A 288,358-nucleotide genomic window follows, 5' to 3' on the forward strand; every position below is an offset into this window, starting at 1 on the left:
GCTATCACTGCCTGTTTTTCAAGGTCTCTCTCTGTTAGAGCAAGCATGGTCCTGGCCCCCATGCTTCCTGTGACCATAGAGGTGGTGATGCACTGTGCTGAGCAGTACGTACCTGCCCTGATGTCAGGTCTGTATACAGCTCCACCCCCCCCCACCCGGCCTCACCCTCTCCCACCGCTATCACCTAATACTTGTCATTTCAAATGGCTTTGCCTTGCTGAGCCCACCTCCTGAACCATGAGAAGCTCAGGGACACTGAATTGCAGCCTCTGGGGAACTACACCATGCCAGAGCCAACAACTACCACAGGCATTTCTAACAAGCCATTAGCCGTCTTTCCTAAAGGCTGCAGCAGGTGCAGAGACTTCCCAAGTGATCCTGCCATAGCTGTTCTTAGCTGTAACAACAGCAGCAGCAGCAACAGCAACAACAACAAAAATGAGAAGTTAAAAATGGAAATCACTCTGAAGAAACGCCTAGAACCCTGAGTGCAAGCCCTCACTAAAATGTTTTCATGAACACTTGGAATCCTCCAAGCACACAGTCCTGGCAGATGCCTCTCACTGCCTCCACACAGCAGGAAGAGCTTGGTTCGCCCTCCCTGCCCTTCATGGAGTTTGCAGAACGAACACAAACATTGGCCAAGCAGGAAGTGCCTGAAAACAGCCGGCCAGTGTGTCTGAGCCCCAGAAGAGCTCTGCTTGCTGATTGCCCAGGTTGGGGATTCCTATTAGAGCTCCTAAGGATGACTGGTGTTTCGGTGAGTCTACCTATGTGGCTGGTAGGTAGCTGGAGTCCTAAGTCAAAAGATCGTGTTCCTCCATTAAGGACAGAATAAGAGTTGGGATGGAATCCACCAAGAGAATCTGCCTTGTTTCTAAATACTGAACATCGCAGGCAGGGTTTTGTAAAGTCTTATTTAACGAGACATCAAAAATAATCTTTTCTGCCTCATGTTGTAAGATTAAAAAGAACAATACAAACATTGTCATACAATTCAAAAGCATGGAGGGATGCCAAATGTCTCTGAGATCCTGTTTACAGTTATAGCGTGGGTTCAGGTCTGGGGTTCTGGCTGTCGAGGACACTCTAGCAGTATCTCAGCAACATGTCCACCTCTGCCACCACTAAGATACAAGATACAACGTCCCCATTAGCCTTTCTCCTGACCCATGATCGGAAGCAGACATTCATTATGGTGGATCACCAGCAAAGTTCCTGGGCCCTGCCCCTGGCTTTGGAGCCTCATCCAAACATGGCAATCAGAGAGACTGACTTTGACAAATCCACTTAAAGGTGGATTCAAGAATCAACATGTGGCTCACCAGAAGGGGTGAGAGTCTCAAGATGCTTAATATAGAGAGAAGATACTGAGTCATCATTGTGATGTCTACGAAGAAATGTCACCACTGTTGTGAGAGTGTGTGTGTCTGCACAGTAACAGTCTAAACTAGTTCACACATGGTGCTCTTGAGCTGGGCCTGTGTGACTGTGTGCCATGAGATGGAACTTAGGGTCAGAGGTCATCTGGTAGCTCTAGGTGGTACTAAGGGGGCAGTGGGTCCCATCTTTATGTAGAAGAGAGGCTGAGGAGGAGCAGGGTCTGTGCCAGTTCATCTGTTGATTGTTCAGCTCTAAAGAAAAATGAGTCCTAAAACATAGGAGAATGGATATACCTGGGAAGTATATTAAGCCAGGTGACCTTCACTCAGAAAGAAAGGAAGGAAGAAAGGAAGGAAGGAAGGAACCTAGAGTTGGTAAACCTAGAAAGGAGACCCTGAGAGGGTAATGGTGTTGAAGGGCAGAGCACAGCCACTCTTCTGCTCGCCCCTTCTGCTCGCCTGTGCTTGCTTCGCCTCCGCATCTGAAAGGTCCTAGGCTAGTGCTTCTGTCTTATAGTTGCTTAGTCTTATTTGATGGTGTAACTGCATCACTTGCCCCCTGGAGAACATTAGCTGGAAAGTTTAGACGTTCCTCTCTAACATACATAGTCTATTTAATCTGAGAGAGATGTTTTATCTCTTTTTCTGCTTAACGATGTTCATGTTTGCACATGTGCTCGTACATTCTCCATTCTGTGTGCGTGTGCCGGGGGCAACATCAAGTGTCTTCCTCAATCTTTCTCTACCTTATTTTCCTTAAAACTTTTGCAGGTATTGTTACTTTTAAAAAGACTTGTTTTTCTAGGCAGTGGTGGTGTACACTTTTGATCCCAACACTTGGGAGGCAGAGTGAGGCACATCGCTTTGTGTTCCAAGGACAGCCTGGTCTAAAGAATGAGTTCCAGAACAGCCAAGACTACACAGAGAAAACAAAATCAAACAAACAAACACAAGATTTGATTTTACTTTAATGTTGTGTTTTGGGATGGGGTATGTGCAGGCCAGTAGAGGGTATTAGGTCTCCTAGAGTTGGAGTTGCAGGTGGTTGAGAGCCACCCAGTATGGGTGATGGGAACCAAACCCAGGTTCTCTGCAACAGTGGTATGTATTTTTTAACTGCTAAGCCTCTAATTTTCATATATGTATATATGTGTGTGTGTTATCTATATGTATGTACTACTTGTGTGCCTAGTGCCTAAGGAAGCCAGAAAGAAGTCATTGGATTCCCTGGAACCGGAATTACAGATAGTCGTGAGTGGCCATGTGAATGCTGAGAGTCAAACCCCTGACCTCTGTAAGAACAGAGAGTGTGCTCTTAACTGCTGAGTCATCTTTTCAGTCCCGACTAACTTACTTTTGAGACAGGGCCTCTCATTGAGCCTTGAGTTCACTGACTTGCTTACACAGGCTGACCAGTGAGTCCCAAGGGTCCTCTTGTCCCTGAGTCCCTAGCACCGGGATTACAAGCCCATGCTGTCCAGCTGTTTAGGTAGGTTCTGGAGATCAAATTTGGGTCCACATGCTTGCCACACCAGCACATTTACCAACTGACTTGCCTCCCTAGCTGATTTTAAAATGGCTTCCTTCCAAGTATCTGGGGATCCTGCACATCCATTTATACCTCCGAATGAATGAGCTGATTAATGAGTATCACATGGGAAGCTGCTGCTGTGGGTTTGGTCTTGGGCTGAGGCGGGCCTCGGAGCCACTGGCTGGGTGGTTCTGTAGGCAGCTCTTTAATTACCTTCCTACTCACCAGAGGGCCCCTCCCCTGCTTCTGTAATGGCAGGCTGTGCGGTTTCTCTGCAGCTGATCTTATCATGCCGGGCATCTTCTGAACGCATGTTGGGCTGATGTTTCCTTAATCCCTGTCACCTTAATCCCATCTGCTTTCTATCTTCTAAAACTGCTCCATCATTTCAGGGCATCTCGATGTCACCTGCACTCTTCCCACACTGCCGTGGATTTGGTCTTTGAAAAGATCCACTTTTCCATTGCTAAGGATCCCTGGCACCATGAGGGGCTGGGAAGTGGAGCGTGGTTCACTTCCGTTGTCATGTCAGGGGGGCTGCAGCCTATACCCCCTTGCATTTCTGCTTCAAGGAGTAAATTACTTCCCATCACCAAATTTTGTGATTAATTAAGTCCTGCCTGTTCCAAGTGAAAAGCTTCAATAGTTCAGCTGCTTTGGTGTAAACATGGGTAGAGATGTGTTTATTCATTTCTCTGGTTTCCTAAATCGACAGTGTTTAAGACATTTGACCTTGCGTTGGCACTGGATGGCAGGCACGCTGTGTCCCCTTCTGCATGGGAATGGTGAACTTGACCCTCTCTGTTCCTCTGGCCACATCAAGTGGCTTGTCCGCTCTGAATCCAATGCCTTCTGATGTCATTCTTTGTTACTTTGAAGCTGTCCACCACTGGTTTTCGGTGGAATCAGAAACCACGTGGCAAAGCATGTCACAAAAAATACACCCTCTGATCATTGCCCCCCTGGAAACTGGGGCTGAAGAGAAAAAACAATCAGTGTGGTGAAGTTTTTCTCCAGACAGGCAGAGGTTTTGCTGGTGCTAGGCCCTAGCTTCTCTCAGAGTGCGTGAGTTTTTATCAGGAATTGAGGTGGGTTTTTTGTTTGTTTGTTTGTTTGTTTTTCCCTTAGCAGCTTCATCACTGGGTGAAAGGCTTGCACGGTATATCTGTACAAACATTATATGATAATTCTATACTCATACACAGTATCATGCTTAATCTTGCCCACCTGGTTAGATTGAGAGACACGTAGGAAATGTGTAAAGCAGGCCTCTGGCTGCACCCGTGAGGACATTTCCAGAGATGATGCAGTCACGACAGCTCGCTGATGGAATCAACACTCCACTGGTAGAGGCAGATCATGAGGTGCATCTGAGAGCTGGTGTCTTGCCCTGGCTTCTCTCTGTTCTGGCTGCACTTTGTTCCTGTCTGCCATCCTGGGAGAAGAATATATGTATTAACACATACGTATCCTCTTCCAAACCAAAACCAAATTATCTTTCGGTGATGTAACCATGAAGAGAAAAAAGTAATCCCGCACGCACACATCAGTGCAGATCTCTGCTCGAGTCTCCATGTGTAAACCGTGAGTGAGTGACTGGCCTAAAGCGCGCAGGTAACGGCAATCACCTACAGCACACCATCTGTGGTTCCCTCATGGGACGGCACCAAGGAAGGCTGGAAAGGTCAGGCCCAGCAAGTGCCTGGCTCAGGGATAAGCATCCTGCTCCCTGGTTCCAGTCTCTCTCCCCAAAGTCTTCTGCTTCCTAGACTCAAAACCAACAACACTGATGGGTTTGTTGCTCAGCAGCTTCATAGGGAGGTACATTTCTGCTCTGGAAGCTCTCATGGCTGTGTTCTGCGTCTACCAGATCAACCCTCCGTCACCGTATCCCCAAGGCCTTCCCAGGGTTTCCCCACGGTACGATGCCAATCATGTGAGATTCCCGTCCCTATAGGAAGCCAGGCCCTAAGCAGAGAGACAAGAACATGCCCAGCTCCCCCTCCCCTGCCAGTGAGGATCAGAGGCAGCCTGACTAGTGCCAGACTGCAGGAGGACCTGCTTGCCTACCCAGAGAAAGGGTGCCCCCACAACCTCATGTCACAGAGCCCTGCTCTCCCATCTCAGTCACACAGCACAGACAGATCACACATTAACGAACCCTGCTTCCTCACAGTAGCGGGAATTCTCTTCCCTTGTAAGCCTGTAAAAGAAGAAGGCGCCCGCTCTGACTGCGTGACTGCCAATCCTCACCTCAGGCCTCCAGGATACTGCTTTAGATCCCTAGGGTACTGCTTGCTGCGAGCTGACAAACCCTTTGCCTAAAGTATTCAGCTCAGTGTCTCTCTCTCTCAAAGTCCCTCCCCTCTCCTCCCCTAAAACCTAATAAATGCTAGTTCTTTCTCTTAGTTCATAAATGTGCTTGGTTCTTTCCCAGCCTCCCCGACAAGCATCTCTTTTGCTAGAGAGCATCAACCGCTTTCATTAACTTATTCTAGTCCTCAACTCTGTCCTGCCCCGGCCCTCACCCTCTCTGACCAGGTCTCAGCCTGGCTTCGAACTACTAACCCTCCTTCCTCACCCCCACATGCTGGTGTTACAGGTGTGCGCCGCAGCTCCTGGCTTCAAGCTTTAATCACTTATTTTTTGGCCTACCCACCCTGGGCCAGGCGACTTCTCACTGGTGGAAACAGTAGGAGTAAGGCAAAAATATTCAAAATAAGTAAAGCGAGGCCTCCCTTGGAGGTCGGATCCTAGTGAGAGGATTGGAGTCGTCTTACAATTAAAAAGTAAATAAGATAGTTATAGGGAGTGCCTGGTGTTTGAAGGAGATCAGAAAATGTCTTCGACACGGTGCCACCCTGAGTTGAAGGAAGAGAAGGAAAAGGAGTGGATTGTTCCAAGGCCGACGAGGAGCTCCCGTGACAGAGAAACAGAGATACCATCTTAGATAGTGCCTCTTCATGCGACCATGAAGGCAGGGTAGCTCTTATGTAGCCGATAAACAGCAGATACCCAGTTCAAACCTAATCCATCCCCATTTCTCTTCCCATGTGAGCCCTCAGACCATACTTAGCATTAGCTGCAGAACCCAGGGTGGAAGGCCAGGGATGCACGTATCGAAGGCTGGTCCAGGATGTAAATGTTCAAGCCCAGGCCCAATCAGGGATTAACCATGAGGAGAGACTACAGGAGGGAGGGCCCCGTCTGTATAAGGGGCTATGGAGGGGTGGTATGACGTAAGATGATGTAAGTCCCAGTGAAGCAGGGAGGAGCACAGAAGAGGAGCACCATCCCACACTGGCACAGCACCACTGAGGGGTGGTCAGTCTGCTGATGACCCCATGATCTTAAGCACCTGAGAGGCCGGAACAATGCTCACAGGCTGCCACTTAGCAGTTTCCACTGGGCTCAGTGCCCAGCTACACAACCACCTAACAGAATCTCCATGCTTGTCTTCTATGACTCTCTCTTCCCCACCTCATGAAAGGGCTGCATCTCCATTCCAGTTGCTCAGACCTCGACAACACTCTGGCCCCTCCTCTCTGCACATCCCAGGTGGTGCTTACTGACTGCGGCATGAGGAAGTTACAGGAGCCGCCCGACCTGAGAGGCCCCAAGGGCCAGGCACATACATACCACGTCCTCCTCAGCTAAACCGTCGCTTACCAGGCTGCAGACAAGGCCCGGCCTGGCTGAGGTCCCAGCTGAGCCTCAGGCTACCGTTCCCCATGGTTCTTGGCAAGGTTCAGATCCTTGTGGGCTATTGGACTGAAGCACCAGCTCCTGGCTGGCCCCCGGCCAAACCCCATTCCTTGCCACAAGGGCTTCTCCATATGGCAGCTGCCTTGGTGAAACTGAACAAGGTGAGTGCAAAGAGAGGCAGCTGGTGAGGCAGAAGTATGATCATACATAACGTAAACATGGAGGCACCGTTCCACCATGGGCCTCTAGAAGCAAGTCACAAACCCTGCCACGGTCAGAGAAAACCTTACAAGGGCATGAACATGAGAGGTGGATACATGGATACATGGGGGCCCCCAAACCCTGCTCTACTACACCCCATCACTGGTCCTGTCTCCCTGGGCTGCCACTGGTCTCCTTGGGTTCTTCTTTCACAGCATCTATTGCATATACCCGTGGTTCTTTTCCATGCCTTGAGATCCCAATGAGATCCAACTCATGTCATCTCACTCTGGTCACCTGCTGACAGACTCAGACTTCCAGGCCCTTTGCTGTCTTCAAAGTCCCCGAGTTTCTTCTTCTGGTCTGAGATCTGTACTTCTTGTCTTTGTCCCAGGTCTGCACAGAGCCAGCTGCTCTCTAGACTATGGCTCTATAACCTGTCCTTGCAGAGCTGGCCTTGCCAGAGAGAATGGGTATGAGGTGTGATCCAAACCCTCCAGTTAATCCCCAGGCCATTTTTGCAAGGCCATCCTTCTCTACCTTCCTCCTGTTTGTTAATTAACCACCTTGTTTCACTAGAGCTAAGTTTCACTAAGTTCTGTCAGAGGGAGACAGAGAGACAGAGCTAGAGACAGATAGACAAGATCTATTTGAGGTGAGATTTACAACGCTGGTACCTGTGGTAAGAATGGCTTGGGTGTGGGCTGTGTGACTTTCCCTGAGAGAAGCTAAAGCCTGTTTTCCCCAGATAGGGCATCAACCACAGAGTGGGGTGGGGAAGCAATTCCACCCATTTCTAGCTTGGGGAACCGGTTAGTTTATTGGGGTTACTGAAGTGAGTTCAGATGACTCGGCAGCTCTATCAGTGAGAGGCTTGCCCCAGCGCGAGAGACCACTGAAGCCTGCATCCTAGTGTTCCCTGCACGGCTGGCAGATGGGTCCACCAGACCCTCCCCTCTGTAGCCATTATTTATGCTTTTATAACTCTGGGGAGGGCCTGGTGAGTCTTGTGATTCTCAGGAGCTTCCCAGGTCTTGTAAGTCATAAGCCTCCCTCTTCCCTCCAGGAGGGAATGTTTCAGTTTTAACAAAATGGCTATACAACAGTGTGACATGTCCCCTGAGGCTTGAATGTCTGAACGCTTGACCCCATCAGTGGTACTGCTTTGGAGCCATGGAGGCAGGGAGGGGCTTTGAGCTTTATAACCCTGCCCTCGTTCTAGCCTGGGCTCCCAGCTTCCTGTTCCACTAAGAGGTGCAGAGATCCTGCCACACACTGCCACCATCACAGCGAGGATGGGATCCCCTTTAGGTGAGGGCACGCCCATGTCTCTTCCATAAGAGTTAGTTCCGTAGATAAGTCAGGAAGCGTGACAGGAGGTTTGTCTTAGTCGGGGTTTCTATTCCTGCACAAAACATCACGACCAAGAAGCAAGTTGGGGAGGAAAGGGTTTATTCAGCTTACACTTCCACATTGCTGTTCATCACCAAAGGAAGTCAGGACCGGAACTCAAGCAGGTCAGGGAGCAGGAGCTGATGCAGAGGCCATGGAGGGATGTTACTTATTGGCTTGCTTCCCCTAGCTTGCTCATCCTGCTTTCTTATAGAACCCAATACTACCAGCTCAGGAATGGCATCACCCATAATGGGCCCTCCCCTCTTGATCACTAATTGAGAAAATGCCCCACAGCTGGATCTCATGGAGGCATTTCCTCACCTGAAGCTCCTTTCTCTGTGATAACTCCAGCCTGTGTCAAGTTGACACACAGAACCAGCCAGGACAAGGCTCACTCTTAGAAAGGCAAGTTCACCTTAAGACAAATGCTCTTCCTTTTCGGAACTCTCCCCCTGAGTGTAGCCCCTAGGAGGGGCAAGGTTTGGCTAGGTCTGCAGATGCCAAGACATGACTCAGAAAGTTGTAACTTTCCATTTTTTTCCTCTTCTGTCTCTTTCTTTGGATGCTGGGCAGAGAGCCTAAGTATACTGTCTCTGGTGCTGTGAGCTTCCTTACTCATAGCCTAAAGCCTCCCTCACCACTGTGTGTCTAACCTTCATGCCAATGTAAACAAGGCTTTATTATCCTTCTCTTATCCAGTCTCCTCCTCCAGGTAGCCTCGGGGATTTATAGTCTGCCTTCCCTGAGGATTTTTCTCTTAAACGCTAAGAAACTGCCCTCAAACTTCTGTTTGAGTCTATTCTTATTTCTCATTAATGAGTCTCAGAACCTCAAGAAGGGAACCCCAAAACCCCAGAATCGTATAGTGACTCCACCAGACTCGAGATTTTCAGTGTCACTTCCTTCCCAAATTTTAATGCTTTAATCTGTGGAGAAAACAAAATGTTTCTTTAGCCCTAGACAGCACCACCACCATATTGAACTCTGCCATACCTTCACTGACATGATGGCTGGACCACACCAAGCTGCAAGCCCATAGGGCCTCAAGTTGCCTCTGCCTGGTTCTCTTGTCACAGCAGTGAAGGCATCTATGGACAATGTGGGAGAGTGGAAAGGATGACCCAGCAGTAGGTGGGGCCACATGCACCTGGATAAGAATACAGAAGAGAGGCTGATTTGTAGTAGGAGACGGGGAATTTGGTAGCATGCGTATTGGATTAGAGGTGTTGGTTAGAAATCTAAGTGGTACCCAAGAAATGACATCAAGTTGAAGTTAGATTTGGGTCTGGTGTGAGGTAGCATCAGTCTGAGCATCCACACGGTGAGCATACAGTATCCTATAATGTTGGTAGTGTGTTAGCATCCAGACAGAGGCAGGGAGAGGGGCACTGGTGCCAGAGGCCACCTGCCATGTGAGTCGTCTTCCGTTGTCACTACCTCCAGTCATCTACATGGCCCACCTATAGAGTCCTGCTACTCTTACTCTAGGCAGCCCTCCTAGATTTCACAGGATGCAGCATCCCTCTGCCAGCTGGAAGCACTCCTCCTGGCCTTTCAAGACAGGGCTTGGGGAAGCCTGGGATCGGGGGAGGGGTTTAGGATGCATTTGAGAAATCTCCAGAGACCAGATGGAATTCTCTTATCAAGGCAGTTATTGTCAAAAGCAGAAAATTATTTGAGCCACCGCCCAGCAAACCCAGAAGTTTCTGGAAGTAATTAATCATACCAAGTGGGGGTAGGTTACACTTGCTGTAGGACTGTGAGTGCCTCATGCAGCAGACCTGGGTACTGCCAGAAATTCCACCCAATACTCCCCGGATGGATGTATAGATGGTGGGTGGACAGTGCTTAGGCTTGGCTTTGGTGGTGAAGCTGCAGAGATTAGCAGGGTCTCATGGGATGTCACAAGGGAAAAGGAGCCAAGAAAACATCTGTTTTCCATCATTTAGCACCACAGGCCTCTTTGAGTGAAACAGAGACACTGGAGTCTCACCTCTGGAAAGCAAAAATTCCCACGCAGAGAGGTCTGCACACAGTTTGAAGGAGTTTGAAGAATCCCAGCTACCAAGGGATCTTCAGGAGCCAATGAGTTCTTGACCTGACACCTTAGACCAGGAGAAGGCATTTGCAGCTAAGTAAAGGCTGCATGATGAATGGGCAGTGAGGTCACAGTGACCTTCAGATGTTGCAGAGACGAGGGGCTCACAGGTGCGCATCTATGGAGCTGGTCGCAGACTCAAGGGCACTCAGAGAAGGTGATCACATGGATATGGCACGTTAAAGCGTGGGAGAAATATTTTATCCTCTTAAACTAAAAACCTCGGAGAAGCCATGAGCAGGAGGAAGACAGAGAAGAGGGGCGGTCTGTGGTATCAGTGGACCTAAGCTTTCAGGGAGTCTCTCTGATGAGACATGTGATCTAGACTCTTTCCTTGTTGATGTGACAAAATGCCTGGCAGAAGCAACCTAAGGGAGAAAGAGGTTTGCTCTGAAGGTTTGTTTGTTCAAGAGTCCAGTCCCTCATGGGGAAGGTGCTAGGCTGATAGCTCAGTGGTTAGAGCACTGGCTGCTCTTCCAGAGGAACAAGATCCAGTTCCCAGCATCCGCACGGTGGCAGACCACTGCCTTTAACTCCCGTTCCAGTTTATCCAATGCCCTCTTATGACCCTCAAGAGCACTGTATGCCCATGGTGTACAGATGCACACATGCAGACAGACCATCCATCTGCATGAAAACAAGGCAGACAGACAAAAGTGACTCCAGCTTGGTGGCAGGAGTAGGAGGTACCTAGTCACACTGAATCCTTGGGATGCAGAAAGAGGTGAACACAGCTCCCAACTTGCTCTCTCCCTCCGTTCAGTCCCAGGAATCCAGCCTAGGAGACGTTGTTGACCACCCTCAGTGTGGAACTTCTCACCCCAATTAAACCTCTCTGAGGATGACCTGACAGACACACTTATAAAGTCAGTGGCACAGGCAGTGAAGCACCCGTAGCCTTTCCTCTGCTGCCCTGATAACCCTGCTAGATGTACTTTCGATGTTTACACAGGAAGCAGCCATGCTTGGATTCCTCACAGGTGTGCTATGTATTCTTGCTTTTCCAGTTTCTGAAGGAAAGCACTGATTCACCTGATGGTCACTCATGAAGACCCACGTGGCTCACCCAGGCCCCAAAGGCAACACTGTGACTCACCCAGGCCCTAAAGGCAACATTGTAAATGTCTAATGGATCATCAGAGAGCAGTCTCTAGTTCCTGCTGCCTTTAGCAAAAGAAATGATGGAAGCCACTCTGGGGGATTGGATTCTCAGTTTCCCATTCTTGGGACATCCTGTGGGGTTCAGGGTATAGGTGAGCAGGTGACGTATGGTTTTCAGTGTCACCAGACTGGTGCAGGAAGGTCTCTGCTGAGTGTTGAGCTTCTTGGTCATGCCAAGCCCTGGAGGATAAACGCATCCGAATTCAGCCTTTTCTCCTCAGGCCAGGAAGAAAGGAAGTCAGCTTGCCCGTCAGGCTCTGGAAACCGGAAATGGAACAGAGTACAGTAAAAGGCAGAGCTTCCGCTACCCAGGGCCCCTGGAAAACCAGTCAGCCTTCTGGCCTCAGTGGATGGAAGCAGGGCAGGTGCTCTGAGACCTATGAGGGCTTTATTCAAAAGAAACATGGAGCAGGTGGGGGTGGGTAGGGTGGGGTGGAGGCAGAGGTGGGGGGGTTGGCCAGCACGAGGGCTTAGTCCTCCAGGGTCATCAGGGAACAATCAGCAAACATACCTCCACAAGTACAGAAACTCTGGGGGGCGGGTGGAAATGGGACATGCAGGGACACAGTGCCAAGTGTCCCCACTTCACAGGAAAGGAGTCTTGCCGAGGTGCTGCTATAGTAGTGTGTGCCCGCCCCCAACCCAAAAAACTCCCCACTAATCACTTAACACTCAGTGCCCACATCTGGGTCAAGATCAAGTGAGCCTTTGAGTGTAAGAGACAGGCAACCTGCTAATCTGGGGTGACACTTCTCCCCTGGGAGCCTGAGACTAGGGTGACAGCTTGAATGGCATTGAAGGAGCCAAGGCTCACAGAGTTCATAAAACCCTCAGTGAGCGGGATGTGCTGCTTGCGTGTTTGTCAAATTGATACAACTAGAGACACCTGGGGAGAGGGAGCTTCCATCAGACTGGCCTGCAGACAAGGCTGTTGGATACTCACTTGATTGATGATTGATGTGGGAGGGAGGCCCCGCCTGTTGTAGGTGGTGCCACTCCAGGGTCTTGTAAGAAATGGAAAGTAAGCCAGCGAGGCTCGTTCCTGCACAGTGTTTGCTTCAATTCCTGCCTCCAGGTTCTGCCTGGGGGTCCCACCCTGACCTCTGCCAATGAGGGACTAGAAAGTGTAAGATGAAGTTATAAGTATACACACACACACAAACACACACACACACAGAGTTGGATTTTCTCAGTCTTTTATCATACCAACAGAAAACAAACTAGGAATGGAGAGAAGGCTTTTTCCCAAAAGACCTCTGAAATAAGCAGGCTGCCATTATCCCTTCCTCACAGCAAAACCCAAGGCTGCCATAAAGCTCACTGCTGCGTGCACACATTCAACAGAGAAAAGGAAGGCAGGGAAAAGAAGGAAGAGAGGAAAAAAAGGGAAGGGGAGAGAGGGAGGAGGGAAGAGGAAGAGGAAGAGAGCCAGAGGATTATGTTCTTGGGTGCTTAATTCTACTGAAACCACAGTAGCTATGAGATAGAAAGCTGGGAAGATGTCTGGTTTATGAGATTAAACTTTTCTATTTTAAAAGTTCACATTCCTGGGCATGATGGCGCACACCTTTAATCCCAGCACTAGGGAGGCAGAGGCAGGTGGATTTCTGAGATCGAGGCCAGCTTGGTCTACAGAGTGAGTTCCAGGACAGCCAGGGCTACACAGAGAAACCCTGTCTCAAAACAACAACAACAACAACAACAAAAGTTCACATCATCTCGTGTTCAGGGTTAGGGGATGAGTATGTCCTTTTAAACTTCTTATACCGAAGTTCATGGCCTCCAGCAATGGTACTAGGAGGAGGGAGAGCTGTGTGTGTGTATGCATATGTGTGTGCATGCATGTGTACCTGTGTGTACGTGTGTGTATGCATGTGTGTGTGCCTGTGTGTGCACATGTGTGTGCCTGTCTGTGCCTGTCTGTGTGTGTGCCTGTCTGTGTGTGTGTGTGTGTATGCATGTGTGTGTGCCTGTGTGGGCACATGTGTGTGCCTGTCTGTGCCTGTCTGTGTGTGTATGCATGTGCGCGTGCACATGTGTGTGCCTGTGTGTGTGTGTGTGTATGCATGTGTGTATATGTGTGTGACACAAGTGAGATGAAGTCTGAGAGTAAAGGACTAACATGTTAGAACTTTCACAAAATTAGCTCTTAGACTTATTTTTCCATTTCTTTATTTCCTAACATTTAAAAAAGTTATCAGTAACTTCACTATTAAGTTTGTTGGGTGCCTCTCCATGCTCCATGTCTTGTTTCCTTTTCTTTTCTTTCTTATGTTTTGTATGTATGAGTGTTTTGCCTGATTGTATGTCTGTGTATCACATGTGTGCAGTGCCAACAGAAGCCAGAAGATTCCCTGGAACCTGAGTTACAAATTCTGAGCCACCATGTGGGTGCTGGGAACTGAACCTGGGTCCTCTGCAGGAGCTGCCGGTACTCTCAGTGGCTTGGCCTCCCCCCACCACACACACACCTCCCCCACGGTCTCTTTTCCTTTGTTTTTAACAGCTTTTCTCATTTTTCTCTTCATTATCTGTCAACTTTCTCTTTTAATGGAAACATTTAAGTTTCTAATTTATGCCACGTTTCAGTTTTGATTGGCTTTTTATTCCAAAGTTTAAAGGCACAGTTCTTAATTCTTCAAGTATCAATTTCATCACTAAAAAGGGGTCGTTTTCTTATGTATGTGTATATACTCGAGTTTATGAATGTACACTGTGTGTTTGCAGGAGCCCACAGAGGACAGAGGTGGCGCTGGATCCCCTGCAACTGACCTTATGAGTAGTTGTGAGCCACCTGTTGTGAATGACAGGAAGTGTACATGGGTTCTCTGCAGGCTTGTCCTCGATGCTCACAAATACCATCATGAAATCAAACACTTTGAATAGAAAGAAAAGAAATATCCCCACTCCCACCGCCCAAAAAAGTATATCTTCCCTTTTGGTGATACTAAAATTTTGTTTTGAGATTTACCACAACATTCCCTTCTAATTAAACCTCTCTTGACAAGACCAGAGGTATGTCTCCTAGGTGACTCTTAAATCCCATCGGGGTAACATTCAAGATTAACCATCACAAATAGTGGGACATGTGGTCTAAATGGGTGTGCCATCTGTAGGGTGCCCATGAGACCTAAAACTACTCACACAGTACAGTCTTACCTTGCTTAAATCTATGAGAGTTTATTGGTCAAATAAATTTACCCAGAGACATGTTTGTTTTAAGGTGTGTAACTGACAAGATCATGCAGGTAAGATGCCGCTTGGCTTCCTAGCACTTCTTGGACACAGATCGCATTATAAAACAGAAAAACATATGGCAACTATGACTTCCAATAACAAACCAGCTCACCCTCAAGGCCTCTCTCGCCAGCCTCTGACCTGCCAGGACTGGCTTTCTGGCAGTCCGGGCTTTATTTTTAACTAGATACAGATGGCTTCAGTTGGAAGATACTGACCCTATAGTGATATTGGCCTTGAGGCAAACAGTTCCAGCCTCCATCCTCGATGGAAGCACAAACCTTCGTGGAATGGGCAGCTTCCTTCTTGCAGTATCAGGCCCCCGTTTACTCGACTCATTCATCGACATGAACTCAGTTCATCATAGTCTGCCTTTGCTTGGACTTCGTTGGCTGCTACCCTCAAGCTCTTAGTAGGACTTGTCTGGTTTACTGTGGTACTTGAATGTTGGTTCGGAACAGAACTTTCCACTCATCTCATCCTCAATGACCCAGTTGTAAAAGGCCAAGGGCTTGAGTAAATCTCAGCCACGGTGTCTCATCCTTTACTACTGCTGGGATCATTTGGTACTGATCTGCTAGCCACAGCTACCTCAGTCCCTTGATCATGTCTCTTGGGATTATATTCACAAGATAGGATATGTTAACAGCCATGTGGGTTGCTCTAAAGCAAGCATGGCATCTCCCCCTGCCTTTATTACCCCATAATATTTCTCTTTGGCTTCTACAGGAGCACCATGATATGTGTGTGTGTGTGTGTGTGTGCTTACAGGAACATCATGGTGTGTGTCTGTGTGTGTGTGCGCACACACACACACACACACACACACAAATAAACAAATGGAAAAATAAATGAAATGTTTTAAAAAGGTGGATGGTGCCAGAAGAATGGGAGTCAAGGTTGTCTTCTAGTTACACACACAGAGGCACACGCACACGCACATATGCATGCACACACGCATGTAAACCTCTGTGCACATGACATGTATGCACACACAACCTAAATTTATGCTTAGCTGTGTCTCTTAGGCATAAGTTGTGGGAAGCCACATATGCCATTACAAGATGGCGCTGGCTACTGCTGGCCACCGCCCCTAAGTTCGGGTAAACAACCCATGTGCGCATGTGCATAAGGGTTTCGCGCCAAGTCACAGCCCATCCCAGGGAATGTAAATGAGGTACTGAAAGCACAACCAATCAGGTATAGACACGCCACTCCTAGGCCTATATAAGCAGCGCCAGTTCTGGCGCTGCTTATATAGAAGAATTCTGTTGTGGCGTCTTCCTTGCTGGTAAGTTGGGCGTCTACAAATGGAGCCGAAACCCGGGAACGAAACTTCTTCAGGCACGAGCGAAGACCCCCTGTTATAGGGAGGATTCAGAACTGCATCACGGGGAAGGAGTAATACTGTTGAGAAGAATCCGTGTTGTGTTGTTCTTGCTGGTTGAGAGCAGACGCAGCATCTGGTGGCTCGTACAAGGATGATCTCGTAGATTCAGAACTCTTCAGCTGAGGAACGGTGGTACCTGTAAGTCTCCCAAATTGATCCCCGGGTTTAAGGGGGATATGTTTTTCTCGCCCAGAGACCCAGTGTGGGTAGAAAAAGGGTGAAAGGTGTGAGAAAGTAAAAGGAAAGGAAAGGAAAGGAAAGGAAAGGAAAGGAAAGGAAAGGAAAGGAAAGAAAGGATTGAGACGATAAGGTTCCCGGCTTTGGGACAAGTTAAGGTTCCCGGTTTTGGGACAAGTTAAGGTTCATGAGTTATGCTTTTTTCTCCCATTGACCTTTTGTGGGTAGGTCTGATAGTTTTGGTCTTGTTTGTTCTGATATATGGACTCTGTTACTGTTTGAATTGTCAGGCAGTCAAGACAGGTCAGAAAATCCTTACAGAGCAACAAGAGAGTGTGTTGGAAGAGGAGAAGGGCTTAAAAAAAAAAAAAAAAAAGAAAGGAGACACAGTGTTATCAGGTAGACAGAAAGGACAAAACAAACAACAGACAGGATATCCAGTGCAGGTGTTTGAGCAGGTGAATCAGATTGCCATAAGGGCGTGGAAATCATTTCCCACCTGTGTTGATGGTGTTGACGTGGGAGAGAGAGTCTGTTTGTGTGTTTCCCCAGGATCACTGACAACAGCTGTGGGTCCCAGAACGGCTGACCAGAGCAATTCAAAACAAGCAGAACAATGAATGAGGATGTGGATGTTCCTGTGGCTGGGAATGCTCCCGCTAGTGAGAGCTGAAGAGCTCTGTGTTCCTGAGGCCCATGCCATTGACGCATTCAAGTGTTTCCTCAATTCTTTCCCTTGCTTCAGGGCTGATGGGAGCCCTGGGATGTATGCTTGTAATAGTGTGTGTGTGTTGTGTGTTTGGTGTATGTGTCAGGTACAGTTTACCTCTTGGCTTACCTCTGCGTTTTCCTACTTTAAGGAGTGGGTGGGAGTTGTTCTTTTTGGTGCTGCCATATGCTGTGGATTGGTATTCATGCTTTGGTTAGTTTGCAAGTTCAGATCTCAACAGAAACATGATAAGGTGGCCATCACCCAAGCACTCATGGCCATTGAACAAGGGGCCTCCTCTGAAGTATGGTTATCCATGCTACATAAATAATAGGCATTCGAGTCCTTAGCTCTAGCACCCCACAGGTCTGTGTACCCATTGCACTGGGATGAGTAAGACTCGATTTCCTTGATCAGCCCTTGCACATCGCTGAGGCTATGCCCACTGCACACAATAGGGTGATCATGGACTGCCAAAAACGAGATCCTTCTTGATCGTTGCGAGCTGAAGAGGCTAGCGACTAGATCGTTGGATTAGGCCATAATAATAAAAAAGGGGGAGATGTGGGAAGCCACATACGCCATTATAAGATGGCGCTTGCTACCGCTGGCTACCGCCCCTAAGTTCGGGTAAACAACCAATGTGCGCATGTGCATAAGGGTTTCGCACCAAGTCACAGCCCATCCCGGGGAATGTAAATGAGGTACTGAAAGCACAACCAATCAGGTATAGACACGCCACTCCTAGGCCTATATAAGCAGCGCCAGTTCTGGGGCTCGGGATCTTTTGCCTTCACTATCAAGCTCTCCCAATAAACGTGTGCAGAAGAATCCTGTTGTGGCGTCTTCCTTGCTGGCAAGTCGGGCGTCTACAATAAGTGAGGCTGGAGTGCTGTCTGAAGTGGATGTGTCTCACTGTGTCATGTAATGCAGCACCATGGGAGGACACATTTGGAGAGAATATAAATAGGACTCAACAGACAGTGACAGGGCACCTGCAGAGCTAGCTGTACAACTCTTCATTGGTCTCTCGTCTTCACTTCGTGGAGAGAGGCACGGCAGAGAACTCCTGGCATTCCAGTTGGTCCTGGTCGATCCCGTTGACTCTTGCTGTTTAGGTGGAGGCCTGGCAGTTTCTGCTGGATCCTGCCACTGCTGCTGCTGATTCGTGTTTGGTGACACTTTTGAACTGGACTGCTGGTATCCTAACAACAGAGATTGGAGTCACCCCAAAGAGCTACTTCTAAACAGGTCCATATCCCCTTGTCCTATTATCATCTTTTCTCCCCTACCTTTGGACGGCTAGAAGCAGGCCTAAAGCATTTGAGAACCCTTATTAAAGTAGGCTTTGAAAAATCTAAGTCTACACCTGTTAACCACAATGTCTGTTGTTTCCTCCCCAGAAGATAATTTAAAGTGGATTAAAGAAAACAAAGAGGGATCAGTAAGGACCAATGAGGGATCAGTAAGGACCAATGAGACACATGGAACCAAACCAGAAACGCAGTGATGGAGTGTTTGCTGTGTTTTCCTACCACAGGAGATGGCTTCACTCCGCAGTACACAATGAGATCTGGGGACAGAGTCTGCGGTTACTCTGCACATGAAATGTTCATGTTGTACTAATCAGGGCTTCGCTGGAATTGGAGTTATGACTTGGGTTGGAACCACTGGACACAGCATTTCCACGGTGATGGTGAACACTCTGCCCAGCTCTGTGCATCTATCTGTTGCTCTTCCACTACTGAGCTGTGGGAGGAATAGCCTGCTGGCCTATTGCAGCTCCAGAGGCCCAGAAGTGGGCAACAGAATGTTCAATGGAGAGTTTTAGGTTGTCAACTGGAATGGTATGCATAGCAGCATCATACCCAGGCTTCCCAACACCCTTCCTCTACATCTGGGGCGACTGAGCGTGCCTCCTCCCCATTCACCTGCCTTCTTGCCTGCTTAGGACCCCCTCCTTTCTACAGAACCCAGCTGTTGGGTACAGCAGCTGTCACCATGAGATACGCTTGGCTGTAATGACTAACAGTCTTCCTGGAAATCTCTCCCATTCCCCCACAGAGTCCTTGCCAGGAAGCAGGAGAATGCGGGAGGGCAGTTAAGGAAACGGCCAGGAAAAGACCATCCCACAGTCAGGCACTGACTCACGCTCACGGGAAAACCCAGATTCAGTCCTGGAGGCTCCTGGAATGCAAAGGTTGAGAGAGCCCAGGAATAACAGCTGTCACAGGAACCAGTTTCCACACAGCCTTCACCTTCCTGTCCCAGATGGAATGCGTTCCTCATCTCTTAGGAAGCCCTTAATCTGTAAGAATCAGGCACAGAACAGTCAAGCAATGCTCCTGTGGCCATACACTTCCTCAAGACAGGACTAGAGCTGTGCCATAGATCAGGCTATCCCTGCTTCAACACTTCATAAACATTTCCAGAGACTTCAATCAGTCTTTTCTCCATGTTTTCTGAATTTCTCGTGTGCCATTAGACCTGTGCCACCAAATTCATCTTCAAACACTCCAATCTTCCAAATTAATTTCTATAATGACATTAACTTTTTATGTGAGTGCGGTTCATGTGTGCATGTACATATATGGGTAGCTAACTACATCAGGTGCCCTGTTCCACCATCCTCCACCTCACCCCTTTAAGACAGGCTCGCTCGGCGAATGCAGAACGAGGCTGGTAGCTGTCCTCCCATCTCCAGCCATGGCCCCTCACACACGCTCACACACACTCACACTGCCCTGGAGTTATGATCTCTCACGATGGCTGACGCCACACTGTCCCAGCCTTTTACAGGATGCTGCATCTAAACGCAGGCTCTCATGCTTGTGCAGCAAACACTCTTACTAACCGACTCACCTCTGCAGCCCGAGAGTCACATTTTAATGCATTAACTATTTCAAAACTATTTCATCCTGCTCTTCCCTGACCATGTGCAGCCTGTAAGGGGCAGTGCTGCAGAGTGCTCCCCGAGGTGCCACGGCGAGAAGTGGGCATGTCTCTCAGTGAGTGGGAACGGCATCAGAGTTCAGGCAGGTCTGGAGTTGGGTGCACGATGCAGGGACATCACAGCTTCCTGGGTGCAGGAGGTTAAGGTGCTCCCTGGGGGAGCTCAGTGTCTATGGGCACAGCTAGCTGAAGGGAGAGCATGCCCTGAGAAAGGTGGTACTCCCAGTCAGATCACGAAACACTTCACTCTATACAGACAGACAGCTATTCCTTTCGGTGCCAGTGGGAACTTCTCTCTTTCATGTTTTTTTTTTTTCCAGTAATTGCCTTAACGGTGCTGACAGATCATCCATTCAGCTCACACCCTACTCTTCCCAATTTCATTGGGAGCAGACAGGAAGAACCGGGCTCCCCACTGGTTTCCTATTGTTTCTACCATACGTTTTGCTTTTTAGATTATTTTATGTGTGTGAAAGTCTTGCCTGGATATGTGTCTGTGAACTACATGCATGCAGTGCCCACAGAGGCTAGAAAAGAGTATCTGATCCATCTATTGCTTTCCATGGCCTGAGAGAGTTGAGTCACTGAGCACCCAAATCTAAACATCAATAATGACAACTGGCCAAAGACTTCTGAGAGTCGGCAATGACTCTAAGTAGCAAATCTTCCCAGAATTCCCCCTTCCTCTCTACCCAACACTAACTAGCATGTCCATTTTCCCTCTGCTTCTGTCCCTTATGTTGTGTCTGCTGCAGACTCACCAGGCTCCAGTGGGTGACTTGACCTTGGAAAGCCATGGTGCCTGCATGGGTTTCTCATCCAGTGACAGAGTGCTCACTTTTACTAATGGCGGCTGTCACTCTGCACCCTTCCCCCCACAGCTCCAATCACATCATCATCCACACAGCCTCTGGCATAGAATACTTGATCTTCTCTCCAGCAGGAGCAAACCTTTCCATCTGAAAACTGCCTTTAGTGCTGTTTACCACAAGACTCTCGTCTCTACGTCTTGATTTTCTGATCTGTAAAAGGGGGAGGGAGAATGTCCCAGGGCTGGAGATGTGGCTCAGCAATAGAGTGCTTGCCTAGCATCTACACACACACACACACACACACACACACACACACACAGAGACACACACATAGATACACATACACAGAGACACACACAGAGACACACAAACACACAGAGACATATACACACAGATACACACACACATAAGCACATATAAACACATACACATATGCACAGAGACACACATACATACACACAGACACAGACACAGACACACACACACACACACACACACACACACACACACACACGGCAAAAGAGTGCAGCAGCTGGCCATAACTCAAGAAGTCAAGAAGCAGAGAGCTGAGGGCTGGCTCTCTGGTGCTCAACTCCTGTTTCTTTTTAACCATTCCAAACCTGCAGCCCGTGAGGCAGTGCTATCTACACTGAGGGTAGCTTCTCTCCTCAGTTAATCCTCTCTAGAAACAAAGGCGTGCTCAGATGTGTGTGTCTCCTAGGTGATTCTGAATCTCTTCCAGTTGACAATCAAGATGAGCTATCCTAGGGGCTGGCAAGATGGCTCGGGGCTTCCAATCACTTATTGCCCTTGCATGGTATCTCTCAGCACCCACATTTGGCAGCTCACAATAGCCTATACTCCACCTCCAAGGGGATCTACTGCCTCTGACCCCTGAAGGCATACACATGTACACACACACACACACACACACACACACACACACTCTAAAGACCCACCAATCCCTATGGTAGACTATAGAAGGGCCTGCACTTTCACAGTCAAAGATGAAAAGATGATGCACACACACGTGCAATGTATCCATATTTCTGTGAAGTTTTACTTTCTATGCATCCCTGCAGCAAAGCTCTGATGTGGGTCTGATCAACTGCACTCTTTTGCCGTGTGTGTGTGTGGCTGTGTGTGTGTCTGTGTCTGCATTTGTGTGTGTGGCTGTGTGTTTGTGTGTGCATGTGTGGCTGTTTGTATATGTGTCTGTGTGTGTGTCTGTGTTTATGTGTGTGTCTGTGCATGTATGTGTGTGTGTGTGTGTGTGTGTGTGTGTTTATGTGTGTCTGGTCAGAATTTACAACCAACTCTTCTTTTTTTTTTTGTTTCCCTTCCACTTGAGTGACCCCAACCACTAACACTATTCTCTAGGATTATATTCATTTTGAAAGCTACTTCGAATCTACTGGAGATCAAGAATTAAGTGTGCTAGTAACAGATAATGAATACAATGAAAGTGAATCGGAAGGTGGCCTGTGGTACTATCCTGCCTGTCGGGCATGCTTCCAAACTGGAGGAGAACTTGGTAGCACTTCTAAAGACTACTGAGGTCCAGAGGGCCTTTTAAAGCTCTGGACGGCTGATGGGGATGCTGGGAGAGCAGGAACTACTGCCACATGCAGGAGGCCGGAAGCCTAAGAATGAGGAGCTGTCAGGCCAGGGAAGGAGACGGATGATGGTGAAGGTTGACAGGAGGAGGAGACAGCAAAAGGTCAAGAAGTGGTTTCTCAGAAGGGCCAGTGTTGTGGGAAGTGCTGAGCATTCGAAGCATCCTTGCTTCATTATTTCTAGAGCAGGAGAGAAAATGGTGGGGTCAGAGTGAGCGGCAGAATGTGTAGGTTCACAGAGGTCACTCGCGAGGTAGCAGTCATCACCCACAAAGTAGCAGTCTATGGCATTATCTCCTGTGGGAAGAGAAAATGGGGCTTCTGCCTGGAAAGCCAGAGTCATAGTACTGTAATTCAAAGCACCTCCAACAAGCCTGTCTGGTCTGGACTGAACCTGTGGCCAGATGGACAGTCACAGACATGCTAACCCTGGAGGGCATGTGTCAGTTGTCTGACACAAGACAGATCCCCCCCATAAGGGAGAAGCAGGAAGTCAGTGCTGGTCTCCTAGGCAGTCTCTGTCACAGATCACTGGCTGCCTGCTGGATTGTGATGTGCGCTCCATTGGCTCAGTGCTGTGTGTGCTCTGACGCTGCAAGCATGAGGGACACAGGGCTTTCAGTGTCCCCTTCTCCTGCTACCTGCCTCTTCTAGACATAGACCTGGATCCTGGCTTCAGCCTTCTGACCCTACATCTTCCATTTCTGTCTCCTGTTTTAGATAGACTGTGTGGTAGATCACATGACAAGTGACAGTTGCCAGGGCTGAAGGGACCATCTCTAGGGACATGCTTTTATTCAAAGTCCCTTACCTGTGATGGATACAGTCCTGGTAACTCAGCTGTGGCCAGGTTAGACTTGTGTATACCCTGGGGAGCTGTTTGTTTCTGTTTTGTTTGTGTTTTGTTTTGTGAGAAACACCTTTGGATTGCCAGGTACTCATGACCCAGAGACCATGACCTGGGCTCCTTCCTGACTTTCCGTTCCTACTGGCCCTCAGCAGCCAGCACCCCAACCTCCAAGGCTGGGCCTTCAGCCTCACAGAGGCCACAGCGAGCAAGCAGCAGCAATGCCGGGAAAGGTGAGACTTTCCAGGTTCTCTGGCTGAAATCTAAGTGGGAACATTATGAAGGGAAAGACAGGAAGCTCCTGCCACTCACTCCGGTGAGTCTCTGGGTGGCTCTGTGAGTCCAGGAAGTGAAGAGGGCTCCCTGTCCACAGCTGCTTATGCAATGCGTTGGATTATGAGCTCAGCAGGGGCCAGAAGGGGCGAGTTTGCAAAAGGAGACATCAGCTCCTCCTGCAGACCCAGGAGGAGGTAATGCTGAATCATGCGCTGTGACTCAGGAGCAGCCATTAGCTGGCCCGGGAGTGGACAGAAAATGAGTACAATTGTGTACTCCTTCCAGAGAGCTTACAAATGAGGGCTGGCAGCCCGGCTGACAGATCTAGGTCTGTTACTGAACACCGGAGACGACCTGCTTAATCACGATTTGGGAGGTTTCAACAGAGCAAGAGAAATGTTTCCACCCAACAAACCCCCGGACGCCACAGCAGGACAGAGCAAAAGTCCATTAAGGGGAGGCAGCTCAATCAGTAAAATGCTTGTCGGCAGCCATGGGAACCCGAGTTTGGATCCCCAGCATTGCAGAAAAGGTCAGGTACAGTGTTGTTGGGAACCTGTGATCCTGCCTACCAGGGAGACAGTAAAGAGAGGCTCCTTAGGCTTGCAGACCAAGCAGCCTAGCTGAATCAGGAGACTCCAGGTTCACTGAGAGATGCTGCCTCAAAATAAGTAAACAAACAAACAAACAAACACGGTGAAGTATGAATAGGGGAGACGGGCCCTGGACCTCTTGCTTCGCCATGCGCATGCGCAAGTCCTGCCTCTGACTCAGCCTCTCTTTCTGCTCCCACACTAAAGCAAGGGCAAGGACGACAAAGTCATTATTGGCTCTGGTTTCATTTGTTCTGTAAACAGAGCAGTTTCCTAAGGTGACTGACTGGTTTAATAGATGTTAACTCTTTCGTTGACCATCCCTGATCTTAGAGGCACAGGGGATCTTGGCTGAGCACGGAGAGAACGCTGTGTGTGTGTGTGTGTGTGTGTGTGTGTGTGTGTGTGTGTGTGTGTGTGTTTTGGGAGGAGGGGTGGGAAGGAGTTAGGAAAGGGAGAGACCACCACCAATAAACCAGCTGAGTAAGTAAGAGGACCACCTGCGCTTTCAAAGGTGTGGAATGCCACTGTGACCTACACACATCCTTCCTCTTACTGTGGTGGTGGATTGATGTGAGAGGGACCATCTCACTGTGGGCGGTGCCATGCCTGGGCTGGGTTCTAAGAAAGCAGGCTGAGCATGCCTCAGGGAGCAAGCTAGTAAGCAGCACCCCTCTGTGACTTCTGCCTCAGCTCCTGTCCCCAGGCTCCTGCCTTGAGTTCCTGCCCTGACTTCCCTCAACTACAAGCTATCAGATCAAATAAGCCCTTTCCTCCCTAAGTTGCTTTTGATTGTGGGGTTTACAATAGCCATAGAAACTAAGACAGGAAGCACTGAGAAACTATGTAAAGAGAGGAACCAGGACCTCTAAATGTCAACGCACATTATCCATGACTTCTGAACGGGATTTGCAGGAAAGCAATGGGTGAGAATCTGTGACAGGTTCAGATGTAAAATAAACCTCACAGACTTGTACATTTGAATACTTGCTCCCCTGTTAATGGTCTTGCTTGGAAAGGCTGAGCAGTCTTTAGGACACAGGCCTAGCTGAGGGGAAAGTAGTGAGGGAATGGCTGGATGCATACAGCTCACTCAGGTTCAAGGGTTTATGTCTGAGGTCTCCGCTTTCTGATGTCATAGGACCAATTACAAGATCCATAGCCACAAGGGATCCGTAAAAGCCATTCTTACCCTTGGCGACACTGGAAGCTCAGGAAGTCCTTCCTTCCTGGGCCCTGAGGGATAGATGGCTGACTTGGTAAAGTGTTTACTGAGCTTGAAGAGCTGAATTCAGCCTCGAGAACCCGAGCAAAAAGGTAGCACTGTGGCATGTCCTTGCCATCCCAGAGCTGGGGAGTCCGATAGGTGGATCCTGGGGCTCACTGGCCAGCTAGTCTAGTCTCATTGGTGATCCCCAGGTCCTGATGAGATACCCTGTCTATAAAATAAGGTGGGAGGTTCCCAAGAAATGGCGTCTGAGGACAACCTCTAACCTACATGTGCACACATGTGCATGTGCACCAGAATGTGTGCGTACGAGCACACACACACACACACACACACACACACACACATACACTCTTACAACTTTCTCTAAGTCATTGTTCTTGTTAGGTTATTCTATTGCAGCCAGAACACAGCACAGAACCCCAACAAGGCTTGCATTTCCTTCACCCATCTCCTCTCAGATACAGCCCTGTGCAGCCTCTCAGCCTCAAGCAGCACCTCCCTAAAACCAATAAGCCCGGCAGGGAACCCCAAGCTAAAAGTCTGTTCCTGTGGAAAAGAGAGCCAGCAGCAGAGAGCAGGCCCCCAACCTCCTCTCAAGGAAGAAGTAACCAGCCAGGTGTGGGCAGTGTGACATGGTAAAGCCTGTGGCCCCTGCTGGTGGCTGATGACTGAGCCCCCAGGAGTGATCTGGAAACCAGCTTCTTCTCCTCTGGAACCAAGAAGGCTCTACCGTAGCCATAGTTTCTGTTTTGAGCATGTGAGCCAAAGTGAGGAAGATAAATAGCAAGGTGGACACATACCCGAGCAGGTAGACAGCAAAGCACCATTGCAATTCAGCTCCCACCCCTGGCCTCACAACAGTTTATCAGCACTCTCTGACCTGTGTGGATGTGGTAGACAAACTGTCCCTCTTGTAGACGTGATGGAACGGATGGAATCCACACAGGAGCAGGAACTGGCACCACCTGCTCTGGAGGCGCAGTGGGGGCGGCAGGGTGCTCATTGTGGGTGACTACAGAGGCCTGGCTAAGCCCTCAGCCCTGTCAGGAGGGCAGCAAGAGAAGGGTGCGTGTGAGCTCTGCAGATTGTACAGATGAAAGCAGGCATCCTTGTCATGTTCCAGCAATGGCATCTGCCCCTGGCTTATGTCAGGACCAGTGACTGGTTTGAGTGTGCGACCCCTTCCTTCCCAGGTCCCCATAGCCTCTGCCCTCCCAGATGGCTATCCTCCAGGCAAAGGCAGCAGGCATCTCCCTTCCAATGACATAAGCCTTCCTGGTCCTTTGAAGTTGTGTGTCTCTCTCTTCTCTTTAGGAAAATAAATATCTGGGCCTGAAATGCTTCCAAATTAAAGAAATGAATTGGAGAAGAACACCTTTCTCTGTGAAGGACAAAACCCCAGGCAGAACCCCATGTCAGCAAGTCAGCCATGCTGGCTCCCACTGGTGGGCCCAAAAGAAGGGGGTGGACCAGAGAGCTTGACTTTACAGAAATAATATACTAAAATGACCTATAAGATCCAGGAGTCCTGAGCAGCCTGGCGGTAGTTCTCTTCTCTTTTCTCCCCTTCCCATCTACATGGCTGACCAGAGTCCACAGACATCGCAATGATGACCATGCTTGCATCTTACAGACTCTTGCCACTCCGTTCATAGCAGTGAGGGCATGAACTCAGTCTCCCTCTTTCTGCTCATTTTCAGAACGGCCCCTGTTGATCCTGTAGGCTCTGGATTCTCAGATGTGGGGCTCACTATATACATCCTTCACATTCTACTCTATAGTCTTCCTGTGACCTCACAAGCCAGCCTGGAGATCCAACTAGGATGTTGTACATCTGGGTGTGCTTCCCAGGCACTTGAAGGGAGAACCTAGAGCCTCCTGAGATGAGTTTCCTGCATGATCTGCTGAGAATCTCACTCTGGGCAGCCAAACCTGAGACTTGGTACCCAATGCAGTAGCCTCAGACCAAGCTCAAGGCTTAGGATGGGAATCAGGTTGATGTCTTCATCCTGTTCTGCAAAGCAGGACTGGGGTCCCTGTCTTGTGGAAATGAGGCAAGAAGTCTAGAACAGCTGAGATAAGAAGTCTTGAGTTCAAAGCCAGCCACCCCTGTGCCCAGGGCTGTGTAGCAAGGCATCATCTCTAAAATCACACAACACAAAACGAGACGACGCTGTGTAGCAGTTTGTGAGGTGGTTGCCCAGGGTTCATCAGAAACCATTTCCATACTGTTCATCTGTGGTGTCAGGAACTTGAACACCACAGCATTCAAGTGTTCCATTAGAGCCTCAGGCCTGCCTATGTGTGTGTGAGCCACCCCAGGAGTGAGACACCAAGCCTGAGAACTCTGCCTCTCAGGGGATGCAGATGGAGAGGCAGGGCTGTGGGGAGGGAACACAATGAAATGGGACATTGAGAAGCAGACATTGGTCATGACCAGGAGATGCTAGTGCTGAGCCCTACAAAATTACACATTCTTTGATATTTAAGGAATGCCATCAAAAGAGTCCATTAGAATGTCCTAGAATTGGACACGTTATGGGTATGCCACATCACCCATCTGAAGTTTAGCTGCTCATTTCCAGGGATTTCTTTCCTTGTATTATAAACTGAGTTGTGGCACCTGTCAACCTTGTGTGTTCGTGTTTGTGTGAGTGTGGTGGACAGAGGGTGGCCTCTGAAGCTGTTCATCTTCTGTTTTGTTTTGGTTTGGTTTGGTTTTGGTTTTTTTTCCCAGCCAGAGTCTCTCAATGGCTCAAAACTAACCAAGTAAATTAGTCTGACCTGCCAGTGAGCACCAGGACCACCCAGCTCTGTTCCCCAACCCGAGCCTTGCCTGGCTTCTTATTCTGGGAACCAAGCTCTGGTCCACGTGTGGGCACGGAAAGCACGTTCATTGACTGAATCATCTCCCCAACACTGGAGAAACAAGCCTTAAAACTCCACCGAGGACAAGTCAGCGTGAGAGGCTGGAGGATGCTCAGGGGTTAAGAGTGTTGCCGAACTTGCAAAGGGTTCTGGGTTGGATACCAGCATTTGCATGGCTTCTGTGGGAATGGGGCACACACACAGTGCAGGTACATACAGAGAGATGACTGATGCCCAGAAGTTAAAGACAAAGCACGCAGAGAGAACAGTCAGTGTAAAGGTGAAAACAGGTTTTGAAGTTCTAAGCTGCAACCCGCTGTCCACCATAAGCTGTCTTCCCTGATCCTCGCTAGCCTCATGCTTTTGGTGGGGGTGGCAGTTCACATGCTGGAGGCTTGAGTGTAGCAGCATCTCTCTGTTCTGTTCTCAGGCCTTGCTTGTATCCTGGCTGTTAGCAGGCTGGCAAGGCCAGTGCCTCCTACGACTTGCCATATTCCCTCAGACTGAAGACTCAGCTGTGTGACCTCTGCCACTGGAGAAGGCTCTCTGGGTCCGGAGCCTTCCATTGCTACCTTGTGGGAGGTGTTTTGCAGCCCTGAAGCTCTTTATGGACAGAGAGCACTGTGGCCTCATTTCTATAGCTTGTCCTCAGAGTACCTCTGAGCTCTTCTGATGCAGCAGCCTGCCTTAAGACTGAAAGTGTAGCTGCAGGCAGACACCAAGAACTAATGTGGACCCCAAAGAACAAAAGGCCATGTGTGCTCTTCTGGGCTGCAAAGCTAATTAAGGACACCAAATGTTTACAAATTGCAAACAACAACAAAAATAACCCTGCTTTGATTCACAGGAATTAAAAAAAAAAGAAAGTCGGCTTCCAGTGCTCTGGGTCCTCTGCCCCTGTGTACCCCGTACAAGATATTCCAATCTGGCTGGAATCTCATTTTCCTTCTTTGTAACCCCAGTGTCCAACACAACCAGGTTCAATGTAAATAGGAAAAATCCTGCTTGGAGCAAAAGAGTTGAACCTCCCATGAGGAACGGTACAAAAGGTTGCCCTTCACCACCCTCCTCTCTCTGTCTCTCTGTCTCTCTCTGTCTCTCTCTCTCTCTCTCTCACACACACACACAAACATACACACTGTGTGTGTTGTACATGCAAACACATGAACACAAGCATTGGGTGCATATTGGGATTTTAATGGTGTATGTGCATGCATAGATGTGCTGGTGCTTTTGGAGCCATGGTTAACCTCTGATATAGCTCTCTAGGCACCAGCCACTTGGGTTTGTTTATTGTAGAGTACACATGTATACAGCACCCGCATACATGCATGAATGGTGCACACATCCATATATATACATGTAAAGGCCAGAAGAAGGCACTGGTGTCCTGCTGTATTACTCTCTTCCTTATTTCCTTGAGACAAGGTCTCTCACTGAGCCATCATGGAGATGAGAACCCAGTGGCAGGTGTGAGGCAGCTGGTCACATGGCCTCCACAGACAGGAAGCAGCTGGTCACATGGCTTCCACAGACAGAAAGCAGCTGGTCACGTGGCCTCCACAGACAGGAAGCAGCTGGTCACATGGCTTCCACAGACAGAAAGCAGCTGGTCACATGGCTTCCACAGACAGAAAGCAGCTGGTCACGTGGCCTCCACAGACAGGAAGCAGCTGGTCACATGGCTTCCACAGACAGAAAGCAGCTGGTCACGTGGCCTCCACAGACAGGAAGCAGCTGGTCACGTGGCCTCCACAGACAGGAAGCAGCTGGTCACATGGCTTCCACAGACAGGAAGCAGCTGGTCACGTGGCTTCCACAGACAGGAAGCAGCTGGTCACGTGGCCTCCACAGACAGGAAGCAGCTGGTCACATGGCTTCCACAGACAGGAAGCAGCTGGTCACGTGGCCTCCACAGACAGAAAGCAGCTGGTCACGTGGCCTCCACAGACAGGAAGCAGAGAGACAAGAGTGCTGGTGCTCAGCTCCTCCTTTTTACTCAGTCTGCACTGCCACCTTGTGAAATGCCACCCACATTTAGAGGGAGTCCTCTTAACTCAGTCTAGACACTTACTCATAGACATGTCCAGAGATTTGTTTCCACGATGATTCTAAGTTCCATCAAAATGACAAGCAAAATTAACCACCACAGGTGATATGTGTGCATATATATTCACAGAGTTGCTGTGTAGAAATTTTCTTCCATCCTGGAATTAAGTCTCAAGAAACAAACAACTCACAAGTCTCAGGAAGTTCCAGAAACTTACCAGGTTCACAAAACCCTTCCATCCACAAGGATATATAAGCAGTAATGATGGCTTAGGAGAGAAGACTCTGAATCCTGTCTAGCTACCTGTACTGGCTGGTTTTGTGTGTCAACTTGACACAAGCTGGAGTTCTCACAGAAAAAGGAGTCTCAGTTGAGGAAATGCCTCCATAAGATTCAGCTGTAAGGCATTCGCATTCTCTCAATTATTGATCAAGGGGAGAGGGCCCATTGTGAGTGCTGCCCCCCAGCCCCGGGTTAATTGTCCTGGATTCTAGAAAAAGGCAAGCTGAGCAAGACAGGGGAAGCAAGCCAGGAAGCAGCACCCCTCCATGACCTCTGCATCAGCTCCTGCCTCATTCAGTGATAAACAGTAATGTGGAAGTGTAAGCTGAATAAACCCATCCCTCCCCAACTTGCTTCTTGGTCATGATGTTGTGTGCAACAATAGAAACCCTGACTAAGATACTGCCTATAGAGTGTGCAGAGAACCCTAGAGTTCCAACTTTTGTGAGTTGTCACCCAGACTGGCAAAGGTTTTTGATGTTACAGATGCCTTTGAGTCGTCTTGCTATTTGTTGTAAGTGACCCTTCACCCATATTCCTGTAAGTGACGCCAATCGGCTCCTTCGTTCATTAAGTTGGACTTGTGTTGCCATGGGTCACCTGTCAGTCAGTTCATCTGATTGTTTTTCCCCAGTCACAGCATCACAAACCTAAATGCACAGTGCTCATCAACCATGCAGGCCTCACTGAAAGCGCTTTCCCCTGAGAGCTGCTTTTAATCAAGGAAGTGAGAAGTGAGAGAAAGCACAGAGATGACCCTTGGAGGGACATCAAGACACAAGTCAGCACAGCCACCCGGGGCTCCCGCTGGCTCCCCACTTGGCTCCTGAGTACAGGAGTCACTGCCCCAAGTGGCCTTGTACTCCTTCCAGGCCCTGTATTGTTTCTGTCACCCCTGTGGGTCTCACACTCCCACCCTGTCCCACCTCAGCAGCTGTGGCTGGAGTCCCGAGTCCCCACAGCAGCAACACGGGGTTATTTCCTTGACAGCACTGCCCTGTCTGCCCCGCATTCCCTTCTCCCAGGTGTTCAGGCAACACGACCTTCCTTCTGCGTTCTCTTTTTCCACACCGAGTTAGGACCGGAGAGATGAAATGTAACCAACCTGACACACTGTCCATTTAGGAGTGAGATCTCCTGTTTTCTTAGAAACAGCGGTGGAAAAAGCCAAGCGACTCCAAAGAGAGCGATTTCCTAGATGATTCTGATTTATCTGGAGCCAGAAAATCGAAGACAAGTATAAAAGGCAGATTTTTTTTTTTTTTATCATGCCCTTACCTAAAAGCTGGATTGTGTTTAGAATGTGCAAATTGGAAGCAGATTGAACAGAGGCTGCTGCTTGGGGCTCTGGCTTTTTGAAGTAGCGAAGAGGCTCAAACATGAGCCAGTTTGCCTGCACTGAGCAGGCTTATCAGTCCTGAGCTAGTGAGCCCCGAAGAGGTCCTGTCCTCTGAGGTCTTCTTTCAAAAAGATTAATTTTATTTTAATTTATGGGTATGTGTGTGGGAGTAGGGTGGGGGATGGGGCGGTACCTGTAGATGCCAGAAGAAGGTGTCAGAGCTCCTGGTGCTAGAGTTACAAATGGTGGCTCAGTGTGGAAGGAGACTCTGCTCCTCTGTGAGAGCAGTCAGTTCTCTTCGCTGCTGAGCCATCTCTCCAGCCCCTGCCTTTCTCCTACCTTTTTTTATTTACATGGAGTCCAGCCTAGGGATTGGAGTTGGCCATACCCAGGGTCTTCCTGACTTGAGCCTCCTTGGAAACACCCTCACAGATATGTGCAAGGGGGTGTCTTGCCGGGTGATTTTTAAATCTAGTCAGATGGGCAATGGAGATGATCATTTCCCTCAGAAATGTCTCTCCTCTCAGAGGAACACAGAGAAGAAACATCGCTGATATGGGCTATGCTTTTTCAGGACTGACGAATCCGTGATGGAGTCTCTCTGGTACAGCCTGCCCACCTCTCTGAGTTCGGGTGTAGGGAGAGATGACTTTCTGTTCCCCCTCTTGTCTGTCTCTTTCTCTGGGATGTGGGCCAGAGCTTGAGTGTGCTTTGCAGTACTCTGGGCAGTTTTCCCCTCCCTTTTTTCTGTGTGGCCATTTGCCAAACCTCTATGCCTAACTTTAAATGGGCATGCCTCCTTTTCCTGTCCCTTCAGCTGCTGCTGCTGAGGCGCACAGCTCACCTGCCCTCATGTTTTTTCTCTTAATCTTTATGTTTTTTAAAAAGAAAAAGAGCAGGAGAGATGGCTCCGAGGTTAAAAGCACTGACTGCTCTTCCAGAGGTCATGAGTTCAATTTCCAGCAACCACATGGTGACTCACAACCACCTGTAATGGGATCTGATGCCCTCTTCTGGTGTGTCTGAAGACAGCGACGGTGTACTCATACGCATAACATAAATAAATAGATCTTTAAGAAAAGAAAAGAAAAAGAGCAAAAACTCAACACTTAACCTTTCCTAAACTTCTTTGGCAGTAGTCTTATTCTCTGAAAATGGCTTTTAGAGAGCCGGTCAATGAACTGTGTAGGATAACTGAGCAAGCCGAGCAGCTCGGTCTACTGACAGCGGGTGTGCAGCAGCTACTTGAATTAGGATGAAACGCTTCACTCCTGAGGACTATAACGTCATCACAAGACCATAATTAATCCTCACTTACAGGAGATAACTGAATAACAAAACCTTCTCAGGAGAGATACAATACACATGATAATGGCCAATGCTGATTGACCGTGTTGACCATGGAGTAGAACATGGCCATTATCAACTGAACAGTGATTTTTCTCTGCAGGAGAATGTCGCCTGCAGAGACACGTGAACAACTGGAATCACTGACATCATTCTTTTTGCTGTGACTAGCAAACATTTTTATCAAATTAAACTACAGAGGCATAGGCGTGCCTGATGGAAGGGACCAGCGAAGAGTTTTAGAGTCTAAGATAATACTCGGTAAGGAGATCTGAAGGGGTTTTAGGGTCTCAGATCACAACTGTACATCAGGAAGCAATGAGTGTACGTGGGTACACTGGCAAGCACACGCATGCCTGCACACAACGCACACATACACACATGCAGGCACACACATGCATGCTAGAAGAGACCATACTGGACCCCAAGCAGTCTGTCTTCACAGGTCCTGCCACCATGCAAACAACACCCTTATTAGAAGCTGAGGGCTCAGGTTGGAGAGATGGATCAGTCAGTCAAGGGTTTGCTTTGTGTATACAAGGACCTGAATTTGAGGCCCAGAACCAGCTTCAAAAAGTGAAGAGTGGGGTTGCAAGCTTGTAATCCCAGAGCTGGGAAGCAAGAGATGTGCTGACCCCTGGGCCTTGCTGGTGAGCGAGCCCAGCTGGACTGGCAAGCTTCAGGGCAGTGGGAGAGCTTCATTCAAAAACAAAGGAGGCAGAGCCTGGGGAAGGACACTTAATGTTGATCTTTGGTCTTCACAAGCATGTACTCGCACGTGCACTCACACACACATACACACACACACACACACGCACACGCACACGCGCACACGCACACACACACACACACACACACACACACACGACTGATAGCTCTGCTCCCACACGCGCTAACGATATAGCCCATAATGTTCATGCTTCTTCGAGTCTCCAAACTTAAATCCCAGCAACTGGACTGACCACTGAGGCCTGAGGCCCAAGGCAAAAATGGAAACAAGTTGTCTGTGTTTGCAGAGGTAGAGTCCTTGAATGCTAGGTATCCCTCCCCCCCCAGAGTAGCTGACCTCTGAGGCCTCTATGGGCATTGGTGGACAGGGTAGGTGGTACTGATTCTTGCTTGCATGAGAACAACAGGGCAAGAGGGACCCTTTAGCTCTGTCTGGGCTGAGTAGACTCTGTCCAAAATGCCAGCAGAAAACAGAAAGTTTTCCTTCCCTGTCTCTGGGCTCCAAACTTAGGTCTGGGAAAGAGACAGAGAGAGAGAGAGACAGAGACAGAGGCAGAGACAGAAAGAGAGACAGAGAAAGGAAGGGAGGAAGAAGGAGGGCCAGAGCCTTGACTCAGAGCTGACTTCACTGTGAGAACTACCTGTGACCCACAACCTCATCATTGGTGTCTGTGTGCTCACAGGACAATGGAATTAGTCTCACCACATGACAGTCACCCACAGTTTATTGTAGCTTTGAAAGAAAAGGGGGAAAGGATTTAGTCTTCATCTCTCCCCTACCTCGTGCTGCCCAGCCCATGTGCTCAGAACCTTGTCTTTGCTTTACAAAACTCATTCCCTGTGAGGGAATGAGGAGTGGTGGGAAGATTTCCAGCATCCGAAGCCTTTTCTGAGGGAAACTTTCCCAACTCTTCCCTGACAACCCCAGCCATCACTGAGTACCCACCTCCTCGCCGCCATCTTGGATCTGTTCTGTGTTCTACCCTGGGTGTGGCACATCCTGACAGTGGCCACAGTGCCTTGTCACCTCTTGGTACAGCTCAGGTGTCCCTGGCTGGATGAGCATTGACTATGTTGCCACCTAACTGACCCTGTTGCAATTTCCCCCGGGACTCACTAGACTCAGAGTCTGACCCCACTCAGGATGGCCACAGGCAGGCAACAGGAGTCATTCCAGGTATGGTCTGACAAGGTCAGCCTGTGGGACTTAACCTGTGAGCTAACTCCCTGAGATGATTCATGAGCAACACATCTGTCTGGAGAGAGAGAGAAGTTGGGGCTGTTTGTCTTCAGAGACTTCCTAGACACTTAGCCAAGCTGTTCCTTGTCTTGAGCTCAGGGCTTTCCAGTTAGCTCACAAGCAGTGTACATTCCTCTGTCCTGCCTCCAGTCACTTCCTGCAGGTCTTCAGATCACGTAGGCTGCCCCTGACTCTAGCCTGGGCCCCAGGTACCATAAGAACTGTATTGGCCACACAAGTAGAGGTTACAGTAACTCCCAACACAGGGTGAAGATAGCCCAGCACTTCTCTCTGTTCTCTCTGGGAAATATTTTTTAACCAGGGCAAGATTTAGATAGACATCTGGGAAGTTCATCATGGCCAGAAGTAAGCAGGACACAGCATCAGTGTGAGAGACATTAAAAGACAGTGCTGTTAAGTGAAGTCAACAGGCAAAGCTCAGCAGAGTTGAGGCTCCATCAGATCTGGTGACTCACAAGCTGGACAGTTATCATTGAAATTGATGTGGCCCAGGAAAAGACATATACACAAGATGTCCTGACCTCTAAGAATGCTGAGAACACAAGGCAAATGCAGAGAACCAAAGATGGGCGCTTTGCTGATCCCCAAAGCAAGAAGGGCTCCAGCTGTCCTTCTGGAAGCAAGCAGTGGGTTCCCTCTACCCAATCAGTCATTCCATGTGGCTCCCAAGGCTGGCTGAGAAACAAATGAAAATCTGAAATTGTGGCCCAAAGCCCACAGTTGCAATCCCAGCACCCAGGAGGCTTTGAAAGGAATGTTTTTTGTGAGAATTTGAAGTCAGAGGTCACCTTGGGCTATAGAGAGAGACCTTGGTTCAAGGAAAACAAAAGGAAGGATGGGTAAAAGAAGAAAGGAAGACACAGGGGGACAGGGTGAGGAAGGGGTGTGTGTGCATGAGAGAGAAGAAGGGGTGTTTGTGCAAGAGTGTGTGTGTGCACACGCATGTGAGTATGTGTGTGGGAGGGGGAGAGAGAGAGAGAGATGGGTAGGAAGGGAGAGAGAGAGAGATGGGTGGGGAGGGAGAGAAGGAAGGAGGGAGACAGTAAAAAGTCAGAGATGGAGGGAGAGATCATAAGCCCGGCAGCCAAACTGTAACCCACTTGCTAGAGTACCACTTGCTTTGCATAGAAGAAACCCTAAATTTATCCCCCACTGTGGCCTCCCTTCCCCCAGCCTGGAACCTGCTTGCTCAAGGGTGGAGCTACGTGCTCATTCGTCCTGCCACGCCCACTGCTGGAACCTGCCTTTGCTGCCTGGAGGCACACACGTGTTCGTCCTGCTACTGGACCCTGAGTTACTTGGCGGGATATTGGGTTCCCTCCCCCTTCCTTTATAACTGAGTGTCTGGAATTAGTAAAATTGAGCTTTGATCAGGATTTGTCTTAGCTCCATTCTTTTCTTCCGCCCCGTCTAGATTCCTCTCTTTTCAGCCTGAACTGCCATTCTCAGTTGAACCGTTCGTGTTGTGGACTGCGGGCAGGCCGCAACACCCCACACCCCATAAACTAGGCATAGTGGTTCATGTCTGCAACCCCAGCTCTTGAGAGACGAAGGCAAGGGTACCAGGATTTCAAGGTCATCTTCAGCTATATTGTGAGGCTAGCCTGGGCTACACGAGACCTAGTCTCAAAAAGAAAGAGGAGGGGAAGGAGAAGGGTAAGAGGAGGAGGAGTGATCTGAATGAGGAACGTCCCGCATAGGTTCATTGTGTCCTTGAAGATTTTGTCCCTGATTGGCCGTACTGTTTGAAGAGGTTATGGAAGAGGTTATGTTGCCCTATGGGAGGAAGTTTCTCACTGGGTGTAGTCTTTTCTGGTTTGGGGCTTCTCCCCATTTCTTGCCCTGCCCCCTGCTTCCTGTGACTGAATGAAATGTGATTGGCCAGCTTCCTGCTTCTTTCCCCTCCATGAAGAATCTGTCCCTCTGGAACCATAAGCTAAAATAAAGTCTGTCCTTTTAAGTCTCTTTTGGTTGTGCTATTTTACTATAGCAAGAGAAAGGTAACTAAATATAAACTGTAGTATAAAAAAGTAGTAATGTCCAAAAAATGGAAAGAACCAAGAATCATGTATATATATATATATATATATATATATATATATATAAATGTGTGTGTGTGTACATGAATCATGTATACATGTATACACACACACACACATACATATATTACTAAGCTTACAGAAAATATGTGATATGGGCTGGAGAGATAGCTCAGTGGTTAAGAGCACTGGCTACTCTTCCAGAGGTCCTGAGTTCAATTCCCAGCAACCACATGGTGGCTCACAACCATCCATAATGAGATCTGATGCCCTCTTCTGGTGTGTCTGAAGACAGCTACAGTGTACTCACATACATTAAATAAATAAATAAATATTTTTTTTTAAAAGAAGAAAATATGTGATAGCTGCCTTTATTACTTTTGGCTTATATTGCCAAACATAATGATTCCTGGTTCTATCCATTGTTTTTGAAAATTACATAGTATTATTTATATATACATAGACATAGACACCACCTATACATATACATCATATACATAATATGCATATACAGCATATACATAAACATCACATATATAATACACATATGCATATATATACATTATATACACATGCACATATACATTATATACATATGCATCTTATACATATATGTATATATCATATACAAATACATCATATACACATGCATCTTATACATATATATATGCATCTTATACATATACATATCTGTATACATCATATACATATATGTATACATATTCTTTGTGTCTTACTACACGATGCCCTGAGCTGCTCCAGAGTGTGACTCCTCCATCGGGTTCTTTCTGAACCAGGTTTATTTCATTTGTTTTGGTTTTGGTTTTGAGGACTTGAACCCTGGCCCTCCCTTTCAGGTGGCAAGTGCTTTGCCTGCCGGGTCATCTCCCAGCCTGTTTCTCTTTATACTCTATAAAATCCCAAGACCACCACCAGAGCCCAGAGCCCATCTCACTGCATAGCTGTTGAGCGCATGTGCCTGGCAGAGCCGATCAGACCTGCGCCCTTGCCTGCACTGGCAGGCTTCTCAGAACGCTCCTCTTTCTAGCTTCATCTGTGTTGGAAAGAAGGGAGGGATGTAAAAAATCAGGAGAACATTCCAGAACAGTGGTTCTCAACCTTCCCAATACTGCGGTCCTTTAACACAGTTCCTCATGTTGTGGTGACCACAACCATAAAATTATTTCATTGCTACTTCATAACCATAATTTTGCTACTGTTATGAATCGTAATATAAATATCTAGGGTATGACCCCAAGGGAGCTGAGACCCACAGGCTGAGAACCACTGCTGTACAGTTTGCTGGTAGGTTTTGTCGTTATACACCATTTGTCTTCACCTCCCAGGAGCTGGGGTTAAAGGTTTATACTGTGCTGAGGACTGAACCCAAAGTTTCTTGCATGCTAGGCAAGGACTATACTAGCTAAGCTACAACCCTGGCTCTGATGCATAACCATTCCATTGGTTTGTTTGTTTGTTTTTTTCATATTGTTGAATTAGATTTACAGATAAAACAACTCCCTTTAACAGGCATAAACAAGTGGCCTGCAGAGGAGCTAGTTCAGGGCCTTGCCTGCTTTCCCAGCTCCCTCCACGGAGGGAGCCCAGCATTCGCAGGCAGGCTGTCCTCTGATGGGCGGTGCCTTTCCTCATAGGCTCTTCAGAGAGTTCCATAAACAATAATTAATTCAGTGTGGAGGTTGGACTGTACTGTTTACCCTGGCTTTCAATTAATTAGTTAATTGCTCAGCTAGGAAGTGAAGGTTTGTATATCTAGTTATCAGGACACACACACGCACACGCACGCACACACGCACACGTGCATGCGCGCGCACTTGCACACACACAATGAGTCATTTGCAAAGCTGCTCCCCAACAAAACACAAGACTGAGGCAAGACAAACAGGGCAACAGCAGCAGGAGAAGCTTCCAGGCCCTCACAGGCAGGTGGGGGCTGTTGTCTCAGCTTTTCCTCTTTCCAATGGGAGGGGTGAATCATCAAAGGCCAGACCCTGCTTTTCCAGGGTGTGGCTGCCTTCTCTCTGTGCAGACAGCTGTTTGTCCTGAGCCTCCCAAAGGGCACAGAGGAAAGGGCATGGTTTTAGCACAACCTGAACTGTAAAGTGCTCCTGGGGCTTAGGGTTTAGGAAGTGCTGTGGGGTAGAGGACTTTGAGAGGCTTCCCACTGTCCCCAGACCCCAGCTGAGCAGTCCCTCTGAGTAAGGTTCTATTCTGCCTTTTTAAAAATCCAATCCTTCAGTAGGCAACTGGAACTGGTGTGTTTACGGTGTACCCTGTGATGTTCTCATATGCGCATGTCATGGAACGATCTCTACAAGTGAGCCAAGCCGACAGAGAGAGCCCTCCTCACACTGGTTCTCCTTGCCTTTCGTTTGGGATGAGAACTCTTACGATGTACGCTCAACAGACCTCAAGTACAAGGCTACAAGGTGTAGTAGCTGCCGGGTAAGCACCCGGCCACCTGAGCTACACGCTCATCCAGTTTCATCATTCTCAGTCACTCATCAGCAGACACTTAGATGGCATAACGCCACTGTGCATGTCTCTGTGAGAGGGGTTTCATTTCCTTCAGATTTACAACCAGGTCTGGGATTGCTTAATTGACTAGCAGGCAAAAGACCTGAACAGACATATCTCTCAAGAAGACCTCTCTTGGCTTAAAAAAAAGTTTGGTTTTTTTAATTGTGTGTGTTTGTGTGTGTGTGTGTGTGTGTGTGTGTGTGTGTGTGTGTGTGTGTGTGTGGTGTGTGCCAGCTTAAGAAGGCCTGAGGCACGGCTACCCTAGAGCTGGCATTATGGTGACATAGGTGCTGGGAACTGATCTCAGGTCCTCTGCAAGAGTGGTAAGTGTTCTCACCACTGCGTTAATATCTTAGTGAGACCAACACACAGTAGGTGTGAGGGTCTAACCCAGGAACTGCCATGCTCATTGTTCCATGTCTCCCCTTCCATTGCCAGCTCGCCATCTGTGAGGCTGAAGATCCTCTGGGTTGAGCTGTTACCAAGTTCTGGTTAACCACGAGCACTTTCTCCAAGGGCTCCTTCCATGTTGACCCTGAACCACCCATAAACCTTTGCTTTCCGGAAATGACTGATGTTCGGGCAGCTTTGACTCCCCTTGGGAGAGCTTGTGTGAGCCATTCGTCACTGCTTTATCCCTGGAATCATCGAGAGACTGAAACTGCTGGGATAGAATCTCAGTAAACCCAAGTTGCCATCGTTAACGAATACATACATTATTCTATGAGCTTTGATAAGCCCTCTGCCTAGTAACCACCACGCTACTTTCCAATGTACTTCCACAGCATGAGCAAAACTTCATGGAACTTCAGAGCAGAACTTCAGAGCACTGAGCGAATGAGACACTGGGAGAGTTTGACCAAGAGAGAAGAGTCTGAGGAACCTGACTGCTAAATCAGCAGATAGGTGCTCCATTGGCATGTCTGGGAAGCACTGGGGTCGGGGTGTACATGCTGTGAACTGGCCTCAAAGATAAGGCAGTGGTAATGGGTGGTTCCGAACAACACAAGCTGGAGAGGGAGATCTCTGTTCCTCCATCCAGTGTGGGCTCTCAGCCTACGACCATGGGCTGAGGGAACTGGAGCTGCTTGAAGAGGGAAGATAGGCAAAAGACAGGTAACCCATCAAAGAGGTCTGTCTTAGTCAGGATTTCTATTCCTGCACAAAACATCCTGAACAAGAAGCAAGTTAGGGAGGAAAGGATTTATTCAGCTTACACTTCCACATTGCTGTTCAGTTCAAGTCAGGACTGGAACTCAGGAACTTGGAGGCAGGAGCTGATGCAGAGGCCATGGAGGGATGCTGCTTACTGGATTGCTTCCCCTAGCTTGCTTTCTTATAGAACCCAGGATCACCAGCCCAGGGATGGCACCACCCACAAAGGGTTGGGCCCTCCCTCCTTGATCACTAATTGAGAAAATGACTTCCAGCTGGATCTCATGGAGGCATTTCCTCAAGGGAGGCTCTTTTCTCTGTGATAACTCCAGCTTGTGTCAAGTTGACGCACAAAACCAGACAGTACACAGCCAACATAGTTTCCAGGGTAAGTGAGACACTAACTGTCACAGAAAACTGGAATGATTCACCTAGAGACCTGGGGCAGAAAGCAAGGACACGGGAGAAAGAACATGCCCTTGGGAAGATTGCCATATGGGGACCTGGGGAGAGGTTTCAGTGGATTACAGTGCATGCAGTGTGAGCAGGAAGGCCTGGACTCACACATTAAACAGCCAGGCATGGGCTGAGCGTGCTTGCAGTGTAAACTTGGTAGCTGAGCTAGGATCCCCAGAATCCCTATAAAACCAGACACGGTAGCATGTTGTAATCCCCAAACTCCTAGGACAAAATGGGAGGTAGAAGCAAGAGAGCCCTCAGAAGCTTCCAGACCAGCGAGCCTGGCGTGCATGGCAGTAAATAAGAGAGTCTCTGGGCTAAGGTGGAAGGCTAATGACAACATCTGAGGCTTTCCCGTGACCATCACACACGTGCTCTAGCACATGCGTGTTCTGCTCATGTTGTGCCAGGAAGCGTTGGCGAACCCCAAAAGGTCACCAAGGAGCCGTCTCTGATGATATAATAGCATTAGGGTCTCTTTATTACAAGCTCAGGCTGGCCTCTCCTCCAACCCAAGTCTGACAGGACAGGAAGGGAAGGTAGAACAGCTTTGAACCCTTTGCAGGACACATATTTATAGAAATAGGAGCAAGTGAGGAGATGAGGGAGGGAGTGTCCAGTCTGGCAGGCATCTCATAGGATGACTATAAGCCGACAGGTGGGTGCTCTGAAGCAAGACGGCACACAATCACAAACAGTCTGAAAGTACGTCTGAAACAATAGACTCATCTTTGATTAACTCTTGCTAAGAAGTAGCTAGGGAGTAACTCTGGCCAAGGACAAGCTGTGGGGTCCTTCCTGGTATGTGGGTACAGCTTGGGTTCTGCTTCAGGACAAGTTCTTAGGCTTTTTTTTCTTTTCTTTAAGATGGAGGCCGGTCCCCAGATGGAGTAGGTTTGGACTCTCACTCACATATGTGGAGATACACAGAGATATTTTGTTTTGTTTTATTTTTGAGTGTCAGTAGAACTATGTGCCTGCAATCCCAGGCCTGGGGAGGCAGAGGAGAATAGGATTCCATGACTTATTGATCTGCCAGACTAGCCAATTGGTAACTCCTGGTTCAGTGAGAGACCCTGTCTCAAAAAACCGGGTGTCGAGCAGAGAGTTCAGCGGAAGACACCCTACATCAATCCCTGATCTCCACGTGCCCACACACGCAAACACTCACAATACAACATTTAAAATAAAAATGAATCGAGCTATGAGCCAGGCTCCTCTTCTGTGTCTTGAGTTGTATGTCTCACTTTCAGGGGCTTAATTTAGTTACTTCCAACATCAGAGTCGGATGAGCCGTCGTTGTCCTGGAGTGCTCGGTCAGTTCTGTGACTGAGGCTGTGACGCCTGGGGCAGCAGAAACTAGCTGCGATTTCCATCAGGGTAGAGTTGCCTTGCCCTTTCTACAGCTTGAAAATCAGAACAATACTTACCTCCCCGGGATGTTATCCAAAGTCTCTAAGGGCTGTTCAACAAGATAACAATTAGCGCTTGTTTTAAAACCCTGTAATGGTCTCAGTGAAGGATCATTCTCTAAGGGAAAAGTTATTGGAATTGAATTGGAACTTGCCTAGCTCTGGAACTGTGACCGAACTGATAGTCTCCACCTGTGCGTCCACCAACAGTCCCCGCTGACTGGCTACTCACCGGAGAAGTTTTCCTTAGTTCTAGGGGACCCAGTGTGACAACATGACATTCAGTAGGAAAGCAAACCTGTTCAGAAGCAGCAGGTCTGAGCAGTCAGTCTGCCTGCCTTCTTTTCTCCCTCCCTGCCTTCACAACTTCCTTTTTCTCCTCAACTCTATTCCTATATTTCCTCTGTCAGCCCCCCACCCCACCCACCATGGGCACCTAGATGAAGTACAGACAAACGCCAGACATTTCCTTCAAGATCTGGGTCAAAGTGACCATGCTGTAGATGCCTTATAAACCCCCTCTCCTTAGCCTGACTTAGGAAATGAATTGATCTTATCATGTGGCAAAGGGAGCAGGTGTTGGAGTCCCCTCTGTGCCTCTCCCTTTCAAGGTCCCACCAGCAATGATAACTAGAAACAGCAAGCGAGCAATGTCACCTGGATCTTGTCTGGGCCTCACCCTGGGTATCGATTGGCTGCTGCTAAAGCCGTAAGTTATGGCCACAGTTGTCTTCAGCAACCTTTCTGTAACTTCCCTGCTCAGACCACCAGGTATGTATTAGAAACTCTAGCGGATCCCTTCATGGTCACCAGATGATACCAAGGAAATTGGGGGCCCCTCATGGGGTTCGGTCGTAAGGCTGAATGGCTGTGATCTTGTCGGCTACTGTCCAAACCATACTTTGTAGTAATTATGTCTCAGGAGAGGACTGGCAGGCTCTGTGATTTTAATCAGTTGGGCGTGTGGTTAATATTGATCGTCTTGACAGGATTTAGGGTCACCATGGAAACAAATCTCCATGCATGTCTGTGAGGGATTATCTAGATTAGGTAGCTGAGGTGGGATGAACTAAAATACAGTTGTACCATCCATGGGTCAGCATCCAAAACGGAACAAAACAAGAAAGTAACCTGAGCTCTCGGCTCTCTCTGCTTTCCGACTGTGGACATCATGTGACACTATTTGGGGGAAGTTGTGGACCTTTAGGAAGCGGAGCCTGGCTGGAGGAAGTGTATCACTGGAGCCAGGCTGTGAGAGTTTGTAACTTCTGCTCACACTCTCTGCTCTGTGTGTGTAGCTTCTTGACATAGCTTCCTGTAGCCATCCAATCCCTCAACCCAATATCATGGGCTCTCCCGCCGGAACCCTAAGCCAACACGAGCTCTTCCTTACCTGGGTCATAATATTTTGTCACAGGGATAAGATGCAAGTGATATGGCTCACAGGCATTAGGGAGCAGCCAGTAGTAGAAAGTAAAGACGTGGATGAAAATAATAGAAAAAGAGAGAGATGGGCATGAGAGTGGAAAGGGAAAGTTTCCGAGTGACGGCAAATAGAACCCAGATGATAAGCCCAGCAGGCAGCGCAACTCCTGATTGGATGAGTGCTGGTAAGCCCCTTGAGCAGCACAGCTCCCAACTGGGTGTGTGCTGATAAGCCCATTGGGCAGCACAGCTCTCAATTGGATGTGTGCTGGCGTACACCAGTGTGCTAGTCATTTATAAATGGTGCCAGGTTTCCTGGAAGTCAGTCCGTCACTCAGGTGAGAGTCATTTAAAAAGACAGAGGCTAAACAGCGATGCCATGTGACTCCTGGGGGGATGGCTGTCTAGAGTGGGGTGTCCAAGTGCTTCTTGGATGGATCCATGGAGGACCAGTTGTGGACACTTGTTTTTACAGCAATGCTGGCGCTGTGTCAGCACTCAGTCAAGAGAGAAAAGGAGAACATATATTCAAATGGAGAGAAGAGAACTGGTGTGACTGAAGAGCCATCCTGGGGAATGTGCTGTACTTTTGCGGAGAGAGACTTTCAGATGGGAACTAAAGCACTTCTTGCGTTGGATGTTCTTTCCATGGGTCTGAGGGGGAGGATGAACATGGGTGGGAATGTGTGCCTTGTAAGGAAAGGCACCCTTGTTCTACACAGCCCTTTGGGAGCCCTTCAGCTGCCCACTGGGACACCGGCTCTGGCATTTTGATAAATCTTTACATGTGCAAATTAACTTCTTTCCAACTAATTACTTCTTTACTTCAAAGAACAACTCAGAAACTTGAGACCATCTCTTCAAAGACTGAACATCGAAATAGATTTTTCTTTCAGTAGCGTTGTCTCCTGCAACTCAGAGCTGAACACACAAACTCTGGGCTTCTCCAGGAGCCGGCTTTGTTTGAACTATAACTCCGGTGGGAATCATTCTGTTGATTTTTCCTCTGTGGTGCAGCTGATTGTTTCCTTTCCAAGGAAAAGACACACAATCTGAACTACCTTGTTCACTGTTTACCGTTTATGTGTTTATTATAGCTTAGTTATCTAATATGATGGTTTGGTTGTCAATTTGACAAAATCTACAGCAGCGGTTCTCACCCTTCCTAATGCTGCAGCCCTTTATACAGTTCCTCAAGATGTGACGTACCGCCCCCCCCCATAAGATTATTTTCATTGCTACTCTGTAACTGTAGCTTTGCTACTGTTAGGAACCACAATGTAAACTTCTGTATTTTACATAGGAGTCGGCGGGCCTCCTAATGGGGTTGAGAACCACTGCTCTAGCATCTCCTGGAGAGGAAGGTTTGATGGGGGTTGGTCTGTGGGAGAGTCCGTGGGATGACTGTCCTGGTTACATTAACCAAGGTGGGAAGATCGACCCACTTCCTGGGAATGGATCTTGGATTGTACAAGAGTGAGAAAAATGAGCAGAGCGTTAGAGTACTGCATTAAGTCATTGCCTTAAGCTCTTGACTGTGGATTCAAAGTGACCAACTGCTTCAAGGTGACATCCCCCCCCACACACACACTGTTTTTTACTGCCTCACGATGACAGACTGTAACTCGGAACTGCGAATTAAATGTACCCTTTCTCCCTCACATTGCTTTCCTCAGGAAAACGAAACCAAGACCCTCAGCTGCCAGAAGGTGAGCTGGAGGAGGGCAGGCGTTAGGTCGCTGTCCCCAGCACCTAGAGTCATGTCTAGTGTGTAGGGAACTTGGTGGAAGTTTGTTCAAAGACTGAGGGAGATTTGATGTTGAGTGGTTTCCATTTTGACAGGCTGAGTTCATGCTTAAACAGCTCTGCTACATAATTGCACTGGCTGGTTTTGTGCGCCCACTTGACACAAGCTGGAGTTATCACAGAGAAAGGAACCTCCCTTGAGGAAATGCCTCCATGAGATCCAGCTGTAGGGCATTTTCTCAATTAGTGATCAAGGAGGGAGGGCCCAGCCCATTGTGGGTGGTGCCATCCCTGGGCTGGTGATCCTGGGTTCTATAAGAAAGCAAGCTGAGCAAGCCAGGGGAAGCAATCCAGTAAGCAGCATCCCTCCATGGCCTCTGCATCAGCTCCTACCTCCAAGTTCCTGACCTGCTTGAGTTCCAGTCCTGACTTCCTTTGGTGATGAACAGCAATGTGGAAGTGTAAGCTGAATAAACCCTTTCCTCCCCAACTTGCTTCTTAGTCATGATGTTTTGTGCAGGAATACAAACTGACTGAGACAACAGTCATCCATTCTGGTCCTGTTTCTTAATCTTATTTAATCTTTATTTAATCTTAATCCAATGACGATCAGAATTCGAAACCAACCTTGTGTAGTTCTTGTCTAAGATGTAGGCACACCCAACTGAAGCACTGGTGGGAGATGGGAGAAAATGTGCTTGGAGAGAGATCCTGGAGGATCTACCAAGTGATTTCAGGAGAGTCAGCTCAGAGTCCTGCTAGGTTTCCAGGGGATCCAGCAAGGTTTTACAAAAGAGATTTTTGCTGTCATTGTTCTGGCTCTCAGAGATAGAAACTCAAGCTTGAGCTTTGAAGGGGCCCTAAATTAGAAACACAGGGGCTGGAGGGATGACTCAGCAGTTAAGAGCACTGACTGCTCTTCTTAAGGTCCTGAGTTCAAATCCCAGCAACCACATGGTGGCACACAACCATATGTAATGAGATCTGATGCCCTCTTCTGGTTTGTCTGAAGACAGCTACAGTGTACTTACATATAATAAATAAACAAATCTTTGGGCGGGAGCAAGTGGGGCCAGAGGGAGTGGGACCAAGAGCGAAAAGAAAAGATAAAAAGAAAGAGAAATTCAGAAATAAAAGAAAAAAAATCAGCATTCCTGTAAACATTTTCAAACTGGCTCGTGTGTAAACACTCGGTTCCCCCAGCCTATTTTAGGAGGTTGTCGGCCTTAGGGAGATGAAGTCTCATGGGAGGGAGTGGCCCACTGGGCGTGTGGATAGTTGGTTTTGGTGGCCTCATTCTAAATCTCAAGGACAAGTGACCAAGGACCTCCCACTCCTGCTGCCATAACTCCACCATCATGACCAGGCCCTTGGCCTATGAAGGAAAGATGCTTTCTCCCTTGAGCTAGTCTGGTACATTTTCTGGTCTTGGCTACAAAAGAAGTAACTCATGTAAGCCACAGGGGGATCATGCTGAGAAATAAGAGGAGGAGCAAAACAAGATGGGTTTCACCTTTAAAAAGAAAAACAACCCAACAAGAAGGCCATGCCTGCAATTGTCGTCAGTAACTCCAGCCTGGGAAACAGAGCCGGCTACGGCTTGGCAAAGATTCTGGATCTCTGAGAGAATCAATCAATACCTTGGCTGGACTCCTGAGAAACTATACAGAGGTAATTCAAAAATGATGAGCAATTGAAAAAATAACTTCTAGATACAAAATATAAAAATAGTTTGAGGCAACTTTCATTTCCTCTCCTTCCACTGAAGGTCACTCCTCCTTGCTCAGGGATGAGTCCCAAATTGTATTATCCTGTTAATTCCGTGTTCTCAGTGGTGACACACAAAGTCTCCCACGAAGGCCGAGGAGGCGGAGGGCATGAGTGGGCAGCTCCTTTATGAGTTCTTTTCCTGTTCGCTTTCTTCTTTCATGTCTCCCCTGCCCACTTTTTCCCAGCTTCAGCCTTTATTTATAAATCACCAGAACATCTGGCCAATTTACTTAATATCCAGATGTTTGGGCCTGCTTCACATTGCCTTTTTTAAGCTTTGTAGGTAAATATAGCCTAAGCGAAAGTGAGTGGAGGTTGCCAGCTGCTGGAAATGGAACTAACTAGCAATCAGCAGCCAACATCTGCTCCTCGTTTCTCCATGGCTTCCTGGCTCAATCAAAAAGAATACGTGTAATCTTTGAAGAAATTCCTGGAGAAGTATTTTTTCTTTTTTCTTTTTTTAAAATCACTGGAGAATCTTCACCTTACTGGTAGGAGAAATGGTCGGAGTAGATTCACACGTTTGCTATGAGAATCCCATTAGGGTGAGAGCCGTGATCCAAAAAACCGCTCAAAACCGTTTGTCTCTCAGCCTCGTCATCTGTGTTCCTTCTCCAGCTGCACCCCAGCATGCCCCTGATAAGCATGGTTAATTACCTTGGTCCGGTGCCATCCTGCGGGAGCCATAGACTAATGACTCACAGTCCTACTGGGCTGTAAATCAAAGCTTTAGTCCAGCCTGTGGGGCCACATTACAATGAAGCCTATGTTGATTTGAGTCCTTGGCCACATAGCCCTGTGCCAGGCAGGTGACATGGGAAAGGTCCAAACCTTCCTTATGGTTTGGATGTGATAGCCAGACGGAAATACGTTTTACTCCACCAGTCACTCACTCGTCAGAGCATCCTTCCGATAGGTGATGGGTTACTTTTGCTATTCTCTTCTTGATTTTATTTTGAGTGGTTTACTTATCAGTTGTTCGCTCATTCATTCTGTTACGGGTGTGAAGATGATCACACACTACAGAAACCACCTACTCTGTTGTTATTATGTAAACAAACAAACAAAGCCAGGATCTTATGTAGTCCAGGCTGGTCTTAAACACAGTGTGCAGCTGAGGCTCGCTTTGAACTCCACATCTTCCTGCCTCTGCCTCCCAAGTTCTAGGAATACAGGTGTGTGCCACAAGGCTCAGCATAGTGTGAGGGACCAGATCTTTTGGGTTCAGACTCCTGCTTAGAGAACCCAACCTAAGGTTGAACTTGAGTTAACTAACAGGGCAGCAGTACCTAGCACCAGTTTCCAGGTTACCCGCCAACACACCTGCATCTCCAGGTTTCGAGCCTGCCCCTGACACTTTACTTCCTGACAATCACCAACCAGGAGGAAAACAGAAGTTAAGTTTATGGTTTGGCTCCCAGCACCAGCCAGTTATGTTAAAGGCCACAATGGCGCCCCCATCAGGCTAGAAACCCTCTGCTTGACTCTATAAATGCTTGCCTGAAACTGGGCTCCGGGAGCAACTCCTGCTGCACCAGAGTCTGCGTCTTGGTGGTCTTTCCGGGCTTGTGAACAGGCACAAGTGTCAGTCTTAGAAACGCATAGAAGCCCAAACAACATGGGAAAAGACCACAAGATTAACCCTCTTACAACTGCTTACGAATAACATAAAATGAAGAGCTCCATTGCATCTTTTTGACCATCACCTACGTTGGACCATTTCTGAACCATACAAACAACAACCCAGTATCTCTTGGTTTGCTACAACTACGCAGGACATTTTACTTGCTTCCTGTAGGCACACAGGTAGAGGTCAGAGGACAACCTGCCAGGGTCGTTTCTCTCTCCTTCCCAAGTGGGTCCAGGGGACTGAACACAGGTCATCAGGCTTGCCGGCAGGCGCCATTACACAGTGGGCATCTTGCTGGACCCTCATCACCACTGGAAGTGATAATTAACTTCAGTATAATTAACTTCACAGAGCGCAAGTGTTTTCATACATCCATGTAGTGCATTTGGTTCCTGTTCTTCCCCATTCACCCCTCTTACAGGTCCCATGGGGAATTTTCCTCCTGCCAAATAATTCCATCTCTACTTTCACGTCTTAAAAATCCCTAGCCTAGATTTTCCACATGTTTTTTTTTTTTCTTTCTTTTTCTGGATCCTTATGGGTCATCGTATGTTTCATCAGTTTCTGTGAGAGACGCGTGGAAATCTTTTAAAAATCACTGTGACTTCATAACTTTCTATTTTTGCTCTGTAATGTTTGTCTTCTGTATTTGGGAGCTATTATTAGATGACTATAAAACTTTAAAAATACCTTATTTTATATGTGTGGGTGCTCGTCTGCGTAGATGTCTGTGTACCACGTGCCTGCCTGGTGCCCTCAGAGGCCAGAAAAGGGCATCAGAGCCCCTGGAGGTTGTGAGCACTCTGTAGAGACCCCAGGTCCTTTGGAAAAGCAGCCAGTGCTCTTAACCACTGAGCCATCATTCTACGCCAGTATAAACGTCTTATGACCTCCCCCAAGGTGTTGGGTAGTATCAATTATCAGCTTGACAGATCCTTAGAATCACCTAGGAGATGAGCTTTGGGGTGTGCTTGTGGGAGATTATTTTGATTGTGTTAATCTAGGTGGGAAGTCCTGCCCACTGTGGACGGTGCCATTCCCTGGCTGGAATCCTGGATAATATGAGATAGTGAAAGGATGCTGAGCAGCAGATACATTCCACATTGTCTGCTTCCTGTCTCTGTTTGTCAGGGGACCAGCTTCATGTACCTGACTCCTTGACTTATGTACCATGATGGACTACCTGTGCTGCTTGGTGTTTTGCCAACTTGACACAAACCAGAGTCATCTGGGAACCCCAGTTGTGAAATTCCCTCCATCAGGCTGTAACTCTGATTATATAAACCTGTGTAAGCAACGTAATGGAGTGAGGGGTATTCCTATCACAACTCAAAGGTAGTGTTCTGACCAAAAGCAGGTAGAGGAGGAAGGGGCTTACATTTCCTCCAAGTCACACTCCTTCAGTGGGAGAAGCCATGGCAGGAACCTGGAGACAGGATCCTGGAGGCAAGCGGGAGCTGGTGCAGAGGCCATGGAGGGGTGCAGTTTATTGACTTGCTCCTCAGTGCTTGCCCAGCCTGCTTTCTTATAGAACCCAGGACTAACTACCCTGGGAAGGCACTACCCACAATGGGCTGGGCACCCCGCATCAATCATTAATCAAGAAAATGCCCAAGTAGCCGGGCGTGGTGGCGCACGCCTTTAATCCCAGCACTCGGGAGGCAGAGGCAGGCGGATTTCTGAGTTCGAGGCCAGCCTGGTCTACAAAGTGAGCTCCAGGACAGCCAGGGCTATACAGAGAAACCCTGTCTCGTAAAACCAAAAAAAAAAAAAAAAAAAGAAAATGCCCAAGAAAGTTGGGAGAGGGGAGGGGGCCTATGGGTCTCTGTTGTCATAAACCTGCAGAGCACATCAAAGCCCAGGCTGGTCTTCAGCATCCCTCAGCATAGTGTACCTGTTATACATTTAAAAGTCCATGCCAACTACTGACTGCCTGCTCCCCTAGTAACTCATTCCCCTTATAATCCACATGGTTTGTCTATACCACACTCTACCTCTTGTTATCCTCTTACCCTCTCTGTATACTCTTGCTATTTTCTCTCTCTCCACCCCCTTCTCCCTCTCTCTCCTCTCCCTCTTCTCTTTTCCCTCCCCCATACTCCCTCCCCTTTACCCTCCCTCCCTTCTCCACCCTCTCCACCCCCTCCTCCCTCCCTCTTTTCCCCACTCTGCCTCCCCCCTCCTTTGTGTTCTTGCTATCTCAGTAGCTCTACTACCTCTCCCACATCAGTTGCCCTCACCACCTCCAGTCTGTTTCTCTTCCCCTCTGTTCCGGATTTGTCCAGACACCTCTGGATATGTTCTCTCTCTTATTCACAATAAAAATCTTCCCCTAATAACTGAGCAGTGACATTGACAGTTCCTTTGCTGTGCTTCCTTGCACACAAGTTGAAGCAAAGCCACATCTTCTCACATGGGCCAAATAAAAGAGCTTTACATTAAATCAGAATGGTTGTTACGTTAAGGACGGAAGGAAGGAAGGAAGGAAGGAAGGAAGGAAGGAAGGAAGGAAGGAAGGGAGGGAAGCTTTTGGATTGTGTAATGGAGTCTTGTATTTGTATGGGGGGGGGAACTGATGAATGTCATAAGATCGAGGGAAATAAGGCAAGGAAGCAAATACTTGTGAAACAAAAAATAAACCAACAAAGATATGTACACTCCTACTTTTGCCAGTGGTCTGATTTAGAACAGTAGTTTTTACAGATGTCTGTCTTTGGATTAAGATGGGACACTACGGGGGGAACGGGGAGATGCTGTCTCTTCAGTGACAGCAGGTTCCAGTCGGATCAGCTCAGACGCATTTCTGAGTTAAGGGACAAAGGCTACGTCCATGGTGGGGGAACTGTAATGGATGCTCATTGAACACACTCACGGTGGGGAGACAAAGGACAAACACTCAGGAGGAATAAGGGAAAGGCTGCAATCAGATCCCTTCTAAGGAGGATGCACCGAGGCAGGCTTCCAGGACAGCCATCTTGGCAGCCCAGAGGGAGGGGGTTCCAGGCGAATGCTCGCCTAACCTGCTGTCCTGTTTCCTGACATGAGTCCATCACACGCATGGCCTCATACCGTGGGAACCAACCGATATCCCCTGATGCTTCCATTCCTGTTGATGCTTTACATTCACGGGTGGGTTTTCCATGAGTCCGGATCTTCCCTGCATCTCCAGCCCTTTGACCCCCTCCCGTCCTCTGTTTTGCACTCCTGGACTCCCCTCCAGAATTCACTGAGCGATTCTCCCTGCGCAATCCCTGTCCTGGCATCCTGGCTGGAGATACAACCCCAGCTTCCCTGCTTACACCAGGGGGTGGTTTGGACACCCTGGCTTATTCAAAAGACTTTTCTTAATCCTCCAGCTCAGGGATGGGGAGCAGGGCCTACTTCATCCCCTGCTTTTCTGAAATGAACACTCTTCTCAGACCCTAATTCTAAAGAGCACTTTTGAGTTGCTTAGACTTTTATAACATAATTATCAGACCGTAAAACATTAACTGCAGAAGGCCCAAAGGGCTCAAGGCATGGAGCCGTGTTTTCTTTGTAAGTAAAAAGTCACAGGAGGAAGACAGATGATCTTTCCAAGTACTCAAGGTAGTTAGGGCGTTTAGGTTTAGAGAAAGCCTTTGGATATGGAGGATAAAGATCCCTCAAATCCACCTTGTTTTCTCTAATAGCCCGGATTCATCTGCTGCTGCTCCGTGGTTTTACGGCTCTCTCCAGACCCATAAATGACACGGCAGGAATAGACGCTTCCAGAAAAGAAGAGACAACCAAACATTATAATTGGCACCTCCCCAGTCTCAAAGCTCAGACTCAGGTATGCTTGTCCTTAATGGGCCTGACCCCACATCTCCATGCCCCCAACATAAATCAAATACTGCTTACATTTCCAGGGTACCTCTGGGTCTCAGCTGGGAGAGCTCACTCCCCATAGGCTGCCCCTGCTGGAATTCAGTGTGCTCTGGGTAGCTGGCCCTGCATTCCCTGTCCTCCCCATCCCCCACCCCCATCCTCCAACTGCCTGTGTCAGCTGCCTTTGCCCAGTATGTGCATTGAGAGCCTGGTCATCTCAGCTCACAGCATGCTGTCTTTGATGTAACCCTTGCTTCCCTGCCCATGTACCGGTACAGTGGCCTACAGACAGACAAAGGACTGTTCATTCTGAGGGACCTTAGCCAGTTAGTTGTATTGTATGGAGTATCTGTGATAATGGTCCTGCACACGGCCTCTTGGTAAAACACACACACACACACACACACACACACACACACACACACACACACATATTTTCTGTCACTTCCTAAGAGGTGAGATGTTACAACTGGCCTTTGCTTCTTTAGGAAAGGCTGAGAGATGGCTCAGTTCGTAAAGTGCTTGCCAGGCAAGTGTGAATACCCGATTTGGGATCTTTAGAAGCTACAGGGAAAGCCAGGTACTGTGTGAACATCTGTAGCCCCCGTGCTGGTAGAGATGGAGAGTCAGTGACCAGCCAGTCTAACTGAATTGGTGAGCTCCAGGTTCCGTGAGAGGCCCTGTCTCAAAGTATAAGCTGGAGATCGACTGAGGAAGGAATAAAAGTTGACCACGAATATTGGCATTTCCTCTACATTCCTTCCCATGCCCCTACATAAACTCTATATTATATTGTACCCATTATATGGTTGGTACCTCAGAGGGAGGGATGCCACGGCTCGGGCCCAGTGAGGTACCCCCTCCCACCGCACCACCAAACTGTATAAAACATATCCTTGGCTTTATAAAACACATCAATGAGCCTATACACATGTGTACACACACACACACACACAAATATACACAGCACACATATACACACAAAATAGAAGTATTTCATTCATTCATTCATTATTGTTGGTTGTAGAAAGTGCACAAGCTTGGGCCTCCACCTGCCTCTGCCTCCTGAGAGCTAAGATTAAACACCTGTACCATCATGCCTGGACATCTTTTAAGTTCAGCATCACCATTCATAATTAAATCCATCTCTCTCTTTCTTTTTTTTCTCTCTTCCTTCCCCCAACCCTGTGTACCACCTCCCTGGCCCATTTCTTGTTGCTTTCGAATGCTGATCTTGCCACCTTCTGGCATAATTCTCATGATATTTAATACATAGTGACTACCCACTATTTATTGAACAGATCAACTTAAGACGAGTTTTTGGTAATCTGGACGCATGCCCAGGTGCATAGATATCATGTATCCTGTTGAATATATGAGGGGCACGGTGAGGGGTCATGTTATAAAGCTGTTTCTTGCCTGGCATTCAGTGTGTGCCTTGTACACAGTGAGTTGTAGCGACACTACCATCCTGGTCATTTCATGGCAGGCTCTGGCTGAAGTGCTGGAGAAAATGCCGATGCTTAGACTGAATCTTAAAGATGGAAAACTGTGACCTTTCTACTCATTCTCAGTGGGAGCCAATCAGCCTCAAGGAAACAAAGTGGAATGGTGTGCGGGTTCAGGAGGTGTGGGGTGCATTTCTAGACATGGTGATGGTTGAAAAAAAATAACTTTAAAAAAAGAGTGTGTGTATGTGTGCGTGTGCGTGTGCATGCCTGCATGTGTATGTGGGTACATGTGTGCATGGATGTGTGCAGGTGTGCATCTCTGTGTGTGTGTGGGTATGTGTGTGTGTGTGTGTGTGTGCACTCGTGTATGCATGCAAGCACTCATCTGGGTGTGACTGTGAGTGTGGGCACATGCATTTCATGATACAGGTTTGGAGGTGAGGGGACAAGCTGGGTGTCAGCTTGCCTTTTATTTTGTTTCAGATGGGGACTCTCCTGTCCTGTGCTGTTCTGTACTCTGGTTCCTTGGCCCTCAAGTTTATGGAACTTCTCCTGTCTCTGCCTCCCACCTCTCTGTAGCAGCCCTGGGATTACAGAGGTGTATGCTTTGTCTCTAGCTGTGGTATGGCTTCTGGGAATCCAAACTCAAGTCAGGCTTATGGCGCAAGTTCTTTACCCATTGAGTCATCCTCACAGTCATGAGAAGCATCCGGGGAAAACAGCTCAGCATCAAGAACATGCAGCGCTGCTCTTGCTGAAGACCTGAGTTGTTCCCAGCACACATATCAGGCAGCTCACAACTGCCCCTGACTCCAACTCCAATGGGATTAGAGGCCTCTAACATCCAAGGGCCCAAGCACTCACCCACAAAGACACAGACTTGCACACATAACTTAAAAGAAAATAAAAAGGAATTTCTATAGGTAACACCTGAATGCCAAAGAAAAGCTTCCAGAATTAGTAGGGCTAGGGTTTTATATGCCTCCCTGTCTAAATCCTGGTTGTTAGAATCTAACTTAGAAGGTGGCCATGAGCTGCAGTGTGGAGAGGCAGCCTCTGGCCCTGTGGGCAGACCCACGACTGTGATTCTTAGGCAGTTTCAACCACACAAGGCTATCTGGAACTACAAGAAGATAAGCATGTCCCTTCTCACAAGTCCTAGCAAAGATATTGTTTCCCCTGGCTCCTCCCTCCAGGCAGGGATTGAGATGTGTCAGGAAGGCACTAGGGTTTAGCGGATGTGCAGGAGAACATAGTCTTGGATGTTCTACTTCTTCCTTCCCATTCTTTTTTTCTCAGTGTAGCCTTTTCCTAGATCAATTGCTCCGTTTCCCTGTGGGAGACATTTGGGGGTGAGAGACTGCGTATGCTGCCTTCCCCTCTCAGCTGGGAGTCTGAATCACAGAAAGCCAGGTTCTATCTCTGCAGCATAGAGATGCTGAGTCTGGGTCTGGTACTCCTTCTGCATGTCACATGGCTGTGCAGGTATCACATGAGCCACTCCTTCATTTGCTTGGGATGTGACATTAGTACAGCAAGTTTTTCGGAGTTGTCTCTCCGCAACTATTCTATAGAGAGTCAAGTTACTTTGTTACCTACTTTGAGAGAAACTCAGTGCGGTGGTTACTGCTGATTGCCGTTTGGACAGTGTCTAGACGTGCCTGGGAGACAAGCCTCTTGGTATGCTGGCCAGGGGTTACCTACACTCACTTTACCGAAGAGGGAAGATGCACCCTAAATGCATGACTGAATTAGGAAGGAGAAAGCCACCTCAGCGGCAATGTCCCCTCTCTCTACTTCTAGACTATGGATATAATGCAACCAGCCACCTCACGCTCCTGCCCGCCCTCCTGACACCCCCCCTCCCCGTGCTTTCCCACTGTGGTGGACTTCCTCTTAAATAGGGAGCCAAAAGAAGCCCTCCCCACTTAAGTCGCTTTGGCCAGGCATTTTGTCGGAGCAACGAGACAAGTGACTAAGACTTAAGAGGGAGACCTTTGGTTTTTTTGTCTGGAAAGCAGAAGTCATGAGGATCCTCATAGTTCACCATGGTTTACATCCCAGGCAGGCCATATGCGGGAAAACACCCTGTTCTGCAGACTCTAGAGGAATACCAGGCTCTGCTCTGAAACCACGCCATTCCTGTCGATACAGAACCTTCCAAATGTTTCCATGTCTCTGCCTGCTTCCCTGCCTGCTGTCACTGTCTGTGCCCAGGGAAGCAGCCTCCTGAATAGGGACCTTCCGGATACTGATCCCTTCCCCTACCTCTCCAAGGGTCAGGGATCATTCTTTGCCCTGCATTTGGGCACGACCTTCGGTAGGTGTGCAGTGCCCTAGGATTTAAACTCAAGCCTGGCGAATCCTAATGGGATGTAGGGATGATGATTCATTCCCTTCTAGGATTGCTTCCAACTCCAGGAATCTAGGATGCTTTGGGGGACCTTATTTTTAGGAACAGGAATTAGAAATGGATTGACTATCCCTCCAAGAAAAGAGAGAGGGAAAGAGAGTTCATTTTTTTAAATCTCATTTTTAGAATTCTGTCCGATAGTCTCACAGATGTCTTTTTCAAATAACACAGTTCATTCGCCCGGTGGAATCTGGTTCAATAACGCCATTATATATTTATGTGGGCTTTGTGGGGGAGCAAAGATCAATAGAGGTATTTCCAGCCATGTGTCTAGAATGATGGCTCTCTTCCCCTGCTCTATTTATTATTTATTAAGGACCTCTTTGTGAACAAATCCTGTCCTAGATCTTCAATGTGATCGAAAGGGGCAGACCAACCAACGGGGGCCAACCCTGTGTGGTGATGTCATCCCCCAAGTTTGGATCTCATTGAAACATGTTTAAGATTATAGATGATACGTCCGTGAGAATTCTATCAGCTACACTCATATTTCAAGATAACACTGAACCGCACAACAGATAGCTTGCTATCATTTGGCAATGGACTGACTATAACAGGAAACATTCACAGTTTTCTGTTGTCGTTGTGAACAACATCCCGGGAAAGGCATGGTAAAACAAGCAACAGTGGGAGCTGTCCCTTTGTAACCTGGAACAATCAGGTTCAATACCGCCACTGTGGTGTTTCCCCAGGAAGGAGAACGGAGAACGCTTCATGCTGGCAAGGGAAGGGCGTGGCTGTGAGTCTCAAACATGAAGCCCCCCCACCCCCGAAAGCCAGGTCTCTCATCCCAGAGCTGCACACTGGGGTCTTTAAAATCCCTATCTGAGTCTCTCAGCACTCTGTGCGCTGAATTTCTCAGAGGAAAAAAAAAGCCACATTTGTGCTAACCACACCACAAGGCTTATGGATGGACTGCTGGAATGTTGCAGGCGGGGATCCAGAGTATGCTAGTCCTCTTGATAGGCATTCATCGTCCACCTAATATCCTTAGGACTATTAGGTAAATCTCTTTGGAATGTAGAAACAGGCCCCTGGACTAAGAGTGTCTGCCATCAGATAGCATCTGAAGCCAATCACAGAGGCTCCCGCTGTGTTACAAACCACCCGCATGGGTACCCCACAATATGCATTCCACAAGCGTCTTGATGGATGGATCTCTTTGTCCTAGAACTATAAAAACCTCGTGAAACTGTTACTACCTTGTACCATGGGATTTGAGGAACCTGTGTCCATGTTCCCAAGCCATGGTCACTCCTATTTGGCTCCAGAACAAACCCTTCTCGTTTCCCCTTTGAGGTGCGAGTTACATTTTTGTTTTGACAGCTCTGAGAATTTGATGCAGAAGTTTGGGAACCAGGCAGTTTACTAATTCAAGGCTCAGGGGCCTTGAACCCCAATCTGTGTTTCTTTCCACCCTGGAAGGGAGGGGCCCCGGGAAGGAGTCATAGGAGCTCACTCTAAAGTCACAGACTCTGAGGGTCTCCTGCAGCCAGTGTGGCCCAGCCACCCACTACGAGGCTCCATCGTACCCTCAGTGACCTTTGTACTGGTTCTCTGGGAAGAAGGTTGGAACTTTTGCTACTGACCTGGCTGTGCTGAGAAAGAAGTCCGATGCATAGCCATGAAGCCTTTCTGCAGGCCTAGTGGTCCCGACATCATTTGTGCCAGCCTTGTGGTAGGTACTCTTGCAGTTTTGTGAAGTACCGTGGTCAACAAGTCATCCACGGCACATGGGTTGCGGAGGAGGCTCTGTTGGTAAATGTGCTTGCCACACAAACCTGAGGACCTGAGTCTAATCCCCAGACTTTGTGGGGGAAGACATATTGTGGCGGTACATGTTCATGATCTTGTGCTGGGAAGGTGGATCTCCGGGGCTCACCAGGCAGCTAGCATAATGAGTTCCGTGCTCGCTGAGAGGCCCTGTTTCAAAAACAAGATGGATGGTTCCTGAGGAAGAACAGCTGAGATTGACCTCTGGCCTCTGTGCGCACACACATGCACCTGCGTACACTGACCTGTGCAGTTATAAACACACACACACACACACACACATACATGAGCAGACCTCAGAATGGAGGCAGCTTACTGGCTTCATTCACATATACTCTGATACTGGAAGAGGAGGAAGCGGAAGGGAGGTATTATGAATCCACAGATGACCTCACTGGGTTCTTACCCTGCAGTGGGGCAGGCCCTGCTGATGTGAGTTTACTCCTCTCTGGTGATGGTTGCCTCCAGCTTGCTGTTGACTCCCTGTGCAGACAAGGGCTTGTCCCTCCATCCCCTGAGGGTTCTTTCAGGTGACTTAGTTGCTATGGCTGCTCAAGTGCACACAAATGGTAAAAACAAACCCCACTGGCTACTTTCCAGCTGCCGGAGGCCCACAGTTCTCTGCCTTATATACTTCCAGCCAACCAGCCTTGGCTTGCTATGCTCTGAGAAACTGGGTCTACACAGACATCATGTCCAGGAAGCAACAGGTGGGCTGGAGGTGGGAGAGACTTTACAGGAGAGCTGGGGGCTGATGCCCTGTGACCTTGGCCAGCTGTGCCTTTGAGTAAACCGTGCTACCTCCGAGAGTCTGATTCTTTTACTGGAAAATGCAAAGAGCGTCAGCTCTCATCTCTCTCTCTCTCTCTCTCTCTCCCTCTCTCTCTCTCTCTCTGTGTGTGTGTGTGTGTGTGTGTGTGTGTGTGTGTGTGAACTGTGTAAGCTCTATACTCATATGACAAAGACACAGAGCTTGAGTTTTATGTGCATTTATTCATCCATTCACACTCTTTCTCTACCCAACCAGACATGGCTGGCTTCCTCTAGGCAAAAAAAAAAATGACAACTCCTCCTCCTCCTCTGCCTCCTCCTTCTTCATCTCCTCCTCTTCTTATTCTCTTCCTCCTCCTTTTTCATCTCCTTTTTTCTTCTTTTTCTTCCTCTTCTCCCCCCCTCCCCTCTCCTCCTCCTTTTACTCTGCCTGATTCACTTTTTCATGTTCAGTGCTAGGAATCTAACCCAGGGTTTAAACACTAGTCAAGCTCTCTGTTGCTGAGCTATAGCTCAGCCCTGCTAGAATGTTTGAGACAGGGTCTAGTTAAGTTACTAAGGCTAGTCTTGAACTCACTCTCAGGCCCAGGTGGTCTTTGAACTTTTGATCCTCCTGATTTAACCTTCTGGATACCCAGGATACAGACTTGCACCATCAGGCTCTGTGGAGACCTTAGATGTTTACCAGCCGGATGGAGAGGAGTAATAAATTATCACTGGGGTAATAAATCCTGGGAGGAGCTTGGTATTAGGTTAGGAGAGCATAGACTTCAGAGTGCGTGAGATAGGCATACAAGCTGAACATTAATGTGTTTCTGATAATAAATGATGTCTATATTAAGGTGCTGGGGAGATGCTCAGTGGGTAAAATTCCTGCCATGTATGGATGAGGGCTGGCTGTGGATCCCAGCACCCACATTAAAATCAGAGCAAGGCAGCACATATCTGTCACAGCAGTGCCACGAGAGTGAGCAGGGACAGATAGATCCTGAGAGCTTGCTGGCCAGTTGGCTGAGTCAATTGCTGAGCCCTGGGCCCAGTGAGAGACCCTGTGTCAAAAGAACAGGATGAAAGTGAGAGGAAGACTATGTAGTGTCAGCCTTTGGCCTGCACACTCACGTACACACAAAATAATATGTTTGTGCCCAACACACACACACCCACATGTGTACACCCACACGATTATGTCAAATTAACTGCAAAACTTTCTAAAGTTAGCATTTGATTTTGAAAGCAGATTTATATACTTCTATGTGTATGAATGGTTAGGCAGATATGCATGTCTGTGCACCACGTGTGCAGTGCCTGTGGAGGTCAGAGGACAGTGTCAGACCTTCTAGAAATGGAATAACAGATGGTTTTGAGCTTCTGTGTGGGTGCTGGGAATTGAACCCGGGTCCCCAGGGAGAGCAGTCAGTGCTCTTAACCACTTGAGCCATCTCCTTGTCCTCACCCTTTTGAGACAGTGTCTCACTATGTAGCTCTAGCTGTCCTGGAACTCACTATGTAGACCAGGCTGGTCTCAAACTCACAGGGATCCACCTGCTTCTGCCTCCTGAGTACTGAGACTAAAGGCATGTGCCACCATGACCAGCCCCGTGACTCAATGTGCTACCAATTGTAATGTATTTGCCAACTGCTGAGTCATGAGGTGTATGAAGAAACATAGACAGAAACACTCCCAAGGGATGATGGGAAACACATTCAAGACTTAAATAGAAACCTCTCTATCTTGGTTAATTTTTCATTTTTTGACAAAGCACACAACAGAACATAAAGAAGGAAGAATGTATTTTTGGCTCATGCTTTCAAAACATCTAAAACTTGGATTACTTAGCCCTGTATCCTCGGGCAGAACGTCAAGGTGGTACGCATATGTGGCAGACACAATCTATCCTTCACTCGGTGGCAGGCAGGAAGTAGAGGAAGGGTCATATAGGAAGAGAGGTCAGACAGAGCCCTCAGAGACATGTGCCCAAGTGACTTCCTTCCTCCAGCTAAGACTGCTTGGTACCTCCTGCCTTCTCCCATTTAGGCTTCCTCCAGTCAGCCATTGACTAGGTCAAATCCCTTGGGTCTCGCTGACTCTGGATCACCCTCATAGACACACCCAGAGGTGTTATGCTTCAGTCAGCTTCCATGTGATCGATAGTCAAGATAAACCATTCACAGAGCCTACCATGTCCAGTTGGTTGTCGCCAATAACACTTGGCACACTGTACACTAAAGGATTCAAGGATCCAGTTAACACTGGTGTAGCTGCCTGCAGCAGGGGTCTTGAGGCAGCAACTGCGGAATCCTCTGGTTCTGAAAAGGACTAGAGGCAGAGCAATGGTCTCTGGGCTAACTAGCTTTTGATCCAGTCTCAGCCCCCTAGATAGCCAAGACCACAGACCCACGCTGGATAATAATAATTTAGATTCTTTTCTTTTTTAATGTAAAAGATCATGCTTTCATTTTTCTTTTCTGCCCTAGAAATCAGGAAAGTATTTCTATGATAAGATCTAGGCTGTTTTCTGACCCTGTATCTTTGTGGATGCAAGTGGAGCCACGAAGGGCCCAAGGACCCTTTGTAGAATAAATGACATATTTAGTCACAAAAGGGCAGGTAATATTGCTGAGGAAAGTACTCTCGGAACTCTGGGGATCTTCCTAGGAAATTACACAACTACATCAAACCTTACAAAAGTCATTCCTAATATCCCAACGGAGAATGGGATGGATTAGAACTGGACCGAGGTGAAAAGGGCAGGCAAGGAAGCTTGCAGAACCAGACGAGTGCAGGTCAGAGCACTAGGAGAAGGCCGCCTAGAGGCTGGAGAAGTGCCTGGAGGAAGGAAGGAGAGGTGTGTTGGCTTGGAGCTCAGGGTAAGTGTTGGATCACAGATCATCCGCTGTAGAGGGGACCACCCATGCCTTACATCTGGCCTCGTGCATTCCCTAACTGTCAAGCTCCCAGCATACAGCAGCCCAAGGTTAGGGTAGGATAATAAGATCACCTTTGTAAATTACAGGCTTGAGAACATTTCTAGCGCCCTTGGTAATCTGCTAACTCGGAGACCCCTCTCCTCTAAAATCTATAAACAAAAGAGCCTCCTTTGCTCTGCCTCCCCTGAGGCAGGTGGCCCACTTACTAATGGAGGGCTTATCTACAACCCAACTCAGTGCGTCTCTCTATCGAACCTGGAAAACATCTTCAGTATTTAACATCAAAGTTTCCTCCAGATGGGGTGAGCTGACAGACTGGCGAACTAGAATTCAAGGAGAGACCCAGGAGACAAAACTTTGGAGCGAGTCTTCAAATCTGGAGAATTAGAGGAAGAACTCATGTTAGCTCTATGAGTAGGTGGTTTTAAAATAATTTTTGGAAATACTGATACTAAATATTTTACAATAAAATCTATCTCACATCTGTCCTTGCCTGTAAGGCTGGATTAGCGTCTACCTCTCCCTCATCTTTCTCTGGGTTTGATGCTTCTCATTTAAAGATGTCTTCTCCATGTAGATCCTGGCCCTTGCGAAGTCCTGAGCCAAGACCTGTGTGGCTTTCCCAGAGGCTGATCTACCCGCTTCTCCCCAGACACTTTGCCATGGCAAGCATCAAGTTTCCTGCTGCTTTGCCAGCTGGAGGCGAACCTGTGGGCAGAGATGGAGAGTGCTCAGGAGGACTCTTTGATCCTCCCCCACCCCCACAACACACACACACTTAAAAAAAAAAAATCCTACCTGGAATAGAGACTTGGAGGCAGCAAAGTCATCCAGTTACTCAGGCATATCAAGATTCAGGGAGAACCTCGAGAACTGCACACAAAACCCTCTGGCCAATGCCAGTAGCCTTTGATTCCTGCCATTGGAGTATTAACCTGGTCTGACCACGCTTAGCTTCTGATATCAGGCAAGATCAAATATTACCCAGTGGTTTGGCCTCAGACCACCTTCTGTCTCTTTATACAAGCAAGGGTTATAACGTATTTGTCCATCTGCTGTAAGTCAGGCCAGTAGGAAGCCTTTCTCTGCTTCTAGCAGCAGCAGCTTCGAAGGGCTTCTTCCACAGACCCTTGGAACACACTGTCAGGGTGTATATTCTCATAACTGGGCTAGAACACTCCATAAAGGGCTGGGCGTCCTTCTGTGCCATGCAGGCCTCTCCATGGCTGCCTGAGTCTTCCAACAGCACAGGATTCCAAGAGTGAAAATACAAGACAGCAAAGACAAGCCTAAGGTACATTCCCAACATGGACTTAGATGCTACACTGCAGCCCTGTCTCCACAGGCCATCAGTGGAGCAGTCATGGTGCCCACCCTGGTTCAGGGCGAGTGGACAGGACCACCTCTTCATTGGTTGTGTGAGGACCTAGAGAGTGTAAGAAGAAAGACATACTGCAGCCATCTAACTACTAGAAGATCAGAGGACATGTGTATCCTAGGCCAACAATCGATTGCTGTTACCCTTACTTCAGCACTTCAGAAAAGGTGTGCCACCTCTTATCTTACAGAAAAGGTCGCACATCTAGCTGTGGATAGAGCTCAGTTGATAGTACACTTGCCTGGCTTGCTCAGTTTCCATTCCCTAGCACCACATGAGCCAGGTATGATGGCCCAAAATTGTGATCCTAGCCATCCGGAGGTAGAGCCAGGAGGACCAGGAGTCCAAGGTCATTTTAGGCCACACTAGGCCACCATGTCCAGTTCATGTATGTGATGCTGGGGATGGCACCCAAATAGACTGAGGTGTTCGGTGGCTGAGTATAAACCCAGAGTCCTATAGCTAGTTCCCAGGCCTGGTGAAGGAAATGGTATTCCCAGACAACCATGGCTGTGGGTAAGAGTCTCTGAATGAATGGCTTTGACTTCCTGAGAGACAGATTTACATTTTCTATAGGAAAGTGTCAGCAGCAGGACCTGCCTTCCCTGAGTGAGCAGGCTTCTGTCAGGAAGTACAGTATGAAAGCAACAGCAGGTCACACGAGTCACTGAGATATAATCGAGAGGGTAATAACATCCCTTTCTCCAGAGTCTGCCTAAAGCCAGCTCTTCCCTCAGTGTGGCCCACTGCCATTTTTTTTTATGGTTACTTTTTATTTTTATTTTTCGAGACAGATTCTTAAGTATCCTAGGCTAGCCCTGATATTATGTAGCTGAGGATGACCTTGAACTTCCGACTCTCCCTAGCCAACCTCCTGAGTGGTTGGGTTACAGGCAAGGTTCCACGTAGGCTTAGGGTTGACCGTACGGCTCCTGTATGCTAGTCAAGGACTCTGCCAACTGAGGCATGCCAGGTCCCCCTCCTCCTTCTTCTCATTATCCTTTCCTGGTGCTGGCTTTTTTTAGAAGCAGGGCAGCACCTCACTTTGATGCTGGGTTTTGTTCCCACTGGAAAGAGCCAAAGAGGCTGAGCTGTAGACTGGGGAGGATTAGAGAGCTAACTAAAGTTGTAAAAAATAATTCAACAGAACGTACACATACACAAACACACACACACACACTCACATATACACACTCACACACACACTCACATATACACACTCACATACACACATACATACTCACATATCCATACTTACACTCTCATATATATATACACTCACATATGTGCACACATACACACACACAAATAGGGAGGTGGTTGGTTTTAAAAATGCAACTGGTCTCACTGAATTTTAATTGATTATTGTTGGCATTTTTTTCACAGCCTACTTTAAAATGTTTTAAATCTAGCATTTCTATCAGACGCCAGGTCAACTCAGTGTAAGCATGTACAAGCCCTGTACACCATCCTTAGCACGCATCTGCTACACAAAGACTGTAAGGCTGAAGGTGCCTGTGTAGCCCCAAGCAAATTCCCTGGCAGTGCACTTGGCTGCCCATTAACCCATTGTTCCTGGGGCACCTCCTGCTCTTCCCGGCCCCTTGTCTCACTGAAGCACTTCGAGCACCCGGTAGTGAAAGTTTGTGGAGCAGGGCAGGGTGGCGCATCACCTTCCAGTCTATTTTCTTTCCCTTGTTCATCCCGTGGCACATTCCCAGCCTCAGACATTAAGCCTAAACTCTGTTTTCCTCCTGCTGGTACTTTTTGTTCTCCAAGCATTTCGACCGCTATTTGCAAACTCTCTGCATGCAAAGCCATCTCTGCAATCCTTTCTAACACAAGAGAACTGAGTGACCTTTCTACGTTTTCAGCGTCTCCCTCAATCTTTTTTTCAAAATGGTACATGCGAAGACTTGGAAGCAAAACCAGAAACCTCCCTCCCGGAACACAGTAGGAGGCCATCCAGTGTCAGTAGCTGCCATTTTGCCAATCTCCTTAAGCAACATTGCTGACCCCTCATAATCTGCAGGTCCCTCTACCACATTAGAAGCAGAGTTACCCACTATGCTTAAGCTACACTCGGCACTACCTGTAGGCATACACTTTTCTCAGCCTACTTTAATAAGGGTTGAACCTCTCCTCTAGCCCACCACCCACCAGAGGTAGTGGGAAAGGAAGGTTATTAGGGTACAGGGGAAGTGGACCTGGTTAGAAAGAGTTCTTTGGGGGCGATTCCAGTCTTCGTTGTTCTCAGTCCAGTCCACTAGCAAACACCAAACATGAACCAGCAGCTTCAGTCCACTTGGCAGACACCGCACATGAATCAGCAAGGGCAGTTCAACCCAGAAGAAACCAAGAGGCTTATCAACCAGCCTGACCCCAGAGAAGCCACAGGAAGTTCTTTGGCAAGTTTCTCTCCATGAACTCATCACAAGCTAAGCTCAGCAACACCATGTAAGGCGCACCAATAGATGTGTGTTGTCAGCAAAGACCAGCAAGACAGAGCAAGGCAAACCAATGCTCAAGCTCCCACTGTCTGTGGGGTCATAGTTTAAATTCTGCCTAAATATCACATGTCCTTTCACATGTCTGCTTTAGCAAAACATCCTTCCACCTGTGTGCCCCAGCAAAACATCATTTGACATAACTGACTTTCCAAAGGCGCCAGAAGTTTCCACGTCGGATTATATACTTGTCTATCTTTGGCGTTTTGAGAGGAAGTCTCCCTCTATAGCCTGAGCTGTTTTTAAACAATCTGTGTAGCCTCACTTAACTGCAAACTCAAACTTCCTGCCTGTTTGCAGATGCTGTGTTCACAGCTGCAAATAACCACACCCAGGTTTAAAGTGATGATTTTTTAAAAATTAGCTTTATTTTAATTTTTATGTGTATGAATATTTTTGCTCCCACATGTGTATGTGCACCAAGTGCATGCCTGATGCCCATGAAGGCCAGAAGAGGGTATTGGACGTCCTGGAGCTGCAGTTACAATGGTTGTGAGCTGCCACATGGGTGCCGGGAATGAAACCCAGGTGCTCTGGAAGAGCAGCCAGGCCTCTTACCCAGTGTCTTAGTTAGGGTTTTACTGCTGTGAACAGACACCATGACCAAGGCAAGTCTTATAAAAACACCACATTTAATTGGGGCTGGCTTACAGGTTCAGAGGTTCAGTCCATTATCAAGGTGGGAGTATGGCAGCATTCAGGTGGGCATGGTGCAGGAGGAGCTGAGAGTTCTACGTCTTCATCTGAAGTCTGCTAGCAGAATACTGACTTCCAGGCAACTAGAAGTAGGGTATTAAAGCCCACGCCCACAGTGACACACCTACTCCAACAGGGCCACACCTCCTAATAGTGCCACTCTCTGGCCCAAGCGTAAATAAACCATCATACCCAGTGAGTCCTTTTGTCAGCCTCTAAGTCATGGTTTTAAAGGTCGTCACTGTTTCTCCCAGTTTAGTGCAAGGGACAGATGTTGTCATGTCTTGAAACCACCTGTCCTTTCTAGTTACACAGCTCTAGGTCACCTACTGCAACCTTTTGTGTAAAGAGTTACCTATTCCTTGATGGCACATGGGACCCTCCCACAGCAAAGACAGCCTAGTAGGCACACTTCCTGGGTCCCCAGAGACAGGTGCAGAGGACCATCTGGGGCTAATATTAGGGTCTCTGGTGGAATTATTACATGGGGGAGGAAATGAGAAACTTTTGTCTTCCTTGGGTCATATTCTGGTGGAAAAGACTTGGTCATGTGCAAGAAATCACTAGGGGTTCATGATGGGGTGTCCTAGCCTAGTGTGGGGTGTCAAGGCTCTCTGAAGATGTTCCATCTGAGAAGGAAAAAGCAGGAGCTGGCTGGCTGGAGGTGTGGGGAAGGAAGAAGATAATGCTGAGAGAATAGAGGAGGTGTTCAATGACTAAAAGGTGATGATCAGCTCTGTGGAGGAGAGAGGACAGGAATCGTGCTGGAGGCTGGGGCACAGGATGGGCCAGACCAAGACATAAGGCTTCTCTTGGGACTGCAGGGAATCCTTGAGGGACCTGAAACAAGGCGAAGTGATTGATCCCATGAGGGAGGGCATGCAAGAGCACAAGGGAGCAGAGGGATTGGAAGAGATCCAGCAGGAGACAATGAGACATACAGACAGTGAAATGGACAGACAACTTCTGCTGCTTTCCAGGTCACATAGGATAGTGTGGGGGCAGAGTTGGACCAGAAACACAGATGGGCACATGAGAACACAGAAGGCCTGGCTGAGGGCTGGAGGAGAACAAGAGGGCAGTGATCAGGGGAGAAGTCTGGTGGCCATGCCAGATGAATTGGTAGCCTGTTCCTGAAGCAGGAACTGCAGCAGACAGAGCCTAGTGAGGTCTCAAGTTAGCAGGGGTTTGGAAGCAGTCGATGTGAGATATTCTTGTGGATCTAGAGAGTCACTGTTTAGTGATAGTTCCTTTCTGGATCATGGAGGCCAGAGAAAGAAGGCACCCCAGGAGGGACTGACTGGCAGCCAGTGTGGCGTATCATCACAACATCTATCCCGAATGCTCAGCGAACACAGTCTGGGGGCGGGGGGCGGGGGGAGGTAAGCTTGATAGACTGGGTGTCCACCATTGAGCTGCAGACAAAATCTGTGATTCACTTGAGTGTTGGATGCTTCCCTGTGGTGGCTGCCACAAGCCCCTTGCTTAGTCATTCCTTACCATTTTTGGAAATAAGGAAGTAAAATTTTGTTGCTGTCAGCTTTTTTCTTTTCTTTCTTTCTTTCTTTCTTTCTTTCTTTCTTTCTTTCTTTCTTTCTTTCTTTTTCTCTGATTCTCTGATTTCAGTTTCTGGGAACATTGGGGTCAGGAGGACCAAGGTCCTTTGGCTTTGTTTTATGTTTCCTTCTCGTTCTGGGAGGTTCTTGTCCTGTTTCTGAACTCAGGGATCCTCTTGTCTCAAGCTCCTGAGAGCGGAGATTACCTGCATGAGCCACCACACCTGGCTCCCTTCTCTCTAATTGCACACTAGCTTTGAAACATGAACTCTCTCAACAACAAAAGCATGTTCATGTATCCAGTCTTCAGGGTTGTGGCTAGAATTGGCACAGCTTGCCCTTGGCCACACTTGGTGACTCTTTGGCTGCCTTTTGCTCTTCTTGCTTTTCTGTCTCTCCCCAGCATTTTTTCCACTGAGGCCCCCACCGGAAGTAAAGAGTGTAGCTATAAGGCAGACAAGCAGATATCAGGCGGAGGAGGCATCTCCACGTGGAACTGGGGTGCGGTAACTACCGGGACTTGACAGACATTTTACATTGCTCCTCATTTCTCCCTTTAACTTGTAAGAATCTCCCCAAACATCTGTTTCTTTATGTGATTTAAGAGTTGTAAACATTTCCACCTCTGTATTTGGACGAGACCGTGGTAGGATTCAGATCTGAAATGCCCTCAAAGGCTCATGGGTTTAAGGGTTGGTTCCCAGTGGGGCTGCGTTCAGAGGCGGGGCTCTGTGAAGACTGGAACACAAGGGTTCTGACGTCATCCGCGAATCAATCCTTCGCCTGTCTACAATTGGTGGGCTATTGCTGGAGCGTACTGGGAAATTAGAATGGGGGGGGGTCTTTAAAGGAAGGTAGGCCCTTCAGACTGTGTTTCAAATGGGTTTCCCCCACTTCTGTGCTCCTTTCCCTTGGCTAAGGTGAGCGGCTCTGCTCTATTCAAGGCAGTCCACCTTGCTGCTTTACCTCACCACAACAGAGACAGAAGCCAGAGAGGCAAGTGAGGGTGGAGCAAATTCTTTAAATTGACTTTCTCAAGGCTTGTGTCATGGAAGCTGACAAACAAGAACTTCCCCCAGAGCAGAGACCAGACAAGACGCAATGCACCGGCACACTGTTTTCCCCATATTGCTTCCAACTTCTTTAAACCAAGGGCGTATAGTTTTTTTTTTTTTTGTTTGTTTGTTTGTTTGTTTTTGCCACCTGGTATTTCAGAGTGACTCAGGAATTGTCACCAAGTACTGTGAGGTGTCTAATGTAATGCTTTGCACAATGAAAATGCTTACATATTATTTTTAAAATTAAATTCATCATCGTCATCATTTGTATCTGTGCACAGAGTATGCCTAGGCACTCATGTAGAGGTCAGTGGACAACCTTTAAGTGGCCATTTTCTCCTTATACTCTGGGTGCCAGGGATCTAACTCTGGTCACTAGGCTTACACAGCAGCCAACCTACATGGCCCCAGAGCTGTTTAGTATTCAACTGCCGTTAAAATGTTCCTGAAGACCTCCGTGGTTTGCCAAATGACAGGTGGCTGTAGATACATAGCCAGTATCAAAAAGAAATCACAGGTACGAAGTGAATACACATGTATATAAATGGATATAAATGTTTTCTTGTATCGATCTCTCAAGAATTATTGCTTGGCAGACTGGGTGTGCAGCTCCTGAACCTCACTATTGGTAGACGCCATCTAGTGGTGAGAAATAACAGCTGCTCACAGATCAGTCCAATGTACAATGCATTGTTATTGTGCAATAACAAAGTAAAAGACACTGGCTTAGTGTGTCTTAGGAACACACTTAGAGGATGAAGGTGTGACCCTGAAGTCTGCTCTGGTGTGATGTAGGAGAAGCAACCCCCTTGTCTTCCTGCAATGTGTTCATGCGCTCTCTCAGCCACCAACTTCTTGCCCAGCCCCATCTTAAGTCAGGCAGTCGAAACAGTGAACATGGCTCCTGCCCGGTTTTCTGTACTCAGAGGCCTCACTCACCTCTGTCCTTGGGCCTTTATCATCCACTTTACCTATTTAGAGGAGAAAATAGAATTTTAAGATGTTACTTATGTAGCTACACACATATATAAGATGTTACTTATGTATCTAGCTACACACATATGTAAGATGTTACTTATATGACTACACACATACATAAGATGCTACTTTTGTAGCTACACACACTTCCAAACTAGACTCAGTCCTCTGAGCCGAGTATCTGGAAACTTCTAAATCCTCTGCTGACCAGACTCAGAGTTGGAGCAGTGATGAAGACCCTTCTGGGTTGGCCTGTAGCTTCTCCTCCTCCTTCCTCCCTCCTTACACGGAGGCACTGGGACCTGAAACACCTTTCAGGACAGTTGGCCAACTTTTGTTGAAGGCCTGGCATGAAGACACTGGAGTAGGAATCGTAAGTAGCTTTGGCCAAGCGTTTAAATCACCAGAAAAGAAATCATCCACCATCCTGGAAATCTTAGAGGTTCCTGGGTGGGACACAGACCAACATATAGGACTCCTCATCTGTGAAACACACAGTTAAGATCAGGAAAAACTTAATCAGATCAAAGGTGCCTGTCAATAAGGTTTTTGTTTTTGTTTTGTTTTTGACAGGATCTCAAGTAGTAGCCCAGGCATGCCTGCAACTAACTATGTAGCCCAGGCTGGCCTAGAGCTTGCAGCAATCTTCCTGCCTCGGTCTCCCAAGTGCCAGGATTACAGGTGTGGGCTATCATGCTCAACTTTACCTTAAGTTTGATCACTCCATCCGATGCATCTTTCTGGGTCTCTGTGGAGATCTAGGCTACTTTAGGTTCACAGTGACATTTTAAATATGACAGCTTTTCACAGCTTAAATCTGCTCCCTGCAGAAATGCAGCTATGTTTCCTCTTCCTGAGGGCAGCTGCCTCCTTACTTAAAGAAGACTGTCTTCTTCCGTTGTTACCAGAGTGCCCTGGGAAGAGCAGGTTTCCATGTGTGCTTACAGAGCTGAGGTTTTTACAGGTGTCATTCGTGGGCTCCTGGGACAGTATATACATTATGTCATACAATGGCAATTAGCACATGGTCCTATAATACACTGCTCTCTTGGTTTTCACTTCAAAGGAATACAGGCCTTGCTTTGGTCAGGACTAGTGGCATATCCCAATTAGGACATCAGGCCCACGCACTGAGGGCTTTACCCACCGATGATGCATTTCTCCAGCCACTGAAGCCACTTCTTAAAAACATTTTGTGGCCAGAGAGGTGGCTGAGTGGTTAAGAGCACTGGCTGCTCTTTCAGAGATCTTTACCTCAATTCCCAGCACCCACATGGCAGCTCACAGCCGTCTATAACTGTAGTCCTGTGGCATCTAATGCCCTCTTCTGGTGTGTAAATGCACATGCAGGTAAAACATCCATAAACACAAAATACATAAATAGACATAAATAGATACATTCTTGCCAGGCGTGGTGGTGCACGGCTTTACTCCCAACACTTGGGAGGCAGAGACAGACAGATCTTTGTGAATTCAAGGCCAGTGTGGTCTACAGAGCAAGGTCAGGACAGCCAGAAGTGCATAGAGATACCTACTTTCAAAAGAACAATAACAACAAAAAGCAACCAACCAACCAATCAACCAAAAAAACCTAAATGATGCAGGACCTGGCATTTGCTATTGTACTCACATGGCCACGCCCTGTTGTGAGAGGCTTCTACTGTGGAAGATAGGGGAATAAGCATAGCCATAGGTTGCGACAAACCCCAACTCCAAGCAAACAGGACTAGCAGAAGATAGTGGCATCCATGTGTGCATTGCACAAGCAGAGACACCGTGCCAGGCCAGAGGGCATGGCTGCTTTCCAGGCAGGCCCCATGCCACCTCTTGTTGGCACTGTCCCTCTATCTCCTCCTGTTTTAGGTGGTTTTTTTTTTTTTTCTTTTTTCTGGAGCTAAAGGTAGAACTCTGAGCTTTACACATGTCAGGCAAGTGCACTTCAGCCAAGCTACACCACTGGCATTCCTTCCTTTCCCGTCTGACAGCTCTGGCACGGTCTTTGCTGCCTTCCCTGAGGTTTTTCTGCAGACACCAGGTCACTCTGCTCTCAAACTGCCCCTTGTCCTGAAGCCTCGTATGGTGACCAACCACATCAGGCCCTGAACTATGTATAAAACCAACACCTGTTTGTTGCAAATTATGACTATTCATTTGGTATAAAAAGAAAGGCTTTATCGGGAAGGCTGGAGTAGAAAGGGAAAGGAGGAAGTAAGGCAGCGCCCTATATCTTCACTAAGTTAGCCACTGAACTTTACTGCTCTGTAAGTATCCTTGAAGGTCAAATCTTGGGGCTTGTTAAGGAAACCAAACTGGCAGATGCAAGCAGCAGGCAGATTAGCTGACCAGATCAACTCCTTGGATTGGCTGGTACCTCTTTGAACGATCTCTCTCTCTCTCTCTCTCTCTCTCTAAAGATTTATTTATTTAATGTATGACTGTTCTATCTGCATGTACACCTTCATGCCAGAGAGGGCACCAGATCCCATTACAGATGGTTGTGAGTCACCATGTGGTTGCTGGGAATTGAACTCAGGACCTTTGGAAGAGCAGCCAGTGCACTTAAGGCTGAGCCATCTCTCCAGCCCCTCTTTGAACTCTTAAGACTGATGTAGGGGGCTGGAGAGATAGCTCAGTGGTTAAGAGCACCGACTGCTCTTCCGAAGGTCCTGAGTTCAATTCCCAGCAACCACATGGTGACTCACAACCATCTGTAATGGAATCTGGTGCCCTCTTCTGGTCTGTTTGAAGACAGCTACAGTGTACTTACATATAATAATAAATAAATCTTAAAAAAAAAAAAGACTGATGTAGGAATTACTTCATCAGAAGTTTTTAAAAAGTTTAGAATTGGAGAGCGAGAGTCCCTAGATTCTGTTTTCTTAAGAATTCCCAGGGTAATGAGGCCTTTGAAGGGCAGGGAGGGAGGCACACGGGACAGTAACAGGAGATGATGAACCTATGGTAGCTCTCTCTAGCTTTCATTTGCTTGAGAGATTGCTTTAAATCATGTATGTCCACCGCATGGCTGCAATGACCAGAGAAGCCAGAAGAGGGCCTTTGATCCTCTGAAACTGACAGATGTCTGTAAGCTGCCACTGAGAGCCGGGTACAGAAGCCAGGTCCCTGGCAAAAGCATAGAATGCCCTTAACTTCTGAGGAATCTGACTCACGCTGGCTTTTAGACAAGCTCTGTTGAATACCTGATATTTTTCTTGGAAACCCCAGCAATCTCCATACCTTCGCCAAAAGAGGCATTTTATATTTGTTTCTGTAAGATACCTGAGCCCATAGCCACACCCTGCCTTCCTCTCTGGCGCTGTATCCCACAGTCTCTGCCCCGGTTTAATCTGTCCCCTCCCCCCACCTCCCCCCCAAGCAACAGAGCAGGGGCTGGTAAGAAGGTTCCCAGAAAGCACTGCAGCACAGGACTTTTATCAGACTTCATGTTTGTGGAATGCATACACAACTTCCGCAAACGGTAGGTATAGGGAGACCATCCAGAAAGACCTCAAAACCTGGAAATCTCAGGAGAATAATGTGATATACAGGTTGCTGACATGTTTTACAAGGCCCATTCCTACGCGTTACACCTGTATTATAAAATGATATATAAGAGATTGGACAATGTGCACGCAGAGAAATATAGCTTGGGTGGGGACCCACTGTTTAAACTTCACCAGGATGTGTGCTCGTAGTAGGAAGCACTGCGACAGGGAAGGAGAGATAACATTATTAACATTATCTCTTCCAGGGAGGAGTTCAAAGTCCCAAACAAACCATTTCGGGACTCTGGGGACTTAGCGTGAAGCCAGCTCTGCCACCTGCTCCGGCCTTATTTACTCCTCCCGCCCGTGCATCTCAAAATAGAGCCCAACGCCGCTCTTCTGCAGCCGGCCGCAGGTGAGGCTCCCGGGGGTTGGGGGCGAAGGGGGTAGACAGGGCCGGAACACCGAGAGCAGGCGTGGGCCCGCTCGTGCATGGCACCTGGCACAGGTTCCCCGGCCCGCGCGACTACAGCTTGCACTTTTGCGTCAAGTGCATCCCTCGGGCTTCGCCAGGCCTTGGTGACTCTCAAGGGTCCGGACATGGTGCGAGCATGTAGGGCTGAGAGTCCACACCCGGAGAGCACCCGTTCCGAGGGCACCCGGGCTCGCGAGCACTCCGAAGCCGGCCGCCTGTCCCTGCAAGCCGAGGCCTCGCGCTCGCCGCGACCTGGAGAATCGCTCTCCCAAGACGCTCGCGCTCGCGCGCGCCCGACCGCGAGAGGAGAGTCTGGCCAGGAGGCGCGCCAATGGGCGTGGGCGGAGCGCTCGGGGCGGGGCCTGTCCGGTTGGCCAATGGGCGTGGGCGGAGCTTTAGGGGCGGGGACCGTCCGGCCACCGGCCAATGAGAGGGGGCGGCGCGCTCGGGGTGGGGTCTTTCGGAGCACCGGCCAATAGGCGGGGGCGGAGCGCGTGGGGGCGGTGCCGGGGCGGGCGGCGGCGGCGGGAGCCGGCTGCAGACGGAGCCGGGCGGCCGAGGACGCAGCGCGGCGCCTGGCGACAGCTCGAGCCGCGGGCGCAGCGGCCGCGCGGGGAGCGCGCCCATGGGTAGCGCGGGACGGCGGCGGGCGGCGAGGCCCCGGCTTCTGCGCGCCGGCCCTGGCGGGGTTCAGAGGACCGCGGCTCCGAGGTGCGTGCCGGGGGGTGCGGGGTGCGTCGGATGGCGCGGGGCTCGGGGTACAGGGCGCGGGGACCGGACCTGCCCGGCTGCGCGCAACTTGCGGGCCGCTCCCCCGGGACTCCCGCTCCTTTGTACGCGCGGGCTCGCGTCTCCGCGGGTAAGGACCGCGGTCGGGAAGCGACCGGCCGCGCCGGCACATTCATTTGAGCCTGGTCGCAGAATCCCGAGAATCAATTTCGGCTCGTCTCCCCGAGAACGAGAGCCGAGGACAACTTGGCGTCACCCCTCGGGGAGACGTTTGTCGTCATTAACCATCCTCGGCTACATTAATTCAGTCCGGGCCAACGTCAGCACGGGCGAACGGACAGCAAGTGCGTCCTCAAGAATTGGGGCTGGGCGATACCTGATTTTGGTCAAAACAGGTCTTAGGCGCTTCGGGTTCTGCTTGGAGTTGCCTCGGTCTGCGCAAGGATGGCTTTGAGAAAGAAGGCCAAATAGCGAGGGGGAAAGGCAGAATGCAGAGCACCTCAAAACCCAAGTCATCCGAGGAAAACGGGGCGTCTTGGTTATTCACATTGGTTTTCCCCAGTAACTTCAAAATAGTCCCAGAAATGTTCCTTTTGTCTGCGGTTTCACTTCTAAACTTTAACACTAGATGGCTTTCTTATGACAGGCATTTTAGTCCGCTGCCCGCTTGAGTTTCCTGCGTCTGCAGTCTAGGCTGGGATTTATTTATTTATTTAACGTCTTACAAATTGGAATGAAAGGAAGAAACTATCCCAAACTGCTGCTTTATTTGAAACATAGTACTCCCCTGTAAGGCTTAAACTGGTTATTATATTTCTTTTTTCAAATATGGAAAGTGGGCTTTGATCTCTAGCGACCAGAGGAAACTATGAATGAGCGAGCTGCTTGTTACTCCGCTCTGCATCGCGGAGGTCTTGATGTCTTTGGAGAATGTGGAGTTCTTGGGTGGGTTTGGTGATAAGAGCTGCATAGATTTCGACGTGCTGTTTACGGCTAGCTGGAAAGGTTTCCGGAACAGGCAGAAATGGGATCTATTGCAGGGGTTGGGGGTGGGAAGAACAGTCTATCTTCAGTTTTGGGCGCGTGTGAGGCTGTTCCTGCCTAAGGGTTGACCGGCAGCATTTGAGGAAGATCTGTAGCCGAGTGCGTCTGCCTGAGTCATACTGAGGGTTGTGTCACGGACCTCTGCGTTTCCTTCTCCCCTGGTGAGATCTGGCTTGTCTCTTCCCAGCACGGCTTTTTAATGACTAGTACAGTCTAGTCATTAAACAAGTGCCTCTAGTTAACCGATCCAGTGGCCACAGCAGATTCTTACATTCTGGGTTAAGTACTTTTTTTTTTTTTCAGGGGGTCGGATTTGGGAATTAAACCTATAGGCTTGGGTATGATAGACAAGCACCCTGCCACAAAGCTACATTCCCAGCCTCATTTATTGTTATTTCAAAACAGTGAGCCATTTACTATTATTTTGAAATAGTCTCACTAAGCTCCCTAGGCTGACCTCACGCTGTAGCTCAAACAGGCTTTGAACTTGTGGTCCCCTGCCTCATGATTGGCTTGGATGACCGGTGTGCTCTGCTACACCCCGATTCTTGTAAAACCTCACAGCTAGCCCAAGTCTTGCCCTGGTGGTAGGCAGGCTTATTAGCTGAAGAAATTGGAATTTGGCTTTATAGTTATTTCTTGTGGCTTGGCTGGCTTAAAATATAACGTTAAATTTGTATGTTCTAAATTAAAGTGTATTCATAAATAGCTAAAGGGGCGGGGGGGGAACCCCAACTGGGTAAATGTCTGGGGAACATAAGGAAACAGGAAGGGCTTCCCTCAGTACCCACGTGCTACCTATAGATGGGGTGAGGTGAACTTGCATAAGAAGCCGTGTAGACATTTCCTCCGGAGGATGGAGAGAGCACAACACAGCATCCAGTTAGGATGTGGAGGTGGAGCTTCGGCCTGGGACTGCGGCTGAGAGTTGCACCGTCTGGCTTAAGTGGATGTTTTTTAGAACATGATTTTGTTATTGTAAAACATTAGGCTCTCGCCAAGAGCGTCTGCTTTAGCGCTGTAACTTCTAGCTTCGTTAGTGGGTTCATCATCTTGGTTAAAGCTATTCAGTATACATTTGGAAGGTGCAACCCCTCTCCCCGTATGATTTTGCATGGGCTCTTTGATACCTGAGCTTAGTCACCTTTCCAGAGCTTGGGGAATCCTCTTCACCTGAGATAAAAGGGACAGTTGGTTGGATACTTGAAGAGCTGTCTCTGAAACAGGTGTTAGTACAAATCATTATTATCTGGTAATTGAAGCTGGCTTGACAAGGCTGTGCACAGGCCTCCCAACTGTGTTTCTGTTTACATGGACCTGCCCCTCACCCTTGATTCCATCAGTACTTGTTAAACCCAGCTTTAGAGAACCTTGACTTGTCTTTAGACTTCTGACCTCAATGTGGAGGTAGTTTTAGATAAGCATCTTTACAAAGACACAGTGGGTCTTAAGAGAACGTGGACTGACTATGCTTGTTTACTTGAATAAATTATGAAGTCAAGCCCTGAGCACTACAAACACTCGAGGTCTAGATTCTCTTCCTGAACCTACACAAGTGCTTCCTTTTTGGGTGAGAAGAAGGGGTGGGAGCCTCAAGGGAGCATTCTCTAGTCCCAGGTGAGTTTGGATAAAGTATAAATCATTTCCTTTTGGCTCCAAAAATATTGGTTTCTGTCTCTCTGTCACTGTCTCTGTCTCTCTCTTCATTTCATTTTTTATTATTTAGAGTGAGTGTGTGTGTGTCTGTCTGTGTGTGTGGCATGGTGTGTGTGTAGGTCAGAGGGCAACGTGTAGAAGTCGATTCTCCTCTCATCACACCCACTTTTGGGACTGAACTCAGGGTTGGCAGCAAGTGCCTTTACCTACTGAGCCATCTTGCCAGCCCCCTTTGTTTCTTTATTGTTTAAAAATACATGTATTAGAGCAATAAAAATGTCTGCTTGGCCAGAATGGTTTCTATTTCCCATGATTATGAGTTCTGCTGGATTCCGTGTATTGTAAGTTTGTGTACAGTGAACCTCCGTATATGGATTTACAGTTGCTAGGTTTACCTTTGAAATCAGTGACTCAGGAATCGCTTTTCTCTGCCAATTGCATTCAGCTATGACCCTTTTTAAGGAGCGGTAACCATGCAGTTGGAATTCAAATGTCTCCCAACTTCAAGGGTAAATTGGTTTGATGGTCTCTGACCCTGAGTTCAGAGTGACAATAGTGGCGACTGCTCTGCAGCTCAGATCTGATGCTGTTCTCCTGCCAGAGCCACTGTAGTAGTACAGGCCGCTTCTGAGACCTGTTTCCTATGCTATGTTGTGTGGAGACTGAGTAGTGGACAGCGCGACAGGCTGTGAGCTGAGTGTGATTGTCATGGAGCATCTCTGTGCCAGAAAGGATGTAAGTGGAGCAGCAATGCCTTCATGCGCACCACTGTTTCCACCCATCTATAAAACTTAGAAAACAGAACCAAGCCACGTGTGGTGCTGTACTCTGATGATCCCAGCCCTGGGGAGCAGAGGCAGGAAGACCAGGAGTTCAAAGCCATCCTCAGCTACATAATGAGTTCTGCAACAGCCTGGGCTACATGGGACCCTGTCTCACAAAATCAACACAAAAGCAGATTTTAAGGAGGTTAGGTTTATATGCATTTGGCATTGCTACCCTAACCATATTACTTAAATATGCATAAGTATATTAATGAAACCAACTCTAGCCATCACTATTATCAGTGCTTTTAATCAAGATAACATAAGACTGTATATGGTAGCCCTTGTGATCTCAGCACTAAAGAGGTTGAGGCAGGGGGATTGCTGGGAGTTTGAGGGCAGTCTGGCCTACAGATTTGGGGCTCCATCTCAAAACAACGAAAGAGAAGAAGAAAGTAACAGGAGAAAAGATGTGTATTGGGGTAGGTCCCCACATGGGGTGTATGTGTGTGTATGTGAATGTGTGTGTGTAGGCATGTGTGTGTGCATGTGAGTATGTGTGAGAATATGTGCATGTGATTGTGTATCTGAGTGTGCGTGTGAGAGTGAGAGAACATTTAGTAAAGTGACCTCACATCTCATCTGACACCCCCACCACACACACACACACACATCTTTCTCTTGTTTCATAGTGAGGCTGTCACTGGGCAAAGAGTTTCGAGAGCACAGCCTGCTTTCCCCAGGGTTCTCCACTGCTTAGCTCCTACCGTGTGGTTTCTGACTGCATTGAGAACTGAACCTGTGGCCTTAGCACAGCCAGGCAAGGTGACTGAGCTACGTTCCCAATAGGCCCTAAACAACTTCCAAAGGGGATCTTCCCGTAGTCACTCAGCGGGGCCTGGAGGAGTGGGGATTGAATACCACTTTTTGATGGTTTCAGCCCTCAACAGTTTTTAATCTTTGTTTGCAATGCTTAAGGCTTGAACTCTGCTTTCATACATGCTGGTCTGGTGTTCTCTCAGTGAGTCGGATGCCTGCCCTGCTCTTTCTGTTTTTCTTTTCAGACTAAGTTGCCCAGGCTGACCTTAAACTCCTTCACTATCCTAAGCTAGTCTTGAACTATCTTGGGATCTTTTGGCCTCAGCTTTCTGAGTAGCTGGAAAGACAGAGCTGCGCCACCAGGCCTGACATTAGGAAGTTTCTATAGAATATATAAAATATAGACTATATAGACTATAGAACACAGCCTATGCTACCTGTCATTGTAACTTTACTGTTTCAGAACAAATTCTCTAGAGCAGTGGCTGTCCTCAACCTTCCCTGCCACCCTTCAATACAGGTCCTCATGTGGTGATAATCCCCAACTGTAAAATTATTTTTGTTGCTACTTCATAACTGTAATTCTGCTACTGTTATAAATCTCAAATGTCTGATATGTGGCTCCAAAGGGGTCATGACCCCACAGGTTGATCTAGAGAGCCATTCACCTCTGCATCAAAGTTGTCAAAGTGGGGCCCAGTGAGCAGAGCTCCTTCTGTCTGCCTGGTATTGAGCACTCAGAGGAGGAGCAGGCTGGCTCTGCTTGCTTTCTCTGTGTCTATGGCTGGCCCTGAGTCCAGGACTGTTCTGTGATAGTCACCTTGCTGTTCTGTTTCCTTGTTACTAGTTCCTTTGTTTTGGAATTTGGTTCTGTTGACAACTCAGCCCTTCCTCTCAGGAGTGCTGCTGAGGCTGGGGTGGGTAATGACACTGGCCACCTAGTCTGACTCCTGAGTTTGAACCCTGGACCCATGTGGCGGAAGGAAAGAGCTGACTCCTGAAAGTCATTCTCTGTCCTTCACACATGGGGCATGTATGCGCGCCTCCCCTCCTCTAAATAAACGTGAAGGAAAGAATGTGCCGCCTGCAACTTAGCTGACCCTTGATACCGCTTCCTGTACCCCTGGTGGGATTGATGAGTTGCCTAGGCACCCAGTGTGTCATCTTTAGCCATAGGGGCTCCCTTTTGGGGGCTCCAAGGAATCATGTTCTTACAGCCAAGCACTAGGACATGTGAAGTGCTTGGTTTTAGTAACTGGCTGAGTCTCTTTCCCCTTCTCACAGGTTATTATGAAAGATGGCACCTAACTTGCTTTACGAGTTCTGCTGACTGAGGTTTTCTAAGTCAGAAGTGAGTCTGTGTTTTACTGTGTCCCTAGTTAGACCTGCTTTGTATGTAGTTAGTGATTAGGAAATATATGCTTAATGACTACCTGGCTCTGACACATTAGGGGACCCTGTGGCTTTCTAAAGACCCAAGAGAAAGGACATGGGAAATGGGATAGAGCTAGACCGCTGCTCCTGCCCTAAGACTTGCATCATCTTATGTCCCTTGCAGTTAGGGGAAGAGCCGGTGCTTCCCTGGTGTTGTCCCTGTTTAGTGGATGGACAGTCAGTTACATTGATTGTTGCTGTAATGAAAGCAGCTTGAGAAAGGGACGGTTTCTTTGGGTTCATAGTGAGCATGGTGGAAAGGCAGATCAGAAGTGTGTGGCCACTGGTCATATTCTATCTAGGCAGAAAAAGAGAGAATGCTGGTTGGTGTTCAGCCTACTTTCTTCTTTTTCAGCAGTGTGGAAACCCCAGCCGTGTGATAGTACTGCTCACATTTAGGGTGAATGTGAAGACCCACTTCAGTTAACACCAAATTAGAACACAGAGGGCATACTCAGAGGTTTGTCTCTTGGGTGATAAGATTCTAGCTCTCAGTGAGGACATTTCAGCTCTCATCTCTTCCTTGTGTGCTGCTATCCCTCAGCTATAGGAGCGTCTGGAACTCCGACTGCGGGTTTCCCACTTGGTGTGTGTGCCATGTCCTCTGAGGAATGTCCCCTTTGTTTGTGGTGAAGTCAGAAGTCCAAAGTAGGAGAATTAGTTAGCTTCCCATCACTAAGGCTGTCATGGGAGGGAAGGCGTGGCCTAGCAGCTCACCTCAGGACAGGCAGAAAGAGTGGAAGGGCCCGATGTGGAGCAGACTCTTCTGTTTCCCTCATATTTCATCCTGGCCCTGTTCCGTGGGATGCTGCCACCCACACTCATGGCAGGTCTTCCCTACCCAGCAAGTGCCCTGGAATTGACCTCACAGACACACCCAGATGAGGCCCTTGCCAGTTAGGTGAGTCCACATAAAGTCAGGTGGACATTGTGTGTTCAGTTACACCTTTTCTGTTGGGTGCTTTGGAGCCAGGGTCTCCTTGGGCCAGCCTGGATTTCACCCTGGAGCCTCAGTGCTGGGATCACAGAGATGTGCCAGCACTGCAGCCACGCCTACACCGAAGACCAGAGCAAAGAGCCGGTGTTTGAAGTTGTTGCTGTGGAACATGGGCATGGCGCCCTTATGCACGTGTTCTCTTGGGCGTGTAAAACATTATGCATACCCAGAGACCTGTTGTGCATGTTCCCGCAGACTTGCGGGAGGTGCGGAGTGTCTGGTGCCCATGTGACCAACACAGCTCTGCCTTCTCTGTGCTCTGGGGTGTGTTTTAAATTTGATTCCCGTGGAACCATGGGATTCATGTGGTTCCAGAATAGCTCTGGGCTGTTTCCTCTTTGTATTGAACTGTCTAATAAGGGATTTTAGGAATTACAGTTTTGGTCATTCATCCAGTGAAATGCTACTGTTTCAAGTGTTTAATGCCTTAATCCAGTGAACAATGGCTGTTTTGTAGAAGGGTCTGCAGGCTCTTTCCACTGTAAAGTCAACTCTCTGAATGCTTGTGTATATTCATATGCTTGTATGAATACTTGTGTCTGTATATATACATGTGTCTGTATGTATACATATGTGCTGCTGGGCATCGTGGGTCTTGCCTTTAACCTCAGCACCAAGAAGCTGGTGGGTTTCTGTAAGTTCAAGGCCAGTCTAGTGTACATGACACATTTCAGGCCAGCCAGGGCTACACAGTATGACCCTGCCTCAAAAATCAAAATAAAATATATGCATACTTATGTGCCATAGATCTGTTTATGTTCTTTATCATGCCAGGATCTCCTGACCATCATCAAATATGAGCAAAAGTATGAGTTTTACGAAAGATGTTTTTAAAGTGCTAGAAGTGGAAGTCTTTTCCCTTACACCCCACTCTCTATGGGCTGTGTGGTTATCCATTGCATCTGTGTGCATCTGTTGGCTTTCCTGGTGGCCTTTCTCCTGGTCCCTGGAACTACTTGCGATGCCTTGGTTGGGCGTGGGGATGGAGGTGTTTCTGGTTTAGCTTGGCTGCTAGAGAAAGCTTCACACCATTACACCCGCCTACTGCACAGAGTTCGGAGTGATATGACATGTCACCTGTCTGTGCAGACATGCGTCAGAAGTATGTGAAGAGTGCAGCCTCACAGTGGGACATTCTGTATGACAGGATGGTGGCACACACTGTCCCTAGCTCATTGAGGAGGCCCCGTGTTTCCCTGTATGGCTCTAGTGTGAAATGTCCCCACAGGCTCATGTTTGAATACTTGGTCCCCAGATGCTTTGAGAACCTTTAGGAAATGGGGCCTGACTGGAAAGGGGGTTCCATGGCTGATAACCATGGTAATAACCATTCGAATCCACAGTGCCACAGTACCAAACTCAGAATGCGCCCCAGAGCACAGAGAAGGCAGAGTTGTGAGAACCACACGGGCACCAGGCACTCCACACCTCTCAGAAGTCTGTGGAGACCCACACAGCAGATCACTGGGTGTGCACAATGTTTTACATGCCCAACTGTCCTTGTTTCCCACAGGAACAGTTTCAGTTTGGCCATTAGTACCAGCCTGAGCTCCTGTTTCCTGAGCCATGGAGATGCGAGCAAGCCACTGCTGCGCGTCCATATCCTCAGATTCCGTGGGAGCCAGAATAAGCCCATCCTCCCCTAAGCTGCTTCTTTCCTGGTGTTTGGTCATAAGAACAAGTTCAGGAAGTAGCCTGGCAGCGCTTAGGCTACAGGAGGCTGGCGAGTATAGAAAGATGGCTTCCAGCTACCTACCGTGCTCCCACTCTGTCCTCCTCAGCAGGGTACAGCTCCAGCTTGCACCTCTGGGCATCACTTATTTGCACTTGCCTCTTGTGTCTCCTCCCTAGAGCATCTTTATCCTGTGGGCGGGGACCTCCCTGCTGTGTTCCCCGGGCTTCAGAAGTTTGTGCCACAAGAGTGGTTCCTGACCATTGTGGTTAAGTGATTGTAGTTGTGGGTTTGGACATGAAGGAGCTCTCTGTGCCTTGAATTTTTTTTTTTTTTGAAGTAAGTTATGGATTCCATTGTGACTCATTCTAAGTGGCCTTCCTACTTCCTCCTGCATCTTTCCCAGGGTCACAGGAAGTGGCTGCCACTGAGCTATGTAGGTGCAGCTGTGGGAGGCAGGAGTTCCTGAAGAGGGGTTAGCAGGGCTCTGCAGGATCTGGGAGACTGCTGATACTGTGCCCAAAGTACTGACGCTTGGCAAGGCGGCACACTTGCCATCTCCTATGATCTGGTGGTCTGCCTTTTCCTTTCCCAGTGTCAGTTTGGTCCCCCAGGGTGGCCCTAGTCCTGTTGGAGGTTGAGGGGAAACCTTGGCTTGGGCTACTTGATACAGCTTACTGGAGGGAAATTAATTCTGAGTTCCTAGCACTCTGTTGTCCTTGCCTGTTCAACCCTTAAGATTCCTTCTAGAAATGGGGATGTTTGAGAATTTGGTCTGCAGATTCCAGGCCGCGCTCCCTTGCTTATGTGTTTTTCATTGAAGACTAGCAAAGTCCGTTGGAATATTATTAATGATTTACATATGGCAGGCATTGCATACTTAAGAGTTTTTGCTTTTATTTCAGATAAGGTCTCATATAGACCAGGCTGGTCTTGAACTCAGTCTCCCGAAGGTTGGGGTTATAGACGTGCCCTGCTAGACCAGGTTTATGCAGTGCTGGGGGTGGAACTCGGGGCCTCCTGCATGTGAGGCAGGCACTGCACCCCTGAGCTATATCCCCAGCCTATAACAAGCAGCTGCACTTAGAGCCTAACAGGAGTCTTTCATCATTCATAACCCCAGCAGAATCGTGGGTACTATTTTGTGTGGAATCTGAGAGCCATGGTCCTGTCTCCATCTATGAGCAGAGCCATAGCAAATAAATAGTAGGGGCATCCAATTGGCTACCAGGTTTTACTTAAGGGCCATTCTAAGGCTTTCTCTGTGAATCACAGGTCTGATTTCTATTTTGAAAGTTCCGATGGGTAGGAAGGAAAGAGACTGCTGTGCTTGACATGTAAAGAGAATGAAGAGCTGGATGAGAAGCAAGGCCGCTTTCAGACAGCTGTGTGCAAGCTTTCCTGCTATTCTTCCTTGCTCCTGTCTCATGGGGAAGCACCTCTGCATGCCTGTGTGTGCAGGGGGAGCACCTCTGCATGCCTGTGTGTGCACAGGCCCGTGGAGGCCAGAGGACAGCCTTCCACGAGCAACACTCACCTTGTGTGCACAGGCCCGTGGAGGCCAGAGGACAGCCTTCCACGAGCAACACTCACCTTGTGTGCACAGGCCCGTGGAGGCCAGAGGACAGCCTTCCACGAGCAACACTCACCTTGTGTGCACAGGCCTGTGGAGGCCAGAGGACAGCCTTCCACGAGCAACACTCACCTTGTGTGCACAGGCCTGTGGAGGCCAGAGGACAGCCTTCCACGAGCAACACTCACCTTGTGTGCACAGGCCTGTGGAGGCCAGAGGACAGCCTTCCACGAGCAACACTCACCTTGTGTGCACAGGCCCGTGGAGGCCAGAGGACAGCCTTCCACGAGCAACACTCACCTTGTGTGCACAGGCCTGTGGAGGCCAGAGGACAGCCTTCCACGAGCAACACTCACCTTGTGTGCACAGGCCTGTGGAGGCCAGAGGACAACCTTCCACGAGCAACACTCACCTTGTGTGCACAGGCCTGTGGAGGCCAGAGGACAGCCTTCCACGAGCAACACTCACCTTGTGTGCACAGGCCTGTGGAGGCCAGAGGACAGCCTTCCACGAGCAACACTCACCTGTGTGTGCACAGGCCTGTGGAGGCCAGAGGACAACCTTCCACGAGCAACACTCACCGTGTGTGCACAGGCCCGTGGAGGCCAGAGGACAGCCTTCCACGAGCAACACTCACCTTGGGTTTTTTGGGACAGGACCTCTCCTTGGTTTGGGACTTGATTCAGCTCGGCTGTCGCCCCGTTCCCTACTCTGGGACCACGAGCACATGCCACCGAGGAAGGCTTACTGTATGTGTGTTGGGGTGACAGGCTCCATCTCAGGCCTCCTGCTTACATAGTAAGCTTCTTATCAACTGAGCTGTGTCTTCAACTCCTACGTAGGAATTCCATGAGGCCAGTGAGATTTGTTTCCTGTTAGACACAGTGAGAAGTGTGCTCTTCCTGGATCTTGTGCGTTTTTTAATGTTTCAGACCTGGGTCTCTTGGGTCCAGCTGTGATGCTCTGTCTTGTACTGAACACTGTAACTGCCTTAAGTCAAGGCAGCTCTCAGTCCGTCATGGCAAGAGAGATAGATTGAAGAGAAGGAAGAAGGTGGGGGGACGGGTGGTAAAGAAAGGTGAGGGTATGGGGAGTGGTGGAGGCAGCTAGCTTACTGAGAGTGGGGTGCCAAGGCTGAGGGTACAGCTGCGTTTCTCAGTCAGGGGTGCTGGGGTGCCCTGTAATAGCAGCCCAGCCTGGGAGTTGCTGGTCCTTCAGAGGCCATTTCTTCAGCTCTGAAAATCTCTGCCAAGATTAAAAGAACTGTAAGAGGGGAACGGTCTTGTTTCTCATTTCTCCTTTGCTACATTTGCATAATCTTTGTTGAAGCCAGCTGAATGTGAAGCCCTAAATAAATTCCAGGCATTTAAATATTTAAAAGGATTCAGCCACAGCTCTCTACTCACCCGAAGAATAAATGCGTTCAACAAAGAAAATAACACCCTCGCAGATGCAGCCCGGATAGACTGTGTCCACCTTGTCACTGAATTAGAAAACGTTAACAGCGAAGCTTGCGTTTGACGGGCTCTGAAACTGGCCGTGTGCCAAAATATTGTTTCCCTGCTAGAGAAAGCGGTGGGTGTGTTTCATACTGGCAGCTGGCCAGCCAGGGGCTCTGACGCAATCACTCGGTCCCCATAACTGCTTTGCAACTAATTTTAGGGCAGTTAAATCTGGGCGATGTCTGGTGGCTGCCGTGCGTCTGGTTCAGTGGCGCTTTCTAAATCCATCCTTTTAGCTTGGCACCACAGCTTCTGGTTCTCTCTAGAATAAGCCTGGGGCAGAGGGGATGTTGAGTCAGTGAGGGAACACTGAGGCTGGCAGGTGGGGAGAGGCTGGGCTCAGGCCTTACCTTGTGCTGGTCATGGAGGCAAAGCTCAGGCCACCTTGTGTGTGTGTGTGTGTGTGTGTGTGTGTGTGTGTGTGTGTGTGTGTGAGAGAGACAGGCTGAGGAGGGGGTGGGGCACACCGAGGCTCCACCTTCCTGCAGCAGCCCTCAGGCCAGTTTTCCTTGCAGTCTCTGGTCTCTGCCAGCCTCACAGTGCTAAAAACTGAATCCAACCATCCTTTCTGGGAAATGTAAAGCTAGAAAAAATATAACTAAAAAAGTCATAAAGGAGCGGCAGCTATTTGGAGTGTCTTACAGAGGAGAACCAGAGCTTCGTGCTGTGTGTGGGTGCTCGTGTGTGTTGACCTTTGGGCCAGTCAAGGACACCGCCGGTGTCTTTCCACATTATTTTCAGCTATGCTGACTGGCCAGAGAGACTCAGGGGTCCTTGTGTCTCCATTCTCCAGGGCTGGGATCACAAACATGTGCCACCTTGCCCAGCTTTTTATGTGGGTTCTAGAGATCAGACTCAGGTCCTCATGTCTGCCAGTAGGTGCTTTTCCCAGTGAGCCATCCCCCCAACTCTCACAGACAGTTTTAATAATGACTGGGGGTTACAGGCTACAGGTCTCAGGTCTGCTTGATAGAGCCATTGATGGATTGCTGAGTTGGCAGGGAACCTCCAGAGTTCCAGACCTCCAAGGACAGAGTCTTTTACCCCAGCTGCAGCAGAGTCGGTTCGTACAGTTTTAGACCTTACAGAAACCCTGGGCTCTTTCTCAGCGGGATTTCCCTATCTGGCTGTTTCAGATTAGAGCTTCCTGCACTGAAGGTGCTTAGAGAGCCATGGGAGACAGTGAGCCGGAGCTGAGCTTTGGAAAATGGTTGGGATTTAGAGCCTTTCCAAGTATGGCACTCATTTAGATAGGCCTTGAACTCATGACAGCCTTTCTGGTTCAGCCCCATGAGCGCTAGGCTTACAAGTGTGCACCACCATGCCAGCGCTGGCTCTGTTTTAAACTGTATTTCAACATAAGCTGTAAGTACGGAATCCTTGCTTTTCATGACTGAGCACTTCCTGTTACCTGAGGTGAAATTTCTAGAATGAAATGCAGACAGCTTAAGTGTGTTGTTCATCCTGTGAGTTTGGGCATGCGTGTAGTCTGTTGTAACCTATGCTTCAGTCAGGGTGTGAGGTGTACTGACTACCCAGAGCTTCTCTCCTGTCCCTTCCTGGGCAGCTTGCCCCACCCCCACCCCAGTTTCTAGTTTTCTACTGTCAAGTGTTGCATGCTCTTGAGGAGATATAAATAGCAACTCAGTTACAAGGTTCACACTCTCAGCTCTGTGTGGAAATATTACTATATTAACTTTAGATCTGCCTTTAAGTATATGACACACTTGCTTTGCTCTCCCCGTGGGCTCAGGGATCATTTTCAGTGGCCTGCGATTTCCGGAGCAGCTTTCTCTCACCTGATCTCTTAGTCATGTTTGTACTCTGATTCCCTGCCAAGCAGTGACTTCCTGCCTTGTCCAGGCATCCATCCACCTGCCTGGTTTTTACCACTGTGCACTCTTTGAGACTCAGGTGAGTCTGGCCTCTGTGTCCTGGCATCTGCACAGGGCTGGCAGGGGCTCCTGGCACTGGCTCAACTGCGTTGCCTCTGAAGATGGGTCAGTAGAGCTCAGCTGTTCAGCTGTGTGTGCTATTTGGAAAACTTGAGGCAGAAGACATGGGTGTGTCCTTGTGAAGCGGAGGACTCATTTTTAGTTCAAACACAACAGTTGCTCCAACTCCCTGAATTCAGTTTGATGATGTCATCTATGGAGGACACGAACCACCTAAACCGGGAAGACCAGATTTCGGATCTGCTGTGCTGAGGTGATACTGGCTAATGCAGTAAAATCTCGGAGGAATTAAAAGTAACTTTCAGACCTAAGAGCTGCGCCTTTGCCACGCCTTAGTTGCTGAAGCCTGGGGTGCCCCGGCCCCTACAGCTGTGAGCAGTTCTAGCTTCTACTCAATGTTTGCAGTTCCTGGTGGCTTCACGTGTTTGTTTTCAGTGTGTGACTCTTGCACGGGGACAGGTTGGCTCTGGTGGGTACTCTCCCTGGTCAAGAAGACCCACTCGAGTATAGTGCCTGACATTAAAGAAGCCTTCCTTTGTACTACACAGCCTGAGGTCTGTGCGATGCTACTCTGAACCTAGGCTCCTCCCATGTCCTTCCTCCTTTATAAGGCTTCATCCCCATCTAACCAAGTGACCCGTGGTCCCCACTCAGGCTTGCTGAGAAGAAAGGACCGTCTGTGAGGTGGGTGGCTAAGGGTCCCTCTCACTTTGCCCGCATTCTTCTGATGACCTTACCTGATCTCGGGAAGCTGGGAATTGTTGTTACTGCCATCCCTGGCTGATGTTAGTTCTGTGGAGGTGACTCCAGACTTCATGACTCCTTGTCTGATATTGATGCTCATGAATAAGGCTTCCCTGAAACCTGCCTCCATAGCAGGTGACTCCTGAGACATCATGTGTTGTTGGGAAAGTGAACCAGTGCAGTTGATGATCCTAGGCCCCTGGTTCATCCTATACTTTTATCCTACACTGTAAGGTGTGTGTGTGTGTCCATGGCTGTGGTGTCCACGGCTTTCTCACCAGAGCCTCAGTTTCTGTACCAGTGAACAGGGGCAGTTGTTCACCATTGCAGCGTTCCTGGGAGGAGTCTGTCAGACACCCAGGAGCATGCTTTGCAATTTCCGTGGGCTCCTCTGGACCAGGCTCAGGTCTGCAGTCTCAGCCCTTGGTGGTAGTAGACAGCTTGGTGTTGCTGTTAGGATTCTTCCATTGTGGGAAGAGTAGACTTTCTAACTATGCTTCCTGGTCAGTTTTAAAGTCTTTGCTATTGAAGGCATCACTGCCCTGTGCTGCAGACTGCAGTTGGTTCCATGTGGAGGAGAGGAGAGTAAAACTCAGTGTGAATATGAGTGAGGGCAGACTCTTAGAACCGCACCCTAATGGTGCCTCTGGGGACATGGCTCAGAGAGTGTAAGGAAAGACCTGGCTTCCCATTTATAATCCAGAGAAGTTGAAGGGATGGATATTCCAGGACAGCATAATAGTGACTTCTTTCTCAGGGGCTCTGGGGTGTGCGTGCACTCAGAAATGATCCATGGGCATTTTGGCTCTGTCCCACCAGCAGGAGAGGACTTCAGGGCCCGCTGGCTGCTAGCACCTTACAATGCCCTTTCCAGGTGTCAGCTCAGGTTCATTGTAGTGGCGACTGTGGAACTTGTGGGGCAGTCTGTGGTTGCCTGAGGGCTGGATCAGTGTCCAGGGGCTGGTAATGGTGTGGTCAGCTTTCCTGGGCCTGCCTTAGTTCTCCTGTGTGTTCTAAGGATGTGCAGAGCCGTCCATGAAAGCAATAGACTTTCTTTTCTTTTAAATTTGAGGTGGTCTCGTGTATCGAGTGAGCTCAGCATACGCTCATCTCCAGCTTCTCATCTTCCTGCTCCTGTCTCCTGGGTGCTAGGATTCCATTCCCAGTCTGCTCTTCCACATCTGGTTTCATGCAGTGCTGGGGATCAAACCCAGGGCCTCACAATATTCCCTGCAAACACTCTACCAACTGAGCTACATCTTCAGTCTGACAGTAGCCCTACTGTGCTGTCTGTTAAGACTGTATCCAGCTGTGGGCTACAGTTGTCCTTTTCTCTGAAGATAGAAACATTTGTGTTCTTGAATGAATCTTGGTGGCTTGTTAGCTGATTAGAAAGGGGCGGGACCCTGGTTGAAATGACATTTGAGAACTTTCCATAGACTGGAAGGCATCCCAGCCTTTTGGTCTGCCAGGGTGAGTTTATCCCCTTCCCCCTTTTGAGATGAGCCTCGACTGGCAGGGGATTTACTGTGCTGACCACAGTTGTCTCTACTAGAGGCCTCTGCAGGGCGGCGGGGGGGGGGGGGGGGGATCATGGAGTGCCACACCCAGGCCAAGCTCATCCTCTGCCCTTCCCCCGATGCTGTCTGTTCAGGTGTGGCAGCTATTGTGCTGAGTTTGCCCCTTTCTCTAGGAGTTGAGTTGTGAGGACCTGGGACCCTCCCCAGGATCAGAGCATAGCTGCTCAGGTGTGGACTGAGCAGAGAGCCTCCTTGAGCCCTCCATTTGACTCAGGGCAGTGGCTGTGGCTAAGGAGCTTCAGGACCTGTACTATGTTCCTGCTGCCGTAGTTTGGGACGTATGTGTCCATGTGTGTAGTTCATACCCTTGTATTTGTGTGCTCCTGTGTGCAGAGGACAGATGCCAGTCTTGGCAGTGGCTCTTAAGATATTGCCCACCACTCTTGAGACATGATCTCTGACTGTCATATTGGGGCTTGTATTGGAGCCCTGATCATCTACACTGGCTGGCCAGTGAGTCCAGAGATCTGCCTGTCTGCTTCCCTAGCTCTCAAGATATAAGCACCGTCTACCATGCTGCGCTTTCTATGGTGGGTTCTGGGGTTTTGGTAGGATTTGAACTCAGGTCCTTGTGAGGTAAGCTAGTACTTTGCCATCTGAGCCTTTTTCCTGGTCTAGTTGATGTTTGTGTGTGTGTGTCTTTTTGTTTGTAGTGAACAAAAGAACAGCCTAATGGTGGACATGGAACCTGAGGACACTATCTCACTCTCTTAAGTAAAATACACACCTGTGTGAAAGCAGGAAAACTGACCTGGGGGCTCTGGGAGTCTGATTAAACCTAAAGGCTGTGTTTTGACTGACCATGGATGGACAGGCATCCACACTGACCAGTGTCCTTGTCACTTGCCCTTCATTAGCTGGACTCCCTTCCACTGGTGCTGTTAGGGGAGCATCCTCAGAGCCCTGGGGACAATGAGGTGGTATGGCTTGCTGACCACCGGTATGGCTGGCCATGAGTTTCTCAGAGTTCTTGTCTTCATGGAGGATTGGGGAGGTGCCAGAGAAATTGCAGGTCTTGGCAACCCTGGAGAAGTGGTTTTTACATAGTACCCTCCCACTAAGTGTTCTTTCTGTTATTGTTGGACTCAGAAGAAAGGCCTGCTGGGCCACACCCTGAATCTGGGGAGATTCCCAAAGTTCTGGGTTCAGATACTTCCCTGCCTGAGGTTCAGGTGCCAGCTGTGTTCAGTGAATATAGAATGGTCCTGGGACCTGGAGACTTGGGCCCTCTCAATTGGGGTGAATTAATTTGGCAGAGTAAAAACATTTTGGCAGTTTGTCTTTTGTTCTCAAATAGTAATTTATTTTGAGACAGGGTCTCTCATATAGCTCAGACTGACCTCAGATTCAAGCTGTTGACAAAAGTGCATAACCTTGGGCTCCTGATTCTCTGCCTCTATCTCCTAAGTGCTGGTGTGTGCCATCTCCCTCAGTGCATACCATGAGGGCCTCTCACTGCCCTTCGACTGAGTAGAGAGTTGTCCTGTGCCCCCAGGATGCAGCTCAGGCCCCTGTCAGCATGAGCTCCTCCTGAGCGCCTCTGGCCATGCCAGGCAGGGCTGCTGCCCCCAGGCATATTCCCTCCACTCTGCGGCCTGCCCTGGGTTCTGGTGAGATGGACTTACAGACAGGACACAGATGTGCAAGGGATGCTTCTCTGTTCCAAGGGCCGTACACAGCTGCCCCAGGTTGTCGGAATGGCTGGTGTCTCGGTGAAATGTGTGCCCTTTCCCACTTCTTGTTTGAAGCCAGGAAGGATCCAGGAATCAGACAAATGCTTCACTGTTTATCAGTTACAGTGAATTTCTGTGGTACAACTCAGGGAGAGGAGTTTCCCTCCTCCATCCTCCATCCTCATATCACCCAGTCTTTGATCCCTTGTTAGCCTGTAAGAGCCCAGGGCTGGCCCTACACCTGCCAGGGGTTCCTGTGTCTTCCTCCAGCATCACACAGGATAGCTCTGCACAGGACAGCTTTGTACCCTCACTCCCGGCAAAGGGTTGATGTACTCTGTTTTCTTCCAGCCCCTCACAGACCAGTGCTTCTGAGAACAGAATAAATATTGCTCATTAAAACCACACAGACAGGCAGTGGTGGCACACACCTTTAATCCCAGCACTTGGGAGGCAGAGGCAGGCGGATTTCTGAGTTCGAGGCCAGCCTGGTCTACAGAGTGAGTTCCAGGACAGCCAGGGCTACACAGAGAAACCCTGACTCAAAAAACCAAAACCAAAACAACAACAACAACAACAACAACAAAAAACCCAACACGCAGACAGGGCTGGTGCGGTGGCTCAGCAGATGAAAGCACTTGCTGCTTGCTGCACAGCTTGATGACCTGAGTGATCCCTAGAACTTACGGAAAAGTGGGAGGAAGAACCAACTCCACAAAGTTGTCCTCTGACCTCTCCACATGGGCCATGGCGCACACCACACGGGATTCATCGTAAATTAAGACCGCACAGAGTTGCTGGCTTTAACAGATGCCATTTACATTTCTGGAACCTCAGTAGCCCCAAGGAAACAATGCTGACAGCTTAAGGCGGGATGATTGGTGGAGCTCTGCTTAGTGGTTGTAACCATTCAAAGGAGTCTGAAGACCCACCCCACCCCAGTGAAGTGCAATTACACATCCCAACAAGCACCAGGTAGCTATGTAAAGATCGTGCTGGGATAAGCTTGCTTGCTTCTTGCTTGGTGATTAATTGGGGTTGGATTGGGGTTGGATTTGTATATCGTTGGCAGGAGATGTGTCCATCGACATAGTTCTTACATATGTAGAATGCTTAATACTTCTCAAAGACTCTGTTCTAAAGGCACGTTGATAAAAATGGAAGAGGGGTTGGGTAATTGGTGTTTTTTGACATCGGGTCCTGTTGTGTAGACCAGGCTAGCCTTGAACTTATGATCCTCCTTCCTCTGTCCTTATGACTAGCATTCCAGAAAGGAGGTTTTGAGGCAACTTCAGAAAGTCCAGTGAAGTTATTGTAAGCTTCTGCTCCCCACGTAAAATATAGGATATTGGATTCTCTTTGACTCCTTCTTGGGGGTAAGATTTCCCACGGTTAATTTGTCCTGTGAGCACCATGCTTCCAGATTGTTCATGTTTTTGTATTCAGTTGCCAACTATAAAAATCTCAGTCACCTGTCTTTATAATCTTAGTCAGCTAGTTGCAATTCCAGTTCTGCAAGAGGAAGACAGGTCTTTGGTGGTTTAAGGGGAATGATCGTCCCAAATTGCTTCTCAGAGGAGCAGTGTAAAGATGTAGAGAGTAATGGGGAAGAGATGACTCCCTTTAACGAGTGGGTGTGGGTTGGGGTTAGATAGCACCCTGACTTTAGGGAGGCTGGTTTCTCCCATGTAGCTGGTGGGTTGCGGACCTCTCAGAAGATTTATTTGGGGGTTGTGGATTTAGAATGGGGTAACGGAACCTCGGAGTCCACCTGCTCGGATGAGCCTGTGCTGATTGGCTGTGCGCTTTTGCTATGGTGATGATTATTCCCCTGTAGCAGAACATGTGGGAATGAAACCCTTTATGAATGCGAGTCACCTGCTCAGGTCACTGTGCTGTATAATAAGTAGCTTTTGAAGAAGTCCGTCAAGATGGGGAAAGCCTGTACTGAGAGGGCATATTGAGGAGAGTGTGTATATTCATGGTTCCAGGGCATCCCTTTGTGTTTATTCTGTTACTTTGGAGTCCTTACTGTGTTTGCATGTGGTCCGTCCCCTGTATCATTTCCCCCTGGGACTTAAGTCCCTGCTGAGAAGCTGAGGCAACCATTTTCTGTATATTCCAAGCTAGTGGTGGGCACAAGGGCGGGGTGCAGCTGCACTTAGAAACACCTTTGCTAAAAGACTGGGCTCCTCCCTTGGACATGGGTCACTGACGGCTGAAAGTCTGGCATCTCAGCCTTCTCTCTTGTCTGTGACACGCAGTCACCTGATCACACGTAAGCCTGTTGATCTTGCAGAGGACTGAAGTTTGGTTTTCAGCACTCAAGTTGGGTGGCTCACAACCAGCATAGCTCTAGGTCCAGGGGATCTCATGGCCTCTGAGGACAGCTGTAGGCATGTGTTCATACCTCTCCACAGATGTACACACACATACACACATGTTTATATGCACATTTCTCAGCACACACATTTATGTAATTTTAAATAATCTTTCTCACTGTTATGCTTCAATTTAGTTTTTGGGCAAGTGGCTGGACTTAATTTGTTGGGAAGCCTCAGATTTGGGGTGGGTGGACCAGCTAACCCCTGTGTATGCTGAAGACCTTGAAATAGGCAGTCCTGCTCCATCCTGGGGGGAAGCCTGGGGAAGAGCGCAGGAGGGACTGTACCCACCCCTCCAGGCTCCGCAGCGTCTAGGGTGGGCTTCCTGAGCACTGAGCCAAGTGGAAGAAGCTCAGTAATTGTGTGGGAGTTTGCCCCACTAAACAGCCACAGCTGGCTTCTGTATAAAAGGACTGAATAAAGACCGATTGTGAGGTGAAGAGTGGTGGCAGTGGGACAATAAATTAGGATACGCCACACTATCAAGTCATTTATGTCAATTTAATACCTTGCTATTTAATGGTGTGGGAGAACGTTCACAGAATGTTAATGCTAAGCAGCATGTATGGTCTCAGTGTCCCAGGAAAATGAGATATGCACATATTGTTAGCACAAGACTATATTAAACTACATTAAACATTTACTGTGGATGTTAGTTGCAGACATGGGTAATTTTTTTCTTTTGCTTTCTAGATTTTTTTTTTGAGTGGAATGTACTAATTTTGTAAGAGATAAAACATGCTATTAATATATTAGAGTGATCGAGTTAACGTGTGTCCATTAAAAATGATCAGTCGTTTTAGTATTTTGGATTCGTTTTCTTTCCCTATAGAATCTTCCTTCTTATTTTTTCTTCTTTTGAGTGTATTTAGAGAGTTTTAAAGACAACTAGTTAGTAGCTTCACTAGCCACCTTCAATGTCTAATAAATGCTTTCTGTACCTACAGAAAACCCTGGTGATCCGAGGGTCTCGGTGTAATCTCCTATCGGGAGGTCCTGTCCAGGGCTGTTCTCCTGTTTGTTAGATTTAGGCACTGGGTTTTTTAACCTTCCAAGTGTTTTCTCTCCTTTAAGCTTCCTACTTCAGAATTCCATATGTGGATATTTATGTATTATATGTAACATATATGCTTAGTTTAGAAGCACCACAGTTAATTCTGGCTGTTTAATTTTTTTCACTGTTAGTTAGGAGCCACCTGCTGGCTTTTATGTGCCTCCTGTAGGTGCCCTTCCTGAGAATCGATCTCCAGGACACCAGGGTGAAGGGCCACATCTTCTTTCCCAAGTTGTTACAAAGCATAGATTTTTGGCACTTAGTGAAAACAGCCTTGCAGCCTTCTCTTATCTCTGAGAACACAGATGTCTTGACTCAGAAAATTCCGAGTGTCTTTTTAGCTGTATAATTGCCAGCCCTTTGATACCTTGCTCTTTGACATTTACATTAAAAATAAAAATTAGCTAATTTGTAAGTTATAAGGTCTTAAAAAATAGTTCATTCCTCTCTCACGCCTGTGAATGCTTCCATTAAAACTCTGAAATGGCTTATTAAATTAAATGCAGTGTCAAAGGCTAATTGTCTCTCTGTGAATTAGCCTACGTGCTGTAGGAGGGCCTGGTTTAAGCATTACCTTTGAGTTCTGAAGTCCATTTTTCAAATCTTTCCATTCAGAGTGTTTGGACTTGAGACATCTGTAGATTGTGAAGCCCCTTCTGTGTCATAAGGGAAGCCACTGCACTTGTGGAGGCTCTAAATTGGTCAAGGTGCAGAAAGTAACCGACAGAGCCCTCAGTCCCTAAACAGAGTGTCATGGACCATTCTCCACATTTTCCCTGAGGTTCAAGAGACACTAAAAGGGGCTGGAAAGGAGTGCTGTGAAGTACTCGACAGGCAGGACGTGGTCTGTGGTGGCCATGCATTGAGAGCTCACTGTTGCTGCTGCACAGGAATGACCTTCATTCCTCATGCCTGGGGGAGGAGTTTATGGGCCTCTGACCTCCCTAGGCCAAAAAACAAAAGCCACAGAAATGGGAGGGGACTGTGGAGAAGATGGCTTCAGCAGGAGAGAGGGAATGAGGGGTGAAAATGCCCAAATTCAGATTATATACAAGTATGACATTAGGTCATTAAGAGTACATGGGATGCCGGTGACACTCGGTGTTCTACACCAACTTCCTGGTGTCCTGAGTGTGAAACATGAGTGTGTCTTTGGAGTGGCAGAGCCCAGCCTGGCATCATCTCCAGTCAGCAGGTGGTAGCCATCCCTGACTAAGGACACAGGCAGGGAGGGTCCAGGCAGTTTGTAGCCATGCCATATTAGTGGAGAACCAGAAATGCTATTTTCTGTCCTCTTGTTCTAACTTAGAAACAGTATCTTACAAGTCACTGTAACCTCAGTAGGATGAGTGGAGTGTGAGGCCTGAAGTCACTGTCCCACCATGGTCAGGATGCTGTGGTGATCCCGTAGTGTGAGTCTGAGCAGCAGACTCCCAGGTTTCCGTTCAGGTGGAGGTGGCATGCCTGAGGGAAGCTCTTGAGCTTCTAGTGACAGAGTGTGCTTAGTCCCAGCACAGGCTGTTGGGCACTTGTAAGTAAGTCTCCTGGGCATGAACGATCTTCCATGTATGCTGGAAAGCACGGCTGTTCAGGCTGGCTGCTGTGCAGAGAATGCAGGAGCTAGGTGGGCGGGGGTGGGGGGGGGTGGGGGAAGGGACAGGGGCATTCAGGACAACCAGGAAGGAGAGCCAAGCGGGGGCTTTAAAGTCAGAATATCCATGTTGGGTTCAAGGCGAAGGTCTGTGTGATTGGTGGTCGTGAACATTAGGTTTGGAGAAACTTCCCTGACCCTTGCTGGGAATGACCCTGTTGTTTGGCTACCTCGGAAGCCCCCCTCTCTCTTCAGCTGTGGGCTACAGGGTCTGTGGAAGGGTGCTGGTCCCCCTGGCTGCTGGATGGAACCGTTTGAAGAGCACCATTCCCTAACCCTAACTATAGCCATAACTCCTGACCCTGATGCTAACCATAACCCTTGACCTTAACCCCTAACGCTAATCCTAACCATAACCCTTGTCCCTAACCACAACTATAACCCGAAACCCAACCATACTCATAACCTTAATCCTATAACCATAACCTGACCTTAATCCTAACCCTAGCCCTGACTCTAAACCCTAAGCCTAATCCTGACCCTAACTCCTAACTGTAACCTTAACCACAAGCCGAACCATAACTCCTTACCCTGACACCAACCACAATCCTAACACTAACCCTAACCCTAATCCTAATTGTAACCTTATCCACAATCCTTGCCATGACCCTAACCCTGGCTCCAACCCGACCCCTAACCCAGAAGTGCCCCGTGCTCGCAGTGTCCTTTATTAAGGGTTAAGGTCCCTCCTGCTGCAGTCCTCTGGCAGTCACACATACCTGCTGGGTCTGCCCGTGGTCCTCTTGTTCCCTGTCTGTTTGTCTCTCTTTCCTTTGAATTGTCACAATAGTGTTCTAGACTGGCCAGTAGACAGGCAGGTGTTGGAGAGGCCACTTTCAGCCAATGTGATGATGTTGGTCAGTACAAACTGCACTTAAAAATGCAGACGCTCCCCCATCTTGCTGCCCGCAGTCACATGCACAGTGGTCACGCGCAGCTGGTTGCTACCACATCAGACAGCACGATGGGGCACTTTCATGACTGCACAAGGCTCTCTTGTTTGATAGTTGCTGTCCATTAGTCTCCCAGCCTTGGGCCTCTGGACAGAGTCCATCCTTTATTCCTCCTGGGGAACACATCCAGGGATGATCCTCCCGTGCTCGTACACTCCTCACAGGGCCAGAGGTCCACAGCACCCTTTCCTGCCCCTGCATGCCTGCCTCTCTGGCTGAGGTCTCCTCAGACACACCTGTGCTTGCTTACCCTGGTTAGTGAAAGACACATCCTTACTGCCTTCAGAGCTCCCATTCTCAGCTGGCCTCCCATTGGCTTCCTAGGGATCTCTAAACGTTTCTGAGCCCACTCCCTCAGAAACAATTGTCATAAACGTCAAGTACTCCACATAATTTTTGAAGTGACATCTAACACTTTCATCACACATTTAAATAGTGGTTCATGGGACATAGGAAAAGACCAAAGCCAAGATGGGAGTAGTGTGAGCACTGATGCAGGTGGGATTGTCCTTCACAGTGTCATTTGGGAGAACTGCCCAATTATGAAGTGAATGCCATGAAACTGTCACCAAAGCCACATCTGATCTGGTGTGAACCTTCTTGATATTGGGGGAAAATTCCAGGTGTATTGAAAAGCTCTTCATCGTTCATTGGTGGTGGCACACACCTTTAGTCCCTACACACAGGAGGCAGAGGCAGATGAATCTCTTGAGTTCAAAGCCACCCTGGTCTACAGAGTGAGTTCCACAAGTGCTAGGGCCACACAGAGAAACCCTGTCTCGAAAAAACAAAACAAAACAAGAGCAGTAGCAAAGAGAAGGTCTTCATCATTGGCTCTTTGCCACTGACCCCACGGAGCACTTAACCCAGGCCACATTTGCCAGGTCTACATCTGCCTCCTACAGCAATGGTGCCTGTGGGCTTCAGGCCGGGTTGATTATTAAAGGCTTGTAGTGGTCAAAGTTCTGAAGGATCTTTATGTAAAGCCCTGGAAGTGTGTAGCCATGCTGCAGTGCATTGTGGGAGATCTTGATGGGTAGGAAAGGATGTCCACCTGTTCCTCAGAAGTCTTGCATGGAAGTGAGGGTCTAGAGGCTCATCAATTCCACACACAATGAGTGTCGGGGACCTCGGGTCCTTGTGTCTTCAGGTTGGTGGCTCAGTGGGGAGAACAGTTAGTTCTAAGGCAGGTTTTCTCTGTCCTCCTTCTCCCTTGGAGGTGTCAGGGCCTTGCTGTAGATGCCTGCTCTCTAACTTAGGATATTATCTCTCATGAAATTATGCAAGTACATAGTCATAGACAAGAAATACAAAATGTCAGTTTCTGACAGCTGTTTCAGTCGGTCACCCCAGTATCATAGGCCCTGAATCCCTGAGCACTGGAAGCTCCCTCTTCTATCTGTGTGTGTGTGTGTGTGTGTGTGTGTGTGTGACTATGCATGTGAGACTGTGCACGTGTGTGTAGGGGTGGGGGTGGGGGGTAGGGTGGTGATTTTGCCTTCAGGAGATCCTCCTACCTGAAACAAGCCAAGCGAGTGTTTCTAGAGTGTTAGTCTCCGAGCTTACCATCTCTTCCCACCCTGTGCCTGTGCTGTGATTGCTTTGGGGTCACCCCTGTTCCATCCATGAACTCTCTAGCACCCCAGGGTGGACCTTAATGTACTTGTACTTTGGTTGACACTGGAGTCCTATAAAGAGGGTGTGGGTGTGGCCCACGCCTTTAATCCCAGCACTCGGGAGGCAGAGGCAGGCGGATTTCTGAGTTCAAGGCCAGCCTGGTCTACGAAGTGAGTTCCAGGACAGCCAGGGCTACACAGAGAAACCCTGTCTCGAAAAAAACAAAAAATAATAAATAAATAAATAAATTTTAAAAAAATAAAAATGAGGCTCGGTGCAGAACATGGTGATGCACACCTTTAATCCTATACCTTGAGAGGTGGAAGCATGTGTATCTGAATTTGGGGCTAGCCTGGTCTGCATAGAGCATTGCAGCTGACCAGGGCTACATTTTGAGATCCTGTCTCAAAACAGAACCCCACAAAAACAGGCATATTACTTTTCTACTCTATTAGGGAAGGTAACTATAAAAGTTGATCCTATAATTGTTTTCAAATTCTGCTTAATAGAGCACAAAAAATGCAGAGAAATGACTGTTGCTGATTATCTTACAGTAACTATTAGTGCTGTCCGTGTGACTGTGTTACTTCTCCTTCCCAGGGCACAGGTTTGTGCCCAGCGTCTGGCAGAGCACTGCATATGTGCGAGCAGACCCAGCAGTTTTGCTTTTCTGCTCACTGAGGTACTGCCCTGCCGTTTAGCATCTGATAAGTCTGAAGCGGGCTCCAGGGGAAGGGTTTCTTATCTAGCATAGGAAGGTAAGTGCTTGGCCGTGGCTTGTTGAATGTTCTTGGGCATGCACCTTTGCAGAACAGGGCAGGATTGCCCAGCAGTGGGCCTCCAGCTTGTGATGTCTGGCAGAAATCCTGGCAGTGGAAGACCCAGGCCCTGCTGCTGGCAGAACTGTATTTGGCACAGCTCTGGCCAGTGCTGTGGGGAGACCGGGAACAAGGATGGTCTCCAGGTTCCGGGGAACTCTGCCCTGTGTGCAGAACCCACCAGGCAGCTTCCCCTGATGAGCACATGGAGTTGTACACCACTGGCTGTGGGTTTCCTTAGATACTTGGGATGGTATACAGAACATAGTACAACTTCCCCAGATGCTAAAAATGTTCTGCTCGAAGTCCTTACAGGTGGGGCTTGTCAGCACTGTGCAGCCTCGGGTCTCCTGCCTGGGTGGTGAACTTGATAGGGCATAGGGATGCAGGTGCAGGAGGTGCAGGGCATAGGGATGCAGGTGCAGGAGGTGCTAGTGGATCATGCTTCGTGGTTGGTCAGACTGAGCCCATAACAGCACAGGCTCGGGGATGGGGTGGGAGTGGGGGTGCAGCTACAGAATCTGCTGTGTGACTGTAGCCATTCTAGTGGAACAGTCAGCTTGCTAACAAGTTGTCAGCTGTAATGTGTGACACCACTCCCCTCGCCCCAGCCACTGCTGTTAATTTACACAGTGTATAATCTGAGTCTGAAACCCCCTTCTGCTGCACCCCAGGGCTTAAAGCATATTCCTATGTCCTGTTTGTGAACAGAATCAATTTTTTTTTTTTTTTTGTTAAGGGAAGAAATGTGATCAGAGCTGGTGGATTTTGGGTCATCAAGGAAATTGCACAATAAAGCAAGTACAGAGTTAAATTTAAACGGACAAGCTTAGCTTTATGGCGTTGGAAGGTCTTTTCTTGGGGGTGGCTAGTCTCTAGCCAGACAGTAGCCTGGTTCTGTAGACGGTCTTAGGAGTGCTCAGCATAATTCTAGGTCAGACAGACTTGCAGTGGAGTTGTCCTGTGGCCTGTGCCAGCTCTGCCTGGTTTACTAGTCCCTTCTTGTGTGGGCTGAACGTACCTTCTTTCTCTTTCACAGGTTAAACTCCTGGCTCCCGAGATGATGGTTTTAGGAGGTGGCTTCTTAGACAAAGGTGGGGCATGAGGGGTGAGTTCTCGGGCATGGGATTAGTAACTTATGAAGGAGATCTCTTCTACCTCAGGCTTTGGAAACAGCATGTATCTTTCATGACCCAGAAAGTGGGTACCCCCACCCCTAGTACTGAGCCTTGCCTCTGGCTTTGTCCTTAGACTTCCAGCCTCCAGCATGGGCTATCTCATGCTACTGTTACAGCAACTGGGCTGTCTCATGCTGTTGTTACAGCAACTGGATTAGACTGAGATTTCATATCACACTTATGTGTTTATTATGCAGCACGCAGGCCTTAACGGACTCCAGTGGTCTCCAAGATGGCTGCAAGCTGTGCTTTAAAGGAGGGGTGCCACACACAGCGACAGTGCGAGCCATTGGTTGTGGACACCCTGTGGTCAAGGTTTCATGGAGGGCACAGAGGTTGCCCATGCTTTCTAAGGTCAAGGCATAGTGTTAGCTAGCACATGTGGCAGGCTCCAGTCCACTCTGTGTGACTTTGTTCAAGGCTCCACTTTCCCTGTATAGTCCACCCTAGCCTCTCTTGCTGGACCATGCAAAGCAGTGTCCGGCTTGCCACGACTTCCACATCATCTTGTCACCTTTTCAGGCTGAAATCTGTTCTCTCTTGTCATCACCAAGACTGGTGGCCCCTGACCCATGCCCCTCTGCTACCTCTCCCTTACTTCTCGTCTTCCTGCCCCCAGGTTGCTTCTCCTGTGGCCCCTATCCTGGTACTTGTCCTTCCTGCCCCATTCCTACTTGGCCATCTCTGATTTCCTGTGAGGGTTCTGGATATGGCCCTGCATGCTCTTGTCACACCTCTTCTCTGTTTGCACCCATCGGATCAGCCATGCTGACTAGAGCTCTGCTTGCCAGCTCAGTTCCTGTGTGTCTCACGTGGTCAGCACACTGTGGGAATGAATGAGTGGCCATTCTAGAAGCAGTTCAGTAACCAGCTTTCCCATGAGCAGATTTTGGTGTAAGCTTAGGTGTACCAGTTGTGTGTGTGTGTGTACTGCTGTCACCTTTAACTTTAGTTGCCTTCCTAGGCTTAATATTTATTAGGTCAATGTGTCCATCTGGAAAGTGAACTTGATAGTTAACCACACAAAGCTGTTGGGTGTAGGGTACTTGGTAAGGTCAGTCTCTTTCCCTGACCTAACTCTGATAGGAGCTTTAGATAGATTGGTTGGCAGAGCCATGCTCCTTGTCTCTCGTTGGCTTTTGACCGAGGAAGCTGGAGGGCCCCCCTTGGTTCTGATGACAGCCTCAGGATGAGGCCCTACACCCAGTAGTCTCGGCCTAGAGCTGGGCAGGACTTGGTGAGTCAGGCCATCTTCTAACTACACAAGAGAGTAAAGAACCTGGGCATGGAGCCTCTCGAAGGTGGGAGACACTTCTTGCTAACAGCAGCTGCTTGCTTGAAATCTCTTCTTCCCTGGAAAGCCTCTCAGTGGGTAATGAACAGCCGCTGCTTCCACACAGGGCAAGCTCTGAGAAGCACTGCAAGTTTGTTGAACTCACCCAGCCCTTCCACTGAAGAATGTTGATGTTTTTAGGATACATTGTTGACAGGAGTTGGTTGTCTTGTGACTTCTCCTGCAGATAAAAAGAGATAAAAAGAGATGCCTATCTATCCCAGATAGATCCAACCACCAAAGAAAAGATTTTACCCAAGTTCACCTTGGGGAATCCTTTAGCCACTCCTGGCAGCCTCATCCCTAGCAGGTCCCACCCCTCTGGTTTGGTGGAGATTGGAATCTCAGGAAGGGAAAGGCCAGATAAGGTCTTGTGATCCCACCAGCCTTCCACACCATCCATCCCTGGGGGATGTTAACAAGCTGGGTCTCTTGCAGCTGGGTCTCCACAGCTTTGCTGCTCCAAGATAGCCATGGTGGTCATGTTGCTCAGTCAGAGTGGCCATGTCTGGCCCAGCGGCAGTGTTTCAGCAGACACGGTGGCTCTGCCTGTGCACCCCTATTTTCTGTAGTGTTCCAGAGTCGTATGAATAAATGAATGAACAAATGTAGTCCTTGCATGTAACACGGGCTGACTCCTGGTTTCAGTCAGGGTCCTTCCTGGTGTTACCTGGGTCTGTGCTGCCAATTTCATTCAGGGTCCTTCCCTGGGTGTGACTGGGCCTGTCCCACAATGTCTGAGCTCTTCCTTGGAGCCATCTCAGCTGACGAATCCTCTTACACAGAAGAGGTGTGTGTGTGTGTGTGTGTGTGTGTGTGTGTGTGGTGTGTGGTGTGTGTGTGTGTGTGTGTGTGTGTGTGTGTGAGAAGATCCTTGTAGCTGTAGTCTTCTTGATGTTTCCTGCTGTTTATGGAAAGGAAGGATTCCAGGGTGAGGTCAGAGTACACAGGATTTCAGGGTCCACACTCTCCCGCCACCTTACCCACCACTGCCTCACTCGGGTCTTGCTTGGCCGGGGCTGTCCTGGCTTTATACTCTGTCTTCTGTCCAGCTATCCCCTCATTCAAAGTCTGTGGCCGACCAACCTTCTAGAAGGAACTCTCAGGGTGCCTTGGTGACTGGAGGAACTGAGGAAGCAGCCAGGGAGGTGACAAGAGTCCCTCTCTTGGTTCCCAAGAGTGGAACCTAGGAGAGTGTCGGCCATGGGGTGGGCATGGGGTGTGTGTGTGTGTGTGTTGGGGGGGGGGTCATAGCTTTGTGATTTGTTTTATTTCGTCAACACTTGTCTTATGGTGGTTTTGATTATTCTTGCTTTGGAGAAGGAGTCTCACTGTAGCTATAGCTGGCCAGGAACTTCCAGTGACCCTCCTACCTCTGCTTCCTGAGTTCCAGGAGCATTGGCAGAGGCAGCTCTGCGGGACTCCACACGTCCTAATCTGTTCCCAGGGAGTGCTGGTGCTTCTCTTTTGAGACTTTGAGGAACAATGTTCAACTTTAGGTGTGTGTGAAACCCTATCTTGCTCTAAAGGGTGGGGGTGAGGTAGGGAGGGACGCCACTCACCTCACAGATTGATTGCAGGTATTCCCTAGTTGGAGGGATTCCCTGCCAGAAGTTAGTGCTGACGTCAGGCTCAGGCAGGCTGTGAGCAGAGGGGCCCTGCCCTGGCAGGCTGCCTCTGGAGGAATGGAGTGAGCAGGGTTTGAGGAAGGTGACAGCTGAAGGGAGTCAGGAGCTGCCTGGCAGCAGAGAACACTGGGGCATGGAGGGGTGACTGCTTCTGCCCTCCACCTGCCCTTGCTCTTGCTGAAGGGAGACAGCGAGGCCGCTCCCTTAGCTTCATCTCCAGACTTAGGCAGTGCAAGCAGCATGGTTGTTCTCTTTCACAGCTTAATCTTCAGCCACTATGTCAGAGTGAGGTGTCTCCTGCCCAACTCTGTGCAGGACGCCAGCTAAGGTAGGGTTAAGTGTGTGGGAAGGTATAGTCCCTGAGAGACTGGACGCCAGGCCTTGTATGCTGTCTACCCAGAAGAGTCCATCATGCACAGTGTGAGGGGCCCCGGGGAACTGGGAGTGAGTGGAACCTGGGAAGTGGTGTACCTACCACAGGCTCATCTGAGTGAGCCCTTTGTAACTTCTGGAATAGGGCATTTGATAGGTTGCACTGCCATTTGCCTTCTGGGAACTGTGTCCCCACAGTCATCCTGCCACCTGCGAGGTGTGCCACAGGTGCTGTGACATGCCAGGACTCCTGTCTGGGGTTTGCTCCCTGTGTCCTGCTCTGCCCCTCTGTCACTGCCTGTAATACCCGCACTCTCTGTACGGTCCCTGTGTAGTTGTCTCAGGGACTAGGAGTTTAAAAGGGTTCCATGATGTTAGATTATTTCAGGAGAGGTTCTCACGAGCTCCAAGATGGCTGGTGTTAAATTTAGGCATCTTGGGCTATTCAGGGCTGGGAAAGCTTTGGTGGAAAGATGAGTGCTGGGATTTTTCTCTAAAGCCTCAAACCAGAGCAGTGTGAGACAGGCAGGGTGAAGGCCACATCAAGCCTGGCTCTGGCCCGTGCTGTCCAAGGCCGTTCTTCAGCTTCTTCCCACGATTCCCTCTACCAAGTTCGCTCCTCTCATCAGATGGTGTCCCCACTCAGCCCCTCTTGCCCATGTGCGGCCTTACCTTCTCTCCATGCCTCCCCCTTTCCTTCTTATTCTGGTCTGAGGCTCAGCCCCTATGCTGTCAGCTGTGTGGCATCTGTCAGAGTCACCTACATGAGTCCATTTTAGTTGGCAGAAGGCAAGGATGAGGTAGGTCATAGGATGGTTAGGGGGAGGGGAGCTAGTGCGCCTGGCCAGGGTCAGATGGATTCATTTTCTATGCCAGTTAAAGAATTAAAAGGCAGGAGGGACCTGAAACCCAACAGGGAGCAGCAGAGAGGCTCAAGCACTGCAAACAATCCCCAGTGAAAGATTTACGGGGGGGGGGGGGAGGAAACACAGCGAACACACAGAGAAGACCCTCTGCAAAACAGAGGCTGGGACTCAGAAACCAAACCAAATCGAACCACCACCACCGCCACCCCCACTGCCACTGCTGCCACCACCAGCACCAGTACCACCAGTACCACCAGCAGCAGCAGCAAACAACGTCAAATCTCTTCTTGGGGGCTCAAAGGCTTGAGGATGAGACTCGGTGGTTTATTTTTTTGTTTTGTTTTTTAATTTTCCTCCTAACTCAGGGTTGGTCAGTTTAGGGGAAGCTAGGATGACCAACTATGCCAAAACTGTGTGTGGCGAGTCCTGGGTAGGCCCTGAACTAGCTGAGCCCATCCATCGGCAGGGGGCCAAATACTGGGAGACAAGTCTACAAGGCCTAGAAGGTGGCAGGAGGGTGAGGAAGAAGCTGGCCATCTTGCAGATTTACCACCTTATTGCCTCGCCATGGCCCATCTCGCTCCAGGATGGCAGGAGTTTGTGTCTCACTGCCTGCCACACAGGTTGCTGGAGGTCCTGGGTCCTGAGTGCCTAGGTTGGGGAGTTGTTGGCATAGCTTTGTGTTGTGGAGCTGGCCCAGGACCTGAGTGATGCTTGCTGTCTGTGCATGCGTGCACGGGGCAGGTGCTGCAGACCCCACGCCCACTCTGTAGACCCAGCCCTGGCTCGTACGTGGGACATCTGCACCTGTCTGTGCACTGCCGAGATTTTTGCCTCTTGAATTTTGACAACTTGTTAGGCAGTTCTTGCCACTCTGCTGACTTTGGAGATGCCTAGCAACGTTTTACAGTTTGGACAGTTTCTAATCACTTTAACGAAACCATAATCATTTTATGACGAGAACCCTGGGGACAGGAACTCTAAGCTGGGTTTTGGGTTTCTCATGCAGCGGAGCTTCCCTTTTTAATAAAAAGCAGTCCTAGATGCAGTCAACAGGAGCCACCTAGGGTCAGTCCTGCCTCCCAGCCCCCCTGGAGCAGGGCTGCTGTGGCTGGAGGTCAGAAGCATAACCTGTATGAGCTGCCTGGCTACTCCCTAGCCTCTGTCCCAGGCCAGGGACTCAGCAATGTGGGACCCAAGGCCTCAGTTTACATTATGATGACAGCTCAGAGGCAGAGCTGACAATCTGACATAGGACTGCCGGAGAGAATAGAGCCCTGGCTTTCTTACTGCTGCTTTGGTGCAGTATGCGCGTGCCACCATGGTTCTGTACAGACGAGTTGAATAAGGCAGAATGCTGCTCACTTCCTGAGCATAGCCGATCCAGGCAGCGATCTGCAGTTACCTGGGCCTGTGCAGTGGGCCAGCACGGTTAACACAGAGGTTCCCAAACTTAGAAGCTAAATCCCAAGGAACTAGACTTCCTTATTCCCACTGGCCCTGACTAATTTGTTTCCATTTTCTCCTTACATACCAGAAACAAACATGATTAAAAACTTCCCTCCCCTCCCCTCCCTTCCCCTTCCTTCCATTCTCTTCCCTTCCCGATAAAACTGAATCTTGAAATACTAGTGCATGGTTTTATTTTATATTAGTTGATCTTTTTGGTTTCCTAAAGTTCTCTAAGGAAGGTTTGGGATGGTTCTGGATTGCCTTTATAAAAACAATATCTTTTGCTTATTCTTTAGCAGTATCATGCATGTCAACAGTGTGCCTTGATCGATCACCTTTATCCTCAGTCCCCCCTCCCACTCCTCAGGCACTCCCAACATGTCACTCCCCCTCCCCTTCATGTTCTTTAAATGTTTTAAGTCATTAATTTAAGATATATTTTATTTCTAGTCATATGTTTGTGTCCATGTGTGAGTGTGAACACGTGAGTGGACAGATCTGCAGAGGCCAGAGGAAAGATGTCTGATCCCTGACCCTCCTGGAGCTGTGCTTCCAGATGTTTGTGAGCTGCCCGGGGGTGGATGCTGGGAACCATTGATCTTCTGCAAAAACAATACATATTATAAACCGCTGAGGCATATCCACATGTGCTCCCCCTGTACCATTTAAAAATAACCTACTGAGCTTAATAAGTTTAATTAGTGCTTGCTGGGATGTTGACTGATGCTTTTGACTGGACCTTGTACAGGTAACACAGCTGCAGTCCATCTGTACTCGCAGTCACGCGCCTTGTCCAGAAGATAGTATATCATAGACCCCTCTGGTCCTCTGGTTCTTAGATCTGTTTCTACTCCCGTCTCCCATGGTGTTCCTGGTCCTTGGGTAGGATGAATGTTGAGATAAATGTCCTATTTAGGGATCACTCAGTAGGCGTTATTCTCAGCACTTTGACTAGTTATGACCCATGGCATTAAGTGATCTCGGCCTATTGCAGAGAGAGACTTCTCTGGTCAAGGTTAAGGGAAAGACTAATCCATGGGTATAAACATAAGTGTTTCAAAGGCAGGCTGATGACCTGTCTGATGCCAAGTTGACTATAACAGGTTCCCCTCTAGGACCCATGACCTCCTGAGCCATGCTTTTGACCAGGTTTGCAGTACAAGGCATGAGTTCTCTCCCGTGGGGCAGGCCTCAAATCCAGTCCAAAAGCAGTTGGTTATCCCCATGACCTTTGTGTCACTGTCATAACAATGGGCACATCTTGCATGGCAGGTATTAGCATTATAGTGGTATTGTAGAATGCAGGGTCCAGTGCTGAGTAAGACCAGATATATGTTCTCCTCCAGTGGCCTGGGCAGCATTTGCCAGTACTGTGAAAGCTAGCGTGTAGTAGGAAGAAATTTTCAGATCAGTTCTAGCTTGAGTTTTCTATATCCTGCAACCAAAGTATGTTGTCTCTTTAGCATTAGGTCTTACTGTCTAGTTCTAGTGGGTGACCAAGGACAACAGCAATGGCATGTATTGTTTTGGGAACCTTTGGTACCTCCACAACCAATGACTTACATGGTGGTATCCTATGTCCAAAACTGGAATTTTCATCTGATAATCGAGTCTTCTACAGGAAATCTTCTAGAAGACTTCCTACTTAACTTTGTGATAATCAGCTTTTTTTTTTGTGTGTGTGTGTGTGTGTGTGTACACGCGCGCACACACACTGTGTTCATGGATGGTGTTTGTGTGGGAGTCTCCATGGAGGCCAGAGGTCAGTCTTAACTGTCGTCTATGGCTTTTTGACTTTTAGCTCTACCTTTTGAGATAAGATCTCTAGTTTGTCTGGTGCTTGCTTGCTCTGTCAGCTAGATGGGTTGGCCAAGGAGCCCCAACCCCAGCCTGGGGTCACGGGCACATGCCACCATACCTGGACTCCACCTGGGTGCTAGGAATCCAAACTTAAGTCCTCAAGGCTGTTTAGCATTCACCTTGCTCACAGACAGAGCTATCTCTCTGGCCCAACATTACAACACACACACACACACACACACACACACACACACAAATGAGAGTTTTTCTTATCCTCTGGTGTCTGAAGTCCGGGAGTCTGTCGAATGCCTAAGGAATCACCTTTTGTTTTATTTTTACATACAAACCAAAAACTGTTTCCATTTGAAGCCAGTAGACTCATGTATAATAAAATACTTTTTTGTGTGTGTGGTTCTTGTTGTTGTTTTTAAAGAGGTAAATGTTTTAGGTGATGTAAGTCTTCTCCCCAAATAAGAACCTTTGAGAAGCCAGCAGCAGGTGGCCCTGCTCCACTACACCAGTTTAGAAATGTTCACCTCTGGAGACATGGCTGCCACTCACTGCTCCAGGAGAGAGTGCAGAACAAACATGTCTTGGCTGCTCATTCCTCAGTGACTTCTGTCTGCCCGGCTTCCCGTTTTTAATTCTGGCAGTAAGCGTCTGCGAATGTCTGCTAAATATTCCTCTCCCTATCAGACAGCCTCCAGTCAGGCTGTGTGCGTGTGTGAGAACCGAGAATTTTCCCTCCCTCTCCTCCCTGGTGGTTTGCTCCCAGTAGCCAGTTTATGGGAATCGTCTTTCAGCAGTGATGGAGGGAGAGGACACAGGACTCAGGCCCAGGCCCAGAGCCTATGGGAGTGGCCTTCCATGACAGGTGGCCTTAGAGGCCAGGACTCTTGCCATTTCAACTGCGTTGCATTTCTTCGTGAGTGTCTGAACACATTCTAGGAAATTAAAAGTGAGAATGGGAAAGGGTTAGGAAGACAGGTTAGTCCGCAAATGCTTGTTGTGGAAGTATGAGGCCTGACTGACCCCAGGACCCAGATAAAAAAAGCCACCGTCCTGGGAAGCAGAGACAGGCAGAGTCCTTAGCCTACACCCTGAACTCCAGGTCCATTGATAGACTGTCTCAGAAAGCAAGGTCAATGGGGAACAACACCCTATGGTGATCCCTGGTCTTCATATGAGTGTGTACATGCACACACACACTTGGGACATGAAAAGTGTACATGCACACACACACTTGGGACATGAAAAGTGTATTTATTCTACTAGGTTCTGCAGGTGAGACTGGTGTAGTGTGACATCCCACCACTGAGGTAGCCCAGGGATCTAGGAGCTTCCTGGACTTCTTATACTTTGTTCTGGTGTGCACCCTCCCCAGACACACACACACACACACACACACACACACACACACACAGAGAGAGAGAGAGAGAGAGAGAGAGAGAGAGAACTAAGAGAAAGCCCTCACTGTTGGTAGCTAGCCAGAGAAGGGGCTTACAAGACAAAAGTACTGTAGAAGCAACGCAGGTTCCCACCAGGCACGAGTTAGAGTCCAAGCACAGCTCTGCCCGTGGATGGCATGTGGACCCCACCAACTGCATCCTAGGCTGCGGAGGCAGTTCCCTGGAGATTCCAAAGCCTATCAGGCAGATGGGGTCAGAGCTGGCACAGCTCACATCCACTGTGCAGTTACAAGAGCCTTGGGCTGCCTGATCAGTGCAACTCCCACGGGGGTGGCTCCATCTCTGACCTGCTCTAGTGGAAAACTTTACTACCACCATTGGGCAGCTTTTTAAAACCTCTGCTCTGCAGTGCAAATAGCTGGACAATTTTCTGGTTTAGTCTGGGAAATGGGAGAGTCCAAAATACTTGAGCTCCAGGCAGCTGCTAACTTTTCGTTACCACATCTTCCCATTCAGATACCCCTGGTTACCCATCCTTTAGACCAGTGTCTGAAGGCAGGGCCCACAGAAGGCAGGGGGCTCTGCAGTTTACCCTCTGTTGTCTGTAGTCCAGGACCAAGAGCACCACTCCCACCCCACATACACTAAGTTACTGGGCTTTTTTTTCCTCTGCTAGACCTCCAGAGGGGCCGAGGTTCATTGCCTTTTCTATGTTGTACATTGCATGGAGACAACCTGGAAGCCTGGCCTGTTTGTCTGCATGCGCACCTGGTAGATCTCGGTTGCCCCTGGCTCTACTGACCTGGTGCATGTGCACCACACTGGACATCGTGTCTCTCTCTGGTGTTCAGGAAGTACAGGGTCTCATTCCAGCTTTCTTGTGGAGCAGCCAGACCTAGGGAGGAGCGGCTGTTGGTGAGTAGCTGCTTCTACAGACTGGCCTCTGGCTGTGCATAGCTCCTGACTACAGCTTCTGGCTGTGCACAGCTCCGGGCCAAGCTCAGCTTCCAAAGGAGATGCTGGAGTTGGATTCATGTGGCTGTCGAGTCCACTGTGTCTTTTCTGTGTGCTCCCTCCCCCTTCCAGAAGAGCGTCTGAGCACAGGCTTGCTCTCCTCCTCTGTCAGCCTTGCTGTTGCCTTGTTCTCAGTGAATTAAGTTTCTTTCTCCTTTAGTTGTATTGAGCTTTGGTAACTTGTTTACTGTCTGCAAACTCAGGCTGTATGCAAATATAAATTTCCCCTTGATGTATCTTGCTGTCAGTTGTTGAAGCTTAGTCCTTGTGGGCATTCCTGAGACAGGCCGCAGAAGCAGGCAGTGGTAAAACCCTGGAGTGAGGGTAGAATTGGCAGAGGGATTCATTACTATTCTTGTTGCTGTGGTTGTGGACAGAAGCAACTTAATGGAGGAAGGACTTCTGCTTCCACACTGGAAGGATATGGTCTGTCACGGGGGCAAGGCACACAGCAAGAGCACCTAGCTGCTTTCTTTCATCTCAGTGGACCAGGAAGTAAAGACCAGACAGGAAGAGGGTTGGGCTATAAACCTCAAGGCTAGAAACCTGCTTCCTCCTATGAGGCCCCACCTCCTAAAGGTTCCTAACCTCCCAAAACAAAGCCATCAGCTGGAGACCTGAAGTTCTTGAGCCTGTGGGGGGCATTTCACTGTAAAGCCACATCAGGAGATGGGGTGGCCTGTCACATTTTGTGCCCTGGGGTCTCAGTTCCCTGGTGAGGCATAGGGCGGGAGAGTGGGAAGTACTGGGTGTGTGGATCACACACATACCTCCAGGGACTCAGGAAACCCTGTGGAGGAAGCCTTTGCTGAAGACAGCCGGCATCTCTGTGTGGCATCCCCGTCACCCCATAAGTCTCACATCAGGAAGCACCCACCCTTGGCCGTGCAGTCAGTACTTCAGGAAGTAAAACCGCCTTTCCTTTGGAGGTGATAGTGAGAAATTATTTCTTTTTCTCATGCGTGTACCTCACGCATCTCACTTTTATGAACCAGACACAGTCACTCAGCATCCCTCCCTTGGACGCAGGAAAACCTCATTTCTCCCAGGAGTCGTGTAGTAAAGTTGTTGGCAGGATTGAGCAAATTTCTCCCTGGAAAACATCCAAGCCTGGGACCAAGTAGGAAACAAGTCTGTGCCCACTCAAGTGTCTGGTGACAACTGAACTGTTTGCAAGTTATGCAGAAGATGTTTTTTAGAACTTGTCTCATCCTCAGGGTTTCAATTATTTTGATCCCTCCTCCCTCCTCCGACTCCAGAAAGGAGACTGAGGAGAAAATCCCTGCAAAGCTAAGCCTGAGTGACTCCTGCTATGGTAATTAATTGGCAGGAAAATCAATAATTGAGTGAGAAGTCTCTCAGTCAGTGGTGACAGAGATGTGCGGTGAGATGCTAGTGAACTTGGGAGACAGCACCAGGGGCAGGGAGCTAATTGGATGAATTTACATACTGCATGCCTCTGTAGTGCCTGGGCTGCTAGTCTGTCTGAGACTCAGAGACCCAAATGTTTAAACCTCATAAGCGTTTGACCCTGAAAGAAGCCTAAGTGAATAGATATCTGACTCAGTGAATTAAAATGGGACCACCTTTGCATTGTCTGTCAGACAATTCGAAAATGTTAGCTCACTTCCTTTCTTCACAGAGCAAATTCTTTCCCATTCATCGCCCCTGTGTGTTTCCTCAAGGGGGCTGCTGCCTTAATGATGTTTGAGGATACTGACTCTGGGCCAGTTTAATCACAGGTTCTTGTTTGTAGGTTTTTTCCATCCTTACAAATCATTGAGGACCTCTGAGATGTTTGTTTTGTTTATGTGAGATCTGTCAGTAGTCATCATATTGGAAATAATAAACAAGTTCACACACGAGGAGAGGCTGCGACTCACTCAGCACTCGTCCCATCCCAAGCTCTGCAGAGCCCAGGCAAGGCACCGTGAGATGTCAGGTACCAGCCAAGGGCGTGGCAGATGGTGTCACCTGTCTGAAGGCCTGTGTTCTGTGTAAGAAGCACAGCGGTTCTGTTTTCCTTTAAAACAGGCGCGTCATTCCTTCTCTTTAAGCCCTCTCTGAGCGGCCTCTTTGGGTAAGTGCTCCACAGTTTACTCTCATGTGGCAGGTGTGTCCTGGGACAAAGTAGCTCCCTGATTCCTAGGTCTGTCCCTAGGTGTGATCCCTCGAGGGATAGACCACGGGTGCTGTGGAGCTCAAGGGTCGAGACTTTATAGGGCCACTTATTTTTACTTGTCCCTGAACAATATTGGAGGAGATAGTCTAATCAATTTGTAGATAGTGTAAGTTTTTTAAATATTTAAATTTTTGAGATTATAATATATCATTACTCCTTTTCCTTTCTTCCCTCCAAACCCTCCTGTGCTTCACCCCCTCTGGCTTGCTTTCAAATTCATGGCCTCTCTCTCTCTCTCTCTCTCTCTCTCTCTCTCTCTCTCTCTCTCTCTCTCTCTGTGTGTGTGTGTGTGTGTGTGTGTGTGTGTGTTCTTAAATACAGAATGGCGCCTCCTCAGTCTGTACAGTGTTACTTGTGTGTATGTCTTCTCAGAGCTGGCCATTTGGTGTTGGAGAACCACTCACCCTGCTTACGTGCTCCTGGCTAGGGAAGACTCTCTCTCCCACTGTTAGCTTTCCTTAGTTGCCTGCAGTTCTTTGTCTAGGGTGAGGCCTCGTGAGCTTTCCCTTGTCCACATTAGCATGTCTATTGATGCCTTCCTTGTTCAGGCCTGTTTCCACTGACATGTTGGTGGGTAGTTTCTGACATTTCTAGGAAACACCGTGTCACAGCCAACTCTCCATTCCTCTGGCATTTAGAATTGCTCTCTCCCCTCTTCTGCAGTGATCTCTGAGTCTTAAACTTAGGAGTTCTGTTCTAGATGTTAAATTTTATTTTATGTGTATAAGTGTTTGTCTGCATTTGTATATGTGTATATTCACATATGTGCAGTGCCTGTGGAAGCCAAAAGGGCACCAGATCCTCTGGAACTAGAGTTACAGATGTTTTGAGCTTTCCATGTAAATGCTAGGAACCAAACCTATTTTTCTATCTAGAGACAGTCTTGTTATGTGGCCCAGATGGTGACCGAGGAGTTTGTCCTGTTATGTCATGTGACCTTGCCCTGTGTGCAGAGGCTTGTCTACTGCTGACACAGTGAGAAGGTCCTGTCTTGGAATTAGTGTGAAAATCGTTAGATTTGCATATCCATTAGGAGCCCCGAGACAGAGACTGGCGTGGTCCACAGCACATGGTTTGGGAGCTGCTACCTTAAGATGCAGAGCAGCTAGAGAGCCTGACTCAGTTGGTAAATCTACTGTAGACACTTGAGGACTTGAATTGGAGCTCTAGCTGGGGCAGTGGTGCCTGTAATCCCAGCACCCTGGAAGCACAGGGCAGAAGGTCTCTGAGGCTGCTAACTGCACACACACACACACACACACACACACACACGCATACTAGCCTGCACACACATACAAAAGCACATAGGAGGTGTGGTAAGTGAAGAGATCAGGATTTGATTATGTGTCAATTGAATAGTACAGAAATAGACTAGAACTCTGGTGTCCCTTTGTGGGCGAGAGTCCACATTATAGACATTTAATCACCTCGCAGCTGTACTGAGTGGTGGGACCTGCCAGGGTGGCTACTGAACAAATGCTTTCTTTTGGGGACTGAGTGATCTCCATGGCTGGGTGAGAGCACGGAGGCCCTCCCCAGACATGGTCACTTGATCCTAGACTTTGCAGATGCAGAGGCACATAAACTTAATGACATGGTCTGTGGCCTTTTGTTATAGCAGCAGGAGCATGTGAACTGCTAAGGCATGGCACTGACTCTGTGCCCGCAGCCCTGTGCTCTGGACAGCGACTAAGTGCCCAGCACATGATCCACTGAATATCTTTGGTAGTCTGAACAATTTGAGGGACTTAGATCCACAGATAGAGAGTGTTAAAACAAAACAAAACAAAAATTGTGTTAGTGTATAAACATGAGTCCAGGGTAAACTATGTTACGCAATAAAGCATCAGTGCTGTGAGCTGTGCCTGCCCAGCCCCCCACCTTCCTGACTCTTTTTCACTCTGTACCCAGTTCTACTTGTCCAGGGCCCCTCAACCTCCAGACAGCTGTGTGGTGCTCTCCTGAAGTACTAGGCACAGTTAGAAAAACTGGCCATAGGATTCTGACTGGACTGCAGGAAGCATAAGGGACTTCCTGTTGGTGCCAGTTGCGCTCACTCTCAGTTCCGCAGTGTTTCTGCCCTGCGACTTGCTCTGTGGGTGTCGGAATTGTGTGCACAGAGCAGGGAACTCCACTTGTGTGAGGCTTTGCCTAGAAGGATTTCTTAGTAAGGGTTTCCCCGGTTCTTCTGCCTTTGACAGAATCTATCCTGGTGATAGCAGTGTTCAATTTACTCTTTTGTGGGTCAAAGCCATCACCTTGTGCTTTGGTTTGTGCCTGTCTGGAAGTCTTTGGGATAGCATGTTCCCTGTGAGTTGACATTTTGCCCTGCTGCATTCTCCTCTAAGTGTTGCTGAATTTGTGTGACTGCAAGAAGGGTCTCTTCCAGTAGCTTGGGGCACGTGGGCTGGAGAAGCCGTGTAGCCTGGTAAGAGGGTCCTACTGCTTCCCACAGGAGTCTGTACAGTCTGTAGGTGTGGAGAACTGGGACCTAGTGATGTCATACTGTCTTCCTAATGGTGTCCCAAGGACCCAGGTTCCTAGTGAGAGGACATGAGGGTGACTGTGGTTGGAGGTAGAGTCCCCTGGCTGCACATTGTACACAGCATTCTGGCGGCAGCAGCTCTAGACACAGTGAGCCTCACTTGCTTTTCCTATGGAATCTTCCTGGGCTGGCTCCTGAATCCACACCGAGCCATCCTTAACTTTTGGTGTTGGCCTCATGTTTTGAAATATTCCCACTCGGTTGTCCTACGTGGTTGGCTGTGCATAGTTATTACTTTTGCAGTTAGAGGCACCACCTTTTCCAGTCTTTCTCATCACACAGTTTCCTAATTCAAGCTGTGAGAGATTTAATTCAGTTCTGTAGGCGTTTATGGGGTGTTTGCAAGTCGGTAGCCGCGTTATTACAAACCTGCCTCCTTGTTTTCCGTGTTGCCTGGAGCCCTTTGATTAGCATGCTCCCCACCAGTGCGCTGAGCCTGCTCCTCACTCCCTCTCCCTTGGTGGGTTGTTAAGGCTGAGAGCCTCCTCAGGAGATGAGTGGTCCAGGGCTCACTCTTCCTCTCTGCTCTGGGTTGTTGCAGTCCTGCAGTTTGCTGTTTGGTGGGCGCTCAGAGCTTTGCCAGGCCTTTCTGGAGTGGGAAGTCAGGAGTGGAAGAGAGCATAGGATCCAGAGGGGGAAATGGCTCTTCGCCGTTACCTTTACCAGAGCAATAGAATACACCCACCTGTCTGTCACAGAGAAATAGGCGTTAAATTCTGATATTTCTGGACGCAGTGAGCTACCAAATGATGTAAAAGCTGATTCTCTTGCATTCCGTCGCCAAAGCTTTCTTGGAACTTTTCTCTCACGTAATTGGTTGCAGACGTTGGGAATGCATGTGATGATGACCTACACCCTAGGTGTGCACAGGGTTAAAATGTGAGCAGTTTGAACTTAGGAACCCTGTTCTGTGAGGAAGTACTCAGTATTCCTCAGCCAAAATCTTCCCCTCCCCCACAGGAAAAGACAACTTCATAATTTCAAATGGATATATTCACTGATTCTCTTCAAGAGTGGCTTAGCCTGTGGGGGACACAGACACACTAGTTTATTTTCTTTTTTGTATCTTTCTTTTGTTGATGGAGCTCATAGGGAGCTCATGGATTCTCATTTGTGTTTAGAGGGAATGGTAAGCAGATGTGTATCAAGAAATCCATGTGGCTGTGAGCTCTGCCCCACTAAGTGTATAGACACAGGGGCAGCAGAATTGGGGAGATGATCAGCCTCAGCCGTGTGCCTGTTAAAGACACCTACAGGCAATTGTTTAAGTTGGTCTTTTCTTAGTTTGTTATGGTTGCTCTTAATCTGCATCCTTGAAATAGAAAATACACTTGGATTTCACAAGTCTGATTCATTCTCCTTGATTTAATGAGCACCACTGAAGGTTCACACTATGGGCACCCAGGCTGAACACGTTCAAGACATTGTTCAGTTGGAGCTCAAATCAGCCGCTGCACAGAGCACAGCACAGCACGGCTCCCACTGTGCTGCGTGGTCCAGAGTTGGATCAGACCTCAGCTCTTTAGATAATGAATATAAATGATGCCATCTTCTCGTTTCTAATGTTTAGCTTGTCTATAAGCAGGTGCTGGTGCAAACTAGCAGATGATTGTGGAAGCCTAGGTCAGCTGTGCATGTCAGGTCCAGGGACCTTTGCTGTTCCCGGGTAGGTATGACTGTGTGGTGTGCCTTACCGCCTTACCTCTTGACACAGAGCATCCTGTGAGTGAGCCTACATCCCATGGTTCTCCAGGTTGCTACTCCACCCTGTGCCCAAGCCTCTGTCTGGGCATGAGAACCAGAATGGCAGGATTGGTAGCCGGATGGACAGAGGGTTAGAAGGCTGTTTGCCTTTTGTGTTCATTACAGGATAGAGCTTTTTAGCATTAGTGTATCAGGAATGTATTTAACATTAGTGTAGCAGGAATGTTTTGGTTCTGAAGTTTTCCTTATTCATTTTGTGTATGGTAAATGCTGAAAGAGGCAGAGAATTTCCTATTCCACATATGTCTGTGATAATAATTTACTGCTAATTACCAAAAAGAGTTAATATTATAAAGTTGGGGGGGCAGGATAAAAGACCATGGCAGCAGACAGTGGTTTTTGAGTCTAAGAAGCTTGCCTGCTTTTGTTAATTCACTTTACAACTATTTTTTGATTCCTGCCAATTAGACCTCAGGCTACTACCTATTTAAAAACTCACAGTTGAGTGCACGGGCGTTAAAAGAAGTCATGTAAGAAACTGAAAATGTTGGAGCAGAGGGGAAGAAGGCAATAGGAAGCTCTTTAACTGTATTCTTAGAGATGCCAGAGAAGTGGAGAGTGAAGGTCTTTAAAGCCATGGAGGATGCTACACAGACCTGAGAGGGACCTGTGAGGTAAGGTATAGGCCTGAGAGACTGCTTTATATGAGCAAGTACTGAAAGGCTGAGAGAATGCCCTGTGAGATGAAGTGCTGTCGTCAGACTAAGAGAGTTCTCTGTAAGGTGAAGGGTGTCCTCTGAGGTGACTTGGAGCTCAGAGTGCTCTGTGAGGTAAGATGCTTTATGTTTTAGCCTTGAGTGGTAAGCCTGGTCCCAGGTGTGTCCTTATGAGCTCTGCGCTGAGATGAGAGGGGCAGGTCTGACTGAAAAGTATAGTAAAGTCAGTGTAAGTGTAACTGGTAGTTTCCTAACAGTCTTTAGGTGAAGGAATGGGGGCCTCTCTGGTGTCTCCTGCCCTACAAAGCCTTTCCTTTTCTCTGTGTCTTCTTCCAAGTCAAGTATGACTTCCTCCTCTCCAATGAGGAGGAGGAACCCACCAGAAATCTCTTCTGGTGCCATCTGAGGACACTGGGATTCATTCTGTGGGAAGCCTGGCCAGGCGTTAGAGAGTGATTCTGGTGCCAAGAGTTTCATCCTGGTGTAGACAGCATGTACCGCTGCGTGTTGGTGCTAGATTTGCTACATAAATATTTGTTGGATATTAAATAGCTTCAAAGGGTCTCTGTGTCCAGTTTCTCTTCCTTTCCTGAGTAACTTGAAAGGAAGTAGAGTAGTCATCTTAAACCACCCAGGTTTCAGTGCCATTGATGTTGGGAATTCCACAAGATCTTGATATGCCTCAGTGCAGTGTGTGTGTGTGTGTGTGTGTGTGTGTGTGTGTGTGTGTGTGTCTGTACTAGCCTGGGTGAGTTGAGTGGTCGCCATACTAAACACATACTATTGTCAGGATCGTTAGTGTCCAAAGCACATTTCCAGGAAGACTGATGTCATCTGACGTACTAAAGTCCCCTGGTGCCCACTGTCCTTAATGCACGCGATCTACACCGAGTGCTGACTGGGCAAGCTGGGCTAAGTCTGTGTTGGTGTCCAATGCTGCTTGTTCACGTCATCATCGTATCTCAGAGTGGCAAAGGGAGTGTGGTGGCCATCCTAGCTGTACAGGATTCTGAGGGGAGAGATGTGACTCTTTTGCTGATTGCTAGAGCTTCTGAGGTCTGCGCAGAAATGGACAGGGCGTGCTTGACTTAGACTGATCTCAGTATATTGACAAGGAACTTTGGTTTTATTTGTTTTCATTTTGTGTGTATGTACATGTCTATGTTCTTAACATGCAGATGTATGGAAGCATAGGTCAGCCTTTGGTGTCTTTTCTTAAGTTCCGTTCATTTCATTTTATGAAACAAGGTCTCCCACTAGCCTGGGGTCCAACAATCCAGCTGGGCTGTCTGAATAGTGTGCCCCAGTGACCGTACCTGCCTCTTTGCCTCTAAATCCCAGCACTGGGTTTGTAGGAGCACACCATCATGCCTGACTTTTCTTCCTGGGTTCTGGGGATTGAACTCAGGGCCTCAAGCTTACATGGCAAGCACTCTACACAGCCCCAAGAATTTTACTGTTAAAGAAAAAAAACAAACCAAACCAAAAGGTAGCCTTGCTTAGATGCTGATTTCCCTGTATACTGGCGGGTTGTCTTCTTACCACTGGCGGAAGAGCTACAAGGAATAACTGTGGGTTGGTGCTGGCTGCACTTCCTCAGAACCTCACTTCATCAGGAAGCCTGCTGGTAGGAACAAGGTGTGGGGAGGGGCATGTCTGCATGGCTTGTTTCTGTGCAGAGCATCTTGTGAGGTGTCCCCAGCACAGACCTAGGAATGTGGATCTTCCTGCCCCTTCCCTTGCATCCCAGTACATAACAGTTGCTGGGGAAGACTGCTTCGCTGGAAACCCAGTTTTAGGTGTTCCCCCTCCCCCCCTTCCCAGCCCAGACAGAGCCCTTACCTCATTAAGCCACCTGTGAAGGAGGAAGTGTGGCCAGGCTCCAGAGTCCTCATTGATGCTACTCAGAGAATCTGTGGCTTCCTTTCCTGGCCATAAACAAAAGCAGCTGAAAGAATGGGCTTTGCTTCTCATGGGATGCTTGCTGTGTCAGGGGAAGGGAAGGTGCTTTCTCAGAATGTTCATCGTGTAGGGGTCTCACCATAAAATACAGACAGTAACCCAGAAATGCGCTGTGAAGCTGACTATTAGCAGCAGACTTTTCGAATTTGTGTTGAGGTCTCATAATACATGCACACAAGGACACATGAGGACAGAACCCTCCTTACAGGAAAATTGGAATATTGATCTTTGAAAACAGCGATGCTTCAGAAATGCCTCTCTCTTAAAGTCTGGAAGGTCCTACTGTGTTCGCAAGAGATACTTGTTATTCGCAGTGCAGTCCTGTCTCCCGCATAGGTCTCCCTGGTGATGGCTCCATGTGTCACACATAGTGTTCCTCTTGCACAGCCTCAGTGGCAGAGACCATCACAACGCAGTGTGCTCTTGTCCTACTACAATGGCTAGAAGCTAGGGGCTGCCTGTGGGAACTGCTGGCTGTGATAGATGGACAGACAGGCCAGGGAACACTTGGATAGGAAGTCTTTCACAAATATTTTGGTGTTTGGGGTCATTATATTGTAACATAAGCAGTTAGGCATTATCAAGTAAATTCATATATTTATGTAGCCATTGTGTCTGTCTGTCTGTCTGTTTGTGGTTTTCCATAAGACTAGAATTCTGAACCTGCTAAAGCAACCTCCTTTATCTTCCTCCCTCTGAACCTATCCATTCTGCTTCTGCTTTGAGTCTTCACTATTCCTGGAACCCCATTTAAGAGAAATGGTCTGTCTCAGCCTTTGTCCCTTTGTGACTCATGTATCTCACTTAGTGGCCCTGGAGCTTCAGTCATAATGCATCAGACGTCAGAATTCCCTTCCTCCTTAAGGCTGAATAACATTCCATTGTGTGAATGAGCCACACTGTTTATTCACCCATCAAAGGACACTTGGGTCAGTTGGAATGAGAGCTGTTGTCAGAGTGGCTAGACACATACCGCTAGAGCAGTGTTTCTCTACCTGTGGGTCACGCCCCATCTGGGGTCGCCTAAGACCAGCAGAAAACACAGATATTTGCATTACAATTCATAACAGTAGCAAATTTTCAATTATGAAGTAGCAATAAAAATAATTTTTTTATGGTCACTACAATAGGAGGAACTGTATCATAGGTGGCAGCATTAGGAAGGTTGAGAACCACTGCTCTAGAGCCACTGTAAGTTCTTTGGATGCAAATCCTGGATCCCATGGCAAGGCTGAGGGACCTGCTGCCTGTGCCTCTGATTCTGAGCCTCAGAACAAGAGCAATTGCTCATCGAAGGAGAAACCCAGCTGCTGCCGAGGGGCTTCAGTAACGTCTCATCAGCTGCTTTGCGCTTCCTAAAGATGGAGGCGGACTGAGGAAGGTCGGCTTTCTAAAGCAGAGGCCAGTGACAGCCTTCTGCATAAGTGATAAGCTTGTCTTCATGTCGTAGTGAAGTGGTTCATGAAGGTACCAAGTCAGCACAGCAGCTTCTGAGCAGGACGGTGGGCTGTCCTCCTTACTGGGGGCTGCCTCATCTTGCTGGACGCCTGCTCCTGGGTTCCTTCTGGTCAGTACCCCTCCTTGCTGTATCTTGGGCCCTTGTGCTATCTATCATACAGGAGTGTGGATTTTAGGAAGCTTTAGTTTGCAGTTCTTATAGCTACTGCTTTGAAATATAAGTTGTGGATGGTGAAGCTTGTGATCTGAGGAGCAGTCTGACTTCAATTCATAGTCATTCATAGTCTCCCCACTCCCCTCCTGTGTCCACCCCTTGAGTGCTGAATCCCAGTGTGCACTGCTGTGCATGGTTTAGGTGAGGTTCAGAACAGAACCCGGGCTTTACACGTGCTAGGCAGGCAAGCACTCTTCCAGCAGAACTGCAGCCTGGGCCAAGAACCAAGAATCTGGACCTTCCAAGAAGGCAGTGCTTCTCTGAGCACCAGGTTCCTCATTCAGGGAAGCAGGATGGCCTGTGGACTCTGCCACTCCCTTCTTTCCTTCCCTCTCCTTTTACAGTAGGTGTGAGTTTGTAAACAGTATCGGAACTGTCACCAGATGCAGTTGTGATTTAACAGGGTAATCTGGAACACCCTTCTCCTTCTGGTCTTGGTGTTGCCTCCATAACACTTAGAAATGACTGTGATCATAAAGGCTGTTGGGGGATGTGGTTGACTCGTGTTGCTGTTTCCTGTGGTAGAATTAGAACTCAGGCGTTTTAAGAGTATTTGTTGAGGCTGGAGAAATGGGTCAGTGATAAGGGTCCAGGTTCTGAAAGAAAGAAAGAAAGAAAGAAAGAAAGAAAGAAAGAAAGAAAGAAAGAAAGAAAGAAAGGAAGGAAGGAAGAAAGAGTGAGTGAGCGAGCGAGCAAAGGTACATGATTACCCTAGGTATGATGGAGGAGAAAGTCTATTATAGATATATGGGAGAGTCAAGGGTAGACATGACCTTGAGCTCTGTAGGGAGAGGGAACCAGGTACAACAGCCTGGAGGCCCAAAGGAACAAAGAGGGCAGGTAACCAAAATGATTGGATTATGTAGGGAAAGCAGCCCAGCTGCAGCCCAGCCCAGCCCAACAACCTGCAGAAGACAGAGACCTGGTCAGATTCCCGAGGGAAATTTCAACAATAATTTTCAGTGTGCTCAGAATCCCTGGGTGACCAGAGCTCCTTCCAGGGTCCTCAGGATGTCAGATCCAGGCCCATCAAGGACACCAAAGCACTCTTATCCGGTTCTGTCTCCTCCTCTCCCAACGCGTAACAGAGCTGCTGAGGTGAATGCCAGTGTCAAAGGCTGAGCAAAAAGCAGGTAGGAGAACCCAGTGGTCTGCTCTGCATCCAGATGGCAGAGGCTTGCAAACGCAGACAGTCTTTGGGCAACGCTGTTTATAACAGAAGGTGAAGGGTTTGTTGTCAGTTTTCCCATACATCCCTCCTGTTCACTGTCATTTCAAGAAGTACTTTGAAAGGCGTATTTATCTGTGTATGTGTGTTGCCTACATTTATGTGCATAAGCCCTAGAGGCCAGAGAGGGCGTGAGGTTCTGTGGAACTGGAATTACATTGTTGTTGTCCACACGTGGGTGCTGGGAACCTGTTAGGTTTCAAACCTAGGATGAAGGGCTGAGGTGCTATTTAACATATGAAAGCAGACACTGGCCACCAGGTTTTCCCAGCATTCCTCATTTCCTACCTGCTAGAGGACCCTTCAGCTAACCAGGCCCCTGCCCCCTACCCTGAACTCTTCCAGCTTTGTGATCTGAGGAGCAGTCTGACTTCAATTCATAGTCATTCATAGTCTCCCCACTCCCCTCCTGTGTCCACCCCTTGAGTGCTGAATCCCAGTGTGCACTGCTGTGCATGGTTTAGGTGAGGTTCAGAACAGAACCCGGGCTTTACACGTGCTAGGCAGGCAAGCACTCTTCCAGCAGAACTGCAGCCTGGGCCAAGAACCAAGAATCTGGACCTTCCAAGAAGGCAGTGCTTCTCTGAGCACCAGGTTCCTCATTCAGGGAAGCAGGATGGCCTGTGGACTCTGCCACTCCCTTCTTTCCTTCCCTCTCCTTTTACAGTAGGTGTGAGTTTGTAAACAGTATCGGAACTGTCACCAGATGCAGTTGTGATTTAACAGGGTAATCTGGAACACCCTTCTCCTTCTGGTCTTGGTGTTGCCTCCATAACACTTAGAAATGACTGTGATCATAAAGGCTGTTGGGGGATGTGGTTGACTCGTGTTGCTGTTTCCTGTGGTAGAATTAGAACTCAGGCGTTTTAAGAGTATTTGTTGAGGCTGGAGAAATGGGATGCAGATGAGATGTCCTCATTCAGGGAAGCATTCAAGGTTGTTGCTGCTGCGGGCTGTGAGCTCCAGGCTCTGCCAGCGGAAGTTGCAGCCTTTTTAGGTAAGTGGCTGCAGGCTGCTGTGCAAACCAGGTTACCCTCCGCAGCTACTTGATGTTTTAATTGGACTCCTGCATCCCAGGAATGGTTCTTTGGAAAGGTTGTGTTTTCTCGATGTATTGCATGCTGTAGCAGGTGTGGTGAGCAGGGCTCACACGGGCTCCTTTGAACATTAGGGTTGCCTAGTGGCGTGGGAGTGGGGGTTCAAACCTAGTCCCTGATGAGTTTCTATGTGTCCCTTGGTGTGTTTCGAGGATGTGTACTTTATAATCAGTTTGTGCATCTCCGTGGAGAGAGTGCCCCTTAGGTAACAGAGACGCAGGCAAGCATAGTATTGTGGGCAAAGGGCTGCCTGAAGTCCACTGTCCTGGACAGTTCAGGACACGATGTGGGGTGGGGGTGCTGAGGTGAGCTGCCGGAAGACAGATAGGCCAGATGGGAGTGACTGTTGGCTGCCCCTTTCAGCCTTGAGTCAAGGTGGCATTTCCCCCTTCCTCACATGAACTACAGAATACATGGAAACGGCAGGAAGTGAGATAGGTCTCTGAAGGACCCTGTGTCTGCCCTGCCTCTTAAGTCCCCACTCACACATGTGCTCTTTTGTACCTCACATGTGTGATCTTCCACCCTTTGCCCTTAAGAACATGAGTGTATGTTTCTTAGGAGTAAATGTGTGTGTTGAGTCACAGCAGGTTAGTTATCAACCTTGAGTTACTTAGTACTGGCCCATCTGTGCTCCATCTGTTACCAGCATCCCAGTTCAGGTCCCCATCTGACACAGAGTACCAGTCCTTCACAGCATCATCCACCTCCATCCAGTGTCCAGTCCAGGGCTCGGTGCTACATATGACTGCCATGTTTCTTGTGTGTTCGTGTGTGTGTGTTTATTTGTCTGTGTGTCTGTCTGTGTGCCTGTCTCTCTCTCTCTCTCTCTCTCTCTCTCTCTCTCTCTTTTTCTCTCTGTATCTGTCTGTCTGCCTTCATGCTCCTTTGACAGCTGTAGCTGGGCTGGCCTTTATAATGTTGTCAAGGCAAGTGTTTGAACAAGGACAGGATCTCCCCACCAGAGATGGCAGCATCACCACACACTGTCGTGATCAATGCATGAGGCTCATGTGTGTGGTGAGCTGTGGAAGTCTCTACAGAAGGGAGTGACTGCTGAGGAGTGGCAGCAGAGGCCAGGATGGCTTTTCTGACATGGCGGCCTTGTTCCCTCCTGATGGGAACCAGAAGACACCGTCCACTTCCTGTGCTCAGGGAAGCCCTTGAGCCTAAGTAAACTCTGACGTGGAAATAGCAGTGCAGAGAGGTGAGGAATGTTCCAGTACAGGAAGTAGGCAGGACTGCAGGGTTTTGGTTTAAGGAAGGAACCTTGTGACACAGCATCTGTCCTTCCAGTGCCGTGGGCTCCACTCCAGCTGGGTGTCAAGTCGGTGCTGTCAAAGCCAGGTGGCTGGCTGAGGCTGGAGCTACCTGGACATAGCTGAGCACCCTTTGGCGTTTTCTCACCTAAGAGAGCTGTGGAAAGCGCTATGCTTGGGTTTCTCCACCTGGAGGACCCATTTCCAGACCAACGCTTAGTGGGTCACCATGGGAAGGTCCTAGTGTGTGCTGACACCTGCCAGAGATGTTGGGTAGCATCTGTAGTGTTTCAGATCATAGTTCATTGTGTTATATATAAGAGTATTACTTCATTCAACCCAGACATGCACTGGAGGATACCAAAGGTAACTGATACCCACGGACTTCCTGTAAACTTTAAAAGTGGAATTACCTGGGAGTGGTTTTGCAGACCTTGGATCTCAGCACTCGGAATCTGAGGCCGGTGGATATCTGTGAGTTCAAGGCCAGCCTGATTTACATATTGAGTTCCTTATGAGTTCAGCCAGAACTGTTGATACCCACCCTACACCCCCTCCCCCAGAGGAACTAATAGCTCAGTGAGTGAAAGTGCAAACCCGACTTCCTGAGCTCAGTCCCCAGAAATAACATGGTAGCAGGAAAGAACTCTGGTCTCCATGTAATGCAGCGGCACATGTGTGCCCCCCCTCTGACCTCTATCCATGTATATATATATATATACATATGTGCATCTATATCCTAGTAGATGGAAGGACATACCTACTGTGCACCAGACTTGCAATGTGCTTCAGTTGGGAAGGCGTTTACAGTCCTGCATTGTAATGACTACTGTTGTGTTTTCCCTCCCTTAGCGAAAAGCCGTCGGCTCTGGGTTTATGAATGCGAGGACTGGGCTCTGCCGCAGAACACGTTGTAATTTCATAAGCTGTTTCCTTTCTGTGGTTTGTTTGTTTATATGGAGCGTTTGTTTGGTGGCAGCAGCAGAGGAAGGTTTCCTGAAGGAGGCATTCACTGAAGAACAATGGGTAGTGTTCAGGCTTTGATTCCTTGGTGAAATAACTGTTTTTGTTCCATGGAGGCTTGTCTCTGTTAATTAACCATGTGTCTGAGAGCAGTTGGGGAATCTGCCACATCCTGAGTAGTTCTAACTCAGGCTCTCGTGCTTCTGGCTCTCTAGGGGCAAAGCTCTTAAGACCTTGGGTCATTTGGTCCCCTACTCACCTACCTGGCCAAACCCCACTTTGAAAGATGAACAGAGACCCTAAGCACATGGTCCAGCCTGGGAACTAGAGCATGGAATCAGTGGCTGACGAGCTTCTCTGTTTACATTAAACTACACTTAGCAGCCATCCTCTTTTTCTTTAAGTCTGTCTGTGTGCTTGGCATTGCTACTCCTGCTCCGCATCCTGTGAGGATGAAGATGAGCTGCTTGGAAACCAGCCCGGGCCATATATGTAGACAAACATGCTAGTACGTGGACTTTGCGTGTTGGTGGCAGAGACCTGTAATAGCAACATTCAAGATACTTAGGCAGGAGAATTGTGAACTCTGGACTAGGTTGGGCTACATATGAGACATTGTTTCAAAAAAAGAAAAAAAAAAAAATCCCAACATAATACATCCCAAAACTGAGTTTGGTGGCACCTGAGATTTAGTGACAGGAACCTTCACGGTAGGGTCTTAGTGTTGGTCAGCAGCTGAGCAAGGCCAGCCAATTGTCAGGGTTTGTTTATTTAACCTTGATCAATTTGCCTAAACCTTTTGTTCATTGCTGGAGGTTGAGCCCAGGGCCTTGAGTGAAACCTAGATTTAAGTGCTTCACTTATATACTATATATACTATATACTATACATATATATATATATATATATACACACACATACATACTATAGCAAAATGCACTGTAGCGTCACACCCAGTCAACGACCTGGGGGAGGGGACGGGTCCTGGTCTGGTGAGCCGTGGGGAGCACCTCGTGTGCACCTCAGCTGCTGGGCTGCAGGAATGCTCATTCCAGCCATCACTCTCAAGGTTTCTGATGAATTTTATTAATGGGGACATTTGCACTACTGATATAGCTATTTAATTTCTGGGGGAGAAAATTAGCTAAATTGTTGGTAAGAACACTTAACCGTGATCTATATGTCCGTGTGACATAATTTCTGAAGGGAATACTGTGAGAATTCAATCTGAGCCAGATGGGACTGACCACAGGCAGCCAACACAAGTGACCCTGAATGACTTCTTCCACCTGGGAAGAGATGACTTGCGTTTTATGGCCTCCTTTCGCTCTGTGCCTGGGAATCAATGCACTTTCCATTCTGCTGATGAGAGCCTCTGGTGAGAGTGGCTCCAGGGTTCCTGGACTGTCTCAGCATTTTTAGCCTCAGGGTTTGGGGTAGGTAGGAGTCTGCTAAGCTTTAAGATTCAGTAACTTCTGGCACAGAAGTTAAAAAAGCTAATTGGCTTTTAAAGAACCTAGGGATCCCATTGCCTCTGGACCTGCAGCACTGTAACTGGTAGTGTTAGGATGGGGCAGGGCCCTAGAAACCCAGAGAGGCTCGGCTTGGCTACCGTCCTCACTAGAGCACATAGAAGGACAAGTGACAGGGGAAGCCAAGAAAGGAGATTAGTCCGAGTGGTCACATGGAGAGAGAAGAGGAGCCCAGATGTCCAGTGACTCCTCCTCTCTTCTCCCAACTTCCCTTCTTCAGAGTCCTGACTGTAGGAGGTTTAGGTTGAATTGAGGGCGTGTGTGCATAGCTAAGCACTGCTGGTCAAGTGTGGTCCCGCCCACCGCTGACCTTCCTCTCAGCTCCTGCCCTGCACGGCGATCTGACAGGTTGTCAGAGCTGTGTGGTATCTCTTCCTGGGAGACAAGTTGTCCCTCTGGCTGGCCCCGGATCTCAGTCTTTCCCTTCATGAGGTTACTTGGAAATCCCGGTTTCTCAGGGTCTACTCCTCCAATGTTCTGATAGCTGGGCCATGGGAAAAGGACACAGCATCCACAGAATGCCCTCATTAGCCTGTCCAGGACGGTCACAGGGTGAGGATGTCCTCCAGGGCTTGCGGTGAGCCATCTGCAGCTTCTTTACTGTAGACAAGTTACTTCTCTCCATCTTGGGTGCGTGCCCTGTCTCCATAATAAGAATTCATGGCAAAGATGTTAACCTCTGTATTGAAAAAAGAAAATGTGAATGCAAAGTTAGTATCAGGGATGTAGGGCTATTGAAATGTGGATTTTCAGTTTTCAGTTTGTTATGTGTTTCCTGCTTCTCAGAGTGAACTCTGTCCAGTCCCTTTGTGCACTCCACAACGGTGGTGCTCTTATCTTTTGGCTGTGTAGACTATGATGGCTTCGACACTAATAATGGCTTACTCTAGGCTGGCGTGTGTGCATGCACGAGTACACACTTCTAAGTGCAGGCACGCACGTATGTGTGCTCACATGGAGGTGGTTACAGTCCTGGGGTGCCTTACACCATGGGGTGTTTTTGGTTTTTGGTTTTTTTCTGGTTTTGGTTTTGGTTTGTTTGTTTTAAGACAGACTATTGACTAGCCTGGTGATAAACTCTCTTAGAAATACACTAGTTGGTCAGTGAACCAGAGGCCCACCTGTGACTGCCTCTGAGCTGTGTATGTGTTATCACTGTCTGTCTCTCCAGCCGTGAGCTGTCATGCTGGGCTTTTCTACTCGGGTTCTTGGGCTCAAACTCAGGTAAGTCCTCAGGCTTGCATGGTCAGCGCTTGGCAAGCCTAAGAGCATTTTGTTGCCTGCTTTGCTGGGCTGGTCAGGTGGCCAGTGCTGCCTTAAGCTCTTAGCTGCTCAGTCAAGACACTTTTTAAAGCATCGTTGTACTGGAGGCAATCAATGTAATAATAAAATCTATGTATCAGAGAGGGGAAACCTCATGCCACAGTGCGTGTGTGGCGGTCAGAGGACAACTTGTACCGTCAGTTCTGTCTTCCCATCTTAACATAGGTTCAGAATCCAACTGTGGTCACCAGGCCTGCAAACACTTTACCATCTTGCCTCTAAGAAACTTGGAAATCCTGTGTTTGGTATTTGAGAGCCAAATCACTGGCGAGCTGCCAGCATCTGTATTCCTAGACTTTCCTGGGTGATAGGCAGTGGAGGTGGAGAAGCTGTTTTGGCACAAGAGAAAATTAGCAAGAACCACGGTAATTGTCATAGGGCAGGCATTGCCTTCAAAGAGTGAGAAAGTTCTCTTTAGTGGCCACGACTATGTGACTCATGGGTTCTGGCTTGACTTCCCTGCTGTCACCTGCTGCCCTCTCCTCTTCATGGAGAGGGTGTGAGGGCTGATATGGTTCACCCTCTGAGCACACAGAGCCTGTGGGAGTGTCCAGCGAGGAAGGCAGCCAGCCTCAGGAGCCTGGTACTGAGGGAGCTGCAGCCTACCCTCCTTTCCTGTCCTTTGTCTATTGTGAGAAGCTTAGCATGCAGCCATTACTCCTGTGATCTGCCTGCCTGGGAACCGCACTATTTTTAGGAACTTCTCCACACAATAGGTTTATAAAAAGGCTATTGAACCTTTTTCGGCTGCTGTGTTCTGTCTGACAAGGCTGAGTTACAAGCAGGCTTTCCCGCCTCACTGTTCAGGAGGGTAGGATTTTCTCTTCTTCTACATCTTCTCTTCTCTTATTTAGTTGTTTCTTCCTTGGAAAGTACTTGGAGACCCAGAGGTCTGCTGGTCCTGTACAGCTATGCTAGGAATCTGGGGAGCACTCTGTTGTATGTGGAGCACTCCCGGTGTCTGTGGAGCACACTGGTGGATGTGGAGTACTCCAGTATCTGTGGAGCACTCTCTGCAGTTTCTCCAGCTCTGTTTCACACACACTGGTTAAGTTGCAGTTTTTTATTTCTCCTCCTTTTAAAATGTGCTAACATATGCACAGTTAGTGGTGCTGCTGGGGAAAGTGAACAAGGGAGCTGTTTCCTCCTTCCAAGTCTTTTGTGTCTTGAGTTGTTTTCTCAGAGGAAGGGATCCCATTGGCCTGGCCTGATGACCAATCGAGAAAGCAAGTACTGTTTATTACTTGACGTTTGTTTTAAAAGACCACTTGGGCTGGGGGTGTCACTAGCTTAGTTGGCAGCATGCTTCTCTAGCGTGAAGGAGGCCCTGGATTTCATCCCCAGTGCCACAGAAATCAGGTCTGACATCCCAGCACTTGGCAGGTAGGAGCGGGAAGATGACAGGTTCATGGTCACTCTTGGCTGCACAGTGCGTTCAAAGCCAGCCTGGTCTCTATGAGACCCTGTCTCTGCGGAATAAAAGAGGATGAGAAAGAGCAGTCGGGCAGTTGGATCTTGTTAGTTTCTGATTTTACGCTCTGAATATGTTTGCTCATCAGGATGGAAGGGCTGACTTGCTTGCCATCACTGAAGCCTGCCTGCCTCTTATAGAACCTGACGCTCTCCTGAGGCCACGGGATAGACTGGCCACTTCTTCCCCTTGGTATCTCTCAGTTAAGATGCTGTACCAAGCAGTGCACTAGACTTCACGCCGTGAGACTGACTTTTTCAAACACACAACTAAATTAAGATCATTCTCAAACTAACTTTCTTCTAGGTGATTAGCCAAATAAAGTTGTTGTTGTTGTTGTTGTTGTTGTTAGTGTTACTTGTAGGAGGTGGTAAACAAGAAGCTGTCCATATAACTCTGGGATACTTGCAGAGGGCTGGCCTTCCAGGCCTTGGTATATGTTCCTGGGATGTCAGCCACTGTAAGGACAGGTGTACAGCTGTGTGGAGGGCTCCACTTAGGTTCCACTGGCTGCATTTGAGCCATCCTTCCCACTTGTCCTCTCTAGTGTCTGTCATGCTCCTTGAGTTTGCCAGTGGCCTGGCTGGCATCTAGTTGGTATTAATACATCCTTGGGGTTCCTCAGGTGCCTGGCTCTATGGCACCTGCTCACTTCAACTGTGGAAGCTGTTTACTGATTTCCAAACATCATCTTGGCTCCTAGATCCATGACCAAGGTCACTGCACAGAGCATCCTGTATCCTCTTCCCTGTTGCCTCTGGTGTTGATTTCGTAAGTAAGTTTAGGGTGGGGCCCAGAGGATGATTTTCCTCCAGGCCCTCCAGAGGGAGTTGTCCATGTGGACCATCAGGGGTTGAATCATAAAAGCCCAGACAATAAGTAGCTCAGTCCAGGGTTCTTTGCTCTGTACTGTTGGCAGTGCAGAAGGGCCCACAGGCTTCCTAAGCTGCCCACCCAGATTCTGCGGCTGGCTTTACCCATCCGGATTGTCTGTTGCTGGAGGGCCTGTGGCACAGGGTGACTGTAGATGTTCATCCAGCCCCAGACCACAGGCTGAGTGGACTCTCATCGAATGCATTTGTATGTTGAATTACTACTTATTTTGGTCACCATCTTGGTCTTTTTGTGACTCGTGTTGTTGTGCTTACTTTTGCACGCTGGTGGGTCTATGAACTGTGTCTTATTAAAAAACATAGGTTCACTTCAGGGATGCTTCAGAGCCTGGTAGGGACATGTCTAAACTGTAGCTTAATTTACATTTCATGGTGACAAGTTCCTCTTTGTAAAAACAAAAACTCAAAACATTTGTGGTTGTTTTTGTTTGCTGAGAAAGACTCTCGGTTTGTAGCCCAGGATAACCCCTCAAATAAAATTGTCCTCCCTCCTCAGCCTCCTAGGTGCTGATACTCCAGATGTCAGCCACTATCACTAGCTTATAAATCTTTTTTTTTTTTTTTTTTTTTTTTTTTTTTTTTTTTTTGGTTTTTCGAGGCAGGGTTTCTCTGTGTAGCCCTGGCTGTCCTGGAACTCACTTTGTAGCCCAGGCTGGCCTCGAACTCAGAAATCCGCCTGCCTCTGCCTCCCGAGTGCTGGGATTAAAGGTGTTTGCCACCACGCCCGGCTCTAGTTTATAAATCTATGTAAATAATCAAAGGACAATTTCTCAGAGTTGATCTGACCCTCACTCTACCTTAGCATAAATTAGCTTAGGGAGCAGGACGGATAATCAAGAAGGATGTGGTGATGAGAAGAGTCCAGTCCATGTTCTTTCCCTTTCAGCATTGTCCTGATCTCTTCACATGGAGGTGGGCCTCCTCTGGGGAGCGGGAGGAGGGAGTGCCTGAAAAATGACTCTTCATACGAGAGGCAGGGATGTGTATACCACGACGCCATGCTGGCTTTTTCTGCACTGCTAGAGACTGAGCCTGGGGCCCATGAGCACATGCTAGGAAAACACTTCTCCATGCTTTGAAACTCGAGGCAGGGTCTCACAGAGTTGGTCTTACCAGCCTTGACCTTTGCTCCCCCAGCTTCTGTCTTCAGAGTCACAGAGCTGACAAGCCAGCTCGGCACGCAGGGGTTTGTTTACTTTTCTTTATAGAAACCGGGGCTCTGAAATCAGCGAGTCTGGGACCCCATACTCAGGTCTCATCTGCCTGAGTTTTTCATCTCTTCAGCTGTGCTACCTTCCAATCTTTCTTCAAGAAATTCTGTCTTTGAGGTCTCTTCCGTTTCCAGCTGACTTACAACTTGTTACTGATGTAGCCCAGGGCCCACAGCCAGAAACTTCCATCAAGTGGAGGCCCCTGGCTCTATCTAGGCCTGACCCTCTTGGTGCTTGCCTGCCCATGTGAGACACTTGAAGAGGCTGAGGCAACTGGCTGTTGTCCTTCTAGACCAAGAGGGACTGACTGTCCAGCAGCGCTGCTCCTCTGAGAGCCCTGGACAGACGCTGGAAAGCAGCCTCCATCTGAGCTGTATGACCTGAGATAAAGCTCGGTGGGCAGGTGGAGTAAAGATGACCCCTGAGATCTCACCTCCTGGAACACTAGCTCCCCACCTGTGCATCACGACCCCCCCCCTTTTGGCTCCAAAAAATATTTGCATTATGATTCATAACAGTAACAAAATTACAGTTGTGATATAGCAGTGCAACAATTTCATGGTTGGGATCACTACAACATGAAGAAGTGTATTAAAGGGTCACAGCCTTAGGGAGGATGAGATCCACTGCCTAGAAGACTCGTTAGTGACTGATGGGATGCAGTCCAGTGATGGAGAAGCTTCCGAAGGGTCTGATGTGACTGTAATAGCTAAGTTATTGGTTACTGCCTGTCTTTCTGGTGTCATGTTTACAGCTAGTAGGTTCAGGTGAAGGGTCTGTGGTGCACAGTGACATCTTCCTCAGTAGTCTCTGTTGGAAGATGACATTGCAGCCATCATACTGTCACCTGTGTGAGAACAGAGAACCTGGGGTGTGTGTACATATTCATGTATGTGTACATATGTGCATGCATGTGTGTGCATTTGGAGGTAAGCTAGGCCTCTTCTTGGAAAGTCCCCAGCTTATATTTTGAGAGAGTCTCTCACTAAGTCTAAGGTCATTGGTTAGGCTAGCCATAAGCTCCAGGACTGTCTCGCAATTGCTGGGACTGAGACGTGGGTGCTGAGGCTACAAACTCATCAAAATCCGCATTTTGTATGACAGGCACTTTATCCACTGAGCCATTAATGAGCCTTTGCATTTGTTTTTTAAATGCAAACTGAATTTCTTTGGTGAAAGACAAAGTTTATTAAATGGGTTGCTGGTACCTGGTGGTTGAGCTCTGCAGAGGGACTGATTCAGCCTGGCAGGTTTCTGGTGTTCTCTTCATACTCCCAGGGGCTGGCAGCAGGCCAGGTGGGCCTTGGCTCCCTGCTGGGCTGGGAGGACTACTCTCTGGGGTCTCTTGGGTAAGTTCAGGCACTCTGCTACTTTATATAATTGCTGTACCCCCTCCCCCACCCGTGGGATGAAGACCCTGGAGTGTGAAATTAACACATCAAGTGAATTTGATATTGCAGTAGCCTTGGGCTAGTTTTTGCAAATTAAATTTTGCAGAAATTAGCGTCAGCCTTGCAAAGGCAGCATTAATTTAGTGCTGTTGACACTGAACTGTTTCCTTGAGACAGGAGGGGGATGGGGGGGGATGGTTTCATGCTAGGATAATGAAGGACCCTGGTTATGTAAATTTTCTGTTTGGTTAAAAAAAATACAAATATGCCATTGGCTAAAAAGGCTTGCCCAAATCAAACTCCAGGAAATACTGCACACACTTAAAGATAATGGACATGAACATAAGGCTGAGGAGGGGCTGCGACCAGAAGAAACAGCTTTCCAGAGACTTTGATTAAAGGACCTTCAGGAAAGAAGGTTGGTTTTTCTTTCTGAGGTGGGTCTGCACCTCAGAGCTGCTGTGATAACGAAGCTCGCTGTCCTTGACCGTAATGAGAATGCCTGCACAGGAGTCCACAGTACCCAGAGTCACCTGACACCTGGGGACCAGAACACGATTCAGCTCTGCAAAGGCTTCAGGATTGGACTACCTACCCAGGGTTCCTTCCTGTCTGGATGCCAAAGCTTGCTCTCTGTTCATATGCCAAGTCCTTGTCTTGTGTGTTTACACATGTGCACATGTGTGCACATGTGTGTAGAGGCCAGTGATCAACCTTGGGTTTATGTGTATGTTTGCTAATATAGTGGCAGAATCCAGGAGATGATATTGGATTCCCTTAAAGCGGAATTACAGGCGGTTGTGAGTAGCACAGCACGCCATGGGTGCTGGGAATTGAACGTGGGTCCTCGGGAAGAGCACAGGTGCTCTTAAGTGCTCAGCATCTCTCTTGCCCACCGCTTTGGTTTTTGAAACAGGGTCTCTCTGGCCTTGAGCTTGCCAGTTTAGCCAGGCTAGCTGTCCAGTGCCCCCCCCCCCCCCAAGAATCCACTGGCTTCTTTCTGCCTCTCCCGGAGGTGACAGGTGAGCCACACAGGTGTGAGAGCATCTGGATTTCCGCAGTGGGCACTGAGAATCTGAGCTCTGGCTCATGCTTCAGTGGCAAGTCCCTTACCTACTGAGCCACCTCCAGCTGCTCCAGGCCTTTCCAGATGTCTTTTTGTAGGTCGGTCTTGGTCTCTTTACTCTACCTGCTGGAGGCATTTGTTGTTTTCAGTTTGAATCCCAGGGGCTGATCCTTCCAGGTCCCATAGTGGGCAGGGGGCAGGTTTCCCTGTGGCCACTGCAGGCAGGGCTCTATTGGCACAGTGTGTCTGGCATGACCTTTCCAGGGCAGCAGCTGCTACTGTGTTTGGGCTTAGTCTCAGAGCCAATGGCACTCTGGATGTGGGATAGTAAGTCACATAGAAAGCCCTTGTCAGGGTACTTGAACTTGTGCTAAAACTGTGGTCATGCAGGTACCAGGGGCTTCTGCCTCTCTTGAACAGTTCCTAGCAACAAACAATTCATTTGACTAGCTAGCCCTGTGTGTTAGGCCGGTAAGAAAGTGTAGCCAGGAATAGAGGTCTCAGGTTTCTTAATCCTTGCTTCTGTGAGGCAGACAGGTGTGTTATTGGTAATGATAACATCGGGTTGGTCCGCCAAGAAGAGAGCTGGGCTTTCTGAGGCCCTGTGACATACCAGAGACAGCAGCTGAGAGGAGCATGGAAAGGGGGACTTGGTTTTGCTTTGTAGTCACAGGGTGGTACGTAGGTGTATTCTGGGCTTAGTTAGAGTCTGTCCCTGTAAGACACTCTGACAATGGGACATAAGTGTTGACCTCAGTGTGTCAGAGCCATCTTTGGAAGAACTCTGGACAGAAACTCAAAGTAGGCACTTGGAGGTAGGCCTGGCCCACCTGCTATGCCATGCAGTGTTCTCTAACCAGGGAACTCACTTTAGAGCTGAGAAGTGCAGCAGATACCATGAGAGATGCGCTTGCTGGCTTGCTCATGGGCTAGTGCTTAGCTAAGTTTTCTTAGGCAGCACAAGAGCACCTACAGGTGAACGCTGCAGCACAGTTAGTGGGCTGGACCCTCCTCTCTGCCAATTAAAACCAAGATAATCCCCCACAGACACACCCATCCTCCAACCTGATGCAGGCAGTTCCTCTCCGGCTATGTTATGTTATCTGGGAAAGCCAAGGAGGGCAGAGGGTTGATTCTTCCCTTAAACTTGGCCATTGGAAATTATTTCCTTACTGTTACTGTAGTAGAAAGTAGTTGACCCTTTGTGAGCCTGATGATAAAAATAAACTGCCAAACTCTGGGAATGTGTAAGCCAACAGCTCCTGCAGTCTCGAGGCCAGGACACACAACAAGCACAGTTGCTGTAGAGTTGCTGTCCTGTGTTGCTGCAAGGAAGCCATCCTCCCAGTGTGGCAGGATCAGCTATGTGTGTTGCAGAAGTACCATATTGTCATGAAAATAGTAAGTGCTTCTTCTTGAGTGCATTCTGATCGCAGAAACAGCGTGGGGGGGAGCCTGCGCGCCATCCTGAGCAGGAGTAAAAACATCACTATTTTTAGGGAACGCAGCAGAAAGGCTTTGGTGGCACAGAGGCTAGGAAAACAGTTTGATAAAAATAGGACCTGAAGTGTAAACACTTGTTTCTTGGTCCCTCTTTTAGCACAGCCATGGGAAGGAGTCATCTCTGGGGTCCTTGGGTGAGCATGTGTCAGTATGTGGTGGGCATCTTTGTGCAGCTCGTGTGTCCAAGGGTCTGCTTGCTGGTAAGGTATGGCTAACTTTCAGATTTCTGTCCCTTTGTCATGTCTTTGTGTCCCTCCTGTGACTGCATTCAAGGGGCTCAGTGGTTGCTAATACTCACCAGCTCCTCTGTGTGATTTTCTTTTTCTTTTTCTTTTCCTTTTCTTTTCTTTTTCTTTTTTTTTTTTTTTTTTTTTTTTTGAGAGATAGTCTCTCACTGGCCCAGAACTCACCAGTCCTCTTGTCTCTGTGTAGCATCAGAATTATGAGCAGGCACTCCGATGTCCAGCTCTTTGATGTTGGATCTTGGGTTCATTCTTAGGTCCTCGTACTTACTTGCAAGGCAAGCACCCTAGTGACCGGCCCTTCTCCCTGGCACCCATTTGAATGTCTCCATGGTCTTGCATATTTTAAACAAATTACAAAGTTTGTCTTAGGCCACACTTGCTGTGTGTCTTGTGACATCATTGCCTTCCCTGTTGGAGGATGAGCCGGCCTGGGTGTGCAGCCTGCCTGGGTGGATGTTGGCTGAGTTGATGGACCATTGGTGATGCTGGTGAGATTGACAGTCTGCTTCCGCCCGCCGCGGCAGTGACTGTGACAACAGCTCACTAAGGCACAGTCAGCTGTTTTCCAGAGGCTTCTCAGAGTGCTTCTGCCTGGTGGCACCAGGGCAGTCAGGGTTATTTCTTGTGCAAATGAAGGTGGCTGTGAGGCTCCTGAGACTGGCAGTCCTGTTTGACTAAGCTAAGCTACCCTGGCATTGAAATTTCTCTATTGGTTTGGAAAATATAGAAGACAAAAAATACTCCAAGCCCAAAGCGCCGTGATAAAGTCTGGCTCACGGGTGACTGAATAGGAATGTTTAAAAACCCTGAGAACAGTAAATATTTGACTCGCTGTAGCATAGCCTTCCTCCTGCGCTGCATCTTGGTTCTTTCAGCCTCTGCCAGGCTTCCAGACAGCTGATCCTGGGAGGAATGAGCACTTTCCTTTGCCTGCAGCAAGGTGCCACCGGTGACCCGATGGAGTAGCTTTATCAGTAAGGATTTACGCACAGCAGCAAAAGTGGATGGACAGCAGCAGTGTTTTTTACAGTGTGAGACAAGACCCTTTTCAGGGATTCGCCAGTCTGGTCCCCATTGCCTGCCATGAAGAAATTCCCTGTGGGTTAGGTTCCTCCGTCAAGCACAGTTCACCAGGAGCCTCCGTCCCTGCAGTTGACTTCAGAATGGATGGTCCAGAAGCCTTCCTTCTTGCTTGTCATCTATGATAGCATAGGGGTGCCCGCACCTTCCCACATGTGAACACCACACACATAAAACACACATACAATCAAGGTTAACATGAAGAAGAAGCAGGGTAAAACTGATCATGTATTTGCACGTCCAAACTCCAAGTTCAGGTTGGACCAGCAGGGGCCTGGTTCATAAGAGAGTTTTTCCTCTTAAGTTCACTCATCTGTTCTCAGTGAGGCCGACAGTGACCTCACTTATTCCAAAAGCAACATCTGTCTACATAAACTTTCCACAAACAGGCCACTGGGCTCAGCACTGGCCTTCTTGGCACCTCTGTGGCTACTCCCTTCTGTAGCTGACGGTCACCCCAAACCACCACAGATGCCTTGAAGTGGGCAATTTTCATCTGGGATACTTTCTACAGCCCAAAGCAGGTGCCTTTCAGGGAACAGTTAGAGCCTGCTGCTGGAAGAGCAAGTAGGTGGACAAGGAAGGGAAGAATCAGAGGAGAGCCTCAGCATAGAAGTGCTGGAGCCCGTGAGGTGCCTGCCGGGCAGAAGTGCAGGGCTCTGTTCCTGCAGCTGAGATGGTGCGCCCTCAGCACACAGGGCTGGGCCCTGTGGCCCTGTGGTTACTGCAAGCATCTCTGTTCTTTGTCAGTTTTCTCCATGCCTCTGGCTCTCCAAGGCCCCTTGGTCTCTGTGGAGGTGCATTCACCTGCCCGCATCTTTTCTCCAGTCCTGTGCAGCCTTCCTCTCTGGGTGGATGGCATCCCTGTGTGGTGTGCCATCTCCTTGCAGTTTGTCTGGGCACAGGCATTGTACTGTGTTCCACTTTGAATGTGGTCTTCACAAGGTGAGCAGCTGTCTCTCTTCAGGGACACCACCGCAGTGCTGGCTTGCTACCAGTCTGAGCAAGGGCTTAGTTCATGTTTGTTGTAAGAGTAAATGAACAGTGTCTTAATTGAGCTTGTTCTTGTTTGTTTGCGTCTTCTCTGAGTCTTCGCACTGTGGGAAGGTACCTGCCACACAATAGAGCCTTTTGGGTTCCAAGTTCATTGTGAATTGAGCAAAGGCTGCCAGGAGACAGGAAGAACGGAGGGGGTTGTTTGCAGTCTGTGCTGGTCCCAGGGCTGGGGGTGGGGCTCCTCTGTTGTGCCTGCTCATCCTGCGAGCCCAGCACAGCTCCAGAACAGTTCTGTCTGTGCCTCATAGAAGTCATTAAAGCCAGGGAGGCTCTGCCTTCAGCATTCATCTCCATGATTACTGCACTAATATTCATTTGAGTATTTATTTTCCTTTTGCTCAAGTAATTACGCTGTAGCAAAGCTTGACTGTAAAAAGTGGATTATGTAATTACCTCTCTAGAAAATTGGCTTTCAACTTGCACTTGGGATTTGTGTTTGAAAAGACCGAGGTTCTGCTGTGGGACACATGCTGGGTCTTTCCTGGGCTGTTGTGTATCTGGAGGTCACCTCTGCACAGCATAGGTGTTCCACAAACCCTGTGATATCATTTCACTTGGGTTACCACATATGTCCAGAGTCAGGTCCAACCAGTTAGCAGAGTCAAAAGTGAAAAACAGAAAAAATGAGATTCATTTTATGTGGCTACATCGAGAGGAGGGACAAGGAGATCCAGGGAAACCCCCAAGTCTGTCTTTGGGTTCCTAGAATGAGAATTAAGTCTAAACAGGGGCTGGAGAATGTGCCTATCTCAGCAGCCAGAGTAAAGGGCCCTGCCCACCCACCTCAGCCACGCTCACTGACCCAGCTTTCCCTGGGCTTCAGTTGCATCTGTCAGACGGGCTGAGTTATTAGAGCTGTGTGAAATTACTGTCTGTGTCTTACATGGGAAGACGAGTCCGGAGCCTCCTCAGTCACACACTCTGGGCCAACAGGTCAGGACTCTTTCATGCTGCATAGACATGGGTCTTTTCCACATGGTCTTAGAGAAACAGAAGAGAGACCGAGAGAGGAGAGGATTCCAGACAGAAGACTCTGTCTTGGCCAGGGCACGGTTGGCTTGGGTCACGGTTGGCTCATGCTGTCTCTGAAGGGAACTAGGTTTGAGTTACTTTGGTGTTTTGACGTGGGGTATCATGTAGCCCTTCCTACATAGCTGAGGTTGGCTTTGAACTTCTGATCTTCCTGTCTCTGTTTCCTGAGTGCTGGGATGTGGACTCCACACAGCTTTCTTGATGTGTTCTGAGAACTGGGTGGACACAGATGGGTCCGTTTGTTTGTCTGTAATACTATTCTCTCTTTCCCTAAAGTAATTGAACTTACAAAGTTTCTTACATGGAAGGAAACAATCAAGCTGATTGAACTAGCAGCCTATAGAATGGGGGGGAGCTTTGTGTGCTGTACATCTGATAAGGGTTAATGTCTAAGTTACATGATAAACTAAAAGAAATTCAGCACCTGAAAATACCCAGTAAGTCACAGACACTTCTCAAGGAGGAGTGCAGGTGAGCATAAATACAGAATAATATCCAACATCTTTGCCCAGAACATATCTTGCAAGGTAGGGTTCATCAGACAGGTGACTAGAAGACAGCTCAGGAGTAGAGGCTGTCTGAGTTCTGACGGTTAGGTGGGGCCCAGGAGAGACCCCTGGCTGCTTCCTTCAGAGGGATGAAGGTCTTTCCCCCAGGACCTTGAACTAGTTCTTGTAAGAGTGAAGTGTTAGAGGTGGGAACCCCAGCCCTGAGCTCCTGGCTCCCTGCTCATCTGACCCCATGCTCAGAAGCCTCCAGAACTGGAACTAAACTTCCCCCTATTTCGTACCCAGCTGCAGAAACCTCATTTTAGTAACAGAAAGCTGACTGGGCTCCCTACGACAAGATCTGGGGAAGCCAGCCTCTTCCTCCCACTGCCTTCTGCGGATGCTGGCCTTCTGCCTGTTGTTTTCATCTGAGTCTTGGGTATTTGTGTATATGTGTTCCTGTGTTTGTGTGGGGCATCCCATGTGAGTACGTGCGGGTAGGCCAGATAGCAACTCCATCGGGGTTGTTCCTTAGGCACTGTCAAGTGGGTGTTGGAGACAGAATCTGTCACTCAGCCTGAAGCTCATTGATGAGGTTAGAGTGGCTCTGTGATAGCAAGTGGTCTCCTGACATGTCTTCATGTGCATGCCATGCCCTCCTGTGTACACACAGAGCAAACAAGCAAGTAAGCGTCATACGGGGTTTAAGAGTGACTGAGCAAATCCCCTCATGTGGATGTCTAGCCTGCATGTGCATGCACACACACATATGCACATGCTTACACACAGACCATCCTTCACATACATATACACAGGCATGCCTACATACATACCCATACAACACACACATGCATACACACATGCTGGGATAAAAAAGGAATCTTGCCTCAACTTCTCATGTGAGGATTGCAGATGTGAACCACATCCTGCCTCTGTTTGGATTCTTTCTCTATATAATTGCGTTTATCAGAAAAAAAAAAAAAGCCACATGTTGGCCGGGGGTGGTGGCACACGCCTTTAATCCCAGCACTTGGGAGGCAGAGGCAAGCGAATTTCTGAGTTCGAGGCCAGCCTGATCTACAGAGTGAGTTCCAGGACAGCCAGGGCTACACAGAGAAACCCTGTCTCAAAAAACAAACAAACAAAAAAAGCTACATGTTCTAGTTTAGAGGCAGGAGAATGGTTCTACATATATATAATTGCTCTCTTCAGACACACCAGAAAAGGGCATCAGACCTCATTACAGATGGTTGTGAGCCATCATGTGGTCACTGGAAAGTGACCTCAGGACCTCTGGAAGAGCAGTCGGTGCTCTGTGCTCTTAACCACTGAGCCACCTCCCCAGCCCAGATGTGTGGGTAGGGGTGCTTACATGTGCTTAGGACACTGGGTGTTGATGATAGTCATTTTAGAACTAAGTAATCTTGAATAATAATACTGGTTTTCTGGTTGTGTTTTATTTTCATGACAGAAAAACTTTCTCCAGGTCATGAGACTGCATTTGTGTAACACAATGGGACCCATCTGGGATGGAGGCATGGAAGGGTATTGGCTTCCGTGGGTCTCCTCAGTTCATGGTACTGTGTGGCTACAGACTGTCCTTTGGGCAGTAGGGACACTTGGAGCTAGACAGAGACACTACAGTGCTGTGTCTCGCAGCACAGCCTGAGAGCACGATGAGCCCATAAAGATCCCCTGGAGTAGCTCTTGCTGATTCTTGGATCCCCTAGAGTAGCTCCTTGCTGGTTCTTAGACAGCTTGGCTGTGTCTCCGAGTCTGCAGAAGTCGCAGGTGGTAAAGCCTGGCTTTGTCATGTGCAGCTTCCACTGTGTGCAAACAAGGTGTGCTTCATGCACTGCTCACAACCATGCTGGGAGGAAGAGATCTTCTCTCTTCCCTTCTGGTGTCTTCTCCCCTCACCCCTGAGGCAAGACAAATCTCGCCTGTCTTAGGCTTACCAGCCTCGCACTTCTGTTCCTTGATTAGAAGCAATTGAGAAGTTGGGCTGCTCAGCTAGGTGGACAGACACGAGGATGGGTTCTGACTTTTGCTTTCTGTCAGCTCGCTCTTCTGATACTTGTTGGGAATCTCTTTGCGGTAAGGCTGGTTATTCCCTCACACACAAAAGGAAACACATGGCAATGAGTCTTGAAAACTCTCCATGCAGTTTTATGGTGTGGTGTGGGCTGTTTCTTAGTTCTGCTCAAGCCTATTGTTTATATTTTGAGTGCTTCTCGCATGTATTTATGTGTACCACATGTATGCATTGTCTGCTGATGCCAGAGAGGGTTTTGGATCTGGACCTGGAGTTATAGACAGTTGTTAGCTATCCAAAGTGGGTTCTGGGAATCATTCTCAGACCTCTAGAAGAGCAGTCTGTGCTCTGAAGCACCGAGCCACCCCAGCCTGGGGTGGGGGTGGGGGTGTTAATTTAATGCCTGTTTTCTCTTGTCCTGTGAGTTTTTGTTAGTGACAGGTACCATGTGAAGCTGGTGAGGGGAACTTGTCCCTCAATACTGCGACCAAAGTGGTCTGCAGAGCTGAGATTCTATCCTCAAAGCCACATCGTGGCTTTAAGTGTCTGCAACTTCTGGGGTTCAGTCAGATTTCCTGTAGTTCTCAGTATAGGTATCTCATATGTGGGCTATATTGTATGTCTAAAACATTGGGGCAATTTCTGTGTCTTGGCTGCCAGTACAGAGCTGTGTGGCTATCAGAGACATCGTTTGGGAAAAGGGGTGGGGAATTTCTCTGGCCATACTGAGAGAGACTGACTTGTAGGTAGTGATGGCTGGTCTCTGTTTCCCTCCCTTTTGGGCTCCATCCTCTGGGCACCAAGGCCCATCTTGTTATATGCCAACCTTGACTCTGACCTGGAAGCCAGAACACCTCCCCCCCCCCACCCCAGCCCCCCAGAGCTGGGGCCCTGTTCCAGCTGCAGTGTGTCCCCATCCTCAGGAGAGAGCTGTGCAGCCTCTGCACTCACAGCTCTGGGAGAAGGTCAGGTCTTCTTATGTGGTGAGCCTGGGGATGGTTGGTATTAATAGAAACCTGTAGAAGTGTTTTAGAACTGAGGTAGAAACCGGACACTGGAGGATCCGCTCAGGGTTTCTCTTTCTCTTGTAGATATGTGTCCGGGGGTTTGACTTGTAAAAACTGGGACTCTGATTTTGGCAGGGGGGTGGCAGGGAGGACACATTTTGCCAATGAAAAGCATTAAAATTCAGGCTGCTGCCCGTGTCAGATTTCATACAAAAGACATTTTACAGTCAAACCCGGAAAACGTGGAAATAGAGATTTATAATGGAAATGCTGATTCAATTTAAGCCAAAGCCAGACATTTCATGGGGGAAAATTAGATTAAACAGTAGATGCTTAGAGAGGCCTAAAAGGCATATGCTATGCATGCATCTCGAGCATTCGGGTACTTTCTGTGGTGAGCAGGAGGCAGCCCCTTGATGTTAGAGCCCTTTATTAAACACTCTTTTATCTGTCTTTGGACTTATCAGACCCCAAAACGAACAGTCTGCAGTCTGGTGATTCTGCTCATTCCTGCAGGATCACAGCAGGTGTTATGGGTGGAAGTGATTGTGTCCTATCACGGTGTGCCGTCTTTATGAGGTTAAGGCCATTTAGATGGTGACCATGGGGCTCCCAATTATCACTGACCACTTAGATGTGAGGGCAAGGAACTTCCAGAGAGGCCCTAGGACCTGTTGGCAAGGAGAGAGGCTTCCTGCTGTGGTTAGACACCCTGGGCCTCTACCCTGACCTGAGTGAGGTCAAGGCTGTTCCCAGGTGTGCCCTCCCCTGCCAGGGCTACCTGCCTACCTCACTCTGCTGCAGTCTTCTGGATACACAAACATTCCGATTTTGACAAAGTCCAATTCCCAATCATTGTCTTGGGTTGACAGTGCTGTTGGTGTTCTATCCAGGAGGCCGATGCCAAGACTGCACTCACACTTCAGCTTCCATGAGCTATATTGTGTGTGTGTGTGTGTGTGTAGGCCAGAGGTCAACATTACACATCTTTTTCAATCATTCTCCTCCATAATGTTTAAGTCATGATCTCTTACCCATTCAGTGCCACTGGGCCAAGGGATCCTCCTGTCTCCACACCCCCAGTCACCCCTGGTGTAAGTCATGTGCCACATAGAAGCATGGCTTTTATGCGAGTGCTCCGAGGCCTCGTGCTTGCAGGACAAGCTCCTTCCCAGCCATCTCCCGGACCTGTTGTCTTCTGTGACTTTTATAGTTTTTGCACTGTTCCATTTAATCTTTTTTTTCCCGAGTGATTTTTATATGTGGAGTTAGGTAGGGTCCAATTTCATATCTTGCATAAGCACATCTAGTTTCTTTTGTTGGAAACGTTTCCCCCATTAGATTTTTACCGTCCATATTGAAGAAGACTTGATAGTGGGCCTGAGAACATGCCACAGAGGCAACTTCTGAAAGATTTGCTGTGTGTAGGATTTAAATGGTCAGACATGTGGACAAGGACAGAGAAGAAGGCCTTGCGGAGTCTTTGGTAGGAAGCATGCAAAACCCTGGATGATAACATAAAGTTAGCCCGTGTGAACAGAGAGGCAGGAGGCCCAGGCTCTGGCAAGCATTGGGATAGGTACAGTGCTGGCTTAATCAAGCAGGCTTTATTCTAAGGGAATATGACAGGGTCCAACTAGTGGCAGCTGAAGCAGGGAGGGAAGGGAAGCCCATCTCAGAGGAAGACTGTGTGGTGAACTTGACGGGCTGTGGTTGGATGTGGATTCGATGATGTGTGTGAGAGCTTGCTGGGTGGTAGTGTTGGGCGAGGCCTGAAGAGGCTGGACCATGAGCATGGGCAGTCACAGTGCAGGTGGAAGCGCGGAGTGAGGAGCTTTTGGGTTTTGAGTACAGGCTGACTTGTCAGCGTAGAGAGGGTGTGGAACCTCCGAGATGCATTCAGAATTCAGAGAAGGCAGCCAGGGATAGAGAGCTGGACAAAGCATCTGCAGGAGCCCCCGGAGGAGGAGGAGCCAGCAGGCAACTCAAAGACTCTGACCCACATGCCATGATGCTGCTCCCTGCTCTACCCTGGCACGTGGGTCTGCAGCCTCATAGATTTAGATGTAAGCTGATCATGAGTTCCAGCCCAGGGCCAGACACAGCTGTGAGAAGGGACCTGCCTGTTCATGTGGAACTAGCTGGTGCCTGGTCTGCAATCATCCTAGCATCCCACCTGATAGACCTGTGGTTCAAGTTCCCTTGTTTACCTTGGTCCCCCAAGGCTGTACATCATGGGTTCATATAAGGGGTTCTCTAGGGTTTGAATATTTCAGGGTTCATCATGAAGTCCTGAACTCTGATGGAAAACATCCTAACTGTATCTTGGGGCTCTGCTGTCCTGAAGCCCACACTGGGAAAAATCCCCCACCCCCACCCCTTCCCCTAGTAACACAAGGCTTGCCTAAGGAACTGTGGAGTTAATGCCAGTGTGATCTTTCTACCAAGGTAGAAGCCATGTGTATCTTACCCCATATCATAAAACTCCAAAGTGAAGAATCCTGTTTTCTGCATTTTCATGGCCATGTTAATGTTGCTACCAGATCTGTGTTTTGGTTTGGTTTGGTTTAAAGAGTCTCTGAATGAAGCACTTATTTTCCTGCCCAGATTTAACAAAATGTTGTTAAATCTGATTAAACTTGCCTATTTAATAATAGCTGTCTTGGCTACTTTTCTCATTGCTGTGACAAAATGTCTGACAAAGTCAATTTAAGGAAAATTTTAACTCATTGGCCAGTACTGTCCACCATGGTGGGGAGGCAGGCTGCGCTGTGAGGCAGCCGCATTGTGTCGCATTCGTCCAGAAGCAGAGAGGGAAATGCTGGTGCTCAGCTCACTTCCTTGTTTTTCTTCAGTTTAGCACCCAGCTCATGGGGCGCTGCTGCCCACATTTCAGGTGGGTCTTCCCTCCTCAGCTAAACCTCTCTGAAAATCCCCTCAGCGGCAGGAGCAGAGGTGTATTTCCTAGGTGATTCCAAGTCCAGTCAGGTGGATATAAAAACCCATTTCTCAGGTCACTACACATCTGCATGTGCATTGAAGGCTGTTTGATGAACATTTGGTCTTGGCTTCCTATGATAGCAGGCTGAGCATACTGGACATCGTGTGGCTCAGGTGATATAGACCTTTAGAGAAGGCCACAGCCTCGTTCTTGTCCTCTTGGCCACAGGGGCCGGGCGTCAAAGTGGGGTACCTTTGTTTCTCCTGCATTCCTTAGCCATGCTCTGATTGGAGTCTGCTGTGGAGAATAAGCATTTCCCACACAGTTGTCCTTGCATTATCAATGTGCTATATAATTTTAACCACTCTTTTCTATGAATGGGACTCATAATGTGTGCATTTTGTGGGTTCCAACCATTTGCTACAGCTGCAGTCCTGATAAGAGGCTCAATTATAAGCACAGTATTAGTCTTTAAGACTCACTGATGTCTCGTGGAAGATGTGGAAATGTGTCTTATTTACTGACGATTGTGCTAAAGCAGCCAAGTGCTGTGGTTCTGTCTTGTCCCTCTCTGATGAATACCTAGGGTGTTAGCCGAGGGCCAGTCCTTCTCAGGTTCCCAGTCCTTGAGTTTGTCCTTGAGCTGTCTTCCTTTGCCCTCCCTAACTCCTTATTGTAGGTCTCCTGCTCATGCCTGGGAGGCCACACAACTTCCCTTTTTCCTTTTTTTCAAATGCCCACAGAGGGCTGGTTGTTTACTTTTGATGGCAGCAGAAGCCTTAGGACTCATAGTGCGAGGCTCATTGTAGCTGGGGATGTAGTTGGTAAAGTTGCTCACCTGACATGCAAAAAGCCCTGGGTCCGATCCCCATCACAAAGTGTGTGTGGGGGACAATCTTCTTGTGCTGGAGAGGCAGAGGCAGGAGGACCAGGAGCTCAAGGTCATCTTTGGCTACATTAGTGCGTTTGAGGCTAGCTAATGCTATATTCACAAAATAAAAAGCACAACAGAGAGGGAGAGAGGGAGGGAGGGAGGGAGGGAGGGAGGGAGGGAGGGAGGGAGGGAGGGAGGGAGGGAGGGGATGGGTGCAAGGGTGGGGTGGTGTGTTCTTGATATTGAAAATGAGCTTGAGAAGGAAAACTAATGACCTGGCGAGGCCTGTGTCTTCTCCTTCCCTCAGTGTCAGTGTCTGGACTCGGGAACTTGGAAGCATGGTCCTTATGCTAGGCCTAGCAGGATAGAGCAGGTTAGAAGACTACGTAATATGTAACTAGGTGCCCATTCAGTTCTGGGTATACTTTATACACACCTTCATTTGTCAGTGCCTTTCATGTTTATAAGGAAATGTGCTAGGGCTTATCGTCTGAGCCCTGAAATTTGCCAATGTGCTATCCAAGCTAGTGACAGTGACAAACCCAGAAGAGTAAGCGCATGGAGGATCATGGGAAGAAGGTTGTAGAGGCTTCTTGTCTCAGGCTTTTGCTCCTAACTCTGACATGAAGCTCGAGGGACAGAATAACAAGTCCCCTGGATATTCAGTTTTCCACAACATCTTTATTTGTATGGGAACTGTTCATAGCATGCATTGGGAGTTTCTGCCAGGAAGCTACCTAACAGAAGAGGGTTCTGCACAGCCCAGAGGGCTCAGAGACCCATGACAGATGGCCTCTGGGGACTAGTAACTGCTTGCTTCTGTGCTCCTGCCTTGCCAGGGAGAGTTGCTGGGATGTGGACAGAATGAGGGTGGCAGCATTTTTCAGTCTACTAGTTGGGCCATCAGCATCTCATTTATCCCATACCTCAGTGGGATAGGGTGCCCCTTGACAGAATGGAATAGCTGCTGGGTATTAAGTTCATAGTCATTGTAAGGGTATGAGGAAAAGCATGTGGCAGTAATATCCTGCCCTGGCTTCCCACGTGTTTACACTTATGGACCTTGTGAGCATGTATCTGAAAAGTTGCAGTGAACCAAAGTCTCCTGTAGTTCAGCGGACTCAGGTTCCCTTTGTAACTGAGGTGACCTTGGCCTTCTGCTCCTACAGCCTTCCCTCTCCAGTGTGTTTAGTATGCTGCCATGCCAAGTGGTGTACAAGCGCGGGATCAAACCCAGGGCTTCATGCACACCAGGCATGAACTCTACTGACTGAGCTACATCCCCAGCCCTGAACTCTTACAGTTAAAGCCAATAATTAGTAGAGGCTCTTATATTATTGAGTGTTGGCACCTGATACATTCCTTTAGTTATTTGTCAATTTGCTTGCTTGCTTATTTATTTATTTATTTATTTATGGTACATTTACCACATACTAGAAACTGTACTGATCCCCACAAAAGAAATAGTGAGAAAAGTTATGTAAGCCTGGACCCACGTGGCTGCTCTGAGGGGAAATTCACACACAGAGTCAGGAATCTGCTATGAAGTACAAGGAGAGAGAAAGTAGCCAACATCATGGGAACCTGGGGTGGTGGGGGTGGGGGGACACAGCCTGAGAGGTGACTAGCGATGTGGTCAGCTCTGAAGCAGCTGGTGCTCCAGTTAGAGGGAGCGGTTTGGACAGCAGCCTAAAGTGTGGGGTTGCTGGAAGACTCTAAAGGTACTCAGTATAAAGTGATTGAGACACGGCATAGAAAGTGGGGCTGGACAGAAGACAGAGATGGGAGAGAACACCACAGTGAAGAGCTAGCTGCACAGAGGGAGGGGAGAGCTCACAGAGCACGTGGGGCTTCTCCAGCATCCAGTGTTCTGTCACGCAGCTATCTGCCCAGCCAGGAAGAGACTAAGTACAACCAGCCCCAAATCTCTGTAGCTTCATGGTTTGTCTTTCTGGCCGACATCTTGTCTTCACTACTCCTGGGTGACATGGCTTTAGTGGGTCTGATGGTTGACCTGGCTTATGGGTCTCTGAGGTAGCTGAGTCTCAGCACTCCCTCCCCTCACCTCTCTAGGAGACCCTGTCGGACTCAGCTCTACAGCACTGGGATTTGGCTCCTTGTTGGCTGTGCAGGGGTCTTGTGTATTTTCCCACTTTGTGTCATACCTGTTAGGTTCTGGACCTTCAGTGTGCACAGGACATGGGGAAAAGAGGGGGAGAGGGAATGAGCATCTCAGAGGTGTCAGGGTGGCCTGTAGCATTTCATAGGTGGCTTTGTCACATCTTTGTTAAGTAGGTATAAGTTTCTGTTCTTTTCAATGACAGTGAACCTACTTGGATTTTCCATTCCTGGGTCAGTTTGGAGAAGTTGATCTTGCTAGGACATTATTGGTTTTTTATTTTTGTCACGTAGCTGCTTCAGGCATTCTTATGCTTGCATTGACATCAGTGCTTTGGATATGTGTTCTCCATGCCTTCCTTCCCACCTGACAGCCCATGTGCTGTGTTCTCCATGCCTTCCTTCCCACCTTACAGCCCATGTGCTGTGTCCTCCGTGCCTCCCTTCCCACCTTGCAGCCCATGTGCTGTTCTGTCTGGGTCTTCTGTGAGCTGGAGAAGGAACGTATTTTTGTTTATTTTTGAAGCAGCTCTGACTTGCTTATCCTGCCTACTTCTCTTCCTACAGTCTTGGGCACATCTGCTACATTTTGTTGTTGTCCTTGAAAATGGGCGGAGTGCTGAGCACTTACTCCTTGCTATGATTCCAGGAGTTAGCTCAGTGCGTGAGGGTGCGGTACCAGGGTAGAATGCTCTATACAGAAGATCTGCAAATTGACACTAGGAACCTACAGATGAGTTTCCTGGTATTGCCTGTTGGGGATTCATATAGCTCTCTACCAAACATTAAAGAGAAAGGGGTGGGGACACACACATGCATGTGGACGTGGGTATGTGCCCCCTGTAAGGGCTGTTGAGAGGCCAGAGGAATAGAGCAGCTCACTTCCTTTCATGTCCTTCTCCTTAGTTTTTGAGACACGATCTCTTACTGAACCTGGGATGGCAGGGATGGCTCCTAGGTCCACCTGTTTCCATCTGCCAGTGTGGAAGTTACAGATACTTCAGTCGCACCTGCTTTTACACAGCTTCTCGGGATATCAATTCAGGTCCTCATGCTGTCAGTCATATAAGCACACTTACAGACCAAGGCGGCCCCTAGCCAGCATACATTTTTAAGTTTAAATTTTTATTGTCTGTAAAAAGCAGCCATCCAAAGAACTGATGGGTCCCACAGAAGGCTAGTTCACGGAATCAGATTCGTCTCAGTGGAAGAGGGCTAAAGTGTTTTCTTTTTTGCTGTCGCTCCCTTGGTTTCCAGGAACTGTTTCGTAAGAGTCTAAATTGTGTAGGAAATAACAGCAATTCATAGCAGTCTACAATCCTTTTAAAAATAGTCATTCTAGGTGATTGAGAAGAGGCAGCCATTCCCTTGTGTCTGAGAACACAGGTCAGGGTATCTGTGTGTGCATCTGCTTGCATTTTCTCCCTCCCTCCATTTGTCACATCTGGGAGATCTCTTATCTCCTCGGTTACATAATGGCTCTGGGGTAAATAGCCTGAGGCCATGAGCAGACTGATGCTTTTTTTAGTATTGGGGACAAAGTAGCTACTACCCTAGGAAAATGTCTGCCCGTCTTCTCAAGGATGCCCATCTATTCATCTTGGCTACCAGGAGCTTGCCCAAACGTTCTCAATCTGTTTAGCTGATTAAGACTTTCATCTTGGCCAGTGAACTGTAGGTGGATACTTATGGGAGGGACACGAGAGCCACTTAGCCTGTCAGAGCTGAGAAAGTATGCAGGGTTAGCAACATTTTTTTATGGTTAAAGATAAAAGAGAAATGAAAATACACCTGACCACATTTCTGCTCCACACATTGACATCCCCTACAGTCGTTCCTGTGTGGTGCCTGAAGTGAATCCTGCATCCTGCTAACGTTTCTCTAAGCGTGGTGGTGGTGTTTTTCTGTGAGAGTTCCAGTCAGCCTTGCACAACAGGATAGTCAGGCACACCTGAGCTCTGTGACAGTGTAAAGAGGCTTGATATCAGCAGAGGCAAGGGTGAAAGATGAGAAATCGCCTGTAGACCGGTACTGACCTGAATCATGTCAATCACAACTGACTGTTCTCTGTCTTCTGATTCAGGCAGAGGAATGCTAACGACAGAAGTATTAAAGAGTGCTGCTGAAGCCGGGACAGTGTCACCACAGCCGCTGGAGCACAATCGTCGTGGCCTCAGAGAAACCGTGCTTTGAGGATGCTGTTTGCGTTTGGTGAAAAAGGCAACCACCTTTCTGTCTGTGTCTGTTCCAGTGCTGTGTGACGAGCATGGAGGGAGGCTCACACCACTGCTGCTGATAACTGCTTCTTGTTCCTGTGGACATGAGTGATCCAAGGCCATCACAGGCAGAAAAGCACAAGCTTGGCAGAGCTGCTGCCAAACTCAAGGACCCTTCCAGAACCATGCAGGCTGATGATTATTTTGCTCGGAAATTTAAAGCCATCAATGGCAGCATGGGACCTGCTACTTTAAACACTTCCAGTTCGAGTGAGGGTGGGGGAGGTGGGGGTGGGCCAGCCAATGGTACCCCAGCAGTGCCCAAGATGGGCGTGAGGGCCAGAGTGTCTGAGTGGCCTCCTAAAAAGGACTGCTCCAAGGACCTGGCTTGCAAGACGCTGTGGGAGAGTCGTTCTCAGTCCAGCTATGAGAGTGTTACCTCTATCATCCAGAATGGCCAAAATGACCAGGGTGACAGGCAGCCAGAGGAGCAGCTGGACCTGGACTTTGTGGAAGCAAAGTACACCATTGGAGACATCTTTGTCCATTCTCCCCAGAGAGGGCTGCACCCCATACGACAGAGGAGCAACAGTGACATCACCATCAGTGACATCGATACGGAGGATGTCCTGGACCAACACGCAGTCAACCCCAACACGGGAGCGGCCCTGCACAGGGAGTATGGGAGCACTTCATCTATTGACAGGCAGGGTCTGTCTGGAGAGAATGTTTTCGCCATGCTCCGCGGGTACCGAATAGAGAGTTATGATCCTAAAGTGACTGGCTCCTTTGGGTTTCCAGATTTCTTTCCCTGTGACACCGCCATCTCCCCCAGCCTCCATGCGGCGGCCCAGATTTCCAGAGGAGAATTCGTCCGCATCTCAGGGTTGGACTACATGGATGGCGGCCTCTTGATGGGGAGGGACAGAGACAAGCCCTTCAAGCGCAGGCTAAAGTCAGAGTCTGTGGAAACCTCACTCTTCCGAAAACTTCGGGCAGTCAAGAGTGAGCATGAGACCTTCAAGTTCACGTCTGACCTGGAGGAGGGCCGCCTGGACCGAGGCATCCGCCCATGGAGTTGCCAGAGGTGCTTTGCCCATTACGATGTGCAGAGTATCCTGTTCAACATCAATGAAGCCATGGCCACGAGGGCCAGTGTAGGGAAGAGAAAGAACATCACCACGGGGGCCTCCGCAGCATCACAGACCCCGGTTCCTGTAGGCCCAGCCGGAGGCTGCGAGTCCCCGCTGGGCAGTAAGGAGGACCTCAACTCCAAGGAGAACCCAGATGCTGATGAGGGCGACGGGAAGAGCAACGACCTGGTCCTCAGCTGTCCATACTTTCGCAATGAGACTGGTGGGGAGGGCGATAGACGCATTGCCCTCTCTCGGGCCAACTCAGCCTCTTTCAGCTCTGGGGAGAGCTGCTCCTTTGAGTCATCCCTCAGCTCACACTGTACCAATGCAGGTGTCTCTGTCTTGGAGGTGCCACGGGAGAGCCAGCCCATCCACAGGGAGAAGGTCAAACGCTACATCATAGAGCACGTCGACCTCGGGGCCTACTACTACCGCAAGTTCTTCTATGGCAAAGGTAGGCACCTGGCTTCCTGCAGGGGCTCTGGGGCCCTTCTATACTACTGTGTTAATGCCTTCCTGCGAGACACACACACACACACACACACACACACACACACCTTCCCCAATGTCCTAAGGACAAACCAAAGTACAATTCCATCAGCATTCACTCTGGAGAATCAGTGAGTGAGTCTATTAGACTGACAAAGCATAGGTAAGGAAGGAGTTGTGAGCAAGGTGGCCTTATAGCAGCCGTGTGGAAGGATCTGCAGCCAGCATGGATGACTCCGATAGCTGCACAGATGGGAGCCTCTTCCCCAGTTCTTGCCCCACCTTGTACCTTAGCCCTTTCTGAGTTAGGGCAGAATTAGCACACAGCTGATGGATGGATGGATGGGTATTCAGGTCAGGGGCCCTCACCCTCCCTGGCATTCCTTTTACAGGATATCAGTAGTCCAAACGTCCAGCTGTGACAGACTTTTGCAAGCAGGCACCCCTGGTCCTATGAAGACAGCAGCTGTTTGGCTCAGAGGATAGTTCCGCATGACACACTGGGACCCAAATAACGCAGCACTCTAGGGGCAGCTTTGGAGGAGGAAGGACTTGTTCTGACATGGTTGCAGAGAGTCCAAGCCATAGCCAAGTGTCCCTGTGTTCTTGGGGTAGACATGGGATCATGTCGTGCAGAGAATTTTTTCATTTTACAGTGCGTAGGGAGGGATAGACAGACGGTCAGGGATTGGGTATCAGTTCTGGTGACACAACTTCAGTGACCTGCTCTTCCGGCAAAGTTCTACCTCACAAAGTTTCTAGGGCCCTCCATAGTAGCACCACCAGCTACAGACCCGTTGTTTATCATGAGCCTGTAGGAGACGTTGAAATCATCCCAGTCTTCAGGCACTGCCGTGGGCCTTTCTGCTTTAGAGCAGCTTCCTCGGTACCCCGTCACCTGGACAGCTCTCACCAAGGGCATGCTTCCTCCCCCTCTGACATCGAGCTTTATCTAAACTTTACCCCCTTACTAAGTGTCCTGTGGTTACATCCATCCTGTGTTGTCCTCTGTGTGTCGCTCCTTGCACTGTGTAGCTGGATAACTCTGTGGGTTCCCCACCATTCTCTGCTCTTGCCTCGTTAATTCCTAGGCTGGATGTGCCCAAGTCCCTGATGAAAGAATTCTGAGCTGACCAGACATGCGTGCTTCACATGAGCAGATACAGAGTTAGCCTTCCTTCTGCCGTTGTTCCGGAAGTCTTTCATATAGTATAGAATAAATTATTTCCACTTTTCTCTGTTTGACCATCTGTGTGCGACACAGGCTTTGTCACCAGAATGCCCCTTTCCCTGTTCCCAGCTCTCCTGTTTGAGTTCATTCCTTGTCACAGGAAAGCCCAGAACCTCTGACTGACACCCCCATGTCGTGCCCTCCCTTATGTAGGGACTCAGGAAAGGAAGAAGGCAGTTAGTTGCTTTTGGCTTTCGAAAATGACCTCAGCAAAACATGCTTCCTCCCCAAGACTTGTTATAGCTAGAAGCTGGCACATGAAATCAAGTCTGTAAGTGGCTTAGCATCCAGGCTGAGTGCTGGAGAGTTGGGCCTTCAGGAGGAGAGGTTCTCAGGTCCTAGTGTGCAAAAGCTTAACAGCTCCCACTCAAGTGCGTCTCACATCCAGAGTGTGTATGAGAGGAGCCAAGTTTACTGCCCCTGACTATTGGCACCACTGGACTTGTTAATGGCCTTGGAGTCTGTTGCAGGAGGTGGTTTCTAATCTGGCTTGTCTGTCACTTGTGTAGACCCCTCTACAGTGACCTCTGCTCTCTCTGATTGATGATGGAGACACTGGAGAGCTTTGGAAGCAATGCTCTCAGACTATTTAGGTTGGTAAAGAAATAAGATAATCAGCTCCCAGAAATAGCTTGTGTGTCCACACCCTGGAGTGTATGTAAGGAGATGTAGCCGTGCTGGCTGGCAGTACAAGACTCTTGGATTCATTTCTGACTGGGGGCTAGGCAGAGGACCTAGAAAATAGCTGGACATCTGAGTTCTAGACTGTCCTGTGAAGCCCACAGAATAAGGAAATGCACCAAAGGCCCTGGTTTCTCACTGGGAGGAAGCCTGGGAAGCCCAGCTGAGGGGGGAGTGGCCTCAGAGGAAAGCTGCCAGGCTTCAGTGTAGAGGAGACTCCTGCTTCCTCAGGGCTTAGCCCTTTGCCAGTGACCCAGTACAACTTGAGATATAATTGACAGCAGGAGTCATTAGGGACCAGACATTGGTGGCTAGAGTCCTGAGGATTCAAGTGTAGAGACTAGCTTAACCCCAGAGCCTCAGGGGTGTATTTCAGAGAGGATGAGGCCAACAGCTGTGAGCCCTTGCTCTCCCTCCCTTTGCGCTCTCCCTCCCTCCATGCTCTCCCTCCATGCTCTCCCTCATGCTCTCCCTCCCCTCCTCTCCCTCCATCCTCTCCCTCCATGCTCTCCCTCCATACTCTCCCTCCATGCTCTCCCTCTGCCCACTTAGCTTCTTCCCTACTACAATGTTGAAATACTCTGACAAATGCAACCTTCGGGAGAAAGAGTCTGTTTTAACTCACAGATAAGTAGGATCTATCATGAATGGGAAATCTGGACAGCAGGAGCTTGAAGCAGTCAGGAAACAGAGAGGAATGAGTGAGAGCCAGTATCCAGTATGTCAACTCCATTTTACCCAGCCCAGGAGTGGTCCCACTCAAAATTAAGATGGCTCTTCCTATGTCAGTTACTGTAATGAAGACTGTCCCCACAGGTATGCCCACAGGCCAGTCTTTCAGGTGACTCTGGATTTTGTCAGGTTGACAACGCTTGCTTCAAGCTCCCCTCCCCTCTCTCCTTCCCTGCCTCACTTTTTCTTCCTTCTTTCAGTTTCCCCTTTCCTTTCTCCTTCCCCACCTCCTTCCTATATATAAAATGGCATCTGACAGGACACATTTGACTTTCTTCAGCGGTGGAGGCAACTTGGAAGAAGCAGGGGGCAAGAGAGTGGCATGAGGCTCCCTCGTAGTGGCAGTGGCACTGCCCAGACTAAGCTGCTCCAGGGGACCCTCATATTATCTGTGTTCACGTCTTTATCATCTCCCACAAGCCCCCACCCAGCTCCCTTCTCTCCAGTGCTTGCCTTCCTCTGCAGCACTGAGAATGAAGGACGCTGCAGTCAGAGAGTTTCACACTGGGCTGGAGCTGGAGGTGTTTGTACAACACTTGCCTCCCATGCACAAGATCCTAAGTTCAGCAGCCAGCCTGATAAACAGAAACCATGCACTATACCCCCCACCACCACCAACACCACGTTCCTATTTAGTATCTGGGAACTCAGGAACTGCCCCTTTGCCAAGGCTGAAGTGCTCGTCTGTGGAAGTCCGTGCTTAATAACCCAGGGCTGTGAAAGGGCCAGATGGAGAACACTGGTGATTCCTAGCCCACCCAATCCTGTCTTCAAGATGAGCTAAGGATTCAGGGACACCCTGCAAAGGACTTAGAGCAGTGCCTGTCTCACCGCATGGGTGTCATGCATTTCATGTTTGTGTGTGTGTGTGTGTATGTGTGTGTGTGTGTGTGTGTGTGTCTGGTCTTCTCTCCTGAAAGAGGCCATTACCTCTGCCACACCCAGACACAGAATTAAAGGCAGCAGTTTGTTTTGATAGTTAAGAGATGAGGAGAGAAGCAGAAGTATGGGAGTATGTCTGGTGAAGCTGCCACCTGGCTCCACACACACTCACCCCTGTGTCACTGATGCTAGCCTGGGGGTTAGGGGAGGGGCGTGTCTTATGAATCCCCTGAACTCTCTGCTGAGTCAGCCATGACTTTCCTTTGAGTTTCATGTCCCTGCCTTTTCTTCCCATTTTATAGAGTCGGTGACTAAAAGGGAGTAGGGCACTGTTAAATTCACGAGGGTGAGCAGAGTGCCAGCTAGCAAGAGTACCATTCTAAGACACATGTTCCTCTCTGAGAGGACATTGTTCATGGACTTGGTTTCGCCTCTCTCCCTGGCCCTCATCACTGTTGCAAACAGGTCCATTGAGTCCAGGAATTCGTAATAAGAGGAACTACCCAGATGACCTGGGACTCTGGCACCAAGGGACAATGCCAGGCATTTGCTCTCCTGTGCAGGCAGTGAGGCCATAGAGAGTCAGTGTAAGAACCTGCAAAGGCCTGTTCATACCAGACCCCAGCAGGTCTTAGGTCAGCATGGAGAATCAAGAAGGAAGGTATTTTCTGTGAGGCTTGCTTGATAGCCGAAGTGGAGACCTCAAGCGTATTCTGCTCTGGTACAGTAAGATGGAAGTGAAGGTTACCATCATGGAATCCTAATAAAGCCCACTGTGCATCTGCTCAGCTCCAAGCTCCAATCGCTCGCCCATCTCAGAATGTACAGAAGCTGGACAGCTGAGCTTCCCCAGCAGCCTCTCCTCTTCCTCCTCCTCCTCTTTCTCCTCCTCTTCTTCTTCTTCTTCTTCCTCTTCCTCCTCCTCCTCCTCCTCTTAAGACCACTCAACTGAGAACTGCAGCAAGTAGAGGAGGCAGCGATGGCTTCCTCCATCCCTTGTATGCCATCACATGTGTGCCCATGCATTTAGAGACCTGAGGTTGGCCCTGGGAGTCCTTCTGGACCCTTTACCCTTCTTTTAGAGACAGGGTATCCTGGCTGAAACCAATGCTCACTGATGCCACTGGTCTGGCTTGCCAGGTCGCTGTAGGAACCTCCTGCCTCTGCCTTCCTTCCAGTCGGGGATTAGGCGACATTTGGGTGGGGTTTAGGAATGCAGTCTTATGCACATTGTCTGTGGGGAGGGGTGTGATGAACATCTTATCCAGAGCCATCTTCCCAGCCCATGGTTTAGTTTTCACTTCTCGTGTGAGGGCATCCCCCAGAGCTGTTATGGAAGTGCTGCTGCCAGGCTGTCTGCCATCCTACAGCAGGTCACATAACCTCTCACCTTTGACCCCTTCTAAAACATGGGCCTTCATTGGTTTTGTATGAAGCAAGTGTAATATTTTTAAACATTTCATTATTTCACTTCAGTGCTGTTGGTTTTCTAAGCTTATTAGTGGTTTGGTTAAGGTTGGATCAGAATCACATGACACTAATACCTCAGTCTCCCTGCATGGGGAATGGGCTCATAATGCAGGAGTATGGGTTTCTCAAGACTGAGTGTGACTTCACAGTGGCCTGAGGCAGGATCTTCACTTGCCCATTTGCTGCGCTTTTATTGTCTTTTGTCCACAGCTCCTAAAGCCTGATCGGAAATGCAGGCACACAGTTGACTAGAGGGAAAGGTGATCATTTGTGCCATGTCACCCCAGTCAGTAGCATGCGAAAACAAAGTGGCCAGCAGGTTCCTGAAAGGCAGAGGACCTGTAAGCTGCTTTTTAGGATACAGGAGTCACAGGCTTCAGAGGCCTGGAGGACGTGGGTTCCTGAAAGGCAGAGGACCTGTAAGCTGCTTTTTAGGATACAGGAGTCACAGGCTTCAGAGGCCTGGAGGACGTGGGTCCTGGGGCTTGTGACCGCTATGATCTTGCTGTGGGTTTTACCACTGGACCAACTGCCTGGTTGCCCTCGTCCACCTCTGCAGCCCCCGGACTCATTGGTGACTCACCAATTAATCAGTCTTCCTGTTAAGATACTGCAGAGTCTAGAAACAGCCTTGGGCTGGGGTCCCAGGCACCCCAGACCTTTGTCTTCCTTTCCCCCTTCTTGATGGGGCAGCCAGGGTACAACACCAAGATCCTATGACTCGTTCCCACACTGCAGTCTTGTTAACCTCTTTTTTTTATCCTGTGCTATTGTATTCGTGTGATGTGTGGATTTTCATTCAACTTAACAGCTTTCTCGTGGTTTCCACCCTGCCAGGGAAGGATTTCATTTGATTCACTCTTGAAACAATTTTATGGAAATCATTAGCTCATTGGGTAGAAATAAGGCCGGCCTGTGGGGGGCCAGAGTCTGAATGCACAGAGCTATGAGGGGCTTGCTCATGAGCCTCTGTCCAGAGTGGCAGGGCTTCTCAGATCAAAAATAACAGAAATCTTTCCTGAAAGGGATGCAGGATGTCCTTTAAAAGAGTTGCCTTTGTTCCCTCTGGGGAAGTGGGGGAGGGGACAGAGCACAGACTCTGTTCACTTCTTCATGGTCTGTGGACATGCTCTACATAGGAGCTAGACAGCATGTTCTCAAATCTAGGGAAAATTTTAATTTCTTTAGAAACGCATGCAGGCATTCCACAGACTTCTTACTGAAACTAAAAGCACCACCAGGAGGGAGGTTCCTAGCAAAGACTGGTGAGGCGGAACCACTATGGGGTCTGCCGGCACGGGCATGGTGCCTGTGGACGGACCATGGGGACCTCACCTCCACATCTGCATTCAGAAATGCAGGCATGTGAGTGAGTCAGAGTCAGAGCCAGAAATGCAAGCAAGATGTGGTGAGAGGACACCTTCCTATATTCTCTGCCCACTAGGCTATGCTCCTTGTCATCTTTGATGACAGAGCAGAGGGTTCTCCAGTTCTTCAAAACACGGTTTCTGATTCAGTGGAGTATTATGTGCCACCTGTCGCCTTAAACAGAGAGCTGCGTGTACAACTGCATTTGCCCAGGGAGTCCTTACAGGACAACGGGCCTGTGGGAAACATAAAATCTTCAAGTCTGTTAGAAAACACAGAAACCTGAGTGGTGTGTGTGTGTGTGTGTGTGTGTGTGTGTGTGTGTGTGTGTGTGTAATTGAAGACAAGTGACCATCCCAGAGTGCTACAGAGCATGGCCAAGAAGAGCAGAGCACCAAATACCAAGCCTGTGGGAGGATAGCTAGCCGCTGCAGCTTGGAAAGCTCTAGACTGATCCTTGTCTACTATAAAGGCAGGTTTAGTGTAGTGTCCTAGGCCCCTTGTCACTAATGCATGTCAAGAGAACAAGGCATACTGAAGTAAACAGTTAACATCCTCATACTATGATTTTAAACTACTGATTACAGTCATAAATGGCTGCTCAGCTTCTTCAAACCTGACATGTGTTTGGTGACACTGTCCTGTCTACTGTCTTGGTTGTTGTTGGCAGCACATACTGTATCTACCACACAGGCTTTATCCAATCTAAAATTGATCCTCCTTCACCCCAAAAGTAGCCTCCTTGCGGTTTCTGGCTCCGCCTGGTTCTAAAAGGACTGAGTATCTGTGTTATACTAGCCTGGTCCCCAAGCAGTATAAAACAAATGGCCTGCATTTCAGAACCAATTTGGGCAGTGTTGGCTGGAGTGGAGCAGGCAGTTGCCCCTTTGGTGACTTCAGATCTTTCCAGAAGTTCTCAGAGCACAAAACCACAGCTAGGACCCTTGCAGAGCTGCAGGTTTCCCGAACTCAAAAACTGAGAGTTGGGCAAGAGAAGCTAAAACCTAGAAGGTAGCATTCAGAGGGGAAATGTGGTGTTTTGTATAAGGGTGGGAAAATATCAGGGTTGAAGGTCATAACCCTTGGAGAACTGGCCAGGCTATGGTTAGCAGAGAATGAATGAACAGTTCCTTGGGGTCCCATCTACCCCCTGTTCTGCATGAATCACTGACATGGCTGCTGACAATAGACATGCTCTTGACTGTGTCAGTGGGTATATGGCAGTTGTTCCTGTGTTTGACAAGGCCCAACTGCCTCTGCTATGCTGTGGTAAGATTCCATCAATATGAAGCTAGAGAGACATAGTGACTCCTCACTGTTCTGTGGTCCAGAGAGTGGTCCAGAGAGCAGGAGTGCCCATCACTGGGAGGAGGGTCATATTGTGCGTGGGGATTGCTTCCTTGAGTGCTCCCTGTGTCCGTACTGCTAAATGTCCCCTGCCGTGTGGCTATTATACAGAAGAGTGCAGGCTGGTGACAGTCCATTAGAAAGTGTATCCTGTTTGTATCCTCTGCTTGGTAGATGGGACACCCCAGGGTCCATCCCTGCCATGGGGTTGTGTGACTCAGGACCAGGGGTTTATGGGAAAGAAGAGATGAGCTGACCTTGGCAGAGGGAGTTGCTGGATTTGTAGGAGCAGTGACCATCACAGCCCAGAAACCATCATGTGCTTCCTGTCTCTAAATCTCTCCTTAGACACTAGGGACACTTTAATGACACGGTAACCTTTGCCACTCCACTGATGGCTAAGATTACCCTGGCTAGTCTGAGTGGCTCATTGAGTGACCTCCGGAGTCTCATTCAGTATGAGAAGGTCACCTTCCGTATGGAATGGAGCAGTGCAGGAGCTATGCCCCTCCCCCTTCCACAGTATGAGGCTGCTGACCCATCTTCCTAACGGTGCCATCTACAGAACAGCAGCTTTGAGGTGGGACCCTCAGCATACTATGACAGTGCAAAGCAGATAGGAAAGCAAAGAACCCATGAGATGACACCAGCTAAGTGAGCCTGCCTAGATCCCAAGCCAGAGGATCCCAGCCGTGGGAAGGGTTGTGGTGTGGCCTTGTGGCTCTGCTCTGGGACTGTGGGAAGGGTCGTGGTGTGGCCTGTGGCACTGCTCTGGGACTCACTTCATGAACTGCTGCTGCAATGTCACTCTCTCCCAAATACGCTGTTTTGAATGGCAGAGCACCAGAACTACTTTGGGATAGATGAAAATCTTGGCCCTGTGGCGGTCAGCATCCGGAGGGAGAAGGTAGAAGATCCCAGGGAGAAGGAAGGGTCGCAGTTCAACTACAGGGTGGCCTTCAGGACAAGCGAGGTAAGAAACTGCTGTTGGTCACTACCATGCTACTCAGTTTTAGAAAACCTAGCTTTGATGTCAGTCATCCACTAAGGACACTGAAAGGCGGTTATGTTGGTCCCATCCCAAGTAAACACTTGGAAGCCTTTCCTGGCACTCAGGTGACCACAGTCTCGCCACATTGTATGATAGGACAGCATGGTGAAGGTGGACAGTTCTGAGCCTGAGACATGAGAGCAAATGCCATCTACACAGTTCCCATCAGAAGTGGGAAATGAGTTTAAAACCAAATGCAAAAGGTGAGGCAGGAGCCGGGCATGGTGGCGCACGCCTTTAATCCCAACACTCGGGAGGCAGAGGCAGGTGGATTTCTTAGTTCGAGGCCAGCCTGGTCTATAAAGTGAGTTCCAGGACAGCCAGGGCTACACAGAGAAACCCTGTCTCGAAAAACCAAAAAAAAAAAAAAAAAAAAGATGAGGCAGCCTGCGGTGGGGCTGGCCTGTGACAGGCAGGCATAACCAAGGTGACCACACCTCAGAGAGCAGCTTGTTGTGCCCCACAGACTTTGTACTGATTAAAACCTGAGGTGATTACACACATTGTGCAGCTAAACAGCAGACACCAACCACCCTAAGGAATCAGGGTCCCCTGCACAGCAGGTCTTGGTCCTTTGGCCCACATAATCAGAGTGGCCAATCTTCTAGAATGTGCCAGCTGGCCACTTTAGGCTTTCCTACTTCCCTTTGCTTCTGTAAGTGTGGTGACACTGTATCTCAGCTGTCGTGGTGGCTCTCATGCTAGTCACCCACCGTCCCTCCGTCTATTGACAGCATGGCTAGTGTGTGTGTCATGTGTCTCTGGGATGACACTCGGTTCCCAAGATCAAGCAGTAAGACCTTCTGGACCACAGGGCAGTGGCTTTTCCTATCATGACAGCCTTGAATGGTGGCCTAGGTGTCTTCCTTACCTCTATTTCTGTGAAGATACCATGACCAAGGTAATAAAAAGAAAGCATTTATTGAGGTTCATGGTTACGGAGGGTTAGAGTTCATGATCATCATGGTAGGAACCATGGCAGCAGACAGGCATGGCACTGGAACAGTAGCTAAGAGCTCACATCCTTCATCTATAAGCAGGAGGTAGAGAGAGGGCTAACAGAAACAAAGGCTTGGGCTTTTGAAACCTCAAAGCCTCCTCCAGGCTAACAAGGCCTCACCTCCTAATCCTGCCCAAACAGTTCCACCACCCAGGGACCAAGCATTCAAATCTATGAGCCTATATCCTCATCCAGAACACCGCACCAGGCTTCCAAGGTATAGAGCAAAACACAAGACTGTGTTCAGTGGTCCTCCTCTCAGCCACCCGCACGCAGCCCAGGGGTGTTCAACGTGGGTTCAATCTTCAAACAGAAGACATGGAAAGGAGAGGAAGGGATAAGCAGAGGCGCACGGATGGAAGGAGAAGGGTGTGCTGGGGCTTCAGCCTGAGCCCTCCCTCAGCAGCCTTCCCAAGGGGCATCAGAGCTTCAGTTGTCTGGTGAGGCTCTGGCTCCTTTCTGAGGCTCTCTTCTGTTTGTCTCAGCCCCTGTGATGTCTTCCCATCCCTCTGTAGGGATGTTGTTGATAAAAGGCATGGTCATTTATGTTTTCAGATGGAGTGCCTTGCTTCCATTTGATAAACTGTTAGATCCCCTCGTGAATAACCAGCAACAGGTATTAACCAGAGTCTCATTTGCCACAGCTCACAACTCTGAGGGGAGCAATCCTAGAAGACGCTGTCCCCTCCACAGCCCGGCACGGCACCGCCCGGGGCCTGCCCCTCAAGGAAGTCCTGGAGTATGTTATCCCAGAACTGAGTATCCAGTGTCTGCGGCAAGCAGCCAACTCCCCCAAGGTCCCAGAGCAGCTGCTCAAGCTGGATGAACAAGGGGTATGTACAGTGTGTGAGCACAAAGCTCGCACAAGCCTGGACTGCACACTTGAAAAGGGAACTTTCCACTGTGTAACCCCGCCCCCAGACAATGCTTATTGTGTCTTTGGCTGGTCTTGAACTAAGAATCCTCCTGCCTCAGTCTCCCAGGTAGTCAGAATTATAAACGTGAGCTGTCACACCAGATTTCTCATCTTCTTTCCTTTGAAACCATTTCTAATAAATGCCTTCAAGTGAAGTGTGTGGCCCCCAAAGATCATACTAGCCAATTCCACGGAGGCTCCATCTTTCCCAGCCCATGTGGCTTTGCTTTGTGGGAACAGACCACATGACAGCTATAGCCTGCCATATTCTCACGGTGAGGCAGGTGATTCATGGGGCCTGCCTGGCGTTGTGAGCCCGTGGGTGACACCATCTGAGAACTGGATGTCCAGGAGCCATTGTGGAGGCAGGCTCCAGGTGTGTCCTTGCTTTCTCTCTTGGCTTTGCCATGCTGATGTGGCTTTGTTCTGTGATGACATGTAGACCTGAGCGTCAGCTGACCTTTTGGCTCTCACAGCTCCTCCCATGTCTTAGAAATAAAGGGCTGTTGGGAAATAGCTGCTGAGGCTATTTACCCCTGAAAGAGATGCAGTTTGCCACCACCCAGCTGTCTCTGCCCTTCTAACACTAACACCCCTGCTGCTGTTTCTTTTCCTAAAAGCAAATCTGCCTGAGAGGCACCTGCACAACAAAAAGGGGTTCAGCTATCTAAGTAGTAATTAACCTCTCGGTGGCTCCTCTGGCTCCGGGTCTGTAGCCTTGCTGGGCTCCTGTGACTGGCTCCTGGCCATGATAAGTCCCTTCAGGACACAGTATGGAGACTCAGCTTCTTCATTTGGTTGTTGGGATTTTGGTAAGAGGTTTCAAGCAAGGAGCCAGAATGCTGTGGAAAGTCGAAAAGAGCTTATGATGTGAGGCCTTGAGGGCTTTGACGCAATGTTTACAGAAATTAACCCCCCCCCCCAGCTTCTAGAATACCTGTGTGTGTGTGTGTGTGTGTGTGCCCTATAGCTGAATTTTGCACAGCTGTGAGTCGCCCACACATGGCTGCTGTGGTTCAGAGTCTCTGAAAGAACAGCAGGTACTCATATCTCTGGAGCCGTTTCTCCAGCTCCCTTCCCTTTAGATACATTATTTTTATGTGTGGATGTTTCCCTGTGTCTGTGTGTGTGTGTGTGTGCGTGCATGCATGATACCTGAAGAGGGGATCAGTTCCCTAAAACTGGAGTTACCAGTGATTCTGAGCCGTCATCTGGGAGCTGGGAGTTGAGGACGGGTCCTCTGCCCGGCAGCAAGTGCTCTTTACACTCATTTCTCCTTTCCCTTTTCAAAGGCCGTCCTAGTTTACACACCAGGGAATTCATAGGCTGGTCTTCTGTGATAGTCTCCATCACACACCTCAGTATAGCATCTGTGTAACAGAGTCTGTCCTGAAGGCCAGCTGCTCCTCGCCTCTTGGCCACATGGCGCAGACACAACAGGTAGACATCACATTTGCTCTGCCCAGGCCTTTGGTGTACACCACCGGCTGAGCTGCAAGTGGAGCCAGAGCTGAAGTTCATAGCCTTTCTTTCTTGCTACCTTCGTTTGTGTTTAAATCTTATTGATCATGACAAACTGTCTTAGTCACTATTCTATTGCTGTGAAGAAACACAGTGACCAAGACAACTCTTAGAGAAGAAAGCGTTTAATTGAGGCCTTGCTTACAGATACTCCATGACGATGGCGGGAAGCATGGTGGCGTGCTGGGACTCACGGTGCTGGAGAAGGAGCTGAGTGTTGTACATCTTGATTCATGGGGGGCGGGGGATAGTGTGGGCTTTTGAAACTTCAGAGCCCACCCCTGTGACACACTTCCTCTAACAAGCTTGTTCCTCCTCTCTTTAGCCCTCCTCAATAGTCCCAACACACACACACACACAGACACACACACACCACCTCTGCTGACTAAACATTCAAATATATGAACCTGTGGAGGCCATTCTCATTCAAACCACCATCTAAAGCTTCTGGTGTTGGGGACAGAGTGGCCAGCCTTGATCCTGACCCAGGAGAAATAGTTGTGGCTGAGTCCCCTCTGTCTGTGTGTGTATCCTGCTCACAGCCCTGAGCCACAGGAAACTGACAATCTAGTGTTTGAGTGTGTCCTGGCTCTCAGGTCCCAGTGAGTGTGTCCCTGCTATCGGGTCCCAGTGAGTGTGTCCTGGCTCTCAGGTCCCAGTGAGTGTGTCCCTGCTATCGGGTCCTAGTGAGTGTGTCCTGGCTCTCAGGTCCCAGTGAGTGTGTCCCTGTTCTCAGGTCCCAATGAGTGTGTCCCTGTTCTCAGGTCCCAATGAGTGTATCCTGGCTCTCAGGTCCCAGTGAGTGTGTCCTGGCTCTCAGGTCCCAGTGAGTGTGTCCCTGTTCTCAGGTACCACTGAGTGTGTCCTGGCTCTGGGGTCCTCACACTCCTGCCTGCAGTTTCTCTTGGATGGGTTGGGTTGGCTTGGAGTTTGGGTAGGTGTTGCGATCAGCCTGAGGTCAGCAGGTGAGGGCTGGAAGAGTGGTCTGGGAAGAAGGGAGTCAGAATGTTTGCTTGTCTGCGGCAGTGAGCAGCGGACGGAGCCTGCTGCTGGCTTCTAGTAGACAAGAAGACATTTTGACCATGTTTTAGTTTCTCCCTGATGTTCCATCTTGGTGGCAGCTCACTGGAGAGCAAGCGATGGAGGTGTGGTACTGACAGCCAGGGTGCAGCCCTGTCCCTGGCCACATTGTACGTTTTCCTGTACTTGCAAGTTCTGACTGTTGTCGTTTCCCAAAGGTCTTGGTACCCATGACCCAAGCCTAGCGTTTAGAAACTCCACTCACATCTCGGTTTGGATCTAGACAATTTGGGGTTTTGGATGCCTGGATGGCAGAAAGTGAGGATCAGCACAGAACTGAGTGGGGAGCCTCCCAAGATCTCAGTCTCAAGGGTTCCCTAAGTGAGGATTAGCACAGAACTGAGTGGGTGGGGAGCCTCCCAAGATCTCAGTCTCAAGGGTTCCATAAGTCTGCCACGTATGGAGAGTCAGGGGATGCGCGCAGGCCCATGGAGGCTCTGCTCAGCCAGCCTGAACCACACCTCAGGACCCGGGGGTGTGACACCTGACGCTTGCTCCAGGGTTTAATGTGGACACTGCACACTCTGTGGTAATGAAGTCAGTGTGTAAGGACTGCCCACTGTGCAAGGTGCATGCTTGTAGTGTCTTGATGTCAACCTGGACTCTCAGTTAAGTCAACTCCCTCAGTGTCCCCAAAGCTCAGTCCTAAGCTATCTCCCAAGCAACTTAGGCCCAACTGCTCTTCATAAAGAAACAATAGAGCATTTTTAAATTAGGTGATTTTTTTTCCTTTTGAGGGGGATTTTCCCTTTTGAGCACAGCAAGGATAAGCTCATGACCCCAGGAGCTCATAGCTGGTGCTCATTCTCTCAGCCCACAGCCGAGGCCAGAGTCACCGTTGCCGTCTTTGTGATGAGGAAGGAGCTTGTGGCCCCACACTCCCCGCTCACCCTTGTATCTGTCAGCAGAGAAAGACGATTCTGTCATGCTGTGAGCACCCATCAAAGAGATAGGGAGACTTCCGCCGGCGCTCTCTTGCCATGGATAATGAGGTGGATGAGACCGTCCACTCTGTGTTGCTCCAAGAACTGCCTGACCCTCTGCCTTGCTCTACTGCTGGGGTCAGCCATGGGGTTCTATTAGAGGCTGAGCTTCCCATCTCAGTACTCAAGCCCAGCGTGTTTGGGGTCCTCATCTGCAGGGAGTTGGTGACAATTAAGGCCTGTCAGTCTCTCAGGCTCGGCTGCTGCTGGGATGCTTAAGGCCTCTGCTGGGAAGACCGATAGTTAGGGGGAAATGAGCAATTGCTGAAGCTGTAGCTAGTCTCCCTCTGGTTCTGGAGGAAAGCTGTGGCTCCCACCTCAGCACAGCCTTGACTTGGAGGTAGAGTGGCGGCAGGGACTGTTCAGTTGCTGCTGCAGCTCCTCCTGAGGTGTCGTGTCTACAGCCAATGTTTTCTTTTTAAAATAGTCAAAAATGTGAGAAATGACTGTAATTGTACAACCAAACTTACTTTGGTGGAAACAAAACATTTTCTATGCACACACACGAATTGCAGTCTTCGCTGGAATTCTTTTCTTACTCGACCTTAATTTGACTTGATTTCCCTTCTTTGAGCCAACATTTTTCCATAAATGTTCAAATAGATTACAGAACAAAAAGACAGGAGAGGCAGAGAGAAAAATGTGTCTAGGTCCTTGGCCTTTCCCTGTTCCGCACTTGGAAGCTAATCCTACTTAGACCACTCAGTGTGTGTGTGTGTGTGTGTGTGTGCACTTGTGTGTCTAGCTTCATGTCTGACAGGGCTGTCCACTCTTCTTCTTAATTCCCACGTGGCTCAGGCCACAGACGCTGCCCCTCAGGGCTTTTCGATCCTCGAGTGGCTTTTGGGCCTTTTTCCAGCGTGCTTTCCTGGGAACCGGATCCCAGGCTTCCGCAGCTTTGACTTGGCTAGAAGCAAGCAGGTCTGGAGTCGCTGCCAAGTTCATCGCGTTTCCTCTCATTTCAGCTGAGCTTCCAGCACAAAATTGGGATCCTGTACTGCAGAGCTGGGCAGAGCACAGAGGAGGAGATGTACAACAACGAGACTGCAGGGCCGGCCTTCGAGGAGTTCCTGGACCTCCTCGGCCAGAGAGTGCGGCTGAAGGGCTTCAGCAAGTACCGTGCGCAGCTGGACAATAAGAGTGAGCATGTGTGCAAGTGCGCACTCGTGTGTGTCTATGCACATGGATATTTGAGTAGCCTGTGTGTTCTTCTATGTAGCTTCTGTTTATGTGTGAGTTCCTGTGGTTTTGTGTGAGTGTATGTTTATATGCATGTGTGTGTGAATAGCCTGTATGCTTATGCATATACACGTTTGTGTATTTATACACATCTAAAAACAACAGATGACTGACTTTGTAGTCAACAGTTCAGATACCACCATTTCTTATTTAAAACATTTATGTGTGGTATATGTGTGTACATTATGGTGGGTGCATGCATGTTCATATGGAGACCAGAGGTCATGTCAGTATCCTCCTGGATTGTTCTCCACTTGTGCCACTTATTTTTACTTCACATGTATGACTCTGAGTGCGCGCGCGCACACACACACACACACTATGCTGAGCATGTGGAGGCCATGGGATAACTCTGAGCAGCCCCTTTCCGCATTGCTGAGGAACGTTGCTGTTGTTGTCTCCTCCCCATTGCTGCATGAAGTATCCCAGGCTGTCTGACCCCTGTGTATGAGACAGCTCTGTTTCCACATCCTGTCCTGCCACAGAAATGTTATGGGTGCACCAGGCTGATCTCCTGCTGGTTTGTGAGGGTTCCCGGGATCAGGCTTGGATTGTCTGGTTTGTGCGGCAGTGTCTATCACACGGTGGGCCATTTCAGGGGTTCATCCACTTGACTTTTTAAGCAGGGTCCTTCTCTGAACCTGGAGCTGACTGATGAGGCTACACTGACCTCCAGAGACCTCCGTCAATCAGTCTCCACACCATCACATGCAGCCATTCACTGCCTCACCGAGCTTTTGCATGGGTGCTGCCCTTCTACCTCAGATCCCCACACTTACTTGGCACTTGACTGACTGAACCATCTCCTCAGCCTCACATTAGCATCATAACATGTGTGGTCTTGCAGGATGGACAGACAGAAAGAGAGCAATCTCCCCTCCTAAGTCCCTGAGTCTGTTAGAGCATGCTCAGTAGAAAGTTGACAGGAAAGGGAGTGTGGGGGGCAGCTCCAGGTGAGAGCTGATAACAGCTGAGCAGAGGGTGCCCGAGGCATTACATCCAGGTTTACACACAGTGTGGCTTGTGCTTTTCAACCCAAATACCATCTGCAAGTGGAAGAGCCCTGATTCTGTGCTTGCCTAACTTGCTTTTATAATTTACTTTGTTTTCAGCGGATTCCACAGGGACTCACTCCCTCTATACCACATATAAAGACTTCGAACTCATGTTCCATGTGTCGACGCTGCTTCCATACATGCCAAACAACAGGCAGCAGGTAAGGCCTCCCGTGTGCTCTGCTCCCCCATGCCCACCAGCATATCCCTCCGGCTTCCATGTCCACCATGCAGGTGGCCCTGGGTGAGAGTGAGACTCAATTTAGAAGTCGTAGGCTGCTCCTAGTAAGCTGACAGTCTCTGGCTGTTACTGTGGGATATCTGAGCCTTCATGGGGAAGTTATTGTATTTTTCATTGATCAGGAAACTGAGAAGCTAGCTACACAGATTCTTTTAGAGAACCCCATGTCAACCATGCTAATGATGAGAACAACTATGTTAACCAGACAGGTTTCTACATGTGGGTAAATAACTTATTTATAGAAAATAGTCACTGCAGTGCGGGCTGGAGCTGTTGCTGCTGCTGTTCCTCACGGGGGGGGGGGGGGGTGTGTTAGCTCATTGTTTCAGTGACATTGTGTGTGTGTGTGTGTGTGTGTGTGTGTGTGTGTGTGTGTAGAGGGTTCTACTGTGCTGGTGGATACTCCCTCAATGTTAGGAAGTGTTGAAAGCTTACCGATGCCTAAAACATCACAAAATAATTATCAGACTGTTTTCTATTTATAAGATGGGTTGAGCTTTCTCACTGAGCATGTAAAAAGGAGAGCAAGTACTTGGCTGCTCTAGGAACTTGGGAGTTTGGGGGTTTAAGGTGGTCCCGTGGGGCAGCAGCTCCACACTCAGCACCTCTAGACTCTGGCCAGGGTGAGCTGAGACTGAAGGAAAAGTGAGTGTCCGGAGGCTCCAAGGGAAGGCCGTTCATGAGCTGTCTGGATGTGGCTTGGGGCATTTGCATTGGAGTTAAAGTCTGACCAAGACACATTTGTTTCTGAGCTTGGGTACATTCTGGATGCCACACCTCCTCCCTTCCTGTGCAGATGAAAACACACAGAGCTCTGTACCTTTCTCTGCATTGGTTTGAGCTCTTAATCTCCCTCCTCTGCTTTTTTCCCTTTTCTGCCTGGAAGTTCCCCCCACCCTCCTTTTGCCCATCAGATCTGTATTACAAACAATCAATAGTGAGACAATCTCTGATTATAAATAGCCTCTGGGCATGGAGGGCTGTTTGACCTTCAGATATCTGTGCAGGTGTGGGAGGACACACGTTTACAAATGTAAACAACACCACAGTCCTGCATTCCTGTCCTCTCTGCTGGTACAGAACTAAGGACTGACAATACAGAGACAAACCTTTACTCCATATAAAAAAAAGGATACCCCAACATCTCCTCTTAGCTCTGTCATGAGGGCACTCTTAGAAATCCTGTCCTTTGAGAACTCTGAGTGCGTGGTGTTCAGAACAGGCGCTGTTCTTTGTTCTCTGGGTGTGCCCAATGACAGCACTCAGCTGTTCTACAAGTTGCTATGTTTCTGATCTTCCCATGTCTGGTCGCAATGCTATGAAAATAAGCATTTCAGGTATCAGGAAAGAGGGAGAATTGTTTGGCCAATTGTTTTGCCAAGTATAGTTTTCACTGTATTTTTTTACATGAATTTGAAATGGTATACTTTACTTAGAGGTGTATGTAACTTAAAACTACAGATTTGAACAGAAAGCTCCAGTGGATCTGATACTGTGTATTAAAACATGTTTCAGAGCTTTTCTCTCACAGTACAGGGATTTCCCTGGGCTTAGAAATTTAACCACAGGATATAAGCAAGACACTTCCAGGCCGTGACCGTGGATGTCCCTGGCCCATGGAGAACTCTTCTGGGGGACCATTTCCTGTTCACTTCCATGGCTCGCTACTGTGTTAAATTAAAAGCCAGGGTGCTCACCATGGATCCTTTATATTTTTCCAAAAGTTGAACTTCATGCTCTGGACAGTGAGACATGCTCTGTAGGTAACTAATAAACTGAAGAGCAAAGGTCACGGCTTTTGTTGCCAGTAAAGGGCAGCTTACTCCTGGAGACAGGGGCAGCCCTGGAGTGACAGCAGCAGCAGCTCTTTTGTGGATGTCTGGCTGCATCTGGAGTGCATGTGCCCACTTCCATGATGCTTGCCGGCACGGCCAGGGGCCTCCGACACATGTGCAGGTCTTGTGTGGTCACAGGAGAGTGAGCGTGGTCTGAATGCACAGCGTTAGGAACACGGGTTGTGTGCCTCATTTGTTTGGGGACCTGCTTGGTGCTGGGCATGGCTTTGGCAGGCAGGAAGCCAGTCAGTATCCCTCCCATCCCGTCCTCGGGAAGGTGCATATATAGGAATGTGAACCAACCAATAGGGAACAGGGGCACCTAGGTGTGGGGGTGGAGCAGAGATGCAGCTTTGACAGACTTCTCACTGAGAAGATCAATGTGAATGAGGAAAGATGTACTGTTTCACACAGCTCCCAAATGTTACAGCCCATGGCCACCTGACTGTTTCCGGTTACTGTGGTGAGGCAGAAGGACCTAGCAGAGGAAAGTTATGTGCCTCCTTGGCATCTGGGTGACAGGGCTGAACACAAGGTGTCTCCAAGCACTTCCCAGAGGTGTGCTACCCCAGCCAGGCCCAGCTCCTCGTCGCCATAGTACTTTCCACAAGAAGCCCGTCAGAGATCTCCCCACTGCAGATGAGAGCCCTGAGGCCTCTGACCTGCCAGAGTAACACTGCGAACGCTGCGGTGTGGGCCCAGGCTTTCCCGCCTGAGCTTTTGGGGGACATTGCAGATCCAAACTTCAAGCAGAGAGGGTTGTCCAGGTGAGGTGTACCAAGGCCTCACTCCACACAAACAAGAGCTGTCCAGGAAGAGCTCGCAGTGAGGAGCAGTCTCAGTCAGAAGTGCTGTCAGAGAAAAGGTGTATTTAGAACATTGCAGCTCTTGGCATCTCCCCTGGACTTTGAGTTTTGCAAGATTACAAAAGATTAGGTTTTCTGGCTACTAGTGTAATGGAATTCTGGATTCATTAATTAATGTGGATTGCATCAAAAAGCCAAGTTTCAGTTAATTAGATTGAAGACCTGTGCTGCCCTCAGAGTCAGCCTCCTGTTTTGGTTTTTGGGGTTTTTTTTGGTGGTGGTCGTTGTTGTTGTTAGTTGTTTTTCAGAAATGCAAACTAGCCGGGGAGCCTGTGGTCTGAGCCAGGGCTCTCTGTGCAGTAGGCCACTCCTCCTCCTCGAACTGTCTCCTCTCTAAGTTGAAGTGCTTAAACTATAACATATCTTACAAAGCATTTTGATCACTAGAGTGCTATTTTAGGATGAAAGAAATAGCTGGATAAAAGGAGAGAAAATAGAAGCAGATTCCTATGTAAAAGGGATAGGCGGGGATGTAGCCCAGGGTAGCCCACTTCCCTCCTAGGACCAGGCTCTCCCTGATGGCATTGGATGTTGATTTTCTCTTCCTGGAGGTCTTCTGCTTGTGGCCCACCCAGCTGTCAATATGCCCAAGGCCACTGGAACCCAGGAAGGGCTCTGCTTGTCTCTGTTCCTTTCTCGGCTGGGGGAGCAGGTTGTATGTATTAGGGTGCTTTGTGTCACTCTGAGTGTTCCTCTCCTTCACAGCTTCTGAGGAAGAGGCACATCGGGAACGACATCGTCACCATCGTCTTCCAAGAGCCCGGCGCCCTCCCCTTCACCCCCAAGAACATTCGTTCACACTTCCAGCATGTCTTCGTCATAGTGAAGGTGCACAACCCCTGCACTGAAAACGTGTGCTACAGGTGAGCCTGCAGCCCACTTCTCACGTGGCTGTCCTTTCTTCTAGCTTCCTAACTACCTAACCTCTCTCCCTCCTTCAGACCGTCCTCCCTCTCCCACTGTATAGCCTAGGCTGAATAGCCAGGAACTCAACCTCTCACGTGCTGGCACTATAGCCTGCCTGATAATAATTGTTATTTATTTTTGGTAGTGCTGGGAATTAAACCCAGGGCTTTGTGTATGCTAGCCACATGCTCTACCATAGAGCTACATTTCCTAGCCAGCCTCAACATGCTAAGTATATTTTTGCAAGGAGTAATTGCCTTCCTCCCTTGAGAAAAGAAGTGCATGGCAGGCAGCTCAGGGGAGTGGGGTTCAATGTTCTGCTTTCCTGAGAGACTAAACAGGGCCCATGGCTGACACCAGCCTCTCAGCAGGACGGTGTGGCCCGTCCACCACCACCAGGGAAGTAAGCCACAAGCAAAAGCCTAGAGACTCCCAGGCAGGGCCCCAGGGGCTCAGAGCCCACACTTGCTTTGATGACTAAAGGCCTGAGTGTGCTTCAGAGCCCAAGACTGTCTTTGTTAGGCCTGCTCTGAGACCTCGCTTCTGTCTGGGGCTGGATCTCAGGAGGACACTAGGATGAGTGACTGCTCTGTGTACACTGATAGGGGTGCTCCCTGCCTTACTACTTGTATTGTGTGTATGGGAGTTTATTTTTTTTTCTTAACTTTTCCATCTTCAGCATGTGTGTGTGTGTGTGTGTGTGCGCATGCTTTGCATGTATGGGTACACACCTGTTGGGGGGAGGTGCACATTGCATGTGTGCATGCATGCATGCATGCATGCATTTGGAGGGCCAAGGTTAATGTCAGGAGTCCTCCTCCTTGGCTCTTCTGCCTTGGACAGTGAAGCCCAGAGCTCACTGATACGCTTTCTGGGGCTCTGAACTCTGGTCTTCAGGTTTGTGCAGCCAGTGTGGGAACGTGTCACCTCAAAGGAGAGAGCCATAGCTCATCCCATGTCATTTTCTTCCTCAGTGTTGGAGTTTCCAGGTCAAAGGATGTCCCTCCCTTCGGTCCCCCAATCCCCAAAGGTGTAACTTTTCCAAAGTCAGCTGTCTTCCGGGACTTCCTTTTAGCCAAAGTGATCAACGCAGAAAATGCGGCCCATAAGTCAGAGAAATTCCGGGCCATGGCTACCCGAACAAGGCAAGAATACTTGAAGGATTTAGCCGAGAACTTTGTCACAACCGCCACAGTGGACACTTCTGCAAAATTCAGCTTCATCACGCTAGGGGCGAAGAAGAAAGAGCGGGTGAAGCCGAGGAAGGATGCACACCTGTTCAGCATCGGGGCCATCATGTGGCACGTGGTGGCACGGGACTTTGGCCAGTCCGCGGACATTGAGTGTCTCCTAGGGATCTCCAATGAGTTCATCATGCTGATCGAGAAGGATTCCAAGAATGTGGTGTTTAACTGTTCCTGTAGGGACGTGATTGGCTGGACTTCAGGGCTAGTGAGCATCAAAGCCTTCTATGAAAGGGGAGAGTGCCTCCTGCTCTCCTCCGTGGATAACCGTTCTGAAGACATCCGAGAAATAGTGCAGCGACTGCTAGTAAGTATGGCATGTCTCCCACTGTCTGTGCTTCAGCCTCAGAGGCCCAGCAGGTTGTACAGGGAACTCCACTGTAGTCTCAGGGCTTGGGAAAAAGCTGCTATTCCAGAGAGGACTGGTTCTCTTTGGGTTTTGTTTTTATTTTTTTGAGATAGTATGCCCAGGACAGTTTTGAACTCATCAGGTAGCCAATGGTGACCTCGAATTTGTAATTCACCTGTCTCCTTCACCTCATAAGTGCTGGGATTACAGCTGTAGTCTACCATGTCCCATTTTGTATGGTGCTGGAGATCACACCCAGGGTGTGCGAGTTGCATGGTAGTTGAGTGACCCACCGACTGACCGTCCACAGCCTACTGTTTTGTTTGTAAATAAGAGTCAGCGAACATAGTTAGCGAAGCACCCACAACCCCATGACTAGGAAAGCTGAGGGTTTCTGTAATAGTTGAAGAGAAACCAGAAGAAAATTTAAAATATTTCGTAAGTTTGTGTGATGGGCACTGCACACACATAAAAACACAGATTTGCTATTTGCTAATGACTGGGCCCTCTTTACTCCCTTTTGCATGTTTGTATAGCAAATATTTTAATTTAAAAATGTTAAAGGTGAGGCCAGGCAGTTGTAGCACACACCTTTAATCCCAGCACTTGGGAGGCAGAGGCAGGCGGATTTCTGAGTTCGAGGCCAGCCTGGTCTACAAAGTGAGTTCCAGGACAGCCAGGGCTACACAGAGAAACCCTGTCTCGAAAAACCAAAAAAAAAAAGTTAAATGTAATGCTAATATCTCATATTTTACAAAATTAGACAGTAAGTTAGGAAATGAAAACAGTCATCTGTCAAAGAGAGAGACTTCTGAAAAGAGGGGGAGCGTTAAGGTCTGGGGCCGGGCAAGGCCAGTAAGTCAGTTAGCAATGAGCTTGCTGTACAAGCATGAAGACCTCAATTTCCTCCTGAGCACGCATGGAACAGGCATGGTGCTGTATACCTGTAATCCCAACACTGGGCAGGCAAAGATGAGAGAATCCTTGCTAGCCAGCATCATCACCTGGTCTGAGAACCTCAGATCGCAATAAAGAAACCTTATCTCAAAGCCAAGGTGGACATCTGAGGAGTGACGCCCAGGTTGACCTCTGTCCTCTGTACACACACGCATGTGCACACATGCATGAACACACACACACAGATTAAAAGATGGGGTCTTTCCATGTAACCCAGGCTGTCTGGAGCTTATAGTATATTCCAGGCCAGCTTCAAACTTGAGGTCCTCTGGCCTCAGCCTCTCAGGTGCTAGGATTACAAGTATGCGCCTCCATGCCTTAATGTGACTTTTAACACCAAACCTCAGCATTGTGCCTAAGATAGGAAACAGTCACATTTTTGTTCCCAATGTTAACAAAGCAAAATTCAGATTTTCTTTGTGTGTGCTTTAGAACAATAGCAATAGTTTGCTGTGTGGGTTGCTTGGTACAGTACAAGAAGAAAGCACGTTTCAGACATAAACCATCTCACTGGTAAATCCTCTCCCAAGGAGATGTATTGCGTAGTCAACTGAGCATCATTAACAAGGGATGCAGATTACACTTCCTGTCCTTTCTTCCCAGAGAGTCTCGTTTATTATTGCAAGGCTAGCTTGAGAGAGTAGAATCAGCCAGTATCTGTTGGTGTTAGAGTGGTTACAGTCATTGCAGGCAATGTCTATATAAGACCAGCGAGTTAGAGGTGGTAGAGACCCCACATTTTTGTAGATGGTGATCTTACTCTCTGTTGCATGTGGTACAGAGTACAGCCAGAAGTGTACGCTGTGCATACTGGAGGAGACTTCACTCCCAGAGGGACCTTGGGTGTGCCATCTGAGAGTCCTGGGAAGCCATCCTCAGAGGGCCATGCTTGGGTGGAGGGTCCCCTGTCACACTTGAACCTAATAGACTTTGAATAAAGACCCTCTATTTGCACTGGCCAGTGAGCCCCACAAATCATGGAGATCATGGCAGGCATGTGGATGGGAGATGCTGTTTTCACAGGGTTATTATGTCTGCATAAGTACATGGGGCACTTGAGAGACGAGAGAGCCTGCTCTGCCATCAGGGATGTCTGGAAGCAGGGACCATGACTTGGGTAACATTAGGAGGAAGTCAGGAGCAGCACTAGCTGATGCTGCCTAGCCAGTCTCTCCAATTAAATTTCAGGAAGCAGCTTCGTTCTCTCTCATCTGCCAGGACGTAGGCATCTTAGATGCCACTGTGTTAAGGCTGCTTAGAGCAAAGTTGGAAAAGAGGTGAGGAAGTGTCTGTGGAGGTTGGCACCGAGAGATTGCTCGCTTAACTGTTGGGAATGAGTTCAGATCAGTGAAAAGTTGAACCTTTTGGAACTTCCCTCCTGGCTGACACCAGCACTCCCTTTCTGCTGAGTCCCCAGCTTCATGCTGGTCTGGGAGAAGCCAACTGGCACTGTGTGCACTTTTGTAACCATGGAAACCTAGGCCAGATGCTGATGCAGGGAGCAAGCCACAACTCCCCAGCTGCGCTCACAGCCACGGGGCTCAATAATAGGAATGTGTGTGTTCAGAGCCAGGTTCCTGGACGGGAGAGTTTATTAAACTGAAACTCCTGTACACTGCCCCCAGGGCTTTGGGGATGGGGGATGATACCTCCCAACTTGAAATTTCCCACAAAAAAAAGTGATGTCATCATCTTCAAATGATGTTTAATGAGCCATGTTTTCCTTTCATGGCATTGCAAGCCACATTCCATCAGTGCCTCTAAGGGTTACAGTGACCAATTACCTTACTTGTGGCACCAAGCCACTGAGCTGGCTCTCTCAAGTTCTTGGTATACTGTGTAGACTCCGAGTCTTCGAGGGGAGTGTCATTGGAGCTTCCTGGGATATCCCTTAGCCTCCAGGGCACAGGTGACAGAAGGAAGGGTGGCTATAGGAACAGAGGGCTCCTCTGCTACCTGCAAGCCCCTCATTGATCAGAAGGGCCCTTGGGACCAGATGGACATAGGTGGTCACTCCCAGGAGGCCAGGTAGGACAGATTAGGAAGTCTTCAGGCCAGTGCATGGGAGACAGTTATGGCTTTTCTCACAGTCCAGTCTCTCCTGGGCCCTTCCTGAACACAGGCCACGTGTTGCTGTTCTGAGTTAGATACAAGTACCCAACCTGGCAATGGTAGCGCATGCCTTTAATCCCAGCACTTGGGGGGCAGAGGCAGGCGGATTTCTGAGTTTGAGACCAGCCAGGGCTATACAGAGAAACCCTGTCTTGAACCCCCCCCCAAAAAAAAAAAAAACACCCAGAAAGCCTTGGAGTCTGAGATGGGAAAAACGAGGTGGTGTCCTTTGTTCTCTTGCTGTACTGCATCCAGAGGAGAGGAATTCAGTGCTTTGGAGCCCTATTAGTGACAGGAAGTGGAGGGACTGGCAGAAAACGTGCAGAGCTCACGGCTTCTCCAGCCAGGCAGCCTGCCACGTGAGCCATGGTAAAACCCAGCTTTGGTTCTGTTGTTCTTTGTCAAGGGCAACCATGGTGAACTCTGGATTCAGATACCTTCCAGGTCACTTGAAGGAACAGAGGGGTGGCTGAGGATAGAGCCAAGAGGGAGAGGGGCTTGCTTAGATATGTGCAGGTGGGTCCCCAGTGGGGTCCCATCTGTGGTATCCAGGGAGAAAGATCAAACCTGCCTAACAGCTTCCCTCCCCTCAGATAGTAACAAGAGGCTGCGAGACTGTGGAAATGACCCTGAGACGAAACGGGCTGGGTCAGCTTGGCTTCCATGTGAACTTTGAAGGAATTGTTGCCGATGTGGAACCTTTTGGCTTTGCCTGGAAGGCAGGCCTTCGCCAAGGGAGCCGGCTTGTGGAGATCTGCAAGGTGGCTGTGGCCACGCTGACCCACGAGCAGATGATTGACCTACTTCGGACATCTGTGACTGTGAAAGTAGTTATCATCCAGCCCCATGAGGATGGCTCTCCCCGCAGGTAAGACCAGGAGGCTGGGCAGTGTGCACTGTCACCAGAAGCATTCCTACCTGCCTGCAGGATCCTCAGAGAGCTGGTGAGCTGTCAGTGGACCACCTGAGCCATTGGTGCACTAGTTAAAGGGTTTCAGATGAGCATGTGGCATGCACCATTGGTGCGCTAAAGAGTGACACCAGATATTGACTGTGAGACTGAGTCACCAAGACCAGGGGGTGGGTCCATTTGGCTCACCTGGCCTATTGGGACTGAGTGTGCACAGCCTTCACAGCCTGCACAGCTCAAATCAGAATGATTAGCTAACAAGGCAGGGCCTGTCTGGAGCAATGTGAGACAGTAGGCAGATTCGGGGGGCCATGCTGTTCTCACACTGAAGCCTCAGAGGTGTCCAACAGGAACAGGGCATCTGCACACGGGTAGTAAGAAGGGACAGGCATGGGTGTGGGAGTGGTCTGTCTGTCTGTCTGCCTGCTGCAGACAGATGGTCGTGGCACTCAGCCTCAAGGTGACACCACTAGGTCTGTCCAACCTCTGCATCCTCAGCAAGAACTGCTGAGAGTCATAGTGTGTTTCAAACCTTGACGTTTTACTTTCGTGTGGTTCTTTTAGTACAGGTGTGTGGGCACTGGTGGCCATGCAGCTGCGTCTGTCTCCATCCGGTTAGTCATGAGGCAGGCCCCAGAGTTTACCTACTAGGAGGATGCGGGAGGTTGAGGTCAGGGCCCTGCTGTGTGGTCATGGGGAAGGAAGACATCCTAAAGTTCCTTTCACATCTGCACCACAGGGACCCTGATCCCTCAGAGTACTCAGAACTTACCAACATAATTAGTGTTTGCTCTACATTTCAGTTGAGGGGGGAAGACGATTGCTTTAAATTCGCTCAAGTTTCTGTCACTTTTTAATTAATTTATTCTTCTCTCATATATTACATCGCAGCTGCAGTTTTCCCTCCCAGGCCCCTCCCCGCTACTCTTCCCCAGCAAATTCCTGTCATATCAAAGGGGACTTTTTTATGAGGACAGTGCATTGGCTGTATCTACCTTCTGGACTCAGGACACAAAGGTGTCCTTTCTCCTCCCTCACAGGGGCACACGCCTGGTCACATCTGTGCCATGCCCAAGCTGCATGCAGCTGCCACACACTTGAAGCATGGCTGAGTTTTTCACTTTAATTAAATCAGCTTAATTAACCACAGGTGGCTCTAATGGCTGCCCCTTTGGGGAGCTCATCCCTAAATGGGGATCTTTTAGAAAACAAACCGTTCTGTGTCATCTTGGTCTCGGTGGCTAAGATGCCAGAGTTTGTAAAGTCTGTTTCCTACTTTTGCCAATAGGTTTATAAAATAAAGGTTTAACAAGAGCTGAAATCCTTCTTGGTGTTAAAGGTCCGGACTCCTGTAAAGCCCTCACAAGGAGTTTCTCATAACCTCACATTGCCAGACTCAGCCCATTAGACCCTACCGCCTTGTCCCAGGACCCCAAGAGCCAAACTTAAGATAAAGAAGCCACAATGGAAGATAAAAAACTATTTCATAAAACAAAAGTCAAATTGAGTAAGAGCAAAGCTTCCTCTCGGCCTTCCTAGAATAGAAGCTAATGTGTCCTGTAAGTGAACGTCTTTGACAGCAACTTTTAAGGGCATCTGTGGTGGGAATACAGATGTGTGTCTCCCCTGTCAGCAAGGGCCAGGTCTTCAGTCTCTCCTGGAGACAAGACAGCTGCAGAGCTGAGTGAAAACGTTTCCAGACCTGATACAGGTTTGCTCTGCTGTTGCTCTTTAAGAAACTCTAGAAGCTTCTAAGAATGTTAGATAATAAAAATAGTAACATTCTCATTATGCCTGGTATTTTGAGCACATGATTTCAAAGAATAGAATTTCCTAAGGAATATTGAATTGTTTTTCAGCTAAAACAAATAAACAAAACTACAGAGTGGATGTTTTTGCTACTGTCTTTTCCTCAAGAGCATGTTTTTCCACCAAAGAGGCTTTCTTATCTGCCTGGATCTGCCTATAATTAATTCTTTGTTTTAAGTGCAATTGAAAATAGCCAGGATATTTATTCAGAGACTTCGCCTTTGTTGATGTCCTTCCCGGAGCACACAGTCCTCTCCTTTACAGTGCTCAGCCGCCCGCCCTCTCTCTGTTCTCACCTCTGGGGAAGGAATCAACCCAGCACACATCAAGCAGGATTCTCGGTTGAGCTTTTTTAAAGTTAGGGTTTTCATTCTTCCTGATTCACTTTCACTTCTGATGGGGATGGGCCCTGAGAATCGTATGTGCTGTGGTCAGAAGTCCTCTGCCTGCAGCCCTGTCACACCAGCTCTTAGCTATGCAGGAAGTGCTGCTCTGGGTGTCCCAGCTGTGTCTCAGCCGTGTCCCAGCACAGGCAGGCCCTGTAGTACTGTTGGCCCTGTTATGTTAGAAAGAGGGAGTTCGTATATGTGTCTCACACATGCTCCTGTGTGCATGTTGCTAGAGACCTCAGGAATGCTAGGCAAGTACCAAGCTGCTTTCCCAGCTTATGTATGCATGCACATGCACACCAATAAATAATAAACCTTTTAAATAAAACTGAAAACTCTCTTTAAGGGCAGCTTACATTGGTTCCATGGTCCTAGAGTTAAGGATACAGGATTTGCCTGAGGCTCTGACATCACATTTGATTTGTGGTGTGGAAAATTACCTCCATCTTCTTTCATAAATTGGCTCTTAGAGCCTGTCAGGAAGGAAAGGAATTAAGTGAGCAGTTATGTGCATGTGCACACATCTGTGTCATTTTTTACTATGTAGTGGTCCTCTGTGCAAGTTCTATGAGGATGACAGACACAGCAAAACTAGCTAATTATAAGGAATCTTACCTCAGTGCTGTGGAAAGTGCTTCATTCATAGATAGATAGATAGATAGATAGATAGATAGATAGATAGATAGATAGATTAGCTCAGTAATAGTCTTACGGGATATCTGTGAGAAAATAATTTGATTGAGAACCCATCTGCTTCCTCCTGCAGCCTGAGGGGCCTTCAGGTTAATGGGCACTTCTGGCTGTCCTCAGGTCATTGATGCCTGCCTGGTTCCGCCCTTCACTACAGAGTTGACTGAAGTCTTGTGTGGAGCTAGTGTGTTTGTGTGAATCAAAAGCCACGCCTGCTCTGAAGTCCTTTCTGCTCTGAGCCTCAAGGACAGTCCAGCTGCCTGCCTCCACCCTGCTCCCAGTTGAAAGAAACCAGGGCCACTTTTGGTTTCTTGATGGAGTTGGTGGGGGAAGCTCGTGAAGGAATCTCCTGTTGGGCTAGGACCCTTGGGTAAATTCTAGCGCATCAGGACTGAGCAACCGGGAGCTTCATGGGATGACTCTTCAAATGGAAATGAGCTGAGGAATGGGCTCATTCTGGCTACTGGGCCGGAAGTGCTGCCACTCCCTGGGCTGCCTGATTAAGGTCTTTCTGACTGAGATTACTAAGTAGGTGCGGGGCTTGCCAGGAAGCATGCAGACCTGAGTTTAGATCCCTACCCACACAGGAGAGCAGCCCTGGGAGGTTGGAAGCCCAGTGTTCCTCTGGCAAGACAGAGCTAGGAAGCCCCAGAAGTTCAGGGCCTGCCAGTCTGCTGTGCATCAGCGTCCCCAGTTTCAAGGTGGACGGTGAGAATAGACACCCGGGGTTGTTCTGTGACTTCCATATGGGCACCGTGGCACACATGCATCCACCCACCCACATTTACACACACAAAGTTGTTGGGTTTTGGTTTTGTTCTTTTTAAAGATCTTTTTCTGTTTTCCAAAGATCAGGCCCCACCCCTAACCCTCTCATTCAGTCAGTGACATTTTAGGGGAAAGGCATCCTTCAAAGGCTGCTGTCTGAGAAGTAATGACTCTCCAGAGCCATGCATGACTTGCCACACATTGCGAATTTAGTAAATATGTCCAATAAAAATGGAAATGAAACTCCAGGCTGTACATCTGGCTCCTGTGATTCTTTGTGCTTTGTTGACAAGGGTCCACATTTCCATGTGACACAGGGCAGCAGAGATTTCCATGGGTTATCTGGAGCCAAAATGATTGTTCTCACAGTGTTCTATAAAATTAAAGCTTCGTGCACCATGCCTTTGTCTGTTGCCTGACTCCCTGAAGTACAGGGAGAGGGAAGAATGGGAAATGAGAAACAGGAAGAAAATTCTGTTTTAACAGCTTGTGTGTGTGTGCACGAGAGAGAGAGAGAGAGAGAGAGACAGACAGACAGAGACAGAGAGACAGAGAGAGACAGAGAGGACTCAAATGAGATTTTAGATTACAGTTCTAATTTGTTTTATTTGTATAGATAATAAAATGGCTATTGTATCTATTCCTGTCTTACCAACCCTCTAATGAGTCCTGGTGTGAAGTGTTGAAACTGTTCAGGACTTGAAGCTCTAGCGGCCACCCAGCCACCTGACACATGCTCAGTCCTGCCATGCCTGCCAGTGCAGTGATTACCTGCGCTCTAAGCATGGTGAGCCCGGAATCCCAAAGCCATTGCCGGGTTTTGTGTTTTCATCACTTACTCATTCTCTCTCTCTCTCAGGCATCCATTTGTTTATTCCTTAATTCTCTGTTCACTTGTCCTTCCATGCAGTTGTCTGTTGGTTTGTTCAATTCATTCCACTAGAATTCCCAACAACTCAATGCCAGAAATTGCTGATCACTTGCATTGTTGACAAGTCAGCCTCGTCTCTACTCTGATGGATCCCTTTAGTCTGCCCAGTGTTATTACACAGTTTTTCTTGTGAGTGATTTGTTAACTGAAGCAGCACCCCTTTCCCTGATAACAAAGATTGTGCAGCAGTTTGTAAGACCATCACCCTCCTGTTGGCCAGTTCCATCTTACATTTTATATAGATGCTGTTACTGCTCAATAACAGGAGTGCAGGGGCAACATGGCAGCCATCCCATGCCAGCCAGGTTACCTGTGGCCTAGATGGTGGACAACTAGGTGCTCCCTTCTTAGATAACCTTTCGTTATCTGTAGGTACCAGGAACCTTCTCCGTGTAACTTACAAGTGTTACAATGCAGAAAACATTTCTTTCTGCTCTTGAGTTTTCTGAGAAAACTCTGAGAAATGGTGACTTCCTTGGTCCCTCACAACCACGCATGACACACAGAATATGTGATATGTGCTGCATGAGGTGAGGCACTGGGTTCCCAGGAGCACCTGTGAACAATTAACTAAGTGGTGACAATACCCATGCCAAGGTGTGGTCAGGTGTCACCATCAAATATCTGATCATAGGCCACGGCTACTACAACTCAACACAGTTGTTCAATTCATATTTATTTATGTATGCTTGTGTGTGTATGTGTGTGTGTGCGTGCGTGTGTGTGTGTGTGTGTGTGTGTGTGTGTGTGTGTGTGTGTGATGTAGCCATACATGATAGGGTGCATGTGGAGCTGGCTTTGAAACCTTTACTTGGCTTTCAGGGCTCAAACTCAGACCTCCAGGTTTGCACAGCAGGCATCTTTAACCACTGAGCCATCTCTCCAACCTCCAGGAAAAAAGAAAAAGAAAAAAGTGTGTGTGTGTGTGTGTGTGTGTGTGTGTGTGTGTGTGTGTGTGTGTAAATCCCAGAACCCTATAAACTTAGAAACACTCATGGTCAAGAACTTTATAAGGCCTTTGCGGTTTCCTCTGTTTTGTAGAAAGCGAAAGCAAGGTTGCCTATCTGTGAAGTGCTGTGCTGCATTCTGAGGCAGTGGCTCTTATGTGCCTGTACCCCACATCCATCTTCTTTATGCTTCTCGCTTGCTGCCCAGTGCAGGCTTCCTTCAGAAGACTTCTGTCCACAGAGCTCTGCTGGCATGACAAGAGTCTTTCTGTTTGTATGATCCCGTCTAGACTGCTTTCTGCCGCTATGATAGTTTCAGAGTCTAAAGCAATTGTCAACATCACATACTAGCAGGTGAGAATTTTAGGCCCAAGTCCAAATTCACTCTTCAGTGGAAGTTTGATGGGTGTTGAGTGTCTAACTAGGAATAGAAGAGACTCTAGCACCTAACTGGTCCAGGATGGCCATCTTGAGAGAAGCTGTGGATAATGGGACCCTACTTTCAGATCCAAGAGTCCAGCTTGGCCAGAGATGACTCTGTTTCAAGTGCTTTTATTATGGAGGGCAAACAGACTCTGCTAGGAAGAAGGGGTGCTGTAAGAAGGCCTGTGAAGGTGATACAGAGGCCTTCCTGAATCTCTGAAGTCATGCTGTGCATGGGCAGTGGGTGTGGGTGTTTGTCACCCATGATTGGCAGTAGACATTACCTCTTTGTTAGATATGGTACAAAGCTAGGAAGTGGGGGTCACAGTAGAGCCAAGAAGTCTTCTATAGGGTAATGTTAACATCGTCAATTCGACAGAAGGTGGAGTTACCTGGGGGACAAACCCAGAAGCTTCTGTGGATTGCTTTGTTCGGGTATTTTGTCACTAGTGAGGAAAAACACGTGGGAGATGGGAGCTCAGTGTTAGGGAGCAGGGGAGTCAGCAGGCACTCCGTACAGGCTGAAACGATCCCAAAGTCCTCGTGCTGAGGTCAGAGGTCAGTATTGCTTTTCAGGATACAGCACCAAAATATAGGGTGCTCTAAAGTTCCAGTCCAAGCAACCCTCAGCCCCCTGCAGGCTCCTACTCTATCCAGTGCGTTATTGGTGACCCTGCAGGCTCCTACTCTATCCAGTGCGTCATTGGTGACCCTGCAGGCTCCTACTCTATCCAGTGCATCACTGGTGACCCTGCAGGCTCCTACTCTATCCAGTGCATCACTGGTGACCCTGCAGGCTCCTACTCTATCCAGTGTGTCATTGGTGACCCTGCAGGCTCCTACTCTATCCAGTGCATCACTGGTGACCCTGCAGGCTCCTACTCTATCCAGTGCATCATTGGTGACCCTGCAGGCTCCTACTCTATCCAGTGCGTCATTGGTGACCCTGCAGGCTCCTACTCTATCCAGTGCATCATTGGTGACCCTGGCCTGCAACGCGTTTGCTCTCAGGTTATGTGGTGAAGAGATTACAGCCAGAGAAGCCACTGGAGAGAGGGGAGATGTTAAAATCAACTTTATTTTTAACCCAGAAGCTAGATTTCTATTGATCTCTACCTAGGCTGGGAATTGAATCCTGAAGTTGATGGTATCTGTGAGTGTTGTGGAGCAAAGAGGAAATTGGTGTACTGATAAACTAGTGATCACTTCCACGGCCTTCGCCACCGTGTTTTAGCTTCTCACTGACAAGAAAGCTCACGGTGTGTCTAATGCTGGCAGTGCGCTCCTGCATGGTGACTCGGTCCTCTGTGTGGGAAGGAAGCCACTGTGTCCTGGCGCTGTCTGAACAAGTGTGTCTGCCTGACAGAGGTTTCACTTACACATAAGAGTAGCAGAGCGCCTCCCACCCCTTAACAAATGTCCTTTTCTGACAGGTCTCTCTGACATGTTTGGGCCATCGGCAGTAGTCTAAGAGTAGTTATCCAGGGTCCCAGGATGTCCCCAGAGTCCACTGTGAGGGCCATGTAAGTAAGCTCTGCTTTCTGTCTCTAGGCAGAACACCTGATCAGTGCAGCTTAAGGGAGGAGGGGTTGCCTTCGCTCATGGTCTGAGGAGTTACAGCAGGAGCACTCTAGGACTCATTACACCCCAGAATAGAAGCAGAGGCAGGCAGGAAGTGGAGTCTGGGCCTTAACCTCAAGGCCTGTCTACCAGAGATCCATTTCCTCCTATTAGGCCTCACTGCCCCAAACAACGCCATCACCTGGAGACGGCGTGTTCAAACACACAAACTTACGTGGGTGGTTCACATCCAAACCAAGCAGGGATGGTGAAGTCAAGGCTCAGGCAGGTCCGCCTCTGCACAGGGGTCTCTGAGGGCTACCCTGCAATTCTTCTGTATATGCATTCTCTGACGATTCCCTTGGACCTGTGGAACAGAGGTAAGGTTGAGCAGGTCTGGTAACTTCCATTAGTCTATGAAGTTTGACATATTAGCCACGGGAGTCAAGAAAAGTCTTGCTCATTAGAGTTAGTGCTATGAAAGTGTCACTTAATAGCAGTTACATGTGTGTGCACATGCATGTGTTCACATGCGTGCCGGTAAACATGTAAATGTGGATGCACACGTGTGTAGAAACCAGAGGTCAACGGCAGGTCTCTCCCGCAGTGTTCTTTGCCCTGTTTTTTGAGACAGCGTCTCTCAGGGAACCTGTTGTGATTTGCTAGAGTGGCTGGTTAGTCAGCCTCGGGGTCACAGGTCTCCACCTCCCCTGCATTGAGACCACAAATTCCTGCTACCTCTGGGATTTTGGGTAGGTTTAAGGGATTGAACTTGGCTCCTATGCTTGTACAGTGTGAGCACCTCAGTGACTGAGCTTCATTTGCAGCCTGAGAGAATAGGTAGCTCTTATGGCAGAAGACTGTACATCTATCCATCCCTCCCTTCCTCCCTCCCTCCCTTTTGCATTTGAAAAAGCCTCTTGCATAGGACTTTGAGATGTTTGAGAGACTTAGTTCTGCTATTCCTCACTCTGCCTTATGCACAACACTCCCCTCAAATACGAGGTGTGAGTACGCATTTATGTAAGTTCTTTCTTCCGAGATTCAAGTTAAATTGTGGTGTGCTGTTGACAGCTAGAGTCCACAAGTGTGAATTAAGTAGACCACCCTATTCTCAGCCATCTGCTCTCCCTTTGCAAGCGCAGGCCTCGGAAGTGTGGGCAGAGCCATAGAGACACACAGCCTGGGCTCCCCTGCACCGGGTGACTGCTCTCTGGAAGTAACAGCAGACACAGGTGTGGCCCTGCTGAGTACTTCCTACTGTAATGTCCCATTTCGTGACTTCCAGTCAGGTCACTGGCTGTGTGGATGAATCTGCGGTCCCAGTGGATGTTGAATCTGGATACAGAGCAGAATACTCATGACCTTAAGTCCTTTGGTAAATGTTTCCTCAAATTCCGTTCGCAATAAAACATCACAATCCAGGCAAATCTCAACTTAAATATTGACTGTCAAACTCAGAAAATATAGGCTAGCTTATGAAGCAAGTTTGGCTTTGGTGGAAGGGAATGAAGTTAGAAGGTGAGGAATGGAGTGTGTGGTGGTCGGAGCCTCCTCTGACGACAGCCTGTGTCTGTCTCATGGTGGCTTTTCTCCCTGCTGCTCCCCAAGGGTGGCACTGTCGCAGCCTCAGGGTTATGAGATACAAACCAGGCTGCTCTGTTGGCTGGTCCTCTCTTCATGGTTGGAGCCATTAGGAATTATTTTAATCAGAAGCCTTCCAGTATGGCTACAGAAAGCAGAGCTCCGGCCAGCCCTCCACCCCGGTCTCCTGCCATGTCCAGATCATGCCTTTGACCCGGGATCTGATTGCACAGGGTGTGTATAGGTGGCTGTTTGTCTGTGCTTCGTGCCCTGTGGGCCTTCAAATCTGGTTTTCATGTCTTCTGGTTCTGATATTTTGGTAGTGTTTCTTATTAATTTTCTACCTTAACACACACATCCTTCTCTTTGGTGAAAGATGGGTGTTTTGTCTCTAAGTTCTTCGGAAGAGTACCTCAGTTTGCCATTCTACTGACTGGCTAGACATTTTTCCTGGACTTTAAGATCTAGTTATAATATCTGTCAGTATCAGAGCCTTGGCTGCTCAGGGAGCTTCGCTATAAGGACTGAGACAGACATCCATTGCCTTTCTGGTGGGAGTGGTTCTTGTTCAGTCTTTGGGGACAGGCTGGACTTACAGAAAAAACTGTGAGGCTAAGTCTCATCTTTCCCCACTTCCTACCTACTCAGTGCCACTGGCCTAAGTACCTGTCTTTCTGCAGAGCACTGAAGAGCCCTGCTTTCTGGGACCCTCTGGTTGTTCCCTGCTTGCTGGACCTCAGGGCCTACCGTTGAGCTTCTCATGAACTCTGCTTTCTAAGCAACCTCTGCATTCACTGTGTCGGTGGGTCATACTGGCATCTCTGACTGAGCCTCTGTGGGCTGTCAGGGCATGGTGACGTTCCCTCTGTGAGTCCTGGTGAAACTCCCTCTGTGTGTCCTGGTGACGCTCCCTCTGTGCGTCCTTGGGGATACTAGGCTCCTGCAATGTTTCTGAAAGGGACTGGCAAGCTTTACTCCGGCATCTGCTAATGGGTGGATGTTCTTGGAGCAGCTCTTTCAAAGGCTGGCTAGGAGACAATTTTTCATGTTGAGTGTCTGAGGGCACTGCCTTCAGAGGCTGACTGCTGAGCCAGCATGGCCAGTTGGGTGGTTGACACTGATGCCTGGGCCCTAGTGAACAATGTCTTGTGTCCGTGTCCAGCTCTGTGAACAATATTTGCAGCACTTGGGTCTGGCCATGACCTTGCCGTGTAATACTGAGCAGGGTTGCAGCATCTCTGGGCGTTGCTATCTCATGACAGTAGGCAGAACTTGGAGGAATACCGAAGTGCTCTGAAAACAACTAACAATAACTCACGGCATCCAAAGGGCTGTGGTCCCTCCCACTGTGCAGCACTTCCCACCCCAACCAGCCTATGGTGTGTTAGCAAGCAGGAGAAAGCTACAATTGGATCTTTTAGAATCTCAGTCTGACTGTTGGCCAGACAGCAGCTGAACGGTTTTGAGCATCTAGGGAAGGATGCCTTAGAGCACATGTAAGGTGCCATCCTGTTAGGCCCCAGGAAGCACAGGTGCACGTGCAGGAGAGTCCGCTCTGCCATGAGCAGGCCTTGCCCGGGTCCTCTAAGAAGCTATAGTCTCACCATCTCTTCTTGGCTCCACAGGGGCTGTTCAGAGCTCTGCCGGATCCCCATGGTGGAATACAAGCTGGACAGTGAGGGCACACCCTGTGAGTACAAGACACCTTTTAGGAGGAACACCACGTGGCACCGTGTGCCCACCCCTGCCCTACAGCCAGTTTCCAGAGCCTCACCTGTGCCTGGCACACCTGACCGACTCCAGTGCCAGCCGCTGCTGCAGCAGGCCCAGGCCGCCATCCCCCGGAGCACATCCTTTGATAGGAAGCTGCCGGATGGCACCAGGTAACACCACAGCTTTCCTTAGATACTAACTAAGCAGCCTGGCTGGTTCTGTGATAGCTTGTTGTGAGTTTTGGCAAACAGGGCAATAGGATAGCCTCAGTCACAGTGGTGCTCAGAGTCTAGCCTTGTCCTGTTGTCAGAGCAGATACCCTCTGCCCACCCGGGACACAGCATTTAGCGCTAAATCCAGTAACACGAGAAGGTGGTGAGAGCTCAGGGCACCTAAATTGCATAGGTTGTGTTTGAGACCAAAACAGTTGATTCTATGTATAATTCCTGTCTAAACATTCCTGTGACCTACACCATAGAGATGTGAGCCTTTACTCTGGACAGTTGATCCCTGAGGGCTCTGATCTGGTAGACCTGTCAGTACACACCAGGAGCCAGGGTCTTGCTTGCCTATTGGGCTGTCCCCTGGGCCTCTATGATGTATGTCCCTCTTCTGGAAGATAAGGAAGAAGTAGACCCTGGAGGACCTGCTAAAGACCACCCAGATCAGCATCACTGAAGGGCTTAGGACCAGGCACTACACACTGTAAACCTATACAAATATTTACTAGAATTAACAAAATGTGTAGCTCTTCTTGTCTGTTCTAGTTTATGCTCCCAGGAGGAGCAGGAATCTTTTAACTTAACATTAATCAAGGCATCTGGGCTCCAAGCCTCTGGACTTGAAGATCATGGGGTTTATAACGCAGCTTCCCTGCGCTCAAAGCACACACAGTAACACCTGGGGCAAGAGTCAGCAGCACCCCTCTAATCACATAGAACCTAGAGAACTATGGAGGAGACCAGAAGGACCCTGCAGCCAGAGGGATCCTGGCGAGCATCGTCTCTGTCAAGTGACTTCTCAGAGATTTGGAAAGTGATCTCTAGAATTACAGTAGGCAGCTGTGTGAAAGTCAGTGGTCTTGCCACATTACAGCTTTGCTCCTGCTCACACTGTGCACTCGACTCATATGTGATCTGCACTAGGCTCCGTGTAACAGGCATGAGTGTTGTCTCCTGACTGTACACTCCCGCCGCATGCCTGGTTTTCTGTCCTCTGGAGCCACCATTGTGCCTTCATCTTCAGAAAGCAAATGTCCCCAAATCCACACTCCTTCCTGTGATGGATTTCTGTCATAAAACTGAGAAATCTCGGGCTTCGCCGATTCTCAGATTATCTCCCTGATTGGTTCCATTACACATTGTTTTGTGAATGGACATAGGGAATTTTTTGTAAACAGCACAAGTCAGAAGGAGGGGGGGTGCTGGACTGAGATGTCCAAACCCTGCTGCTCTTCTTCCCCTTTCAGAAGTTCTCCCAGCAACCAGTCATCATCCAGCGACCCAGGACCTGCTGGGAGCGGACCCTGGCGGCCACAAGTGGGCTATGATGGGTAAGGCTCCTTCCTGCCTTTGTCTCCTCCCCAGGGGAGCCTGTGTCTGTACCTGGGACTCATTCAAATGCATTCCTGTGTGTGGTCTGCACAGAAGGCCACCTGTAACAAGCACTTTTAGCAAGTGCAGAGTTTTCTGATTAAATCAGAGGCTCACACTGTAGCCTATGCTGGTTTCTACCTCGTGATGATCCACCTGTGTGCTGGGATGGTAGGTGTGTGCCACCACGCCCTGCTAGGAAACTCTGTTTCTGTGACAGTGTTCCTGGGTCTTCCCTGTTGGGTTTTTTGTTTGTTTGTTTGTTTGTTTTGACATGGAATGGACTTCTGAACACAAGAGAGTAGATCTGAGGACTTTGTGGATGGGAACTCTCAGGAAGTTCCCCTGACTCAACCTGCTAATAGAAGACAGCCCCTGAGAGCCAGAGAATAGGTTATCATTGAAGTTTCTTCACTTCCTGTTGGAGAAGCAACATAGCAGCCACCTGGCTGGAGAGGCCTCCTTGGGAGGAGCCTTTGTGATTTGTGTCATACCCCAGGAATCAGGAGTGTGGGTACAACTGGAGACCCTTGTGAATACACACACGCATGTACACACACGTACACACTGACCTTATGTGGGACTCTTGAGGTAGCATGTAGCACAGCATTCAGGTTCTAGATGTGTGTTGTGGTGACTCCAGTCCGACTATGGTAGTCAACAGCTGGGCCCTTTTGTGGACCGAACACAGTCATCCACGGAGGCCTCAGCTGGCATGGACAGAAAACTCCTGTCCATGGAAGAGCATGGCAATCATGGCACTGTCTTCAGGTGCAGAGCAGAACTCTAGGCCAGGCATTCTGCTGTCCAATTTGGATACCATGCTTTTCATCTCAGATGGCAGACAGAATTCTTCACAGCTAAATAGCAAAGTGAAGCCATGGCTAAGCAAGGAGAGCAGAGCCTCGATTTGTTCTTATATAAATGGGAAGCCTTGTGTAGTCTCAGACCCACGGTGGACTCAGCTCATGGCATTACACGGCAGCACAAGCGCATTGCCTTCACTTCCTTCATTTCTAAGATTATGTTTTCCTTTTTCCAGTTCCCGTAATGCACAGGCCATCGGGGCAGAGTCTAGACTGAGTCAAGTTTTCTTTTTTTTACATGCATTAGTGGTCAGATGTATCAGTGCCACGTGCATTAGTCAAAAGTAAGGCCGGTCATGTGCTCCACCAGAGCTGGAGGACTTGCGGCCTCGACGCTGGTGGTGCATGTTTATCTGTTGAAGCTTGCTGTGTGTCAGTCCTGGTGAAACAGCATCCTCTTCCCTGGCGAGATCGACCAGGATACTGTGTTTCCACAGTCAGGGGACTGTTTCCTAGGACAGCATCAGCCCTGGAATGGTGGTGGCCTCTGTAGGAAACCTCAGCCACCTCATACTTGACCTGTCCTGTCCTCTGCTGGCTGGCGGTGTCAGAAAAGAATAGCCAGACTCCCTCTTTGCAGGTGCCCATCACCCCTCCTGCTGGAGCACCAGGGCCCAGGCTCTGTGGAGTGCGATGGAACCGGGGAGCACGAGGACCTCTTGGAGGGAGGCAGGCTTCCAGGTAACGCAGGGACCGGGCCTCCAGGGCACCCCTTGACCTATACTTTCTCCCTGTCCCTACTCATTCACTTGGACAACCATAGTTGATGAGTTTCTTTGTGAGCCATGTGAGGTGCCTGTGGGTGGCTGGCTGGTTCTGGGGTAGCTATGGTTATAGCATGGCTTCAGATAACTGGTTATAATGCCTGGAGAGATCGGTCCCTCTGTGGGGGGACTCTGCTGCCTCCCGTGTGCTTGCTGGTAACCTGGGAAGTTGTAGTAAAGTTTCAAACCATCAGAACCCTGTCTTTCTCCCTCTTGCTAACACTGGAAATCATGGGCTCAACTCTCTTTAATGTCACAGAAACCAAATGGCATGGCCCACCTTCCAAGGTCCTGAGCTCCTATAAGGAAAGAGTGCTGCAGAAAGACGGAAGCTGCAAAGAGTCCCCCAATAAGCTATCTCATGTAAGTCCTCTATCTACGACCAATTGCACCTGTAGCAGGATTGATGTGTGTCAGCATATAGAGGGTGGCACAGCACACCTGTCCATGGTGCTCAAGAACATGGGATGCATCTCAGTACCCAGTAGGACTACATATGGTGTTTCCATGCTTGAGAGTGTGAGGTATAGCCCAGCACACAGTATGGCAGCATGTGCCCACATGTGGTGTTCAGTGCTGTGTGGGGTACAGCCCAGTACAGAGTAGGGCAGGGAGTGATTGAAAACATAAACACATTCCAGCACACAGTAGGTGGCACACCTGTGGCAGGGATCAGACACGTGTTATTTTCCACAAAGGACACTCATAAAAGAGGATAAAAAGAGAAGGGAAATGGGAAAGTTTTGTTTATTTTCTCAGTTCATGAAGGACCACGGAAAGACTACAGCAGATTCCTGCTAAAGCCAACATGCACATCACCCTCCCAACCTTGCTGTTCAGGGTGACAGTGATGAGATCCTGCCCCCAGGTTTAGCTGGTCAACCATTTAGCTACTTAATGGGACAGTGCAGTAGTGGAAACAGAAACAGCCCCTCTCTCCAGAGGAGCTGCAGCGAGGTCCCTCTGCTGATGTCACTGAGATGTCCGTAACCATAGCAGCCCAGCAGCCTGCTGAGAGTCCACTGACAGCAGGTTCCTTGTTAATCCCACAGACCAGCTTATCTATACCATAAAGTCTCTATGAGGCGAGTCCTGTAGGAGAAGCAGCTTTCAATGAGACTCCATACAAAGGAGCTGCAGTTGGGTGGTTTGAAGATGTGCAGGTGAAAGAAACTTACAAACTCCTGGCAACACTCTTCCCTCCCCTTGGCACATCAGTGAGCTTTGCAGTTCCCCTAACTGTGCACAGCCATTCTTCCTGCGGCCACAGCCCTGACCTGAGCCACTTCCTGAGTCCACTCACATCTGCGTCTACAGACGTCCAGAGTAGTTCTGTAGAGGAAGACAGGCTGTGGAGGGGCCAGGTTGAAACCAGAGAAGCCAGGATTTGCATAAAGGTGCAGGAGGATGGAGGAAAAAGAGAGGTGGCCAAGCCCCTAGGAAATGGCCTGGACAGGGGCATTGTCCCGGCTCCAAAGCCCTGGTCCTGCTGGTTCTCGAACTGGGACGGCTGAGTCGGTCTGGGCACAGTGACAGAGGGGATCTCTTCTGTCTTGGCCTTGGTCTCCCTAAAGCATGGGTGCTTTTCAGACAGTTCGTCTGGAATCTTCCTCTTGGGACTTCACTTGGCTTTAGCTCCCTGAGAGCCTGTGTGCTTCTTTGCAGGGCACTTCACAGTTGCAGAGTCCTTCTCTGCACAGGAAGCATGTGGCACTAAGACCTCAGAAAGCACCCAGGGACTAACTGGACGTTTTGCCATTATGACTCAGACCTGGGTCTCCTTCACCAAACTTGGAGTCTTTAAGAGAAATGCTGTACTGGCTGTAAATGGCAGGAAGTTTATAAATGTAAACTGATCTCCTCTGCCTGAGTTTTATATCCTTCTCCATCTGTATAATCCTTGTCAGTGACATTTGTGTGTTATACACCAGTGATTGACTAAAGACAGGATGCTAAGCTCCTGTCAGTGGTGGAGGAAGCAAGAGGCAGGTCCTCTGCATGAGACCAGGCAGAAGCAGGCAGATCCCTGGGACTTACCAGCTGAAAGTTAAAAGTAAAAGATACTGACTCCAAAAGGAGATAGACTGGTACCCAAAGGAGCAAAGCACACGCACACACACACACACACATATATACAAACATAGACACACATGTGTATACACACACACAAAACTAGGATATTGAGAAAATCCATTTCTATATCTATTGCTGACTTAGGGAGCACATAAAATTCAACCCAAGCCTTGGCTATAACCTAATGTTTAGGTGATCAGTATATGGGGGTTTACCCAAAGGCCGTCTGTCTATCCTCTTCTCCAGATTGGGGATAAGAGCTGCTCCAGCCACTCCAGCAGCAACACTCTGTCTAGTAACACCTCCAGCAACAGTGATGACAAGCACTTTGGGTCAGGGGACCTGATGGACCCCGAGCTGCTGGGACTGACCTACATCAAAGGCGCGTCCACCGACAGCGGCATCGACACCACGCCATGCATGCCAGCCACCATCCTTGGCCCAGTGCATCTGACAGGCAGCAGGTCTCTGATGCACAGCCGGGCCGAGCAGTGGGTAGATGCTGCTGATGTCTCGGTAGCTGACGATGACCCTGCCAAGATGTATGCCCTGCATGGCTATGCCTCTGCTATCTCCAGCAGCGCTGCTGACGGTAGCATGGGTGACCTCAGTGAAGTCTCCTCCCACTCCAGGTAAGCCAGTATACTCCAAACTGCACCTGCAGTATGGGTGGGGCCTAAGGCTGTCACTGCTAACTGCCCAGCCATCTGACCCCACAGAGAGTGCTCATCTCCTGAACTCTGCTGTTGAGTTGTGTGTCTCTTGCCTCCCCTCTCAGCCTGTGACCCTGATATCTTTTGATAGAGAGCTACAAACCAGTTAATCTTCAGTGTCTGTCAGCCATGTCCACCCTGCAGGCCACCTGTGTCCCAGGTTATCTGTGAATGCAGTGTGACTCACTTGTATATGAAGTCATCTCACCATTCCTGTCAGAAACAGTTGTAGACCCTGGAGGAGGGAAGGCACAGCAGCAGGCTCCTTGCTGGGGACTCACCTCACTCCCTTATGTAAGCTTGTGAGCACCATCACACCATCCCTGTCCCTGAAGCCTGATGGCAGGCCATGTACTACAGGAATTTGGTTTGGGGTCTGTGCATGGACATGTGCACATAGTAAATTGCCCACAGAGACCAGAAAGGGAGTTGGACCCTCTTGAGCTAGAGTTATAGGCAGTTGTCGTTCATCCAGTGTGGGTGCTGGAACCAAACTTGGCTCTTCTGGAAGAGCAGTAAACACTCCTGAATGTTAAACTGTCTTCCCAGCCCAGTTGGGATTTTTAAGTAAATGTCTGACTAAGCCTGATGGTGCAGGCCTATAATCCCATCTACTCAGAGGCTAATCAAGGCCACCTGGGGCATATTCCACTTAAAGGTCAGCTTGGGCGGGTTAGTGAGACCTGTCTCAAAATTAATTGATTTGTTTGTGAAGTATCTCGAGGCTGTGGTGTATTCAGCCTCCCACTGTTGGGGGTAAAGAGGAGTTAAATATAAGGGAATTTTATCCTAAATATAGATACATAATACATGTCTGCGCATGGTTTTGTACTCCAGCTTGACAGCTGTCTATCTATATGCTGGTTTAAAAGCTGATAATTTCAGGTTTCTGGGTTCTCTTTGAGAGACTCAGAGAAGAAGCTCGTGTGTCAGTGTGTCTCAGTGGGATCTCATCAGGAGGTGTGGCTTCTGCTCCTCACGTTTGCTCCTTGTCCCTGGTGCTGTCCTTCCACGGCTTTGGGTCACTCTCCAGCTTTTCAGAGCTTCCAGTCACAGAGCATAGATGGACAAACCAAAATGGAACAGTCCTGTGGGACCTAGAACTCTGAAAGGAATGTCCCCAAGGGGTAGTGAATGCAGGCCCCTGGTTTCTGGTGACAGGCCTCTGCTCCTGAGCAGTGGACACCAGAGTTCTCCATGGAGCCCTCCTCTGCCATTTCTTGGATATTACTGAAGGACAGTGCCCACTGTGAGTGCTGGGTATGACCAGTAAGGTCGACCTACATCCTCGTAGGACATACAACCAAGGGGTCACTCTCTGTGCCACTTTAACTCATGGAACCCAGGCAGGCCAAGTGACAATGCCCCACACCAGGTGCCCTGTCTTAATTTCCCTTGTGGCTAAAACTTATTGTCACTTGCTGGCTGTGTTCATGGCTATCTCCTGGTGAGAAGGGGTCCTTCTCTAATGTCTACAGAAGGCATGAGTCTCCCCTGAGAGGTGCCCATACTGGCTAGGAAAGAAGGGTTTATTTTGGCTTGTGGTTTGAGGGATACAGTCTGTCATGGCAGGGAGGACTTTGGAAGAAAAAGGTCACGAGTATCTGCAGTCAGGAAGCAGAGATGAACGCTGGTGCTCAGCCCAGTGTCTCCTCTTTATTCAGTCCAGGACCCAGTGTGTGGGATGCTGCTGGCCACATTTAGGGTGGGTTTTCAACGTATCTCAGACAGGGACACCTGTCACCTCAGAAATCACAGATCTAGTCAAGTTGACAAAACTAAACATTACACCCAGCACCCATGTGTCTTCTGCACTGTCCTTGGCTGTAAACCACCATGGCTGAGGTGGTGCCACTGAGGACAATTAGAACTTCTGCTGGGTGTGGGCTGCTAAGTTGTGGTGAGACAGCCACCATGCCAGGGAAGAGGACAGGAGCCTGGAGCTAGCTCCTGTTGGCCAGGACAGTGGGAACAGAGGATGGGGCTGTGTGCCAAGTAGACATTCCTGCTGCTCGCTTTTCACTAGTGCTGTTCAATGCAGCTCAGTGCGAGATAACATTGTATTCAGAAGTCACATGAGTTCTAGTTCCTGGATGATTCCCACCCTCCTCGGGACTGGATAAAAGTTGGCCATTCTGTAAAAGCCACCTTGGGGTCTTGTAGCCCCTGCAGCATCTTTTCAAAGTTCAGGCTACTTGTAAGAGACCTGGTGTCAAGAGTCAAGGTACCTCAGGGACTTGTGGAATCTGTGTAGCAAAGAGTTTCATGTTACTGCTAAGTGGAAAGTGCTCAGTGTTCTTGGACAATTGCCTTCAGTGCACGCCCTTCATTAGGCAGAGAAAGGGAGTTCGGGGGGATTTCTACAGCAGCTGTCTATTAATGCGACAGGCTAAGGGACTAGAAGCCTATGAGTAGCTGGCCTGAAGCACCTCTTTGGCCTAGGGTTTTGTACTTATGAGACTGGAGTCATGAACAGTTGAGTTGGAATTTGAGTCACTAAGTGAGTGGCCTGCAACTCGCCTGCTCTTTGCTGTAGCATTTCCCCCAGTTGTATTTCTCAGCTTGCTTCTGCCACACCCGAGCGTGGGGAGCCTCTGGACACAGAGGCTTCCCATCCAGCAAGCTATGTGGTAGAGAGGTCACCTGCCTTCCCAGCCCAGTGGCCAGGGACCACATGTCACTGCTGTATCTGCTATGATGCCACCTTTGGCTGTCTTCACAGTGGCTCGCACCACTCAGGAAGCCCTTCCGCTCACTGCTCCAAAAGCACTGGCTCTCTGGACAGTTCCAAAGTCTACATTGTCACTCACAGCAGCGGTCAGCAGGCACCTGGGGCTGTGACAAAGCCTTACCACAGACAAGGAGCAGCAAACAAATATGTCATTGGCTGGAAAAAGTCAGAAGGTAGCCCACCACCCGAGGAACCTGAAGTGACGGAATGCCCCAGGTAAGGCTATAACCATAGTCATTGTACACCCTTCCTACCATCTCTGTCTGTCCATCTGTCTGTCCCCTAGTTAGGGTTATTGCTGCTGTGATAAAACACCAGGACCAAAAGCAGATTGGGCAGTAAAGGGTTTGGCTTCTACTTCCACATCACTGTTGATCACTGAAGGAAGTCAGGACAGGAACTCACATGGGGTAGGAACCTGGAGGCAGGAGCTGATGCAGAGGCTCACTGGCTTGCTTCCCATGGCTTGCTCAGCCTGCTTTCTTACAGAACCTAGGACCACCAGCCCAGGGATGGTACCACCCACAATAGGCTGAGCCCGCCCCATTGATCACTAATAAGAAAATGCCTTATGCCTGATCTCATGGAGGCATTTCCTCAGTCAAGGATCATTTCTCTCAGATGACTACAGCTTGTGTCAAGTTGACATAAAACCATCCAGCACAGAGTACAGTCATGTGAGTCCAGAGGACACCCTCTGATGAGGCCCTGCAGGTGCTGCCTGCCTTCTTTGAGAACAGAGCCTATCATTGGCCTGGAACTCAGTCCGGTGTGGCTTGCCAGCCCTTGGGCCCCAGTGACCCTCCTGTCTCCATCTGCCCAACATTGAGGTTACAAGTGCAGACCGCCATGCTCAGCTGTTTACTGGGTGCTGGGAATGGGTGCAAGGCAAGCATTTCACCCACGGGGCCGGCTCCATTCTTGCCTCTGCTTTAAACACTTTAAATGTTGGGATTTATGTTTCCGTCTTTAAAGTCTTCACTTTATTCTGATGGTGATGGTGGTGGTGGCGGTGGTGACGGTGGTGACGGTGGCGGTGGTGACAGCAGTGGCTGTGGTGACAGCGGTGGTGGTGGTAATGCTTATGGTGATGTGCAGAAGCTGCCGGGGCATGCGTAGAGTGAGTCCCTCCTTCTACCATAGGAATCCTGGGCTTGAGCTCAGCTCATCAGGCTTGAACTTGGAGAAGGCAAGCCCTTCACCTGCTAAGCCATCTCTGTAGCCCTTGGCTTTTATTGGTAGCAGAGTATAAAGCTCTGCTGACTTTGACTCTGTATGCAGAAAGCTGTCTGCAGTAGAGTCATGGTGACAGCGGGTGGTGTGGCGTAGTCTCCATGGTGTCTCAAGGCCAAGAGCACCGTCAACCCCACAGTCAGAGAACACAGAAGCAGGAACACTCTGCCTGCTTGTTTTGTGGAACTCCTAAGGTTTGATTGGCAGGTAGGGATGGGGGGGGGGGCGGCGGGGATATCCTATATTTGTGAAAAAAAGAAGGGAAAACTGAAGGTCTGGTATTGTTCAGAGTAGCCCAAGAAACCCTGACCTGTGCTCTGCTAGAGGAGCATGCCATGGTGTAGGTGTGTGCTGTGTGTGCTGTGTGTGCCTGTGAGCACACAGCTCATGGGAGCGTGCACACAGCTCATGGGAGCGTGCACAGACTCTTGAAGAATAACCTTAACTAATGTGCCTTGGGCTCTCCCCATTATGATTTTGAAGATAGTGCTGTCACTGGCCTGGAGCTTACTAAGTCTAGACTGGCTGAGCAGTGAGCCCAAAGATCTGCTTGTCTCTGTCTCTCCAGTGCCAAGCTGACCACCAATCTGCCTTTTTTAAAAAATCTGGGTTCATACTAACTGAGCTATCCCCTCAGTTTCAGATGCTTTCTGGACTTTCATCTGACTGCCAAGGGACAGCTTATAGGTAGACTGCAGCTCCTCTGAACCTGTGTTCTGGTTTATTCCATCAGGATATATGGTGAGATGGACATCATGTCCACAGCCACTCAGCACCCGGCAGTGGTGGGAGACTCTGTTTCAGAAACTCAACATGTCCTATCCAAAGATGACTTTCTGAAGTTGATGCTGCCAGACAGCCCCTTAGTGGAGGAGGGGAGACGGAAGGTGAGTGAGTGACCATGAGGGCTTTGGTGCAACTCCAGGGCATGTGCTCCCCACAGCCCTTCCTGTGGTCCACCAACAGCCCGGTGTAGAGTGGCCATCACTACTGTCACGGATGTCAAGGTTTGGTTTGTTTATAGTACTGAGGGTGGAACCCCAGGGCCTCGCACATTCTAGGCAAGAGCTGCAGCCCAGCCCTGGTCCTTGCCACTAGCAATTCCTTCAGAGACAAATGAGCTGAGGAGGCTGGTGTGGGGGCCATTGTGTTCTTGGAGTTGCTCTGAAAGCCAGGCTGGCTCCCCTCTGGTCTTGGCTCTGGCTATGACCTGTTACATTAGCTTATGCAAGTGGGTCCCTGCGTGCTGATGTGATAAAGATTATGTCAGTAACTGTCCTTCAGGGTCAGGGCTATGCCGGGAAGTGACACACAGGAGCCTAGCGTGGTGCCTGGACACAGCCGGCCCTCAAAGGTAACCAGTGAGGCCACACTGCTTATCTCGCCCAGGACCTCCAGCCTATGCCCTGTCCAGGTCAGCCTGGCAGGCTCTTCTGCTCCAGAAATGGATGGAGATTGGTTGCAACCATATCTATCAAGCCTTGCATTCTGCCACACAGAGCTGCAGCTCTCAGCGACAGCCTCCTCACACTCAAGTCAGCGGTGCCTTCTCAGTGAGGAGTTCACGTCTTTGCTTTGTTCCCCGCAAGTTCTCCTTCCTGAGTCACTTCTTAAAATAATGCGAAGCAGGAGCTGCTAAGCCTGATGACCTGAACTGGAGAAGACAGACAGACAGACTGCCCTCCACCAGTGTACCAGGACTGTCTGCCCCACACGAGTGAATGAGTTTAACAATGCAGTGCTTACAATAACGCAGGGTAATTAAAAAGCATAAATAAGTAGGCCAATCACTTCTTTTTCAAGTAGCTGAGACTGGTAGCAGACTGCGGAGCACACGTTAGTGTCTGGTTCTAGAACAGAGCCTCTCACACTTGTAGTCCGGCATCTGTGCTTCCCAGGGAAAGTGAGGCTTTACCTGCATGGCAGTGAGCACCAGTCTGTGTATCTTACCGCAGTTAGCTGCCTTGTGTTCCTGGAGCAGCAGTGCCATCAGACACTACGCCTGTCCCTGTCCACCGTGATCTGAGCATCCACACTCAGCTGTAAACAACTTACTGGGGTGTGAACCGGGAACCCCGCCAGAATGTCTCACAAGGAGCCTTTTCTCAACACTTCCTTCTATCAGATCCCGGTTAGGGAACTGTGTGTGCTTGGGTTCAAAGGCAGATGACTCCACAGCAAGCATCATCGCAGAATGGCTGAACCTGTGCTTGACATGTGTGTTTTCTTCTAAAACAAATGACTTTCCCAGTGCCAGTGAGCTTTGCAGCTCACACACACACACACACACACACACACACACACACACACACACACATCTCTTGTATTCTTCCCTGGAAAGATCAGATAGAATGAGTAAAACATGGGCAATAGCAGGGCCTCTAGCCTCCTTGCCACATCCAGAAATATTACTGGCCGCTCCTGTGTGTGTTAGAAACGGTATTGGAGTGAGACGATTGTGGTTCAGTGCCACAAAAGTGCTGCAGGTTCGGTCGGGTCCCTGCTTCTTTAGTTGGAATTATTTTAGTGTATGAGGGTAGACAGCAGGATCCCTGAGCCTTCCAATTCTGGGTTGTGGTTTATTCCAGATACAGTCAAGGTGGCCATCAGGAATGACCACCACAATCCACCCCTTGTCAACTGATACAAAATAATATCTCATGTCCACAGGAAACAATAACAAGGCCATGAATACACCTAACATGATATAACTATTTCTCGTACAATCTCAAGCACATTTGTAAATATACAATAGGCCAGTGTCCCTTGGGAACATTCTTTTAGTGTCTCTACTTAAATACCAATTGATGTTAAAGAAATTGGAAGAAAGACAAATGTATTCTTAGCAAAATAAGACAGAAGCATTCATATTACTTTAAAATCCTCATTTCTGCAACTGGTTACATGGTCTTAGCTGGTATTTATAACAGTGATGTCAGTGTCTTCCTTATAGCTGGTCATACTACTTCTATGTCTCTTGTTGTTACTTTAAAAGAAAAAAAAATGAGAAGAGAAAAGGGGATTTATTTTATCTTGCAATTTAAGATTACAGTCCATATATGTGTGGAAAGCAAGGCAGGACCCTCTTGTCTGTAGGTGTACAGCACCCTACAGACAAGAGCAGAGAGAAGCGGGTGGGTGCTTGCCCTCACAGCTGGTGTACAGCACCCTACAGACAAGAGCAGAGAGAAGCAGGTGGATGCTTGCTTGCTCGTGCCCTGCTCAGTTTCCCCACTCTACTGCACACAGTTTAGGCGCCCATGCCTAGGAAATGGTACCAGCCACAGTGGGCTGAGTCATCTCACATCACTTAGCTTAAGACCACCTTCACATACTTGCCACAGGCTAACCCAAAGTAGACATTTGAGACACTCTACCCAGGTGGTCCTAGAGTTATGTCAGTTGACAAAGCTAACCCTTGCAATGGTTTTGTCCCACTAACTGTAATTCAATTTCCAGCAATTATACAAACTTTTGCAAGTGGTAACTTTTAAGTGGACAGCAGAATTTACTGGATTTAAATGACTTCTCTTAAGCATATTTATATGGCTCTGGAAATGTCAGTGTTCAGAATTAGTTTCGTTATTTAGACTCAGTTGGACCTCCCTGCTGTCATTTCTAGTCACCATCCGTCCACAGTGCTTCTGTGCTTCTGTGAATATCAGTTGCCTGAATGATGGCCTTGCGTATTTGCAGGAGCGCTGGCCTCGCTACAGCTCCGTGTCTAAGCTGTACTAGTATTTCACAGAGTGTCAGAGGAGGGGACTCTGAAATCCAGGCATGGTCCGGAGCCTTTCTGCATGCTTGACTGTCCTGAACCAGCAGAAAACTGGAGAAAGCCATAGCACAGGCAGACAACCCTGACTGCGTATTTATCGTGGAGGTTCGATCTGGTTTTGAGACAGTCTTGGTATGGTAGCCAAGACTGGCCTTTACTTGCCATGTAGCCCAGGATGGCCTTGAACTCTCGGCAGTCCCCCTGTCTCAGCTTCCCACGTATTTGGAGGTATGGGTGGGCAGCACTACTCCGCAGACCTTGACATTGTCAATGTCCCTGCCTTTATGACCCGGAGTTTCCTTCACATTGCTAACATTCCTGCCTTTATGACCCCTAGTTTTCATTCTACGGGAACGTGTCTCCACGGAGGTCGCTGTACCGAACACTGTCCGATGAGAGCGTGTGCAGCAACCGGAGGGGCTCTTCCTTTGCCAGCTCACGAAGCTCCATCCTAGAGCAGGCGCTGCCCAATGACATTCTGTTTAGCACGACCCCACCCTACCACAGTACGCTGCCTCCAAGAACCCACCCTGCACCCAGCATGGGGAGCCTACGGAGTAAGTGAGGGCTGCGTGGGAGGACTCTCGGGGTACCCGTGGTTCCATGTGATCCTCGAGGTGGATCCAGGAGTACACATGGGGTGCGATGTCAACGGTTTGGCACTATTTCCTTGTCTTCTAAACCATTTCTAAGTAGCAGACTTCAAGGTGGTTTACATTAGACATTATTATCAAATACTGTTTTTACTTTATCTCTGAAGGAAGTGATGTGTAGACTCTGTAACTTTTTCAAAGAGGAACAGTGGCATAGGGTGGCTTTTCAGGCTGGGCCAAGCATTCTATCGCTCCACTTCATGGTCCTGGTAGCAGGGGGTAACAGGTGGGTGTTGGGACACCCAGCTACAGCTTTGTGGCCTCTGCATGTCACCTCTGTGGCCCTGTGTCACACCACACCATGCTCACAGGTCAGATTTTAAAACTGTAATTTTTAGTGTCCTGTATATCTGTGCACACACACACACACATACACACACACACACACACACACACACACACACACACACACACAGGCACATATACATGTAGAGACAGAGTCTCTCACTAAACCTGGAGTTTGCCATCACAGCTAGCCTGGCTGGCCACCCATTCCCAGGGATGGAATTGTCTCGTCTCCCCTGCTAGCACTGTGGTTAGAAGCAGGCACCAGCACACTGGTTATTTTCATGGCTACTGGGCACCCAAACCCAGGTCCTCATGTGTGCACAGCAGGCATTTACCCATAGAGCCATGTCTGCAGCCAGAGTGTGATGGTTTCTATGCCCGGCTCCATTCCTGCTGCACAGCAAGCCTGGCAGTTTAACTATAAAGACATATTCAGGTTGTTTGTCAAATTTCATCATAGGAAGAACTATCTTTAGAACCAATTTCTGCAGTGTATATAAACATCCCAGGCTATCTGACATAAGGCTTCTAGTAGTGTTTAACAGGCTGGTCCTCACCCTGTGCAGTGCTCAGTGTGGAGCATGGTACCTGCCTGTTATAAAGTCTCTGAGTTTCCAAATAGCAAGGCAAAAGCTCAGACAGACACCTCTGTCCCCTGAGTTCCGCCGAGTGTTGTTGAACCCCCACCCCACCCCCACACTGCCTCTTTTAAGACAGGGTTTCATGTAGCCCAGGATGGCCACTAAGTGTCTCCTGAGAGCTTTTGTGAAGCTCCTGAAGTTCTGTTTTATGTTCTTGTTATTTTTCTGTTTCCCACATACAAGTGGGTTCTGTGTTGCCAGGGTTTCTATTCAGCCCTTCTTTTGTTCCCCTATGAGAGACATGGTGTCTTAGCTTCGGTGTCTTAAAATAGTGGTGGTGAATGATGATGGTGATGATGGAGATGATGGTGATGATGGTGATAAACTCCACTTCTTAGGTATTAGGTTCTTAGAAGGACTGAGCAGAAAATACTGTGGTTTTCATGTGCTCTGCTCCTGGGAGACTCCCTTCCTAAGTGTGAGGTCCCCTGTCCTGACCTCATCCCAAGCAGCATAGCACTTTGATTACAGTGGAGCCCAGTGATGCAACGCTGCCGTCCAGGCCCACAGTCCCTGCGTACCGTTTCACACTGTACAGGCCTGACAGACGGACGGTCGGTAACACAGGCCTGACAGACAGACAGTCAGTAACACGGCTCTGCATCCAGAGTGTTGTACAGAGAGTTTTACTGCCCTAAAAAGCTAGTTCCTTGAATATCCCTCCTACCCTCTTCCTGTGGCGAGTCCTGGTCTCTGCTGTTCCTGTGTTGTTGCAACACCCGGTAGCTGGAGTGTGTGGTGTTCATGCTGCCTTTCCTAGTAGCAGCAGTTGAGGCAGCTCTAAGCCTTTCTCATCTATGAATCCTTTCAGAACTACCCACAGCCTACGGAGGAAAGAAGCAGATGCCCCTGTCCCTGTGGCTCCTCTCAGGGCTCTCGCTTTTGGGCATACTCCCTTACTTGGTAATGTGCCTCCCGGAGCCTGACCCTGCTCAGCTCAGATGCTGCTCTGGGATACAAATGGGGACTGAAATGTATAACTGTGTGTAAATAAGAAGCGTTGCAGTAGCAATGTAGTGACATCTCCCCCACAAAGCCTCTGAGTCCCTCCCGACTGCATCCCCATGAGCCTTAAGCATCTCGGGTCCAGGTGGGGGATGCTAGGCCCTAGTCCACAAGTGCCTCAGGAACCATGACACTTTCCATCTGTCTCCCCAAGATGCCCAAAGGGAACACAGATGCCCTCTGAGAATGTGGCCCGCAGACTGAGTTTCTACAGTGTAAACCCTGATCCCCAGGAACAAGTGCCTGGGAATACCTCTTAAAGAGACCTAAACATTGTGTCACATGAAGACTTGGAGTGTCCTTGTGACGTCTTCTAGCTTCAGTAGCTATTTTTGTTAAACTGACCCAACGTTTGACCTTGGGAAACAACGGGGAGCAACCTGTAAAACTCACATTCAAGAGCCATGTGGTTGCTGTCAGGTGACCCCTCAGCGTTTATGACAATACCAATAAAGTCAGTCAGGACAGTGGAGTGACAATAGGAATCCACAAGACTGGTATCCAGACACAGAGAGCATCGGTGGGCAGCAGGGCCTACACAGTAGCCACACTTCAGAGTCTAAGTTCTCCTGCAGTGTGGCCAGGAATGGTCAAGCAGAGACATTGCCAGCTTCTGCCCAGATGCTATCTTAAGAGTCAGTCGTGTGCCGCCACATGCTCTGCGACTATGCCTAGGGAGCTGGTGGCCAGGAGCTAGTCAGTGCGGTCACCAGCTTTCTTCCTGGGTCTCCTGAGGCACCCCAAGGCTTTAGAGAGTTAGGTTTGAAAGGGTAGCTGTGGGTAACCCTAGCAAGCGAGTCTTTTCTAGAAGCCCTCAAGCCTGGAGAAGAGAGCAGGAACAGTGTGTGACATCACATGCATGGCAGTGTCTCCTCCTTCCTACTGGACGATGGGCAGTATTCATCTGCCAGCCCTGGCTCCACATGGGTCCTTGCTGGTTTCGCTGTCCTCTGTCATGGACTGTACTTGCTGGCTTCCCAGTGTAAAAGCCAAGTTATGCCGGCAGAGGTGTTCATGTCAGTTAAAGACTTGTAACAAACTTGCTGGTTTGAAACTTTGGACAAAAAATTAACTTTAAAAGGTAGATCTTATTCCTAATTAACTTATTTCTACTCAGTGGAAGAAAAGAAAGTTAAAGTATGCCTGATTTTGATGATTGGGAAAGGCACATCTGCCTCCTGGGTTGTCTGAGAGACAGCCACAGCCTGAGGCTCTCCCTGCTCTGGTCAAGCCTCAGCAGAGGTTCAAATCTACCCACAGTCAGCCCTAGCTTTTGTGCCACTAGTGTGTCAGGCGTCTGCCAGCTCCCCCTGTCACTCAGATCTCAACCACGTGTCACCTCCTTAGACAGGACTTTGTCTCACGGTGCATCACCTAGCCTGTCTTCTGCAGAAGCCCCGTCTGTCTGTCTCCTAGTTACAGAGCCTCAGAGCTGAGCCCCAGCTGTGTCTCAGCTGTCCCTCTCATGATAGGATGGAGCAATCACCATCTAAAAACATCACAGGAGGCTCTAGCTGGAGGGGACTTCTCATAGTCTCCTCTCCCTCCGTTCCTCAGTGTCAAGTCTGCAAGTTCCCCTCACTGTGGAGGGGACAGTGACTCTAAGCAGCTTGGTCTGTGTCTTCCACCCTTGTTCCCTGGATGTCTGAAAGTGGGAGGAGGCCAGGGTGTCTGGTTATGCAGGATACTTCCCAAGCTTCCAGTGCCACTTAGTGGTGACTGCCCTGGTGTGCTCCTGTGAGCAGATTCCAGGGCTGGCCAAGATGCACCTGTCTGCATACCCAGTCACTCACATTGTCCCCTCTGCTCCAGCATTCTTATTTGTGCCTCGCCTCAGAAACAGAGCATAACTTACTTAGCCCAAGTCTGCCCAAGTAGACTTGTTTTGTTGAGTAGCTGCAGGAATGATCTTCCCACAGGACAATGTCAACTGCACCCCACCTTCCGAATTAGAGCCAGCCGCTGTCCCTTCTCTTCTTACTAGGCCTCCATCCCGCCTTTGTCATGTGAGCCAGCCACTGTGCTTACTCTACTGACACCAGCCACTGCCTTTCCCTAGCACCGGCCAGTGGCCCCTTCATTGTACCCCAGAGAAGGCCTCAGTCGAGGAACCTAAAAATCATGAGTGTTTTCTCTCCCAGTTCCTGCTCCATCCTTACTGCTGGCTTAGCACTTGACAGGGGCAGAGCGCAAGCATGAGCTGCTGTTAATGTAGAGGTCCAGAGAGCAGCTCCATAGTGTTCCCTCACAGGAGAGACTGGGAGACACTGTCAGGCATCACCACTCTCAGCATGGTCGCCTGGAAACAGCCCTGTCTGGTTGGTGTCACTGTCACTGTCTCTGTGAGAGGTCTGCCCAGGCTGCAGTTGTGGAGTGGGAGCAGACTGTGGGTGTCCTTCAAGGCCACCTGTGCAAATGCTGCCTGTCCCATTCCAGATGCCAGGGCCTCACGGCGCCCCAGAAGGACGGAGGCGCAGAAATCACAGGTGCATTTGCTTAATTACGCCCCTGAACTTAATTGCAGGTTCAGCCTGCCAGGTGGCCATTACTTTGATTGGTCTCATTAGTCAGATGCAGCCACAAGCAGCTGCATGCAGTGCTCTGGGCAGGTTCAGGAAAGGCACTTTGAAAGTGTCCGGTCAGGCTCTTTCAGAATTTATTCTCAGATGCGTAAGGAGTTCCTAACAATGAGGGTTATTAATGACCTAAGTGCTTACTGAGAAAGGGGATTGCTGGGAAAACCGTGGCTGAAGGAGAACCGCACTTCAGGAAGTGAGGGAGCAGGTGAGGCAGCGTAGGCCTGTCCTGTGGAATCAGGAAAGTAGGCCAGCAGCCACTTCCGCAGAGGTCATGAGGAGGCTTCCTTTCTCCTTCCAGTCTGTTAATTGAAGCAGCCTCACCGCACTGGATGAGAAGAGGCCCTTACGCTGTCTCAGATGTTTACCGTTCAGCTTTGCAAGCCTTGTTCCTCAGACTTTGTAACTCATCAGAAAAGAGGTGGCTGCCAGCTGTCTCAAGGCAACATGAAGCTGCAGCACTTGTTAAAGGGGACCGGCTTCCCTGAGAAAGCAGGGGCTTATCTCAGGCCACTCAGATTTGGATCCTTCAGAAAGCCTCTGTAAGAGAGTGGATGTCCACAGGACTCCATGCTGCCCCCCACTTGCTTTCCAGTGCCCAGTTGGTCTCAGGTCGGCTGCTTGTGACAAAGCTCTGTCTCTGGTGATAGCATCTCAGGGGTCCCTATTTTGGCAGGTCATGTTTTACACAGTTTCCTGGGCTACTTTGTAAGAATGGATGGTAGTATCTGTGCTGTAACCAACTCTGGGGACTGTGATGGTCACCGTATGTATCTGAGTCGGGACATGCTTTCCACACTGACTGACTCTGACCCCAGGTGGATCAGTGCTGGTGCTGGGACTGACTGATTCTCTGGGGATGGTGGTACCTGGTCAGGTGATGGACTAAAGGATCACAGACTAACAGACTCTACACAGGGACCAGTGCTACTCAGGCTATGACCAGCTGATTGTAACAGTGGTAGTACCCATGCTCTGACTGGCTGCCTGTCTGTGAGGACAGTGACTAATGACATAATAGGTTGATTGACTCCAGATAGGGACTATGGTGTTTATATGGGACTATGTGCAAATGACGCAGCGGAGCTATGACCTACTGACTATGGGTCACGGTGCTCACTCTGTGACTGACTGTGTAGACAGTGACTGATGGGTTGAGAGACCAGTTATCTATATCAGGGGCTGTGCTGCATCTCTGCACATGTGTGCATGTGTTAATGTACATGTGGCATCTCTGGTTCCCTGCTGTGACCGACTGGCCTTCTGACTGACTCTCTGTGAGGGCAGTGGTACCCATGTTCAGACAGACTGACTGTCAGAGTCTGGGACAGTGGTGCCCATGCTGTGACTCTGGGTGGAGACAGGCTGACTTATACTCTGATTTTGTTTCTACTTAGATGAGTTCTGGTTCTCGGATGGGTCCTTATCAGACAAGTCCAAGTGTGCAGATCCTGGCCTGATGCCGCTGCCAGACACAGCTGCAGGGTTAGACTGGTCCCACCTCGTGGATGCTGCACGAGCATTTGAAGGTAAAGATTCACCCACACCCAGGGTCTTTCTGTGTGCCCAGGGAGCATGCTCCTGCACTGCAGGGCCTGTGCTGCAGCCTAGGAGCCCGTTTGTGGGTTGGATCATCTTGCAAATGTTGAACTGCCTATATCTGGAGATGACAGGAGGGGAAGCATTTAGAGGCGGCCAGCCACTTGAAAAGTACTTGGCAGAGGTCTAAATCCCTAAATTCTGCTCCATGGACCAACTGCCACCTGACGCACAAGTCCCTTTCCTCCTCAGCCTCGTTGCCCTGTGGGAAAAGCAAACCTGCTTGCCTAGCTCATACTGTCTCACCTTGAAGCACACCCAGGTGACATAGGAGGGACCCACTCGAGGCCGGAGCTCCCAGGTTTAACACAGATGACTGAAGCAGGATTGCTTGCCCCTTGCAGCTCTCTATCTCTGTGGGTCTTGGCTCCTTCTAAGCCTATGGGCCACTGTGGGTGAATTGAGCCTGTGGTCAGTGGGCTGCCATAGATCAGTTGAGCCTGTGGTCAGTGGGCCGCCATGGGTCAGCTGAGCCTGTGGTCCCTGGGCCGCCGTGGGTCAGCTGAGGTCTGAGAGTTCTCCAGCTACCATGCTGCCTTTGGTCACCAGTGATGCTGTGACCAGCATCCAGTGTCCAGTTGAAGCTGCACTGGGGAGCAGCCCTCTCCAGCTTTTTGGGAACTGTACACAAAGTAGATGAAGAGCCCACTTCCCAGTAGTTGGGCTTAGTGGGATGTGGGGCCACAACTCTTAGGAATGTTTGCCGTTGTTCACTTGTATTGTCTTTCTCATGACTGTGGCCAAAACCTGACAAGCAATGGCTTGTGAGAGGACAAACCTCCTTTATCTCGTGGTTTGAGAGGGACCCTTGACAGCATGGTGGTAGGCAGACCTTGGCTGGGGAGTGGGCAGTGGGTGTTAGTTCATACCTCAGTGGACTAGGAAGTAGGCCAGGCTATAATGACCCGCCTCTCAAGTTTCTACAACTTCCCAAAGCACCATCCCCAGCTAAGGACAAGAACTCAAACACACTAGCCCTCAAGGACATATTACACACTAGCCCATGGGAACATATTACACACTAGCCCACTGGGACATTTTACACACTAGCCCACAGGGACATCTCAGACATACTAGTCTATGGGGATATTTTACACACTAGCCCACAGGGATATCTCAGACATACTAGTCTGGGGATATTTTACACACTAGCCCACAGGGACATCTCAGACACACTAGTCTATGGGGATATTTTACACACTAGCCCACAGGGACATCTCAGACACACTAGTCTATGGGGATATTTTACACACTAGCCCACAGGGACATTTCAGACACACTAGCCTGCGGGGACATTTTAGACACACTAGCCTATGGGGACATTTTATACACTAGCCCAGGGGACATCTCAGACACAGTAGCCTTTGTGGACATCTCACATACAATCTGACACTTCAGCATTCTTTCTGCTCCCACCTTTATAGCAGATGAATTGATTGGGACTGTTCACAGGGCTGTCTGGCCTTCCGGCCTAGTCAGAGTGTGTGGCCCTAGGGTTCACAGCCCCCTTCGGCCCCTCATACCGTGACATCAGGCTTCGGGAAACAGGTTGGATCATCTCCCAGAGGGATGTCAGGTTACAGAAGGCAAGGTCTGCTACCGTAACCTATCCTCTCCTCTTGTGACCTAGCCTGCTGAAGAGTCCTTCTGTATGCCCGTGTCTCTGGGGTGCGTGTCTACAGGGTGGGATGGGGGTGTTGCTCTGAGGCAGGATCGCTGAGAGGGGACACTGTAAGTCAACATACCCTTCCTACTTCCCACTAGTGAGTCTCTCCCTCCAGGAAACAGTCTGAATGGTGTTCATATACTTAATTATTTCCCTGTTACAAACTGCTGAAGGTGGTGGATTCAGACTTTAGTACCATGTTGATAGAAGTAGCAGCTAGCACATCTGCAAACAGTTTTTTTGGGGGGTGAAACATCAGTGCAACTGATTCCTCCAGTCAAAAACCTTAGGTCAGCAGCCATGACATGCAGAAGAGCTTGCCAGGTTGAACTCACAAGCACTCCCTCATGACAAGCACATGTGCAGTAGAAGGGTGGGATGGGGCTCTTCAGCAATGCAGCTGCCTCCCTCCCAGGTGCTTGGTCCCCCTAAGTCACCCTAGGAAACTCCCTGGCTCACCAAGCCACCTTGAGTGGGGTCTTCCCTCTGGTTTGTCAAGGGTATGTCTGCATCTGGGATGAATATGTTTCCTTCCACCAACTTATGGACAGAACATGATTCCTACTTAGAAAATCAAAGCAAGAATCCCGCCCTGGCAGTCGTGTGTCCCGTTGATGTGCCTCATTCATCACCAGAAAGATCATGTTCATCTTCACTGAGCTAAAGCCTGGGTGCTTAGATGCTGTCATGTTAGTTATTCAAGAGTACAGCCAAGGCACCAGATTCACCACCCCATTACAACTGTGTGTTACTGAGATCACCGGATAACTCACCAGTCCATGAGCACCCTCCAGAGAGGAATGTGTTCCTGGGCTTGCTGACCACAGGCAGTGAGACAATTCAAGAAACTAGAGATGAAACTTGAGGTCTGAACTTTGGAGATGTGTGATCTATTACTCTGATAACTGGCTGAGAAGAATTAAGGACTGCAGAGGGGCTGGGGAGACTGTCTGGTGGGTAACAGCACTTTCTGAGTTTGAATCCCAGCACTACATCAAAGCTAAACACTGACTGCATGCCTATAACCCAGCCTTGTTGTGGGGAGCTGAAATAGGCGGGTCCAGGAGCTTGCTAAAGAAGGAATGAAGTAAAAGAAATCCGTTTTAAAATACAGCAGCAAATAAGGCATCCGTGCACTGTGTAGACAGAGCAGTAGAGTGTTGTGTAGACAGAGCAGTGGAGTGTGTCTTTGGATGCTGACTGGCATTTGGCAGACATGTTCCCAAGTGGTACAAACAGAGCAAGATGGAGTTAATATGAGAGAGGAGGCTCCTGGGGCTATAGCAGATTGCCATCCCCTGGAGAAGTCACAGGTTCTGTAAGGCCTCTCTTGGGCTTGTGTCATGAGACCATGTCATGGTTGGGGTCTTGCTGTCCCCTGCAGAATGCATACCTTGCCCATGCCTGTCATCCCCCTACTTAAAACCTAAGCAGGAGGTGAAGCGCAGCCTCGGTGCCTGCCTGGGCAGCAGGAGGAGATCCTGACTCAGAAAGCACAGGGCTTGGATCCCATATCTAGTACCACAAGAAACAGAGCTCTCCCTAGGAAACTCAGACACAGTTCCCCAGTGCCAGGAATTAGCTTCAAGACTAAAGGGAACCTGTCACCAGACAATCTATAGATGACAACTCAGAAAGTCCCTAGCTAATGACCTCCTCTGCCCATGCCCTAGCTGACTTCTGGTGGGGCTCTCCCTCAACACAGTGCTTGTTGAGCTGTCTTTGGAATGGTGGGAGCCATGCACCTGGCCCTGTTCTGAGGCCTCTGCCAGGCTGGCTCCATTTGCACTGACAACGAGGTGCCGCCTCTCCTCTCCCCACCCCACCCCTCCCCTCATTCCTTCACACTTTCTCATTGCCTGTTCTCTGGGTGACACTAAAAGAAGTTATTGAGGGATGTCCGCTGCATAGGAATAAATTTCATGGTGACATAATTGAGTATTTATTACAAGACACAATAGGGGATGAAGAACAAAGGGCAAAGTGTGGAGGTCACTGAAAAGCCACCGAGAATGTTCCAAAACCAAGTGTCACTCAGAACTACCAAGCTCAGTGAGTTGTTTTCAGTTTCAAAGAATAATGGTGCCCTTGTGCAAGGCTTTCCTGAAATCTAGCGGCAGCTTTCTTATGTAATAGAATTCTTTTTCAAATCTCTTAAAAAGAGAGCCCCATTTAGACAGCCTGGGTCTGTAAGATTGCAGTGAGAAAGCATAGTGAACTGCTGTAGTGGATGGGGATTATTCATTGTTACAGTCGAGAGTTTAACTAGGTTAATAATAGAAAAGCTTTAATTATAGTAAGTTATAGTAGGTGAAGTAATTAAGAGTGATTATCCTAATTTCTTAAAAGTATATCTAATGGAATTGGGACCGATTTCCAATAAGAGATAAGACTTGAGAGATCCTAACACAGTCTTGTGGAGGATGTAGCCTTATTCCCAGATAGTCTACAGGATGCAGTTGGGAATATGCTGATGAGCAGGGTTTTCCTCAGAAGTTAAACAAGGAGCTGCCTTGGTTTCTTTCTCATTGCTGAATAAGATGCCCTGACAGAGCAATGTGAGGGAGAAGCATGAACTCCAACTCACAGTTCCTAAGAGAATAGTCCCCAGTGCACGGAAGGGTTTGCATTGCTGTGAACAGACACCATGGACCAAGGCAGCTCCTATAAAGGACAAGGTTGACTTGGGGCTGGCTCACAGGTTCAGAGGTTCAGTCCATTACTATAAAGGTGGGAACATGGCAGCATGCAGGCAGGCCTAGTGCAGGAGGAGCTGAGAGTTCTATATCTTCATCTGAAGGCTGCTAGGAGAAGACTGGCTTCCATAGTCTTAAAGCCCACCCCCTCGGTGGCATACCTACTCCAACAAGGCCACACCTCATAATAATGCCACTCCCTGTGCCAAACATATTCAGACCATCCGCAAAGGCATGGTGTGGTTGCCCACAGCATTGGAAGCTGGTTGATGCCATTACGTCCACACACAGGACACAAGACTAGGACCTGGATGTGGTGTGGCTCTGCATTTCTCTCTGTGAGGGAAGCACCAAGACACTGCTGGGGGGTGGGAAAACGCAGCCTAAGAGGAGGGAGGCCAAAGCTGGGGTTCCCTGACTCCAAGGCATTCAGTCACCACTGGAAACCACACAGAGGAGTTGAAAGGGAGGGTTGGGGTCCACAGGCCTTGGATGAGGAGCTGGGGCCAGGGGTTTCTTAACTCCTGGGCTTCCAGACGCTGCTGGGTCTCAGGGAATTGGGAACAGAGTTGGATCAGGGCCAGGGAGGATGGGAAACTCGGGCTTAGCTCATTGGCAATTGTCCTTACCTTGGCAGCTACTGTCTGGGAGCATGGAGGGGCCTTCTGCGGGAGACTTGAGACGGCACGACTCTGTAGACAAAGGCTTCCTCCATGCTTCCCACAGCAGTTCTTGATAAGAGAGACAGTCCTTGGTTCCACACTGTTCATGGATTGTTCACCGGAGAAAATGGGTGCATACCGACTCCTCGGGGTGGACCAGAGATTAGATACCTTTTGTAGGAAGGGGTGTCGGGGAAGGGAAGCTCACTGGCTGAGCCCTCAGGGTCTCTAGGTACCTCATCAGCATGGAGAACTCTGTCCCGATCTAAGTGACCATAGGTCACCGTCCTATGTAAGGAGTGTGGTCATGTGACAGGGGCCTGGTTGGCAGCAGGTGAAGCTCCTACCGTCCTCTCTGGGTTCTCCAGCTTCCAACCCGCTCAGCTCTACCAGGTCTCTAGGCACAGTCACTGCCCCACAGGAGCTGGTTGCAGGACCAGGTGCTAGAGTCCCAGGGCCCTCAGACACTCTCGTCTTCCAGCAAGGCTCCATCTCCTAAAGGTTCTACAACCTTCCCTAGTAGTGGGATCAAATGTTCAAACCGATGAGCTTATGGAGAGCACACATGCAGACCACAACAGGAACCCCCTGAACCCACATCCTTTACTGTTTGCATTGGGGTCCCTAACACATCAACAGTGTCATGTGGAAAGGGGGGGCGTTGAATTCCAGTGGCTTAAGACTGCCGTCATGCTTATATACCTAGTAGGATCAAATGGAAATTATTAAAGATTCTAATATTGCCATGTAGTGGTGGCACATGCTTTTAATCCCAGCACTCAGAAAATCAAGTTCCAGGATGCCCCAGGCTACATAGAGGAGACCCTGTCTCAAAATACAAACAAACATAAACCGAAAATTAACTAGATGAGCAACTTTTCAAAGTATTCCTGATTTTTTTAGCTACTATTTTTATATAACAAGCCATCCCGAAATGCATGGCTGCCGCCATCAGCACTCTGTGCCCTCCAGCTCAGCCGCGTGGTTGGTTCTCCTGCTTCATAGGCCAACAGGGTGCACGCATGGAGCTTGGCTGTGTCCAGCTCATCCAGAAGACCCCACTCTTGTGCATGTCTGGAATAAGCTGTACCCTGGCCGAACTCTGCACCCATTGGGGTCGTGGCACTTTGTTGTATGTGATGGAATGATAACGGCAGTTCTGTGAGGGCTTGTTGTCTGATCTGAGACGTCCCAGGCTGTGATACCAGCCATCCTTGTGGGTCATTCGGGACACAAGGACAGTCAGATACAAGGCTGGGGCTGATGCCAATACCTCATGGTGGGGTGGCATGTTCACACAGCAGAGGAAGGTCTGGTTGACTCAGATCCTATAGACAGTCACTGGAGCAGCCATGAAGGACAGCTTAAGCCAATCAGCTAGATCCAGCTATGTGTTCTTTGTAAATCAAGCCATCCTCAGAATCACAGTGAGAAAATGGAGCCACTGTTAACTGTAGAGTCTTAATATAGACAAGGACAGGAATGGATAGAATCCTCTGTGGTAAAAATGACAGTCCTTTTTGAATTAATTTGAGATAAGTGCAGTTTCAATACAGCTATCTAAAGATATGCTAAGAACTTAATTGCACCCATTTAAAAAAAGATGAACAGTATTCAACAAGAAACCTATTATAAATCAATAATAATTAAAATAGCATAATAATGATTCAAAAATAGAATAAGTCCTTTTGAAAAAAATAAAGAATATAAGCATCAGAATGTATTTAACACTAAATGAGAATGCAATTTATATACACCATTTAGATTTAGAAACTAGAAAAGTCAACTTTATAAAAGTGAATAATAATCAATATCACCATTTGGAAGCTTGAATTACAGAATAATGGGAAAACATGAAATATAAAATGGCCAGGTAAAAACATCTGTAAGTATTAAACATTTCATGAACCTGAAAGAGTAAGTTTTAAAAGGGACATGTGAACTGTGGAGAAAGGCTTATAATGAACGTGGTAGTGAAAGCCAGGGTGTGTCCAGTGGGAAAATGAGCATCAGAAGATGCCACCTCTGTGCTAAACAACTGGGGTGTGTGCGTGTGGCACACTGAAAAAGACACACGGTAACTAACTGTGCAAAAGATGAAGAATACACCCAGTCACTAAGCTGGCCTGCTCGCTGTGGGGAATGCTGCTGCTGCTCCAGGAAGCCACAAAGGACACTGGAAGCCAGTGTCGCTCTGTGGATTATAAAACAACCCATCTTCTCATTCAAGCACGGTGACAGTTCATAGCCAGACCAGAAAAATGTCCCACATCCCCTCCCCAAACCTGAAATTTCACTCCTAAGAACTGAATGATAGCCAGTTATTCAACATAAAATAATATAGCACAGTTAAAATGAATCAGTAGATAAGTGACCAGATTGTAACCCGAAAGGCACAGTGTCAGAATGGAGCCATGTCCTTGGTCTAGGAGAGGGTGATCTGGGTGCTAATGCTGTCAGCCTGGGCCAGTGAAGTCCTTTAAGACCTGGCTGGGTCCCATTCAAGCTTGAGTTTATTATTTCCCATTCTGTTTGGTGTGGAATGTGATAATGCCCTTTGCCTGTCAGAGTTCCTCAACAGAACTGTAGATTTGCCTAACACGGCAAGATCCTTTAGCCGTCCACCATGTGGTGCCCAATTTATCGTTTGCTGCTTGAGATGTGTTTATATAGAGTCATTGTCTTAATAATGCTTCTACTTTCCAATGGTTCAGGAGCAACACAGCTCCCTTAGAAACTGCCTTTGGAATCTGCCGAGCTTTGGGACCCTCTCCCCAGGTGCTGCCTGTACTTTCATCAGCCCTGTGATGATAATAGGGAACCACAGTGCTCTTTGTGGCCGGGCTGCGGTATCCTGTAAGCAGTGTGTCACATGCATTTCTGATAATGTATGAATAGTGTGGTCACTTAAACCCAGGTGTAACAGGATGTGGCCTCATGAACAGGATCAAAGCCAAGTAGAAGATTCTGGCTGTGGGTCAGACTGAGGCAGGGAGGGAAAGTGGGGTTTCCTTAAAAGTCCTAGCAGTAAAGGGCTGGGGAGAGGGCTCAGTCAGTAAAGGCTAGGTGCACAAACATGAGGACCTATGTGAAAAGTCACCCACGGTCACTCTGATCAGTGCCGCACAAGGCACGGTAATCTCCGTGCCAGGAGAGCAGAGGCTCTCAGCCTTGGGTCTCTCCAGCCAGCTAGCTCACCCCAGTCAGTGAGTGGTCCAGGCCAGTGAGAGGCCCTGTTTTAAAAACAAGATTGACAGCATCCTAAGGAATAATAATAGCCAGAGTGGACCTCTGGTCTGCACACACACCTACATACACATGAGCATGCACGTGCACACAGGTCCTGGAGTTCGTGGCTCCTGTTCATCATTAGAATGTCAGGAGCACTGGTGTGGTTCTAAGAGTTGGTGCCTTAGCTGCTGAGCAAGCCTGCAGATGTGGTCATGGTCCAAGTACATGGCTCATTACTGCAGGTTACTGCACCATGTGCCTGCAGCTGAGGATCAAGTGCTACGTGGGTCATGCAGCTCCCTGTTGGGCTGAGTGGGTACAGGATCTCTGTCATGTGTAGATTACATCGAGTGTCAGAGAAGGTCAGTTAAAGGACCTGCATGCCCGTGGCAGGTGTTAGGTGGGGGGCTGTGCAGTTGGCAAGCCCTGATGTGACAAGTCACTGGATGGGCCCAGGGCACCATGAGCTTCTGTGCCTTCAGCGCTGTGTGGCTGCAGTGACTTTCCATCATGTGCTCCTGGCAGCCTCAGCACTGCTACCCTTTTTAATTAACTGGTAGTATGTGACCCTACATCAACCGAACAGGCAGGTCACCTCATTAAGAGGCCTGAACAGCAGCCAGCAGGAGACAGAGCTCCCAGTGCGCCTGGGTACTGCTCCTCCCCATTAATCAGTCCCTGTGAGAAGGGAGGGCCTCCTCAGTACTCGATGGCAGATCACATTCCCCCCCCCCCCCCGCCCCCCTTCCCAGCCGCAAATGCGTACACGCACTCAGTCCAGGGGCAGGGCGATGCTCTGTAGCCACAAGGTGCTTTCTGGCTACTGTACAGTGCTGCTGGCCAGCCTGAGTTCTGGGTCAGAGTTCATCCCCAAGTGGCTGGGCTGCTCCTTTTTCCTTTTCTTTCCAATCCAACTTCCTGGAAACAGTGAATGCCAAGTTCATAATGCTTGTGGTAGGAGGTCCTGAGTCTTACCTGCTTGTGGCTATTGCTGCTGGCATTGCTGGGACCTCTGAGCTTCCTGCAGTTTCTAGTGAGAGGCCCCAGCTGGCTGCTGTCACCACCACTGTTCTTAAATTCAAAGCATGGATCATTTCTGTCAGTCTGAAATGATGGCATCTGTGGTTGATCCATTGTGTCAGACACTACCACCTGACTTCTAAGTAGGACACATGAAATGTTACCTCACCGTGGTATGTGACACTATTTAATACCTGGCTGTGTCTTTTACACATTCAGAGACAAGAGAACACACACCTATTCAAACATGTACCAGCACTCTATGCATGCTGTACTCACACAACCCCATATTTCAAGCCTTAGAAGGGTCCCTGAGATCCTCAAGGTCAGAGAGAGCTTCCTGTTCACAGGAGAATTCTCAATCTTATTTCAGGTCTTGACTCAGATGAAGAACTCGGGCTTCTCTGTCACCACGCCTCCTACCTAGGTGATTGACACGCGTTCTTGCTGTTTTGTAGCCTGTTTTGTATTCCATACGTCTGCACGCCTGCATGGTGGTCCACATACTGTGTTGGGGGTGCACAGGGACGTGTGCCCTGGCTGTCCTGTCTCGGGAATGTTCTCGAGCTCATGGGAGCTTGCAGCAGGGTCCATCTCCATGGTTGTCACCAGCCACGTCATCCAGCTTGCTAAACCACACACAGCCAGGAGCTTTAGATTCCTCGGAGTGTGGAAAGAAGAAAGCCAACTTGCTCTGTAGCTGTGGTATATGCACCATACCCTCCCTGTGGAGGGCACCCAGCCTCATGCTTCTTCATTGCCACCGGCCTGCCTGAGTTTCCGTTTCTCCATTTTGTTTCAAACAGGGCATAGTGAGGAGGGTCAGCAGATTCCTTTCAGTAAATTGGTCTTTACAAAGTCGCGTGAACTGGTGGCTCTCACCAACCTCCTTTCTCTCTGCTCCTCATCTCCAGACCAGAGGGTGGCCTCCTTCTGTACCCTGACCGACCTCCAGCATGGACAAGAACTAGAAGGGGCCCCAGAGCTGTCCTTGTGTGTAGATCCCACCAGTGGCAAAGAGTTCATGGATACACCTGGGTATGTAGACCCTCCCTCCCACTGTCCCAACGCTTAGGGACCCCGGGCCAGGCTGGAGAGAGTCTGGCAGTGGGACTGACTCAGATACTAGAAATGATAACACTTGTCTAAGTGACCATCATACTGCATAGACAGTCAGCTGCCTAACTTCTATAAAAGCACCAGGCACTGACCCTCATCATCCAGTCTTGGCCAGCCAGGCCACTCGTGCTGTAGGACCTGCCTAGGGCACACAGTTCTTCCCAGACCCTGCCTACAGTTGACAATATATGAGGGATGCACCCCCACTCATGATGCATGAGCTCCGTGAACTGAGTCATGGGTAACTTGCTGGTGAACCTGGTTCTGTCTTCAGGACAAAAGCAAGTTAGGAAAATCATGTCTACATGTGGCTCCCAGGACTTACCTCTGGCCTACCTCTTCTCCATTTAAATGAGCCTGGTTTTTTGTTTTCTTAGCAGCTTTAGTGTCTTACCGGTTCTCAGTTCATGGTGGTAGCTATGAACTTGTCTCAAATCATCAACTTACACATATAATTTTCAGTGAAAAGTTTACTAACATGAACACAAGCAATGTCCTAACCTTAGGTGTCTTAAATTCTCTTTATTGTACCATTTATCAGGGAGCGATCGCCCTCCACACTGACTGGGAAAGTTAACCAGCTAGAGCTGATTCTCCGACAACTGCAGACTGACCTGCGGAAGGTATGTGGTTGCTGGAGTCCACAGACAGAACAAAGCTTTCCCCACAGCCAGCCCCCTTTAATTCCTGCAGATAGTTAGATGAGAACCCTAAGCAGACCTGGATCCAAGGAGGTTCCCTCAGTTTCCTCTCATCTTCTCACTGGCAGCTGGGGTGGGGTTTTCCCTGAGGGTACATAGAGTCCTGTACACACGCCTGAGGGTGTCTGTGCCTTGTAAACTGGAGTCTCCACATAGAGTAAGATTCTGTGTTGTTGCTTGCAACAGCCACATGTAAGTCAACCCAAAGGAGCATGTTACTCCCCAAAGACAAGATCTCCAAGAGCCCAGTCAGTCAGTCAGTCAGTCAGCTCTCCCACCTTGTGCATACTCATGTGCCAGTTTCTCCCCAGAGGAACAAGATGCTGCAGTGCCCCTACTGTGCTGGGTGTCTTTGCTGCCCTTGGAGGCAGAGTGGAGTGTGAGTCACAGAGAGCCCCAGAAGCCTCCTGGGGTGTCGGCTTGGTTTGGCTGTGGGAGATGAGGAATTATAGGTAGTGTAAAAGTGGATACGGTTTGCTGGGTATGGTGGCACACGCCTTTAATCCCAGCACTCGGGAGGCAGAGGCAGGCGGATTTCTGAGTTCGAGGCCAGCCTGGTCTACAGAGTGAGTTCCAGGACAGTCAGGGCTACACAGAGAAACCCTGTCTCGAAAAACCAAAAAAAAAAAAAAAAAAGTGGATAGGGTTGGTCCAAGCTAGAAGGAACTAGTGAAGCGAATTAATTACACAAGAGTAAAGTTCTTATCTACTCTGCAGGACCTAGGATGGAACAGCTTTTGCTGTTTGTTAAACACATGTGGGTCTGTGTATACATGCACACTCATGTGTTGACACACTTTCCTCTGATGGTCACTGTCTCCCACCACCAGCTAAGGAGCTAGAGCTAAGGTCAAGGACAGGGGAAACTTCCAGGGCCTATTTAGCTGAGCTGCCCACAAGGCTTTGCCTCCACTTCATGTTAAGGTGATCCTGATAGAGCAGTGTGTGTGTGTGTGTGTGTGTGTGTGTGTGTGTATGCCTGCTCCATACACATGCATGAGCCAGCTCCAGGGACCTCCTACCCAAGTCTGCCTGAGCTAGGAAGTTTCCCTGGCCCTGGGACTTTGTTCTAACCCAGCAGAGCCCCAGGCAAGCAGACACAGCTCACCTCTTTATCTCCTTCGCAGATGAGGACACTGAGGCAGTTGAGTTTAACTAACTTGGTCTAGATAAGAAATCAAGAGAGCAATTGAGATACGAGGCCCCCTGGGGTGTGAGGACATCAGGGGTGATGTGATGCACTCCCTGTTGAGTCCATCAGGAAACAGTGTGAGCTGCCTGAGCAGGTATACACCAGCACAGCTCCTTCCTTGCAGGAGCACTTGGCAAAGAAGACCTGGCAACAGGAATAGCTGGGGGTGGGAGGTGATCATCCAGGTGGGCTTAGAAGACAGTGGAGGGGTGGGCACCAGGAAACTTCCTCTGAAGTGAGTCAGAAAGTAAAACATGTGACACTGCTCTAGAAGGTGCTGTGGCATCAGTGCTGAAGTGTAGTGCGCTGTGGGTTGGAGAGAGAAGAGGAACCGGGCTCTAGAGTTGTCCATTAGTGGTGAGGAGTTCTTAGAGACAGGGCACATGGACAGGGTAAAGAGTTAGGGGATGAACCGTAGGCTGTTGAAGGATGGAAGTAGACACCCTGAGGAGGTGAGGAGCTCCCAGTAGTTCAGCTGCTCACCCGCTGAGTAGCACAGCAGGAACAGTGACTGTTATGACTGTTCTGCCCCTCAGCTCTGGAGAGCTGAAGCTTGTCATGTAGTTCTCATGGTAGAAGCGCCTAAAGCAGTTACTTGGAAAGTCCTAGTGTGTAGTCTTGAGAGGCTAACTTTGAAGGCCAGTGTGGGGCTCCACCAGCACCAGAAGGATGGCGTGAGGCCGAGCAATTGTCCCAGAATTAGCATCGCAGCTGCCACACTGGTGCCAGTCTCAGGCAGAGAAGAAGGCATCTGGAGACAGCCTGAAAATCAGGAGGGTTCTGCCAACCTAGCTGCCTCTCTTCCAGGTGGCATGGAGCAGTAAAGCTTCTGATTGATAGCCTTCCTGCACAGTGGCTCTGCTCCTTCTTAGGAACAGAGGGAGCCAGGAGGCTAGAGTGACTCCAGGGTCTGTGAGCAGCAAAACCCAGGGGCCCTCATGCAGCTCAGGGGGGCAGGTGGCCAGCTGCCCTCTAACACCATCTGTCTCCGGTCCACACAGGAGAAGCAGGACAAGGCGGTGCTGCAGGCTGAGGTCCAGCACCTGAGGCAGGACAACATGCGGCTGCAGGAAGAGTCACAGACGGCCACAGCCCAGCTGCGCAAGTTCACAGAGTGGTTTTTTAGCACCATTGACAAGAAGGCCTGATCAGCTTGCTGCTCCTCACCGAGGGACCACGGGCTGGTTGGCCTGCCTGCCTGCCACCCTGCCTACCCGTGGTCCCTTCCAAGTCAGCAATGCAGTTTTTACATGTGCTTTCCATCACCTGTAGGTAGATGTCTCACTGTCTGTCTGTGTCTTTACTCACCCCAGCAGGCAGGTCAGGGGCCTGGACTCCCGCATAGCTGCAGCAGGAGATGAATGTAACTGCTGGTGGATGCTGACATAGCCTGTAGCCGAGTGGTTTCCCTGACGATGCTCAGGTCTCGGCTTCCTGTGGGGAGAGAACCTAAGCAGGTGACCTGCAGAGATGCTAAGCCAGTGTACTATGGCAGGACTGTAGGGTTGTAAAATAACTATGGAGGCAGAGAATCAGACATGTACTTTAATGTTAAAGGTGCTCTATTTTTTGGATGTACAGTAGTTTTATTTCCACAGCTGCATTATCATAGCAATAAGAAGGGCGCGCAGTAGGCGGTCTGCAGAGCTCTGTCAGAGACAGGCCCTGAAGTTAACACTAGCATGAACGCTGTTGCTGTAGAGACGTATTTATTTGCAGGAACAAACGGTGCCTGAATATTAACAGTGTTCTGAATTTTTTTTAAAAGAGATGCATATGCCTTGTGAACGGCTGGACCTGTCGGTAGTCACTCCCGCGCGCGTAGTTTGCTTTCTTGTATTGCTCTGCTGCAGTCAGTCAGTCAGTCTACCCTCCCCGATAGAGCCCCCGATGCTGAGTGCCAGCAGGATCCTGTGTCCAACACCAGATCTGTTTATCTTTGTACAGAACCTCTGATAAAGTGTCTTGTATTTAACACTCTTATTTAAGCTTATTTAACCCTAACTTGTTAATTTTATATGATTTTTGTTTCACCTGCGCTAGCTGTAAGGCGGGAGGCAGGCAGGCAGTGACTGAGCTCACCTGGACCTGACTGAAGCAGGTGGTCGAGCTGAGGATCGGATGCTGCTGGCTAACACGTTGTTTGTATTGCTTCTCCATTTTTAACTGTTATATTTGAGATGAACATACATTTTGCTTTTTTAATAAATGTTCAAAAGAAGTCAACATCAGAAGCAGTATTGCCTGTCTGTGTGGACTGTGACATGTCGGTCATCCCTGTGGGCTCATTTCGGACCCTGGTCCATGTTCAGAACTGTCTAGCCACCTCTTAGCCTCCTGCTGGTTCAGAGGGCTAGGGATTCACTACTACATGTCACATACACGACTCTCTCAGCTTCAGGTCCCCTTGACCCCGAGCGTGTCTGTCCTCAGAAGGCTCCGGTGTTTCCCATTGTATAAGCAGATAAACTTCGACTTGGGGTGAAATCTTGCTCAAGCTTCCTCATTAGTCAGTTGGTTTTAAGCCAGGGCTCACTATGTGTGTGTGTACACACACACACACACACACACACACACACACAGAGCCCAGGTTTGCCTGAACTCAGTCTTCCTGCCTTAGCACCCGAGACCTGGACTTACAGATCCGCGCCACCACATCCAACTTCTAAGTTGGTGTTTACTCCAGGAATTCAGAGTTGTTTGTGAGGAAGTTGTACGACAGACAAAACAGTAGCAGAAACTTAGCCGGAACCACATGTTTGAAAGCTTAGCCATGACAGCCATGTGTCTCACCAGGACCTGGGGCACAACTGATCCAAGTCTTTGATCTAGAGCAGGTATGATCTTTAGAGTGCAGCCAAGCAGGTCGGGTGAGCCAGCGTGCCTTAGAGAAAATAAAGGCTCCAGACGAAAACAGCTGGAGAGCCGTCCCAACTTTATGCATCACCGTGGCCCAAGACAGCATTGTCTTCTTGAGGTTGTTAAGTCTTCCCCCATGTGTCTAAGACCAGAGTAGAGTCATCCGTCAAGTCCTGAGCCATGCCTGACACACAGGCAAGGTGACTGTGGTCCATTACTTTTCAAAAATGATGTTTCCCCGTATCCAGGTTAGCCGACCATGGCTTCCTGCTCCTGGGGTACAGGTAGCTCTGCACAGCTTCGCAGTGCGCTAAACATGCTTGGTGACCGACACCTCTTAACCACGCATGTTAACTTGCTGTGAGGACGCACTCCTACAAACTGATACTGGAATCAGGCCAATAAAGGAAATATCTTTGATTTCAGAATAATTAAGCAGGTGCTTGTTTCTCACCTTGTGGGGTGAACAGTTGTGTGTCAAAACCTTCCCAGTCTGTGGCAGTTGAAAGTAATTAGCATAGTGGGGGTTTTTTCCCCTGTACTACGGAGAAGGCTTATTAAAAACACAAGTTGCCATCGAAGGGCAACGGCAGAAGCCTGTTTTGCTGAGCTGCTCGGTTATCAATGAGATAGAAGCAGCCAGGACCCCACCCGTCCATCCAAATGCAGTTTGATTACAGGTCATTCACCAGGGAGGGCATCAGGCCATGGACGCCACAACTTCTAACCTGCAAAGCCTACAACTAGAGCTAAGATGGCTGCCTGTGAGCATGAAGGCATACGGGCTAGGGAGATGGCTCAGCAGGCAACAGCACTAGCCGTTCACGCCTGATGGCCTGAGCTCTGTCTGTGGAACCCATACAGACGGCTGGACGCAGTGGCAGGCATCTGTGATCCCAACACTCCTGTGCTGAGGTGGTAGGAGACAGAATCATGTGATAGTGGCAGAGTGTTTGGATAAGTCACGTGCCCTTGTGAAACAGCAGCCTGAGACTCCTGAAGCTGACTCAGAGCCAACCCTCAGTGAGGAGGGAGGCACCGGCTCATTCTCTGGTTTGGAGAAGGAAGCTGTGGAGGTTCCTCTCGGAGCTGACTGTGCTTCCAGTCAAACGGAGAGCTCCATCTCCTTGGAGATGGGTCATCTGGCCAAACCTCTGTGTCCCTCTTGACCCCAGTGGCAGCTGTGCCACCTCACTGTAAATGAATGCACTTGTGAGAAGTTTCTGAAGGATCCTACACCAGCTTTGCTTCATTCAGTTTGTGCCTCTGGAGACCATTAAGTAGCTCTGGATCCTTGGAAACTGAGTCAGCCTGCGCTCTTAGCATCCCAGATGGAGGTGACGGAGGCCCCAGGCAATGCTGCCTGCACAGACTGTGGGTTACACGTTAGAAAGAGTCTAGGTCCGTCCTTTCGATGCATGTGAAGTTTTCATGTGGAAACTTAAAACCAGGACCTCGTTCTAGGGATGCACACAAGCCCGGGGCCTGCTCCGAGGAAAGAAAGCAGGAAATAACTGTCACAGCAGAGAAAACAGTAGTAGATGTACCCAAACCAGAGAAACACGCCTGCTTTTCACTGGCAGACTCCAAATAAGCCAGATGCCGAGCTACCTGAAAATTAGGCACGTGCAAGACTTCAGCAGGTGTCACCTCAGATGTCACATTTGTAGGTAACGTGTAATGTGTGTGGCAGCCAGAGGACAACCTCATCTGCTGTGCTTCGGATGCCATCCGGCTTGTGGGTTGTGAGGCCAGCCTCTCACTGCTCTGTGGGGGCTGGCCAGCAAACTCCAGCCCTGGGAGTATCTGCACGTCATCACCCTGACTTACTTTATTGTGGGTTCTGGGGGTGCAGTGGGGCCCCCTACCCACACAGCAAGCATTTCCCCTAGTCCCAAACATCACATACTTTCACACCCGAGCATGTGAGCTCATCCTTCGATGACACCAGATTTGCCTACTTCTGAAGTTGTCCAAGTCTTTGCTCAATAGATAACAGGGTCAGCCGAGAACGGCTGGACCTTTTTGACGTCCAGGATCTGTCTGAGGCTTGCAGAGCAGCCTGTGCCAGAACAGCTGACGAGAGACAGTGAGCTCCTCCTACCAGGCTCCTGTGAATCTCCCTTTGACCCCTGCACTGTCCTCAAGTTACTAAAGAGCAAAAGTAATTAAAAGTCACTTTGCCATCCTGGCCATCAGTGTCCCTCCATCCGCCTACGAGGGACCGGTATGGGAAGCCTCCATGGAGCCTGAGAGCCAGGAGAAGGGCCATGCAAAGTGGAGGTGCCTCAGCCAATAATCTGAAGTCATTCAGGCTACAAACACACCTATAGAAGGAGACACGCTCCCGCAGAATCTCCTAAAATCTCAGCTTCATAAAGGTAGCTCTGCTGTGTGAACGCACTCACTGGACGGGAACAGCAAGTCTGTGCGTTCACACACGCATTTTACACGCACAGCTATTCTCAGAAGCTTTTAGTTTTGTTTTTAAATGTTCTGCCTGCATGAATGTCTGTGTACTGTATGGGTGCCTGATACCCTCAGAGGCCAGAAAAGGGGTTTGGAACCCCTGGAGCTAGCCTTACAGACGATTGTGAGCTGCCATGTGGGTGCTTGGAATCTAACCTGGGTATAGAAACAAAGGCAGCCATTGCTCTTAAACACCGAGTCATCTCTCTGCAGATCCTGTTTTAGTTTATTCTTATTGTGTTAGTATTGAGTGTGTGTGTGTGTGTGTGATCTGCTTGTTTGTATACATGCTACAACATGTATGTAGGGGTCAGAGGAAACAGTGTTTGGGGAGCTGGTGACTACAGTCCCCATAGCTGTACATAGAACAAAAGGATTGAAGAGAGGCGCAGATCTGTTGCTCCGTATTTATGTAGCCGTGTTCACAGTAGCTGAAAGATGGAGATCCCTCAGATACGGGCCGCAGGAAACCAAAACACACACATTCATGATGGTCAGCGCTGTCAACTTGACAGACCACTCTAGAAGCACCTAGGAAACAAATGTCCAGGAATGCCTGTGAGGGGTTCTCTAGATTGGGTTGGCTAAGGGGAGATGTACCCTAAGTGTGACACCATCCTGTGGCTGAGGGGTGATCAGACTAAGGAGAAAGGAGACAGAGCTGAGCACCAGCTTCCTCAGTCTGTGTTTCCTGACTGCAGTGCCATGCAACCAGCCGCCGCCTCAGGACACAGGCACGCTACTGCCTTGCTGCCTTTCCCCCTAGGAAGGACCACAGTCCCAGACTGAAATAATCCCGTCCATTGGTCACAGCAGTGAGGGGAGTAAGACAGCATCCAACACAGCATTATTCAGCCTTATAAAGAAAGATGTCCCCATGTGTTTTAATATGGATGTGGATATTACGCAAAGTGAGATAATCCTGCAGCCCAGAACAGTGATCATGTGACCCCTCTTATAGGAAGTGTGGGTATTGGAGAGGTCAGACTCACTTATACAGAAAACGGATCTGCAGAGCCCAGGGAAGGGAGGGAAGTGGTGCTCGTAGGAAACTGGAAATTCCACTGAGGAGCCCCCTGGGTGCCTCGGAAGCTCAGTTCTGGGTCCACAGGAAGAGCAACAGGGAAGAGAAGCCTCTCTGAAGAGTGATTAACTTAGTAATTAGTGAATCGATGCAGGGAAGGGGAGGAATGGGTCTGGAACGTTTGCTCTGGGCCCTAAACTTTAACATTTAACTCTGCAATCGCAGCATCTGGTAGGATGAGTTATGGAGTGAGATCAGACGCAGAAGCAGCAGGGAGGGGATTAGAGACAGAGAAGGAGAGGGACCACACTTCAAAGGAGAAGACCAGTTACTGTGAGAAGTCACTGGTGCTCATGGGGCAGGAGGAATAAGTCCTCACTGGGGTAAAACCAGATGTAGACAGAAGGGAGAGATGAAGCATTTGGGAGACCAGATTAACAGCATGGCCTTTGGAAAGGCAGTCCTCAAAGGGAGGAAGGGTCTAGTGAACAGAAAGGGCCCTAGAGGCTTGCATTCTGACTAAAATGTCTGCACTTAGAATTTGATTAACCTGTGTATGTTAGGACAAGTGAGACCCTGTAAGTCAAAATTCAGGTATATGTTTGTACATGTGCGTGTGCGTGTGTGTATGTGTGTGCCAGAAGTCGTCAATGGTGGCTGTCTTCCTCACTTGTTCTCTACATCATCATCACCACCACCACCATCATCACCATCATCATTTCGAGACAGGCTCTTCCTGAATCTGAAGCTGGCCAGTTTGACCAGACTGTCTGCTGTCAGCTCCAGGGGTTCTCTTTTCTCCAGTTTTCTAATGCTAGGATTTCAGATGGCTGCCACTGTTGTGGGGTATCCCACCAGAGAAGACTCCTGGGATGTGGGTTCAAGCCAGTAGAAAGTCACTCTTAGCCAGGCAGCGACGACACTATGTTAGGGATCCCAGTGAGACTATCTCAGGGTGAGCGTTTAAGCACAAAGCTCATATTCTGGGTTGGCACACTTCAGATAACAAGAACAGTTAGCCAGAAGTGGAATTATAGAGGCCAAAAGAAAAAGTTATATTTGGAGACTTTCCCAGAACTGTGGGCTTTGATGGATTAGGTCTTTGTTTTCATTTTGGCAGGTGGTGCTGTCTACATGCTGTGTTTTATGTCCTGAATGGTCCTTCCATCATGGAGTCAGTTGTGCTAAGGCCTGGGAGTCTACTAAGGTCTAGGGCTCTGTTACAGCCACTATGTCTGGTTTGTGTGTGTGTGTGTGTCGGGGGAGGGGGGGTCCTGAGAGTAAAACCAGGTCCCCATACTTCCAGGGTACCCTTAATTCCAGGCTGATCCCCACCCTGATCCAGGATCTTAGGAACATTGAGTTCCTAAGAAATCACAGCACAGGTGAAGAACAAGAGTGTCAAGATTCCCCATGGCCATGTCATCATTTCAGAGATGCTGGGGCCACCACCCCCATCCTGTTTGACCCTGAGAGAGAAGCATGGCTCAGCCCTGAACACAGCTGACAGCCAGCAAGGAGGCAAGTGGGATCTGTGCTATCGGTGGACACTGGGTCAGAGCCATCCTACCTTCAGCCTCTTGGGACTTTCTGCACTTGAACATCTACTGGTACAAACAGCTGGTGTCTCATGCAGAGTAATAAGACACCAATTAACTGTGTGTCCCTGCAGAACCTCTGGGCTCCTGTGAGTCCTTGCTCACGTGTGAGGCCTGGGAAGTGTCCACAGGAGCCTTGAATGCCAAGAACATGGGAGGATCAAATGCGTACTTCATTTGGGCAGGCCACCTTGGCCAGAAGGGAACGTAGACTGCTCCTGTGTCCCTGGCTACTCATTCTATTGTTGGCCCTTGAGCTTGAACACTCGTGGCTTCCCTTTGCTGGCCTTTGCCTGGCCAAGGTGAATTTGGAGTTAGAGCCTCAACAGAAGAAGACTGAGGAAGATCATGTGACCATCAGCCCAGCTCTTTGCCTTTTGCAAGGTGGATGGCCTCTCTGAGGAGCAGAGTGACCACAACTGGGTGCCTTAAGGCATGAAGCTCTCAATTCAAGGTTAGCAATGAGGAGTACATTTGCTTTCTCAGCAGACCTGGATAAAGCTCTGCTGTTTGGATTCTTTGTCTTGTAGAAAGACATCTCTGGGAAGAGAGTTCTCAATCAGTACTTAGGCTCTTAGGAAGCTGAGTTCCATACTCCTGGTCTCCAAGGGGCCCAGACCCCCACACCATAGCTCCCACTTCCTATCTTTCTCAGCCCACCGCTGACTCCATTTCAGTAAGGGATGAGTCCTTCCTATGGTGTAGACACTGTTCCCTGAGCTGGGGCACCATGCAATGGGTCTCTTAGGAGGTAGCAACATGGAAGGACCACCTTATCAAGGGAGGGACCAGGCTACACCAGGGAGTATGCAGGGTCATAGAACTAGGTCCAGCCTCCTGCTTCTCTGCTCTCCCTGGCTCCTGCTTCCTGCCCCATGGCTGAGAAGCAGAAAAACCAGAACCACTGCCAGGAAGAGCCGCCTGAGAGCCAGGGTTCATGGGAACAGAACTCCATATTAACTGTGTAAACACACTTGGATCTCGTGCCCCAGACCACAGGGACTGGGCATTGATGTTTCTCTTTTGAAACCAGCAAGGCCCGTGTTTGCATAGTGATGCTTGGGCACATGGCAGAGCAGATGGCTGTGGGTCATTGTCATGGTCATTGGATGGTGAATGGCCTCAGCAGCCACCAGCACCCTTGGGACCAGACTGTGCCTTTAAGCTAGTGTATTAGTTACTTTCTTGTCAAGATGACCAAACTCCTTACAGGAAGTCACTTCAGGGAAGAAAGGCTTATTTTCAGATCAAGGATTTGGAGTTATCTGGTCATCCATTGTGGAGGGAATGGCACTGTGGAAGCCGGATGCAGCCAGTCACACTGTGTTTGGGGTCCCAGCCAGTCACACTGTGTCTGGGGTCCGGAAACATGACGGACAGGAGTAAAGCTGGACTCTCAAACCAAAATGCTTCATTCGCCCACAGAGTTCTATAGCCGTCCCCAAACAGAACACTGTCTAGAGACCAAGTGTACTGGCTGGTTTTGTGTGTCAACTTGACACAAGCTGGAGTTATCACAGATAAAGGAGCCTCCCTCGAGGAAATGCCTCCATGAGATCCAGCTGTAAGGCATTTTCTCAATTAGTGATCAAGGGGGGAGGGCCCAGCCCGTTGTGGGTGGGGCCATCTCTGGGCTGGTGGTCCTGGGTTCTATAAGAAAGCAAGCTGAAGGCTGGTGAGATGGCTCAGTGGGTAAGAGCACCCGACTGCTCTTCCGAAGGTCCAGAGTTCAAATCCCAGCAACCACATGGTGGCTCACAACCATCCGTAATGAGATCTGACGTCCTCTTCTGGTCTGTCTGAAGACAGCTACAGTGTACTTACATATAATAAGAAAGCAAGCTGAGCAAGCCAGGAGAAGCAAGCCAGTATCCCTCCTTGGCCTCTGCGTCAGCTCCTGCTCCCTGACCTGCTTGGGTTCCAGTCCTGACTTCCTTTGGTGATGAACAGCAGTGTGGAAGTGTAAGCTGAATAAACCCTTTCCTCCCCAACTTGCTTCTTGGCCTTGATGTTTGTGCGGGAATAGAAACCCTGACTAAGACACCAAGTGTTCCAACATACAAGCTTGAGACACACTTAAACCAAACTGAGTGCCTGGCCCAGCACTCCTGGGCAGCTGGGACCTGCAGCCTCTGCTCTGCTTTAGTGACACAGGGCCAGGTGGAAGGATGGCAGACTATGTGGCCTGTTCTCCCTCTGCTCCTAGAAAGTCAGGGCTGGATGACCTGCTGGCTCAGCCTGGACAGAGCAACAGTCACTTCACCTCCAGCATGCTCCTATCGTTCAATGCATTTAACCCCATAAGGAGCTGCTATGGCTGACCCTCTGTGAGGAGTCCTTTGTAACAGATGCTGGCGGTCAGTTCGGGGATCACTGAGTTAGTTCCTTAGTGCAGACAAGCTTGAGAGAAAGAGAAAGCAACAGCTTTATCCCTTGGGACCGGAAAGAGCTTGGGTATTTTATATCCTTAGTCTTTCCCCGTTAGACCTTTTAGATACCTGCCTCTATCTTCCTCACAATGTCTTCTGGGACCAGGAAGCTACCACAGGGAACCATGTTTCTTCTACCTGCCCCTCCCCCAGCTCCCCTTCACCTTGATGGCTCCTCCGTGTATGCCAGCATCCTGCTACTGGGCCAACACACAGCTGCTCTCATTCATAGTGAACAGACGGGACCCAGGGACATTCCTGCCCACAGGGCCAGTCAGCAGTCTCTGAGAAGACTTTTGGATTTCTCTGAGAAGTCATTTGGATTCCCAGACCCTGGCTCCTCCCATGCCTGCTCCACCTCTGAAAGCTCAACATTGTCTTCCAAAGAACTTCCTACCTGCTTCAAAATGGCTCACCAAACTTCCCAGGGTGGTCTGACTTCTTCATCATCTCCAGGAAAAGAAGGAGGGAGGGAGGGAGAGAGGGAGGAAGGAAGGGAAGGAGGGAGAGGTCAGACCAAGAGACAGACTCAGGACCTGTGTGCTGGTCCCTATTTCAGCAGCAAGACCAGAGGGACACTGGGACTCTAGGAAATTATTTGACCCCCTCCCCCACCCCCTCCACCCCCATCAAGCTCTGTGATGAGAGCCCATGTCAGGATGCTGATCTTCAAGAGTTTGTGTGATGCTGGACAAGATGCTCAGCCTCTCTGTGACTCAGTTTCCCTGTGTGTAAGTAAAAGTCCATAGTTTTAACTACTTCTTAATACGGCTGTGAGAATTGAGGGTGCCTTTGGAAGGCATGCAGGAAAGCACCTACCAGCTGCTGGGATTGCCAGACACCTCACAGAATCCCAATGCTCTTCTGCAGTATCCCTGTCATTGGAGATGTTGAGCACTCAACAAATGTACTCGGACCTCTCAGAGACCCAGCATGGTGGGGCAAGTATGCAGGAATGGCCGTGGAAGAACCATGTGTAAGAGGGTTGGTTCCCTCCCCTTAGCCCCACCCCCAGCCCCACCCCATGTGATGCTGCTGGGAGCTGCTTAGGAGGTCTTTAAGTCACTGGGGATGTGTCCTTGAAAGGGGTTGTGGGAACCCAGCCCCTTCCTCTCTCTTTGGCATCTTCCTAGATGAGGTGAGCTAGTGTGCAGGGCCACAGGCTCCTGCCTTCATGGGCTACCTCCTCACTGGCTGACGGCTCGGGGTCTCCCAATCTTAGCCTGGAGCCATTCAAACTGAGCCAAAGTAAACTCTCTTTGTAAGTTGATTATCTCAGGTGGATAGTGTCAGGAACTGCCTGGCACACTTGGCCTTCACACCTAGCTGGCCATGTTTTCATGGATCAGTCCCCCCCAGCAAGCCTGTGGGGTTCCTCCCAAGACTATTCATACTTCCCTTTTCCTTAGCACAGCACCAGACACTTGCCAGGTCCTGGATGTTTGGGGGATTAGGAATCCAGGTAGCTGGGCATCTCACTCAGGCCCAGGGACATGCATCCTCACCAGGCCACCCGAGGCCACATTAGCTCGGCTCTCTTTGTTGGCAGCCTTTCCCACTGCCCGCTCGAGGGGACAAGTGGCACAGCTGGAGGAGAGCTGAGCTGTCAGTGTTACCATCAATAATGAAACAGCATCTCTCTTCTCATGGGGCCTCTCATCTCCACGGCACTGAGCAAACAGGAGGAGGCACAGTAGCTGGTGCCCCTGCGAGGGAGCATAGCTCCAGCTGAGTCTCGAGCCTTGTCCTCAGAGTCAGCAGAACACAGAGTGGAGAGTGGCCCCCAGCTGAGCCCAGTAGATCAGTCCTTGAGATCACAACCAATTTTGTGTATGCCTGAGTGTGTGCCTGGCCAGTGTGTACATATGCATGTACCTGTGTGCACATGTATGTCTGCTGAATGCCTGTCCCTATGTGGGCATGTCTGCATATATGTGAACATGTGTGCCTGTATGAACATGTGTGTCTTTGCATATGTCCCTATATTGGCATGTCTGTGATTTTGCATGTGTGTCCCTGTGTGAGCATATGTATGCAGGTGTGGATGTGTTTACATGTATACATGTGTATATATCATTATGCCTATGTAGGAATGATCGTGTATGTATGTGTGCATGTGTATGTGTATCTCTGTATATGCACATGTATCGCCATGTGTTTGTGAATACATGTGCATGCAAATGCATGTGTGCCCATTTGTGTGCACATACAAGTATGTAATATGTATAGTGATTGCCCATGTGTGTACACATGTATGACTCTATGTGTATTGAAATCCATTTCACACGTTTAAACTTTCTCAAGCTGGACATGGTGGTTACCTGTGACCTCAGAACTGAGAAGGCTGAGACAGAGGATTGCTGCAAGCTGGAGACCAAACTTGACTGAACAGTTCATTCTAAGTCCATCTGGGCTATAGTGAGACCTTGTGTCTTCCCCATCACCAACTCATTAAAGACCAAACCCAAGTGACTCACTCTCCTCTTCAAGGTTATTCAACTTCTTGGAGACAAGAGCCCCTGCTGGTCCTAAACAGATAAGCAGGGCCAAAGCTAAGAAGAGAAACAGGCTTTCAAAGGCAGGACTGCCAGAGCAACCAACCAAAGCTTCCTGCTCCCAGCCCCAGCCCAGGGGCATCCCTGTTCCCAGAGTACCCAGTCTCCAGGGCTCTCCCTGTGCACTGTCAGCTTGAGAGTCTCAGCCAATGGCTGAAGGGAGAATTCACTGGAACACCTGTCCCCTGTGCAGCGAGCCAAACCTGCCTCACACTTCCATTCTCTGCATTCACTGTCTTCCCCCAACCCTGCCTCTCCACACATTACCAGGCTGTTGGGATGACCTGATGGTTGTCAAGGTCACAGAGTCCTGGTAGATCATGAGAATGGCTCTTGGACAGAGGAGGAGGTGCAGAGGATTGGGCAAAGTCCCCTGTGACCAGCAGCTTAGCAACTGGAGTCTCCAGTTCTCTGAAGTGCTTTGACAGCAGGCTGGAGGGTTCTTCCCATTCATTCTGTGAGCTGGGATCCTGGCTCCCGCTTCCTTATCTGCTACTGCCTGGACATTCAGAGTCTGTTGCTATTTGTTCTGGATACCGACTCCTGGGTGAGGTTTTGAGTCCTGGGGAATGCAGGAAAAAACAACAGAGAAATGCTACCACTCTCCCTGCCGGGCCCAGGTTGGGTGTGCATGATGCTGGGGCAGTGCCCGAGTTTGCTGCCTTCTGAGCAACAGAGAAATCAGGGAGCATCAGAAAGTGCTGGGCCTTATGCTTGTGACCTGGAGCCCAGCAGAGAAGCGTAAGGAGTCTCAGGGCTCAGGCAGGCCTAATGCATATGACCAAACTTAATAGGGGCCAGACCCTGGTGAGGCCTGGGCTCCCTGTTGTGTTTCTCTCCTACCTGAATAGCCATATGCTTGACAACAGGGTAGTGGGAAAAGCTGCCCCGGTTTCATTTCTGCGGCTGTGATAAAATATCCTGGCAAGAAGCAGCTTAAGGAAGAAAGTGGGTTGTGGCTCACCGTTCCAGGTTATAGTCCGTCATGAACGGCGGAAGCTTGAGGTGGCCACTCACACGATCACATCCACAGTGAAGAGCAGAGTGATAATTGCATGCACAATTATTCATTCGCCTGCTTGCTTGTGCTCAGCTTGCTTTCTCCACTCTCACATAGTTCACGGCCTCATGCTTAGGGAATGGTGCCGCCCATAGTGGTCTAGGCTGTGGAGAGCTTTTGGAGCCTCCTTCTAGGAATTTGGCAGGAATTTGACATTGGGCTAGGACAAGGAAGTAGGCGCAAGACAGCTGAGGAATATGTTCTTTGTATCCTGTGTTGTTAAGACCCTTGAATACAGTAATCATGGGAACTTTGCTTATGCCTTGTTTGTTCCTTGATTACTCTGTTTATGCCTCAGGACTGACCATATTCTTTGCATGCACCTAGAATGATATAAAAGCAGACTGAAAAAAAAAAAAATAAACCCACTTCAGCCTCAGCCCTGGCTGGAGTCATGTTCTAGTGTTGTCGAGTTGTCTTTTTCCTTTCAGTCCTCACTCCCTCCCTGGAGACCCTGCTGGCGGACTGAGCTGGTTTGGTCACTAGGGCTCCTCATGCCAATTACTATTCAAGACAATTCCTCAAAGACGTGCCCACAGGCAAATGTGATCTAGAAGACTCCTTAAGATTCTCGTTCAAGTTGATTGTAGGCTGCGTCAACTTGGCAATCAAGGCCAACCGTCACTGAGGGCTAAGCTGGTAGATATCTTCCTTCCACAGTGAGCCTCGCCAGAGGCATCACAGATCACCTACTTGGCAAACTCTAAGCCTATGAAAGACCCCGTCGCTCTCCATCAATAAAAAGCAAACAAAGCCTGAGGACACTGTCTGTACTGACTGGTTGTGTCAACTTGACACAAGCTAGAGTCCTCATAGAGGAAGGAGCCTCAGTTGAGGAAATGCCTCCATGGGATCCAGCTATAAGTCCTGTTCTCAATTAGTAATTGATGGGGGGGGGGCCCAGCCCACTGTGGGTGGTGTCATCCCTAGGCTGGTAGCCCTGGGTTCTATTAGAAAGCAGTCTGAGCAAGCCATGGAAAGCAAGTCAGTAAGCAGCACCCCTCCATGGGCCCTTCATCAGCTCCTGCTTCAAGGTTCCTGCCCTGCTTGAGTTCCAGTCCTGACTTCCTCCAATGATGAACAGTGATCTGAAAGTGTAAGCCAGAGAAACCCTTTCCTCCCCAACTTGCTTTTTGGTCATGGTGTTCTGCTGACAGGCAGATATACCAATAGATTTTTTTTTTACATGGGGTCTAGGAATCAGCTCAGACCCCCCTCTTGTGCAGCAAGCACTTGGCCGACTGAGGCAGTTCCATCCCATGTTCTGTCAATGACCTAATGGCAATGGCATGCTCCTTGCTTGCCTTTTGACCCAGAGTCAGTGTTCTCTTTGCCTAAGGTGGGTTACAAGTCTAGGGTCCTCAAAGTTATTTATTTCTCTCATGTACTAATTTTATTGGGAAATAATCCACACAGCACACGCCTCACTAATCCCAGGGGTTTAGGGAATCCACAGACCTGTTCAGCCAGCAGCACAATCTTAGGATATTTTCACACCCCACAAGGAAACCTTGTGCCTATAGCTACGCCTGTCCAGCTCCTCCCAAGCTGCTCAGCCTTTGTCTCTGTCGGGTCTCTGTTCTGGACCTCCTACATCAGTGGAGTCCTAGAGAATATAGTGTCTTAACCCAGCACCTCGCACTTTGGTGACATATCCAAGGCCTGCCATGCCTAGCATCAATTGGTCTTTCATTTCTGCTGGCTTTTTATTTACTGTATCTCTTCTCATTTTCAAGTAGCATCACGCATATCGTTGGGGATCATTTTTATTTACCCGTTCATTTGACAGACCTGGGTTACTTCCAGTGTCAGGATGTTTTATTTCCAGTGTCAGGATGTTGGCTGTATCTATGTGCAAATGGAATAGCCCAGTTACAAGATAACTCATGTTAATCTTCAGAGGACCTGTCAAACTACATCTGTTTTACACCCCTCCTGGTGCTGCATGAGGGTTCCCAGTCTACACCCCCACCAGCATCTAGTACTGTTTTTGTTTGTTGGTTTGTTTGGTTTTGATTTTTTGCTTTCGTTGGTTTTTAGTTTCTGTTTTTTTGTTTGTTGTTCTTTTGGGGTTTGGGATTTTGTTGTTGTTTTGGGGGGGTTGTTTGTTTGTTGTTTTCTGGTTTTGGTGGGTTCTTGTCCGTAGCCATCCTCGTGGAGGTGAGTGGCTTGGAGCTGAGAACAGCAGCAATGGCGTCGAGCATCTGTTCGCAGGCTCCATGAATCAGTGAGAAGAGTCATTGGTGAGTATATAGTGGCACCATGGTGGGACAGGCTTGAGGTAGAAAGAAGCCATTCCTGGGATTCTCCTATCTACTTCACTGTGGCAGCTTTGACCTGTCACTGAAACTTCCTTATGTAGTAGCAGGACAGCCCAGAACCCCCAGAATCCAATGGCAGTCGTTGCTTAGACTGCTCTGTTCATTTCTATCTTTGACTCCCTTTCCCCAGGCTGAGAAGGAAACGACTTGAATTCAGTCCCCCAGCAACCGGAAGTAGCTACAGTTCCAGGGAAAGGGATAGGGCAGATGGTACAGTGCTTGCTGTGCCAGCATAGAGACCTGAGTTAGGTTCCCCAGAATCACCCAAAACCCAGGTATAATCCAGGGCTGGGAGGTAGAGACAGGTGGATAAAGGTCTGCCCAAATGTACGCATGGCTAATCGCATCGAGAACTTACCTTAGGGAACAGTCTTCGTTATGTCTAGCGTGTGTCCTAAAAATTAGCTATGAACCATCTCGAATGACTGATCTGAGTTCCCTTGGCTGAACAAAGTTAATGGTCTTAGGAGAGAACACAGGGTCACAGACATTAAAATGCAAAAGCACAGAAATATATATATAACCCAATGTCTCCAGTAAGTCATTGCATCAAAATTAGGATGTGTATGTGTGTGTGTGTGTGTGTGTGTGTGTGTGTGTACATGTGTGTGTTTATATGCCACATATTGCAAATATCCTCAGAGGTCAAAAAAGGGCATTGGCCCCTTGGAGCTGTAGTTACATCTCACGGTTGCTAGGGAACTGAATTCAGGACCTCTGGAAGAGCAGCCAGTGCTCTTTACCAGGGAGCCATCTCTACAGCCCTCACATTATTTTTGAGACAGGGTCTCCCACTGAACCTGGAGCTTGCTGATTTAGCTAGGCTGGCTGGCCAGGGAGCCCCAGAGATCTGCCTGTCTCTGCCTCCCCTGATGATGTCACAGATGCACCTACACTTAGGTTGTTATTGTTCAGGTCCCTCCGCTTTTCACAGCTGAGCCACCCACCTCCCCACCTCCCCACCTCCTCCCCGGCCCCTCCTCCCCTCTCTTTTCTCTAACAATGCTGTGTGGAGCTGTCTGAGAACCTCTAACAAGCTGTTAATTCACCAATGGGGGAGTATTTGCGTGAGGGGGCGCTGTGAAGAGAGGAAGAACTGATATGGGGTTGAAAAGTGAATAAAGAAAGAAATTTAATTTTTAAAACTGCACTATAAAAAAAGAAGAGAAGAAATATCTGTGCCCTAGGCAAGGAGCTGAGTTCTGAGGGTGTCCAGTGTGGTGTGTGTGTGTGTCTGTGTGTGTCTGTGTGTCTGTGTGCGTATGTCTTGTGTGTGTTGGAGGGGGAGTAACAGGGGGAGGGGGGTTGGCAAACTCTCAGGCAGTGTCTTCTCGGAACTTTAATGAAGGTTATTTCCTTACTGGTGGAAGGAGATTCCCCAGGCCAATTGGTATCCAGGTGCCTTGTGAACATAATGATGAATTTCTACTGCTGCAGATTGCTGAGTTTGGCAAATCTCTTCGTCGAAGAAAAAGTTGCTAAGCCTCTCACCCAGCTGTGGCTTTTTTACCCCTGAAGGGATACCCTGGGACGTGACTCATCTCTTAGAAAAGGGAGATTAAAGCATCCCACAGGACACTAAAGTACATGGAGCAGGTGTCCAAAAGAGAGGACCAAACAGGCCGTGGCCAGATATGATGATCTGGTAGGAACCCAGCTCCTGGAGAGCCTAATTTAGTTCTTGTTCTCAATTAAAATGGGGCTCTAGGCAAACATGTTATTGAGGGAGTTGGCCTAATGAGCTAACACAGAGGGTCTTGGGGATCTTGACCTGCTGTGCTTGGCTTGAGTGGGAGTTACGAAGCATTGGGCCCTTCCTACAGCCCTAGCCGTGGCAATGCTTCCTTTGTGTATTCTAAGGTATAAAAACACAGAGACCAGAGAGCTGCAAAGGATACAAGGTCACATGGTAGAACACAAGGTCACAAGGTAGAATACAAGGTCACAAGGTAGAATACAAGGTCACAAGGTAGAATGCAAAGTCACAAGTTAGAATGGAAAGTCACATGGTAGAACATAAGGTCACATGGTAGAACACGAGGTCACAAGGTAGAATGCAAAGTCACATGGTACAATATAAGTTCACATGGTAGAACACAAGGTCACATGATACAACACAAGGTCACAAGGTAGAATGCAAAGTTACATGTTAGAATGCAAAGTCACATGGTACAATACAAGGTCACATGGAAGAACACAAGGTCACATTGTAGAACAGTTTTGCTGAACCAGAGTTAAGGGCTGGCAAGATGACTCCTTCAGTTAAGCACTTGTCACAGATCTTCCAGTGTTTTATACTCAGCCACCAGATAAAAAGGCAGGCGTTACCTAAGCCCTCCACAGGGGAAGATAGGAACACCTCTGTTCTCAACAGGCACCTGTGCTAGGGAAAGGTAAGACAGGTTCCTCATGTCCTATAACTGAAGGAGCCTTGTCTGGCTTTGAACGCAAGCTTCAGTTGTTCCAGAGTTTGTGCTTTTGTGACTGGAAGGGGTGTATGGGTGTAGTGGAGAAATAACCTTCTATAATTCTTGAGTATTTACCACAGGTCCCGATTTCTGTGTGTCTCAGCTTGAGCAAGTGCCACACTGGAGATGAAGATATACGATCGGAACAGCAAAATGATGACGTAGTTAAGCTCAGTGGTTAGGAGTACTCAGACTCAGTTCCCAGTACTCACATAGAGGATAACACACTGTAACTCCAGTTCCAGAGGACCAAACACCCTGTTCTGGCTCCTGTGGACACTGCATGTATGTGGTATCTAGACATGCAAGCAGGCAAAACATTCCTATGTATAAAATAAAAATAAATGAAACTTTCTTTACAAACAAATGCAATCTCATGCCATCAGACCCCTAGAAAAGAGGCTGAGATGGCTTGGTGGGTAAAGACACTTGCTGTCAAGCCTGGTGACCTGAGTTTGGCCTGGGACCCACATGGTGGAAGGTGAGAGCTGACTTCCACAAGACTTCTGACTTCTATACCTACACTATGGTACAGAGAGCACACACAAGTGCTCACAAACACACACACACACACTACTTAATTAATTAACCAGTTAATGTAATAAAAACATTTTAAAGGCCCCTGAGAATGTATCATCCCAGACTAATTTAAGAAATGCCCTCCTCAACCACTTTCTGTAGAGAACTATACTCTGTGAAAATACTGCGTGAACCATGACGTTTACTATAAATAGAGAGTCTGACACATTCCGCACCCTCTTGTTTATGGCTGTGAACAGATTCCGAAGAGCCTTAGGTCTATTGTGTGAGCCTAGCATGCAATGGATATCAGAGTCTCACACACACACACACACACACACACACACACACACACACACACGCACAGTGTGTAACTCTGATCAGCGAGGTGACTGAGTCTTTGCTATCTGCAGGCATAAGCTTGGGCTCTCAGCTTTGACATAAATCTACAGGCTGTGGGTAACTGGATACCTACCCATACTCTAAGTCTTGAAATTACAGGCTGTACTCAAGTTTCTTGCTCACTATATCTTAGATTTTGGATTCTCTCCTGGGCAGACTTTCAAGGCCATAGTCACCAAGGAGATGGGGACGGTGTGTGTGGATATCCATGTGTGTGTTGCACAGATTTGTATAGGTAGGTGCACATGCTTGTGTGTGTGCATATATGGTGATATATGGAGAAGCAAGAGAACAGCCTCCAGTGTCTTCTGTCAGGAAATGTCAATCATGGCGGTTTGCTTTGTTTTGTTTAAGACAGGCTCTCTCATTAGCTTGGGGCTTGTTGATTAAGCTAAGATGGTTAGCCCACTAGCCCTAGAGATCCATGTGTCTGCACCTCCCCAGAGCTAACATTACGAGGGTGCAGCACCAAACCCAACTTTTACGCCAGTTCTTAGGGATGGAACCCAGCTTTCCATGCTGTGCAGCAAGTGTGTGAGCCGCTCCCAGGCCTGGGGTACAGGGCCTTTCCAGTTATCCCAGCTGTGAGGCAAGAAGCATTTCATCTTCCCTTGGAACAATTGATGCTCACAGATCAAAGGGCAAGGTGGAAAGGGCTTGTTGTCCTTAGCTTTAACGATCACCCTGACATAGTTTAGAGTCATCTGTGAAGGGGAGTCTCAATTGAAGTATGGAGCAACTCTGATTGCCATGTGGGCATGTCTGTTGGAAGGTTTTTGTAACTGTTAATTGATGTAGGTGGGCCGAGCCCACTGTGGGTGGCACCATTCCCTAGAGACAGACAGTCCAGGCCTGTATGAGAAAGCATAAGCCTCTGAATAGGTGTTCTTCCATGGTTCCTGCTTCCTGCTTGAATTCCTGTCCTGACTTCTATCAAGGAAGGACTAGGGCCTAGAAATAAAAGGCAAAGAAATCCTTTACTTACAGTAGAGGGCCAAAATCACTGGGTAGGAAGGAAAAATTACCATAATCCCCTTCAGGTCAATCCAGAAGTCACACAGTAGAAAGATCCCTCTATCCACATAGTAAGATGTCACTTAGAAAGCCCAAAACTTCCCATGAGGCTGAGCCTAGAGGGCTCGTTCCAACAGCCAGGAAGGAAGGCTGTAGTTTTTCTATGAGTCTGTCTTTATCCATCTTCCCTCCCTGCCCTGCTAGGCTCTGGCTAAAAATTCCGGAAGGATGCCAGCTCCCAAAGTGATTGGATCTGGAGTCGATGACGAATAATAACGCCTGCTGTTATTAACTGCAGGCATGTGGCTCCTGGGACGGTTTATTTATTTATTTTATTTTGGCTCGTTTTTTGATATATCGTCCTGATCTAAATCAAGAGAATGTGTTCTTCCGTCTGGTACAGCCCCTGAAGTCTGCAGTGAATGGAACTCCCACCTCTGACAAAGCAACTGGCTTCTTCATGGTTGGCAGGTGAATAAATCGGCTTTTACTGGGAGCCATTAAATATGGTCTGGGGTTGATTTACTCCCTGCTGGCTTGAATGGAAGTGGAGTACAGAATACAACAGGCCAATAGCAGGCATCTTTTATTCTTTTTTTTTTTTTTTTTTTTTTGAGACAGGGTTTCTCAGTATAGCCCTGGCTGTCCTGGAATTTTATTCTTAATTAATTACAGCTCATTGGGGAGACAGGCACCAGTGCCGGGGAGACCTGAGCAGCATCCGTGGGTGTTGGGTGGGACGCTCGGGTTCTTGGGCCTGTAGCAGCATGTCTTGGCTCTTTTCTGTTGAGATGCTTAGTGCCTGAGCACCCCCGAGAGGAAACGGCCTTTGCCTCCCTGTCTGTTGAGCCTCTGGTGAACTAAAGGAACTATGGTCATCCCTGAACACAGGTTTACATGACTTCTTGCTCTCTAGTAAGGTCACCGTCCTCCCTGTCCTCTCTGTCTCTTCCACCCACAAGTGTCTCTTCGGGTTATCTGTAAAGGGAGCAGCACCTAGGGGAAGAGTGGGATGAATCCTTCCCTGGAACCGCCCTCACAGGCCCCGCCCAGGGGGAAAACTGTCCTTACAGCCCCGCCCTCCTGCCCAGGGGGAACGCCCTCAAAGGCCCCGCCCCCTGTCCAGAGGAACCACCCTTTCAGCACCGCCCTCACAGCACCGTCTCCTGCCCAGAGGGAACCCTGCCCACTGCCCAGAAAGAACAGCCCTCACAGCCCCGCCCACTGCCCAAAGGGAACTGCCCTCACAGGCCCCGCCCTCTGCCCAGAGGGAACCGCCCTCACAGGCCCCGCCCAGGGGGAAAACTGTCCTTACAGCCCCGCCCCCCTGCCCAGAGGGAACGCCCTCAAAGGCACCCCCCACCTACCTGTCCAGAGGGAACCGCCCTCACAGCCCCGCCCACTACCCAAAGGGAACCGCCTTTACATCCCCACCCCCTGTCCAGGGGAACCGCCCTCACAGGCCCCGCCCCACTGCACAAAGGGAACTGCCCTCATAGGTCCCCTGTCCAGAGGCCCTTTCCTCTGCTCTCTGCCCATGGACGCTCTTCATTCTGGTGTCTGCAGAAGCAGCAAGTGCTCTCCTCTGTCATCTTGCCTGCCTTTCCTCCCCACAGACAAACACTGCACCCTTTGTCACTGTTCCACCTGTGTCTCTTCCCTGGACTAGCAAGCCATGTTTTTTTCTTGTATCTACCACCAGGTTATCAGACCCCTAGACAGTGGTGGCCAATACTGAGTGGATCTTCTGGGAGGCATAATTTCTAGCAAATATTCATTGAAAACAATAAATGATTGAAAATACCCCCTTTTTAATTGGCTTTGATAATAAGTGCAGGGATTTGGTGGTGAGAGCCATTGTGAACTTGCTTAGCGCGCACACCGTGGAGTTGGGAGATGGCTCAGTAGGTAAGGCTTGAACTCCCATTCAGTTGTGGATCTCTAACACCCATATCAAAATCTGGGCATGGAGGCAGATGCCCATATCTCTGTGCTGGGGGAAGGGTGGAGATATTGTCCCTGGAATCTAGCCAATCGGTGAGGTCCAAGTTCAGCGAGAGACCTTGCCTCAAAATAAGATGGAGAGCAACTGATGAAGCCATCCTCCTGCTAGCCTCTGGCTTGCACATGTGCATACACAGGCACACACACATGAGGCCGAGGGCAGGGCAGGGAGGGGAAGAAGGAGAGAAAGAATGCGGGGTGGGGAGGAAAGCAAGGGAGAGGGAGGGAGGGAAGGAGGAAGAGAGAGCGTGAGAGAGAGAGAGGGAGAGGAGGAGAGAAAGAGGCTATGACACAAGAGAAAAAGATATCTATTCTAAAACAAACTTTGGGAAGGAGAAAGGCTAGGGAGGACTGTTCAGGGAGAACATGGAGGTTGGACGGATGTGAGGAGACAGGACGCTAAGACGCCTCATAAATCACACTGGGGCTGGTTTCACCTCCATTGTCCTTCTTTATTTTGTTCCTGGCTCCAAACAATTCATCATTCCTGTTGCATGGTACCCGGAGCAAAAATAGCACTTGGCTCAAAATCTGAATTGGGGAGAGCAGCTTAGAGATCAGAGAAACCTGTGGGAACAGCCGGGGTCCTGTGTTCTCAGCTGCAGGTGTCTCTGTGCCTCACTGATGCAGAGGTCCAGGGTGATGGATCTGGAGGCAAGGGCACATCTTTAGGTATTCCCTGATAAGGTACCTCGGGCTCCTCTTTGCCCCAGCCACTGGCCTCAGTGTGTGTGGTGTTGCCTTAGAGAATGCCTGCCCTCTCTGTATATAACACCTCTTTCTTTAGGCAGGCATTTTTATTTGGTGAGCCATCTTGTTTTTTGCTTTGTATGTTATCAGAATGTGCTCAGGCCACAGGCCCTTCTCCAGCAGGACTCACTACTAGCTAACCGATGTTGGACCCCAGGACCATACCCACTCCCACCATCCCCACTGGAGGGAAAGTGGAAACTTCGTTGGAAAGTAAGTTGTGTTGAATGGTGTCTTGCTGGGGCAAACACGTGAAGGAATGTTTTCCTGAGGTGGACACAGGTGAAAGGCTAAAGCAGACTCGTAGAAGGAATGTTTAGATGTTCACCTGAAGCAGACACAGGAGAAAGGATGTTCTGCTAAAGCAAACATGTGAAAGGACACGTGATGAAGGATTCTTCAATAACGATGCTATGTGCATGTATTGGCCCTCCTTACATTGTGTAGTTGAGCTGCATTTGTCAGGACTCCATAGAGGAAACCCTCCTGCACCCCTGCATCCCCTAGATCGGCAGTGTAAAGTCAGCTGAGACAGACTCATGCGCTGAGGCAAGGCCCGTGGAGAACACGTGATGTTTGGAGGGAGTATAAAAAGTCCTTGATGGCCAGTGACAGAGGCTGAGCTTGGCTTGCTTGCATAGCTAAACAATTGCTGGTCTTCACTGGTCTTGTTTTGTTGAGAAAGTCACAGCCAACTGCTCATGAAGTCCCACTGACCCAATCCTCCCTGCCTGGCTGTTCCTGCTAGGTCGTACCACCTGCTGCTATCCTGACTCTACAGAACTGGACTGCTGGCGTATCTGCGATGTGTTTGTGAGTGGATTGAGCTGCCACTGCTGACCTGTGAACTGAACTGCGGATTTCCTGACAACGCAGATGGGATTTGCTCCAAAGAACCATTTCTAAACAGGTCCACTTCCCCTGTATCCTTTCTTTTCCACTACCTCTGGTGGGTGGTGGGCTAAAAGAGAGGTTAAAATATTTAAGAACCATCATTAAAAGTAGACTTTGAAAAAAATTAGAGTTACAGACATTCCCTGCAAAGATAACCTTGGGTCTTCATTTAGGGTTTATCCAGACTCAGTGCCTAGGAATGTCACCCTAAGCAGGCTCTTGCCTGTTTACTCCCCTCCAGGCCTGTGGATTCTATGGATTTAACCCAAGTCCTAGGTTATCTGCATTCTACAGATACCTGAGGTGTGACAGGGCCAGCCTTTGCCATCAGTCTAGTGCGGTAACTACGCCATCACAAACGTCTGCGCCCTCCCTGTGCCCCACTCTCCTCTATGCCAGCTGAGTTCCACTGCCCCCCTCCAAGGTTGCTGGCTCTCCCAAGCCTTCCTTACATGCCCTGTTTCAGCGGCCACATAAGCTCACACAGTGTCCAGATGGTCTTCTGTGAACAGCCTTTGGTCCAGGTGGGGAGGTGGGGTGAGGGCAGGTGCCCAAATGATCAGTTCCTGCTTTAGGCCATGTCTTGTTGGACAGGTGCCAAAGACAGCGCCTTGCCCCTTCTGGGCACTGGGCCCATTTCCTATTGTCTATCACGGGTGTGAAGGCAAGAATCTGGTGGGCATGTTGTGGGGCTGGGCACTGGGGGTGGTGGTATTACCATGCCATCCAAAAGCCTCTGTAGGCTGAATATTAAGATTTGGAGTGTTGTCTACAGCAATACCACTCTTAAGGACTGGACTGTTATTGCTAGTAGATCATATAGGTGTGTGTGTTATAGTCAAGTATAAATGTACATGTGTGCCCAGGTGTGTGGCAACCAGCAGCAACCTTGGATGTTGTCCTGCAATCATTTTCTGACTTTTTGACACAGTGTCTCTGTTTTACATTTCCTGATTTTACTTTACTGGTTCGACTAGAACGGTGGTCAGTAAGCCCCAAGGAGTCTCTTGTCTCCACCTCCCAGTATCAGGGTTACAGGAACACTGGATCCACATCTGGATTTTTTTAAATGTGGATTCTGTGCCTTTAACCCAGGTCCTGGCAAGCACTTTCGTGACTGAGCCATCTCTCCAACTTATACATTGTATTTATATTTCTATATTTAGATGAGTATCAGGTTGCACAGCCATGGATAGTTTTGGATACAGTTTCTTCCCTTACTATCTAGACTGTCTACTATATTAGAAGGATGAGCATTCCAAGAGCTGGACCCCCATCCCTGCCCAATTCTTGAGTTATGAAGGATTCATCCACTCGGGAATGTCAGGCATACACTATTGGGTTCAAGTTCCAGTGTTAGGCGTTCTCCTTAGGCTCCTGTGTTTTAACACTGGATCCCCAGTTGGTGGTGCTCTTTTGGGAGGTTGCAGAACATTTAGGAGATGGAGCCTGTCTTAGTCAGGGTTTCTATTCCTGCACAAACATCATGATCAAGAAGCAAGTTGTGGAGGAAAGGGTTTATTCAGCTTATAATTCCATACTGCTGTTCATCATCAAGGAAGTCAGGACTGGAACTCAAACAGGTCAGGAAGCAGGAGCTGATGCAGAGACCATGGAGGGATGTTCTTTGCTGGCTTTCTTCCCCTGGCTTGCTCAGCCTGCTCTCTTATAGAACCCAAGACCACCAGCCCAGAGATGGTCCCACCCACACGGGTCTTTCCCCCTTGATCACTAACTGAGAAAATGCCTTACAGTTTTATCTCATGGAGGCATTTCCTCAACTGAAACTCCTTTTTCTGTGATAACTCCAGCTGTGTCAAGTTGACACAAAACTAGCCAGTACAATTGACCCCTTGTCAACTTGACACACAAACACATCACTGGTAAGCCTCAACCCTTAGTTTCTTATTCATCCCCAAGATCTAAACAACTTTAAAAGTCCCACAGTCTTTACATATTAAAAGTCAATCCCTTTAAAATGTCCAATATCTTTTAAAATCCAAAGTCTTTTTACAATTAAAAGTCTCTTAGCTGTGGGCTCCACTAAAATATTTTTTTCCTTCAAGAGGGAAACTAACAGGGCACAGTCACAATCAAAAGCAAAAATCAATCTCTAATCATCCAATGTCTGGGATCCAATTCACGATCTTCTGGGCTCCTCCAAGGGCTTGGGTCACTTCTCCAGCCATGCCCTTTGTAGCACACGCGTCGTCCTCTAGGCTCTAGATGCCTGTACTCCACTGCTGCTGCTTCTCTTGGTGGTCATCTCATGGTACTGGCATCTCCAAAACACTGCATGACCCCTTCAGTCCTGGACCATCAATTGCAACTGAGGCTGCACTTTCATGGCCTCTCACAGTGCCAAGCCTCAGCTGCTCTTCGTGACCCCTTCATGCCTTCAAAACCAGTACCACCTGGGTGACCCTTACATATTACCAAGTCCCGCTGCAGCAGGAGTACAACCTTGGCTATCTCTGGAACACAGCCTCTTTGTGCTTTCAGAAAACACTTCCCAGAAGATGTCACCTCAATGATGCTGGTCTCTTCTTAATCACCACTAATTTCTTAGCTCCAGCTAACCAGCATCAATAGTCCCAGTAATGCAAAGTTTTTGCTTTAGTAGTTCTGGTATCTTGTTAATCACAGCTGATTCTTCAGCCCCAGCTAATCAGAACTATAGAATCTTCACAATCAAAACAGCAATGGCCCTGAAAAGAGTCTTTAATTTTCCCTCTGAAATTTCACAAGCCAGGCCTCCATCTTCTGCACTATTCTCAACATTATCTTCCAAGCTCCTACACAACATCTGACAGAGCTCTTAACAACGAATGGATCTTCAAGCCCAAAGTTCCAAAGTCCTTCCACAGTCCTCCCCAGAACATGGTCAGGTTGTCACAGGAATACCCCACTATGCTGGTACCAATTTTTCTTAGTCAGGGTTTCTATTCCTTCACAAACATCATGACCAAGAAGCAAGTTGGGGAGGAAAGGGTTTATTCACCTTATAATTCCATACTGCTGTTCATCACCAAGGAAGTCAGGATTGGAACTCAAACAGGTCAGGAAGCAGGAGCTGATGCAGAGGCCATGGAGGGATGTTCTTTACTGGCTTGCTTCTCCTGGCTTGCTCAGCCTGCTCTCTTATAGAATCCAAGACTACCAGCCCAGAGATGGTCCCACCCACAAGGGGCCTTTCCCCCTTGATCACTAGTTGAGAAAATGCCTTACAGTTTTATCTCATGGAGGCATTTCCTCAACTGAAACTCCTTTTTCTGTGATAACTCCAGCTGTGTCAAGTTGACACAAAACTAGCCAGTACAGAACCTTTTTTTGGAAGTGGTCCCTGAGGGCAGATCTTGGGATTTACCGCCCAGCCCTGCTTCCTCCAACCAAAGCCACAAGCTGTTCTTGCCACAGAACCTTCCCTACCAAGCAAGACTGTTTTCCCTTTAACCAAAATGAATATATCTTCCCTCAAGCTGCTTTATCCAGATCTTATGACAAAGATGAGAAAAGCAGCCAACCCATGGGTGAAAGTGTCCAGGCTGATCCTCAGAGGGGTCCAGGCCCTACCTAATGGAATGGAATTTCAGTGTGCAATGCAGGAAGTGAGCTCAGCTCCCTGAAACCAACAGTAAAGCCACGAGCTTCTTCCCCAGCCCTGTAGCAAGCAACCCCCGCGGTCTCTTCCCTATACTTGCGAAGTGTTAATTTCCTGGTAGCTAATGTCCTTGGAAGGGCACCACGCAGAGGTCACAGACCACAGCAGTGGCTGCCTCAGTCCAAGGTCTCCTCCTGATGAGGATCTTCGTCTGTAGTCAAGTCCACCAAGAAGCCAAACGTCTTCCCACCTGAGTAAAAACCTCTCATCGCCTCTGATTGTTATTCGAGTGGTGTCTCTGCCCACATTCCAATTGACCTTCAGAGCAGGGATTTGTTCCTGGCTCTTTCTTGGGGGTCGGTCCACTAAACCGCTGCTGAGGGCAGCTCATATGGGTAAGAGTTCTTAAAGGCACAAGTGCAAAAGTGCAGGGACCCATGCCAAAGGTCCTGGTATCATTGCCACCCAGGCTTCATGTCCATTATGCCCTCTGTAGGTTACAAAGCCCTGAACAGAGCAGCCCTCCACCCTCTGGAGCCATTACCTAGCTTTCGGGATGTAGTCTCTCTCTGCTAGGCCTTGCAGGGAATTTAATTGGATGAGAGCTGGCCACCTGATCAAGAACGAGCCAATCAGGTGTTTCCCCTGAGAAGTAAGCTGAAGAAAGCTGTGTACCCACCAAGAATAAGTGGGGAAAACCTCTCATAAGTTGGGGGTTGTCCTTTGACTTGAGTTTTGAGAGCTGACTTGCGGAGGAAGTTAATCTTCACAGAAAGAGACGGAAGCCTCAAGCAGAGAGGTAAGAGATGGAAAGGGACCACGGACGACATGTGAGACCCTGCATGCAGGGGCCCTTGTGACAAGCCAGCTACAATTATTTCTCCCAAGCTCATTGCTCCCTCCTACAACTAAGACACCGCTCCCCCATTCTGCCTAAGGACAGAAACCTTGCTGTTTTAAACAAAAGGAAATGACAGTTTCACCCATCTCCTCGTGTGCTAATCCAAAAATCTTGATGGATACATACCGCTGCTTTCATTTTGTAAATAATTAAAAACAAAAACAAATAAAACAAACAAAAGTCCCCAAGGTCCAGAAATGTTTATGAAACCTCGTCTGAACTCATACAGCTTTGCTGTTTCAGGCTAAGGTGGAAATGAGATTCCACAATCCCAGTGGAATCCCAGACACAGCAGTCTGCCCTGCTGTGTCCTCAAAAGCACAACCCGACAGCCAGGCAGAGTTGGCTGGAACAGAATGCCTTTGAGAATAGTGCAATTAAAAAAAAAAAAAGGCCCTATTCCCTTCACGTGTGCATCCCTGTCAGCCCTGTTTCCAAAACGTTCTCTCTAGCCCCCACTGCTTAGACCTTAATTCGTCAGCTCAGCTGCAGATGGTGTCATCCACTGGGGTCCTGCTAGTTATTAACTAGCATCAGCATCCTCACTGGGGACGGGCTCCAGCTGATGTCATCCATCCATCCAGTGCTGCTTCCTACCCCTGCCCTACCCACCCCACCCCAGGCAGCATCTTCTGCCAGACACCAAAGATGCAGGCTTCTCCTGTGCCTAGATGGAGCCAGAAGGCCTTGGTACTGTATCCCAGGGGAAGGATGCTATAGGGATTTGCCTACAAAGGACTAAATCTACCTGGGAATGGCTCTCTTTCTTGAGCCTGCATCAGGCCCTACTATGCTGAGAACAGCAGCGGTAGCATCCTTGGTGACAGTCACAGAGCAGCTTCACAGTAATTAAAGAGAAACACTGGGGACAGGTGGCAATGCCTGACTCCGCAGACGAGGCCCTTAGAAGGAGCTTGGCTGTTCCCAAGTATTCTCTCCCTTTCGTCCTGCATTCTCTCTGGGGATCTGGCTCCGGGCCCAGGCAGGGACTGGCAGCCTTGCTATTTTGGGCCCTTCCTGGCCAGCAATTAGTACTGGGATGGCTGAGCCCAGGAAGAGGAAAATCCGGATTTTTATATGAATGTTTCCTTTTTACTAAACTCTGTGTGGAAAAAAAAAACAAGAATTAATTAGGACTATTCAAACAGGGATGATTTTGTTAAAAGGAGGTAAACAGGGGCCAGCAAGATGGCAGGAAAAGGCACCCACCTGCCACCAAGTCCGATGACCTGAGTTCAAGCCTCAGACACAGATGGTAGAAGGAGAGAACTGACTCTCACAAGTTGCCCTCTGACCTCTACACATGCTGTGGCATATGTCTGACCACACATGCGCTCACACATGCACACACACACTATTTCTTATTTTTTAAATGGAAGTAAACAGGAATCGCTGTGTGATGTGTATCTTCTGACTTCCACCAGCCCCTGGTCCTCCTAGAACACCCCCACACCATCCTTACTGATAGCCACATATCAGCCACACACAATGAGGGGCAGCCCCTGAGTGAGGTGGGGCCATATACTTCAGCTCTGTGAGATCTTAAGCTAGCAGAAATAACAGTGGTAGAAATTACATCCCTCCATTAAAAATGGGTTGCAGGGACAGACAGGTTTATAACCAGAGAGCTTGTGTCATGTGACTGAGACCCATTGGGTCCACTGCCTCTAAGCCGTGTGCCCAGATCCACAACACGACAGCTCTCCTTGTTTTGAACACAACCTCAAATGTTTCTGTAGTCATATGGTTGAGTGCGTCTGGACAATTGGATACTGTCCATAAAGAGCCAGCCTTTTATTCTTCAGCTCTATCCAAAAGGAGTGGAGAGTTGGTGCCAGAACACGGCCTCAGCTGACAGTCTCTATATCTGGCAGGAAGCCTGAGATAGGACTATCATTAACACTCCCACTTGAAGCAAGGAGGTCATTCACAATGCAGATGACCTACAAGAAGCTTGACAAGGAATGTCAGAGTCACTCTGGACCAAGTGCAGAAAGGCCAGGGGTCAGAGCGTCCTCCAAGATTCCCCACAGGGCTTTTCCTGTGGAACGCTGCTCTGTCTCTGAGGATCAGACACACTCTCGATACCTCGTGTTTCATTAATTTTCCTGAAGGAAACAAACATGTCTCCCCAAGATAGTGTGGAAACAGAGCAAAGGAATGGTCCCTGCAGAGTTCACCGTGGTGAACCCATGGCTTATTGAGCTCACTTATAGGAGAACGAGTAAGCCCCAAACCGCAGCAGTGTAGGAGTCTCTCTGGCATGAATAATGACTTCCTCATAGCTGCATAGATGGCATCCCTCCCTGCTTCTCAGTTACCCTTCCTCACTCTGTAACCTCTAGCACCTCCCAAGACCTCGGGCAGCCAGGCTGGAATGACACACAGCTAGGAAAGAACACAGGAGGGACTGGATGACATCTCAATTAAGGGTTTAATAACCCTCCCTGGCCCCTCCTTCAATGAGAAAAAGGTCAGCAGGTCAAATCTTGAGGGTCTCTTGAGAGTAGTCACAGCTGCCCTGATGAAGGTGGTAATGGCCGCCACGATCAGGGGGCAACATTCCACAGCCTGTCTTCAAACATTCTTAGAAAAAATGATGGCATGTGCCTGTTGCGCGTGCCTGTCCTCTCGGTAGCTCATGTGATCATCATTCAAATCATAGATGCACTCAGCTGTGACACAGGAGACAACAGTGGAAGGCAGCCAGGAGGCTAGAGGAGAAATGGTAGCACGAAGGCAGGTTGGGCACTGGCTCTATGGTGCCCTGCGTTTCACATGTACATAAACCAGACTCTGCTAGTATATATATTCCATGGGTTTTCCTGAGGCTGGGCTTCAATGGTGTACTGGCTGGTTTTGTGTGTCAACTTGACACAAGCTGGAGTTATCGCAGAGAAATGAGTCTCCCTTGAGGAAATGCCTCCATGAGATCCACCTGTAAGGCATTTTCTCGGTGATCCAGGGTGGGAGGGCCCAGCCCATTGTGGGTGGTGCCATCCCTGGGCTGGTAGTCCTGGGTTCTATAAGAAATCAAACTGAGCAAGTCAGGGGAAGCAAGCCAGTAAGTAACATCCCTCCATGGCCTCTGCATCAGCTCCTGCTCCCTGACCTGCTCGAGTTCCAGTCCTGACTTCCTTTAGTGATGAACAGCAGTGTGGAAGTGTAAGCTGAATAAACTCTTTCCTCCCCAACTTGCTTCTTGGTCATGATGTTTGTGCAGGAATAGAAACCCTGACTAAGACAAATGGGCAAAGCAAACTAGAGTATGTGGATGGTGTAGAGGAAGACCTGTGTAAATATGGCTGTATTCTTCAAGACTATACCTGGAGCTGGGGACATGGCTTAAGATGCAAAGCGCTTGCCACACAAGCATGAGGGTCCAAGTTCACAAAAGCAGCCAGGCACTGTAACACTGCAGAGTGTTACTGGAGACAGGAGAAAGGTTCATGATCAGTGAGAAACTCTGCCTCAAGGAAATAAGGTGACGAGTGCTTGAGGAAGACATGGATTGTCAACCCCTGGCCTCCATATGCACACACACACATATTCTCTCATATACACACTTAGATACACAGACATTCACACGCATACATACACACTCACACATGCACACATTCACACACATACACATTCTCAAACACTCACATACAGGCACATATTACACACATACATGCACACACATATACATTCTCTCTCACACAATCAAACACATACATACACATTCACACACATACACATTATCACACAAAGACACGCATACACTCAGACACATACACTCACACTCATACACACTCAATACACATACACACATGTCCAAGGACAACTTTTACAAAATCGAATCCTATTCTCAACCATCTACACTTATCTGCTTCCGGATTCTATTTTTGAAATGTGCACAGCATTACCCCTGAAGTACCAGTAGGTTAAGCTCTTGTCTCCTGAGTGTGGGAGAATGTACAGGGGAGAGTTTCAGGTACACCCCAATGAACAACCCATGCTCCCACCAGTGCCCACTGGCTTCTCATTTCTCTCTCCCCAGGCACCTGGCTGGGAGGGAGGAGCAAACCGGAGCCAAGAAGGCAAAAGCACAACAGAACCCCTTCCTGGGGGGACAGGGTGGGGGGATGGGGGGTGGGGGGTGGGAAGGGAGGCAGACACATCCTCAGGGGGCAGACATGACCTCTGCTGAACTTCTAACTGGTTGCAGAGCTTGATTTGTGGGATTTGTTTTGCCCATTTCTCTTGCCCTGCCCCACCCTACCCTACCCCACCCCTACCAAAAAACAGACAGGGCACAGGTACCACAGGACTGAGAGTATAAGCTGAGTGTTCTCTACACTTGACAGGGGCACCACCAGTCCTCACCTGTGCAACGGGGAGTGTCCTTCCAGCCTGACTCAAGGACACTGTATACACAGGAGCTACTGCTAACCAGGGCTTCCCTTGGGGTTAGTCACTACTTCCCATTCTCGAGTTCACAGCATGGACAGTCATCACAGGTTGTGACACGCCACAGTCATGTGTTAACCTTAATCTTAAGTGTCAACTTAATTGGATTTGGAATCTCCATGGAAGCATGGTGTGTCTGTGAAGTTTTCAGTGAGGTTAAACAGAGGAGGAAAGACCCACCCTGAATGTGGGAAGCACTCTCCCACAAGCTGGGGTCCTAGACTAAATAAAAAAGAGAAAGCAAGTTGAGTACCAACATATTCTCTCTCATTCATCCCCTCTCTCCCTCTCTTCTCCCCACTCCTCTCTTCCTCCCTCCCTCTCTCCACCCCACCTCTGCTCCTCACCCCAGCTCCAGATTACTATACCATAGTTTTTTTTTCCTTGCAAGATTGTGCCTTTTCTCATTACACTAGAAGCCCCTCCTAGACACAGGGGTGTTTCAGTCCAGAGGGGGAAAGAGGGGGGGAGGAAGGGAAGGAGGGAGGGAAGGAGGGGGAGGGAGGGAGAGAGAGAGAGAGAGAGAGAGAGAGAGAGAGAGAGAGAGCAGCCTTTGCAGAGAAGAGATATTTATAACCCAAGAACTCCCTTTTGGGGACCCCTATGCCCCCAAAAGAACTCCAGGCAGCAGGCTCATCTGTTCAGGCGTTTATAATAGAATGTAGCGCTTTGATTAGTTCTAGAATGGTCTGATTGTTCCCAGCGACACGAACATCTTGGTAAATATCATAGCCTGTGTAGAAAGCACAAACACCACAGTGTGTGTACCCAGGGACTTTGTGAGGTCAGCAAAGGTCCCTGTCAATTCAGAGGACCAGGACAAGCCATGCGTTCTGATAAAGTCAGTGGGACTGGCCCTTCTTCCTCTGTCCTTCCTTCTCTGGAGCAGGCACCTCCCTTGTATGGAGTCTGTTCAGTCCCTTGCCTGTGGGTGGAGGTGCCAATCATGCTCCTCCCACCCCTGCCTGCTGGGGAGCAGGGACCTCCCACAGCATCTGCTAAACATTTGGCTAAATCTCTCAGCCCCTCCTTCTGCCACGGGGTGGCTGGGCCAGGGCTTTGCCCCAACTGAGTGCCTATAATGTGTGTGCTGACTTGCAGAGGCAAGCTCTAGGAGACCAATGGGAAATAGCCAGAAAGGAAAGGGGGTAAAAGAGGACTGTCTGTCATGGTGCAGAAACTGGGAGTTGTGAAATATAGAGGGGACAGGAGGGCTGGGAGAAGCGTGTGCCAAGGATCTTTGGTCATAACTGTGCCAACTGTGTGGGAGCAGAGAGAGCAGGCAGGAGTTGGGGGAGGAGCTGCCCATAGAGAGACCGTGTTAGTAATGATAGGAGGGCATACACACAAAGTGCTATTAGAGAGTCTGCACCCCACCAGGGCAAACAGAACCCTCATGAGCTTCCTTACAGAGAGCAACAGAAAGGAAAGTGGAAGTCCAAAACCATGTCCCCCAGTGGGCACCGAGGATGCCAAGGAAGCCATGGTGGGTTTCAGGGACTGGCAGGAAACTAGGGCACCCAGCACAGACATGGAGAAGGAAGGCCAAGGAAGGGGCAGGTGTCCTGCTAGCCTACAAGTTCCTTAGAGCCAACTCCTAAGTCCTAGGCAAACTGAAAGCCCTGTCTGAGAAGAACTTGAAGGCAAGACGTGGTACTCAGGAGGCTTCTCAACTCTGAGGATGGAGCTGTCCCCACTCAGCATGCATGAAGGTGTGGGCCTAGAAGATATGTGTTCTCCATGCCCATGGCCATAGTGGTGACCCTGGAGCCCAGAGCCTAGTGTTGACTCATTAGACCACACAGAGCCAGTTAAATCAAACCAAGACACCTCCATCCAGGGCCCTGACATTCATGACACGCCAAGATTAGGTCTAGGAGCTGTGCAGGTTCACAAGGCTACTGGGCATGTCATCTGCCACCAGCTGTCAGACAGGAGCAGGCCTGCTGTCCTTTTCTAACAAGAACAGCCTGACTTTTCTTGCATAAGGGCTGATTGGGCAGAGGGCAGGGTTTCAATGCCCTTCTGTGGGCACGGCAAGCACATTGGAAGCAAAGCCCTTCTCTGGTTCATCTTGGCTCAAGAGCAAAGTGAAACATCAATCTTTCTACCTCACCCTCCAAGGCCTGAGGTCCAAGGCTGTTGCTCATCCTCCCTTGGGTAGTTGGAGTCCTGAGTCCTAACAACAAGCCCTGGTGGACAAACATGTCTGTGGCATCAAGCAAAGAGTGAGTGGCAGGGGGGAGGGCTGCCATCAAAGGTCCTCACCAGAACTTTGCAAGGCAAAGAGGAAAGAAGATGGATCCATCAGACCTCAGGCAGATGTCAGGGACATGAGAGGTCTGCCTGGTCTCCATGCCAGGTCTCTATGCCTGGTATCCACGTTAGGTCTGCATGTCAGGTCTCCATGCCTGGTCTCCAGGCCTGGTCTGCATGTATGGTCTCCATGTCATGTTTGCATGTCAGGTCTCCATGTCTGGTCTCCATGCCTAATCTGCATGCCTGGTCTCCATGCCAGGCCTCCATGACTGGTTTGCATGCCTGGTCTCCATGCCAGGTCTCCATGTCTGGTCTTCATGCCTGATCTGCATGCCTGGTCTCCATGTCAGGTCTCCATGCCTGGTCTCCATGCCTGGTCTCCATGCCAGGTCTCCATGTCTGGTCTCCATGCCTGATCTGCATGCCTGGTCTCCATGTCAGGTCTCCATGCCTGGTCTCCATGCCAGGTCTGCATGTCAGGTCTCCATGCCAGGTCTGCATGTCAGGTCTCCATGTCTGGTCTCCATGCCTGGTCTCCAGACCAGGTCAGTCTTTGCTTTGTTTGACTTGGGTTGAGATTTCTGTTGCAAGGTCTTGAAGATCTCGTGAAGAATCTTCCCACTGTCCCCCAAAGCTCTGTAACGTTAGCCTCCTCATCCTCTCCCAACAGCCCAGGTGACAGCATTTTTATTTATTTATTTATTTTGAGCTGTGTGAACCTCAGCAGGCACACGTGCAAATATGTCAGGCTTCGTACATCATTTGCATCTCAATGTCCCAAAGCTACAATCATCCAGCCTTGTGTGAAAAAAAAATAAGAATTTGCAGAAATCTGGGCTCATTCTAAACCCTGATGAATTTCACCTAACTACAGAGGTTTCCTGATGAGGCTTTAGAGAAAACCTGCTGGAATCCATTCAACTCTGAGAAGATGCCGGAAGGGAAGGCAACAAAATGCTGACATTCTCCTTAGCCATAGTTTAGGAATTACAAGAGGTGCCCGTCACGCACAGCAATTCTCTCTGCTTTAGGTGATTTTTATCTTTGCTGTGCACACTCACCCTTTCGGTGTCCACTGTGTGGGATGTGGGCTTGGAACATTCTAGAGAATTCAGTGAGTGAACACCAGGTCCATTCCTAAAGATCCATTCTGCTCCTGAAAATACTGCAACTCATCTAAGAGGCAAGTCTCTTCCCTGAGAATGAGGGAAGCTCAGGGGGAGCTGGGCACTGGGTCTCCTAACCTCAGATGCCTTAGCCCCTGCCATCTGCAGTGACCCCTGCAAACTTCCATATCATTCCCATCTCCTTAAGCACCAAATGCAGCTGTGGGACAGAAGAAAAAGCTGGGCACTGCTATAAGATGTGGGGGCAGTGTGGCGGGAGAGGGGGACATGGTGATGGCCAGTGGGGCAGTGTGAAGGACAGTGGGCAGTGTGATGGCCAGTGGGGCAGTGTGGTGGCCAGTGGGGCAGTGTGATGGACAGTACGGCAGTGTGAAGGACAGTGGGGCAGTGTGATGGACAGTGGGGCAGTGTGATGGGCAGTGGGACAGTGTGATGGACAGTGTGAAGGATAGTGGGGCAGTGTGATGGACAGTGTAAAGGACAGTGGGGCAGTGTGATGGACAGTGAGGCAGTGTAATGAACAGTGGGACAGTGTGAAGGACAGTGGGGCAGTGTGATGGACAGTTGGGCAGTGTGATAGACAGTGGGCAGTATGATGGACAGTGGGGCACTGTGAAGGACAGTGGGGCAGTGTGATGAACAGTGGACAGTGTGATGGACAGTGGGGCAGTGTGATGGACAGTGTGATGGACAGTTTGAAGGACAGTGGGGCAGTGTGATGGACAGTGAGGCAGTGTGATGGACAGTGGGACAGTGATGGACAGTGGGTCAGTGTGATGAACAGTGGGACAGTGTGTTTGACAGTGGGTCAGTGTGATGGACAGTTGGGCAGTGTGATGAACAGTGGGCAGTGTGATGGACAGTGTGAAGGACAGTGGGGCAGTGTGATGAACAGTGGGCAGTGTGATGGACAGTGTGAAGGACAGTGAGGCAGTGTGATGGGCAGTGGGGCAGTGTGATGGACAGCTGGTCATTGTGATGGACAGTGGGGCACTGTGAAGGACAGTGGGGTGGTGTGATGGACAGTGGAGCAGTGTAACGGGCAGTGGGGCAGTGTGATGGACAGTGGGCAGTGTGATGGACAGTGGGGCAGTGTGATGGACAGTGGGGCGGTGTGATGGACAGTGGGACAGTGTGATGGACAGTGGGACAGTGTGATGGACAGTGCGACAGGGTGTTTGACAGTGGGGCAGTGTGATGGACAGTGGGAACAGTATTCTGTCTTAGTTGCAGTTTCTATTGCTGTGGTAAAGCACCACAACTGAAAGCGACTTGTGGAGGAAAGGGTGGTTTCAGTGTGTACTTGAGTGTAACTCAACCACTGAGGGAAGTCAGTGCAGGAACTCAAACATGGCAGGCACAGGGTTTCAGGAACGGAAGTAGAGGCCACAGAGAAGTATTGCTTACTGGCCTGTCCTCACAACTTGCTCAGCCCTCTCCTGTAGCGCCCAGGACCACCAGCCCACCATGGCCCTGCCCCCAGTGAGCTGGGTCTTTTCCCCATCAATCATCCATCACGAAAATTTCCCACGGGCCAATGAGGTGGGACATTTTCTCAACTGAGTTTCTCTCTTCCCAAATGGCTCCAGCTTGTGTGAAACTGACAGAAAACTAGGCAGCACACAAGCCCAAAGCATTTTCAGCAAGCTCCGAAGGCAGGGTGACACTGTGATGCTCAGATGAACAGACCCTCAGCACTGTTTGCTGAGAAGGAACCTGAAGAGTCATGGTCGTGCCTTTGTTTACAGAAACCCAGTCAAGCTCTGAGCTGGTGCTGCTCATCAAACAACTTGCAGGTAAACAAACCCTGGCTCCCTCTGCTCTCAGCTTAGCCCACCTCCCACCTACTTGCTCTGTCAACAGAGATTTCGCAATCAGATTCTGCTGGGCTCTAGTGAAGGGTACCTGGAGGATGTCACAGCAGCAGAAGAGCTGACACAGCAGGAGAGAGAGCATGGGGCCAGGCAGGTCTTTTACGACAGCTGTCCCAGGACCATGGGCCCTAGAATAATTCCATCAATACCTTCCAAGGACAGGAGCTCCTCTGATGACCCACTCACTGGGTGCTGTCTCTTGAAGAGCCTGTGACTTCTCACGTGGTCACACTGGGGCTTAGTGTCCCTTGCACAAGCCCCTGGGGAGAACTCAGACCACATTCTAATCCCCCACCCATACTCTCGATTTCCCGTAAGTAATCCAACCGAGTGGGACTTGGGTGGAGTCATCTTTGGTCTCCCAGTGCCTCTCTATACCTGGTCCATATACAGGGCTCTGCAGAAAACCTCTCAGTACAGTTGAGGTAGTCACCCAATGAATGTAGTGTTCGGTTACCGCCCACCTAGGGGTCTCCTGGGGATTCCTAAAAGGGCCGATCCTGGTTTCCAGTCCTAGACGTTCCTAAGTGAAGCTTTCTGAGACTGTCTCAGAGTGCTCTGCAGGGGAGACAACCCCCTCACGCACCCCACACACCCCTACTTCTCTGTGCCCCACCCCACCCGCACCTCACCCCTCCCCACCCCTACCTCACCTTACCCCACCCCTCACACACCCTACCCCCATCCCACCCCTGCCCTAACAGTTCTGAGTAGCTGTTGCATACAAAGGATTGATACTAGGTGGACTTAGAACGTAATGAACTTGGAAAACCCATAGATGGGTGAATGTCAGAAATCATTCTCAAGCAATATCCAATGGGGAATGAAGGGGCGTTGGGAAACCCCACATCCCACCCTTTCCTTCCGAGTCAGGCATGAATGAGAAAGACTGAGGTTGGGAGTCTTATTCTGGCCGCTCAAACCGTTTGATAAGCTCGCACACCTACCCTCTACCTAACAGCTGGGTGACATCTGTGAGTCAAGATGTTTCCAGCTGAGGAGCTCTCTGCGTGGACCCGGGTCCTTCTTGGGTCTCTCAGCACTTCAGCTTTCCTTAATAGGATGGAACACAGGGCCCCCAATGGAGGAGCTAGAGAAAGTACCCAAGGAGCCAAAGGGGTCTGCAACCCTATAGGTGGAACAACAATATGAACTAACCAGTACCCCCCAGAGCTCGTGCCTCTAGGGCATATGTATTAGAAGATGACCTAGTCGGCCATCAGTGGAAAGAGAGGCCCATTGGTCTTGCAAACTTTATATGCCTCAGTACAGGGGAACGCCAGGGCCAAGAAGTGGGAGTGGAGGAGGAGGAGGGGAGTGGGGAGGAGGGTTTGGGGGACTTATGGGGTAGCATTGGAAATGTAAATGAAGAAAATACCTAATTAATAAAAAAAATCCCCCCCCACAAAAATATTAAGTGCTTTTTCTATGTATGACTCCCCTCAGTAATTAATAAAATGGATTGATCGGGTTCTGTTAAACACAGGCAAGTCAAAGAACAAGGATATAAGTTAAAATAAGACCATATATATCTGTAATAAGGATAGCAGTTTGAAAACATAGCATGAATTTCTTCTTCTAAAAAATTAATTATTTCGCTTCGTTTTTTGTTTTGTGTTTTGTGGGTGAGTCTGTGCATCATATACATGCAGTACCTGTGGAAGCCTGAAGAGGGCGTGGGACCTGTCGCAGGCCAGCTTCCACAAGGCGGGGGAAACTGAGGAGCCCTGTAGAGTCAGCAGATTTTTCCCTGAAGGAATAAAGCTTGATTCGTTGAGACGGACATCCCCTGTGACTGGAGAGAGACTCCTCTGAGCTCTTTAAACTCTTTGGGGACTGGCAAGAAGGGTTAAAAGGTGGAGGAAATCATACAGGCACACTCACGTGCATGCATGTGCTCGCGCGGGCGTTGGCAGGCTCCAACAACTTCATTTTTTTCTCTTAGCCTTTTTATACCTCCTAAGACATTTCTCTATGTAACAAAAAGATTACCTCATACCCACAAGTTACATATTCTCTAAAAAACAATCACTGCAAAACATATTCCTCGAAAAACAGATTAAAATCATTACACAAAAGGAAATTACAACAGGATCACTGATCATGTGTTTAAACGCGTACCTAACTAAACATTTCCCATTTATCTTTCTCTCCACAAGTTTGTTGTAACCCCAAGGCAATTATTCTTTTGTCATTGATTAACAAAGTTTAAGCAAGCCAGTCAAAAGCAGCAAGTTTCCCCCTACTATTTGTGTTTACCAAGAAAGACACCATTTATCTTATGTCTTATTGTTGAAGTCTTGTTTGGCTAAACTGGCTAATCATCTTTTCCCTGTTCTTACAGTCATCATAGAATTATTTACTCTTTGTTAATAAACCTGCCTTTCCGTGGTGCCTGTGGCCACATCCAAGATCCAGGAACTCAGACCCAACCTAGAATGAAACGTTTTCTTTGATCATTAACTTGTCCCAGGACAATTGTGTGCTTGCGACACGTGAAAGCTCGCCGTGCTCCTTTCTAACCTTGGCGGCCCTCGCTAATCTACAAGGAGGGGGCACGTTATAGTCTTGATTCTAACTTTCTGACAAAAACAACTTAAACCATCTCCTTAAACTTTGTCAACTGCTCCAACTTCCTAAAACTATTTAAATCAAATCAGGAATTCTTTAAAATCCTTCATTCATCTGAGCAAGCTCATCTTCATGTTGATCTGCAGGAGGCGTAATCGCAGCAGGCTATAGGCAGTGAGGGTCTCCCCATGTCCAATGGCACCATGCCAGATAAATGAGAAGTATAACAAGGACAAACATGAGAAGGCACAGCAGTGGCAAGAAGCAATCCTGGGACAGAGGCCCTGGGGCTGTGCCTCTCCAAGGTACACCCATCACAGTTGTGCAAAACAGTGGTCCATCTCCAGGAAGCTCACTTGCCCACTGCAGACAGCTTCTCCCGAATGATGTCTGCCAGGATCCCCTGGATATGAAGTTACAGTTGGTTATTAGCTGCAGTGTGGGTGGTGGGAACTGAACCTGGGTCCTCTAGAAGAGCAGCCAGTGCCTAGATTTCTCTTTTCAACCTTAGTAAAAGCAGCAAATCCTTTAAAAATTTTTATCTTTAAAAAAATGTGTGTGTGTGTGTTTGGGGGCAGGTGGTATGTGTGTGTGGTGTGGGTGGTAGGTGTGTGTGTTGGGGGAGCAGGTGTTATGTATGTGTGGTATGTGTGGTGTAGGCAGTAGGTGTGTATGTATTGGGGGTCAGGTGGGGTGTGTGTGTGTGTGTGTGTGTGTGTGTGTGTGTGAAATGTGAGCAGTAGGTGTGTGTGTGTGTGTTTGGGGTGGGGGCAGGTGGGGTGTGTGTGTGTGTGTGTGTATGTGTGTGTATGTATTGGGGGCAGGTGGTATATGTGTGTTGGGGGCAGGTGGTGTGTGTGTGTATGTGTGTGTGTTGGGGCAGGTGGTGTGTGTGTGTGTATGTGTGTATGTTGGGGGCAGGTGGTGTGTGTGTGTGTGTGTGTGTGTGTGTGTGTGTGTGTGATGTGGGCGGTAGGGGTGTGTGTGTTGGGGGCCAGGTGGTGTGTGTGTATGTGTGTGTATGTGAGATGTGGGCGGTAGGGGGGTGTGTGTTGGGGGCCAGGTGGTGTGTGTGTATGTGTGTGTGTACACAAGCACATGAAAGTACAAGTATCCACAGTAACTAGAAAAAGGTGTCAGATTCCTTGGAGCTGAAGTTATAGGTGTTTAGGAACCGCCTGGTGTGGGCACTGGGATTTGAACTCAGGTCCTCTGATAGAGCAGTAACAAGCTGCTGAACATCTCTCCAACTACAGAAACAATACAGGTCTTACTGGGCTCCACTGCCCACTGTGATTTCCATTCGCTTTCTATTGCTGCCTTTACTGCTTCTCTCAAGGGATGGCTTGCACTCTTGGGCCACCTTCTTACCGCTTGCTGTCTTCTGGGATAGGTAGGAACTGTGCCACAGACCACAGACCACAGACCTCCAATCTTGATCTAAATGCCTCTTGCTGCTGCCCCTGCCAGGAATCTTTCCAGCCCTCAGTTGGGGCAGCATGGTGAGAGACCCAAGCAAAGTGACTGATTCTAACAGAGGGTCACACAGTGCCTGCAACAAGGTGGTATCCTTCACTGACTGCTAGGACCCTTTCTGCTGTCATGTGACTGACACCAGAATGATCTGCAAATGTGGGGACAAGTTTATATCCTGAGGTTTCACCTGACTCCCAAGGACATCTGACACTTTCTATGAGACATCAGGACAAATGCCTCAAGGAACAATAGAACATCTACCTGTCATCTAGTCACCGGACCCACAGACCTAGGGATAACCATTACATGTCTCTACCTTCGGGGGTGTTTGTTACACAGCTAAGCTGTTGCAGTCCTCCTTCAGAGGCGTCAGTTGTACTAATCCAGGAGCTGAGTGACAGGCATGGAGCAGAGATTGGAGGGTCATCCACTGAGCTTTCTCAGTCCCTGTCCTAGAACAAAAAAATTGTCTCAGGGGCACACTGCAGATGATGAGAACAGAGAAGAGGAGCTGGAGATTTTGGACAGATCTGAGGCTTAAAATCCCCACCCAGGGCTGTTATAGTCTTTCTAGGTCCACACCATAGCTCCTGCTTGTCTCTTCCACTTGTACAGCACACACTTTTCTTGTGTATATCGCACCTTGTACATATGGTGCTTGTGGGAAGGAGTCTCCAGTCTTCCTGTCAACAGACTCTTCAACTCCCCAAATATCTGACTTATGAAATTAACCATGGAACTTCCACTACCTATCAATGACCAGATCCTTTAGCAAAGCCATTGTTCCCCAGAAATCACTACTGATGCTGACTGCATAGTTATTGTCTGGGCTCAAGTGGTTGGCCACTCACCTCTTCAGTAACTATGACCAGGTAGGCTTTACTGTGACCCATGCATCTTACAGAACAATCCTTGCTCCCCGAGTGTCCCATTTCCTCATCGCTTCATGCTAGTGGGTGGGAGTTCTTTTCTTTTCTTTTTTTTTTTAATCAAGAGAAACTGTCTGAGCTCACAAAGGTGAGGGGTCACCTGAGCATGGCAAATCCACCATCTTTCCAGACTACCAGGGGCGAGCAACCCTGAGGAGCTGCTGTGTCTGATAGCTTGTGATCCCATACTTTGTGTCTTTGGGGTTTTAAAGTTCCCGTACGTTCGTTATGCAGAAAGCAGCTGGAAAGAGAGGGTATGACGTATGGAACTGGACTAACTCACCTGGCTGGTAACAGGCACTGTAGGCCGGCAGGTTTATTAACATAAATAAAACCTCATCATGAAAAATAATTACATCCTCTACGGTGGCCCACCCTCTCATTCTCTTGGGCATTAAAAAACAAAATGGGAAGGTTAATACATTTCTCACATTTCCAAGCCTGTTATTATTTCTTGCTTACACACACCACACACAAAAAAATGACATAAAAGCCATCACTCTGGATCTGGGAGTGGATGACATAGACCAGACTCGGATAAAAGCTCACCCGCAATAGAAAAGCAATCTGGCATCGCTGACAATATTGTCACAAAAATATTACATCTCATGAAGGGGATTTCTCAGAATTCAATAACAGCATGTTCAGCAGCTAAATGGAGTCATTTGCATATTGTGGAGAAATGAAAGTACAATAATCTCATGTTTGAAGTCTAATAGGATTTCCTGGGGCTGTGCTGCTGGGAGGCTTTGGTTGGTCTTTGCTTTCTGCCTGTCAGTCCCTCCCTGAAGGCTTCTTTTTCTCCACTAATCCTCATCTCCCCCACACCTTTTCAGTCATTATTATTCGTCCCCTCCCCCATCCCTTTCTTGCTTTGCTGGAGTCGGTTTTATATTTAATAAGTGACTCTATCTACACACACATACACACTCATAGGCTCACTAACATACATGCACACACACATGCTCACACACACACATATGCTCATACACTTACATGCTCATACACACACACACACTCACGTGCTCATACACACACTCATAGGCTCACTAACACACACACACACACACATACTCATACACATGCTCACACACACACTTACATGCTCCAATACTCATGTGCTCATACACACGCTCCAACACACACATATGCTCTCTCTCTCTCTCTCTCTCTCTCTCTCACACACACACACACACACACACACACTGAATTAATTCATTCCTGAGAATTAACAGAAAAATGGAACTTGATTTCTCATCCTTTTTTTCCTTTAAGAAAAAAATCTGAGTGTGTGTATGTGTGTGTATGTATATGTATACATGCATACATATGTATGTGTGTGACAGCACGTGAACATGTGTGAGTGTGTGTGAGCATGTGAACATGTGTGAGTGTGTGTGAGTATGTGAACATGTGTGTGAGCATGTGAGCATGTGAGTGTGTGTGTGTGTAAGCATGTGTGTGCATGCATGCATGTGTTGCAGGGGAGTGCTCTTGTGCCACAGAGCCTGTGGAAGTCAGTGGACAACCTCATTGTTGGTGTTCACCTTCCTCTGCTTGTGACAAGGTCACTTCCTCATTGCTAAGGATACCAGACTAGCCAGCCTGCAAGTGTTTGGGGGATTTTCTTGTCTCTGACCCCCATCTCCCACTAGGAGTGCTGGAATACAGATGTCTTCTGTTGTCTAGCTTTTATGTGAGTGTCTCAGGCTTTCTGCGGCTGCAACAAAACCCCAACAAAAAGCAAGTTGGGGAGGAAAGGGTTTGGCTTACACTTCCAGATCATAGCCCATCTTTGGAGGAAGTCAGGACAGGAACTCAGGCAGGGCAGGAACCTGGAGGCAGGAGCTGATGCAGAGGCCATGGAGGGTGCTGCTTACTGGCTTGCTCCTCCTGCTTTGTTCAGCCTGCTTTCTTACAGAACCCAGCCCAGGGATGGCACCACCCACAGTGGACTAGGCTCTCTCCCCTTGATCGCTAATTGAAAAAATGTCTTACAGCTGTATCTCATGGAGGCATTTTTCTCAACGGAGACTCCTCCCTCTCTGATGATTCTAGCTTATATAAGTTGACACACAAAACTAACTGATACAGTGGGTCTGGAGATCTGAACTCAGGTCCCTGTGATTGCTCTGCAAGGGCTTTGTTCACTGAGCTATCTCTCCAACTGTGGTCCTTTTCTTCTCAAAGCGTCTTCTTCCTCCAAGCCTGGCATTATTATAATTGATATTGTTGCTGGTCTTGGACTGATAGCCTCTTTCCATGTCAAGTCCAGATCATCGGAGGACTATGTCACTCGCTAGAGTTGCAGCTGGAACTCATCAAATCCTGGAAGAAGAGACTCTGACTTTCTGACACAGAGCTTGCCCATTGTATGTGGGTTTTTTGCTATCTCCTCTTATTATTTGGATAATCACTTTAAGCCGTCAGGACTGAAATGCTTTAAGTGGGTAATTTGACTGGATAGACTTGGATGAGGCTCAATACATCTGTAAATTACAGCACCACATTGCAATGTCAAAAGGTTGGAGACCTCTACAACCAACTTAGAGTGCCTGACTTTGCCATAGTCCCTTCACAGCCAACAGGGGCAAACCAGAGCCACATGTGTGGTAAACTCTCCCAGTAGCGTAGGCCTTGAGTTCATCTTTGTGTTTCCCTAGGTGCACAGTACATATATATATATATATATATATATATATATATATATATATACACTTAAAGGTCTGGAGAGACACCAAAGTTACAAGTGGTTACTGCTCTTACAGAGGACCTGAGTTTGGTTCTCAGCACCATGTCAGGCAGCTTATAGCCACCTATAGCTCTACCTCGAGGGGATCTAACACCTTCTTCTGGCCTCCAGGGAGGCCTGCACACACATGCACATGCACAGATACACAGACATATAAACAGATATATAAATTAAAATAATAATAAATCTTTTAAAAGTGCTCAATAAAATAATGAATACTAGTGCAGTAAGATATTCAAGTAGCATGGAAAAGTTAGATCTTATTAAAATGCATACTTTACTAAAACGCTATTTTGTATATTTTATTAACACATAGGAATTATATAAGATAGTCAGATTCATTGTGACATTTTGAACATGTATGTAGTATATATCAGTCATTTTACTTCTCTGTGGCCTCCTCTTCTCCCCTCTTCCTGATCCCCAAATAGTCTGTGTTCTACTTTTTTTTTCTAGACTCTAATTTATTTTTCTATTTTTCATGTATGTGTGGTGTTAATGTGTATATGCATATTTATGTGTGCATATGTGTGTGCATGTATGTGTATGTACATATATGTATGTGCATGTGTGTATGAGTATGTATATGTATGTTCATGTGAGTATGTGTATGTGTGCATGTATGTATGTGCATGCATGTGTGTATAAGTGTATGTGCATGTGTGTATATGCTTCTGCATGTATGTGTGTCTATGTACATGTGTGTGCATGTATGTGTGTGAGTGTGTGTATATATGTGTGTGAGAGTATGTATATGTGTGTGTGTCTGTGCACACTGAAGGCCTGAGATTGATGTTGGGAGTCATCTTCTATCATTCTTCTACCTTATATATTGAGGTAGGGTCTCTCAATAAAACTCAGAGCTCATTGATATGGTTAGTCTTGCTAGCCAGCTTTGTGACAGTGGTGATTCCCTACCTCTGTCTTCTGAGGGTGGACTTACAGGTAGACTATCTCACCCACCCAATATTTACATGGGTTCTGGGGCCCCAGACTCCGATCTACACACTTGCACAGCAAGCACTCAGTTCCTGAGCCATCTCCTAGTTCCAAGGCTTCTTCCATGACTTAGTACTGGAGCAACCCTTCTACACAGATGTACAGCAGTCTATGGTGCATCGGCCCAGAGCAGGGCACTTGGTTCAGATAGTGCATTTTAGATGTCTTAGGAGTCTCCACACCAGCCCCACAGTGGCTGCCTCAGTTTCCATTTCCGACCGAGAATGAAACCCTGACTTTCAATGTTAGCTTAAGGACGCAGCACAACTTCAGGTCCCAAGTCAACCAGCAAGCGGAAAGAACTGGTCTGAACTGGTCTGAACTTGCCTATAAGAAACAGACAGGAATGACAGATACTTGACAGTCCACACCTCCCTCTCGCACTTATCAAAGCTGGTTTCTGTGTGTTTAGTCATGAGCTGGGTTGGAGGAATGGGGTTCTTACATGCCTAGGTCATATTTCATGTTCCTTCTTGTAAAATATATTTATACCCAAACCTAACAAAATATTATTATTATTATAGTTCACCCACCTTTGGAGTAGTTTTATTGTAAAAAGCACTTCACGGTAGTCAGGTTCCTTGAATCAACCTAGTTAGGCAACGTTTGTGGTCTGTGTGCCTCTCTAGTAGATATGAAACCCCAGTTCCACAAGTTTCAGTCTGGGGGCGCATCTGGACTAATGTTGAAGCATCTACATATGAGCTTTTGAAAAAGCCATGGTTCTCCAAAATGTAAGTTTGAGTCTAGAACCATTCCTGACATGAAAGGTTCCTACTGGGCTGTCTTTCATGCATGGAAGATTGTATGGGTGATGCAGCTGTGATGTTCAGCCTTATTATAGACACTCTGAAGGGGTATAAACAGAGGCATCCTAATACCTAGTGCTCACACCTGTGATGGTGTAGCATACCCAGTGTTCACACCTAACCTGTGACAGTGTAACATACCTGTGTTCACACCTGACATGTGATGGTGTACCATACCCAGTGCTCACACCTGACCTGTGATGGTGTAACATACCCAGTGCTCACACCTGACCTGTGATGGTGTAACATACCCAGTGCTCACACCTGACCTGTGACACTGTAACATACCCAGTGCTCACACCTGACACGTGACAATGTAACCTCTCTCTGTAAGGGAGCAGTCTGCCAGGAGACTTTAAAAAACAACACAAAGCCTGCCCAAGCGTGAAGCTGGGCACAGGGTCACCTGCATCACTATCCACTCTCAGCATGAGTATTTTCCTCCAGAGTGGGCTTTCTGGTGTGAAGGAAAGAAAGAAGTCATGCCCACTAAAGCTGATTGGCTGATTAGCACTTCAGTGGTGCAGAGGTTGGGATGTGGGCATTCTAGAGGTAAATCATCTTGAGGAATCCTTAGCCCCTGACTTTGTTGTGCTCCTCTGTACTTGATCTAACATCTTTTGTGATGGTCCTAGTCAGGGTCACCAATATGAGGAAACACCGCGACCAAAAGCAAGGTGGAGGGAAAGGGTTTATTTGTCTTACACGTTCACCTCAGGGTCCATCACTAATGGAAGTTGCAACAGGCACTCAAGCAGGGCTGGAACCTGGAGGCAGGAGCTGAGGCACAGGCCGTGGAGGGTGCTGCTGACTGGCTTATTCCCTCTGGCTTGCTCAGCCTGCTTTCTTGTAGAACTCAGGACCACCAACCCAGTGATGGCACCACACACGATGAACTGGCCCTTCCCACAGCAATGGCTGATTAAGAAAATGCCCTAAAGCTGGATCTGATGGAGACATTTCTTAACTGAGGTTCCCTTCTAGAGGATGGCTCCAGCTTGTGTCAAGCTGACATAGAGCTATCCAGCACAGTGACCACTGGGTAAATCTTTTGGAATGTACAGACCTCTAGCTCTGCCAACCCCAAAGCTAGGAATGTTGTCCGATAGCATCTGCGACCTATATATAGAAAAGCTTTCCCCACAGTGCCGTAACCACCTCTGATGTTTCTATCAACCAATGTATTTGGATATACGACTTTATTCAGTTAACATAAAAACTTTATGCGGGCTGGAGAGATGGCTCAGAGGTTAGGAGCACTGACTGCTCTTCCAGAGGTCCTGAGTTCAAATCCCAGCAACCACATGGTGGCTCACAACCATCCATAATGAGATCTGATGCCCTCTTCTGGTGTGTCTGAAGACAGCTACAGTGTACTTACATAAAATAAATAAATAAATAAATCTTAAATAAAAAAAAACTTTATGCAGTGGTTATTGTGTTGGAACATGGAATTTGGGTGAGCTGTATTGCCTGGATTCATCCCCAACACTTCCAAAATGAAAAAAAAAAAAAAGTCAACAAAAGAAAAGCTCTGTCTCAAATCAGGCCACGGAGATTATTTGTAAATCTGCAGCCGGGCCTTGGGGGACTTGGAATGCTACAGTGGCAAGCAGCTAGTGTTTGTTTTTAATCGTTCCTTCCCCGGCTCACTTTCTCTTAGCCAGACAAAGTTTATAAACTTGGGGCAGCTCTGCATTTCCCCCCAAGACGTTTTCAGGCTGTAGTTCTGGGACTCTAGCTGATGAGGAACATTCCAAAACTACCATCCTTCTGCCATCAAGGGCCATGAGGGTGACTGAAAGAAAATTGGTTGGCTTGTCTCCCTGGCTCTACCTTGAGGACATGCTTGATTCTACTTCCCATTCCATTTATTATTGATAGGCTGTTTATTTTCCTCACTTCCATGAGACTTACAACCCAAATGAACCGCTCTGGCTGTTGGCTGGGGGGAGGGGAAGCGCTTTCTGCTGTAACTCACTGGTCCCTGCATAGGGCACTAAAGGGGACGGGAACCTGAGGGGTGGAAGGAGGCGCTGTCAAGCTGGGACAGGGGTAGGCGCATGCATAGGTTTGGGTCTTACAGTGACTCAGCTGAACACCCCAGGCAGCCAGCTCCAGAAGGCCCATTATTCTCAAGGTCACAGCCCTCCAGAGTTGGTTGGGGATTAAGTCAGTCTCTTGGGAGCCCTTCATGTGCAAGTTCCTTTGTTTAATAGAAGGAGAAAGGCCTGGCGGGTTGCCTTTTCTGCCAGCAGAGGGAGGGCTGGGAATAAATTCTTTCTTAGTCCCAGTGGGTTAGGGACAACAGAGAAGTAAAGTGCCCTCTAAGCCACCGAGACATGTCCGTCTGTCCATGTGTGTCTCTGGGTCTCAGTCTGTCCCCCGACTCTACACCAATCCCTTCCAAAGGACGTCATAAGCACCCATGAGGAAGAACTGGCCCAGAAGTGCAACCTTGACCCTGGCCTTCTTGGTTCTCCATAGAGAGGCCTGGAGCAAACATGGCTGTGCAGTGCTTTCCCACAGGCTATGACACTCTGTACATCCTGGGGACTTCCCCATGCTCTGCTGGAGATCCCAGGGACTTGGCTGGTTTTTAATGTCAACTTGAAACAGGTTAGACTCATCTGGGAAGAGGGACCCTTAAGTGAGAAAATGCCCTCCCCACCCCCACAACTCCCATTGGTCTGTGGAACATTTTCTTGATTAATGGGTGATGTGCATAGGCCCATCCCGGGTGATCCTGGACAGTAGAAGAAAAGAAAGAAGGCAAAACGAACCGCCAGGAACAAGACAATAGCAGTACTCCTCCGTGGCTTCTGTCTCAGTTTCTGCCTCCAAGTTCCTGCCTTTACTCCTGCCCTGACTCCATGCAGTGATGGATACCCGCAAGTATAAGCAGAATTAAACCCTTTCCTCTTCCAGTTTCCTTTGGTCAAGGTGTTTGATCACAGCAATAGAAACCCTAAGACGTTCTTGCTCACTGAGAGCCACAGCTGTGGCTCCTCTCAGTTCCTACTGCTTTTAGGGTCTTGGAGCCCTGAGCTGCTTCTACTCTGGGGCCTGGATGGCAGCAGTGGACCCTCCAGACTTTCTCACACATTACCTGGAGACTGACTTCCTCAAGCTGACGCCAAGTGGCCTCTTGGACTGGCCTGGCTGCCAAGTGTGAGCAAGCACAGGATGTGAGTTTTGCCCTTAGAGACCCAGGTCTGAACTGCACAGCCAGGAGTGGGGGAGGAGAAAGAAAGGCTCGTGTGCTCTCTCTCTCTCTCTCTCTCTCTCTCTCTCTCTCTCTCTCTCTCTCTCTGAAATGCAGTTCCCTGGAGGGAGGCCCCAAGGGTTCCCGGCCCAGCAGGAAGTGAACTGGTCTGGGTCCAGTCCTGAAAGGAGAGAAGGCAGCCCTGAAGGCTTATCAGACCTCAGCCAAGCTAAAGCTTGGCTCCCGGAGGACCTGAGGGAAGCCAGGTTTGGCTTGCCTCAGGCCAGCCCTACACAAATGCCCAGAGGCAGCAAACCCCCAACACTATCAAAATACAGGCCATAAATAAAGCCTCCTTGGCAGCCAGCTCTGGGCTGGAAATAGAGTCCCCCTGGAGTGACCTTTCCAGACAAATGCTGGAACTGAAGGTCAAAAGAACCTTCTAAAGTGGCAGAGGGGAGGCAGGTGCTTGCAGGGCGTGATGTTTCCCACAAATTCATATGTTAGAACATTTGGACCCCAGCTGGTGGCCCTGTCTTGGGACTTTGTAGAGCCTTTAGGAGGGGCAGGGTGCATACCTGCTTCCCTCTTACTTCCCCATCTGCCATCTGTGAGAAGCTTGCTGTAAGGTCCCACTGCCATGGCTTCCCTGCCTCGAGACTTCGAGGAGACCATGTGCCAAAATAACCCCGTCTTCTTATAAGTCTGCCTCGTCATAGAAAAACCTGAGTCCTTAACAGACCCGGCCCTGCTGAGGGTTTCAATCAAAATGTCCAGGGCTTACAGATTTGACCATCCCTGCCTGACACTGGAGACTTCCCTAAATACCTGGGAAAGCAGTGGGTCAGAAGTCAATGCCTCATCTGTCCCCAGCATGGGGACAGGAGGAGAACCGGCTCTGCCCTAAAGAAGCAGAGGCCAAAGGGAACCTGCTTCTACTCTGTGAGTATCACAGTCTGAGGAAGGCAGACACAGACTAGATGGGTGAATAGACCTGTTGAGACCAAGGGTGGGAGGCACAGCCTGGAGGAGACTGTCTGAGGAGGGACCTTACACAAGCTGAGCAAGCACGGGTGGTGAAGGAGTCAAGCTGTGTCAATCGGAGGGAGGGGGCAACCTGGGATAGAAGGACCAGGCTCACAGATGGGACTGGTTAGGGCAGGTTCCATGTCTGCACAGGGTTCAGGATACCACTGGAGTGCCACCTGTGAGCTGGCAGGCTGATGTGTTTCCCCACCCCTACCTGGCCAACCACTCACTGAATTTGAGATTTACACACCAGAGTAAATAAACTACAGAGCTGCTGTTGGGAGAGGCTGCACTCCTCCTGCCTCCTGACCTCACAACCTCAGAGACTCATAGATAGATGTCTATAGCTCCCATACCTAGTGTCCTTATGAGTGTCCCTTGAGCTGTGTGTGAGTATGTGTGTGTGTGTGTGTGAAAGAGAGAGACAGAGGTAGAGACAGAGAAAAGGAGAGGGCGAGAGACAGACAGAGACAGAGAGAAAAGGAGGGAGAGAGGGGGAAGGAAGGAGGAAGGCACATGAGTACATGCATGCACACACACATGTGTGCACGCACACATGTACACATGTATGAGCACATGCAACAAAACCCAACATAGCCAGCTGAGTGGTCTTCAAGACTGGGTGTCCTGACCTCCCAGCACTGTCCTTTTATGACCTGCTTGCTCTCCAGGAGAGATATGGCCTGGAACCTATGCCTCCCCTTGCATACTGTCTCCGGTCCTCTCTGAAGACAGAGCAGATGTCCAGACCTCCTTCTCAGTCCCCCAGGTGAGGTTAGCTTGACTCTAGAGGAGCAATGCCATCGCTCTCCCTGGGGGACATTACTGAGCATTTCGGCCTCTAGAACTGCAGCAGGGAGATGCAGGTAGAACAGAAAGGGAAAGCTGGTCTCCTCAGGAGGCTGAGGAGGCCTCTGCTTGTCCTCCATGGTCCTGCACCCATGTTAGATCTTTATTCACCTACAGCATCAGCCTTGAAAGCCAATGACTTTCCAACAGCCAAGGATGCTTGCCAAGGTTTGCATTGGGCCTGGCCTTTGCATATATCATTCATATCTTCTCACAGAAGTGGTATGTAGGCGGTGTCACAGACTCCTGCTCCACAGCTGGATAAACGGATGCTGGACAGATATACTACTTTCCCAGGGGTGCAGAATATGGCTGGAAGCTGTGTCCTGCTCTAGTCTACCGTTAGTTGGATACCTATACAAGGCCTGCACAAGATCAAGCCAGCTAAAATTCCATCATGGGCAGGAGAAGCACTCACCAAGTCCCACCCCCAGCTGAGGAACTATTGACAGTGTCATCCCTAGGCAGGTGGGCCTGGGTTGTCTGAGAAAGCCAATGGCATAGGCCAGGAAGTGTGTCAGCAAGCACCATTCATCTGTAGGTTCTGTGACAAGCTCCTGCTTCAGTTCCGGCCCGACTTCCCTTAGGAATGAACTGTGACCTGGAAATGTGAGCTTCCAAATAAATCCTTCTCTCCCCTAAGATGCTTTTGGTCCTGATAATTATCACAGGAGCAGAAGAGCAAACCAGAACACATGTATAAATGTTTCAAACAACAAATAAGATACATATTAAAAAATTAAGCACGCTTTAGCCATTTTTAGTCAAGTGAATGGCAGCCCTTTCTACACAAGAAACAGCTTTTGATGAACGGGAAGATCTTAGCCCTAGAAGCCCATGAACAAAGGGAAGGAGTCTGGAATGAAAGTGGACACTGCCATGTGCAGAGCTTCCCCCCTGGGATCAGGGCTTCCTTGGTGTTATTCCTTCCAGGGTCTCCATTCTGAGAGACAAGGCAAGAAGGCTTCTATCGATGAAACAATCGTTACCGTCAGGTTCCAGGATGCTGCAAGCTCCCAGCCACAAGACTGTTCCTGAAGGTCACTTCAGATGGCTGAGAGGGGGCCTGAGTTACATTTTCTCATTGCGAATCAATTGCAGAAGCCTACAGACCTGCTGATGAGGCATCTGCTTTAAAGTCACACACGAGGAGAGATGGGCAGAAAAAGGCCAAAGCTGGGAGGAAAGGAGCCACAGTGGTGGCTTCGAGATAACCCTGCTGAGCCCTTCGCAGATTAGCATGAAGGCCAGCTGATGTCAGCGGAACACAAGAGGTAGATCTGCAAAGACAGCAATGCTGCCTCAGCACACAGTGGGGCCTCTGTGAGGTTGAAGGCCCCAGTTGGGGGTCATGAGAACTTCACACATCAGGTGCTTTAAGGACAGGGTCTCAGCTTCTAGAGGGGTTTTCCTGCATACAGAAAGCCCTGGGTTCAATTCCCAACACCATATAAACCAAGCTTGGTGGTGCTTGGCCTCTAAATCCCAGCACTTGGGAAGCAGAAGGATGAGAAGTTGAAGATCATTTTAAATATCTTCAGCCAGGCCAAGGCCATCTCAAGATACAATGTGAGGCTGTGTCTCAAAAAATGAGAGAGAGAGAGAGAGAGAGAGAGAGAGAGAGAGAGAGAGAGAGAGAGAGAGAGAGAGAGAGAGTTTTGTGCATATCTGATATAGGTGCTGGGAACTGAACTCCAGTCCTGTGCAAGAGCAGCAGGTACTCTTACCCAGGGTCCTGATGGGACCTGCACGCTGGAGTTCAAGCCCCATGTCTCTTTGAAAGCAAATACATCTTAATGCCCTATGAACTCTGTGTGAACATTTGGAATGGTTTGGAAATGTCTATTGTCACATGTCTACTCTCAGTCAAACCGAATAATGATAAGCTAATTTTTTTGTTCATCTGTGGCTTGGTCTTCTATCTGTTTTTCTTCTACCCTCCCCTGCCTCCCCCACACTCTCTTCCACATGTTAGCCCATCTGTTCTAGGTGGGGTGTTCCTGTTTATTTCAGCTCTCTGGCACAAATACTTGGAACTGTCACAGACTGTGGAAACAGTCAGGCCCAGAACCTGTATCAGGGAGTGGAGGTGACAAGATATCCATAAAGCTCCCATTGTGTCTGACATTGAGCTTTTCGGAGCAGGCGTGGGCAGAAGGTAGGTTGAGGGTGTGGACATCCAGCCTATAGAACGCCCTTAGTCGGTGAAGACAGCAAGGCCTGGGCTCCCATCCTCACTACTACAGGTGACCTGTGATTTAGCTACTTACTGTTCTTGGCTTTCTGCCCCTCTCCTTTCCTGCTCTGAGTGACAGAGCCAGGCTCCCCTTTGAGCATGGAATCAAGGTGGTAGCCCCTGGCAAGTGCTATGCTCCATGGACCTTCCACACCCGTATGTGCAACTGTGCTGGCAGAAATTCTCCTGCTCACTCTCCCTGAGGGAGAAAGCACAGGGCCCTGGCTCCATCCAGATCTTCAATGTTTTGCCACCAAAGCAGGGTGGCAGGATGGTCCTGAGCATCTGTGGTACGTACGTGTGTGGCATGCATACGTTTTTGAAGGAGTTTTGCAGTGGTTCTCCAATCTTCCTGGGGCCTCTGTGGAGTAACATAATCGCAGGTGTGGTGGCTCCTTTGCTCTGTGTGGTGTAAAGATGACACAGTGCCAAGGTAGGGTGGTGGGGGAGCATGGTGATGCTTTGTCCCCGCTCTGCAATACAAACAGGACGGTGAGGCATTACCAGGAATGATAAGGGAGAGGGGAAACCCCTTCCACAGAGTGGGTGTCGCCATCCTCAAGCAGCCCAGATACAAAGTCTTCCCAGGAAGAAACAAAGTTATCAGCCAGCTAGAAAGAAACAAACAAACTTACCTGCCAGCTAGAAAGAAACAATGTTACCCGCCAGCCTTCTCTCTTGATGATGGATGCATTTATTCTTGCTGCCATTGCAATTCTTTGGCCTTCCAACTTGGACTAAAAACAATAATTGGCAGACCAGGACTGCTGAGGTCCTGTATAATAGTCTAGTCTCTCCCTCTCCCCCCTTCTCCTCCCTCCCCCCTCCCCCCCCTCTCTGATGAGTATATAGGCCAGATTAGATGGGATAAAAAAAAAGTAGATAAAGGCAGGTCTATTAGGAGGTTCACCCACCTCACAGGTGAAGTCACACATTTAGGCTAAAGCAAGGTGTTTATAGAGTTTTGGTGAGGAGATTGTCCTGGAGATTTCTCTGAGGAGTTTCTCTGAGGGTGTCTAAAGCAATCACAGGTCTGGAGGGAGGTGGCTTATGGGAGGAAGCTGGTCCAGCAACTGCACAGCTCCAAATGGGGGAGGGAGGGGGTCGGCTGAAAGTTACCTCTCAAATCAAGATTTTTTTCTTTATTAAAAACAGGTAGGCTCCTGTATCTCTCCCCCACCCCCACCTCCACCCCACCCCCAAATAATTCTGCCTTACATCCTAGATGTTCCCTGGCCATCTTTGCTTTGGAAGAGCAGAGCCAAAGCAGTGGATATGGGCTGTGGGAGGAGCTGGCTGAGTTCTCAACACACTTGGCTCAACGTCTATCTTCATTTTGCTAATAAACACCATGTCCTTCATCAGGCTGTTCTTCAGGGAGCCACAGCCCACAGCTGGTGGCCTGACAGAGCCGGAGGCAGCTCCTGAACAGGCTTGCATGGCTTCCAGCAGGTCGCGAGCAAGAAGCTTTATCCTGGCAACATCCTGAACTGGGGCCATCATTCTTTCCCTCTCCTCTCGGGAGATGGAAGCAGAGCTATGGGGAAGGGGAAGGAGAGATGGGTGTGAGTTGCACAGACCTTCAGCTTGTGCTTCGCTCTGTCTCTAGGGACTTCTCTGCAGCTCATGCTGAAGCCCACAGCACAGTTTTCACCCTCCAGGAACAAACACCAGGGCCAGGTTTCTGTAATGGTTTGCAAGATGCAGTCTCAAGTTTGCTAATAAAAGCGGAGCTCATGATAGACGGATTATGAAGCAGTACAGATGGAGAAGCATCAAGAAGGGCCTGTGAAAGAAACCAATGTGGGGGTGGGGTGGGGCATGGAAACCTCTAACCAGGATAAAAGTTAACAAAATAGAAGGCATGGCTATGTAAATGACCTATAAAAGGAGGACTCTTCTAGCCCCGGGCCAGGAGTCTAGGATTTTCCCCAACTCTCTGGCCCATGTGCATTTTCAGGAACACCTTTCTCTTTCGTAATAAACTATTTCTACTGCTCCCCATGCTTCCCTGGACCAAGTCTTCATTCCCCAGCAAGAACCTAGAAATTCTAATAGTCCTCAAGACTCTGATCCAGGCCTATGATGGTGACAGACTCTTGCAAGGTTTGTTAAGCATAGACAAGCTTAGTGGCGATGTTGGGAGGCAGACTCAGCTCATTTCTGACCTGGGTGTTTGCCCAGGTCCACCCCAGTCTCTCCAGTCAGAGGAGATGACTCCTGGTTTGTGCTCAGAAGGGATGAGCCCTGCCTAGGCAGCCATGCTGTGGTGTCAATGACTCTCTCCTCTGACTAGTGTCTGTATTTGTCACATGGGGAGGTTGCAAGTCTCCCAGGGGATCTCAGAGTGAGGATGCTCCTGAGGGCGGAAATCCTCAGGCACAAATTTGTTTAAGATCTCTGCAAGTAGTCCAGAGGGAGTGAGTTTTATTATATAAGGGAAAGGGAGGTGAGTAAGTGTTTTTACTTCAATTATCCACGCCTCCCTCTCTTTCTCTTTCTCTTTCTCTCCTCCCACCCCCACTTCTTCCCTCCCTCCCTCCCTCCTTTTCAAGTAAAAACATTTTGTTCCATTGAGGAGTGGATGACCTATCACATAAGTTGAACGGTGTACATTTGGACTGTGGTACTGCATCTCAGAGGTGACTGTGAACTGAGCTGTCGGGTTAACAATGATGTAAGGAAGGTGGTAAATAGGATCAAGTCTGATCCTATTTTGTACTCCCTCAGCTTCCCTCCAACAAAACAGCACCCAATTAGAAGGTCAATGCTGCAAGGCCAGGATGCACCTTGCTCAAGCACTAGAAGCCATGAACAGAACCAAGGCTTAGTTTAGTCCAAGAGCCCATCACTGGTCCACGTGGTTGCCTGGGTCAGTGTGAGATGTCCTTATACTCATCTTCCTGTGTGTCTACCCAGTGAGCTTCAAACATAGAATAAAGAGGGGGCCCTGTGGCAAAGCTGTTGCTTCTGAGTCTGACATGACCACCACCATCAGGAATGAATGGCTGATACAGAGCATTATGCTCTCAGCAGTCAGAGCAAGGCAATCAATCAGTGGGTTGCAGGTCTACAGCAGTGGCCATGAGGCCGTTAGCATTGCTTCCTGCAACTATGTTGCTGGGAGACTCCCATCTGAGGTTCTAGCTCCCACTCTCTCTTCTCCCAGCTGCACGTGATTCTGAGGGAGATGCTAGAATATATCAGACATGGAAGACTGGCCAAAGGTGGGACTCCTTGGTGTGAAGCACCCATGCTGGGGTGGGACTTCTTAGTGGTGTGGATGCTTTTGAGCCAGAGATACTCCTGTGTGTAAACTCAGAGGTTCACCAAGCTGAGCTTGAATGGAGCCCTTTCTTCAGTCTGCCAATGACCTATCTGAAAGGATTAGACATTTTCTTTAAAATTCCCTAGGAGAAGTTGCTCAACAAGCTCTGTGTGCAAGGGTCCTGTAGCCGTATCTAGAGTCACCTGACAGTTCTCAGTGCTTAAATATGAGCTTCAGGGAGTATTACTCCTGCCCAAGTGCCCAGCTAGCACGGCCTCTTTATTCAACTTCCTCTCAGCTCTGCGCAACCTCCAGCAAGCCCACAGTGGATATTGGCAATATAGGGACAATGATTGCTGTGGACAGCGACATCTTTGCTGCTGGTGTTCCCAGACTGGCTCTCTCTAGTTTGACATTGGCCACTGGTGTCCCATGTTGTAAGTGGCTACTGCATAACTACTGGAATATTCCAGAGAGAGTAATCATAATGTAAAAGATTGTTTCTGTTTCTAAGTACACAGAAGCATAGGTGCTAAACCTGACAATACTTAAGAAAGGTCTAGAAGCATCCAGGTGCCTTCACTTTGTATAATTATTTCCCATTTAGTAGGTGGTAAGTGGGAAAGCTGGCCTTGATCCTTTATAGATGGATAAGTTCGTAAGCCAGCCAGATGGAGCTATGCATATGCTGACCCACCTATGCTAAGAGACTCTGACCTCCTAGAACAAGCTGCTCCATTTGTACACCCTGCTGTGTGCCTTTCCCACCTCCCTAGCCCAGCATGGTGCTTCAGACCAAAGCCTTGAAATGGGCATCATCTGACTCAGGACTGTGGTCTCAACCATTCACACCACAGAGTTATTGATTGGCATGGTTACATAAGTGAAAGTTGTCTGGAAGCTGCCAAGCACCAGAGGTCCTCTCTTGGCTTCTTCTCAGGTCTGTGTTATGCTCTGCCATTACATAAACATGTGTCTCTCCAGCAGAGGAGCTTTATATAGTTTACATTAATTATCCTTTCCTTACTTGTAAATGTAGCCTTGGTTCGCCAGATGTGATTGTTGTCTCCAGGCTTACTGCTGAATAATCTCACCCTTTCTAGTTCATTGTGAACTTTGGCTGGCTGGTTCAACTCAGCTGTTGTGGCTCAAGCTCCTTTCCAAGCTGACTGATTCAAGCTGGCTCTCTCACCTTCTGATTGGATTGCTCTCCTTGGTCTCAAACTAACTCTAGCAATCTGTTCTAATCTTCTGCCTCCTTCTTATTCTCGGGCTCATTCTGTGTTCCCTTGCCACTGGTCTCTGTAAAGCTATCGCAGTAAAACTGTCTCCTGCCTCTTTCTCTCTGCACTGTTCTCTTAAGTAGTCTCTCCTTCCTCTGCTGTTCTAGGGAGAGTTAGGCATATCCTATCTCCAACTCATTCTGTTAAATCTTACTCTGGTTTGTCACTTTGTCTGCCCCTCAATTAGACATCACTTTCAAACATGGATGCTTCCTTCCACAAACCATCTTCACCTTCATTGTTTGGGATTAAAGGTGTATACTAACGGCAGCCAGATCACACAGACCTACCCACTAGGTCTTTGGATGTGATCCCTTGCCAGGACAGCCCTGTTGCTGGATTAAAATTTCTCTACACTTACTCTTTTTTAAGACTTTAATCCGTATTCTCTGTCCTGGCTTAATCTTTTCACGTCTACTCAGAGGCCAGCAGAGAATCCCTCACAGAACATGCTTGGATTGCAAAGCCCTGCCTCCAGTGAAGCACTGTCAGAGAATCTATGTTGAGAGTCTATGGTTCAATGATGACCTTGGCCTGACAGGTCAGCTGATCTGGTCATCTGTAGTCCCTCAGCTTCTGCTTCCTGACCCATAAGCAGGATTCAAATCCTACTTCCCATCCCCATCCTATCCCCCAGAAAGAAGAAGCGTTAAAGAAATTATCCTTTCACGTGCCTGGTTCTGTCAGCTTGGCTGAAAGCCTAGGGCTCTTAGGAAGAACCTACTGGTATTGTCTTTGCTAAATGGCATGCTGTCAAACTGCCTTCTAAATATTTATTCTTGCACCTGTAGGTTAGTTCTGGCTTCAACCTTGGCCAGAGAACTTTTCTTCTCTGCAGCAATTGGCAGTTAATGCAAACTCACAACTGGTCAAATGCCGAGAACAAATGCCTGTGTCTCAGTTCTAAGTAGCATGTCTCTGCCATGCCCCACCCCATGCTCCGCACAGTACCCCCAAGGCTTGGGAAACATTGAAAAGAGGGGGTGATGAATATAAGGTCAGGCGGGTGGGGAAGAGCATGATGGGAATGGTGTGTTCTAGACAGGAAATGGCTGTTGTACTCATGAGCTCACCGTAGCAATGGCTACTTGCATAAGGCCAAGGCAACAAGATCAGCCAAGAATTTGGACTTGAAAGAAAGAGAGGGAGAAGGGAGAGGAGAGAGAGAGAGAGAGAGAGAGAGAGAGAGAGAGAGAGAGAGAGAGAGAGAGAGAGAGAGAGAGAGGAGAAAACACAAATATGGGATGGGAATGGGGGTATTGCTTGGAGTGATGTGTATGATCAAGACACTTTGTTTACACAAATGAAATTATCAAAGACTAAATAAAAGATAATTTTATTTTAAAAAGATAGAGAGAGAGAGAGAAGTTCATGAGAAGTGCAGCCGTGGAGATGTGTAACTCTTCTTTGATGCATTCTGCAGTGTGTCGAAACCAGAATGTCACAGCAAGACCCTAGGGTTACAAAGGAGAGGGCTACCATGGTATCCTAAATGTCTTCCTGTTAGAAAACCCAGGACTTCCAGGTAACCAAGGTAACCAGACCCTAAGCAGATAGATAGGTCCACTCCCGGGAACATCTAGCCCTCTGGCTTTTAGCCTGCAAACCTAAGTTGCCTATGTTCCTTCTCCCAGTTAAGCCTGCTCTTTGTGGCATGGGATCGCCCTCGGTAAACTTTAAGAATGGCCACCTCACTGTCTGGCAGGACTGAAGTCTCTCTCGCCTTTGGATCCCCATTGTCTACAGCAATTCTCCCAATGAAGCTCTCTCCTGAAGGAACATTCATCCCGTCCCTGTCCTAGAATTTGCCACCTATTGTCCCTGTCCTCAGTTAACTATAAGGGCCTCCCTGAGGAACACTGAGCAGACATGCACAGGAATATAGGAGTGCTCCTTATTTCCCCATGGCAGTTTAAGTTCTGTGCCTCAGTTTCCCTGTCTTTGTTGTCGTCCCATCTCATGAACCAGTTTTCTCGATCCTTTCACAGTCTAACCTGCTTGGTTGGTTGTTGTTGTTTAGTGCTGACAATTGAACCCAGAGCCTGCTACATTGTAGGTAAGAAAGTTAGCACCAGGCCTAAAACAGTCTAGTGATCTTAAGAGCATCATTTAGTTGGCTGATTGAAGGCTAAATACAAATTTTTTTGTGTGTGAAGATAAAAGGAAGTTGGATATACTGGGCATACTTTCATAGGCTGTGACAGCTAGACTGACTGGAGAACCCACAACTTAAACTCAAGGTCACACAGAAGGCTGCAGGTAGATCTTGGTCTTGACCTTGAAACTGGGTGGCCAGCCTGTCACTTTAGCTTCTACCAGAGGCTGCCATCTGTGGATGCAGCACAACACCTAGCTCCTTCAGTGTGCTGTGCTAAATCAGGCACACTGAGGGTGAGCTGAGGTGGTGTTTATCACTTGCTTCTGACAGCAGAGTGCAAAAGAGAAAGAAGAACAATACAGTTTGCTGCGAGTGACAGGTGATGGGGGACACTTTTTGCACTGGACCTGGCCAGGACTCTGCCCATTGGGGAGCCCGAGCCACACTCACCATCTGGCACCCTGGAGTACACACTCCAGTAGGAGTACTCAATGCAAATACAGTGTGAACATTCCAGAGAACAGCACCCACTGGCCAAAAGCAGTGCCCTGCAGATGTATGGGCAGGTAATGCTCATGGGCGATACTGGCCCCCTCTGGCCTACTTCCTGGCCGTGGAAGCCCCACTCTGACCTGGATCCCATTCCCACTTAACAAGACACATGCTTAATTCAAGATTTGCTCAATCCTGTCAGCTAGACCCATTGCATATTTTTGCTGTTCTCTTTCTGTTGTTCTCCACCTGGTCCAGATGTTGCTCTCCACCTGGCCCAGATGTTGCTCTCCACCTGGCCTCATGCACTGCTCTGTCTTCTGCATGTGGCTCTTGCCTTTCTGTGCCTTTTGTCATTTGAATCTTCGGTTGCATGAATTTTCATTATAGACTTTGCCAAAACCCTTTCCAATTGAGCTGGGGAGGTGAATGGCTCAATGGTTAAAACTTTTACCAGACAAGTCTTGACAAATGTAGCTCAGGTCCCCAGAACCCATGCAGAAGCTGAATGTAGCAGCAAGTATACCTATGATCCCAGTATGCACCTACTGGGTGGTGGGGGACAGAAAATGGAGACAAGAATTGATGGAGCCCACAAATCAGCTTATGTGGTACACACGGCAGCGGACAAGAGAGACGCTGGCACAGTGGGACAGAAGGACACTTGTGGTTGTTCTCTCCCTTCTTCACGAGTGCCATGGCGAGTGTTAAGTCTGCAAGTATTACACTGCAGGAATACATGTCACCTTGTCCATGTGTGTTATGTGTGACTATGCGTGTGCAGGTGGATATGGGTGTATTGATGCACATGCAAGCATATATATATATACATGTACCTGGCGGCCAGAAAGCAACTTCAATTCATTTCTCAGGCACAGTCTACCATTTGTTTGGTTTTGTTTATAGGCAGGGTCTTTTACTGACCTGGAACTCACCAAGTCAGCTAGATCGACTGGCCATGGTGTCCTAAGGATCTGCCTGTTTGCACAGGCCCAGCACTGGGGTTATAAGATTGTACTATCACACCTGACTTTTTAATGTGGTTTCTGGGGCTCGAACTGAAGTCCATATGCTTGCAGGGATGCGTTCGGAGCCATCTTCTCAGTCCCAGTCCCCCTGTCTTGTTTTCAGCTCCCTGTTCAGTGGCCCCAGCAGCGGCACAGTGGCGACGGTGCTCAGCACTTGGGGGTGTATTCCAACTAAGCCAGGACAGAGAGTGGAGCTCTCTCCTGACTGTGCACTCCAGATGCTGCCACATAGCACTGAGGAGCTGCCGTGTATGAGGCTGGGAGAGGGGGGTGGTGGTGGCTGAGGGGGGAGGGGTACAGGCCCCCACTCATTAGCCAAAGAAACCAAACTCTTCCCCCTGGTGACAGAAGATTGAGGCTGAGCTGTGACAAGGC

At 48.9% G+C, this 288,358-nt stretch overlaps 1 protein-coding gene and 1 long non-coding RNA gene across 4 annotated transcripts; one reads left to right on the top strand and one right to left on the bottom strand.

Annotated features, from left to right (window-relative positions):
* Positions 1-49,531: 49,531 nt before the first annotated feature.
* On the bottom strand, positions 49,532-59,332 carry LOC110300943 (uncharacterized). Its single transcript, XR_002378647.2, has 3 exons — positions 59,259-59,332; positions 58,669-59,002; positions 49,532-49,677 (listed from the first exon to the last, which is right to left on the bottom strand). It is a non-coding gene; the product is annotated as an uncharacterized LOC110300943 (long non-coding RNA).
* Positions 59,333-75,236: 15,904 nt separating this feature from the next.
* Sipa1l2 (signal induced proliferation associated 1 like 2) lies at positions 75,237-226,599 on the top strand. Of its 3 annotated transcripts, XM_085843514.1 has the most exons (23): positions 75,237-75,395; positions 125,301-125,361; positions 153,033-154,755; positions 163,341-163,474; positions 165,197-165,385; positions 170,018-170,192; positions 171,404-171,507; positions 174,994-175,151; positions 176,169-176,745; positions 180,450-180,724; positions 191,493-191,750; positions 193,049-193,132; positions 194,619-194,719; positions 195,062-195,165; positions 197,122-197,507; positions 200,311-200,535; positions 202,286-202,439; positions 205,668-205,887; positions 211,891-212,022; positions 221,741-221,794; positions 222,282-222,405; positions 223,028-223,109; positions 225,381-226,599. In XM_085843514.1, exons 3-23 carry the CDS (start codon positions 153,270-153,272, stop codon positions 225,525-225,527), a joined length of 5,169 nt encoding a protein of 1,722 aa, XP_085699640.1. In that variant the 5' UTR covers positions 75,237-75,395; positions 125,301-125,361; positions 153,033-153,269; the 3' UTR covers positions 225,528-226,599. The 3 variants fall into 3 exon arrangements, with proteins under 3 accessions (XP_085699640.1, XP_085699641.1, XP_029336615.1); XM_085843515.1 differs by lacking the exon at positions 221,741-221,794; XM_029480755.2 differs by lacking the exon at positions 125,301-125,361.
* The last annotated feature ends 61,759 nt before the right edge of the window (positions 226,600-288,358 follow it).

This window comes from Mus caroli, unplaced genomic scaffold, assembly GCF_978045245.1.
Source record: "Mus caroli unplaced genomic scaffold, Mus_caroli_1 scaffold_10, whole genome shotgun sequence".
NCBI classification, from domain to species: domain Eukaryota; kingdom Metazoa; phylum Chordata; class Mammalia; order Rodentia; family Muridae; genus Mus; species Mus caroli.

What these genes read in the sequence shown, in the direction of transcription:
- Sipa1l2 (XM_085843514.1), top strand. Translation starts at nt 153,270, where the DNA reads ATGAGTGATCCAAGGCCATCACAGGCAGAAAAGCACAAGCTTGGCAGA. An exon ending in GAAGTCTCCTCCCACTCCAG is followed by an intron (nt 197,508 to 200,310) that starts GTAAGCCAGTAT and finishes CTGTCTTCACAG; the next exon opens with TGGCTCGCACCACTCAGGAA. An exon ending in TGCAGACTGACCTGCGGAAG is followed by an intron (nt 223,110 to 225,380) that starts GTATGTGGTTGC and finishes CGGTCCACACAG; the next exon opens with GAGAAGCAGGACAAGGCGGT.